Genomic DNA, 251,129 nt, shown 5'->3' with positions numbered 1-251,129 from the left:
CGGCCCCGTCCCTCACCACCCGGCAGCCCCATTGTGGGCCTGGCCGAACCCATAATGGGCTTGCTTAAAAAAGGCCTTCTTAGTGCCCAAAGGGCGGAAAGAGTTAAAAAAAAAGTATTTACATACTTATGTTGTAAGTTCGATTTGCGTATTAAATTTTAACTGTAATTTTATAATAAAAATTTAGATCATTCGGCAGTAGCGTAGCTAAAGTAGGGTAGTCCGCCTGTAGTCTATTGCAACGAAAAGAAAAGTTTTTTTTTTTTGTCAAGATAGTTAAAGATGCCAGACGCAATTTTATTTTTCCGCGAAAAACGCGGCTTATTGAAAATTTCCGACGATAGTAAGGACTGGTTTCCATGAAGATGGCCTTGCTAGTCATCATCCTAAGTGCCTAGTTGTGCTTAATAAGAGCACTAGTAACAATGCCCTAATTTTTTCACGTCTCCCGTATGGCCATTCGTCTTTCCAGTTTTTGTCTCAGTATGTTTGATGTGTATTATGTTTGCGTTTTTCGTAGGGTGGCAAACTCGAGGTCCTTCCCGGATGGCACAAATCTTACGTCACTGTCACCCGATCGCACTGAAAACTTTCCGACTTTCTGATAGTCCCATCCGCTGCTTGAAGCAAATAGTTTCCACCACCGGCAATTGCTAGCTGCATTGGTAAGAACCAATGCAGCTAGTAATTGGTTATTCTTACTGTAAGAACCAATGCGGCTATCTTTATTTCAAAACACGTTAGATAAGTGCCTAGCATATTAATAGGCGACTAGCAACCCACTAGCCACCATGCAATGCGTTTATATCCTATGAGCGCCATATATCTAAATGCGCCACTCTTATGTCCATAATTTTTCAAAATTATGCCATTGAAATGTAAACATTTATTGAAACAAATTAAATTGTCGTTGAATTCTTTTTAATGCTAAATTGTGGTCCACAATCTTAGGGATCTATAGACTACGGGCTGGGAGCCACATAGAAATTTATGTTCTCTTGAAAAATCTGAGTAATCGTTACATGAACGTAACTATTGGCATAAGTTTTACAGTGACTTTCAGGTAATACATACTAATGTGTAAATTTTATATAAGTTTTATATTATTTTTGTCGAGTTATGACATAATTTAATGGGTATTTCTTGCAGTGATTCTTAACAAATCAAAAATATGGAAGCCAAGTTATATATGCATTTGAATCGCCGAAGGTATGAAGCAACTTTCTCATATGATAAGAAGCAATGAAAAGTATCATTGTTTTCTTAATTTATTTGTCAGAGACCGGGGCGATTTCAAATAATTTTGCTGTTTGAAGCAACATCAATGTACGCAATTTCTATAAATATTAATATGCTTTTGAATACCCCTTCTAAGTTGGCGCCTTTGTCAGTTACTTCTCCTCCTCATTTATCGGCTTAGCCCTGGTGAAGGATGCTTTAAAAGTAACAAAATAAGCATCTTTCAAATATAGGAACCCAGAAATAAATCACATAGTCGTTTAAAAAAAGAAAAAAAAACAGAAATGCCAAAGTTCAACTGCAATTTAGAGCGATGAAAAACGTAAATGTAGGTTATGTCTACATTAAGTTACTATGTCAGTGCATAACAAAAGGAAACGATACTTGCTGCTTCCTTTATAAGAAACTCATCTGAGAAATTGGTACTCCTCATCTGCGTTTTTATCAAAACTTCTATAAGTTAGGCTGTGGAATTAGATACAGTAGAACATCGATTATCCGACTTAATTGGGGACTGGGGTTGATCGGATAACTGAAAAGTCGGATAACCGAAAAGCATGAAAAAAATACATTATTAGTATAGTGTATTAGGCCTGGTTTAAATACTAGTCTCCCTTTCATGGTCGAGCCAGTGCTGCCAGCTAAAACATGCAAAACTTTAACAAAAATAATATTGGTTACTGTTACCTTAGGTAGCCAAGACATAACCAAATATTGTAGTGCCACATCACTAGCGGGCATTTGAATTTGCCGACTAGAACGCGGTCGGTTAACCGATAAGTCGGTTAATCGGGGGTCGATGCTCTACTGTACTGTACAGTACATGCAATGAAAACTCGCAATACTACAGTATCAATGGATAGACGGAATAATCGATAAATTCGGCGTAAATTTGGATGTACAATACAAACCATAGCATGAAGGCATCGTGTGGAGGAAATTGAATATTTTTTTCATCGTTAACCAAGGTTAAAAAGATAGACCTAAGCAATATTCTGGTTTACTTGCATCATAGTCGAATCCACTTAACAGAACATCTTCGGGATTGCTGCGTTAAGTCGGATTTAAGTTCTTGTGCATATCAAAATGACTCAATTTCATATCCGTACGAAGCTTTCGGGAGCATTGCACGGTGTCAAATCACAACTCTGATAGACCCGGGTTCGAGTTCTGTTATACCGAGAAAGTAAAAGCATTGGGATTCTTGTATTGTGTTCAATTGTATTTATCTTGTGTAGCACGCGTCCACAGACGGCCGGACGACCGAGTAGTTAAGAAGAAATCCAACTGCTCTGAGGACCTGGGATCGAATCCAGATGGGTCCAAAAAAAATCCTAGAAATCCTTCGCTACCTTTCTGCTCGATTGTACGCCCACAATGCTCTCAATTTTAGTACTGTCTTGCCCCTGTAATCATGCTTTTCCTGCGAAGCTTTCTATAACCGGTCTTGACTTTCATCTATCTAACCCCGTTTTCGAGATTAAGAAGGACAGACCACCAGTGGGATTTATAGGTCTACAATTGTTGAAAATTGCAGCCCAACGAGAGGTGGACACAAATACTATAATACCGAAAGCGTTTTTGGTATTTTTTATACTTTTAAATCACATTAAAACCTTACTTTCCATTTTCTCTGACTGTCAATACGCTTTGAAATCGTCATTCAAAATGACGAATCTGAAAAACTAAGCAGACGACAAAAAATTCATCCGCTATTGGTTTACCCGAGTCACGTGATCACGGCGCGCCGCCACGCATTTCATCAACGGACATTTATTTGCAAAAATATAAAAAGAAAAAATATTGTTAAAAATCGGGGAAAAAATGGCATTAAAAAAAGAGGGGAGAAAAATATTTCACACAATTTTTTGAGAAATTTAAAATTTTTTTTATTCAATCTGTGCAAATGCGTAATTATTGTCAAATTGTCAAAGATTTTTTTTTCTTCTTTTCTAAAAACAATGATCAGCAATGCATACATAAAATTAGTGAAAAAAGAAAAATTCTGGCCACACATCATATTTAAAATCACTAAACTATTTAGTAATATAGAAAAATTTGATTTATTATTAATTCTTTTTTTTATTTTCAAACAATTGTTTAACTTGTCAAAATGCCTTTTATTATTTTAAATTCTGCAGATTATATAAATAAATTTATTACAAATCTCTACACCAAAATATTATCTCAAACAATTCAATACAAAGTTACAAACAAAGCCATTATATAGTTACAAAAATAATTACAAAACATGAACACAGGCGTGTAGATAGCACACCATTTTTTTTTTTTTTTTAATAATCATTGTCCATATTAATATTGTTCTGCCAAATAAGGCAATTGATATGTAGCTAAGACATACCAAATAAAATGACTGTATCTAAAATTGTATCTACTACAGAACCTTTTAGCTTTGATCTAACCTATGACAAAAGAAGGGGAGAGTTTGTTTGGTTTTTTTTTTCTTTGGCAACTTTATGAAAAAACCGCAGCTGTTTTCGGATATCCGTCTCGATGTTCGTTGATTGAGTGACGTAATTGAAGCCTAGTTTTCCGAATGTTAGAAGTAATTAAACGTTTGGCAGTAAACTATAAACATGACATTAAAACTTCCTTTTTTTTATGATAAAAATTAACGGTTTCACTTAACGTAATGATGAAAATGTAGCATGATAGTAGTAGCACTTGCTTCGTTGTTCTGTACAGATGTGATAGACATTTTAAGATGTACAGAATAATATATTTAAAAATCTTTCGGAGTGGGATATCCACGAGAGAAAAGAATAAACCATGTAATAAGATTTTTACTATTTTTTTAACTGGGCATGGAAGATTTGTTGGCATTTAAAGCTATTAATCTTTATAAAGTTTTTAATACTGTAATTGTAACAACAATTGGCCCATATTGCTTCTCAAAATAGTTTTTTTTTCACTTTTAAACATTACTTATTGCTTTAAGTATACATAACATTATATTATATATATTTTTTGTATATATATAATTTTTTTCTTTACCAATAATGTAACAACTATTCCTATTTTCTTTACAATATGTTCATGATTTCTAGAAGCTTAAAGGAATTCATTTAAAACTATTAATATAAAATTATCACTTAGCATTTTTTTTTCCTTTTCAAAATATCAGTAATTCCATCAAAAGGCAAAGTGAATATACTTATTTAAATACAGCGATGTGGTAAATACATCATGTATTAGATCTTTGTAAACTTCATACTTTGTTTATAAATTCCCACATAATTATACAAAGCTAAATTTATGAAAATTTTATCTAAAATGTGTTGTTTGATTCAGAAAATAAAAAATTTGTCTGCATTGTAAATAAAATTTCAATGTAATAAATGTTAACGACTTGTTTCGACCGTTACTGATATAATGAATTATTTAAAATCTCTAAGAAAAAAGCATGGATTTTAAATAACTATCGAGTTATGCGATATCAAATTTGTGAATTTACAAAATAAATAATTTTCAAAACTTAATTGTAAAGCAATTAAGATTTCAGATAACTGACCATACTATTCTAAGTATTTTAAACTATAATCTAATTATTATTCTACTGTTTTTTCATTCTTGATAACAAGTATAAAAAAATCAATTTAGTGATACTGCAATTTAAAAAGTCATAGTAACTTTTAATGCAATTTTTCCTTAAAATAATTCTTTTAAAAATCAAACTTCTTGTACTTTTAAATATGTTTCAATAATCTAAAAATTTTTTGTAACATCTTCAAAACTACTAGAAATACTATCAATTTATAAAAACAAATATTTTTGCTTCTATTCGTAGCTTCTGTTGATTGACTAATTAAATTAATCTAGCTAGTAAATTACAAGGAAACACATGTATGCTTTAAGGCTGTAGTCCTCTAGAAATCATGTTTATGAAGGTTAATATATCACATTAAATGCACATTCAACTAACAACAACAATCAAATATTTACACAACATTAACAACAATTTATAATGAAATGATATAATGTCATCTCTTTCAAAGCATTTGGTTTTAATCAGTAACTTTTATGAATCTACTCGATTTTTAATTACTTCAACAATTATTAATCCGTTACCATGAAAGATGATCTTCTAAGTTCTAAAGGTGTTTTTGTTCTTTCAGTTACAAGAAATTCTATTTGATCTTTATCTGAATTATAAAATGCATTTGCTATAAACTTTGCTACTTCACTATGTCGTTTTCTCTTCATTTTCATCCCATCTACCTCTAGAATGATATGTCCAATTTTAAGGCCACCTGCTTCAAAAGCAGCTCCTGAAGTCTGCAGAATTTCATTTATAATTAGAATAAATGAATAATTTTTTCAAAATATGTTGAAAAACTTTATATGTATAAATTCGAATATAAATATTTGTAATATTAAATATTTGTGCTTGAACTAATATTTATTAAAAGCAAAGATTTCAAATTCCATTTAAATCTTTCAAAAATTTTTCTAAGGAGAGTTAATATCAACTTACATGAATACTGATAATACGAGGCAAGGGCTGTGGTGTGTTGATACCACCTTCTATTACTATTCCTAACAGAGGCTTTGTCTTTTTTATAACTACTCTCAATGTACCATCATTTTCTTGAATAATTCTATGGCCCTAAAATAATATAAACATACGAAAATTCTATCTAATGAATTATACAACAACATTATTTATAAACTTTAATACTCACAGGTAATCTTACTGAAGCACTTCTTTGTTGTGAATGGTGTTCCTGTGGCCTTGATCTAGCGTGAGGATCTGGGAGAGAGCGATGTCTTCGCACGTGAGATCGAGGAACTTCTAATGTCATGGTTTTGGGCTCCAAAGGAACAGTCTTAAATATTAAAAATATTTATAAGTTACAGAAAAAATATTTTAAAATTATAATATAAAATTAAATTTAAAATTCTAACCAACTGATTTCTTTCAACTGAATCAGGAGGAGGCACAGCAATTAAATTGTTACCCACATTACCCACACTCCACCTTCTATCTTCTGATGATAAAAAGTCTAAATAACCTGTATAATCATCTACTTCTCCTCCACTACTATGTCTTCTAAGCATGCCATGCTGGAGAGCTCTTGCACTTTTACGGGGCTGATGTATATTGAAGGAATAATGATGACTAATGCCTCTGGTAGTCTTTTGCTGACTTAAATATATAAAATATCAGGAATTCATTAAATAATAATAAATATAATACATCAGAAGCTTGCGCACAAACACAAACTATGCATCCAGGAACCATATCACAAATAAAACTACCTAGCTCAGAAGATCATAGAAAACAAATACACATAAAATATACTTTGACCAAGCTACAATCATAGACATAGCTGTACCAAACACCTACAACATACAAAATACATACATTCAAAAATTAATAAATACTCAGAAGTAATAAATAAAGTAAATAAAGCTCTGAAGAGAATGGATGTGGTACTTATTGTTTCAGTAGTCCTTTCTTGCATAGGCATCATACTACATATTACATAAAAATTAAGAAACATTAGGACTTCACAATAGCACATACATCATATTACAGAAAATAGTTAGACTGAACACATCACATAGTCAGGAAATTCTTAAGCACAAATACATGTGAACAACACTTTTAACAAAGTAACAGCTTTTACTGTACCACACTAGACACTAGTATCAACTGAACACAATATATTTCATCAACACCATAATATGTTTGTAATTTTTCACTTAAAAAATTTTATTCACTTGTTAACTTACACTGCTTATTATTATTTTTGAAGAAATATTTTTTCCTTATAAAATTTTCTTTATATTAGTTTTATAAATATTGTAATACTTATTGGTAGAAAAACAAAACAAAAACAATTATAACTAGAAATATCAATAGTTACATATAATATATTTTCTAAATATTTTAAAAAATAAATATAGAAATTCATTTAAAAATATTTACATACTGAAACTATTTTCATTTCAAAAATTGCTAAAATTTTTCTTATACTCTAATTTACTATAAATATTTAAAATTTACTCACCTAGATGTTTTACGTCCATCAATCTGATAGCTATTATTAACAAAATCTACACTACTATTCTTTTTTGATGAATGAATCTGGAAAAAGATATGAAATAAAAAATTAATTATTCAAAACATTTACTTTTACAGAATTACTTTAGAATATTAATGAATTTTAACATGAAATTTATTAAATGAATATTTTAATTATTTTACCCTTCTTGGACTATTTTCACCACCTACAAATCTCTGAGCTACTTTACTCTAGAATATAAAAATGTAATTAACTTTTATATTACAATTTAATAATATCAAAAAATAATAAAATCGTAATTACAAAACACTTTTAATCACTTAATTAATCTTTAATTGTATAAAAAAATATACACCTATTTTTTTATACAATTTTATACAAAAATATACACCTGTTTTATAAGATTATATATACACATAAATATTTTATATATAATGTGTGTCCTATTTAAGAGTATTCAACACAATGACCACTCTGATTTATATGAGAAAATACTCAATTCAATAAACACCAACCAATATTTACAAGAACAAAATATTCTGATTACAAGTGAAACAAGACTGAAATTGGTTCATTAGAGTTTTCAAATTTCCATGTCACTATGATTAGATAGGCTCATAGGTTCCAGTTTCCATTTTCTTTGTTCCATTCATGTTGTGTCTTCATTTGCAAAGAAGTAGTGTCATTTTTTAAAATGTACTTGTGTAGTTTAGTAAACTTTATCTCTATATTATAAGTCCTTTTATCAATGATTACAATTTTATTTTACTTGTTTTTGCCTTAATTGTTTTCTTACCACTGTCTGATAATCTCATATTTGCTTTTCTCATTTTGTATTTGTTCCTTTTATGTAAGTAAATACAGTAGAGCATCGATTATCCGACCCCCAATTAACCAACTTATCGGTTAACTGACCGCGTTCTAGTCGGCAAATTCAAATGTCCACTAGTGATGTGGCGCTACAATATTTGGTTATGTCTTGGCTACTTTAATATTATTTTTGTTAAATTTTTGCACGTTTTAGCTGGCAGCACTGGCTCGATCATGAAAGGGAGGCTAGTATTTAAACGAGGCCTAATACACTATACTAATAATGTATTTTTTTCATACTTTTCAGTTATCCAACCAACCCCAGTCCCCAATTAAGTCGGATAATCGATGCTCTACTGTAATCTAATCAATACCTTTATTTTGTTTCATTTGAAATCATTACTTGATAAATAAATAGGTGTTTATAGCATATGTATTTGAAAAACAGGTTTGTTAAGGTGAATGAGTTAAGCCAGAATAAGATTCAAATTTTGATTATAAAAAACAACTCATCCCAATTTACAAGAGGTATTCAGGTTCAAAGCAAGCTCATAAATCAGGGTTACACCATACAACTTCTAGACAAAAAATTAGAATATTCACCTAACTGAAAGTTTAGTGTACATTTTCTCAAGAACAACACAGAGCACAAAACTTTTTTTGACCCTATATAAACAATGTCTATGTATATTTATTATACCCATTAATCAGACAAATTAATCAAACTATTTTTGATTACAAATGGAAACGAAATGACAAAAAATAGAATAACAGTTTGACAATGACAAAAAATTAGAATATTAGCAAAAACAGTCAAACAAACATCCATAAAAAACTATATTATAATGCAAATTTCCATATTGCTGAGCAGAGCAGTACAATAGTACAACATGGGGCTTAAGCACAACATCAGTGACAGAATTAAAGATATTATCATAGCCTTGTACAAAGTAGGAAAAGCACAAAAATAAATTGTGAATCGTGTAAAATGCTTGCAGCCAACAGTCTCTAGAGTACTGAAACAACAAAACCGTGTTCAAGTTTTAACTAAATAAATGCCAGAAATGTGGACGTAAACGAGCAACGACTGCAAGAGCTGAGAGAAACTTGAGAAGGATTGTCGTGTAAAACCACTTTAAAAGCATTAAACACTTGCATGCACGATGGAGAGCAACTGGAATGAATGTTAGTAGTCAAACCACATGCCAAAGGTTGCACGACTTGTACTTCAACTTCTGTGTTCCCAAGACAAAGCCATCTGTAATGAAAAAGCAATGACAAGCAAGTGTCAGACAGTGCAAAGAGAGGCTCGTGTGGAACAAGACAACTGGAATAATGTTCTCTTCAGTGACGAATCCCTGTTTTGTCTCTCCTGTGGTGACCAAGGCCCACGTGTATAAAGAACAAAAGAGGCCTTTGAAAAGAACTGTATGAAGAGATCCGTTAAGTTTGCATCATCTGTCATGATCTGGGGATGCATGAATGCTAACAGCGTAAGACAACTGTGCATTCTTTGGGAACATGTCAATGCACAGACATATCAAAACATCTTAGAGACATTTATGATACCATCGGCAGAGGATTTAATTGAGAAAACATTTCTATTTCAACAAAATGGAGCATCGTCTCATACCACAAAGTCAACAATACATTGGTTACAAGAATGACAGATTGCAATCCTGCCTTGGCCAAGCAATTCTCCAGACTTAAACCCCATTGAAAATTTGTGGGGAGTCATGAAATGACAACTTAATGAATGGTGATCAACTTCTAAAGAGGAACTAGTGATGTACATTTGACACATTTGGAACTGCATCACCAGAAATGAATGCAAAGCATTAATCCGCACCATGCCTGACAGATTGCAAGCACTGATTATGGCAAAAGGCAACGCAACAAAATATTAAGTTTATTTTGTTGTATTTCCTATATTTAACCCACATTTAGCTAAAATTCTAATTTTTTGTCATGATCAAACTGTTATTCTATTTTTTTGTCATTTCATTTCCATTTGTAACAAAAAAACATTTGAGTTCATTTGTATGATTAATGGGTATAATAAATATACATAGATATTGTTTATGTAGGGTCAAAAAGTTTTGTACTCTGTGTTGTTCATGAGAAAATGTACACTAAACTCTGTTAGGTGAATATTCTAATTTTTTGTCTAAGAGTTGTAAAATCCATATTTTACATATGAATCCAAACATTCAGTATTCACTAATTGATGAATAATTGCCTATTCATCTACTTGGACTTGGTACAATATACCAACAAGGAATGGGAAACAGCAAATATTAGTCACAATTAAATCATCCACACTATTGAGTATTAGCCAAACATTTGTTCAGCATTTGCAAAATACCAAATGTTTAGAGCCACCTTTAGTTAAAATGTCAGTACAGCAGACTACTTTTACAACCTAAATGGTTCTTAAAAACCAGTTAAGCAAGCCGTTAAGATCCGAACTCTGATTTTTGAAAGGAAAGAAATAATCAGACGTGTTACTATAGATACATTTCTAAATACTAGCAAAAACATATACAAAAAATAGTAACATATGATTTTTTGTAATAAACTTGGCTGAAATCTTGATATTATAAAAAATTAATTTATAGCTTTTACTATAAAAATATAAAAGTAAGTAAGTAAATATTTAATCATGTCTAAGTTTAGTACAAGAAAGATAAAAATTGTAGCTTATAATTGCATATTTTATTGTTTTTATGACTTTGCTTACCAAAACAATGTTGTCATATATATATATATATATATATGCTGTCCCATCAAAACAACAAACTCTGTAGAGTGAGGATTCTCACTCTACAGAGTTTATGCAGTCTTGACATGGCATCCTGTATTTATGAATACATAAATACAGGATGCCCTGGTATTTATGTATACATAAAACACTTTCAATAATATTTTATGTGTATTACACTTCATTTTTTGGAACATCTCAAGTGCTCATTGTAAAAAATAGCACTAAACAAATCCCAAAAATTAATAAGGCAACATAAATTCAAGAAAAATCTACTATCTATTATTAATATTCAGGCTGTCATCATTAATATTCAGGAATGGATCCTGGAGCAAAGAACAGTCAGAAAAGCACTTTTTAATTTAGTAATAAAATAAACAAATACACAAAAGTTTTATTACTTTAATTATTATTACTTAAACATATTATTTTAAAGAAATAAAAAAACTCATGTTAGCAAGAAAAAATTCTCAGGAACAGCAATCATTCTTATAATATCAAACTTTTGCATATATTGAATGATCTAATAATTTGACTAGCATTGTTGTATTGTGTAATATACATAAAATTTTATTGAAAATCCTTTATACATACACACATATATACATATATATATGTATGTGTGAGGACCGACTTGAGCCGGTCCGATTTTAAATTTTCATTATTTCAAATCCCCTCGGGAGATAACGATTGAGATCCGCGGTAACGATCAAGCTTCGAAGGATGTACAGTCTTCCGCCGTCAAACCCGCTTCCCTCCTTCTCCAGATCCCACCTGAGTCATGGAACTCAAGTCACCACCCTCCATCGCGATTGGTGATCGTTACGGAAGGGACTGGGGGTATATAAAAGGGGAAGACATCTAAGAAAGAGGTCGGAGGACAGGGAACGACCCGTTGACCGAGTCCTGTACGAAGGCCATTCCAAGACGCCGGAGCCTCCGCCCACCTGCCGATCCTGCCGCCCACCTGCCACACCGCCAGGAAGGATGCCCGAAGAACCTTCAGCCGAGCCGAAGAACATTCTCAATCGTAGTCGATAACCGAGAGGTATGAATCCCCTAACAATTGTGAGCTCTCTCTCTCCCGCGATTAGGGACGGAATGCATCGCTTTGATGTAATCGATTCTATATTCTAATAAATCTTATCTGTGTTGTCCTGCTACTACGGATATTGCCTTTTTCTTATCGACGACCCCACACTTCCTCCACTTGACCTGACAATTAACTAAACGATCCCGACAAGTCGGGATAGTACGATAAATTTAGCCATCCTAGACAGTGGGTTGGGTCTTACCGACCTGAACGCCGAGGAAAAAAAGGGGTACGACTCTGTCCTACCTCCGGCGTTCCCACATATGTATGTATAAAGGATTTTCAGTAATATTTGTTTCAGTATGTATGTATGTATATATATATGACAACAACATTGCGTTGGTAAGAAAAGTCATAAAAAATATGCAATTATAAGCTACAGTTTTCAATTAATAGAAATAATTTATTAGAAAACAATTTTAAAATTATAATTTAAATTCAAAATATTTTAATAACTAAAAACTTTAATTACAAGCAAATAAAAATGGTTGTATTAAATCTCATGAAAGGAAAAAATGATTTTATAGTTTTTTTAATTAATACTTAATAATTAATTATTAAATTAAATTTTCATTTATTTATTAAGATCTATCTTATTATCTTAACCTAATAAAAAAAATATAATAAATTTTATTTATAATTATTTGCTTTACATAATCAATTGTAGTATAATGCTTTATTTGCTAACTAAATATTTATTTAAAAATTCCCTTTATTTATTCTTTTTGTCTAATTCTTTTCTATGATTAATGATGCATTCAAAAATTAAACTGCAAAATGTTTTTAAATAAATGTATGTTTAGAAACATTTTTACTCTAGCAAATTGTAATAATTTTTATCCTTTTACATAAATTATAATCTCAATTTTTAATATAATTTCAGCCACTACTTTATGCTAAATACTTTTGATATTAATATCCATTCCATTTTTATCTTTCTAATTAAAATACTTACTTAAATTTGATATTTAATGTGGCCATAAAAGAATATGTTTATTGGCAATCATAATAGCAACTGTTTTGAAAATTAAAATTCTAATATAATAAAAAGTTGAATTTAAATTACTATATCATTGAAAAACCATAACTTTATTATTCAAGTTTTATAAATAATATTAAATAATTTTTTTAATCTAATATAATATAAAAAGTAATAGCATTACAGTACCTTTAATGCTTGTAGTTCTCTTCTATAGATTAATTCATCAAATTTATCAAGATCTTCTCCTCTAACAAGTCCACGAATTTCAGTCATGAGTGTATACTAGATTATTTATTAAATAGTATATATTTTAGAAAAATATAATGACATATTCCATAATAATTTTAAGTTTTAATAAAAGAAAAATTTCATTTATTTGAATAAATAATTTCAAAATGATTACTTTAGATGGTTGATCAAATAGTTCCAAAAGAACAGCAACAAAAGCATCAATAGTCATCGCCTTAGTTATGTATTCATTGCAATAAAAATTTAGTGTAATTTTCTCCCTCCTAGATAACAACTTTTGAGTTTTTTCATCCAACAATAATTCTGTCTGATCAGCAAAAAAATCTTTAGATCCCTTATATAATAAAAAAAAATCAATAATCAAACAAAATTAATTCTTTTTTTAAATATTATTAAGTTGAAAGGAATTAAATAATTTATTTCTGCTAATGCACTCACCCTTTTAATGTTCTTTCTTATGTCAACAAATGGCACAAACTCATCAACTGGTGAACAATCCAGTTGATTCCAACCTCTTTCATTAGATGTTTTTATTAAAGGTAAAGATTCTTTATTTCCAACACTTAACCTCTTTTGTAATCCACTTGAATAAAAAGTATTGCCAATTGGATAATTCAATGAATATGATGGTCTTTTATGCAATGCAAATTCTTCTCTGTATTTACCAGTAAACTCAGGCTGGGTTTTTTTTAATGAACGCTGTTCTTCTTTCCACATACTATGATGAAATCAATACTTTTGTTTCCCTTCCTGAGACCAACATCTTCTGAATAGTCCGGAAGACATTTGATGTAGTTGTAGTTGCTTTGATTCTATAAATTAAAACATTTCAATGAATGAAATTAGAGTCACCAAAATTAATCAATCACTATTAAAATTAAATGATTATAAATAAATAAAATGATTTGTTAAAAATATTTTGTTTGATCAATAATTAATTATAAGAGAAAGAAAAAGGCCAGATTATTAATGATAAATCTTTCATAAACTGCACAACTGTAACTTTGTACATTATTAGTTTATTTAAAACAATGATTTAAATTTAATTTTATATTATGTTACTCTTTTAAATTGTAAAACAAACACACATTAACGCTGAGAACTTTAAATTTAATCATAAAAACAAACGTTTTCGACCCATTCAATGAGCCATCATCAGGCTAACGGCATTCGAATACCATTTCAAACAACCAGTTCAAATTGAAATAAATTACAATAGAACTCATGTGCAATACTGAACTATGTAAACCAAATACCACACAAAACTACATTAAACAAATGTAAATACAATAAAATATGCTAATTGTACATGTATACATTGTAAAAACCTATAGTGCCATAGGCAATCCTTTGCACCTAGTGAATGTATTCCTATGATTTCTTTCTAATTATAAACTTCCAAGCCGAAGGCAAAATCGTTGCATCTTTGTACTGGTTGTTCGAAATAGTATTTGAATGTCGTTAGCCTGATGATGGCCCAATGAATGGGTTGAAAACGTTTGTTTTTATGATTAAATTTAAAGTTCTCAGCGTTAATGTGTGTTTGTTTTACGATTTAAGAGAGTCTGAGTGAGAATAGGAGAATATAATGGTAATAATAATAATAATAATATCTAAATAAGGAATATGCTCTAATAAATTCTTTATTAAGATGAAATCAACTAGCAAAGGTTGATGTTGGTGGGAGAAAAGGTTTCCCTGTTGTGGAATCCTATGTACTACACAGAAAGCACATCTGTACATAGTGACATGTAAACTGTACATAAAAAAATATCTAATATGATTATGTTATATAAACTGCAACTCGCAAGCTGCAAGTAGCTCTTCTAAACCTTTACTGTAATTTCTGTACAGCCAACTTATACAATTTATTTTTATAAACTTGGGACATACTACAATTGGACTCCATTGGACTTCAATACACACAACATTTTTGTAAGTTTGCACATTATACAATAGTCAGCAACTATTATATAATGTGATGTAAACATGGATTATAAGTTTAACTTGCAACTTAAATAGGCAACTGAAATATAAGGAAGAATATTTTCGTATGAACTGAATTTTAAAATGTTAGTATCTCAACTTTAAATCCATAAACCTTCTACCAGTAAGTAATGAATGACAGGGGCAGATCTACATAGGGACTAATAGGGCTTAAGCCCTGGGTCCCCAGTGTCAAGTGGCCCACAAAAATTGAATTATGAAATATGATAAATTAAATAAATTAATGAAATATCATAAATTTTAATACTTTTTTTTATAAACAATGAACACTTATCATATAGTAAAATATAGTTACTATTAATAACATAATAATAATAATGATATTTTTATAGTATTATTTGTTTTATTGTAATCAATGTAATGTAATTGGTCAGGTCACTAAGTCCCAATTTTAAAACTTAATTTAAAGATTCTCAATCTAACAAAAAATGGGGCTCCATTGGACCTCAATAAGTCCTAGGCCCCAAAAAACCTTGATCTGCCCTTGATGAATGAGAAACATTAGTATGTATTTAGATAAAAAGAAATTAATTTATAATAAACCTATTTTCTCAAAGTTTAGATAGTCTTTCTTTCTTACATACCTACCAAAATGTATGTATTCTTAACCTAACATAACTGATATTTACTATAGAAACTATAGAACAGTGATAACTATAAATATATTTAATTATGTATATTATGTTATATATATAATATAGTATTATACTACTACATATATATATATAATATTGTTCTAATAGAGAATGCAGCTCTCAGATATTTCTGTTAAGTGATACAGGGTCCTATCATGACAAGGTTCAGCCTGCCATTATATAAATCATTATATAAATTTAATTTTTTCATAGTCTTATTAAATTTTTTAAATGTGGCATCAATAATTGCAATATAGTGTTTAAAAAAGTGAAGAAAATTAATTAAAAATTAAAAACAAGGATAGATCTCTAAGTTTAAATATATTGTAAAAGAACTATAATTGTTTTTATAATTAAAGTTTTATGTGCACTTTCAATAAAACATAGCTTCTTTTTATGGATATGAAAATTTAAACATGTGCATAAAGAAAAATCAAAATCAGTTAAATGAATCCAATTATGATTAATGCAATGATCTTGACTTAATTTCTTTTATGGAAAGCTTTCTAGCTGTTAAAAATACGGAAAAAATTTGTATTGAAAATTTCTACAATAATATCAATTCAACTGATTTAAAACTTGAATGTGAAAACTAACAAAATTTAATGCCAATTTTTATCTTCTGTGAATTCAAGTGAGCATGCTGTTGTGTCCAGTATATTATTTACAAGTATAACATTTCTTGTTCTATCTGATGAACAATAAATGGAAATATAAAGCATTGAAAAATCTTAAGACTATTAATTACAATTTTGTTTTATTACAACACAAATGACATAAACAAAGCAATAATTATTATTCAAAATAAAAGCTAAATTAAAGAGAAAATATATTCATAGAAGTATAATAAAGGATAGTATGGATGATTCCATACTATCCTTTTAGAACTGTGTATATTTATACAGTGTACTGTATAATTCTGAAATCATAGGAGTTATGTTGGTCTATGTTTATTCTTTTGCAGGTAAAACATGGCACAGAGTCAAGAGGAACAAATTCAAGTTGTTTTGATGGTGGGAACCTGCAGTAAGTATGAAGTTGATGAAGATTTTAAAAGCCTGCAGTCAGAGCATTGTGTACGATTAATAGAAAGTCTGGATGAAATCTGTTAAACTCTTTGGTAACTTCGTACTATGTAGGTCCCACAAAAAAATAAATTTGTTACTCCTTATTCAGTATTATGCTTTACATATAAAAAAATAAACAAAAGTCAACATAACTTCTATGGTTCCAGACTAATGGAACATCCTGTAACTGTATGATTCCTCAACAATTTATATCAGCTTACTCAGTAAATTTTAAAACAAACTTGCATTTCTTTGTTGCAGAGAACAGAGAACTATTCCTATGCAGGTTTCATTTAAAAGTTTGAAACTTATTTCAAACTTGCAAATAAAAACTGAAACTATTGAAAGTCAAACTTTCAAGTTTGTACTAGTACAACTCATAGACTAGAATTTTCTTTATCTTTAACAGCTAAGTTGGTAACTGAATGTCTCTCCAAACTTCACTTTAATACACAACTTCAATAGCGTAGTAGTTATTAAATTTGGTAGTAATGTATAAGTACTAAATTTGATTCGAGCAATGAATAAATGTATAAGTATGCACTCAAGTTTAGTATATATTACAACTTATATTAGAAACAAGTTAAAAATAATTAATAATTTATATTAATTCAACATTTTTGGCATCAATACTCTAAATTTGCAACACTCTAGAATGTAGTGAATTCCAAAAAAAGATTTTGAGATATCTATATATATAAAAATCAATTCTTGTTGGTTTGTCCTTTATATAAATCTTTATTTTTATACCAATCTGTACCAAAGTTTCTATGAGTATTACTTCTATGACCCTGGAATCTACACTAAGCTATACATTACTCCAAAAAAATTTGGATAGTATATAGATTCTGCTTCCTTTACATGTAGCACCATTTGTTGGCAAAAATAATAAATAAATGTTAATTGTTGTTAGTTTGTTGAAAATACATTGTTGGTTTTTGGATTGTTAATATTAGATTATTAGTTTGCCTGACAACACCTGAAGAATAGCTTAATACCTGCCTAAAGGCATCATCACTGAAATCACATTAAAAAGTTTCCCTTTAGGTGAGGCTCCATCTATTGGGAGACAGACCTGCAGAGAATTTTGCTAAACAATGATTGCATCTCAGTGATGGCAAATTCACCAAAGATCTGGATACTAATTTGATAACACTTACTACATAAACTATAAATGAATGTACAAGAAAACAATAATGGCATCTAAAAACAAATGCATTGCTGAACGTACCCAGTGGACACACCCCTTCAAAAACCCAAGTAAAACGACACATGTTGCTAGTACTTAAATACTGTATATCTCAAAAGCTCTTTTGAAGATACAGTATATTTAAATCCTAATGTAAATAAATACAAGTTTGATCTGATTAATACACAACTTCAATACTTGTACACATGTAAAAAACACATGATATTTCAGACTGTAGACAATATCTAAATAGCTTATAATACTTTTAAGTCGGCTGGATAGCCAAGCAGTCAAGGTAGCAGCTTACTGCTCTGGGAGACCTGGGATTGAATCCAGACAGATCAAAAAATCCTCAGGCTGGGGATGATCCAACCAGATATGTCAACCCCCATCCCAGTTGAACCCATAATGAGCTTGCTAAAGGAGGCCTTCTTAATGCACACCAGGCAGAAAAGTTTTCTGCCTTCACTTTCTAATGTTTTACAGACTTATTTCACACTTTCCTTTCCTCCTTTATTTCCTCTTCCTCTAATTCTACTTTCTATTATTTCTTCCTTCCTTTTCACACAGGGCAAAGTCTGTTGCTTACACAGATAGCCCTTCTTATCTATAAATCAAATCAAAAATGTTTTACAGAATGTTTGTTATTTTTTATTTTTTTTTATTTTATGAATTTTTGATACTGCAATGAAATTTCATTTTTGTTAGGCTGCTACTTAATTATAACAGATGTATTAGATTATTATTCAACAATAAACAATATTAAAATTCTGTTATATTAAATTACATATAAAAAAACATATATTCATGTTTAAAAATTCAAAATACATTTTTTGCTTGAAATCTTAACATTAATTTTTTTGCCATACAAACAATACTTTCTCATAGACTAAAAAAGTTATAAATAATATAAAAATTAACATAAAATTAAAATATACTTTAGAAACTTACAAAAATATTAACAAAATACTACATTTATAAATTAACTGTACATAATATATAATAAACATTAAATAATAAGTCAAAATTATTATTAAATTGTAAAATCTTAGCTATTAAATACATTTCTCTTACTTGCGAAAGAATCACCAACTTATTTTCATTCCAAGCAAAATCATTTTAACTCTCCGCAGTTAAGTTTAAAAATGATTTGGATCAGCATAATTTAAGCAACATGATTAATAACCGTTTAAATTTATACAGTTATCAATCATACAGCGTAAATTCGTATATATTATCATATATTAGTTACAATTTTAATATTTTTATATATGACTTGTCTAGAGCTTTCTTAATAATACAAATATTAATATATTTCTAAGAAAAGTATTTCTCTTCTATAATATTGATAAGAGAATTTTAAATGATTGCTTTCTTTTTTTTTATTATTAATTTTCAGTCAATTTTTAATTAAAATGGTAATTATGATCAAAAATAAAATATTTCTTTCTACATTAAGATGATAAATTCATTCTATATTTATTAAAAGTATGTTAAAAATGGAATTTAAATGAAATTGGTTGTATTAATTAAGATTGTTTTTATCTATATTAAGGAATTTTCAGATGCTAATCAGTATTTCTGAATATTTTTAATTATTAAAAAATTTCCAGAACACAGATTAGAAGTCAGGCAGTTCAAAAATTGTACATTTTAATATATTACAGGCATGATGCTTCTTAAAATATTTTTTAATTAAAATTTTTTGTGATAAAATTAATAATAACTGAATATTCATAAAGAAGAAAAGTATATTATTTAATAATATTCAATATACTTATATGTATATATAATGTAATAAATAAATAAACAATACATAATAAATAGCTACATATTTATCTCTAGGGATCGAAAAACTCCAGGAATTTTTAGAGGTAGGGTAGTCCATCTGGATTATGTTGGACTTTGTCCCTCACCAACCAGCTCTCCCATTGTGGGCTTGTTCAAACCAAAAACACCCTCTTAATCCCCACAGAATAGAAAGAGTTAAACAAAAAAAAAAAAACTAATTCTTTCCTAAGAATACTGTTTATATATATATATGTATATAAAGATAGTTTATATATTCAACAATAATATTAATAAATTTTGTTTAAGAATATTTTTATATTTACCTTGCTTTTGACAGTACATACTTTCTCATAAACACTAAACGACACAAAAGACAGTTACAAACATTTCACTTAAAATTTCATATAATTATTCATAATTTAAAAAAGTTAAACAATGTTACTTTCATTAAAACTAAACAATTATTTTTCCATCCATCGATGAATAAAGACATCTTCCTAATTACATATTCCATTTTACCATTTATTTATATAAACAAATTAAATAACCCGGAATACAGCTGAAAACATTAACAGACTACGAATATGAGGTCTGATCAAAAAACATGGAGACTTGTTTCATGGACCACTATATATTTGAGTAACAGACTTGAAAATTGCAAAGAGAAAATAAATGTAATAACTTTCACTCACTTGCTATAATGATATTGAATAATTAATGAAATTGATTAATTTCAAAGAAAACATAACCTATCGATCGACTACCAATCAATATTTATTTATTTCTCAAAAATTTTGTTTTGTTAATGAGATTTTCCTTTAGTAATATCCATTTTATAGTTATTTAATGTTCTCATAAGATGAAAAAATGTACTGTACTTCTAATAAATGGTTCATTCTTTTATTATTCTCCAAGAAGCCAGTTTTATAAAAACTTGATAAATGATAGCCATCAAGTTTTGTTTCTCACTGGGCTGCTATTTGAAAAAATTGTAGACTCATAAATTTCCACTGTTGTCTGTCCATCTGTCTTTCCTTAATTAATTAAACTTGAAAACAGAGTTAGATAGATGAAAGATGAGACCAGATATGGAAACCTTAGGAGCAGGAGGTCCTGATTAACTAAATACAAACTTCTGATGCAAACCAGAAGTCATGTTATTTCAATTCAAAAATTTTCCCCTAAAATGTATTAGATATATGAATGACCAGCACAACCCTATTATTAAAAGGAAAAGTATGATGTACAATAAATAATTGCTTGTTCTTGATTGTTTCTTAGATAATATTTAATTTTTTTATTAATAAATATTTTATTTAAAAATTAAAATTGTTAAAAATTTTAATAATTTTCTTTAAATAAAAATTATTATAATTACTTTTCCTACTTTCTTTTACTTTAGAATTTATTTTTCTATTATATTTATACAGAAAACTCTTTTAAAGTTTTATTTTTAATACTAAAAATTCTCTAGTCGATTCAAGAAGACGTAGTCTGTTCAAAAAGTAATTTTTGGGTCCACCATTTATTTCTTAACTGTGTTCTAGAACACCCTTTGACGACCGGACCTTTCCTTTGAGGCTGCGTCTACGTCAGACTACGATTGCAGACTACGTCTTCTTGAATCGACTAAAAAATTATCTAAAGACGAAATTTAATAACTAAAAATTCTGTTCATGTTTTATTATAATATTTTATAATATTAAAAATAAAAAAATTTTGCTTGGAAAACATAATAGGAAAATGGTTTAGAAGAAACCAAAAATACAATACCACTAAAAGTCCTTGACAAAGCAGACATTGATTGGTAAAGGGGAAAAGTGACTCAACCTAATAAGAAAAATGATGCTGTTACAATAATTGAAAAATTCATATCATAACAAAAGCAACAGACAGGAATGTTATTGATGAGTAAGAGAATTCAAAATAAAGATTTAAAACTTTGATCTTTAGTTTCTAGTTAAGTTTTTAATAGGAAAAAATTTTAATTAAAAAAATTAGCTGAGTGCATTTATATATTAAAATTATGTTGAAAAAAAAAAAAAAAAAACATCTTCTTTAGTCTGTCACTCAAAATCACCAGGAACTAAACAGAAACAGTTCTTATACTATTTGTTCTAATACTTGGCATCACAGACAGTGGGTTTTTTTAAACTGTTTTGCATCTTTTTACAGAGGTGTAGCCTCTAACAAAGTTATCTCTGAATAAAAACTGTTTCTTTTTAGTTCTTGGTGATTGTGTGGTGAACTTATGACGACATTTTTGTTTCTTCATACAATTTTTAAAAATTTTAAATTAGCAAGATTTTTATTTTGTTTATCTACAACACATTTATCTACTAAGTTTGTTTAAAAACCTTCAAAAAAATTTTTAATATTTATAAAATCATTAAATTTTAAAATATTTTTAAGTTTTATATTTTTATTTTTGTATTGTTTATTATTTAATTTGTTTAAAATTATATTTTTATATTGTTCTTACTCTCAAGTTTGTCAAAGTAAAATTTAAGAAAAAAATTGTAATCATAAAAAATTTTAAATGAAAATAAACTATGAAAACTAAAACTGACTTAAAAATTAAATTCTAAAAGTTCTTATGATAACTTAAAGTTGCTCCATTCAAGAATAAATATGAATTCCAAAAATACTAAAATGTCTTTTAAAAAATAAGATAAATTATTTTAAATTTAAATGTATTTAAATATCTTTAAACTCACTCCATGTAAAATGAATAAACATGCTTTTTTTTGAGAGAGGAAAAAATTTGCATTAGAAATATGATGAATTGTAATTACAAATATACAACATGTAGTTAATATTTACTCCTTTCTAAACTCTAAAGTTATATATACTGCATTAAAAGGTTTTTGAGTGAGTACATGTAGATTATATAGAATAAAGCACTGTAAAATTTATTAGCATTTTTGTATATATATACATAAAATATATTTTTTTTCAAAATTATTCTTCAGTTTCTAAAAACTAATATTTTATTAATTTTACTGATGTGATAATTCCTTTTTTCTAGCATTTAAATAAGAAATCTACTCATTAAAGCTAAATAAAAAAGGTCAAGCTGTTATCAGTCTCTTGTTATTTCTATTGTTTATATTGCACTACAAAATGTTTTCATTTTTATCATATTGTAACTCTTCTTCTTCTGCCTGTGCCTTCTTCTAAGAGAGGTTGGTGGCCAGCAAATACTACAAATCTCTATTGTGAGTCTTATGAATAATTTATTCAGTATCTAGTCCTGTCCAGTCCTTAAGGTCATCCCATCCAGCCTTGTTTTCTACTTCCCTTTGATCTTCTTCCCTCAATCTTTCCTTCTAATGTGAGTTTGGAGATTTCATATTTTTCTCCCCTCAGTATGTGTCCACAGTATGCTAGTTTTCTCCTCTTTATTATTTTTATTACTTCTCTTTTAATATCTGCCATCTGTAACACCCTGTCATTAATGGTTCTGCTAGTCCACTTGATCTTCAACATTCTTCTGATTGCTCACATCTCAAAGGCCTCAATTTTCCTCTCCATATCTTTTTGTAGTGTCCATGCCTCACATCCATAAAGCAAAATGGGCCAGATGTAGCATTTTAGCGTTTTTAGTCTTAATTGTAGATTTAGTTTCTTTTCACACAGAATGTTTTTCATCTGGTTAAACTTGTCTTTAGCTTAATAACTATATTGTCTTTATATTGTAACTATATTATGTAATTTAATTATGAAATATTAATTAAAAATACTAAAATATAATTTTTTAAAAAATACCAAAAATGCTGCCTTATCTATGCATGCCATTAAAGATGACATGCATAAAGTATCATTCAACTTATTTGGTAAATGATGTACTAATAACAACTCTTAACAACAAATAAAAATAATTATGCTCTCAGTTCTGAATATAAACATAACAGGTAAAAAATTGGAATACAAAACATTGTAGACATTCTCTTTTAATATTTCTATACATAAAAATCCAGCAACAAGTTGCATAACTTTCCCAGCAAAAAAATTTTAAATTATGGTGGCACCATTTGTTACATTTTATTTAAAAACTTTTTACATTATTAATTATCATAAAATGGCAAAAAGCTTAATTTTGAAGTTAAAGAGGAGTTTTACACAAAATTGTAAATGCTAATAATAAGTAAAATCTTCCTTAAGTTCAAACCAATCAAGAGATAACATGTCTCTTGTCCCTGTATTTCCCACCTCTTGATCTTTAACCACCAAAATTGAATCGTATCAATCCCCCTAATTCACAAACCTCCGTGCAAAATTTGAAAAATTTTCAACAAAAAACACAGGAATTATTAAGCTTCAAAGTGAGTAAACAAAATTTTGCCCCCTACAAAAATATAGAGAAAAAAATCCCCCTAAATATTTCTGCATTTCTCTTCATTTCAAGGTCCTCCTATAAGTCCACAAATGGGGATCATTTATTGACTGATTGCCATACTTTTTCTCTGTTATATACAATAGCTGGGAAAGTGAAAATTCCATATATGACAACACTTTTTACTTTTAAAAATTTTGTTTGGATTTTTAACTGTGTTAACAATTAATATTTAATTATTTTATGTTATAAGAATTAATAAAACTGAAAACTCTATAAGTTCTGTTTAGCAGTATAGATGGAATACTAAAAAATTTGAAGAGAGGCTGAAGGAAGTAGAGGAAGAGATCAAAGAGAAGTAAGATTAGAAGAAGCAGGAAAAAAATTTAATCTAAACCAAAAAGGAAAAGAAAATTAAAAGTTAAGAAAGGGTACAGGGAAAAAATTCCTAACAGAGACATTCAAGATTAAAAAAAAAAAAAAATAGATTTATAGAGTATATATATATAGAAGTGAAATAATTATTACATAAAAATTTAATTTTAGAATTTAAAATTAAATAAAACCAAAAATTACTTTTTAATACCTCATAACTTCATCTGGACTTGTGCAACAAATTCTCTATGTTGAGAATAGACTTAGGATCACATTAGCATCATAGTAGTTGTCTACGCTGATGAGTTCCCAGTGCTTAATTTAGTTCTCTAATTAAAATATTTTCAAAAAATTAATATTATGAAATTTATTAACAAAATACAAAATCATTAAATAAATTATTCTGCTTAATAATTCTATAATAAAGCAATAAAAATAATTCTAAACAATGTAATTAAGATTTCTACATAAAAAGCATTAATATAAAAATGGAAGTAATGAGACTGTTATTCAACCAAATATTAATTTACCAAATCTAGCATGCTATTAACTGAAGAATTACTTAATCTATTTTCTCATATTTAATTTTTCTATAAAAAAGATGATGGAGCAGTAATTGAATATACTAATGGAGATCTGGTTGATTTTCTTAATTCTAAAAGTCTAAAAATCTGAAAACCTTTCCATAATAAATTGCAGATTTAAAAAAAAATCTCAAAGATCTTTTAGGGATATTCAGAATCCTTAGAAGATCTTTAAGGATTTCTATGTTACTGAAAACACGAGAATGATACATTTCTAGACGAAAAAAATAAAATATTTCAAGTAAATTTTCATGGTTAGCGAAGATTTGGTTTTATATATTATGATGGTTCAATAAAAAATATGTTTTTTGAAATTCTCACAGAAAATTCCTTGATTAAATTGGTTGAAAACTTTGTAATTATGGACTTGTTATTTTCCCTAAATACTTTTTTCCATTTATTATGTATTAATTAGTGATGTAACGAATAGTATATTCGGCCTCAGCCGAATACCGAATATTCGGCAAGGAGCGTGACCGAATACCGAATATTCGGCAAGGAGCGTGGCCGAATAGCTGAATATTCGGCCAAACTATTCAGCTTGATTAACGCACATATAAAAACTAGCACGCAAACCTCATTATGCAAGGATCGCGCACCCTGCTCTCTATTGGTCCGCTGTCACTACAATTTTTTCTTCCAGTAGGTCTAAATTATTTAAATGTATTAATTAAATTATAATTATTAAAGTTAATATGAGATGGAGCCTAATGTCTACCTCTAGTGCCAAATTGGTTTATAATTTATGTAATAGCCATAAATAGCCCGATATGATTAGGCAGTTGTTGGTATTTAGATGTAAGTTATAACTTATAAGTTATTTTATTTGCAAATCGATCATTTTAACTCTTTAATTAAGCAGTAAAATTTTATTTTTACTACGTATTTGTAGACTGATTAGTACCCTAAGGATATATACTTTAGTGGGGACATATGGTCTAGTTTCTCCCCAGATGTGAAACAGTTCAAATATATTATTGGGGGTTTCTATTTGTGAAGTTTTGTGATATTTTGTTGCTATTGTTTTTGTCAATATTTTTAAAATTAACATGATTTCAAATGTTATCTTTTGCATATAATAAGAAATGCTCATTCTTTGCTTTATATATAAAATATATTATATAGTACAGTGTTTCTCAAACTTTTTGGACCGCGACCCCCTCCTGCACTTAAAAATTTCAAAGGACCCTCGAAGAATAAGTATGTGTCAAAAAACATCCCGGAGGGAGGGGGTTAGGCTTGTATTTAAATATTTATATTATTTTTATTATTTATGTGTGCAATTTATTTAAGTAAAAATTATTTTATATATTTTTTATTTCTATTATTTCTAAACATGAATCCATAGTAAATTTATAAAATATTTGAAAAAATTGATGCCAGATCAATTTTTTCAAATATTCCCCCCCAAATATTTTTCACGACCCCTTGGGGTCGCGACCCCCACTTTGAGAATCACTGATATAGTAGTTACTCATCTTCTAGAAATAAATAATTATTTCATTAAATACGATAAGTCTCAATAAAACGTTTCGTAAATCATTTGAAAATATCGTAAAAAATATTAAAATATACAAGAATACGAATATAACATAATTAACTAAACAATAACACTGATGCCCGATACGTTCTAACCTACATGCCATCAATGCCATAAGATATCGGGCTAGATAAAGGCTATATTATTTAATTACGAAATAATTTACTAGAGTTAGACGCTATTTCTTATTAACTTTAATAATTATAATTTAATGTTTAACATTAATAAAAGTTTCCAAAATGATTAATTTACTGTGTTTTTGTTATTTCTTACTCCTGTTTTTAGGTATTCGGTATTCGGCCGAATAGTGATTAAATATTCGGTATTCGACCGAATAGCGAAAAATAGGCCGAATAGGCCGAATACTGGGTAGTAACCGAATATTCGTTACATCACTAGTATTAATATTACCAGACTGCTGATTTGCTTATATATCTAAAACACACATTCCAAATCACTAATGAGTTTATTTATCACCTACATGGTTCAGTTGATAACAATTGTAAAGTGTCTATCATTTAGATAACTTATTATGAAGAGTCCAGTTGTAAAGTGAAACTTATTATATTGAACTAAACAATAGTTCTCATAATAATAGAAAGCTTAGTTAAATATTTTGACAGAAAAAAATTATAATATATAATCATGAGAAAGACTATACATTAAAGATTTAAATAGTAACATTACCATTGTTTGCACACACAAAGTCTTCCAGAAAGAATGCTACCATTTTAAATTATTGTATTTATGTTAATTATTATCTGAGAATATTGTAATATACATTAAAACTTTGGATAATTATTTCAAGTTTCACATTTTCCCATCACAATTTCTCAATCGCACACCTCATGTTACATAGCATACATGCAACCAATACTTAAATTCTTCTTATGCTTGCTACAGCATATTTGTTATCACTCCTCCCACATCAACCACAATTCTACAGCTCCTGTAGATTACTCATAGTTGATAAGTGATTTCAATTTTGAAAACTGCAGAACAGAAAATGCCTTCTCTATTGTGAAGTCACCATTTCCATTCATGGCACTTCCTATATACCTCTCGTAAACAAGATGTTTGAATTCAGATGGGAAATAAAACATGGACAGTTACTCTATCAATTTCTGTACATCATAAATTTATCAAGTAATAATTAACATAATTACAGTAATTTAAAATATTAGCATTAATTTTGAAAACTCTCTATTATTTTAATAAAAGTCATCAGTTGTTAATTTAACACTATTGTAGCACTTATTTTACAATTTTTTTAAGATTGATTTAATAAGAAGTTTAAAAAATTAGTAGATTTTTCATTGAAGATTCCATAATGCATGTAATCTGTAATGCTAATGTAATACTGACTTAACTTTAAATTTAATAGTACCTAAATATTTATTAAGTTAAACAACACTTCAGATTCTGATGATATTAATGTAAAATGTCTCATTAGTTATTGGTCAGAATTAATATTTGTTTAAACTGTAATATTAGATTTGCTGTTCATAATCATTAAAACATTAACTAACTTATTAGCATTATTTAACTATCATCTTTACACACTATCTATTAAACTGTTTGCACAAGATAATTATATTTTGATCATATTAACATATAGATTAAAAACTAAAATCTTGAGATTTTAAATATCAATTTCTTTAAAAAAAACTTTTCTTTTCTTAAAAATTAATTGATTTAACTTCACAGTTAGTTTAACCGTTGTTATTTTGTCTGTACCGCATTTTATCAGAGACAAAGACTATTGGGTTTTATCCTCATCATTCTTTATTCCACTATGCATTTCGGGTGCAATCTTTTTTGTCTATTTTGCACCCCTCATCAGGTGTTATATATATATATAACGTTCAGACATTCTGTTACGAGGTGTTGATGTTTCCGTCCCCCAAGGCATTTCTCATTTTGGAAACATCAACACCTCGTAACAGAATGTCTGAACATTATATATATATATAAAAAAGAAATGTAACACCTGATGAGGGGGGCAAAATAGACAAAAAAGATTACACCCGAAATGCATAGTGGAATAAAGAATGATGAGGATAAAACCCAATAGTCTTTGTCTCTGATAAAATGCGGTACAGACAAAATAACAACGGTTAAACTAACTGTGAAGTTAAATCAATTAATTTTTAAGAAAAGAAAAGTTTTTTTAAAGAAATTGATATTTAAACAATATAAAAAACTGCACCATTAATATCTAATTCTTGAGATTTTGCTTACAAGACAAAGTTATAAAAGAAGAAAATCATTTATTCATAATATAATTAACAATATAATATACCTATAATGTTTATAAATTTACAAAGCAAATGTCTAAGCTAAATTCAGATTATTATATATAACTATATATATATATATATATGTATATAATTATTATAATTTATATATCATAATATATAATCTTAGAGAGTATAATAATATGTATGTATATTATTATAGTCTCTAAGAATAGATTTGTTCAAACATATATTACAAATAAGCAATTTTTATTTGACATAATCTCAATGCTTGACTACAATTTTTAATTATATTTTTAATAATTTTTAATTTAAATATATGCTCTCCACCTTCAAATTAGTAGTGTCTTGCCTCTGTACATCATACTTTTCCTTTAGCAACTGAGTCGTGCCAGTCATCTATCTAACTCCTTTCAGGGGAATTTTTGAGTCAAAATAATGTGACTTCTGGTTTACATCAAATAGTTAATCAGGGCATCCTACCTTTAAGCTTTCCATAACTAGTCTTGGCTTTCATCTAGCTAACTCCATTCTCAAGATTAAGGAAAGACAGAGGACAGACAACAGTGGAAATTTATAAGTCTACAATTTTTTCAAATTGCAGCACAATTACAATTTAATGAAAGTGAATAAAATTAGTAGTAATTAAATAGACTAAAATCAATGTTAAATAAAAATAAATTATTTATCATATCATTTTTTTATATTCCAAATGTTTTTCTAATTATGATACTTTTAACTGTAAGCTTATATATTTTTTATGTTATTTGTTTTATTCAAATTAATTAATGACATAAATGAAAAAATGTTACTCAATTTTACACTAACAAGTTTCAGTAATCTGCTGTATATGTGGTCCCACTTAAAATGGCTAATTAAGACTACCTTGCATTACTAAATTAATATATCACATACTTTTTACCTTACAAAATATCAAATGTGAATGCAGTTAATTTATTTGTTTATAAATGAATATAATGATTTATCTGTTCTTTTACAATATTTAAAAATTAGAATTTTCATTATTTCCAACTTCATTTTGTATGCTTTATTTTAATTTAAAATAAATGATTTGCATAATGTTTAAAACTTATGTTACAGATAATGAAAAAATGGTAACAAAATATTTGTTATATTTAGCAAAATCATTGACAAATCTTGTAAGATAACAGATTGTAATATTTTAATTGTAAGACAATGAGTAGAAGTAATGAATGAAAGTAATGAAGAATGAATAGAAGAAAATAATGAATTGTAAGGTAATGAATAAAATTTATATTAAAGAAAAAATCATCATTTCTACACTATAACTTTTTCTTAAGTCTCTCTTATCTAAGTTTGCACTTGTCTAAGATAATTATAACCCCAATCAATTTGGATAATCAATATTCCACTCTAATTGGCATCAGAGTAAAAGGCTAATAATTATTCATGAAATGCTTATAATTGGATTTTTGTATTTTGTAAATAAAAATATTAAAAAATGTATTTAAAATATTATTTTCATATACATTTGTTTATAAATTTCTATTTATTTAGCAACTGATCTATCTGTCATGTTTTTAATAATAGCAAATACTTTGAATCATTTGTATTCTTCAGATACTTACGTTTAAAACTCTGACTTTTATATATTGCAAGAAGTTAATGCACTCTTATATTTAAAGTTAATAAGATTGCTAAATCTTATTAACTTTAAATATAAGATTTCTCAATCCATAAAGTTTTCTTTCTTCCTCTTTATAATATTGATTTTTTTTTTAAATAATTGAAAATTAGATTATTGATATATTAAAAAAGTTAATGATCAATTAAAGCATGAAATTTTTCTACAAAAATGTAAATCTCAGATCAAATAATTTTTTGAGTCTTCACAAATCATAATTCTTTTATAAATAAAATTGTAAGATATTATAAATTAATTTTAAGAAATGACTTGAATATAATCTAAATTATTCAACTAATCAGAAATCTTATAGGTCCTAACTGTTTACTCATTTATTTAGATTTCTTTATATTACAATAGGATAAATCTATAAATTTACACACTGTACTATTAATTTCAGTTAATTTGGTTATAACAAGGCACAGTTCATTTTCTGCCTGAACTTAAACTAAGAATTGAGTAAAAGCTCCATCAAGTCAATACTATAATATTGTTTTGGGAGCTATCTATGATGATCACTTGCTAATATCATGACAGTGACATCGCTATAAAAAAGAATATTAAAAGAAGTGCACATGCTTGTGCTAGCAACCTTGGACATTGTCACTTTGATCCATTGTATGTCAAAAATAAAATCATGGACCCCTAACTTTTATTACATTTATAATTTCCTCATATCATATTACATAAAATGACAAAGTTTAATCAAAATTGACTAATCAAATTTTGAGAATGAACTCAATTCTATAAGCTACATAAAAAAAGCTTCATTAATACTCTGTCTGAATGAACAGTAATCAAATAATTTAAATTCATTCTAATTTTTCTAAATAATTAATTTATAGATTACTTAACGCTCCTGGAAAATATTTTATATTCAAATAAAACACTGAAGAAAGTAGCTATTTATGGTAAAAAAATTTAAAAATTTACATCATTAATTCTATAATTCTTGTCGTTAAATAATTACATTACTAACTTTTGAATAACTTAAAAATTAACTCCATAAGAAAAATGAATTATACAATAATCAATTTTTATACTCAAATAATTTAAAAATTAACATTGCCATTAAGATGATAATTTTTGTAATATTTAATAAAATAAACTATAAATTAAAATTATATAATTCAAAATATGGCAACAAATTTTTTTATTTTTAATGCAAAATTTATTTTATCTTCTTGATTAAACATTCTCTTTTAAAAACAGATTCTAAAACACTAAGACATAAATAAATGACTTAATTTTTAGAAACGCATTCATATCAGCTTGAAAAATGTTTGCAAATGTCAGTAAATAAATCTTTGGAGTTCTGCTCACTAATCAAATGTGTACATGTTTGATTAGCAAATGTATTTTTGTGCTCGCTTGTAGAACATTAATCAAATAAGACATTTCCTAAATTTTTATTCAATCAATTTTTAAAAACCAATTTAATTAGGAAGGATTAGAATAATGTCTATTATTAAGAATAATGTTTAATCCATATAACAGTAATTTATTTTATCTAAAGCAAACAGGATTTAAAATTTTATTTTTATTATCAAGCTTATCACATTAAGACTAATTTGAATGAATTTAATGTAGGATACAAGAAGAGAAGTTAAATTAGTTTTGTAAAACAATAAATATTTAAATTGAGTATCTAAAAAAATTTAACGTATATGGAAGTCATATATTAAATATTTACATTGTACTTTATTCAATATATTTTCTAAAACTGAAAAAGTAAAAACAGGTTTGACTGTATTTTATTTTTAAAAAGATTTTTCAGAAAAAGTTTTTAAAAGAAAATAAATAACATATATAAAATTTCTAAAAAATTACTTAACAAAAATCTATTTAAAGTGCTTCAAACAAATTGAAATTATTTAAAATATTAATAATTAAAAACTGATTTACACTGTTATCAAATTCAGGAATTTTCAAGAAATAATTAAAAATTGAAAAGAAAAATTTTGTTTTTTACAAACACTTTCAATAATTCTACTTTATCATCTTCAAGCATACGGAATAGTACTAAAGTAAGAATTCGTTTTTAAATTTCAAGTTGTGCTTTGAAATTTAAAATTACATTATTCATATTTTAGTACAGTTGTACTGTACTTTTTAGTCAATATAAAATGTAAGAAACATTGCTAATCAATTTTTCTTTAAGGTTTTGTTCTGTTAGTCTGAACATCTTTGTAGAAGTCTGTACTTGTTAAGAACAAACTAATCAATTTCTAACAAAACAAAATAATCAAGATAACAAGTAAAAAAAAATTCTGATATACTAATTTATTTCATTTTTTTTCCTACTAATCTTGTCAAAAAATATCAAAGACTGTTAAAAAAAGTTAATCAATAAAATCTAACATATAATTTGTCTTATTATTATATAGAAAATCTTAAAATATCAGAATTATAAATAATTTTTTTAAAGTATTTTTAAATATTTTTGTTAGAAGTTTAAAAATAAACACACAAACAAAAATTTCAATATGCATGTATATTATATAAATATAAGATAGTACTGTACATAATGGAGATAATAAAATTAAATATTTATATATATTATACATATATTATATATATAAATATTCAATTTTATCATCTCTATTCTATATTATCCAATATTCATTTAGAACAAAAACATCCCAATTTGTTTGTAAAGCTACTGGTATAAATTTTAAAGATCCAGGATAAAATAATACCAAGAGATTTTGCATAATCAAATATATTAAAAAATGGCATTTAAAATAAAAATACAAATGAATATTTTATGCTATTATCAATAATATGAAAGTTTCTTAAAATTAAAAACATCTTAACATTTTTCTAATACACCTTTAAAAAAATTACATTTCTTTAAAAAAACAGTTTAAAAATAAGAAACTAATAATTGATCACAACACAGTACACAGAGTCAATCTAAAATTTCAGCAAAAGTATTTTAAAAGCTTCTTAGAACTTTAATTTTTTATATGTCATTTCACTTTAAATATCAATATATAATGACTTTCTAAAAAGGAATTCTAATTTCTATGTAAGATTTAACTGCAGGAAACTAATGCATAACAATTATATAATGTTGTATTTTTTTAAATTTCTTATATAACTATCATTAAAATAAAAAATTATATAAGAAATTTAAAATATTTAAATTTTAATCTTATGTGGCAGTAAAAAAAAGATTTTTATGTAATCATTTTTTAAATCTAATCTTGTCATATATTCAGTTATAATTACATTCATCTACATGTGATAAAGCCGAAAATCTCTGTTTCCTAGCATCTGTTTACTTGTATTATCAGAAAAGTAGGTCTCTGCTTTACTTCAAATTCACTTTACACTACTATAAATTTAGTATGTAAAGTAATAATATGAAAATATGAAAACATTTAGTATGAATGTTTTAATCCATAAACCACAATTCTACAAAAAACTAAAATAAAACTTCATATATGTTTTTAATTGGGCAACATAGAGCTATTGCAACACACCCATCCATTGGGAAAATGACTAAGCACTGATAATCATTTAATCTCTTGAGAAATCTTCTATCTAATGGAGTAATCTATATTTTCCAAAAATAACTTAATTCATGATCCAATTGAATGAGATTTGCTAGGAAAAAGTCAATTTTTATTAAATCCAAGACATCTATCGAACCATTCTTATAATGTTTGCCTTACAATCTGATATAGTAGAATATCGGTGATATGTTCACAATCAGTTTTCAATCAAAACTGTATTAATTGATTTTCTTACAACTTCCAAAATAACTTCTTAAAACGTTCGCCAAAGTTTTTAGTCATTTGATCATTAAAAAAAAAAAAAAAATGAATATCAAAGTACAAATTCTTCCTTTGAACCTTTCCAATTTAGATTTTTCTTGAAAAGTGAAAATATACTCACTTTTCTTATTAAATATAAAAGTTATAAAAATTTTACCATCCATGAATTAAATTGTTAATAGTTTTTATGGCATATAAACTTATTTTCCAAAATAATTCCATCTTAATCTCATTTCTTTAAATAATTTTAAGAAAAAAAATAATTATTGGGCCTTAACAGAAATAACATTAAGACTCTAAATAAAACATTTTAAAGGCCAAGTGATTTATAAAAATTGCAATAATTCTGTAAGTGTGATAGTTTTCTTTCTCATATCGTTTAATTAAAAAAAAATGTCACGTAACGTATATTGTACTATATAATAAAATTTATGACACAGGAATAATTACACAATAAAATTTTTTATTAATACTATACTTGGCTATTTAATCAATACAGTACACTATAATTTCCCATATAATTTTGCTGAATACATATACAACATGGTGTTTGTACAAAATGTCTTATTTGCAGAACATATCAGAATATATTATAGAGAACAATAGTTAATTCTAGATTCTGAAGATTGACAATGTGGTCTGAAAGTGCTTAATTAAGTGATTGAAATTAGATATGTTTTTTATTCGGACTCTGATAAGCAGAAAAAAAATGTGAATTTATGGAGTCTGAGAAGCATATCATGAATGTTAAGAAATGCATGACTATACTTTAAAAATTTTGTTGAAGATATGAAAAAATCTAATCAAATAAATATAATATATATGTCACCATGAAAGAATGAAATTAGAGAATGTCGATATTCTCCGGTGAATGTCAACACATACAAAATACGTTGTTGAAAGACCGAATATTTGGTTATATTATTATGCATTCGAACAATTGGCAGTGTATGTTGATAAGCACAGATAAGCTTTGGTGGAAGTCAAAACAAAAAGCCACATCTATTTGTCATACTCTCAAACACTGCTGTTTGTCAGTCTTATGCAAGATTTGTTGGTGCATGCAATGTTAGGTTAGGCTAGGTTAGGTAAGATTTCTTCCTGAGAGAAGCAGCTGCAACTAATTCAAGAAGTGGAAGGCAGGGCTATACACGCTGTAATTGCAAAAAGAAGTATTCCACAACTAAATGCAGTTGTAAAAGCAAGGGAGTCTTGTGCAATTCAAAGTGTCATAACAGTTTAAGTTGTTGCAATAAATAAGATTGTATGACATTAATCACATATTTTATGTGTAAGTTTATTATTGGTATTATTTTTCTTTTCTGATTAAGAATATACTGTTCATTTTAGTTTATTTACATGTGCCGTTACTTAAGCTTTCTCCTATTTTGACATATATCATATATTAAAAACTTGCACTTTTGACTTAACATAAGAAAAATATTTTTATTCAACATTTACCATTAGTGCATGCTGAATGTCGACATTTGCCGGTGTAAGTGAGAAATAATGATATTTACCAAATATTTCGTACATACATGAAATAACTGTGTGAATGCATGGTTATTTCATGCATGGTCGAGATTCTCTGGTGAACAAATGATATATTTTAAATGAAATGAACAAATGATATATTTTAAATGAAATTTAGTCATTAATAGATGTTTAGTCATTAATGATTTCACCAGAGAATCTCAATCTCGACATTTTCCAGATATCGGTCTTTCACAGTAACATATATAAACATTTTCATATTTAATTACTTTTAAATAATTTCTTAATAATTTTAATTCAATTTTGTTAACTTATAATGAAGGAAGTAATTTAAATGATATTAATTTGATTATAATATAATGATGTTAACTACAAAAATAAATTGACAATAAAATAAAAGTACTAAAATAATATTACATTTATATTAAAATGCTCAAAATATAGATGAGAAACAAGATTTTAAATTAATAAAAAATATATAAAAGTTTCTAGAAAAAATATATTAAAGCAAAAAAAATTGGCATGCTTCAATATTTCTTATTGCTGAACTGTGTACATTTACTATAAATATGGAAGTTTTGTGGAAACCAAGAAAACACAACTGAAATCACAATTTTAATAAGAACTTATAGAAAAATTGTAATTTTTAGTTACTTATCAATGATCTACAGCAGGCGTTCCCAACCTTTCTCATATATTGACCCCCTTTTAAGAAAAATTTTTCCATTGATTCCTTCAATATATATTATGTATTATACATTATATATTTAAGCAATAGCCCACATAAATAATTTTTAAAAGTCATTTTCCTGAATGTGAGAGTAATAAACTATGTAAAATTTTTAATATTTTTAATAAATCTTTTATATTTGCAAAGTTTTATCAACCCCTCTCAAGCTTTTATTGATCTGAAAAGACCTGGTCTAGTAAAAACTTATAATGCAAAAAAGCACTAAGAGAACTTCTATGATACATTTCTAAAATCTCACTATTACATTTTTGAAATAAGCTTAAAATGAGTATAAACACATTATTTGAACAACATATAAAACTTTCAAAGTTTTTTCAATATTCAAAATAACCACAACATCTATTAATGACTAAATTTCATTTAAAATATATCATTTGTTCATCCATAAAATGCTGCAAAATATATAACATTAATACTAAATAATTCAAAATAGAGCTGAAGAAGCCAATCTTAATAAAGTTTTTTAATCCTTGGTAGGATAACAATAACGTCTATCATGGTTAAAGTTGTTTATTTGCAAAGTATTTAACTAAATACAAGTACTTCTGAGTGTATACTATACACAAAATCAAGCATATACCATTTAAATTATATGTAATTTGAATAGCTCAACCTGAAGAAGACATTTTGAAATGTCTAAAGTAGTCATTTTTAATTAAATATTTTGCAAATAAATGACTTTAATACCAATAGACAGTTTGCTTTATTCTTATTCTATATTTGGCATCATAATGTATTTATATTCTTAGTAGAAGTTACTTTTAGGCACTTTATAAAGATATAAATCTATAAACAAACTACCTAAAAGTAAACTTCTAATTCAGAAATTAAATAAAATTGCCAGTGGCGTGCCGTCATTGGAAGCGATGGAAGTGCCGATTCCACCTTCCAATGACCTTCCCTTGTATTTTATAAAATATAAATTTTCATATTTTAACGTACTTTGCATTAATTAAAATTAATATTTTATTATAACTGCATTATGTATCTTTTACAAATTTCTATACTACATGTGAAAAAAACGATAAGATTGCTATTGTATATTCGAATGAATTCGGTGGCGGAAGGAGTGTCGAAACCGGGTCAGTTTCCAATCAGCCAGATTATATAGGCATTGTCACATGCGGTTTACAGAGCACCAACCTCACCTGGTTTAGCTGGTAGAAGCGACACACGCGTAAAGAGTCGCAACTTTATATCCCGGAGCGGTTGTGGGCTGTTAGCCACCTGCTAAATATTCGGCCACCCTCGCCCGATTATGTGAATCATGAACAGACTAGATCAACGGCAAGCAACCCCCGGCCCACGGGCCAGCTACGGCTGGCGAAAAGTTTCTATCTGGCCCGCGAGATCTTTAATAGATTATTAAATTGGAAAAATAACTAATTGATAGTTATTTTTCCAATTCTTTGTAATTTTCGAAAACGATAAGAGAAATAAATGTAGTAATTAACTTTTTATTTATTTATTTCATATTTGCAGACTAAAAAAATTACGAGTCACAAGAAAGCGTCAATTAACTACTACGGCTCGCGGAAAAAAAACGTAAAATTTATTCTGGCCCACGTTATAAAAAAGGTTGCCCACCGTAGACTAGATTTATAACTTAACCCGACCGATAGGAATTTACTGGCATGTTTTTATGATAGTTCTGTATAGTTGACAGGAGTTTTAAAAAATCCATTAAAATATTTGATACATTTATTCCGCGTTTATTCTGCTCTCCCATCTTATATTACTTACGGATTTCAATGTTAAACCGGTGATATTACGATTTAGTATGTCCCATCTGTAAGGGGATGCAGAAAAAACGTGTACAATTCTAGTACAGTGATAAAAAATTAACTGTTACTTTGGCTGCATCATTTACAACCAAATTTAATGAATGAGACGTACAATGGTACAAAAAAAGCTCTAGAATTTATTTTCCTTAAATTTACGTTTTATGTATCGGTTGTCATAAAAATTTCTTTCCACTTCTTTCCCAAGACTACAGATATTCGAGTACAAAGTAACCGGTTTCGACTTATTTCTATTTAAGAAGTACAGTAGAGTGTCGATAAGTGGAACGTCGGTAAGTGGAATGGCCGGAAAGTGGAACAATTTTCAGTCGGACTGTGTCGTGCTGAATCGAATGTTTTTGATACTAAATTTACTTCTAAAGTATAATTTTCATGTTTTTTATATTCTTTAATATATTTATTTTGTTTGTACAAAATGCAGAAATAATTTTTAACGATACAATAGCCTCGATGATTATTATAAAAATTTTTGTTAGGCTTAAAATCGACGAAAATTCAACGCGAAGCGACACGCAACGGAGAAAAATTTGAACATCGGACAGGTTAATGTATTTTTTCGTACAAAGTCGGAAACTGGAACAAATCATTAACTGGAAGGACCCCAGTCCCCAATTGGTTCCACTTATCGACGCTCTACTGTAGTTAAATAATTAAGCGATTAGGGAATTAGAAACATAAATATAACCCCGACGAAAGAGCCGAAATTTTACTTAAACAGAAGCTTAACCGAACCAATCTCTTGCCGAGTACAGTGGGGTCTGATCTCTTCGTAATATTAGATGTAATAAAGACAGAAATTTCTCCAGTTCAATGAGAGTGACCGAAAAGTTGTAAATTTTGGAAATTTCCGTGAACACTTGATCCTAAAACGAATTAGTTAGAAAACGAACGACGGACAATCTGTTAAGTTTAACATATTTAGATTTTTACAGCTATGGTGAGAAACGTTTAAAATCTACAACAACCCCGTCGCGTCCTTTGAGATATACTAGTGACGCGACAAAAGAGGCATTTGACATTGACCGGTATCGGCACCCTCGGGATTTGGCACGGACACACCTACCTGGACCGTCTCCGATTCCATTCATTAGCCACTCGTAGGGAGCTATTTCACTAACTTGTAAGTGGATTGTTTTAAGATTTAAAAAGTAAAGAATATTTTGTTATTTTTATGTACGTTTCTTCACAAAGTTATATTTAATTATAAGTTTCATTAAAAGTATATTCATACAATTGAAGAATTTTTTGTATTAGGTATGTATATTCGTCACACATTTTGTTTTACCAAGTAAGTTTTTCTGATAATTTTAATTTTAGCCCTTATATCGTGGCTAGTGATTCAAAAATTTATTTTAAAAAAGTTTTGGCTCAAGACCGTATAATGAAAAAGAAAACATTATTAAAAGAGAAAGACCAATGCCTAAATTAAATATAAATACGTCAACAAAAAATTTCGACATTTTGACCATAAAATTTATGACGAATGACGATTCTTTCATAAAATTGAAGCAATTTGGAAATCAAAGAGGAATAGAATTTAACATTGGTAGACAATATAAAATAAATATTGAAAATTATAACAAGATAATTACGATTAATAGATATATCTAAATTAATAGATGTTATATGTTTTTTCTCAAAGCGAGAATTGGCATTTAGAGGGCGTAGGGAATTTATTGAATCTAATAACGGAGGTAATTATATTGAACTTTTTATTTATTAAGTACGTCAGATAATCTATTAAAAATACATTTAAAGAAGTATACGGTTTTTACTGGCTTATTGAACAAACGAATACGAACGGGCCCTGACGCGCAATTAATTGATTGCCCCTGGAAGTCGGCTTCTTACAGAAACACAGCTTCCCTATCATCAAATGTCACGGCACGCCACTGAAAATTGCAGTTCTGATTGAGGGATTTGAACCACCTCCCCAAAGTTTAGCCTTCCCCAAAAATCAGTTCTACTTAAAATTATATTAAAAATATATAAATATTGATAAAACTTTAATAAAAAATTCATAGTTATCCTTTTCACTTTCCCAACTTTTCATCCGAGGTAAATAAAGTGATGGTTTTAAAGTCTTTTAATACCAGTTTATGGTTATTTTAACATTCACCTCGAACAAAATATCAGGAAGAAAGCGAAAAGGATAACTACAGATTTCTATCAGTTTTATCTATTTTTTTATCTATAATTGGAAATGTCAGAAACAGTTGGTTTCTGCCCCCAATTAAACACAACAAAGAAAAAAACCCCAATAAAACATTTAACAAGAATAAAAAGCAAGTTAAAAATAACCCATGGAGGAAAAAATAACAATTACATTATATATTATAAAGAATGGATTTACATTTAGTTTTATAAAAGTTAAAATTGTGATATAAATACTGTTTTACTGGTAATACATGAGAAGCTATGCAATCAAAAATTTATATACAGAGGGAACAGTAGGTATACAATTATTGTTATGGAAAAAAATAGGAAGAAAAAACATTTATTTTTATGTACAAATTAAATCAGAAATAAGGAATATGAACTAATAAAAGATAAGATAATAATAAACACCAAACATTTGTATTTCTCAGATTCTCAACTGTATACCTACTTTTGCACCCCTATATTTTTAATATAATTTTAAGTAGTTCAATACGATCTTTGGTAAACACAAAAGGTTAAGAATAATTTTTCTTAATCATTTTTAATAGATTTTAAAAAATCAGTTCCTTTGATTTTTTTACTCGTACGGGCATAGTCTACAGCTCTGATAAGGTCCCCCTGCCTCATTGGTCTGCAATTTGAAAAAACCGTAGACCTATAAATTCCCGCCGTCATCCGTCAGTCTGTCCTCCGTTCATCTCGAGTACGAAGTTAGATAGATGAAAGTGGAGACCAGATAGGGCAATAGGAAGAGATTAACTATACGCGAACTTCCGGTGGAAACCGGAAGTCACGTTATTTAAATTCAAAAATTTCCCCCTGAACGGTGAGACCCGCACGACTCTATTGATAACAGGGAAAGTATGATATACAGAGGCAAGACACTAAAAAAACAGATCGTGACGAAAAATTGCAGCACGGCATTGTGACAATGTCACAATAAATAACTGCTCGTTCAGAGATACTATACATTTGTATCGCAAATTACCTACCAATTAACTGATATTTACAATCTCCGCTAAGTAAATTACACGTAAAAATGAATATTTCTACAATTTCGGAAAGTAGAAAAAATAACGAAGATAAAAAATATATAAATTCTCTTAACATTTAAATGCACTTTCTTACGATTTGGCTCGCAACAATTGACATGTTTATCCCGGGAACGGGAATTTGTTTGCTCTCGACCTAACTATGCGGGTCTGTCAAATCCGAGTAATTAATTTATTATTCTTTTAAATTAAACGTTATTATACGTTATTTATAATATCCGTATAAAATATTAACAAAATAACGAATCTTACCAAAAGAGAGAATCGAAAAGAACTACATATTACGTTCTTGAAGCATTCATCTCGATTCGTTTCCCCCGTAAACAACTTTCAACAACAAACGGCGCCATCTTGTTACATCCCAGAGCCCTCTAGTGTCAATGTATACTGAATTTTTTATAAATATATAATTATATATATATTTATTTATTTATTTATTTCCTCTTTTAATTCGAATTCTGACGGAAAAAACAATTTGTTTTCTCTCAATTTTATTTAAAAATCATTAAATGATTATCATATTTAGAGAATATTACAATTACTTAAACGGTGTAAAGATAAGAACAACGACTCTTATTGATCTCAAGTTTTAAAAAATCAAAATTTCCAGTTTTTATTTTTGAGGCGGAGTTTTAACAATGCCTCTTCTATGTGACTTTTGTCAAAATTTAATCGGTCGATTTTAATAAAATAAAACTTTGCTATTTTTCATTACTTGCGACTAGTAATCCAAAAATGTACAGTATTTTTAAAAAATAGAATTCCATGATGTCGTTTTCGAGATACAGTAACATCAAAGTGACAATGTGCCTGGCTTCCTGGCGCAATTTAGGGAGAAAAAATAAAAATAAAATAGACACCATCGCGCACGCCTAATGAAATAAGCGCGAAAAACGATCAAAACAATCGACACAGATTGCTTTATCCTTAAATCGCCTCTCTGTGGAAAAAATGCGAGGATCGCTTATCCATGCCCGGCAAATGTAAGGATCACCTCTTCGGTCCCAGCAAGAATCTCTTTCTTTCCGGCAAAATCAAGAGATGTTCTTAGTTTTTATTAATTGTGCTTTGATTTAAGTAATGTTTAAAATTTTGGAAAATTTAAAATATAAATAAAAATTAACAATAAAGTTTTATATATTTTTTTAAAATTCTCCGACCTGTAACCATTACAGTCTGCCTATGGATGACGGCCGGATGGCCGAGCGATCAAGGCGGCAGCCTACCACTCTGGGGGCCCGGGATCAAATTCGGACGGGTCAAATAATTCCCAGGAATTTTTCGGGGGGTGGTCCGGCCGGATATGTCGGGCTCCGTCCCTCACCCCCGGCCGCCCCATTGTGGACCTGGCCGAATCCATAATGAGCTTGCAATAAAAGGCCCTTTTAGTGCCCACAGAGGGGAAAGAGTTTTAAAAAAAAGTCTGTCTATGGAAAGAATCAACTTGGATATTAACCAATGAGCATCAGCCATTGATCGTTTAGTTGTGGCAAGTTACTTCCGGTTACTTCCTCATTTGTTAAACATGTCATCTCCATTATAAGCAGTGTTATGGAAACTTCAGCTTCAGGTATTGGAATAAGAGAAAGTTCTCTATAGTAGTTGTTAAACGCATGATTCTTCATGCTATAAAAAAAATTAACACGATTAATGGAAAAGTCGTTCTGCCATCTAGTAAGAGAAAATAAAATAAAATTCATAAATTGCCTGACATATTAAACGAAAAGGATAGACATCATTAGAAAATGTTTTGATTGGTTTAACTGAAGTGACATCACGCGTGCCGTTGAATTTGTTTCTTTCCGTAAACAAACTATAAGAGAGTCTTTTTTCCGTACTCACCTTCAGGCCTAAAATAGAGGAGACCGGGTGGCAAAAGATGGGGCCTGACACGAATATAAAAAAATTTCTGGGCAGTCGGTCAGTCCCGGATCCCTCAGAATAGTATATTGACACCTGACATCTCAGATATCCGACCGTCTGGGGTAAAAAAGTCAAAATTAGGAAAAAAATATAGTTAAAATAATAATTATAAAATAAAAAACCTACAATAATTTTTTAATTATTTAATACAGTATTTCTTTGTTTTAAAATAAAATGAATGACATGTTTCAAACATCAATATAATTTTTATTAAAAAATTTCTTACATATTTTTAGTGATTATATCACAAATTAATAAATAACAATTTGTTTTAGTTTCAAATAACAATTTTAAAAATCACTTGTTAAAACTTTAATTAATAAATGAAAGTAAATTATAATAAAATTAATTATAAAATTAATAATTTCTTTTGTAGTAGATTTTTTGACACCAGGGGTCGGTTAAAGTCATAAATGTAGGCCGTATTTGTGCACGTGGATTATGTTTAGGTACTCCCTGTTCAAAAACATAAAATTCCTCTACTCTGTTCGGACGATGTGTGATAAGCCGAGGATGTTAGTCAGGTGTCTAGATGATGACGACTTCTTAGATATAACATTTCGTTATGGAAATGAATCGTTAAAGGAAAGACAGTTCCGTTTTCGTAGATCTAAAGAAGAAATCTTGAGTTCTTTCTATAAAAGAATTATTGCTAACATTAATTCGGCTATAACTAAGAAGAGGAAGAAGAGTGCAGAACAGGAAGACAATTCTCTGTTAGATATTCCTTTAAAAATTAGTTATGAAGATGTCTTATTAAACGAAGAGACAAAAAACGTAGAAGCTCTCAAAGAAGGAGCAATTGTATCAATAGGGGATGCAGTTTATGAAGTTTCAGTTAATGTTCCAGCTGTTCGATCATTAAAGTTACCTTCTTCATTAATGGTTGGCTTTCCAGTACATCCAATTCTTAAACTAGAGTTTTCAAATGTTAATGATTGTCAGTTTGTCTGGTATAAATTGATTAGCAAAGAAGAAAGAAAGAAAATACAGGAAGAAAAACGCCCGGATAACATTTTAGTTTTGAATACCGGATCGTGGCTTGAAGTCTGTCGGAATTACAGTTACATACCCATTGCAGATGATGTGGGGAGAAAATTGAAATTCGTGTGTGTGCCAAAAAATGGGAATAGAATAGGTTTAGAGGAAAGTTGTGAATCGGTGGAAACAGTAAATGCCGGTCCAGGACACTGTCCTTTTGAAGATAGGCACATGTATACACGAAATCGTGCACCTGAGCATAGGTATGTATTATCAACATATTGGTCTTTCTTTTTGCAGAGTTGAATTTTAAAGTTGGTCTGAGTGTAGTTTGAAAGATGACCAATACACCTCCCAGAAAGTTTTTGGGGTGGTCTATTCAGTTATATTGGGCCCTGCCCCATTGTGGACCTGATTGAACCCATAAGACATTTGCTGGAAATATCTCAGTGCCCACAGGGCATAGAGTGAAAAAAAACTGTGGTAAACAGGAATATTAATATTATCATGCTTTGTAAATTACTATATTTGAGACAGATATTGAAAATATGGAAGTTGTATAGATTACACTCTATGGAATTTTGGGATTTTAGTATATATCTTAACTCGGGACCAAGACGAGTTCAACGGTACCCTACTTTTGGACTGGAGACGAAAAATAAGAAAGTTATCATGTTTATGATTTCTTGCCTTTCACAATGCATTCTATGCCATTTTAGAGTTTTCCACTAGGTGACACTGCTTGTAGTTCAGTATACATTTCCCCTTTTTTTCTTTTGTTCAAGAACTACCATGAGTCAATAACTAGTGATGTTAAACACTTGGTGGCCTGCCGGCAGCTCCCCTTTGGGAAGAGTCTATCGGGAACACAAACAGTCGAATGTCACCTAGTGGAAAACTCTAAAATGACGTAGAATGCATTGTGAAAGGTAAGAAATCATAAATATGATAACTTTCTTATTTTTCGTCTCCAGTCCAAAAGTAGGGTACCGTTGAACTCGTCTTGGTCCCGAGTTAAGATATATACTCAAAGTCCCAAGATTCCATGGGTGCAATCTATATAACAACCGAAAATATTTTTAAGCACATGATAGTATCATCATTAATTATAAAAAATATCAGGTTAGTCCATAAGTTCATGCGTATTTTTATCTACAGAAAAAGCAGCAAAAAATTTTAATTAAATTTTATTTCAATCTATAATGTATTTACCATTATTTTGTACAATTTCTTGCCATCTTGATAGTAGCTTTTTAATCCCGTCTTCATAAAATGATTTTGGTTTTTAATCAAAATATTCAGAAATAGCCTTTTTTACATTGTTCTCATCCTCAAAAGTTTTCCCTTTTAAAAAATTCTGCAAACTGCGAAAAAGATGATAATCATTGGGAGCAATATCTGGCGAATATGGTGGATGAGGTAAAATTTCCCAGTTGTAGCTTTCAAGTTTCTGTACAGTTATTTTTGCAGCGTGTGGTCTGGCATTGTTATGCTGCAAGAGAACCTGCTTTCTGTTCACTAACGACGGTCGATTTTTTTTTCAATTTTTCATTTAAATGCTCTAATTGCTCACAATACATTTGAGTTGTAATTGTTTGATTAGGTTCTAACAGCTCAAAGTGAATTACACCTGACATATCCCACCAAACAGACAAAAGAATTTTTTTTGGATGCAACCCACCTTTTGCAGTCGGTTTTGGCTGCTTGTCGCGATCCATCCATTGTCTTTTTCTCGTCACATTATTATAGAGGATCCATTTTTCGTCTCCAGTAACCAGCCTACCAAGAAAAGGTTCTAAAGCAATACGGGATAAAAGAGATGTGCAAATGTTTATACGTTGTCGGTTAGCTATTGACAGTTCATGTGGTATCCATTTTCCTAGCTTTGAAACTTTTCCAATTTGTTGTAGATGTCTATGAACAGTTCCATGGGATAAATTTAAACGTTCCACAATTTCATCAACTGTTAAAGATGGTTCTGCTTCAACTAGTGCAGAGAGAGCATCATCATCAAAGTCAATGGGTCTTCCAGTACGAGCCTTATCCTCCACACTAAAATCATTGTTTCCAAATCTTTCAAATCACTTCTGTGCAGTCCTTGCACTAATTACAATTTGATTATGTACAGTATTTATTTTTTTGACTGCATTTGTAGCATTCTCACCACTTAAAAATAAAAAGTATAAAACATGTCTTTTATGTTCATCGTTACTTCCATTTTAACAAGAATAAACAACTGAAATGTTCACAATTCTGAACAGTATTATATGAATGAGATCCAATTTAACACTTCAGTGTAAAAATTATCACATTAGACTGACATTTTTAACAGCAAAACAAGATTTTTCTCAAGGTCATAAAAATGCACATGGACTTATGGACTGACCTGATATAATTTTTAAATCAGTTATTTTTAACCTACATGTCATAATCACATAATATCAGTTATATACTATATTACTTAAGTAAAGTTTGGAAATTTAAGCTATATTGGTTGTTATTAGGATACATTCAGACTGTAAAGTTTAATATAAAAATTTTGATGGAAGTGTTGATATTTTAGGAAAACAATAAGCTTTTAAAACAGTGAACAACTGCATTTAGGTTATAAGTAATTTTGATTTCTGGTTTTAAAACAATTCATTTTTGGCAGGCAAAAAGACATTGTGTGAAGCATTTTCAATTAGTAACTTTTTTACAAACACATTCACTATATGAAATTCTTTTACATATCAGTAAATTATTGATAATATCTACTTAGAAGAAAAGCATCTCATTAACAATTGGATATGTTCATAATATGTATGGTTTTAGCCACTATATTCAAAGATATTTATATGTAATGGAGAGATTTAATCCAATTTTCTATACTAGATGAACTGTCAGTACCTAAAATGATTCTTGATATAAGAACTGACAGTAATAATAGAAAACTCAATAGATTTAGACAGTAAAAAAATTTGAATGATAATAAACAAAATAATTACTTTAAAAAATAATATACTGAATATTTTTGAACACAGTCTATCTTCAAGAGATATAAGTTTAGCTTTTTAAAAAAATTATTCAAAGCTAAGTAAATGTTTCATGAATCATGAAACACCTGATGCTGAGAAATGTTTATTAAACAAACATTAACATTTTTGACCCAATATGATAGGCCATCTTCAGATGCAACAGAAATTCAAACATATTTTAACTTAAAATTTAAATGACAGCACGTGTGAACACTTTCACATTTAAATTTAAAACAAAATACTAGATAAATTAACAAATAAATAATAAAATAAAACAAAATATACTAAATGAACTAATACAATAATGATGTAAATAATATAATAAAATAAAAAATAACATATGTAAATAAAATAAAAATGAACTAAATACACAAAAAAATGCCTCTTAAGTATTAATATAAGGGCAGATGCGGGCTAAGGGTTTTTGTGTTTTAGTTTTTCTTTTATGTAGAATTTCCATGCAGAAGCTAGCCTATCCGCATCCCTGGCATTAATACAACTATCCTTTAATTTACTTTTATAGATTTCGATTTTTTCTTTGTGCCTTGCTATTGATGGGGAATGCGTAGCCCTGAGAATAGTTGCTTCATTCCATTTAACCACAGAGTCCTCTGCTTGTGGCATACGGGGTAATACTGTGTTGCATTGCCCTTTATTAATGTCATATTTGTGCTCCTTAAGTCTGATAGCTAAATTCTTTCTTGTGATCCCGATATAGTCCTTAATTCCTAATTCCTGATTTTCAAATGAAATTTTGTATATACCTGCTTTTTCTTCTTTTTTAATCGTGTTTTTATCATTTTGTGAAAATCGGAGGTTAAGCATCGAGGCTTAAACCAGTTTCCGACGACGGGAAGGTGAGTCCTGTTTACGGGGTCAGTGGATGACAATTTAGGAGGAAAAATTGAGTGGGAGGTCGAGGTTAAGTTGATAAGGTGTTGGCCATGTACAAATAAACACACATATTTAAGATATTAAACAGATTTAATAAAGATACTATTCAAACAATACTTATAATAATAATAATAGTAACAATAACAATAATACCAAATGGAAGTTCTAGTAAGGCGATTAGCAGAGTTAAGCCATACGTACTCACGACAAAAGAAAGGCTCTAATCCCTTTTCTATATCTAATCTTAACTAATCCTAGATCATCTGAGAGGAAAGAGAGAGTTCTACTTACTGAGTTAAGAATTAGCTCACTAATCGCTCATTGTTGGCAGTCAATTGCCAGATGGAAGTTGACCAGTCATTGTCTGATGTCTTTGACGCCACCCCCGATAACGGGGTCGTGAGCCCTCTTTATACCAAATTCGAGAGGTGAGAACTGTCATACTGTTAATGATTTTTACGCACACCTAACAGGTGTGCATACAAATCATTAACAGTATGACAGATGTGAACACATTGGATGTGTTCACATCTGGATCTAGCTAGTACGGACCACTGGCAATTGGGAAGTTTGTTTGATTTATTGACTTTGGTGCTTCGAAAATGTGATTTTATGATATAAATTTCTATAGATTTGACAGCTCTCACTCATCAATTAGCATCTAGCTGACAATAATTTCTACAAATTGGTCAACAATCTCGATATTGTTTATATCAAACGTCACGCTCGACGACAAATGAGGTGATTTATTTTTGTTTTAGGGTTTTTTCTTTCCTTTTTTTTTTTTTTTTTTCATATATCCTTGTTGCAGCCACATGTCACGTGCAGCCAAAGAGGGGATGAGAAACGTTGCCTATGCCCATCTTGTTGACTCTATCGTCTATCGAGTTACCGTTAAACAAATGATGGGTTTTTCTCTTATTGATATATACTTTATCAATTATTTCGTCTCGGTTGTTGACCGTAGAAGGCCCCCTTCTCCCTCTTACATAAAATTACAAGGTTTATAAGAGGGGTGATACTGCTCTAAAACAAAAGAAAAAAGGGGGTTTCAGACCTCACAATTTCTTAAAATACTGTATAAATTAGGCACTCTTTGGAAAACTATTTTTGAGTGTTTTTTGTCAGACATTTGTTTCATGATGATCTTGATGTTTCAATTATAAGTGAACTTGGAGATTTTAAACTGTTTTGTTTGGGTTCTTATTATATTGCCTCCTTTATATCTTTTAATTAGTCCTTCTATTGTACTCTTTTTATATCCCAGGTTCGAAGCTGTTTCTTTGATTCTATTAATTTCTTTGATCTTGTCCAGCACATTAGAGCAATAAGAATATGCTCTTCTAATGAGTGCATGAAAGGCGGACAGTTTGTATCCATAGCGGTCGTTTGAGTTAGCTGGAATGTATAGTGGACTATGTGTTGGTTTTATGTAGATACCTGTTGTTATACCATCTCCTTTCGATTGGAAGTCTATATCTAAAAAATGTATCCATTTATGACTTTTTGCTCTAGTTTAAGTTTTAATCCATCATTGTTGCTATTGTTGCTTACCAGTACAAACTCTTGTATTCTCTTGTTGTTTTTCCAAATAATGCATACATTGTCCACATATATTTTGTAAAATATAATATCCATCCTGAACCCATTGATAATGCTCTTCTCCAAGTTGCGTAGGACTAGTTCACGCAATAATCCTGACATCGGGCATCCCATAGGTACCCCTTTCTTTTGTCTGTAAGCTTGTTTATTGAAACTGAAGGAGGACTTGTAGCATATCAGTTTGTCTTATCTTTCATAAATGCAGCAACATCCGGCTTTTTGTGGAGCATAAATTCCATTAATGCTTTATAGCAAGATTCAACTTTTATAGATAGATATAAGTTTTCATAATCCATAATTGACCCAACTTCTTCCTCCAGTAAACTCAATTCCTGTAGTTCATTTACTATATTCGTTGGGTTTTGTACGAGAACATTGTTACCTATCTCATCTGAAATGAATCTATGTAACTGTTTTTCAAGAATGTATGTGGATCCTCTGCATTTCTCAACCACTGGTCTAACTTCTTCACCTTCTTTATGTATTTTTGCAAATGCAAACAATCTTGGCATCCCTGGCTTTGGGTTATGAGATCCTTTAAGGAAAGTTAATATGGAGCTTAATAGTGCTCTTTCAAGTTTTTTAACTCTTCTGTCTATGTTTATAACAATTTTTTCAATGATCCACTCACATTCTGTTCTTTTAATGTAATCTTCTAAGGGTTTGTTGTAATTCTATCTTTTCATGATGACTAGGTGTTTACTTTTGTCAGCTCGTATTAGGACCAAATCATTGTCATTTAACCATTGTTTTGCATGCTTCAGCTGTTTCATTTCAATACTTTTTGTTCTGTGGGTATGTTCTAATGTCAGGGATGCGGATGGGCTAGCTTTCGCATGGAAATTCTACATAAAAGAAAACCTAAAACACAAAAATTCTTAGCCTGCACCTGCCCTTATACTTAGAGACATTTTTTTGTGTATTTATTTCATTTTTATTTTTATTTTATTTTATATATGTTATTTTTTATTTTATTATATTATTTACATCATTATTGTATTACAGTAGAGTCCCGAAAACTCAGCCTAATGTGGACCGAAGGGTGGCCGAGTTTGAGAAAATGCCGGGTTATCAGGAATGGGGTTTAAAAAGAATAAGTAACAGTGTTTCCTCAGAAAATACATTACTGTACTTGTATGTATTGTTTTCTTCAGAATACAACAGAGAATAAACTGCCCAAATACACTTAAACAAAGGAAAAATACATACTTTATGAAAGCATAGAGCCTTTGCTAGATGAAAATGAAAATTAATGAATACACAGTGTACAGTAATTTACCTGATAAGACAGACCTTAGAAAAATATTTTATGAGACCTAAAGCTGTCTATAATGAAAATTAACTAGCTGACTTTGCAAAAGCTGGCCACTTTTTTTTAAAAGAAATATGTAATGCTGTCCTGCTGTCTTCCGCACTGCAATCTGCGTTTTGCTGCTTCATCACGAAGACGATGAAGGAACAGTAAGTCCATTACTGACTCCCAAGTCCTTAACCACTGCACTGACACTTTCTTTTTTATCCAGTCTCGTTAATGCCCAAACTTTTTCTTCATAGACAAGTTCACTTGTTTTCTTCTAACAGAAGATGCCATCACAGAGTACTAGCCAGCACCCACAAACTTTGAAACAGCTCTAAACAATACAGTACACACAGTCACTCACATCAAGTTACGCAACGGGGTTAGGAAATCGACTAACCCTGGCAAAGGATGCAGGTAGACTGAACGGCTGAGCATATGCTGGCGCCAGACACGTGGTGGAGGAGTGGAAGTGTGACGTGAGACAAAGGAATGCAGGACCTTGAACGGGTCTGCACACAGGGTTTTTTCGCCTTGCCAGGGTGTGGCGAGTTATCCGGACTGCCAAGTTATCAAGTGCCGAGTTTTCAGGACTCTACTGTAGTTCATTTAGTATATTTTGTTTTATTTTATTATTTATTTCTTAATTTTTCTAGTATTTATTTGTTTTAAATTTAAATGTAAAAGTGTTCAAACATTCTGCCATTTAAATGTTAAGTTAAAATATGTTTGAATTTTGGTTGCTTCTGAAGATGGTGTATCATATTGGGTGAAAATGTTAATATTTGTTTAATAAACATTTCTCAGCATCAGGTGTTTGATGATTCATTAAGTATTTTAAAGAGCTGAGTATGCTATTTAGTTAGCTAAGTAAATGTTTGCTTTTAGATAACTTTTAAAAGCTTTATAAACAAACGTTTGTTTTCAGATAACAGATAAAGCTTTAATCATTAAAGATAAACTTATAAGTTTTGAAATATTCAGATACAGTATATTATGTATGTTGGTTGTAATAAAAACAATGGTTAAAAAATCATCCAACAGAAACAACAGAAGTGAAAGGAAGTGCTTGAGTTTTTTAAGAGGAACCATGTCTATCTCAACAAGAATACTGAGAAGACTAAAAGCAATACATACTGCAATATGGTTTAATGAATGTAATCAATATTGTTGGGTTGCTATGATTCCTGATAAAGTATCTAATAGGAAATGTTTATCATATATTAGTGTTTCATGCAACGCTGATTCAGTGGGTTAAATTTAAAAGTAAAGTTTTTAAAATAGAATTTTCAATTATTTTTTATAATATTGAAATTGGAATTTTATATTTGAGAAAAATACATGTAAGCTATGGTATTTACTACAAATATTTAGAGTTCTGTATTTGGAATGTCAAAAGCTGGAGAAGCACTGTTTACTGACTTAAGAGTCAAATTCAGTTATAGTAAAAGTTTATATCAATTCCACATAAAATGTGATTCTACTGTATGATACAAATATGGTACACAATCTTCCATATTGTATACCATATTTCACATTGGTATACAATCTTCCAGAAAAAATACTACCATTTTAAATGATAATTGTAATTATGTTAATTATCTGAGAATGTTGTAATGTACATTAAATAAATTATCTGAGAAGTATGAATAAATGTAAAATAAATGAACAATTTCACATTTATTCAATACTGTTTCTCAATGTGTGCACTTCATATCACACGTTACATATCCACCAATACTCAAATTCTTCATACATTTGCTACATCATATCTGTTGCCACTACTCCCACAGAAGTCACAAGTCAATCTACAGCTTCTGCAGATTACTCATGTTGCACAATGATGAATGATTCCAACTTTGAAAACTGCAGAACACAAAACACCTTCTCTATTGTGAATCTTCCACTTTCATTTATGACACTTCCTAGAGGTAGTACAGGTATCTCTTGCTTAATGTGAATTTGATTAATGCACAAAATTAATTGCAGAAATCCCTTTATATATGCAGCAGAAGTTTTAATTTACACGGCTTTACCAGCTCTCTTTACTTAACATAGATACCATACTTGATTAATGCAATTTTGATATACACTGTAACATCGAGGGATTAATTAAATGCATTAATCAAGAGAACCTGTAGATGACAAGACATTTGAATGCAGACAAGCGATGAAAGTCAGACAGTTACTCTATCAATTGGTGTACATTGCATATTTCTCAGATAATTTTACAGTAATTTAAAATAGTAGAATTCATTTTGGAAGATCCTGTATATATAAATTTATATGTAGAAATATGTACTGGTACACTTATGGTTATAGAAGCTGGTGTATCAGATTTATTGAAAATCATTTACAATATTTAAATTACTGTAATATATATACAAATAAAAATATCTTAAACATCTTAGCATTTAATTAATAATAGTAGTAGTAATACAGCCTGATATAATCTGGCAATTGTAGTATATATATTCTTAGAGAACAAATTTTAATAATATATAAAACTGTCTATATTAAAATAAATTTTGCAGCTTTCGGTGTGTATCATACAACTTGTTAGCAGATAGGTATGCAGATTCAGATTTTTCTCGCACGGTACTCTTTCCATATTGTCCACCATATGCATTAGATATAGATTACAGAAAACAGTTATTTATGAAGGAAATTGCAGGTAAGTAGTTTAAAATATATTTAACATTGGTTTCCATTATATAAATTAAGATAAAGTAATAAAGTATATATATTAACTAATGTACAATCTATGTTATTTGAAGGATATAATGCAGATATTCTATGTTTACAAGAGGTTGATAACTCAATATTCATAAATGATTTAGTTCCTATTCTTAAAGAATTTTACCAAGGAAATTTTTCTCAAAAAGGAGAAAATGTAACAGAAGGAGTTGCAATATTTTATCATATATCAAAATTTAGGTAAATATTTAAATATTTTGAAATAAAAATTGGTATTGTCATTCCATTTTTTTTCATGTAAAGTTTATTTTCAGGTTGATAAGTGAACATACTGTGATGATTCGTAATATTTTATGTGAAGAACCAATTTTTGGCGAAATCTATAAAAAATTGGCAGAAAATAAAAATTTTATTGAAAGGTTTCAAGCAAGAAACAGTATTCTACAGGTTGATAAATTTTAACTTTAAAAATTGAATTAAAATTAATGAAAGTTTATGATTTAAAATTTTATGATTACAAGCATGCTATTGCTTGTAATTATAAAATTTTAATTGAAGTGCAAAGAATTGTAAAGCTTTATAATTTTTTATTTTTATTAATTTTAACAAATAAAATTGAATTTTTAGTGATTTTCAATGCAGTATTTAGGTAAAACAATAGATAATAATTTTATCAATCATTTTTGTTTTTAATTAAGTTTACAGCTACTAAAATATTTAAACTGAATTGATTCTTTTACTCTTTCCACTCTGTGGACACTAAGAGGACTTTTTCAGGCTTATTGTGAATTTTGTCAGGCCTACAATGAGACATGGTTTAAAAGTTGTAGGAGGTATACAGACTTTTCTAAGAATCCTGTATAAAAAATGATATGCAGTTATGTTGCATTTTCTTTTATCATGAAACACTATCAAATAGTGTTTCATGATATAAATAGTGATATAAAATTAAAATACATTTTTTAAAGTTAAAATTACATATCTGGTAAAAATTTGTAAAAGGTTTCATTACTTTTCTGTTTAAAAGTAGCAGAAAATAAGAAAGTCTGTTGTGAGGTGTATGCTTTGTCAATTAAAGAACTGTTTCATCAATTACAGACTTTTTTATTGTTGTTTAAGTTTTACGATGAAAAATTCTCAAATATATTAAAAAATTTTTGATTTAAATAATTTTTAATTCAAAAGAATAAAAATTAATGTTGATAATTAATTAAACTTAAAATTAACATTGTACAAAATGTTTGAGTCAATAAAAGTATACATTAAGCCAATCCACACATTTGGTATTTACCAACTAGCTTTACAATATGATTTTACTATAACCATAAAATTAATTTGCTTGATTCATAATATCAACTTTCAGTTGTGAATTTTCTTTTAATAATAATAGTGTCAGTTTAAAACATTTAAGTTTTTTTATTGGACATTTATTTTTAAAAAACAAAATAAAATAAATATTAACAAAAAACAAAATAGTATAAAAAACAAAATTAAAATTTCGGCATTGGCAATGTTTAATTATTAATGACGAGTCTTTATTTGAAAACTAATTGAACTTATTTAGTGTATATAATTTTGATTCTGTTTATTGATTTTGTTAGGAAAATAATTTCAAAGGTATGAAACATTTTTACCAGATTAAATTATATTCATAAATTAAATAATTTTCGTGTATTTGGTATTTTCATTAGTAAGATTCTTAATGAAATTTATCATTTTTAACCTTGTAAATGAACTGGAAAACACAAATTGATCATTTATCAAATGAAATTATATATATACATTAATTATTATTGAAATTACAAAATTATAACATATTTGTGGTTAATTAATTTTTAGAAAGTGGATTAATGATTAAATAAATTTGGTGCTATCTATTAATAATGTCATTAAAAATTACTGGGTTATAATTATACTCATTAAATTTGACACTAGATATTTGTAGTGTCAAATTAAGCATGCTGTCATCTGTTGGTAGCTTTAATGATCTTAAATGTAGATAAATAATTTGTCAGCTGCTTTTAGTTATTAATAATACAGGAAAAAAAAAAGGAAAAATAATGGTCTAGTGCAGGATTTAAATTGGCAGTTATTCTTAACAAATTAGTTAAGTTATCTGGTGTTTTCCTGATGGCTATTAATTTTAGAATATTATATACTCATAATAATTATTTATTTCTGTAAGTATCTGTGCACTATTCTCGTCCAACTTGTTTAAACTTATTGACAAGACTATGTCTTGTTTATAGAATTGTACTGCCGGCCTGTGTTACCAGCTTAGAGGTATGAAGGAGTACATGTCAGGAGTTTCAATTTGGCACAGAGTATTAAGTGTACAAATCATTTGCACATAAAAAAAAACCAGACTTATAGGTAGTCAGGGACCGAGAACCGAGTCAAAATAAAATACAAAATGGCAACACTCTCTACAAACAGGCACCTCACCCCCCAATGTTCCCTCTAAGCTGCACGCCGCACACTGCTCAAATTGTTACCACACACGAGAATTTATGTGCCGCACAGGCGAGCATGCACACTGATTTGAATTGTTGTTTATTTATTTCTCACTCTGTCTGCAACATGATTATTGCTACGTATATTTCGATTAAATACATTAAATCATTGACAAAAGATAATATTTTGTATGGAAGTATGTTTCAAAATGAATTTTAATCTCTACTTTATAATTAATTATTTTAATTTTTATAAGAAAAAATAAGATTTTATATATATATATGCTCAGAAAGATTTTTTGCCCATAATCTGCTCAACAAAAATTTTGTTTGCTCAGAGAAGTATATGTTCTGCTCATCTACAAAAAAATTAGAGGGAACATTGCTCACCCCACTGAAGTCAGGTGGTGAGAGTACCACCCACAGTTCTAGGAAGTGGACTCTGACCCTAGGACTGAACACGTAGTATTTTCTCTGTTAAATAAAATTTGTAATCTAATTTTGTAAATTTGGAAGTGCTTCAAATGTGACATTAAAACAAGGTTTTATGTCGTTACAAGTGGGTTTTTTAACATTATCTAGTATAGTAAAATCGTTGGACCGATAAAAATTTGATGTGCAGGGCAGAGGGTGCCACTGTATGACCTTTGCCCTCTGACCTCACTTTGTTCCCAAACTCCAACGAGGAAAGACAGCTTTTTCCTTCACGTTAGTTAACCTTTCAAGTCGATAGCCGTGCCAATTTTCGATTTGTATTATATCTTGACACTATTGTAAATATCATGTGGCCAATCCAAATAAAGTAAATTATTTACCTGGATCAGTTTCTCAGTTAATTTTACTGGCAGAACAAAAGACACAGAGCACGAGGTTGAGGTCAACATGGACATCACGGACAAGGTAGGACGCAACCCATACCAATTCTGCCCAGCAGCAAAATGTGCCACGTACAGATTTTAGCCATGTTGCTAAAGACGTTATATTAGGGTTGTCGTCATGTCATTTAATGTCATATTAGGGTTGTCATTAAATGACGTTGTAATTGGGTTACACTGTATATTGTTTGTGCAAAATAAAAAAATAATTTTGGACAATAGCCACAATTATTTTTTTTCAAAAATGGGAAATTTTTGTTACGCATTGACAAAAATTCAACCTGGGCCAACACGCAACAAAGAGAAATTTTGACATTGGATAGGTTAGTTACACCAAAAATGCATCGTGAACAACCTCATGGTCGTGGCTGGTGAAGTTTGAACGATTGTGCTCAAAACCCATGATACCAAAGAAGATTGAAGAATGAGAATGAGATCCATCCACCTTAAGCGTCAAAGTGATTCCGCTTAGTAGTGAGTCTCCAAGATATAGTCTTGTCCCAAATATGGTTTTACTGTTTTACTTGTTTAATTCTGTTATTAATATTGAATTTAATGCAATAGATAAATTAAACTAATTAAACTAAACAAACTTAAACAACATTAACTAACTAAAAATTATGTTAAACTTAATAATTTCAGCAGTTATCAATGATATAATTGTTTGTTATATTTATATTACATGAAAATCTTGCTGAGTTGAACTGCATTAACTTGAAGCTGTCTACAAATCCTGGGCATAGTATATAGGGTTTTCCATACAATATGATCTCATTAAGTTGAAATTGTCAGTACTTTTAACTCAAATCTATTTTTCTGTGTATCATTAACCTTTGATAGGTCCATTATCTTTATTGTCACTTATATTTCATGTATGTACAGACAGTTAAGATAAATAAACCTTACAACTCTATGCCATTACAACCTCACATTGACATCCTTTCACTGATTCTGTTATGAGCATTCTGATTGGGACACAAGAGGTGCCATAACAATCAAAAGCACCATAAAATGTATACAATTTTCTAATCATTTTGTAAACATATTCTTGAGAAATAACTTGATAATGAGAAATTTATAGACAGAGAAATTCAGAAAATTGTATATTAATCTCTAACAAAGATGGGATTGTTTAAGCTTTAACTTGACAGGGTTTTACTGTAATAAGAATTTTTTTCATATGAAAAAATCTAAAATTGTATGAAAAATTTATGTAGAATTAAGCTAATTATTAAATAAATAGAACCACAGGCTTCAGCAACATTTTTAAATTTATGTTTTATTTAGCGATTAAGACTTAATTTCATTATTTTTTTTTCTGTTTTTACAGATTATTTTACTTGAGAGTATTGAGAAACCTGGTAAAAGGTTACTTGTAGGAAACACACATCTTTACTTTCATTTAGATGCAGACCATATTCGCCTGGTGCAAGCAACAATTTGTTTTAAATATTTAGAACATCTACTTAAAAAATATGCTGAAGAAGTTAGTAATTCTTATCTATTTTTGTAATTTTTAAATTTATATTTTATACTAAATTTGTGTTCTCATGTACATAAATTTACACTTACAGCATAAAATTATAGCATAGTTTTATATATGCAGTACTGTTGTAAATAAGATATTTTGCATAATCTACTATATAAATTAATAAAAAGTTTTAAAAAACGAATAGAGTCAGATAATGTCTTTACCACTATATAAAGTAGTATAGCTTTATAGTAGCTTTTTTGGCTACTATATAAAGCTGAAAAACTGGGTTCTGTCATGGGATGTCAAAAACGGCCTCTAGGGATGCCCTAGCTATTATTTAAATTAACAATAAATTCAGTATATTGTTATTTGATGCGGTTTTTGTGTTTTTGGCTGTGTTTTAGTAAGTATGCCATGAGAAATTCAATATACAATAGAGCATCGTTTATCTGAATCAATTGAGGGCTGGGGTTGTTTGGATAACTTATTTTTTGAATAACCAATTATGTACGAAAAAAAATATTAACCTCTCCCATGTTGAAAGTTTTCTCCGTTGCGTGTCACTTTGCATTGAATTTTCATCGATTTTAAGCCTAACAAAAATTTTTATAATAATAATCATGGCTATTGTATCGTTAAAAATTATTTCTTTACTTTGTACAAACAAAATAAATATATTGGAAAATATAAAGACAAAAAAATCTAGTATCAAAAACGTTCAATTCAGCACGACACAGTCTGACTGGAAAGCTTTCGGTTGATCGGCTTTTGGATAAACGACGCTCTACTGTATTGTTATTTTTATTTGTAATAGGAATTTATTATTTATATCACGGAATGACACCGCTGCTACTAGAATGCCCACTAGGGGGCATTCTGGGTTACTAGAATAGAAGGATTAGAAGTTTGAAATAATTAATAATATTAATCTTTGTTGTTTTCTGCTCAGCAATGCCGGGCTCATCTACTGGTACAATAATATGTATATACCACCTATTCTGAACATTGTTAACCATTAACAACTATTGATGACTTGTACCAGCCATAACCATACATGAATAATTCAGCTAGAACATGTTACATCAGTGCAAGATACTCTGTTCAGTTATATGCACTAAAACAATTGGCTGATGGATTGTGATTGATTATTGGCAAACTCTGCTTTGTTGTTTATGAATATGAAATAAAAAATTCTCTTACTTTTTAATGAAAGAAGTGAAACATGAGAAGTGTATGGAAATTGAATGCAAGAAAACATCCCCTTTTTTCAGTTTGCACTGTGAAATATGAAAAAATTGAAATATTCAGTATTTAAATTTAGCTTTCTGAAGATAGAGAGAATATTTTATTCAGTCATAATAATTTATTACAAAATATTTTTTTAATATGCAATTAAATATGACAAATTTTTTCCTTTGATAGAATTCATGTGAGACACCAGCTCTCATATTCTGTGGTGATTTTAACAGTTGTCCAGAATTTGGAGTTAACGAATTAGCAACAAAAGGCAAAGTTTCTGCAGAATCAGCAGATTGGCATAGTAGTGAGTATTTTAAATTTTTCTTCACTTAATCCTTAGGTTTAAATGCTTGAGAATTTCTATTCTCAACCACTTAATTAAAAACCTTTTACAATTAATTTATTTTTCAGTTTTATAAAGTATTGATTGTTAAAAATTGGATACATTCCAGTATGCATCAAGCAGCACATCAGTGAACTGCAATGTACTAAAATGTGTTCCAATATTCACTGATGAGTTCATTGGTGCAGTGACTAATGTTTGTCACACTCATTGGGCTGTGGATATGGTGAGATCTAATGAGGCTATACTGCTTATGTTATTAACATTAGTTTTACTACGCATCTGTTTCAGTGGCATGCCATCCATGGAAGCTATGGAATGTATTTTCTAAAATATAAATACATATTGTGTGATTATGTTTTAACATACTTTGAATTAATTAAAATTAATATTTTATTATAACTGCATTATATATCTTATTACAAATTTTTATACTACATGTGAAAAACAGTGATAAGATTGCTATTGTATATTTGAATATAAATTGTTTATGCATATTCCTGATGAAAGTGCTGTATTGTTGAATATGGGACATGGCAAAAATATTTGAATTGTATAAAGCAGCCAGACATTCATGCATGCACTTTACAGAGCATCAACCTTAGCTTGTGGACTCCACACACCCGAATATCGTATAATGCTTCCAATGATTCTATCCAGGGCTGGCACAGCTTCCCTATCATCAAATGTCACCACAAATCAGTGATGTGTTTTAATCCAAAGCTACAGGGGTTGGACAAAAATATGGAAACCTCTCATGAAATGCAGAGTTGAACGTAAATGTTGATTCTAGCCAAGCCTCTAGGTTGCGCTGTTGTATTTGACTATTAATGACACCTGCGCAATCTCCTCAATACGTTGCACATGTCAGTCATTGTTAGAACTGTGTTTTGTGTAGGTGGGAGTGCACAATGTCAGAGCTAAGTGAATTCGAACATGGGCAAATTGTTGGTGCTCGTATGGTGGGTGCTTCCATAACCAAGGTGGCCGAAGTGTTTGGTGTGTCAAGAGGCACTGTATCAAAGATTTATACTACATACAGAACAAGTGGAAAAACATCATCCGCTAAGTCACAACGTGGACGAAAGTGTGTGTTGAATGATCGTGACAGACAGTCATTGAAGAGGATTGTGACAAAAAATAAGAAGACTACAGCTGCAAAAGTCACTGCCGAACTGAATATGGAGCTCACAAATCCTGTCAGCACCAAAACAGTTTGAAGGAAGCTCCAGAAGCAGGGAATTTCAGGGCAAGCTGCAATTTCAAAACGATTAATCAGTAATGCAAATGCCCATAAGAGGAAAATGTGGTGCCAAAGCCATAAAACCTGGACTATGGAGCAATGGAAAAGAGTCATTTAGTCGGATGAGTCTTGTTTTACACTGTTTCCAACCTGTGGCTGAGTTTACGTCTAGCAAACGCCGTCCTAAGCTTACGATACAGACTGCTTGCTGCCAAGAGTGAAACATGGCGGGGGTTCGGTTATGATTTGGGGAGCCATATCGTGGTATTCCATGGGCCCCATGATTACTCTGCAAAGTCACATTACTGCCAAAGATTATGTAACCATTTTGGGCGATTGTGTCCATCCCATGGTACAATGTTTGTTCCCCAATGGTGATGCTGTGTTCCAAGACGACAGGACGCCTATTCACACAGCTCACATTGTCCAAAAGTGGTTTTGTGAGCACGAGGGTGATTTGTCGCATCGCCTCTGGCCACCACAGTCACCAGACATCAATATTATTGAGCCTTTGTGGTCTACTTTGGAGAGACAGGTGCGTGATCACTATCCACCTCCATCATCATTACCTGAACTTGCCACTATTTTGCAGGTTGAATGGTACAAGATTCCTTTGAAAACCATACAGGACCTGTATTTATCCATTCCGAGATAACTGCAAGCTGTTTTGAATGTCAACGGTTTTCCTACACCGTATTAGGGCTTAATAATAGGTTTCTTTTTGGTGTTTCCATATTTTTGTCCAACCCCTGTATTTTGACAAAATAAATGTACAAATATTAATATAGTGCTGTTTGATTGTTAGGTTGCCAGACATTCCAGTGAGAGCTTACTAAACAATTCATTTGTTTATCTCTTATGGCTGAGACTGATGCATACTAGAATGTACCCATTGTCATTAATATATGTTAAATGTGATATATGAAGAGTCTTCATTTCAACCGTTATGTGGATATTAAATGTGCTCAGCATAATATAGCACACAACATTTGCATGACACATTAAGTTACTATTAATATTGATATAACAACACATATTGATAATATGATTTATTAAATCTTATTTTAATGTAATTTATCAGATAAAGAAGAAGCAATTGTGGGATTATCAGTCAGTCATGGCTTAAAGTTAGCAAGTGCCTGTGGATATCCAGAATATACTAATTTCACTACTGGCTTTAAGGGATGTTTGGATTATATATTTTATGATACAAACAATTTGGAAGTTGAAGAATGTATACCTTTTCCAACAGATGAGCAAGTTAAGCAATATACAGCATTGCCGAATGTTGTTTTTCCATCGGATCATTTAGCATTAGTATCTACTCTAAAGTGGAAATAACTTTTTTCTGTTGCCTTAACTTAATTGTGTACATATTCTGTATTAAATTTTTTAAAAATTAGAACGTTTCTGGAACATATTGTGTTGCAGTTATATATAAAAAAATTATTCCAGTTCGCACTATTTTAAATGTTTTATACTCAAGTCTTGATTAGAGATTATTTTAAAGATCAAATTCTGTTATAAGGATACATAATAACATTTGATTGAAAACTATAAACAGAATAGAATAGATAAATGATAATTTTAATATAGATGAAGATAAATAAATTGAATATAGGGTAGTTGCACCAGTAAATGACCAATTAAGCACCTTGATAAGGAGATTTGAATATAATCACTTAACAAACAGACATTTAACATAAGTAAGGATTATTGCTGGTTACCAAGAACTCACGCTACTCATTCAGAAAGTGATTTTTAATTTTCTGTAATATTGATTAAATTAATGACATGTTTTTAAAATTTAAAAATCACCAATGAATGACCATATGGCTCTAGTAGTTGACCAGCTGAGGGCTAGTGAATGGTTACAAGTGATTAATAATAAATAACTAGAGTTTTAAGATGCTACCGTATATCTCAGCGGATAAGACGATAGTTGAATCATAAAAAAAGGCCCCGAAAATCCAGGGTTGTCTTATAGGACAGATACAAAAAAATTAGATTGAAATTTATATTTAATTTATATAAATTTCAATCTAATTTTTTCTAAACCATAATAGTAAAACGGACAAACCGTAATTATTTACTAGTAGAGAGTAGAGTATGTCCACAAAATAGAATAGGCCATACGATGTTTTTGTGAATAGTCAAGGTCATTACTCGAATGCCCAAATCAGTGTGAATGTTTGCAATAATCGCAAGGCAGTGCCGCCAGATGCAAGAAAATAAAATTTGATGTTCTTTCAAAAAATTATGAATAGGACATAATTTCGTATACACTATAATGTCATTATCCAAATAGTGATTGCTGATCTAAACTAAATTCATAGGCTGTTGATAGTTTGGGGGTTGTCTTATAGGACAGATATATGCTAAAACTATAAAACTTTGACAAAAATTTATACCTCGTCTTATCCGCCGAGATATATGGTGTATGCATTTTTTATCCCATTATATACTATATATGTGTTGGCAATTTTATGTAATTCAGTCATGTAATTTCAGATTAAGAAATTGGAATAAAAATATTAATTTTTAGAAAAGGTCTTTAATTCAAAAATATCATATATACAATGTTATAGAAATTATCAGTTTGATAATCCATACAAAAATGTGTTTCATAGATAGGCAATATTACAATAATAATTTTCTAAATTTATCAGATTGTTATCAGATGCAATGGCTTCTTTGAAATATGATAGAAAATGAGATTCCACTTAATTTGTTATCATTTTCAGTGTACATTTATATAGTTCTCCATTATTAATTTATAAACCAGGTTAATTTCTTTACTCCTAGCAGAAATACATTTTGAATAATCCACCCTACTTGGATCAAAAGGAAACAAACCACATGTTTCAAACTCATGTTGAATTGTTTCCGATTTCAAAGTTTTCTCATACGCTTCAAAGAATAAAACTGCAAAGTTAGTTTTAGAAACTGATTTTGATGATTGTTGCTTATGTTTTCTGACAACATTTCTCTACTGACATGTAAGCAGTCAAAAAATTGCAACATTACAAGGCTGGATAATATGAGTTGCATTTGGCAAAAAACAAAAAAGGAGAATTCTTTTCTCAACACAAAAATTATAGTTTTTCATTTATATGGGATTTATGTTCATCAAGAAGCAATAATACAGGAAACAGGATATTCTTATCCAGAAGCCAGGGGTAGAAGACATTTGCAACATATTCATAAAATGTAGCATTTATCATCCATCCTGAATCACTTCTGCCTACAGCAAAACCATCTGGAACTGAATCTGCAATATGCTTTGGAATTCTCTTGTATGAGAACACTACACAGGATCCACTGACTGGCCACTTGCAGAAAAATTACACAAAACTGTGATATACTGCTTTTCTTGTCCTGATGCAATGTCATAAAAGTTCTTATATGCTTTAGGTCCCAGAAGTTTGCCAGTTTTTAGACAAAACAACATCCCTGTTTCATCTTCATTGAAGATACGGGAAGGATTTTGTAGAATATCACTTGCATGTTCTGCTCTCAAATAATTATTTAATTCTTGAAACCAATTCCTTATCATCTCTTCTGAAACTGCTGCTCGAGCTTTGGATATCACTTCTGTATTCTTTGCTGCTACATTAGGGTGTCTTTTTAGAAAAAGCTTTAGCCATTTTTTTCCTGGGCAATCATCATTAAATGGGTTATTTCGTTTCACATCTTTCATAACTTTCTGAACTGCGTCTTTTACTTCATCAGGATGCATGGGAAAATCCAATTTGGCTTTTCCAATAATACATTTTTTCAACCTGTCTTCCTCTGCTTTAGTTAATGTTGCTGCAAGGCCCATTTTCACTTCATTGATACTTTCCATGTAATTTATTTATTAAAGTTTCTTCTGAAATATAAAATTTTTTGCTAGCCTCATTAGTGCTCATTTTATTTTTATGTACTACTACTACAGCTTCATGTAAATCTTCACTATATTGAAAATGTCTGTAGGTTTTTTTCTTTTTATTTATTTCATCTGCTATTTTGAATTTATCTGAATAAAAATAAATTCAAATATCTTTAATTATTCATCTCAAACCATTTTAATGTGCAGCGTTGAATGACCACATAACTTTGAACCAAGATCATTTACTGGTACAAGTGGGTTTTTTGGTCATTCACTCATACATTAGTATGAAACAACATACACAGATTTTGAATTTTGAGTTCAGAAATGAAAATAATGCATATTACTTTATCACCATTAAATGACCGCAGTGGTCCTTCACTGGAGAAGAATCACTTTTCAGATCCAGTGAGTGACTACCCCCATCTACACACCTTTAAAGGTTAGAATTAATTTTTGTACTAAAACCATACTGTAAATATCTACAAAACTATTTCTTTACTCATTGTGTAGGAAAATCAATAAATAATTATTTTAAAATGTTGCTATATGAATCCTTGCCACAATTCTTACCTTATTACAATGCAAGCAAGATTACACCTTACACACACATTGCAAGAAAGTTGCCATATTTCAAACACTATCACATGTTTCTGAATGACTAGTGAAAGAATATTTCAAAATGTAGTTGATTTTCAGCAGTTCTGATTAGTTTTTCTTGCCGTGGCACTTATTTTAAACAAATTTCTGACAATATAGTTATTCACTGGAGTTGGTCATTCACTGATGCAACTACCCTATATATACATACACACAAGTGTGCAAAACTTACAACAAAAAACAATCATTGCTTAACTCCACAAGAAATCACCTGGGAAACATGAAATTCAGAATACAGAGACAGACAGTTTCTTCTAGCCATATTGCACACATGAACTCACTTGAACTTACAGAAAATGTCTTTAGCTGAATACACATCTGCATACTACACTGGGATAATGATAAAATAAGACTCTACAACCAATAACCGGTGCGAAGTACAGTTAAGCAATAAAAACAAACATAAGATAACCCAAGGAAGAATCCAGAAGGGGTTATGAAAACGTTTGTTTTTTATTGCTTAAATTGTACTTCACATCGGTTATTGGTTTTAAAGAGTTTTATTTTGTCTTTAATAACACCTTTCATCCTTTTTATTGTAGTCTTGCACTGCTTGTGCTGACTGCATGCATTTTGTGTACCCTCACATCACCTGTGTAGCCTTTCTATTGAATTGGGTGTTCATTGTACTGATCACAAGCCCTATTCTATAATTTCATGGCTGTCTGCTTAAAAATTACATTGTTGCTTAAGTTTTGCATGCCAGTGTAAGTATATTTTGTATATATATATATATATTAAAGTAATTTTGTATAGATTCATTTGGTTAAATTTATAAAATGTTTTGGAAAATTGTGATCATTAAATAATTTTATTAATAAAATGAATGTAGATGTATTGATCTTTATGTATTCAATAGGAATCAATATACATGGTATCCCAAAAATAGTTTACAGCTTCAAGCTTTTATATAATGACTTTGAATTGATGTATAAGAATCTACTGTGATTCGAGTAATATACCAACATTGAAACTACTATTATTTATTTTTTTCATATATTCTTTATGTATGCAGCATATAATGGGGTCAACATCAAAATTTTAATTTAGCACAGTATTATTATTATTATTATTTTATTTCTGCATGATTTACGTTGGAGTAAAAAATACCTCGTCCCGTAACCCACAGAAAAGAAGGTATCTGTTTCCACCCCTTTATTGCATTAGATGCACTTTAAGTGCAAGTAGTTCCTCTTCTCCTCCCTTTTCCTCTTCTTAAAAGGTTTCCAGATGAGCATTGTGTACTAGTCTCAACAGTCGTATTGGGTAACTCTAGATTAACTGATGAATGATGTCTATCTGATAATTGCTGTGTGTCTGAAGATTGCTGCATATTATGCTTGACTGGATCTGGTGTGTTGACCACAAAGATAGTATTATCAAGCACTCTACTGAGTATGAGGGATGTGTGTATGGCTGCCTGCCTGTTTCTGAAGAATGTTGATGTCAATGTTTGATTCTAAGTGATCTATGTATTTCTTTATGGTTTTTGCTACTATTCCTGTTGCTCCCATTACTATTGGGATGACAGTTGTCTGCGTATTCCATAGACTGCTAACTTCAGATTTCAAAAGATGATATTTACTTAATTTTTCAATTTCTTTAGCACCAATGTTGTAATCTGATGGTACAGTTAATATCTATTAAGAATGTTTTATTGCAATTTTTATCAACATAAATTAAATCCGGTCTATTGTGAGATACAGTGACATCAGTTTGTACAGGCATTTCCCATAAGATCTTGGCCGTACAATTTTCTTTAACTTGTGGCTGGATTAATGCTTCCTTCCACCATTGGTTAGGAACTTCTATTTTATGTTTTTGGGCCAGGCACCAGTAGACGTACTGGACAAGGTTATTATGACGTTTTACAAAACAAGTCCCCGCCAATTTTTCGCATCCTGATATAATGTGCTGCGTGGTCTCGTCTTTGGTCGTACAAAGGCGACATTTTCCATCCAGTGGCTTCTTTAATATGTCACGTTGATATTGTCGTGTCATTACAGCTTGGTCCTGAATAGCAAATATTAATGATTCAACTCTTGGGGCTATTTGTTGCTTTTTAATCCATTCAAATGCAAGCTCTCTGTCTATATTGCCCTGATCCAATATCCTTTTTGGAAATTGACCATGTAATTGTTTGCTTCTTCATACATCATTATACCTTTTTATTATTGATGTTTTAATTTCTTCATCTGTATGTGTATTTCCTTGTGGGAGATGTAATTCACTTTCTATCTCTTGTGCTTCTTTTATTATTGAGTATTTATCCCTGCCTATTATCATGCTTTACTATTACTTTAATCAGATGATCACTTTCCTCTTTTAGGTATTGGCTGCATTTAACTATTTGTGCTTTATACATGTACTCTATATTTAATAGTCCTCTTCCTCCCTGATTTACTGGCAAATACAACCTTTCTACTTCTGCTTTTTGCTGATGTGCTTTTTTTACTGCTAGTAGCTTTCATGTTTTAACATCAATTTTCTTTAGGTCACTATTTTTATAGTTGATTATACCGAATGAGTAAAGTAAGACCGGGATAGCATACATATTTATACCCTTTATTAGATAACATGAGTTAAGGTGTGTGTTTAAAAGTTTTTTAATCCTTCTAAAATATTCTTTTGTTATCTGTTCCCTAATAATACTATGCTCTATTTTTCCTGATTCATGCACTCCTAAATATTTGTATCTATCACCTATTGCAAGTTGGTCGAAAGTTTCTCCATTCAGTAGTATATGTCCTTCTCCTACTGCACTGCTTCTGCGTCCTGCAGTTATATGTATTACTTTGCATTTATTCAGTCCAAACGCCATCCCTATATCACTTGTAAAAATCTCGACGCTTTCCAATAATACTTTTAGGTTATTTCTACTATTTGCATAAACCTTAAGGTCATCCATATATAAAAGATGATTAACCCAGATACTATCTTTCAGTTTATAGCCTTTCCTTTCATACTTATTTAGTATGAATGAAAGCGGGTTTATAGCCAAGCAGAACAACAGTGGAGAGAGAGAATCACCCTGGAATATCCCTCATCTTATGTAGATCAGTTGAGTAGTGATTGAATCTTGGGAGCCAAGTGCAGTCATGATCACTCTACATGTAGGCATAGTCATTTGGAGGAATCTTTTAACAACAGATGGGCATTTATAGATATCAAGAATTTTAAGGAGCCATTTGTGCAGTACACTATCATAGGCTTTTTGGTAGTCTATCCACGCCTTACTCAGATTTCTTTGAGATTGGTGTGCATCCTCCAATATTGCTTTATTGACCATTAAGTGATCTTTACAACCCCTGGCTCTACGGCAACACCCTCTTTGTTCCTCTGCTATTATGCCATTCTCATGGCAGTGGCCATAAAGTACAGTACATTAGCTAGTATGGCTGTAAGTAATTTGTACATATTTGGCAGGCACGCTATAGGCCTCCAGTTTTCTGGATCTTCGGAGTTTTCATTTTTGGGTATTAGTATGACTTTACCTATAGTGAACCAATCTTCTAACATCTCTTTTCCTGAGATTATACAGTCAAACCTGTTTTTGTGCGGTCTTTTTCGTGCGATTTTATTGTGCAATTTTTTTGTGCGGTATATGAAAATTTCAATCAAATTGGAACATAATTGACTCCTGTAAAATTTTTAAAAACTCTATTGGTTGTTTTCTATGACATCAGCAGGTTTTTTCATTTTTTATTCAGTAAAATTTTTTTCTCATACATTTTATTTCGGTCCCCTCTTATTTTAATAGCATAAAAACCATAAATATTATGTTATATTTGAACAGATGAGGTAAGTTAGCTCCCCTCCAGCTTTAGACTGCAGGTGTGAAATTTCACGCCTTGTTAAATGAAATAACACTTCCTGCAGCTATATTTATCAAATAAAATCATTATTTAAGGATTATTTTTAACTTTTTAATGTTAGATTCCTATTTAAGTGGAAAATTAATTAATATAAAATTTAAAATTCTTAGAGGATTTTTTCCCCATTAGGTGTTGCAGAAAAAGGCCCAAGGAGTTAAAAAAGCAATTCCTAGTTATTTCGTACAGTGTCGAGTTATTTTCTACGTGAGACTTTTTTTATGCGGTCCCTATTCACCGCATAAAAAAAATATTTTTTTAATTGTGTTGCGAAAACTATTTTTTATAGCCACTCGTGAAGTTTCGAGCGATTTTTTTTTTTTATTTTTTTATTTTTTTTAATGCATTTTTTTTATGCGGTCCCTATCCCCCACATAAAAACAGGTTTGACTGTATTTGTAAATAATACGGCAAAGTATTTGTGAATGCTAGTCAAATACTTAATGTAGTAATTTTGAATTTTGTCTATTCCTGGTGATTTCCAGTTTATTAATTTTCGTACAGCAAATTTTACTTGATCTTCTGTAATCTCTTCTACTTCTACTTCATTAATTTCACTTGAAGCTTTTTCTATTTCTTTAACCCATTTAGCCTCCGTATTGTATTGTTTAGGATTAGATAGCACTGATGTCCAAAATTCTTCTACATTTTCTTTACTTGGTATTTTGATATTTTTAGTAGCATTGCTTCCCAAGCTTCTGTACAACCTATGCTCGTTTTCTTTAAAAAACCTGTTCTATTCCTTTTTTGTATTCATTTCATCATATCTTTTAATTCTTCCAGCCAGCACTTTGACTTTTTGTTTGATAATTTCTAACCTATTATTCTGATCGTTTTCAGTTTGGATATTGTATTTTATATAGAGATTTTTCCTTATTATTAATAATAATAATAATAAGTTGACAAAACTGCGTCAAACAGCTGGTTAGCTCAGGGATGCCTCTTTGGGAAGACAGAAGGATTCATGATCGCCATACAGGATCAGTTCATAAATACTAAAAACTACAGAAAACACACTCAAAGATGCAACACTCACAAATGACACATGCAGAAAATGTCATATCATGCCAGAAACTATACAACACATCACCTCTGGTTGCAAGCTCTTGGCACAGACAGATTATTCACACCGACATAATCAAGTAGCAAATATAATACACCAAGAGCTAGCAAAGAAACACAAATTAGTAGACATCCATGAACCATACTACAAATACATTCCACAGACAGTATTGGAAAACAACACGCACAAAATGTACTACGACAGAGCCATAATTACAGATAAAACAATTTACCACAACAGACCTGACATCACACTCATTGACAAACACAATAAAATCACATACATTATAGACATATCCATTCCAAACACTCACAATATACAAAACGCATGCACTGAAAAAATTAGCAAGTACACAGAACTCGCCCAGGAAATAAGGCATCTGTGGAGGATGGATAGGGTGCTTATTGTACTTGTTGTTCTCTCCTCTACAGGTGTCATACCACACACACTACACAAAAGCCTGAGCACATTACAATTGAATAGAAACACATACATCACGCTACAGAAGGCCACTATATTGAATACATGTCATATTGTGAGAAAATTCCTGAATACAGACACACACACTGATATACTTCTTTAATTTCTGTTTTGGTTACTATGCCTTGACTTTGGTCCGGCATAGTACACAGCCACCGGTGTTAACCGAGTATATCTCACTTAACCCAACATAATAATAATAAATTTAGCTTGACTCAATCATGTACAGGTAAAAATCTACATACATCAAGGAACACCGGGGATGTAAACAACACTTTCTGGAACCTTTTACCGGTGTCAGATGCAAACAAAAAATTTCCGTTAACGTTTTCGAACTTTGTAGTTCTTCTTCAGACGGTAAAAAACGAGGAACGCAGATCGAATAAAAGAACCGAATAAAATAAAATAAAAGAGAACGCAGATCGAATAAAATAAAAGAGTTCTTTTATTCGATCTGCGTTCCTCGTTTTTTACCGTCTGAAGAAGAACTACAAAGTTTGAAAACGTTAACAGAAATTTTTCATTTGCGTCTAACACCGGTAAAAGGTTCCAGAAAGTGTTGTCATGTACAGGTACTCTACACTTCTCAAAAGTGAAATTGCAACAAAAAGGAATGCAGGAACCCACCTGCAAATTGCAGGACTGGTAGAGGTGACAGAGATATGCAAATGATTAGGTTTGTATACACATTGGGTTACGTGGCACCCAGTTTTGGGCTAGCACCTGGCTTGATCTATAAATATTATCAGTGACAGTTTGCAGCAGCTGAACTTTCAAAGAAGTGTAGAAAATGCCTCAGAGATGACAGTAGCTAATACCACAACCAGTTAATAACCGGGGAACAACCATATCCTGGAGCTGCACGATTTGTCAATGCATGTAGTTGCTGTGCATGTTGGGTATGATGTGAATACCATCCAGTGATGTGGGACATGATGGATGCAGGGATTCACCAAAGAGGAAGTGGATCAAACCAGTGCATGAAAGAGTGCACTTACTTATTTAAATCAAAGAAAGAAGGCTGTCTTATACCAGACTTAGCCCAGTAGAGAAAAGGGGGGTGAGAGGAAGAGGGTTGGCTGGGGGGTGGGAAGAGGAAGGGAAGTGGGGTTCTTCAGATTGTCTGCGTCACATATTTTAAAAGAACCAAGTATTTACAATATTTATAATAGTAACAGAGTGCCTATTTGGTGAGGATGGCTTCTAAATAGTAGAGCTTCCTTGAGGACCGACAATACAAATAATATGCAACGTAGATGTTACAATAACAGAGTGCTTTTGGGCAATAGTCGACAAAATACATTACAAGATACAAGATAAGAATAATGAAATATAAAAGTTACAGTATAAATGCTGAATAACAATTATCATAATACAATAATAAAACAGAAATGAAAAAAACAATGATAAAGTTCAGTTAAGAGAATACAAGCAAAAATGCAAAAAGTATATTACAGTGAGCAGTTAGCAGGAAGATCAAAGCACCATAAGATGCTTGTATGCCCAGGCAAGAAGCACTACATTAAATGGTAGTGGGGGACGAGCTATTAAGGTTTGTTGTGAATAACTTACTATTCCTGATGAAGGCTGTAAGAGCCTCAAGGTTTGATTTGCTTTTGTGAGGTTAGCCGATTGGGTGAAAAGATGTCGCGACAGTCGAGCGGTCAACACTGCCGTGTGAGAGTGGAAGGATTTCACGGAGACAGGTTTTCCATCTCAAAACCGTTTAATAAAATAAAAATTTCTTACAATATTTCCTTGAATAAAGGGGTAACACAGCACAAAGCACGAGAATTAAGTCCAAATAAAGTTCGAATGTTCAGGATTTCTCTTCCTACAGTTCGGCATGGACGATGAAATGATCATAGACCCCGAGGCGTTGGGCACGACTTCAGGTGATTTTTCTCCCAGGAACCTGGATGGCACTAGGCGACACGACAGAGAGGTTGTTTCCACGATGTCCGAAAGTTCCCTCCTAAGTTTACGGAAGCACACACGTCCAAGATAGGACGAACCAAGAACTGAGAGAACTAATGACCAAGAACGTCATCTCCTCTTTTTCTTCGGGTTTTATAACTTTCCTTTGAGTCCCAGATCGAACATTTCGATAGGTCGATGTCGACTTGCCTCCGCTCTCTAATTGGTCCCCCCCCTCGTTACGCATTGTAACGAGATCGGAACCCAGGTCGTTGGATGAGTCAACATCGGCCGACAATTCGATTCCTACCGAAGATGTTCGATCTAAGCATCAAATTCATCTATTGTTTTAACCTGAGAAATCTGACTTTCTCGGAAATCTCTACAGACATGTCCTTTTATGGACATAAAACATTCATTTTTCGTTTTCCCTTTTTTTTTCTTGTTGATAGGTTTTTTCAACATAATTTTATTATAACAATAATAATTATTATTGGCTTCTATTCCTAAACAGTGGGAAAAAATTTCTTTTCCCCTTTTTGCACAAATTCTAGACCTATTTCCGAAGCTTCACACTTTTGCAAAAGAAGTCCATATTTGGGGGCCAATTTTGGCCATTTTGAAGACAGTATCGGATGAGCGATTCCCTAGGCACATCATTTGAAGGGCAGTCCAAGATGACATAGTAGATATCGCCGATGGTAGCAATGTCGCATTCACAGCTGTTGGAGCTCCTGATGCGAAACCTGCAGAGGTAACTCTGAAGGTTACCGTGGCCAGTGAAGCACCGAGAGAACTTATAGCTGGGATTAATGTGATTGTAGTGCTGCCTGAGATGAATAGATGGCAGAAAGCTGAAGGTAATCCAGTGTTGGAAGTTTCCCACTCCTCCTGCAACCTGTTCAGGATTTTGCATTGATGTAGTTGATTATGAAGGAAATAGGGATTTCTGCGAAAGAGGGAGAGGTGGCCAGGGAGGAGGCTTTCTTGGCTAGCCTGTCGGCCTCCTCATTCCCAACGATTCCCTTGTGGCCAGGGACTCCTTCAACTGGCGTTTTTCCCCATCGTGAGTGGTAGGTTTTGCTTGTTTTTCTGAGGACTGTCGTGCTGAATCGGAACGTTTTTGAGACTAGATTTACTTCCGAAATATAATTTTTTTGTTTTTATATTTTTCAATATACTTATTTTGTTTCTGCAAAAGAAAGAAATAATTTTAAACGATACAATAGCCACGATTATTATTTTTTTTTTAAATTTTGTTAGGCTTAACATTGACGAAAATTCAACGTGAAGAAACACGCAACGGACAAAAATTTCAACATGGAATAGATTAATTAAACAAAAGAAATTAACTTCTGAATTTAAATTAACCCCCTCCGGAATGTTTTTCTACGCATACCCATTCTTCGGGGAGCCTTTGAAATTTGAGTGCAAAAGGAACGTCGCGGACCAAAAAGTTTGAGAAACACTGGCCTAGTTTAATGTACTACATTATGTAAGGTATGTATTTGTAAGACGTGTGATACAAATACAGTACAGTTTTGTGTTTAATATATTTTTTCGTAAATGATCAGTTATCCGAATAACCTGTCTGGAATTGTTTAGGATAATCGATACTCTACTGTATTACAATTCTAACTCTCAATTACGCGTAGGGGGAGCTCGAGAGAGAAAGTTTACAGATATCATTTCATACCTCTTTGCAAAGTCCGTAGACGACGGAATATCCAAAATTATAGGCACTAGGTCAAATTTCCGCGACTCCGATGAACAAATAATTCGCGGCTCGTCCACGAGAACGTACGACTGGCAGACCGAATGAGACTCCCTGGAGGGGGGAAAGACGCGGTTTTTATAGATTCGCCGTGGGAACTAAGTCGCGAGATCGTTGTCGGACGGAAAAAAATGATGAATTCGGATGTTAAGTGTACAATTTTATGATGTTACAAATTGTATTTCCCACGAATTCTGTTATTCGCTTTTAAAATCGTAGGAATAATTAATTCGGAAAAACTAGATAAAAACCCAAATTTCACATTTTGCTTGATCTTCCGGGTGTTTTGGAATCTTGACGTTTGAGACCTCCTGAACCCTAAAAACTAAAAACAAATGATTTCCAGAGTATGTATTTGTGTGTGTGTGTGGAAAATATAAATTCCCCTTGTGAACTTTTCAAAATACAGTGGTGCCTCGTATAACGTACGCCTCGAATAACGGACGCTGCGAACAACGGACTTTCTGTTTGGCCGTTACGTGACTCGAGCAACGGACTGGCTGCGAACAACGGACTTTCCAGCATAATTGGCGACTGCTCCATGGGTGCGTTAGTGTTTTCCTAACATACTAAACAAACGTAACCGGAGACGTAGTAGCGGAGCTCTGCGTCTCCGCTATTACGGGAGTGCGCTGCTGTTTGTAGGCATTTAGGAACGACGGTGAAAGAAAGATGGCAGCGCTCGCACTATCGATAGTATCGTGATGGAGAAATCTATAATTCTAAAATATGAGCTTTTAAAGGCAAAAGAAGAGTCCCAATTGTAAAATTTAACCATAAAATGGATTATTTGTTGAAAGAGCATTCAAAATAGCCACGAAAAAAATTAGAATGCCAGCTACCATTCGAAAAAAATTCGTAAAGACACTTACATCACCGCGTGCACTAACTTGCGCTTTCACAATTTTTAAATTTTCATTCATAAAACCACATAATGGACCGGAAACGAAACTATCTGAGCCACGGAAGACGCCATGTTGTTTTTTACCGTAAACTACTGCTACAAGCGGCCGTTCGACGGCGCGCACTTCCACCAGAATTTAGGAACGCGTTCCGCAGGAATTTTTAAACGGATGTCGCTCGCGCAGAGTTACGCGGAGGAATAAAAGAACGCACCCCATTTTCATTTTTTTATGATACAGTACGGTTATTTTATGCTGCGGAACGAATTAGATGTTTTAACATGTATTTCTACGGGAAAATGCGTTTCGTATAACGGACGTGCACCTGGAACGGATTAAGTACGTTATATGAGGCACCACTGTATAAGATAACATATTAACATTACTTTAGAATAAAAGAAAGCACTTGACATCTGTAAATTTTATTTTTATAATTTTATTTATTAGAAATGCGGAATTATTAAAAGGGAAGTTGGCTGCTTCCCACCCGATTATTAAAGCCCACGTAGGACAGAAGACACCGTATATATTATTGGAATGGTATATATTAATTGGAATTTATGCATTTGTTTTATTACAAGGTTGGTATCGTTACTCTATATGTTACTGGCTGTCTTAGGGTGTAACTATGCAATGTGAGCGAGCAAGAATTGACGTTTCATGCTCTCCATTTCTTACTCATCTGTATTGTCATAATAAATGAGAGCAAGAAACATCACCTCTTCTCGCTCGCATCTGCATAGTCGCACCCTTACTGGTGCTCCCGTTTGCTCAAATTTTGTTCTGTAAACAAAGTATAAATGACTACAGAAACCCTTCCAACTCAGAGTAATAGGAGTGAAGGTTGAGTTGGCACAGTGTTTGTCTAACAATGTGGAAACAAAGGTGGGTATACAATATAGTAATTTATGATCAGCTCTACTGAGATTTTGTAGATTACACTACCCATCATTACAGGAAACAAGATAAAAAATTTTCTTTAGTAATTTAGTGATTACAGTAATACATATAATGCATGATATTGCAGACTTCTGGATATCAAAAACTCTCCTTAATTACAATTCTTTTGTCAAGAAATTTTAAATTAACTAGCACAAATTTTTTCAAAGATTTCCCAGTGGAAGAGGTTTACTATGTTTCGTTTACACAATATAGAACTCAATTACAAAACAAGTTATAAGAAAAGTTAATTGAAAATTGACTGATCACTATATTTATTTCTTTTCAGAAGACGTTTTTTACCAACAGAATAAAATTTTCTTCAAATCAATGAAGGATTAAAATATTTTATTAACAATTGGAAATTCTTTTCAAAACAGTTTATTTGCTGAAATTTTTTACAACAATTTATTTCTTAGCTAGCTTCTTCACTCTCTTGGGTCTGGGTTTGGGAGGATTTTTCTTGGCCGTAGCTTTCAATTTGAGAAAAGCAGTACGGATTTCTCGATTCATCTAATAAAAAACAAAATCAATAAATTTGAATTCACAAAAATTGTTACACAGTGTAAAGAAAACTTACCAATTGCTTGGCCTTGTATAACTTAAAACGATCAAAGTCGTTCATATTCACTCTCTGAAATGACAAAATTTTGATAAAAATCTAAATATCTTTAAACTATAGATCAATGAAGCATATAATGGTTCCTTAAGATTAAATACAGAATAATTCAATAGTTTGCAAAGATTGCAAATATCAAATAAAACCAATACCTTCTTCCTAGCTTCGATTTTCTTAGCAAGTGGAGTTTCTTTCCATTTTTCACTAATATTTTCCTTTTCCCATGCTTTCCTAACAGTTTTGGTTGAAGTGCTGTGTGGTATCTTTATGCGAAATTTTGTCAGTCTCAACTTTTTAAACTGGATGGACTGTCTGGTTACCCCAGAGCATGGACCATCTACTAAAGCCTACAAGAATATCATAAGCAAAATTGTCTTTTAGTTTCCTGCAAATTGATTAACTTCGTAAAATTTTCTTAATAATAAATTTAGCTTAAAGTATGAAATTGATATTTATGGATTTGCAATGAATAATGATTAATATTGTCATTACTAACTGATTTTATTCTACTATGCAGTAATAAAACAGCCTTAAGAGCCTCTTTGATGTCAGAAAGAATAATTGGATAATCTTAATCATATTTTATTGATCAAGCCACACTTCTAATATGAATTCTGATTTGCTGACAGAACATGGAGCTGTTAAATATACTATGCATTTACTATCATAATACACATCATATTTAATAGTTAAAACACAATACTTTTGAATTAAATACTAATAAGTAGTTCATGAAAATTAACATTGACATTAAAATTTTGAGTTTAATATTATCTAGAAAAAGCCAGATTTTTGGAACTCAAATATTTATACTGAAACATGACAAAAGGGACAATTTTCAGAGTAGAATTCGTCATCAGAGATCTCTGACGGCAATTCCTATCAAATTCTTAGGTTCATCATTTGTTGCCCATCATTTGCCATGAAAAAGAAATTTTATGTTACTAAAGAATTCTTTATAAACCAAACTGCATCTTTCATTATATTTTACTTTTATATATGAAATATAATATGATTTTTAATGTATTAAATTATCAAGTATATCAGAAACATTAAAACTTACTCTATTTTGGTCTATTATGTCAACAATGACACACAGTTTTCCAGCATTAGTACCAAATGGTACATAGGCCACTCGGCCTATTTGCACGAAGTGACGAAACGCCTGAAATAAAAAAACTCTAATTAATGATTATAGTCATGTGGATTTTGATTCTAAACATATACAACATTGCAATAATCAGAATAGAATTTGTCAACATAAATTTTCTGACGGCAATTCCTATCATATTATTAGGTTCATCCTTTTATTGCTTTGCATAACAATTGTGATTTCTTACAATCATATTTATATTATTGACATAAAAGGAAGTTAATTGGATGCGAAAATAATTCTAAGTGAAGTTAAACTGGCTACTGCAGTTAACATAATACAACTTTGAGAATGGATAAATTTGAAAAACATTGAATACAGTCAAACCTGTTTTTATGCGCTCTTTTTATGTGCAATTTTTATTTGTGCGGTATAGTTGGCGACTAGTCTCGTGCGATTCGTCATGTCTCACGTTGACTTATTATAGCTAAATAAACTTATTATAGCATAAATGCACTTATTATAGTAATATTATTGCATGAATATGCGAAAAATGAAATAATTTACTTTTTAAGTAAACAAAACACCACCTGGACAAAAATATGTAAAACAGACGATAGACCAGACGATGCAGTCAAGTGCTGACATCTGTTGTCAATAAATTCTATTTCGTACGGTTTTGAGTTATTTTCTATGTGAGACTTTTTTTTAATTGTGTTGCGAAAACTATTATTTACAGCCATTCGTGAAGTTTCGCGAGATTTTTTTTAATGCGGTCCCTATCCCCCCGCATAAAAACAGGTTTGACTGTATTTTCAAAAAACTTCACACACAGAAGGATGTAAGAATACTACTGCAGGACAGGAAAGATAAAACAATATCCAATCTTCCTTACTTTGCACTACATCCTTTTACCCAGATAGTCATTGTCCTGGTTGAAAATGTTTGCATTCTCCAAACTTGCTCACTGTTAAGATTTGTAAACTTATAAAGAAAACAATACACTTTATTATCTGAGATAATAAATTCATTAAAATATCAAATGATGCTAATGTGACCATGAACACTATAGTGTGCATATGATATATGCAATTTTCACATAATGTGTAAAAGAAATGCTATTGTTAAAACTAGATGTGGTGACATTGCTTGAATAAATTATCTAATGCGGAAATCTGAAGCATTTACATACTTAGAGAATACTAGCAGCTGATATCAAGTCTGTGGAAGTATAGATAAATAATATAATACCCAAGCAATAAAATTGTCAAATGATGCTGTGCATGGACTATAGTGATAGAAACAAAGTGAATGATTAAGATCTTCATGTATGAAAAATTTTACTATTGCATATACCAAGGAACTCATTTACATAAAGATCTTTGATTTAGGTGAAAAATGTACTAAAGGAATTCACAAAATGCAGCTTTTCTTGACCTGTGACGTGCTTGTAATGGCTGCATTCAGCAGAGCAAACAGTTGTAACCAAGCAAAGGTGTTTCAACCAGTAGCTGTTACATAGTTACACCTGCCAAACGACAAGTAATGTATGCTTTGGAACAGGAAGCAGCCATCCATCATTGGTTCAGTTTCAGCTAGGTAGCACAAATGAAAAATGCTACTAAATGTCACATCAGAATACCAAACATGTTCCGAAACAGTATTACTTAAGAGCAGAAAAATACTCAACAGCTCCGGAACTGTTGAATCTGCCGAATGTAGCCGATGTCTTCTTACAGGTTCTCCTTCCTGTATCAAACTCAAATTTGTGCATAATCTTATATATAATTCTCATTGTTTGAGGTTTTTCAGATTAGGGTCAATTTCAGAGGCAAACAAATAATGGCAATTAATTTTTGAGATAAGAAAAATATTAATTTTAATCTTTGCACATCATTTATAGCTATGAAAATCGAATTTCTGAGAATGATATTACAAGAACGCCTACTCTCTTGAACCTTTTTTTTTTTTTTTTTTAACTCTTTCTACCCAGTGGGCACTAAGAAGGCCTCTTTTAGCAAGTCCATTATTGGATCGACCAGGTCCACAATGGGGCTGCTGGGAGGCGAGGGACAAGCGACGACATACAGACAGACCATCTCCCTGAAAAATTCCCACGGATTTTTCGACTCGTCCAGATTCGATCCAGGGTCCTCCAGAGCGGTAGGCTGCTTCCTTAACCATTTGGCCATACGGGCTTTCTCAAACCATTAATTACTATTGGAATTTCATATGGAGGTCAGTTGTTTAAGTAAATGGTAACTGGTAGATGGGAAAAATCATGTCAGTATCTATCTCTAGTCCAAAATATATGAATTAATAGCCTTATTACGTTGAAGTGATCTTTGATTACTTACATAACTTAAAAATTCCATAATAATGATTTAAATTCCTTAAAAATTCAATACATTAAAATGAATATCAACTTATATATGAGAAAATGGTAGATAAATGAGAAAACAAGAAAATTATAAAATTAAACATTCTTTTGTTAAAGTTCACTTTCTTTCACTAACAATTTATTTTATTATTTATTACAATTAATCAATTAATGTAAATATCTAAAGTTATAACAATAATTTATTACAATATAAAGACACATTTTAAGAATAATTTCAAAACTCTTAACTTATAAATTTCAATCCGGAACACGTTTAGACAATGAATAATATGGAAGCAGCCACGTGGGCAAGCCATCTCTCTATTTCTTATTCACAATTAATGTTTACGCAAATTTAAAGAAACGTTATCGTTTTATACGATCTTAAATCTTTTGAGTTAGTAATATAAATATCTTATAAACTTCGAAAAATATTTGTTCAGTTCTTACCATTTCACTCCTAAAACAACGGCAACTAAAATGGCGATCGAGAATAGAAAATTGCCAAATTCATTAGCTTTAATATCTTATAAAAACATTGCCAAAAATAGCCAGCAAAAAATCGTTTGAGCAAAATTACTATAATATTTTATTTTATTTGAAGCAAAATTATTATTAAAATAAATAAATTTTAAATTATCAATTAAATGTTTTATATAAATTAAATTTTATTAAAAATAGTTTTAAAAACGAATTTCTCTGATAAGTAGGGTGACCATGTCACGGTTCATTGGAAACAGTCGGATTTCCCGTTTTCAACTCTCAAAAATAGAATAAAATTTTAAATAGAACCGTATTAAGGTCTACTGATGTAATATAACCAATTTATCGGTTATATATAAATATATTTTTTTTAAAATAATCTATGTATAGCTAAGTTAAGATATGACAACCGGGTGGCCGAGCAGCTGAGGTGGCAGCTTACCGCTCTGGAGCCCGACATCCGGATAATTTTGAATCCAGTTTCTTACCACCCGGCCACTCCATTGTGGACCAAGCAGAATTCATAATAGGCTTGCTGAAAAGACCCCCGTACTGCCCACAAGGCAAAAAGAGTCGACGGCCGGATGGCCGACGGTCAAGGTGGCACCCGGGGTCAAAATATCCCCAGGAATTTTTCGGGGAGGTGGTCCGTCCGGATATGTCGGTCACCGTCCCTCACCACCGGCCGCCCTATTGTGGGCCTGGCCGAACCCACAATAGGCTTGCTAAAAGAGGCCCTCTTGGTGTCCACAGAGCGAAAAGAACAAAAAAACAAAAGACCCATTTAAATCTGTCGCAATGTAATTTCTTTAAAGATGTTAATGAAACTTTTGTACCTGAGCCAGAAGCAATAAGGCTCGAAAAATGATAATTCGAAGGAAAGGAGAGGATAGAAGATACTAAGTCATTTTATTATATGCATATTTATTTACTGAAAAGCTATTAAAGTCACATAGTTCATACACTTCCCATTGATCAAATTGAACAAATGACGTCTCAAATCAAACCTTGCGACCTGTAGATGGGCAGAAAACGGTATAAAATTGTACATATTTTGACTCACTCAAATTATTAACGGTTTTAGCGATTTTTGATATGTTTCATGACCAGTGTACTGAAATGTGGTCTATTATTATAATCTTTTGTCATGTACTAAAATTCGTATCCTTATTATCTTAACGCGTACATTTCATAAAACTAAAAAACTTCAAATGCATTTATAAAGTTTATATTTATAAAAAGCTTATATTTTTTTTAGGTGACTGCGTTATTACGTGATTCACGTTGACTTTATTATTTGTAAGCAAGATGATAAAAATGTTAGATTTATTACGTTTTATTTCAATCAACATAAAAATAACTTTAATGTATACAGCTTGATTAACTATTAAATAAAACAGTCTACTTTATGGTGGCCACGGAGAGATCCGGAGCGCCGAGTAGTTAAGTTCGCAGCTTACCGCTCTGCAGACCTGGGATAAAATTCGAATTGGCCAAAAAGCACAATTTTTTCGGAAGATGGTCCATCCGAATACGTTCACATGACTGCCCTATTGTGTGGCTGATCGAACCCATAATGTGCTCGATAAAACGGTCCTCGTAGTATCCATAGGTTGGAAATTTTTAAAACATTGAGACATGTTAGTATTAAGTTACTATTGATAATACGTATCTTTCCAGTAGTGGATTATTGAGACCCTAGCGAAATTTTGTTATAAGGCCCTATATGGGAAAGTATTGTTTTTTTTTTAAATTAAAAAAGACAATAAAATTATTAAATAATAAGGTTTTTCTTGGTAATATATAATTTTTAAACGCTCAGCATCATTTTAGATGCATATCTTTTTGTTACGTAATTTTTGAAGTCTCTCGAGACGATGAGGCCCGTGCATCTATTGGATAATTCATCATGTATCTTTCAATTGTTCTATAGTACGGACGGCTGGGTGGCCGAACGGTCAAGGTGACAGCCTACCGCTTTGGGGGACCCGGAATCGATTCTAGACGAGTCAAATAATCCCCAGGAATTTTTCAGAGAACTGATCCGTCTGGGTATAGAGTCCGAGCGCAAGTTACTCGCGCGCCGCCCTAGTGGCAAATATTTACATAACATATAAGAGTTCGCTAAAGAATGCATATGCGTTATATCTGAGACATTTTGAAAACCGTACCTAGTTCAGTAAATCGCTTATTGTTTTTTAATTTGTATTTGAGTTATAATATTAAAAATGGGTAAATCAAATGTAAATTGTTGTGTTTGGACGTTCTAATACACTAGCAAACACGCAACATGTAACGCCGAAAGTTTCATTTTATTGTTTTCTGGCAGGTCTACACCTTAAACAGAAGCGCCAAATTTGGATAAATTTTGCTAAAAGACAAAAGGAAGAAATACAAAATTTATTGTTAATTTTAAAAAAATTGACACGAATAATTTTATAAAAATATCCTTGTAAATTTAGTAAAAACGGATCACAGTGGCTACCCTCTAAATCAGCACAGATATGCAGTATGCATTTTATAGATGGGGGAAAAAGTGAAGATCCAAGATGTCCAAATTATAATCCAACAATCTATCCTGAAAAAAGAAGCAATGAAGAAAATTGTCGACACGAACAGTCAATAAAGAGATATAAACACCTAATGAACAGAAGGAATATTTTATTTGAAGAAGCAGGAAGACACCTTTGATGTACCAATTGAAAACAATTTTTTAGACCCTAAAGAAAAACAAAAACGTGACTGGAACTCAAACAGAGGCTACAAACGAACAGTTTGGAGACGTAAAAATTTTTATTTGCATGACTAGTAACAATGTTTCTGAAACTCAAGTTTCCCATATTAAAATGATTTCAAAAGAATGTGGAGAAAATCATAGGTCATGTCATTTTAGTAGTGTAGCAAATTTTCATGATGATCAATCTTTAAAAGATCTAATATCAGTAGAATTCGATGTTTTCAATTTACTTTTAGACATGCTTCCAAACAGTCCTGTTAGAATTTATGAATTGTCTTGGGAAAATAAGTTACTAATTTTTCTAATGAAGTTAAAGTTGGGTTTGTGCTTTTTTTTTAAACTCTTTCCGCCCTGTGGGCACTAAGAGGGCCTCTTTTTAGAAGGCCCATTATGGGTTCGGCCAGGCCCACAATGAGGCGACCGGGTGGCGAGGGACGGGGCCCGACATATCCGAACGGACCACCCCCCGAAAAATTCCTGGGGATTATTCGACCCGCTCGGATTCGATCCCGGGTCCCCCAGAGCAGTAGGCTGCCACCTTGACCGCTCGGCCATCCGGCCGTCTAAGGTTTGTGCTATTCAGCATTAGGTGCATTGTTTGGAATTCATAGAACCACCATTAAAACATAGTTTTTACAAATTTTAGAAATTATTTTTGTTGCAACAGAAGATTGGATTATTTGGCCAACAAAATTATCTATTAAGGCTACATTACCTCAATCATTTAAAGAAAATTATCCTGAAACAAGAGTAATCATCGATTGCACAGAAATTAAAACTGAGAAGCCATCATCAGTTCAACATCAAATTCAGTTTTATTCCTACTATAAATCTGCTTATACTGTAAAATATTTAATTGGAATTGCCCCATCAGGACATAACTTTTCTTTCTAGTGGGTATGGAGGAAGAAGTACAGATTCGTTTATAACAAATGATTGTGATATTCTACAAAAACTGGAGGAGGGAGATATTGTTATAGCTGATAGAGGGTTTCCTCAAATTAAATTGGGTGTCGAAAATAAAAATTCTATTTTAATTATGCCTCCTTTTTCAAAACCAAATCAAAATCAGTTTAGTGCTAATGAAATGGACGAAACATACAAAATTGCTCGTGCAAGAATTCACATTGAGAGAACCACTGGTAGAATTAAAATTTTTGAAATATTGAACTGTAGATTACCCATTTCACTTCTTCCATATGCAGATAAAATAATGTTTGTTTGTGCAGTATTAGTAAATCTGCAGCCACCAATTATAAATGAGTGAAATTTTTTTATTGTGAAAACACTGAAACTTAATACTATTTACAATTGCAGGTAAATAATAATTAAAGTAGAACATTTGCATCTTCTCTAATAGTGAATAAATGAACGTCTCATTTTTTTCCACTTTAAGTATTACATTTTGTACAGTACATCATTATAGATAAATAAATAAGAAAATTGAATATTTGTTACATATAAAGCTAATTGGATTTGTGTATAATATATGCTATTTTCTTTTAAATAAAGTTTAGAACTTTTAAACTCTAAATATTTTACAAATATCTCATTTGTCTCGAAATCAACAATTTTTTTAAAAAATCTTTACACGTGTAAGGGCGTTTAATTTCGAGTAATTTCTAAACTAAAACTAAAAGCTAAATTAAAAAACAATAAGCGATTTACTGAACTAGGTACGGTTTTCGAAATGTCTCAGATATAACGCATATGCACTCTTTAGCGAACCCCTATGTGTTATGTAAATATTTGCCACCAGGGCGGCGCGCGAATAACTTGCGCTCGGACTCTATGTCGGACCCTGTCACCCCATTGTGAGCCTGGCCGAACCCATAATGAGCTTGCAAAAAGAGGCCCTCTTAGTGCCCACAGGGCGTAGAGTTAAAAAAGTTTTTTTTTTCTATCGTACCAGGAAAAGGATACAAATTATTGGTAAACAATTTTCCAAGGTTCTTTTTATCATTTTCATATAAAAACTGGGAAGTGACACTTCTATATTCAATCTCAGGATGATTTATTATACACGCTAGTACCATTTTCTCGTCTGAGAAATTTTTTGTTTCGTTTCCCCACCCCACCATTATTAGCTTAGTGCATAGTAAACAATGATGTACTCCTCTATGCAATCACCCTTTACCAGGTAATACAATATCGAGGAGTAACGATTACATCTATAACAGTATAGGATTACAAATTTGGACAGAGACTGACAAATAGACCGAAAGTAAAGCCAGTTTCTCGTTTAGTCTAGGTTTAAACAATTGTCCCAAAGGGTTTAATACAAAGTGAAAAAACTATTGTATGTTATCTCTGAAGAACGATGCCAAAAAATCTGACAAGTTGTTCCCAGATGTTATGAGATTTTATTAAAACTATAACTTTTATATTATTAATCATAATAAATAAAACTGTGTGTGGCGCCATCTGTTAAGAGATTGCGTTATAAAAAAAACACATTTTTAATTATTATGAAATGGCAAAAAGCTTAATTTTGAGGGTAAGGATGAGTTTCACAAAGAAAATTGTAAATGCTAATAATGAGTAAGATCTTCATTAGGTCTGGCTCCTTTCAAAATATGTGTTCTACCTCTATCTCCCTACCCCCATAATCTCTAATCACTAAAATAGCATCAACACCCTTTACATACAAGTTACTGTGCCAGATTTTGTTTCTTAATCTTTAGCTCATCCTGCAATATTAAACAAAATAGATGTACACACAACTTTGGGTAATAGTGTTTTGGGTTTTATGGATTAAGGTGTCAAAATATCATGATTCCAAAAACCCAGAAGGTTAAATGTGACATGATTACAATATTATAGTATAACAGTCAGGAATGTAATTCATGTTAGATTAGAACAGCCAGGAAAATAAGAAAATAAAACTTTGAGATGATTACAAAACTTTCCTGTGTTCCAACACTTTCTGGAACCTTTTACCGGTGTTAGACGCAAAACGAAAAAATTTCTGTTAACGTTTTCGAACTTTGTAGTTCTTCTTCAGACGGTAAAAAACGAGGAACGCAGATCGAATAAAAGAACGAGTTATTTTTAAACCGAAATCGAATGCTTCACGATGCAGCTGGTCAGACATGCGCATACGGTGCAAGCAGATGGCGATTAAAGGTCCGTGTCGATGAGGGTCTGTCAGGCGGTGGACAAATTGAGTTCCTCTTTATAATTAATGCAGGTGGCGGTGCGGCTGTGTTTGTAAATGGAGATAGCCTCCAACCACCTCAGATGTCGTCCACTCCAGCAGCACTGGCCACCGAATTGGAGCATGTCAGACGCGTAGCGACCATCCACGGATACCACAAGCTCGTTAACAGATTGGTTAATCGTCACCGTCGCACAGCACGTATCTCCGACATCCGATCCCGTCTCGCCAATCAACCTGAAGATGAGTCACGGATCCCCGTCACGTATAATCCGTATGTGGCGACGTTATATAAGAAGATTACCCGCAAGCGCCATATTAAGATCGCATACAGAAGACGTCCCACCATCTTGGACATACTCCGTAACGGGAAGGATCCCCCGACCCCAACAGACTTCTGGGCGTTTATTCCATTCCTCTTAAGGATCACAGGTTTGACAGAAACCTTGTTTACATCGGCTCAACCAAGAGATCTTTGGGGATCAGATTACGTGAGCACAATGCTGATATTCTGCATGAGAGAAATTCTACGGCACTCTCAACTTACGCCACCGATCCGGACATCGAAGCGGCCCTCAACCAAGCCAGGCTTATCATCGCATCGCCTCACCCTGAACATCTGAGGTGGTTGGAGGCTATCTCCATTTACAAACACAGCCGCACCGCCACCTGCATTAATTATAAAGAGGAACTCAATTTGTCCACCGCCTGACAGACCCTCATCGACACGGACCTTTAATCGCCATCTGCTTGCACCGTATGCGCATGTCTGACCAGCTGCATTGTGAAGCATTCGATTTCGGTTTAAAAATAACTCGTTCTTTTATTCGATCTGCGTTCCTCGTTTTTTACCGTCTGAAGAAGAACTACAAAGTTCGAAAATGTTAACGGAAATTTTTTCGTTTTGCGTCTAACACCGGTAAAAGGTTCCAGAAAGTGTGGTTACATCCCCGGTGTTCCTTGATGTATGTAGATTTTTCTTGTGTTCTTATAAACAGCAGGGAAAACAAGACTTGATTTTGAAGGTAGAGATGGGTTTCTAGACTAAGGCTTAAAACTCATACGAGTAAAATTTTCATTAAGTTTTACCCCAGCTGAAATATGACCCATGACCCTTGTTTTCCTGCTTCCTTGAATTCCGTACTCTAATGTTTAATATCAGCAATGTCTCTTATATACAAGTTACCACGTCATATTTCATTTCTTAATCTTTATCCCATCCTGAGATGTTAAGCAAAATAGATGCCAACACACATATCCGTGGAAGTTTTTTGGGTTCAGAATGTCTCAAATGTTGAGATTTGCAAAAAACCAGGAGGGTCAAATTTGACGATTACAATATAACAGCCAGGAAAGTGAAACAAACTATTGGAAAAATTATGATTTTCATATTACTAATAATTGGTTGTGATGTAGAATGTACTCCTTAACATAAGAACTTGGAATGTTAGAACACTGTATGAACTGGGAAAACTTGATAATCTAATTCAAGAAATAAAGTCAATGTGGCTTGATGTTGTAGGTATTTGTGAAACAAGATTGTACCTTTAAAATAGACAGAATCAGGAAAGCTAAACATGAATTAATATACAATAATGAACTCAGGAGCAGAGGCACATGTAAATGGAGTAGCTGTCATAATGAAGAATAGTATAGCAAGTTCAATAAAGGGCTTCACTGCAGTCAACGAGAGAATCATTTCAGTAAAGATGTTCAACCTTTTGACATCCTCCAAATCCAGGTTTATGCACCCACAACTGGCCATGAGGAAGATGATGAAATATTCTATGAAAATTTGAAGGAATCGGTGGAAATGCAAAATCAAATGATATAATCATAGTTATGGGTGATTTTAACACAAAAGTGGGCAATGAGAAGATATCTGAATGCATGGGCCAATATCGGCTTGGTAAGAAAAATTAAAAAGGGGATAGACTCATTCAATTTTGTGAGGAAACTAAATTGATAATCACCAACACCCTGTTTAAACATCCAGCAAGAAGAGTGTATACATGGAAAAGTCCAGGTGACATATGCAGAAATCAAATAGACTTCATTTTGATTAAGGAAAGATTTAGATATATTATAAAACAAGCCAAGTCATATCCTGGAGCACATATTAATTCCAACCATAATCCAGTTGTAGTGAAAGCAAAAATTAAACTAAAAACCTGTAAGCAAAAGTTAGTATCAAAGAATTTAAATTCAAAAATATTAAAGGAAGAGAACATAAAAGTAAAATTTAATGACAAATTTAATAGGGAAATCAGTAACAATAAAATAAATAATGTAATCAATTGATAGAGGATATCAATGAAGCATGGAATGCCTTTAAGAAATGTATAAGTAGAGCTGCTGCTAATAACATCCCAATACATTAGGAAAATTAACAAACCTTGAATGACTGATAAAATTCTAAATATGATGGACAATAGGAAAAGTTTGAAAAATAAACCAGGATATAAAAATTTAACAAGATCTGTAAAAAGAGAGTGTAGAAAGGCTAAAGAAGAGTGGCTTAATAAAAAATGTGAAGAAATTGAAAGTTTGGATAAAGAAAATAAAATAGAAAAACTCCGTGAAAAAATCAGAGAAATAACTTTTAAAAAATGGAATTTTCAAGCACAAGATATAAGAGATATAAATGGGAGAATAATCTTGGAGGCAGAAGAAATAATGAAAAGGTGGTATGAATCAGTGTTCCCTCTAATTTTTTTTGTAGATGAGCAGAACATATACTTCTCTGAGCAAAAAAAAAAATTTGCTGAGCAGATTCTGAGCAAAAAATTTTTCTGAGCGCATATATATATATATATAATATATATATACAGTGGTGATATTTGGCGGGTTTGCACAGGTTTGGCCGAACCCGTTGTTAAAGTTTTTCGAACGGGTTCGGGCCTGTTGTTAAAATTTTCAGTTTCCCGAACCTTGTTAAACACACGGAACATTTCTCAGTGGGTTTGTTTTTTTTAAAAAATATTAAAATATGCGTATTATACTCTGTAATACTACTAAACTAGGGCCTTATACCCCGTTTGCACCGAGCATTTCAATCTAGATTGTGAGTAAGGTCGGGGAGTATGTCTTGGTGCGATCTCTCTTGACCGTTTCAATCGAGGTTTAATCGCGATCGATTCAAGAGAGTTCTTGAAAGTAGATCCAGTGATAAGAGAGATCCCAGAATGCCATGTGCGCGAGACAACACAAGATAGCTGTGAAACACGTGTCGGGCTATGGACAGTGAAAGAAAAAGTATAATGTATCTTGAGAGATGGCGACATGTGCCTATTTCTAGAAGTGCCATATTGCAGTAAAGAATTTCTCTGCCTTAAAAAAAAAAAAAAAAAAAAAAAAAAAAAAAAAAAAAAAATATCACCACTGTATATATATATAATCTTATTTTTTCTTTTTCCTATAAAAATTAAAATAATTATAAAGTAGAGATTAAAATTCAGTTTAAAACATACTTCCATACAAAATATTATCTTTTGTCAATGATTTAATGTATTTAATCAAAATATACATAGCAATAATCATGTTGCAGACAGAGTGAGAAGTAAGTAAACAACAATTCAAATCAGTGTGCATGCTCGCCTGTGCAGCACATAAATTCTCATGCGTGACCACGCAGCTTAGAGGGAACATTGGTATGAATATGGAAAGGAATTATTCCAAGGCAATAGGGAGGAGATTGAATCTCGACCTAACCAGAAGGCCCACCAATACTCAAATGGGAAGTTGTAAAAGCCATTGATAAACTTAAACCCAGTAAGGCTGCTGGCCCAGACAATATGGAGCCAGAATGGATCAAAGCTCTAGATGATGGAGGCATCAAAGCACTAGAGCTAAGTTATACAATGACATTTATGAACTGGAATACCTCCCTGAAGACTTCAAACAGTCTATATTTGTTCCAATCCCCAAAAAACCAAAGCAAATTTGTTCCAATCCCCAAAAGCAAATAAGTGTGAGGATTTTAGAACCATAAGTATAAATAGTCATGTGGTAAAGGTTCTAACTTATATCTTGTTAAATAGAAATAAAGGAAGATGGACTGAAGGCATAAGTGAAACACAAAGTGGTTTCCAAGAGAATGAACAAGAGAAGGTATTTTCAATTTGAAAACTATTATTGAAAGGTATAAGGAAAAACAGAAATATACTTATCTTTGTTTTATAGACTATACAAAGGCGTTTGATAACGTGAAACATGATTACCTTATTAAGTGTCTTTTAGAAAATGGTATGGATGGAAAGGATGTCAGATTACTTATGAATTTATCCTGGAAACAGAGAACTGCAATAAAGATTGGCAAAGAATTTTCGCAAAGCTTCCCAATACAAAAAGGAATAAGGCAGAATTGTGTGCTGTCTCTGATTTTGTTCAATCTTTATGCAGAAAGAATTTTCAGTTAGGTCAAAGATCTAAAAGGAAGTGCTTTAGATCGTTTAGTGCACTTTAGGCATGCGCACTAAAGTGCACTAAATGTGCACTTTAGTGCACATGCCTAAGAAGATGCAAGACGTGCGTTTGAATTTTGAATTTGGTTTTCTTCAAACGACATTCCAGAGGTTCGAATTTACCTGATGAAGAACTAGTATTTCGGTTCGAAAATGCCTGTAGCGAACGATTTCCGTTGATTTTGTGTTGATGGTCGTCTAGAGAGTGCACACCGGTAACAGGTTAGAGCGTTTTGGAAATTAAAGGCATTTGAAATGTGGATGTTTGAAGAATGCTGAGAGTTCCTTAGAGGGCAGGAACAAATGAAGATATCCTGGCAATTGCAAATCGAAAAAGAACCTTACTAGTAGTAGTAAGGAAAAGAAAAGTGAGTTATCTGCGGCATGTACTGTGACACCAAAGCCTACAAAAACTATTACTGAAGGGAATGATTGAAGGGCAAAGAGGCTGGGGTAGGCCAAGAATGAACTGGTTCATCATCATCAGGAATTGGACATACTTAATGTACAAAGAGTGCTCAAGAGAAGCACAAGATAGATCATGGTGGCGTAAAATGGTTGTCAACCTCCTGACAGGAGAAGACACCTAAAGAATAATTGGTTGGATTTTGAAATTTCTTTCCATCCTATGGGCACTAAAAGGGCTTTTTGCCAAGACCATTGTAGGGCTAGCGAAGTAGTTAAGGACAAAGCTTGATATATTTTAATATGGGACAGATCACTCTCAAAAAATTCCTGAGGATTTTTAACTTGTCCAGATTTGTTTCAGAGGTCCAGAGTGATAAACTGAAACCTTATCTGATCAGCCATCTAGTGCTTGCAGGGGAGTTTCAAAATCAGTTATGTCACTGGCCTGGTCATTTCTATTACAGAATTCTATTGTTCCCATTTCTGGCATATTATTTCTTTTAAAACAGTAGTAAACACTTATCAGTTACATAATTACTATTTTCAAAAATGTGATCTACTGAACTTATGGGAAATAGGATCCAAGTAGGTTAGTGGTTTTCTAAGATTCAACAAAGTGTACAATAGTTACATGTTAAAAGCAAGAAATTCATTGTATACTGACATTTGATAGCTGGATGGGTAAAGTGATTAAGATGTCAGCAGCTTTAGATATCCTGTGTGATTAAAAAATAAAAAATCAGGAATTTTTTAAAAATCAAATCTAAAACATCTGTCAGAAGATTTCTAGCATTGCATTGTATGTTATAGTATTGTATTTCAAATAATGATGTCATAAAATATGATTATATCATTATTTGAAATACAATGTCTGTTTCATTTAATACTGTAATCACAGTATTAAAAGAATGAACAACAAATCAAGAAGAATGAATTATATGGTTTAAAATACAAGGTGTGGCAGAAAAGTAATGAAATTGGTATCACTGAGAGAAATCTGGCAACTCTGCGGACTTCCCTTTCATGTAGGTTGTATGTCAGTCTCTCCTAGACACTCAGTAAGTTTCAACCTTGTGCAGTAACTACGTGATCCCAGAGAGCGTTACAAGTGAAGTATTGTGTCACAGAAAATGGAATACCAAAATTTGGAGCAATGGTGTGCCATCAAATTTTGTGTTAAGCTTGGTGAACCCACAAGTTTGACCTATGAAAAGTTGCAACGAACCTATGGGGAACATTTGTTATCATGACCACAAGTTTTTCAGTGGCACAAACCATTTTTTGGAGGGCCTAGAAGCAGTAGAAGACGAACCTCACTCAGGGAGGCATTCAACATCGAGAACTGCAGAAAGTGTGGAATGAGTGAGGACTCCTTGGAAGGCTTGGAAAAAGGGTGCTTTGAGTCAGACAGGACATTGTGGACACTTGGATGCTCCACCATGACAACTCCTTCTGTCACATGGCCATCTCCATCAACCAGTTTTTGACAGAAAAAGAATTTCTGTGGTTTCCCAGGTTCCCTATTTGCCTAATCTCAGTCAGTGTGACTTGTTTTTGTTCCCCAAGATCAAAACCCATTTGAAAGGATGCCATCTTGGTACTGCCGATAACATCCAAAGGAGCATAACTGTGTTGCTGCAGGCGATTCCAGTTGAAGCCTTCCAGCACCGCTACAAAAACTGACAATGCCTCCACCAATGTATAGCTGCCCAAGGGCTACTTTGAAGGGGATAACATTAATGTATAAAAATAAAATAAAATTGTTGCAAAAAAATTAGTTTCGTTACTTTTCTGCCACACCTTGTATATCGTCATTATCAAAATATTGTATATAATATGTTAAATTTTAAAAAGATATCAGGACAAAATTAAGGTCACAAATATTTATTGCAATCATAAAATATAATCCATCAGAAAAAGAAACTTGTTCTTTTTTTTTAATTTTAATTATTCTAACAAACAACTTTAAACATTTTAATAACATTAAATTGGTGTGTAATTTTAAATATAAATCTTCACAGTGTACAAAGATTCTAACAAAACTGGACAACATTTCTCTTTGAGCTGTAGAATTTAACAATACTTCTTCATTTGGATTTATAATCTCAAATTGTGCAAAATAACAAATATCTTTCATTAACATTTTGTTCTATAATTATCATTTATATAATGACTAGTTATCTTTCTGTACAAAATTTTCTCTCCTTTCTGTTTTATGCAAATATTAATGTAACAGCTTATAAGTAATTATAATTTTGGTTATTATCTATTAGAGAATACTGTGTTGAAATGATCACAATTTGACCACACGATTTTACTCCAGTATTCTGCCTTTAGATATAATAATTTATAATTATTTTCTCTCTTGTATGATGTTTTTGCCATATTCAAATGTATACAGATAAGAGCAACAATGGGGCTGATTACAGAAACCAAATCTAGTATACGGTGTCTGAAAAGTTACTGTGCATTGAAAAATTTGTAATGACATTAAAATTCTTTGCTGATCACATGATATCTCATTGCTGATCACATGATATCCCATTGCTGATCACATGATATCCACATGGAATCTGGCCTGCTAGGTGTCCAGACATCACTCCCCTGAATTTTTATCTCTGGGATGCACTGAAGGGATGGATGTACAAAAACAATCTGCACACTCTGGAGGAGCTGAAGACTGCAATTACCCAACACAGATCACTCCATCCACCCTCCAAAATGTGGTTGACAATATGCAATATTGTGTGTAGGAATGTCTTCAGATCTTTGGTGGACATTTCCAGCTTTGCTTTAGAAGAAACTGCAATATCTGTGCAGTTTCTTCTAAAATTAATTCTAAATATGCTAAAATCTTATTTATACCTTTTCCACTGCACAGTAACTTTTCAGACATCCTGTAAAAACATAGTTTATACCAGGGGGTGGGCAAGCAAGAGTTCAGTGGGAGCCGCAATTTAGGTTTTGCAAAATGCATGGGAGCTGCAGTTCTGTACTTTTTTATTCTGTACTGCAGTTCTGTACCGCAGTTTTATTATACAGTATAATATAAATGTAATACGTATAAAACAAATATTGAGTTTTTTAATAAATGTATTTTCACAAAATTGTGGAAATAAAATAGTAAAAATAAAAAGCAGAAATTAACATTTTCAGCAAGAGTTGCATGTAACTCAAAAAGAGCCACATGCGGCTCCGAGAGCCGCATTTGCCCATGTCTAGTTTATATTATCTCGAGTGCCACTCAATCCTCCCTGTTGAGCAAGTAGTTGGTCATTATTAACTATTGTTGTTCTAGTCAATAGCTGTATATGACCAGAACAGAGGCAAATCTAAACCATAGCTTATATCTAGACCTTGTTTCTAAAATCAGCATATAATTCCTTTATATAATTAAGTACACTTTGATATTTTTTTAAAGTCATCATCTTAATTACTGCTACTAGGTATGACTTTGTTAAGACATTTATTCTTTATGGAAAATTCAAATTCTATTCCATTGCATGAATGATTATGTTTAGTTTTTAACAGAATTTTTCTTACAGGAAATCTTGTAACTGTTAAATTGTATAATGTCGATTGTCAACAATTTAATTAACCATTAAAGGCAAAATATTGGAGTTTATGTTGTTACCAATATTAAATGTATAGCAGCAATATTATTGAGTACCTCTTTAATAATGATAACCAATTAATTTTGATTTGTTAAATCTGAAATTGGATTTTTAAGAATAACATATTTAAGTGCTGTAATGCATAAAATGGACTGATATAGTAATGAGCATAAGTATACTTTCTGAAGTTGTTAAAATAATATTTTGACACACAAATATTAAAATAAATATGTATAAAAAATTCTAAGAAAATATTTTTTATGACTTGTATTAAAAAAATGAAATATTTTCTATGAGATACATATTTAAAAGTTTTAACAAAATATTTCGCATGTTGTGTTGTTGTTATTAATAAATAATTATTTAGTTTTTTCTTGATTTAAAAGAATATTTTCTTTAGTTAAAAAATCAATACCGTTACTGGGAAGTGGTGATGATACCAATGGAAATATCCATGTTAAATACCATCTTCTTCCAAGACTTTCAATAATATTTTGTTTCCATCCCAAGTTATAACAAGTAATACTGTTATTTCGCTCATATGCAGTTTGGTTTTTCAAAAGCGATATGGTATGGTAAACCAACAAACTAGTAACAAATAAAAACCCAGCAATCGATGTCACGGAAAGAAATGTAGAAAAAACAACATCGGTATCAAGATAACCTGTTATCCAAAACATGAATGGCAAGATGTGTGCAGTGACTGAAAGAAGAGTAATACCCCCCAACATATCCCATATATAAAACATGTTTAACACAGTAGCGTAAAAAGTACCGATTGACAGATAAAATAAGAATAACCAAAAATATCTCAAGTTTTTAAAGCCAATGCAGCAACCGGCAAAAGTGCAGTGATGATCTCTTCTCAAAATGCAAGTCTGACAAATGTTGCAATGAAATGATCTCGGTGGAAAAATAGCTTCACAGATGGCACAGAATCTCCATTTTGGCCTCATTGTAGAAGGGAGAATGTAACCTGGACTAAGTGTGCTGGTAGTTATCACTATTAAAATGAAGTTTCCAAAAACATTTATCATTACAAATGTTCCACATACATAGTGGATGTAGCATAAGTAAGGCGTATCATTGTGAACATACGGAACAACAATAATTAATTCAAAATAATATATAGCAAAAATTGCAAAAATGATAAATACAAATGCTAGTTGTTCAGAAAATATTCGGGGAAAATATCTTTTTAAGGTGCATATTATGTTGGTTGCCATTGAAGACTTTCTGAAAAGAGATTTTAATTAAATTTTAAAATTTTACTAATAATAATAATATTGATAAATATCATTTATATCTTAAAAATATTTTTTAGCGGTTAATTTTTAAATATAATAAGCATAATTTTTTGTAAGATACTTAGAACTCAGCATGAAATCACTGTCATCATGATATACAATTACAGACCTTGAAAAATTAACTGTAAAGGTATATGAAATTTAATTGTATCATTCATCATGTGTCTAAATGCATTTTTAAACCTTTGTTCTTTTTCTCATCAATTTTATTATTATTCAATACATAAAAGGATTATTGAAATATTTTTATAAACTTATAAATCATGCTTCTATACTTAGATTTATATGTTGTTATAGATAGATAGATATATAGAAAAAAGAATTAGAATAAATTTATAATTTTTTAAAATGAACTAAGATTATATATAAATACTAGTTATCACTTTATAGCAGCTGGAACATGATTAATATCATCACAACTTTCTCACACTTTCAGCAATAAGTATTTTTATTATTTATTATTCCAAACATTGTTGGTTTTATTCTGAGATCTACTTCACGTTACAATTTGCTTTTGTTGTGCTTCTCAAAAACATTCATTTTTGATAATAAAAATATTTATTTCTAAAAGTATTAGAAAGGTACTGAATATAATATAAATACTAGTTCAAGTCTTTGAAAGACTTAAGATAATTATGAATGAATTCAAAATTAAATGTACAAAGTGTTCAAAAAAGAATTTAAAGATTAAGAAAAGTATCAATATTAAATATTTAAGGAAAAGATGAACACACATGGTTTTCAGTAATAGTGACCAAAAGTTAAGTTTTTCTACGTTACAAAAAACAGTGTGTTGTTGCTGCAGATAGAACTTTTGAATGAAGTTTTTCCTAACCAATGAATTAGTTATTCAATGGTCATTCAATAAAATAGTTGTGGTTACCTGTCTGTAACTAAGCTTCTTTTTAACTCTAACATTAAAACTAATAAGAATTAGGATCTATAGTTAAAAAATTAAAAATCATAAACTGTGTTAATGGTTAATTTTTAATTTTAATTTTTTAATGATAAGTTAATCTTATCAGAAGTGTTCATTAATACATTATAAAGCTATAAATTCTATCATTTTTACATTTTCAATTAAAACAGAAAATGTGACATAATAAATCAAATCTCAAAAATTAAGTAGACTTCAATTTTTCAAATTTTAGTGTAAAACATAATATGTAATTAAGAATGCTTTATTGAACATCTGATGATCCCATACATCATTCTATATTTTATTAATGACGACATGTTGGAATTTTATTTGTTCTTATCAAATGTGTCCTAAATCTGGTGGTTCTAACCTTAATCTCAGAAAAACAGAAGCAGACAGGAAAGGCTGCTATTTTCATGAAGAGTTTAAAGATTCTTTTTTTTGGTTGATTGTCTAAACTCTTAATAATTTCACTTCCTATTTCTTATCTGTATTCCATTCAATTTTTTCTTAACCTTGTTTCAAGCCACTAGTCCTATAGTTTCAAATGCAATTGTGAATGTACATAAGTGTAAATTCATAATCCATTTCATATCTAATTTACAAGTTTTTACAAGTCTAATTATAATATTTTAAAATTACAAAGGAAAAGAAAAGCAATTTTCATTAGAAACAAAAATAAAAATCTTGGGACTGCCTTGTGAGCAGGGGTGGATCTAGGTTTTTTGGGGTCTAAGGCTTATTGAAGACCAATGGGGCCCTATTTTTTGTTAGATTAAGAATCTTTAAATTTGGGTTTAAAATTGCATCTTGGTGACCTGACCAATTACATTACATTGATTACAATAAAACAAATAATACTATAAATTATCATCATTATTAATATTAACTACTTTTTACTATACCATAAGTGCTTACTGTTAATGAAAAAGTATTAAAAATTTATGATGATAATTCAATTTTTGGGGGCCCTTGACACTTGGGGACCAGGGGCTTAAGCCTTATTAGTCCCTATGTAGATCTGCCCCTGCTTGTGAGTAGGGTTTGGGAACAAGGGCGTCGCCAGGGGGAGGGGCAGAGGGGCAGTTGCCCTCCCCTAGAAATTCGAAAAAGTTATTTAAATGCTAAGTTTTAATTAAAATAATCTTCTTAGGCTTCTTGTAAGTTAAAGAAAATGTTTTATTTGAGATATTTCTTTTCCGGTACATAGTAAATGATTAAAACTTTATGAATCGTTTCTATTTTACTTACATACAATTCATATCCTTTATCAATTTACATCATCTTGACCCCCCCTTACCCAGTGGCTGGCGTCGTCCTTGTTTGGGAAGTTTCGACATTCTCAAAGTCCTGGGACACAAGACAACCCACAATCAAAATCCCGGGACTTCGAGACTTCTCAGAATAAAATTAGAATCGAGTTCATTTTTGGTGAGATGTATCAATAAAAAAGCAATTTTAGTAAAAATCAACATTTATTGAACATAAATCAAATCCTAACTTATGATGTTAATCAAAGTCTAAACAGTTTGTATGTTTAATTCTTATAATCATAGATTCATTTTTTGATAGTAAAATCTTATAATTATGAAACCAACTTAGTAATCATACTAATCATTAATAATCATCACCTAGTCTCTATTCACTAGTCATATAAATAATATAATAAATTAGCAATTAGACAAGAAGTCTAATTGCTAATTTATTTTTTTAAATGCCTATTTCATTAAATCACAAAAGAATTGTGATTTAATGAAATAGGCATTAAAAAAAATCAGAGCATTTACAGCTTTGTCTGACAATCTGTTTCTGATTTTTGTAATAATGCCTCCGGACAAGGAGAACACTCTCGTTTTCAACAGATGTTGGTTTTATTGTGTTTAAAGCTTTATAAATTAGTTCCAAACTTTCAGTATGTTTTCCGGTTGCTTCAAATAACTGAAACTCCTTTTTTAATGTTGCTCTTGATCTTTTTGCAAGAATTTCAGGTACATTTTCTTCAATTTTTTGATTGCCTGTTCCATTTGACTTTGAAATGACTCATAGGGTTCGTTGTGTACTGTAGAACTACTGGTATTGGGTTTGGCATCCATTATTTCCAAATTGGCGTTTGGATACGAGGGATATTTTCAAAAAGTCTGCAATACAGATCTTTCCGCAAAAGCAATAAGTGCAGTTTTATTCAAATTCGAAGTAAAAAAATCCATATTTTGCAACTGACGCAATGCAACCGCACACAGCACTTCACCTCATAAAGTGAAATTGACGACTGACTGACTGAGCTGACATTGCTGACACAGACAGTCACAAATGTCACAATCTCATAAACAAACGTCACAAAATAATAATATGGCAGCGAACGTATTTATTGTGTACTCACTCAGTACGTTACGTAGGAGCATCAAGTAATTACTCGTTAAGCTAACAGATGGCCTCACAATAACAGAGTGCGGAAAGCTAATAAACTATTATGACCTTTTAAAAATAAAATTATTACAATACAATTTCAACAAGCGTGTCTCGAGTCTTAACCCGAAAGTCGTGGGACCCGAGATAATTAAATTTAGAAAAAGTCCCAGGACTTCGAGACACGAGACATCCCGGGACCCAAACCCTACTTGCGAGTGATGAAGGTTTGGCATCTGCAGGCAAAAGTTTTGGTTTGAATAAAGCAACTGTCAGAACAATTAAGAGAAATGAGAATTCTATATGAAAATCTATCATCTGCAAATCAAAACTTAGTGCAAAAACATCATCATGCAGTAGATATAAGAAAAAATAGAAAATTTTTTGTGTGCAAAAGAGGGTATCTGCGAATGGAAATACACCTATCTCTTGTTTTACACGGTACTTCTTTTACACGTTTTCGCTTTTACACGGTTTAAAAAATAAATGTAGAAAATAAACTGGCTATGATCAAAAGGAACAATTTTTAACTCTAATTTACATCTATATTCCAATCCACCTTAATTATATGTTATAGTTGATATTTAGAATACTAGGTGACAGTTTTATTTCAATTCGTCAAATAGTAACCGATAAACCAATATAGAGTACTCCCCCATACGCATGAAGTTGCATTCATTGCACATAGTTTTAAACCAGAAAATTTTAATTTTTCATATTCATAAGTAACAAACGATTACATTATTTTTAATTACATTTTTTACATTACGTTACATTACATTTTTATGAATCTTTCAGATTTTATTTTTTGTTCCTTTGTACTCTGTATTTAATTAATAAAAGAATGTATTTTTTTTGCCTTTCAATATTTCTGTTTAATCTATGTACCTTTAAAAAATTGAAAAAAAGATTAATAAACAACGAAATTATGTTTTTTGCATACTTTTTGATTTACACGGTTTTACATTCAAAAAGATACAAATTTGATTTACATGTTTTTCTCCTATCTTCCGTGTAAATCGAGGGATAGGTGTATTATAAATCAGAAGGCATGACAAATTTATAAAAAAACTACAGGAATTGGAACATCAACAACAAGGTAGAAAAGGTATTTTCTGATAGTGAAGAATGGCTGACAGGATTTTTAAAAAGAAATACATTTCACAATATTAAAATTAAAGGGAAAAATTGTATTTGCATATGAAAATATCATCAAAAGCTTTCCAGAAAAACTAGCCAAAATAATAAGAGAGGATGGCTATGTTCCTGACCAGATTTTCAATGCTAACAAAATAGGTCTATACTGGAGTAAAATTTTTGTCACTTTTTTACGGTTTTTTGAATGAAGTATAGTTATTTATTTCATTTTTCATGGTTTTTCAATAACTTAGAATGTATCTCCCACTTTACTATAGAAAATATATCTTTTTTTGCACATTTTTTTAGGAATATAAAAAATATCTTTCATGGAATATCTTCCATGTCAAAAAAGAGTTGGGTGTACATAAGGAAAATGATCATCCATTGATTTAAATTTGATTAAAATTATCTACTTCCATTGCTTTTATTTAATCTATTTCTGAATGTTTAAATATAATCAGAACTTGGATCATACTATAAGATCAATTACAATAAACTACTGAAATAATAACCACGCTGCAGAAATTGGAAAGATGCCAACCATCAACTGATGGATTTGAACTGTCAATCTTTGGAAAAACAACTCAATATTCTGTCAGTTTAGCCAACCTGACCTGATAGCTGCCAATTAAAGTATTTAAAGCAAAGTTTAGTATAAAGTGAATATCACATATTCGCATTATAGTAAACTTTGCTTTAAAATTAAAATCATTCAAAGAAATAATATAGGTCATCATACCAATAAAAATTTTTCTTTAAATAGAATGAAAACTTTAATTGTTTAAATGTATATATTTGTATATTTTAAATACTGTAAAAAGTACTCTCTATATAAATTTTATAATTTATATATAGTTTTATTTATAAATCTATGGAATAATGTATCAATTAAATTTGTGCTATATAAACAACAAATATAATAATTTTACATTAATTATTTTATCTAAAGATTTACCAAACTAAAATAATAAAGAAAAACTTTAAAAATTTCAGTCCTTTTTATTTCTGTAAATTTTTCTTTTAGTAGAAAATAGATATGGCAATTTATTTATAAATTTTGTGAATTATTAAGAATTAGATCATTCCAATATATGACATCATTTTAACAATATTTATATATTTATTTATTCTTCTATGGTGCTTTTCTAATATGTAACCTGGAAACAATGCAATAATTACTACAATTGTAGCACACAACCTGCAAGATGATGCATAGTTGCTATTATACAAGCTAGCAAATAATTTTTCCTCTCTATATAGAGTTGTTAATGGGAAAAGGGATTAACTTTTGGAAAATTTAATTCTGAAAGAATGACACAATCTTTTCGAGTGGTAGAGATTATTGTTGCCTGATCTTCCTTACCATAGACATGACATTCTGACAAATTTGCATTTGCATGAATCAAATGTACCAAACATAAGATAATAAATTAACAATAACATGAAAATTTGATATCCACATTTTTACATCATATTAAATTTGCCATTACAAATGTTAATATAATATATAATCTACCCATTATCCTACTACTGTAATGCCAGAAAACACCTATACAAGATTTTATATTTTGGTATTAAAACAAAAATTATTCTTTAAAGGTAAAACTAATGTATAATTGATGAGTAAATTGACCTTTTGTAACTTGCAATGTTGTTTTTAAAAACTAAGAGTAAATGTTTAGACCGAAACCATCTGGTTTTTGGTCTAAACATTCATATTCATATGTCGTGCAATATTCGACCCACTCCCTTCCCTGCCACATTCAACAATGTCCTTTTTGCACCCTCCTTAAACAGTCCATGTAATTAATGGACAGTCCCCTTTTATTATCTATTTTTATTCTTTTTATATTCAAATTTTTAACAGCAACCAATCAAGAAAAATGTTTTTCTCTACGCTTTCACTCACATTGATTAATTTTAATGATTTTGTTGCATTTTTACATAATTAATTCATGTTACATAAGCTTCACATTGTATTCAACTAATTCGTGATAATTTTCGCAATTTCCATTATCTAATTTCTAATACTTCACTCATTTTATCATCCAAGTGATGAATCAATATATCAAGGGCAGTTCATCTTACATGATAAATTGTTTCTAATTTTGGGAGCACTTAAATGAATGAAAGTAGAGCTCTACAGACGAAAAATGCAAATTTATATACATTATGCTTTCGATATAACTTAAAAAATGCGTAACAAATAGTGTTTTCGGGTTTATTTACTAAATAATATTTAGTAAATAATGTGCTATATATTATATAGCACATGGCGCGCGTCGCGTCGCATCCGATGACGCGCGCTACCGATGATAAATCGAGAAAAATAGCTTATAAATTAGAAATTTTATTTTATTTTATTAGATGTATCATCCGCATTAAAATTCAAAATACACATTAAACGATTATCATCATCGATAATTACGTAAATAATAAATTACAGCGAGATTTTAGATATTTATTCGCGAGACGAGCGTCGCTTAGCGACGCTCGACTCGCGAACAAGAAGAGAATTTAAAATTTAAATTATTATAAGAAAATGAATCGTTGCTCAAATAATTATATATATTTAAAATAATGAAATAATATTTAAAAAAAAATACCCACATACCCTACATTAATCAAAACAGAAACTTCCGATCAGCCTCCGCTCGACCGCTCCCACGCTTTCCATTGATCACCGGTCGCATCTACATCACGATAGAGAATAAAATGTACAGTACCTTATATTTAAAAAAAAAAAAATAAATTTAGAACAAATTGTAGAATTTTTATTAAGTATTTTACGTAAATAATATGAATTTTTACGTTTAATTTATTTAGCGCGATTTATTCTCCGTATCACCATTTCGATATAGCGATAACATGGCGGGAGTTATAAGGTGAGAGAAACGTGTTTCTGTAAACGATTCGTTGGAAATTCTTAAAGGGATATCTTAATGTTCTAATTACTTTTAATATAAAGAAAATGCGGTATAATTTTTATTTGATGAAATTCTCTCGTATAAGTCAAAATATTAGGTTTATCAATTTGAGTAGATAAAAGCTACACTTTGTTTTCGTCGTAAAGAATGGGTTAATTTACGTTTTTTACGAAAAATATGAGTAAAATTGCAGTTCTGAATGAAGGTTTTGCACCCCCCCAAATTTCAATCCCTGCTTGTCTAAGGTGTGCATCGGTGATAAAGTACCAACTGCCTCATTCAGAGGTGTAATTGTACCAAAATAGGTATTTAAAAATGTTAATTAGTTTTCGAGAACTTCCTAAGCTGTGGATTATGGTAAGGGTGCATATACTTTTGGAATCAAACTGATCCCAGATTGCTCTGATCGTTCAAATCATGTATACAAATGAACTATAGCAATCTGATCGATCTCTGTCTGCGTATACAAATGCCATCTAGGATCGGCTGGATTGCAATCTGACTAATTTGAGTGGAGGATAGGATTGGCTAAATTTTGCAGAGTCAAAAGTCTTAACTGAACAAAGGTGTTTCAATTTGTAGCTGTTATGTAGTTACATCTGCTGAATGATGAGTGACGTATGCATTCCACGTTTTCCATAATTCAGCATAGCACTTGTTATCTGCTAGCGGATGTGTGAAATATTTAGCTTTCTGCTGATATGTTACAAGGAACGTAACAGCTAGCACTCCGCTAATAAAAATGGATTGTGTTTTTCACAGTAGCTATTATAAATGTTTAGAGTATTTGTTATAAATCCCAATTTTAGCTTTTTCAAAAATGACTATGGTGAGCTACAAGACTTGTCTTTAATAGCTGCAATCGATTCTAATGAGGAATATTGAGAAGATAGGTCCAAAATATCTGGCCATGTTCATGAAATCATGCCTAAATACAGTGACGATATTTCCAAGCAAGCCTAGGTCAGCTGCACTGAATGATGTCTGGAGTTCTTTAAAATAAGTTTATATATGCTGTAGATTGCATTATAAAATATATATATGGTTTTGCTGAAAGTTTCGACATGTGAGTTATATAATGCTAATTATTATATTATTACTTGATATCTAAAATCAAGATACAAATAATAACTAAGAAATTCAGTCTTCGTATCTGCCATATGAAGATGAAAAGACAATTACACCTGTCAGTCTTTCAGACAGGAAAAAGTTAAAAATATGTTTATTTTAGCTGTTCGTAAACTGTCATAAGTTCTTTCATCCATATTTAAAAGAAAATTTTGATCTTCTAGTTCAGGGGTCGGCAACCTTTTGAGTCGGAAGAGTCAAAAATTACAATTTACAAAATTTCAAAGTTTTTAAAGAGCCACAAAATTTTTTCTTGCCAACAATAAATAGTACTTGCATAAATTAAGTTTTTTGATTAAAAAAAAACTAATCTATTTATTCATATATAAGTAGTGATTTTCACAACAAATTAGATAATATATATATGGCATTATTAGATAATTACTTATTATTTAAGTAAAAAATTAAAACAATTAAACATTTACTTAAGTATGCTGGGGTGTAACCCAAAACCTGGTGTTCTGTGTTTTTTTTCTTCTGCTTTTTTTTAATTTGTCATTAAAGGTCTTTATTATTAATTAAACATTTACTTACAACACTAACTTGTACTTGAATAACAAACAATTGAGCAAACAAATTCAATGGGAGCGTTGGCTTTGCATGGTTTTAGAAAGTTTCGATAAATTTGGCTCATAACTTGTTGTTAAGTTTCAGACACGATTCTAAATTTTCATTTGTTAGTTGGCTTCTTACTTTACTTTTAATTATATTCATGCAAGAGAATGCTTGCTCGCACGAATATGTCGATCTGAAGATAGTCAGCACTCCAAATGCCAACTTCTTCACCTCACTGTAGCAATCTGGAAGACTATTCCATGCGTCGAATATAAGTGCCTCAAGTCGCGGCATTTCTTTTAAAGCTGTCCACTTTTGTTGCATTACGTACATACATTTCTGGACCTCCAACTCTTCCAACTTGCTTTTCAACTCTGTAAATTTTCCACTCCACAAAGCTTTACTTTTTAAATCGATCAATTGCATTTCTAGAGATCCAGTATCAATTCCAAATGGCTCAATGTGGATTTCGTTACTATTTGTGTTAAGAGGATTTACTATGAATGCTAGAGTGGTTTTGTTGGTTTTGAATTGCTCAAATCTGTCAGCAAATTCATCTTTAATTTTTTTTATAACTGTGCTGAAGTAATTCGTGTCAACAGTTGCACTGGTTTTATCGCGATATTGCTTTAGAAATTGAAAATGAAGTAATTTACCGCTCTGAATATCTTCTGCAAAAAGAATTAATTTTTCTTCAAAACAAACCAATTCTTCTACCAAAACATAGGCTGGGTTTCCCTTTCCTTGCAGTTTTAGATTCAGCTCATTTAATTTCGCTGTGATATCCACCATAAAGTAAAATTTTTGCAACCATTTGTTGTTCTCTAATTCAGGGTGATTAATGCCTTTTTCATTTAGGAATGTATTTATTTCATTCAAGCACAAAGCGAAACGTTTCAACACCTTACCTTTCGAAAGCCATCGCACTTTATTGTGAAGAAGGAGGTCGGAATACTGAGTCTCCATTTCGTTTAAGAATTCTTTAAACTGACGATGGTAGAGTGCTTTTGACAAGATGCTATTAACAATCTTGATTACCAAATTCATGACCTCAACTATTTCGGCCGGAAATGTTTGGGCACAAAGCGTTTCTTGGTGTATTATACAGTGAAACGTAAGAATTTCGTGGTTTACTTTGCTCTGAAGAATCGTTGTTGCCCCTTTATTTTTTCCTGTCATACTTCTGGCTCCATCAGTTGCTATTGAAACGATTTTATTTAAATCGATCTTATTGTCTTCAAGGCATTTTTGCACGGAATTCGCTATATCTTCCCCTCTAGTTTGTCCCGAGAGCGGTAGCAATCCTAGAAGTTCTTCTTTTGGACCTTGGGAAGACATATACCTGACAAAAAGGGTAACTTGTGCCATGTCTTTTATGTCGCAAGACTCATCTATAGCAAGTGATAAGGCAGAAGAAAGTTGAATATCTTCCACCTGCAAATATGTTACATTTGAAGACATTTTAGCTATTCTATCTTGTACTGTTTTAGCGGATAGTGGCAATTCTTTGATTTTTTTCAAGATTTCTGGTTTGTTTTTGAAATCACGAAACAGTTCTTCAGATGCACGTATGAAGCAATCTTTGACATACTCACCATCTGTGAATGGTTTGCCTTTTTTGCAATTTCTAGTGATACCGCGAAGCTTGCCAGATTAACATTACTTGTAGATTGCGTCCAGTTACTTAACATGGAACTTGATTGCTGTTTTTGTTTTTGGAGCTCGTCGACAGCTTTTTTTTCGTTCTTCGCCGGCTGGATATTTACTAGCAAACTGAGTATGTTTTTTAGTGAAGTGTCTCTCTAAATTTGATTTCTTATTGTGTGCGAGTTTTTCGTGGCAAATGAGACATGTTGGAAGGCCATCTGAGTTGCATATGAAAGCGAACGACTCTGTCCAATCCCGATTGAATTCTCGATGCTCTTCTTCAGTTCTTCTCTTTTTTTTTGTAGATGCCCTGCTTGCAGTAAAGCTGTAATAAAGAATTTTTAAAATTATTATTTAGGGATCCAAAACAGCAGATGACAAGTTTTGCAATTATTTACTATGTCAACGTATACCTAAGTAAATACATACGAGAAGCTGGGCATAATGAAATATAATTTATCAAAAAACATTTTACGATGATATTTTCCAATTAAAAATACTTACCTAAATAAAATAAATAATTCTCTAATAATTTAATTATTAAAATAAATAATTTAGACACGAAACACTGTTTGTCTCACTCTCTCACGTATTAATTGACTATAAGTACGTACATAGTTTCGTCGCATCTGTGGTCGCCTCCCGTGTGCGGTGATCGCCGACTGGCACGAACGGACTTGTCAGAACGTGTTTATCACGGCGCAGTCACGGTACAAGTAAAGGTGTTATGCCCAGCTATGCCAAAATCAATGAAAATTGCCAAACATATAAACAATCTAAAACTGCAAATACCTCCCTACTTTGATTCTCAGAGTTCGAAAATAGGTTTATTAAATAACAATTTATAGGTACTTACATTTATAATTATTATTTTAACGCTAATTTTTAAATAATAAAAGCTATAAAATAGATAAATAATAAAATAGGTAATTTATTAAATATATATTTTAATAAAAACACTTTTGCGGTAATATCCAACAGTAGCACTTTGTTTCTTTTTTGACAATTCTTATTGACTTCAAAAAAGTAGTTAGGTATCTTATTTGGAAAAAATATGTATAATATGTATTTTAAAAATATAATACTTATTATGTTGCCTACCTTTACTTCGGTTTTTTTATTATTAATATAAATATATATGTACATACATAACTTTGAGAAGATAATTTGCTTCTAACTCTTTTACTTGAAACAACAAACTATACGTCACAGCCAAAGCACTGGTGAAGACACCAAATTGTCTTGCGTCGAAAACGAATTAAAACCTACATAGAAACATCCGACAACGGCGTCATTCGAGAGCTTCCGACGGACTGACGACAGTGACGACGTGTGTCACGGGGGAGGGGTGCGGTGAAAAGCGAGTACAAGTGGCTGAGAGATAGAATCGGTGCCTAATCCTCGTTAATCGATTCAGAACGATTTTTAAATGTTTTTTTTTTTTTTTTGATAAAATAAATAATATTTGCGTATGGAACTAAAGAGCCGCATGTGGCTCGCGAGCCGCAGGTTGCCGACCCCTGTTCTAGTTCAATTAAAACCTCCAAACATGGTGCTGCCATACTTTGCTCATTGTCTTAGCAAAAAGCTAGTGCTCCTCAACCTCGCTAATGAAATTTTGTAAGCATTTTGAGATGGCACTGCAAGCAAGCTAAAATATGGAATGAGTTTTATCACTGCGCTGACGTCTCACTGAATAACGGAAAACGTGGATTGGAACAAAAAGCAGCCATCATTAGTCAGTATCGTATAGTGTAAATGAAAGATACTAATAAATGTGACATTAAAACACCAAACATGTTCCAAAACAGTGCTAGTGTAAAGGGCGTTTGGCAGAAAAGTACTCAACAGCTTTGGAACTGTTGAGTCTGCTGAATGCAGCCATTGTTTGGATAGGATAAATAGGATTGAAGATGGCGACTACACAGTTAAAGTCAAGTTTGTAGTTGATGGCAAAGAAATATGTTTAACTGTCGACAGTGAAAAGTAGTTAAAACTTATAAATGATAAATAAAAACATCGTTATTAAAATATCTGATAAACTGGGATGAAGAAATAAGTATTAAGAGAGAATTTTGCAAGATTATACAGCAAGAATTTATGGCATGCACTCTCCCATTTTACCATTTTGTGAGCAATTTTTTTTGCAGAATAAATACGATTTGATCCTACATGTATACTTTCTGCAACTGACATGCTTTACAGAAGTGATTTGTATCATGTGACAATGACTGATCTGATCTTACAGATCCATCTATCTGAAACAAAAAGTATATGCATCCTGGAAATTAGTTTTAGGTAATTCTTAGATATACAGTATAAATGTGTGGGCATTATTCTAAAAGTAACTTCTCAGATTAGGAGTAATTATTTTTAGCTGATACACCAATGCTTTCTCAATTTGATTTGCAGATGAGATTATATATGATAAATATTTCCAGAATTACAGGATTTTTGAGTGCTCATCCATATAAAAAGTGCTATGAACAAAAAATCATAGGATTGCTTACAGACTTCTCACCATTCCAGCCTTTGCTAACAAGATTTCTTAATTATTGTTCATTGTACTTTACTGAATTTTAATGGATAGGAGGAAAATTACAGGAATTTTTTTGAATATATAAAAAAAAATGTTTTTTCAATATTACATTTGTAAAATATACATGATATTAAAACTGATTTCAATAAATAATGAAAAGTAACTACAAATTCTTTTAAAACATAACAAAAATCAATTTTCTTGGAGCACATTCTAAATATTAGTTTTACCAAGCAATTTTGGGAAATAAAGCCCATGGTTAGAAGAAGAAATAAGGATAAAAAGCTGCAAAGAGGAGGATATAAGGAGGAGGTTGTAAAGAAAGCATGGATATATAAAAGAAATTTGAGAGGGATTGTAATTAATGATAGACATCCAAATGTTATAAAATCTTAAAGTTACCAACTTAAAGATATCAAAGTGATTATCTCATGAGTTGATCAAAGATATTTTGATTGGACAATTTGAAAAAATTGTAGACCTATAAATTCCCACTGTTGTCCAGGAGTCCCCATATACTATATACTAGACTGGAAGTCACATGATATCAATTAAAAAATTTCTCCCTATATGGATGACCAGCATGTGACTGTTGTTATCAGGAAAAGTATGATCTACAGAAGCAAGACACTACTAATTTGAGGTGGAGAGCATATATCTTAAATAAATTAAGAATGTGATTAAAAATTGCAGCCAGGTATTGTGACGACGTTACAATAACTTTTGCTTGTTTCTTATTGTGTTTGTGAATGTTTGAATGACTGAAACACAATGAAATATGTATTTTTGTTCAATTTCTTGATATACCTTTAAATTTATCTTTGATATGTCTGGGAGATAACTTCTTTACCGTGTCTCAATTTACACTTTCCTATGTATTTTTGAATACACTGAGATTTTGTTTAGATAATTTATATGTGAAATATTAACAAAGAATATTTCAGTATTTTATGCATTAAAATTAGCATGTGTTGTACAGTTCCATATTAATATGGTAGATCAGTGATGAGCAACCTTTTCTGGATGCAGACCACAGCACAGTGAACTTTGTAGGCTTTCAGTGGGCCATCAACAGCCTTAGAGATCAGTGCAAACTATACTGCATTTTGTAAGCAGTATAGTTTGTCGCTGACAGTTGGCAAACTACAAAAAGCAGCACAATACAAAACTGCTTTGCTATTTGTGGTTTAAAACCTTTGGAGGTTCCTGAAATTTTGAGAAGTGAGGAAAATGAAGGCATACTGCAAGTTCCTATCATGAATAATAATGAATTTCCAACAATAGATGACATTTTACCATGTTATGATGAAAATGAAACTTTGAGGATGCAATTGTTGAAGTCATTAAATCCAAATTTCAAAAATTTGATAAAGAAAGCAATGATGAGGATGATGACCTACCTGTGCTTGTGACAAATCGTGAAGGCAAAAAAATTTATAGTTGGGTTATAACATTATTATATGCAGGAAGGTAATGAAGGAAGCTTTACATCTGCACTGGATATATGTGCTGATTTTGTAGAAATGCAAAATTTCAGAAGCAAAAAGACAGACTACATTTTATGCATTTTTGCAGAATTAAAATTTATCATGTATGTATTATTTTTTTCTGCACAATTTATAATATAAATATTTTCTGTATTTTGGTTTAATAAAGCATTAAAATAGGTACAGTACCTAATTATTATTTTTTTACCTACTCATTTATTTACCTACATATTACATATTTTATTTTAAAATTTATTATTAGTTTGTTTAATTGTGGCAGCCATTTAATTGGACCAAAATGGATTAGTCCCAATGTATCCCAATTAAGCAGAATTGACTGTACTGTATGTGTAACTTTAATGTTATGAATTTCTTAATGCACAGTGACTTTTTGCACACCCTATATCATTTATGTACTAATATTTTAGTGGATTTCATACGAAAACTCATTAATCAAAACATCACTTGCCTCATCAAACACAAAACAAGTGAAATTAAGGTATTTGATAAAGCAAGTATTGTTTTGAACTAATCATTTCTCTTAGGAAACTCAGTAAATTAGATACCACAATGTGGTTTCAGAATTGACTATATACAACCTTATTAATTGCTTCAAGCTTATTTTTACTCAAATTTTTTAATTGCAGCTGTTTAGAAGTGATTCTTGTTGGGAGGTGGACATTATACAAGGTTTAATTGTGTTTGTGATTTGTGATTCAGTTTCTTCGTTGGAAGTAACTGAATCACAAGTAATAATATGCATCTGCTCCACTATATGCAATGATATTTTGGCTACCTTCTATATTTAATTTTTAGGGAATTTATATAGATTTAAAACAAAAATTAAACTATTGTCTTTTGATCTTTGTAGCCTTCCTATTAAATGCCAACTCATGTTAAAATGGGATTTAGAAGTGAAAGATTAGCAAAAAAAATTTTTTTGAAGATGAAAATGTTTTATTATCAGATTGATGTTCCATTAAAAAATAAATAAACTGAAAAGGGTTTGAGTCTTAAAAAACATTTTTTGCTTTTAAATGTTCAAATTCTGCATCCCATTTTAGCATATTTTTGATTTTGTTGGTGTTTGTATTGTTTGAGGATAGAATATATAAAATTTTGAAAACATTTTAAGATACTATTAAAAATTTAGTTTGAAATTTAATTCAGTTTTTAAGTATAAATATGGAGTTTTCTTTCGTTAATTTTACAAGTTGCCTCATAATTTAAATATTTTCATTTAGGTCAGCTAAGGACCTTTGGGTGCTTATTTCTGGAACCTCTTTATTAAAATCTAAGGTAATTTATAATTTAATAACTTTTCATTTATTTAATACTTACTAAAATTCATATTTTATTTTAATGATTTGTGACTGTAACGATACTATGTAAATGAAATTTTTACCTGTTCACTTGATGATAATGTGTTTAATTTCTTTGTATAAATTATTTTAGCTCTAAAATATATATATTAATTAATATATATAGTTTGTAACAATATATATAGTTTATAACAATTTATATATATATATATATATATATATATATATAATACACACACATACATTTAATTGACTAATTAATATATACCGTATATTTCTGCAGATAAGACGATAGTTGAATCATAAAAAAAGGCCCCCAAAATTCAGGGTCGTCTTGTAGGACAGATACAAAAAAATTAGATTGAAATTTATATAAATTAAAACCATTATAAAAAAAAACAGACAAACTGTAATTATTTACTAGTAGAGAGTAGAATATGTCCACAAAATAGAATAACCCATATGACGTTTTTGTGAATAGTCAAGGTCATTACCCTAATGCCCGAATTGGTGCAAGCATTTGCATCAATAGCAATACAGAAAATAAAATTTGTTTATTTGAAAAATTACAAATAGGACATAAATCTGTATACGCTATACAGTATCCAGATGATGATGATTGCTGATCTAAACTAAATTCATAGGCCATTGATAGTTTGGGGGTCATCTTATAGGACAGATATATGCTTAAACTATGAAACTTTGATGAAAATTTATACCTTGTCTTATCTGAAAGTTGTCTTATCTGCAGAAATATATGGTGTATATTAATTGACTTACCAACTAACTTGTGCACTTTTCCAGCTGTAAAACGATTCTTGCACTTCAAAATTTTAGTCTAAGCAAATGTTCTTGGCTCCATTCAGGGCCCACTTCAGGCATACGAGGGCTGTTCGGAAAGTTCACGGCCTTGCCTATATGCGGCGCTGCAATCAATTTAATTCTTAGCGGGAATAATTTGGCCATATTTGCTAAAGATACAATACCAATTTCCGCTCAATTTATTGTAAAGTTTTGCCTTGACAGCTTAGCAGATAGTCAGTGTGCACATGCTTTGTCAAAAATGGAGAAGACGGAGACTCATGCGGTCATAAAATACCTGACGAAAAATGGGTTGACCTCATCTCAAATCAAAGCTGACATGGATGAAGTTTTGGGAGAGTCTGCTCCTTCATACACCACTGTGAAAAAATGGACAACCCTTTTCAAATCTGGCAGAGAGAGTGTGGAAGATGACCCTCGCAGCGGATGGCCGTCAATTGCTGTCACTGAAGAAAATATCGACAAAGTCCACGATTTGGTGTTAGTAGATCGCCGTTTGAAAATGTGTGAGATAGCTGAGACAACAGGCATCTCTGTTGACCGAGTGCACCACATCCTAACTGAAAATTTTGGTATGACGAAGGTCTCAGCAAGATGGGTGCCGCATCTGCTGACCGCCGAGCAAAAACGTGTTCACACTTTGATGTCAAAGGAGTGTTTGGACTTCTACCAGAAAAACCCACAGGATTTCGTGCGTTGGTTTGTGAACAATTTACAATTTGTTTATAACGTGGATCCACTACTACACTCCTAAAACAAAAGAACAGTCGAAGCAATGGAAACACCACAGTTTGTCACCACCAAAGAAGGCAAAGACAGTTCTATCAGCGGGGAAGTGATGACCTCGGTTTTTTTAGGATGCTAAAGCTATCATCTTTATTGACTACCAAGAAAGAGGAAAGACCATCAATGTTGTCTATCACTGTGAACTTTTGGAAAACTGAAGAAAGAAATCGAAGAAAAGAGGCCACACTTGAAGAAGAAAAAGGTTCTGTTCCACCACGATAATGCACATTCCGCCAGAATCACTGAACAAAAGATAAATGAACTTTGCTTCCAATTATGGAACTAATTGGAAGCAAAGTTCATCCACCGTACTCACCTGATTTGGCCCCCAGTGACTTCCACTTTTTTCCAAACCAAAAAAATTTTTTGGCTGGAAAGAGATTCCACTCAAATGACAAAGTCATCTCTGAAGTGAATGAGTATTTTGCACACCTTGATAAATTGACCTATTGTGATGACATAAAAAAGCAAGAACATCGCTGGAATAAGTAAAGGTAACAAAGGAGACTACATTGAAAAATGAAAATGTTTTAACATTATTTTGTTTGTTATTCTATTTGAGGCCGCAAACTTTCCGAACAGCCCTTGTAAATCCACAGAAAAAAGAAAAAAAATTAGAGCAAGCTGATTATTCTATTTCCAGAATGTTTATTTTGTTCTGTTTACATTCTAGCAAGAATCCCAGTATTGCTCTAGCACTAGTGAGGGTTAGCGTTACAGTGGCTGCATTCAATTCAGCAGAGTCAACAGTTGTAACAGAGCAAAGGTATTTTAATCAGTAGCTGTTACATAGTTACATCTGCTGAACAATGAATGACATATGCTTTGGAACTGGAAGCAGCCATCGTTGGTCAGTTTCAGCTAGTAATAGATAGTGTAAATGAAAGATGCTACTAAATGTGACGTCAAAACACCAAACATGTTCCAAAACAGTGCTACTGTAGAGGTCATTTACCAGAAAAATACTCAACAGCTTCGTAACTGTTGAGTCTGCTGAATGCAGCCAGTATTGTCAATTTTGAAGTGCAAAAAACATTTGGGAAAATGTGCAGGATGGTTTGTAAGTCAATTAATAATTCAGTTTGAGTGTAACTTAGTAATATATTTTAATGTTTGATGAATCTATATGAATAGGATAAATTTTCATATTTTTGTAATTCAGGAGTATGTTGGAACTGAACTTGAGGATAACATTGAAAGAATCAAGTATGGTGGTTTATTTTATAAAAAGCCAAAGTAAGTAATATTATTGCCACAAAGTGATACTTTAATAATATAAATAATAAATTTATTATTTTAGTTGATACACTTATGGAAAGAGGTTGAAAACCCCAAATATGTGAACCAAGTTTGTCAGTTGTCAAAAAAACTAAATGGTTTCAGTTATCTTGTTGTAATACGGTGGGTTTGTTTGTTTAGTTAAGTTACAGCAACACAACACTTGGACAATTTGACTTGGGGGAAAATGCCTTTTGGGAGGTCTTTTTAAGGGTAACTGGCCCCTATTCAGGTGTCACAAATGTGGAAAAAACCTGGAAAACTCCACGTGGCCAGCCCCTCCTGGCGAGGTGCAAATCCATGACTGAACTCCCAATGTTCAGGGTACGGAACCACTTGACCACTGGTGGGCTATAATACAGTGAGCTGATTTAGCTACAGTATATTGAGAAACCTACGTTAACATAAAAAATGCATTGGAGAAAAGAATTTTGGCTAATTCAAACAGGTTCAGGTCTCAATTAATTCAGATTAGCAAGTTTTTGTTGAATTAAGCTTATTAATCATTATATAATAGTTCATTTAAAAGGATATATTTTTATTTCTTACTTCTCATTTAGAATTTACTTTCATGTAGCAAAAATTACAGTCTTGCATATATAAAAACAATTATGGAAAGTTCTATGATGTAGAAGAAAATTTATATATTTAAATCTAGTAAATGATATTTCTTTTTCTATTATACATTTTTTTAAGAATATATTATTCCAGATTGGGATATGATAAATTGGAAAATTTTAATACTTTCTATTAAAAATAATAGTGCTAATGGAAAACATTATTTAACATGATCTTATATGAATGAATAGCAGGTCAGAATGCATACAGAAATTGCATTTTCAGCTCATTAGAGAAATATAAAGTTTTCATGCTTTGAAATATTCATTTTGCTTTACTGACTGTAGTGAATATTTACTTAACACTTTAATACTTCTTCCAGCAATTATTTTCTTAAAATACAAATGTTTTGGCCTCTTTATTGGCCCTCTTTAGATATACGAGTAGAAAAAAGAATTTGAAAGAGTTTCCAAAAATGAATGACTGAAGTTGATGAAATTATTGTTTAATGTTGAAAACAAGAATCTGAGGAATTCTTTACTTATATTTTACGTGAAATTAGAATTTAATTAAATTAAAAATTTTAGAATAAGTGATTAACTGATTCTAGAAATGCTCATTTTATTTAACAAGAGGAAGTCAATTTATGGTGGGCTGACATTAATTGACATAAATAGAAAGCCAATCTTTTTATGAAATTTAAATTAAATTTTAATTTGCTTAAAACTAATTATTTTTTTAAATTTAGGATTCATATTATAACATTGTAATTAACATTACCATGTTTTCTGAATTCCAATGTACATCTCCTCATTTTAGAGACATCAAAACCTGAAAAAGTTACCTTGTGAATGTAGTTTGCACTCTGTCACCTAAACGTGCAGCTACAGAAAGGTAATGTAGTCAGGTAGATATATATATATATATATATACCTGACTATAGATATATATATTGTACTGTAATATCTTATAAATGTTCTTTAGCACAATGGATAGTGGATAACTCTCCACTTAAACTTCGGTTCACAGATGATCTGTCTGCTAGATATTGTTTACCCTCCTGCTGTAATTCAAAAGATCATCAAATTCTTCTAAAATTAAAACTCAAATAATGGGAAGGATGTATACCATCCTTCCCATTAACACTTTAATAATTGCTACATATGGTATATGTTGCAATTACATAATATGTGCAAATTGTTGAGTGACGTGAGGAGCAAATGAAACTGCATTCATTAAGTTGACTTTTGTATGTTCTGATGTGCACCCCAATTTTGTTTTGTATGTTCTGTTGAGTTCTTATGTACACCCCAATTTTGGAAGCTAGAAAAGTTTAAAAACAGATGCACTTTAGAATTAAGAAAGCATGGTATGTATTTTTACTTATAAAGCCTATTTAAAAGTGAATGAATTGTTATATTTAATGAGATTTTTGAGATTGTTTAATGATATCTAACTATAGTAAAGTTCACATTAACTTTGGTCCATTGTGATGTATGTTAAAAGGCTGCTTATCTTTGGCAGTAGTCTAAAGTTATAGAAATAAACTATACATCAAAATACTATATTAGACAGTTTAAATAATATGTTAATGTTATTAATAATTTTTACATAATGAATTTTAATGGCAGACTTTAATTTTTATATTTTTAGTTATGAGACATTCAAAAAAAGGATAAATATTTAATAATTTATTTTACAGTTCAGCTTCTTTAGAAAAATTAAAAAGTCAGAATATTCAAGGAACTCAGTTAGAATTTATCCAGAAATTAAGTAAAGTTTTGGTAAGTTGATGTAATAATGCCTGTATATTAACAACAAAATAATTTGATATTTTTTTGGTATGTTTCTTTTTTAATTATTTGTATAGACAAATGTTAGAATGTTTTGGAGGCATTAAGATGACTCCACACATTGGTATTTGCTGAATGCTGAGCAAACATTTGGCAGTGCCAAATAGTGTGGATGATTTACTCATGACTAATATTCAGCATTTTGCATTTCCCACTCCTTGTCGATATATTGTGTCGAATCAAAGGGGACAAATAGGGAATTATTCAGCAACTGGCAAATTTCAAATGTGTGGAATGCTTTAATGCAGGCCTGGCCAACCCACGGGCCACATGCGGCCCGTCATGTTAAATTATGTGTCCTGCTAAGCAATATTATATATTTATTAAAACTTTTGTTTGTTGTTATGTGTATACCAAAACAATTAAATAAATGAAAATTTACCTATGTCATTGTTACAGTGCACAAGTGCGAGTACGAACTCATGGTATAACAATAAAATCTTACTCATTCTGTATTTGTTTTACTTTTTTAAAAGCATGTTTGTCTAAATTGTGGCCCACTGTAATGTTACGTGTATCAAAGTGGCTCGCAAAACAATTTGGATTGGCCAGGCCTGCTTTAATGCTACAGTGATTCTGAAATAATAATTATTTTCATATCTATTTGTAGAAACTGTATCAGTAATCTTTGAGATTACTGATAAAGTTTCTACAAATTCCTTAAATTTCAAACTATAAATTTTGTATAATATTTTCATAAATTAATTGATTAATAATCAATTTAATTATTGAAATTGATGAGGAATTTTTCCTCATCAATTTATATATTCCTCTTACTTAAATATCTAAACGAAAATCAAAGGATAACTAAATTTGTTTGCTAAGCTATTCATTTTATGATAATTAGATTAATAGATTAATTTAAAATAATTAAATTATAAATTATGCTAAATACATTATGGAGACGAGTTGATAATAAATTCAGTGCAGAGCCCAAATGGTTAGGAGTTGAAAGTTGAAATTTGGTACACAGTTAGGGTACGTCACGAGAATGCACACTAAGAAGGGATTTTTCGAAATTCCTCCCCACGGGGGAGAGGGACAGGATTAAGGCTTAACACTTCCATCAACAATGGAACTGTAATTTTCATGTTATGTAACAATGGAATTGTTAAGAGAAAGCGATGTGCAAGATGCAGATGCATTTTTTTTTTCGTTTTTGCAGGAAATTGAACATATTTTTAGACCCATCTAAAAATTCTCTAATTAGTCGGGAAACAGGGGGACTGAATTCTTGCATTCTGTGAAAACGGGTAAAGTTGACTATAACGTAATAATCTTAATCTTTGCTATCGTTACTTTTGCCCGAGCAACGCCGGGCGTACCCACTAGTTTAATTAATAATTTTAAAATCTCAAAAAATCAAATTGTTGATTCAGAATAGACTCAAATCTGCACTTAATAACATACATACACAATAAACACATTACTAATTACATTGAGCTATTTTACACTGACTGTTCTAGAGAGATACAAAATTTAGAATTAAGATATAAGCATACTAATTATATTTTATCATGGGGGCAACAAAAATCTTATAATTCTCAATGACGATCAGCTGACTGTAACATATTACACTGGCATTGTAGTGTATTAATAATATACACAGTGTCTGAAAAATTACTGTGCAGTGAAAAATTTGTAATGACATTAGTTATATATATGGTATTGTATAATAAACATTGCAAAGCCCAATATGATCACATTAAATTATAATTATATATGATCACATTAAAATTATAATTATTAATTTAGTTAAGAGAGGGGGCCTAACATCTACCTCTAGTAGCAAATTACTTAGTATAAATTATTTAAATTAGCAGAATTATAGCCTGATTATTTATGTGATCGTTTGATGTTTCTATATGGTATTGTATATGAGACCATAAGTTGTATGCAACACTGTATGTTTAACTTCAATGTCATTACAAATTTCTCTGTGTAAAACAATAAAAGAAATGTTAAAATTCTATATTCTATTAATAAAATATCTAGGATGAATATATAATTAAAAATTCACTAGGATAGAAGAAATCCTCAAAAATATAGCGTGTCTTTATAATGTGTTCTTTTCACATACCTTAGAAACACAACAAAGGTTGTACAATTTATATTCATCATAGATATTTTATTAATCATATATTTTTATATTGTGCCATTGCCAGAGAGGTGATTTTAATGGATTTTACATATTCAGTCTGAGAAGAACTTTAAAATAAAAGTAAACTCTACTGTATGACTTTATGTTCTTGGGATTTGTGTAAAAAGACAAACTATGGAGACACTCTTTTATATTTATTTATTTATTCTTCAGGAGAGTTTTGTTTATTTCTTGTATATATAAAGTTTCTTCTTTTGTTGTTTTCTCTCTGTGGGCACAAAAAAAGGGCCTTCTTCTGTGTCATCTTGGGTTTAGGCAGGGAATGACTAGTAAAAAAGAACATAGCTGAAAAAACCCATGAAAGGACATGGGACAGTCTATTCCTTAACAATTCCTGGAGTTGCTTGTCTGGTTTTGATTCTGGGCCAGAGTAGTAGACCTTAACTACCTTAATTGGCCATCTATATATCTGTGTATGTATGTATAAAATTTCATTTAAAGTTGGCAGATACCTGTTTGGTCACATTCTACACAAATATATAACTTTAAATAAAGTTTTCCCTAGAACAAGTGAGTATTTAAATTTTAAATTCTTAAATCTTTTCTGATACATTGAAGTCACTGTAGCTTGGTTATTTCAAAATTATACTCATTTTGTTATTAAGAAAATTGCATTTATAGTTTGTAAGCTCTTTTTGGATTGCTTTGTGTCAAATACTGTTCTTTTTAATGTGATAACAACATTACAAATATTAAAAGTTCTTTTATTTTTCAGCAAATTGATGAACTTCAATGCTATGAATTGTTTTGTTCTTATTTACTGTATGAATACAAAGGCACCCAAAATAATATCAAGGTAAATCAAATTTTAATTATTTGTATGAATATTAGGAATTTGTTTATACTATAAACATATAAATGAATTTTAAACAGATGAATTTTGATTTGTTTAATATAGAATATGAAGAAAATTGATTATAAAATTAACTCTTTGATGAGTACTCCTGTAAATATACATGATATATGTAGTGAGCTCTGCAGAGTAAGCATATACAGTATATATTCTTTAAGTTTGCCTTGTAGGTTGCTTGTACTCCCTTTGTCAGAAAAGTTCCAGGACAAAACTTGTAAAAAATATAAAATTGCATCTGACATAGCTGAAAAAACCCCATGAAAGGACATGGGACAGTCCATTCCTTAACAATTACCATTGCAACAACAATTATCAACAACAAATTGCAATTACCAAGTAATGATCCTAACTCCTATCAAAGTAGTCCCCTCAGCTATCTATACACAATTGCCAACGTTTCTAGAGGTCTTGGAAGCAAGCAGAGAAAGCTTCAAGTGTGATGCTTGTTAGCTCATTTGTCACAGCTCATTGGATGTCTGTGATATCTTGACAAAATGTCCCTTTCAGTTGCAATCCTTTGTCAGAAAAGTGTTTTTTTTTTTTTCTTGTTTCTGTGAGTGAAAAAGCAACTGAAAGGGACGTTTCATCAAGATATTGCAGACGTCCAATGAGCTGTGACAAATGAGCTAACAAGCATCACACTTGAAGCTTTCTCTGCTTGCTTCCAAGACCTCTAGAAACGTTGGCAATTGTGTACAGATAGCTGAGGGTACTATGACAGGAGCTAGGATCATTACTTGGTAATTGCAATTTTCTAGTTTTTACGAGCTTCTTCCTGGAACTTTTCTGACAAAGGGTGTAAGTTTATGGGAAAACACAAAACTTTACAGATAGCTAGTGAAATCTATTAACAGGTTGAGAAAATCATTTTTCATGTGGTGTTTTTGTAAGTTTTGTGAGATTTAGCATTGAATTTCTTATCATGAAGACAACATGGCGTCTAGTAGTCATTCCCACTTAACGTTTCCTTCTGAATTGTTGGAGTTATTCGACACAATCAAATCAGAAGAAAACATTGCCTACTTTATTAAAAAATATGAATTGGAAAACTAGATATCCTTTTTCAAAAGCTCACTCATTCTTGGGGAAAACTCTAAACTCACTCATCAAAGGGTTAAGTAATATTTAGATGGGTTTTGGTTATTATTAATTTTTTATATCAGTAATTCTCAGCCTGTGTTTGGCAAACTTGCTCAGAGTTTCTTCAAAAAAAAACGATTTAAAATTTTTATTTAAAATTTATTCCAGTACATTGCAACATATTAGTGTATATCTAGATAATTTTGTGTTAACTATTTTATTCAATAACCTTATTGTTTTGTGAGAATAGTAAACATGCAATTTCTTATCAATTTTTGAATATGTTTTAATGTTCCATATAAGAAAAAGTATGTAAATGGTGTTCCATGGCCTCAAAAGTTGGGAACCACTGCTTTGTTATTGTGGTCATTTTATAACAAAAGTTTACAAAGTTCTTAATAATAAATAAGTAAATCAAATAATGGCTTAATTCAGATGATAATACTTTCATTGAGACAGATGTTTTATCCAAACATTTGACCATCATTAGCATATACAAACTACTCAATTAACAACTGTTTTTAATATTTGTTTCCATAGTAAAGATCTGTTTCCCTCTTAATTTCTGAAAATGTTTGAATTACAGTCAAATGTTGGGTTATGAACACCAATTTACAAACAATCCGGTTTAGAAACAAAATTTTGAATGCCATATTTGCTCCAGTTGGCACATGATAACTCGGTTTCCGAACAAGCTGCTTGGTAGATCCAGCCACCAATGGTCAACTTTCTACACTTCCAATGTGAAAGAAAGTTGACAGCCTGACCAATCAACAACAGGACTTCTGATTCAGAAGTTTAGTGGCACCAAGATCATTTTGCATTATGATATGAATCATTGATGATGATGCTATTTAAATTACATTTCAAGCATGCAGGATAGATAATATTTCTGACTTTTGGTATGTGCCAGAGTTGAATTTAAATCAAATTAAATATTAAAAACCGTATTAAACATTTACGTAATATAAATGGCATTTAAGAATTTGGTTAGATTTAGTTATATTTCATGGAGATAGTCAGATTTGAGTCTCTGTTTATAGCACTTCTTTGTAAAGTGTTGGTTATGGTTGACGTTGACAGAACATATTGCTTTTAATACACATATAGAACAGATATAGATAATATTATATTGCATTTTTATGGATGAAATACAGCTAAAAGGTTAAAAGAAAAAAAAAGATTTTGTTTTAGGGAGTTGGGAATTGATTAATCCATTTTACATTGTTTCTTATGGGAAAATTTGTTGCTGTTTGAGAACAAATTTCAAGAACGAATTAAGTTCATAAATCAAGGTTCGACTGTATTTTTATCTTATTTCTTTGTTTTCTATTATAAATTGTCTTCTAAAATTAAATGTTATCAATAAAATATATTCTTTTGATCATTTTTCTTTCTTTGTTTCACATGTATATGAAATTATAATTGCATTCAAATAAACATTACTTGAATAAAATAAACAGTTAGGATTTTTAATTGACATTTGACTTTAGTTTTTTTTAATTTACCAATATGGAATAAATTTTACTTTAATTGTTGTTGCTTCTGTTCTTGTTGTAATGCCTGAAAAAAACATTTTAACTTCTAATTTTAAGTGATTGTTAGGTGCTGAGTGTAATGAGTGTTTTCAGATGTCAGCGTTCACTCTAAAAAATCCTACTACTGACAAATGATTCTAATATATTGTGCAGTACTTAACAATAATAATTTGAAGGGCATGGAGTGCGATTGACTTTGTTAGTGTTAGCATTGTAGTCAAAGTATAGTATCAAATAATTTTAACACAGAAGAACAACAGAATAACTTAATGTTGTTTTTATTTTTAGGTGATTTTTAGCAGTGAACGACATTTACAATCGTTGCTTTTAGAGGTGAAATATTTATAAATTAAAGCCATTTGTTTGAATTATGCATACTTTTATTTTAATATTAATAGCAAATATTTACTGTCTTTTAAACAGATATGGAATTTTTATTACAATGAAAGGTTGTACATTCTTTTATGTTTAAAACACATTTTATGCTACTGCCAAGATAGCTCTCATATTTATAAGGTAAGAGAAAAATGTTTTTTAGTTTCTGATTTCAAATTATAATTTTAAAAATTTGTTATCTTGATTAAAAATAAGAAATTTAATTATTTGAATAAAGATAACTTAATTTTAGTTTGAATATTATATTTTCATGTAAAAGCATTTGAACTATTGAAGATATATCTCAGGCTTGGCCAAATGGGTTTTTGCCTTTCAGGAGTTAAAAGTACCAATGAACTACTATAATATTTTTATTTTTTTATAAAAAGTTGATTAATCTGACCTTGTAAAATTATAGTACTAAACATAATTATATTCATTTATTGCATGGCAATTGATGTTTCATGTTACCTCTTTAGTTTGCTTATTAGTGTCATGGTAACAGCAGCATTTATCAGCACCACAGTAGAACAAATTATTTCTATTTATTGTACAAAGCATAAGTTTCAATTTCTTCTGACAATTGTTCTTCACTTATTCTCACTGAAATTGTTTAGGACACAACAAAGCAATTTTTAAAGTTCTGTTTCCTTGTATTTTCCGTTTGGTATCTGTTTTTTTTTTTTTACTGTTTTGCAAATCAGAAACAAAGATTATCACACATTGTATTCACAAGTCATAGCAATAGTCAAAAGATTTCATGGTAGAAAATTTGGAATTTACATTCCCATAAAAATTAAACATTTTTCATGTTTTCAAAGGCCATATTCATGATTGATTAGATGTGATGCTATGATTGATTCATTGGCCATGCCTGATGTATCTTATTCAATTTACTCATTAAATTTCATTACAGGTAAGCACTTTGATGATCTTTGTTTTTATTTTATTTAAAAGTAAATATCATTTATTTAAAAACAAGAATTTTTTAAAAATTAATCATCTTTACAGATAAATTATTCTTTACTTACATATTTCTCAATATACTTCTACAGATGAAGTTTTTCAAATTATTACGTTCATGTAAAATCATTTACTAGTCTTTAATTGAATAAAATGTTTATCATGTTGTAAATAGTGCATAATAAAAATCATATAAAACAGATTCAAATAAAAAGTTGAGATATGTTTTTGATAATTTAGTATATTTAATAATTTCTAATTAATAATAATTATAGTTATAATAAATATAATTAAGATATTTTTTAATTATATGTTATATATTAAATATAAATATTATATCATATTTATTATATAACATAATCTTCTGAATGTAATTTACCTAACCTTACTAAATTATTTTTTATTTAGGAGTTATATAGTGGATTTTTAGAAACAATTAACAGTGACAATAGTCTTGGTGCAAAGGTAAATATTATTTATTTTTTTATATTTTTAAAAAATTAATTTTACAGTCAAGCCTTAGTTTTTAAGGCTAGAGATGACTGGCTCCAAGAGACAAAAACTTTTTTATATTAGTTTTTAGGTGAATATATATATATATTTATTTATATATACATATAAATATGAGTTTGTTTATTTTTTATTAGTTTATTTTTTATTGTTATTTATGAGTTTGTTTGTTTTTTAAATATATATATATATATATTTATTTAAAAAATAAACAAACTCATAAATAGAAAAAAAACAATAAAAATATAAAAAATTATTTCATTCTGTATAGTCTTATATATTACATACAAAAATGACTCATGTTAATATAAGAATTCATTAAAAATTTAATCGGATAAGCTACATAAGAAATAACAAAGTTTTCTCAGGAATTTTCTATATTATTTTAATACATTTAAATTATTTAGAACTATTAAATGTTGATCAAAGAAAATATTAATTTAAAATTTTATATAGTTGATTATAATTAAATTTATAGATACAGGTATGTACTGCTTAATGATATTTGGCTTATATTATTGGCAGAATACATATATGACAGAGGTTCTATAAGATTATAATGGAGCTGAAAAATTTGTACATTTTCTACTTGGATATACTTAGATACATAAATACTTATTGTTATGTTACATGTAACCTATATGAATTGTAGACCTTACCATATAAGTTTGTCTAAGTACACTTTAAAGACAGCGCCACACATTTGGTATTTTCCAAATGCTGAGCAAACATTTTGCCTATACTAAGTTTTGTAAACAATTTACTTTTGATTTTGCTTGACTATTGTGATATTCAGTATTCACTATTTTCTACTTCTTGTCAGTATATTGTACTGAATGAAAGAAACAAATATTTATAATTTCCACAATAAACTGGTGTTTTTCAAATAATCATCTGTGTGTATATATGTGCTTGCCATACAAAAAACCCTTTGGCAAATAGTGTGGTGAAAGGCAATTATTTGGTGATTGCCAAATACCAAGTGTGTGGAGCCATCTTAGGATGATTACTTAAAGACATATTTCTCAGAATATATTTCCATTGTTAAGCAGTGCATACCTGTTTTAGAATAAAGAAGTTGTTTATTAAAATTGGAATATTATTACAACATCTTATAATAATTCTTCACTTTAACAGAAGAAACAGTTTCAATAAACATTTAGATTGTTTATTGTACAAATGAGTTGGTTATCTAAAAAATAATTTTCTTATTATTGCAAACAGTTAAGTAAAATCTTGTTTGAATTTTATACTGTTTCAAAATGTCACAATTTGCTGATGGCTTAGAAATTAACATTATAGTATATTCATGACCCAGCAAAAATGAGAGACAAATACAATGGCTGAATTGAAGATTATTTACATAAAGTTTGATAGCTATCAAAGCATAATAATCATGTTGTGACTACAGAAAGAAAAGTCTAATGAATGAATTAAAAAATAAATACTGTGCAGTACAATAATTGAATTCATGATACTAATGGAAAACTTCTACAAAGTAATAAAATATTGCACAAATGAACATGACCACAATGAATAATTACATAAATTAGATGATTACTTCATAAAGACAACTACTGCCTATATTTTGTTACTCAAAATAAGAATATATGCAGATTTGTGTTGTTTGAACAAACTCTTGACTTGTTGGCAACCTGATTCAACAAGTTGCAATCATCAAGCCAATGAACAACAAGATCAAAATCACATGTTAAAAATGCAATTTCATCACTCTTGAGAGAAATGAATGCTTTTGTGCATGTTCAGAATGATTTACAAGTCACATTCTAGTGCATTGTATAAATATCTGAATTGCCAACAAACTTATCTGTATGTTTTAGATTGCAATGAAATGTCAGTAGTAGTTGTATTATATGTAATTTACCTTAAGGTAATTAATCTATTGCAAGAAAATTATAAAAAGATTTCATTTTCTTCAACAAATATTCCAGTATCAGTTAAATCCAACAGAATCAGAATTTATTGAATATCTTTCATTTTCAATACTCACCTATATTTAAAATACTTTATCATATTAAAATCATGTTTATTCTGCGTTAAATATGTAAGAGTAAAAAACCCTTTTTCTTATTATGTATTTGCTATACATATAATTGGGCTGTAATTTGAAAAAATTGTAGACCTATAAATTTCCACTGTTGTTCATCTTTCTGCCTGTCTGTCTTTCCTAATCTTGAGAAGGGTGTTAGATAAATTAAATTCAAGACCAGATGTGGAAAGTGTAGGGGCAGGAGGTCCTGATTAACTATATACAAATTTCTGATGCAAATCTGAAAGTCATGTTATTTCAATTAAAAAAGTTTCCCCTGAAAGGAGTTAGATAGATGACTTTGCATGACTCCATTGCTAATGGAAAAGTATGATGTACAGGGGCAAGTACAATACTAATTTGAGGGGGAGAGCATATATTTAAAATTAAATTTTATTAATTCATATATTTAATTTTTGCAGATAATGGATCAGTTTGAAGAACTTTTAACTGTAGAGCCTCCTAATAAAGATTTGCATGGGCAAATAGTGGTAAATATTATTTTCACTTGTCCTGAGAGCTTTTTAGTGTTAAACTAAACTAAAATTTAAATAAATTCATTACAAAAATTATAGTTTGACTTAATAAATACAATGCATGTGTCAATAATGAGAAATTTTTCAAAATCTTTTAAATATTTTTATTCTTCAAAAGTTTCTTCAAGCAGTTATTATTAAAATAATTAGATCTGTTAAATATTCAAGAATAGGACACTAACTTAATTCAGAAATTAAATTAATAATTTAAATGTTGTTTTGAAACTGTGTTGTACTGAATTTTTGAGAGTATTAAACACAAGATCGTGTTAATCAATCACGTGGTTTCTTTTTTATCTTTATTTAATTGATACGGTATTTCTACATGTTTTGGGCTTTTGGCCCCTCATCAGTCAACATTAACCACGATATGGCACTTGTACACCATAAGTTTGCATATTACAAACTAGAAGAATGAGGTGGTTACACGGACATTATAAAATTCCAGTACATTGTTAATTATATTTCTTCCTCTTATCAAAGACGATGAATGTACATTGCTAAGTTCTTTCAGACACTTTTGTTGGCACATTTACAAATTTCTTTAGTATAGTTTGTTCCACTTTTTAGTTGAACTTTGACTTCGCACTATCAGGTAGTGTTTCTGACTGTTTGCAACGATTGGAGTTGAAAACACTACCTGATAGTGCTAAGTCCAAGTTCAAACCAAAAGTGGAACTAAAATATATTAAAGAAATTTGTAAATGTGCCAACAAAAGTGTCTGAAAGAACTTAGCAATGTACATTCATCGTCTTTGATAAGAGGAAGAAATATAATTAACAATGTACTGGAATTTTATAATGTCCGTGTAACCACCTCATTCTTCTAGTTTGTAATATGCAAACTTATGGTGTACAAGTGCCATATCGTGGTTAATGTTGACTGATGAGGGGCCAAAAGCCCAAAACATGTAGAAATACCGTATCAATTAAATAAAGATGGAAAAGAAGCCACGTGATTGATTAATAACACGATCTTGTGTTTAATACTCTCTTAATAATTTAAAGTTTTTAGTCATTAATTTAAAAATTATAACTTTATAATAAAATAAACAGTTTAAAAGATATGAAAGAAAAAGGATGAGTTTTTGAGTATAATGATGCCTTATACTTCGAATTTAATTATTTCCAGGAGGCCATATGAACTCTGTATTGTTTAAAGTCCAAATCAATTTTTCCCATCAGAAATAATGGAAAGTGAATTAGTCCATTTCCAGATCCTAAAGAATAACCATTTTGATAAACTTTAAACAGAAAATACACATAATTTAAGCTAAAAATAATACAATTAACTATCCTAACACATCAAAACACGAGAACAATAAATATAATATGTAAATATTGCATAATAAAATGAAAATTATATTTACTGATTGTACACTGTTGACATCAGCAACTTAAACATGGCTGTCAGATCCACCATGCTTGTATCACTTTCATGCTTTGTGATAAGTTCCTTTTTAACATCAATCACCAATATTATAACCTTCCTCTTAGACTTCGTTGCTTCTACACACTTCTGATTAATAAGTAAATGTTATGTTGGGTTGAACACAAAGTTTTTGTGTATTTTTAACAGCTATGGTTACTTAACATATATGTATGATTTAATTATAATAGTTGTGAAATTTAACATATTCCAAGACAAAAAATTTTTTAAATTCAGCATTTGAACTCTGATGAATTTGAAGTATGAATTCATATATATAGTATGTATATTTGAATTACTACTGTATTAAGTTTTTAATATGCACACATTTTTAAATCTTGATTTGAATTGTATAATTACATACTTGAATTTTATTAACTGCCTCTATCAAAAAATGGTGTATCTATATCCAAAAAATTATTTTTTCTTACATAAAAACCTTACAAATGGGTGATAAATTTGTAAATTTGATATGATGTCAATATATAAGTACATAGTGTTTCCCAAAAGAAATGCAGAGATTGTTTATAGAAGTTTATAGGCAAAGCATCAGGGACAAATATATAGTGTATTTGTTATATGATGTATCATTTTGCACTTGCAGTACTGCCAAATGGAAATTAAATACACAATACTTGTGTGGTCAAATCACTTTCAACTTATGTAGGCCCAGCTACAAACTTCTGTAACTAGCTGATATGTTCTAGGAATTGAATGCATTCTTTTTTAAACTCGATATGCAGATGATTGCAAGAACATGAAACATTACCAGTCTTTTTATTGTTATTTTTAGTTTTCTTTAAATAAAACTAAAAATTCTAAGCATGAGTGTGTGGATTTGCTTATTTACATAAACTGTTGGCTCACAACCAATAAAGTAGTAAGGCATGAAGTTTACAGTTACAGTTGCTGCTGTAGTCAGTGGAAACATGTTCAGATTTTACTACAGACTAACCAGTGAAATAACTAATGGCTAGCCTGTAGCAAAATCTAAACATGTTTCTACTGTATAGTGAAGCTCCTGTAAACCTGATGTCTTGCTGCTAATTTATTATTATTCTAGTTTAATCATTAGTACATTTTACTACATTGTATGCAAATATTACATGAAACAAAATAGTAAAAAAATGACTCTGTATAATTGCGTATTTTTATATTCACTTTTTAATTATATTTTTATTTTTTTTTTAGAATGAGCATTTATTATATCAGTGGGCAGCTTTAAATATTAGGGAACAGGTAAAAAATATTTTAAATTTTATAATCATATATTTTTCTTTTAATATTTAATAATTTTATTAATTCTATTTCATAAATTACATCTTGAAAAATATTCAGTGAGCTTTGAAAGTATAAAATACTTGTAATATTATGTAATTTCGTGGATTATTTTCTTCATTATTAAGAATTACTACAAAAAGAATGTACAATTACGTAAACAGTGAAAAAAAAAACTTGGTTATATATATGTAAACTTAATGATTTATAGCTATTTGAAGAATTAATTTTACATGGAAATGCATAAAATCTCACAATGTATTGATATAAAGAAAGTGAATTATCTTTGCTTTGAACACAGGAGAAATCTGAAAAATGAAAAACTAATTGCAATATATACCAAATGGGATATTTGAAAGGAACTCTGACTTCTGGTGTTAAGTTGCTATGTTTTAGAAACAACAATTTTTACAAAAATGACAAAAATATTCAAGAACTTAAAGTCGTATCCTATTCTATGTCAACTTAACACTAGAAGTCCAAGTTTTTCACATAAAACTAAAAAATTTTCGATTATCAGTTTTTAAAAGTTAAACTAATTTTCTTCCAGTGTTTAGCACTATTCTTTATTTTTACTTTCTTTTCCATTTCTCTAATCAAGTGAACCACAATGAGCTTGATTAAAAGGTCCTCTTAGTGCCCACAAGACAGAAGGAATGAAAAAAAATTATTTCAACTTTTTAAACTAAAACATGAAACATGTTTATGTTTAGTTTAAAAAGTTGAAATAATTTTTTTTCATTCTTTCTGTCATAAAATTATAGTTAAATAACTAGTATAAACTCAAATACCTGGCATATTATGTCCTAGAGGTTTACAGAACATGCACATTTCAGAATTTCCTAAAATGCATTCTATAAATCAGTTACTACATGAAACTTTGAAATACACGATCCAATTATCTAATTTATTCAAATTTGTCTTAAAAGAATTCAAATTAACTGTTTTTTTAACACTATTTACAAATTTTCAAAGGAGTAGTTGTGAATTTAATTTATTGAAGAATTCAAATTAATTAGACTTGACCTATGTTTGAAATTTCTATTGTTATTCACTTTAGGAATGATATTTATAATTTGACAAAATTTATTATGTATGCAGAAAATTCTTTCATTTTGTTTTTGTCATATTGTTCTCATTTTAAAAATCTTTTAAACTTTTCAGGGTGATCATAATTAAAAAGTGGGTGTTTAGAGCTCTGTGTAGATAGAATTATTAGATAAATCTCAACTAAATTTGGTATAAATACTAACTTGAATATACTGTTTTGATTCTTTGGAAAATATTTTACATCAGAATTTAGCTGCTAGTACTAAAATTAAGCAACGCTGTTCCTTAATGTGCACATTATGTATGTTTTGTAATGAATTTTGATATAAAAGGAGTTGTAAAGCATTCTTCAGAATTCTTTGACAGATGAATAGTTGTGGTGCTAACTTTGATCCTGATTACTTATTAAATGCCTGCTATAATTGAAATAAAATTGTTGCACATTGTTTTTTAACTCCCAAAATTCATTAGAAAATGTATAAAAAACACATTATACATATGTAATGCACATTAAGGAGATAGCAATGCCAAATTTTATTTTAGTGACTGAATTTTGAAGTTAAAATTGCATACTCAGGACAGTAAGTAACAAACTTGATTGAGATTTTCTCAGTAGTTCTTTCTACAGATGTGAGGGAGAACTCAATTTTACTTTGTTATTTATCATTTATTTTGTTTTAGCTATGTTTATTTTGGGAATCGATTTAGTTAAGGGTGACTAGCATCACAATCTTGATAAAAAAAAAATTCTAGAAAAGCATTTTACTGTTAGCAGTCCATCTGTCTGGTTTTTGCTATTAGTTATATATTGACAACAACCCATTCTAGAAGAAACTGAAGTTGGAAAGTGGCAAAAACAAAGTCAAAAAATACAATTACTTGACCATAATAATTGTAATGATATAGTCCTGCCTTTAAAGTTTACTGTCAGCATGGAGAAATGAGTGCATGATGTGAAAATGTGTAAATGAGATAGATGGTGGCTGTGATGCTGCTATACCAGTATGCATAAATAGATGATTGCAAAACAGCAAGTTTGAGGAGAGGTTTACTAGCATGGCCAGGAGAAAGAATATGTAAGATTGTTTGTTTGGAATTGCTCTAGTTCAGATGTAACTTTTTGCTGTTGCGTTTTTGATTGTCTTAATTATAGAATTACCGAAGTACTAGTACATCATTTAATTAATTATTGTATTGCATTCATTTAATAATAAGCCTTTTGTATTTATTAAATTGACTTTACATTTAATTAATCCTTGTGTACATAATATTTTCCTTACAGTTGTTTTCTTTATTTGGTTATGACTTCTGAGAGGTCAGATCTGCTCCTCTTGTGCACTCTCAAGTAGAGTTTGGTCTCGGGTTTGTTTCGCAAAGAGACCCAAACTTTACACAGAGAGTTCTGAATGCTTGCTATTTTACAGAGTGTTCATAAAGATTAGAAACAATTAATGCAATTTCAGTTGAAAAAATACATTTGATATGATACTGCTATCTTTCTCTTTGTAATTTTTTTTTCATTTTCTTCATTCTTTTTTTTCTGTGGGCCCTAAGAGTGTCTTTTAATCATTTCTGTAATGGTTTGGCCAGCTCCATAACTTATTATGTTAAACCAAAAGTTTTATTACAGCAATATTTGATAAACAGACATTTTTGCATTAGGATGCATTAAATTGAAAATAAATTCATTGCACCAATAATGGCATAATAACTAATGCCAATATTTGTCATATTGGCATTAGTTACAATGACATTTTATACTGTATTATGTTAGGAATGATGATTTTCAGGAAAATATAATAAGGATCCGTATATTTATATATATCAAATGTATCTGTTTTCTTGTATTCTAATACAGTGGAAGCTTGCTAATACTGTACCTGTGGGACTAGAGTGGTAACAGATTACTGGACATTTTTGTATTTTTGCAAAATTTGATAAGTTATGTATGATTTGAATGTTGCAGACATTGCTGTATGCTTCTGATTTGCATACATGTGCTCTGTAATAAGTTTGAAGATGATATATTTCACAAATATACTGTTTTCAGATTGATTGGAAAATCCGTAAAGATATTAATGAATATGTCATTGCACAAAATCAACATTTACAATGATTCATAAGCATACACAGTAATATTTTTCAGATATGTACTCCGATCTCTGTGTTCGTGAATAATTGGGACAGAGTAATCTTTCACGAACATCAAATTCTGAAACTTTGAGTTCTGTTTTCAATGTTAAATTTGTAATTTGTTCAAAGACATACTGCTGTTTTAAAAAATTTTCAGAAAAATGAATGGTTTTATTAAATGAATATACTGCACAGTGGTTTGTAGTTCCATAAAAGTCATTTTATTTAAGCCAAATGAAAAAAATAAAACAGTAACATAACTTATGACAGACACCATACAAATGACCGAGTGCAGTGATTTTTTAGCATCATGTGTGCTTGAACATTCAGTTTATGCAGGTGCCGACTTCAATTTACAATAGTACATAATCTCCCACCTCCTGGAAGTTCAAATTTTGGTGCAAAAATTTCTGATCATGAATGATTGAATTCCCAAACACTGACATCAAGGATGTAATGTACTGTATTTCTGTCTGGAGTTTATATTTCTACATGCAGAATATTCGATAGTTCCAGATTTTTGGATACTTTTTAAAGAGTGCTGGATTAACAGACTTTTACTGTATTTAATTTTATAATACATAATATATATAATATTAAGAAAAATAAGAAGTTTTAACAACATTAAGCCATCAAAAGTTAATGTATTTTTAAAACAGTAATAATTTTATGTTATGAAAGATCAATGTAAAAAAAATATATGTAATTATTTTAAATATTTATATACTTTTGTTTTTATTAATTTAGAGTGAATTGCTACACATTTTATTACTGTATTATAAGGATGCATCTCCAAAATCAGAAGATATTTTAAAACTGTTTTCTTTATTTCAAGTATGTAGTCATAAAAATTGAACATAAGATTAGTGATAGTTATTAAACTTTTGATATGTTGAAGTTATATCATAAATTAGGATATTTTAAGTTTTAAAAGTAAATTTTCTTATGTTTTTGTATGAAAATTAACAAAAATATTCTCATATTTCTTCATAGAAGCATAGTTTTGGAATGAGGCAGACTTACAGACAGTATTTAGGAGAAGGAATGAAAGGACAAATCGATGTAATTGGGTACGTTATAATTTATTATTATTAAAAATATTCGTTACACTTCTACTTGTAATATTCTGAAAAAGTCTTCCTGTAATAGTTACATCAGGGAATTATCTATCAGGTCAGTCCAAAAGTTCGTGCGCATTTTGGCGAAATTTTTAAATGGTGTAAATAAAACACAATTTAACATTTTAATCTATGATATATTTTCCTCCGCTATCTACAATATTTCGCCATCTTTCTGGTAGCTTTTTTATTCCATTGGTGTAAAAAGATTCTGGTTTTGAAGCAAAAAAACTTCTGAGTTCATTTCGTATATCCTGTTCAGAATTGAACTTTTTGCCTTGGCAAAAATTTTGTAAAGCACGAAATAACTGAAAATCACTTGGGGCAATATCCGGGAAGTATGCAGGATGCAGCAAAAGCTCCCAATTCAGTTCATTAATTTTTTGCAGCGTTGTTCGAGCCGTATGTGGTCTAGCGTTATCATGGTGGAACAACACTTTTTTCATATTCACCAATCGCGGGCGTTTTTTAATCAATTCTGAATTTAAACGGCAAAGTTGTTCACTGTATACATCTGCATTAATGGTTTTATTTGGTTCTAACAATTCATAATAAATGACACCATACATATCCCACCACACACTTAGCAGAACCTTTTTGGGATGTAAAGACGCCTTTGGTGTTGGAATTGGCTGCTTATCTTTGTCTGTCCACTGTCTTTTTCTGGTGACGTTATCATAAACAATCCATTTTTCGTCACCTGTTACCAAACGGTCTAAAAATGGCTCTCTTTCAAAGTGCGATAGAAGGGAAATGCAGATGTTTACTCGCTGCTGGCAATTGGCTTTGGACAGCTTGTGCGGTACCCACTTTCCAAGCTTGGATACTTTTCCAATCTCCTTTAAATGGCGAAAGACTGTCCCATGAGATGAATGCATCTTTTCTGCGATCTGATCCACTGTTAAATGTGGCTCTGAATCCACAAGATTTTTAAGAACGTCGTTATCAAAATCGCCAGGACGTCCTGAACGGGATTCATCATTAATGTTGCTTTTTCCAAGTTTAAATTTTTCAAACCATTTCTGGGCAGTCCTTACACTAATAGTATGTGCACCATGTACACTATTAATTTTTATTGCTGCAGATCTGGCAGTTTCACCATTCGAAAAGAGAAAATATAACACAGCACGTTTATATGCGTTATCGATATTCATTTTTTATCGGTACTAGTATGCGTCTGATCTTTACGAAATTTGGTGATAAACTGACGAATACATCATTCAAGCGATGACAAGTTTCGACAGGTTCGGAATCTTATCGATCTGGTAATGAGTTATCGCGAATCCCATACATGCTACTAATGCGCACGAACTTTTGGACTGACCTGATAATTAGCTTAAAAAGCAGATAAAATGTCTTTAACAATTTTAATTTTTATAAACTTCACTGTAACTAATGTGAATAGAATAAGTACAAATTTATGATGGGTTTATGCTAAATCTGTAATAAAATTTGCAAAACCATATTTATAAACTTGATTTTGCTTTGAGATTTTGTAATAACTGCAAAGATTTTACTAAGCGAGTTATTAGTTTTGTGTTAATCTACACTCCAAAAGATAAAGTTTATGTATAGCTATATAACAAAAATCTATTTTGTGTGCATAAAACTATACAAGAATGTACGATTATGGAAAATACATTAACAAAACATAGTTTGTCATGGTGTAATGCGAGATATAAACAATAGTATCTTATATGTATGATGCTATGTAAATTATTAGTAATGTTTTCTGTAACAAAAGGTAAGTAAAAGGTATTGTTTGAATATGAAATTGTGATAAAACAGTGTTTATTACAATTTCAACTTTAGTTTGTTTAATTCTCAAGAAATACTGTAGATGAATACTAAGAATAAAGAGGAGAAATGAAATTTTCGTGCTATAATTATTCTATATTAAATCTTGGATTCAAATTTTAGTTATGTAAGTTTAGTTATGAATATAAATGAAATACTAGGATAATAATCAATTACCACACATTAATTACCACTAATTAAAAAATAAAAATTGTCATTATCTTTCATCCTTTTTCACATCATCCGGATCCTGAAAAGTTGTAGGAGGACAAAACATTGGTGCACAAGAATAGTTACACAACTCAAAAAATAGATCTTCCAGAACAGCCACTTAAAAGTTTCTTGTTTCTTTGTTAACCCTTAGCCTGCCGTTTGCCACGCCCCCTTATTTTGTAAAACGGCCAAGGTCAAAATAGGTGAATCAGGCAATATTATTTTAAAAATTCACTAAAAATTAAATTATTATTTTATTCATATGAAAAAAATCACATATATTTATCAATATAGTTAGTTTTAAATACGACACATTTCGATAATGTTTGTTTGAAAAATTTATGAGAAAAAAATATATATATATGATAACTGACATTCAGACTTGAAAATTTGTTACTATTTGTCAAAATTAACATTGTCTGGTTACTTCATTCTTATTGTCACTAAGCCAATACGATGTACAATATTGTTCTGTACAATTTGATATAAAATTTATGCATGTACGTTTATTCATTGTGAAATAATCGCACATTATATCAAACATTTGTTTGAAATCTGAACTTTATTCTGCTTTCAACTAATATAATGAACTAATATACTTTATTCATTTTATATCAAACAAGATTATTTATTTTCGTAATAAACATATGATTACCAGTAGCAATAGATGTAACATTTGCTGATATTTTAGATTTAAAAAATAATTAAAAATTAAAAATTAAAAAAATATATAAAATATCGGAACTGAAGGTCATAACTTGAATATTTATGATGCATTAACATATTATAGCCGAATAAACTTATTATAGCATTAATGAACTTATTATAGTAATATTATTGTATGAATATGCTAAAAATAAAATAAAAAATTATCAGAAAATGAAAAATTAAGGAAAAAACATCGATAATTAAAATTTTTTACATCGACAAAACACCACCTGGACAAAAATATGTGAAACAGACGATAAACAAGACGATACCGTCAAGTGCTGACATCTGTTGTCGATAAATTTTATAAAAATCGATTTTTAACAGGGTAACGATGAATCGGTACCCTGGCCGTTTTGCGAAACAGTTAGGGTAACGATAGATCGGTACCCTGGCCGGGAAAGGGTTAAGGCTTTGTTGTGATCTTGGATTTTGAAAATTTTCAAATTATTTTGGAAATAAATATTACTGTTTGTTCTTCCACATAAAAATATGGGGAGTTTGCTATACATTTATACAATAAACTTGAAATTGGAAATTTTTGAGTTGTGTCACTATTCTTGTGCACCAACGAAAAGACAAATACACTTAATTCAGTGTTTCTACACTTGTGGGAATTATTTCAGTTATTTTTTCAATTCATTTTATTATTATTTCCATTTGACTTTGATGTAGTATTAGTTTTTAATTAAAATGATTTTAACATATTAAGATCAAATTAAGAAAGAATGAAAAATGCTTTTAAATGCATATCTGTTTGGAAAGTGAAAGAAAATCATACAAACAATAAAATGACTTTTTAATTATTATGCCTTTGTGTCCTTTCTATCGTAATTTAAGATTTATTTTGTATACTAGTACTTTTTTATATATTAACAGGATTTATTATACTGGAAACTATGGATGCAGATATTTAGTCTTACAGATCAGAAATAATGTTTTTTATTTAGTTCACCTGAACACATACACTTTAAACTTGTGTTTCGGACTTGTTCGTCTCTCCTTAAAAGTTTAAAGTGTATGTGTTTAGATGAACTAAATAAAAAACATTATTTCTGATCTGTAAGACTAAATATCTGCATCCATAGTTTCCAGTATAATAAATCCTGTTAATATATAAAAAAGTACTAGTATACAAAATAAATTTTAAAAAATGACTTTCTGTTTATGATCTGTTTATACATATAAAAATTCAAAAAATTATAATGATTAGATTGATTTTGTTTACTGTTTAGAGATGATGGAAATATTTAATAACTATTTTTGAAAATATTAATCCAAACTAATTGGCTTTTAATCCATTTGGATTATTTGGTATTCTTTTTCCTGGTGTAGTCTTCATGTTAATTCAGGATTTCTCAACTATAGTTGGATGAGCCCATTATAGAGTTTTCAAAAAGAATGCTACCATTTTAAATTATTGTAATTAATTTAATTAAAATTGAAAATTAATTTGAAGACACAGTCTGTCCAAAATTGGGAACCACCATTTATTCACTTCTTGTGTTCCAGAATAGAAATGTTTGATGACTTGGCCTTCAAGTTTAAAAACATCCCTTTAAAAGCACAAAAAAATATCCAATTAAAATTACAAAGTTAAAATTGGAACTGGTGGATCTTACAGACATCTTTGTTTTTAAAGGGATGTTTGTATTCTGGAACACAAGAAGTGAATAAATGGCAGTTTCCAATTTTGGACAGACTGTGTCTTCAAATTAATTTTCATAAAATTGCCATCCGAAGAAATTCTACAATTAATTTGTTATCTGAGAATGATGTAATGAACATTAAAACATTGGAAAACTGTCCACATTTTACATTTGCTCATTACAGTTTCTCTGTGTGTGCACTTTGTGTCATGTTGCACACATCCAATTCATATTCAAATTTTTCCTATGCTCGCTTAAGCATTCCACTTACAGCAGACCCAATTCTATAGCTCATGCAGATTACTTGTGTAGCACAATGATGTTACAGACTGCAGAACACAGAACACCTTTGTTGCAGAATTGCTAGTTTTTTCATGATACTTCGTAGAGGTAGTAGATGATAAGTTGTTTGAATGTAGATGGAAGATGACATTTGGACTGTTATTCTATCAATTGATATTACATACTTATCGGGTAATAATTGACATAATTACAATGATTTAAAACAGTAGCATTCTTTTGAAAGACCCTATATTATGTCAGAGCAACTGGCCCCAGTCAGTTTCTTGAAAACTGACAGACTTGGTTTGTATATGTGAAGGGTTTTCAACCTATTTTTTGTGAATAAGTGTATGACTATATAGCAAAGAGGAGACAAGATACTAGCCTTCAATTTATATTCAAGTAATAAACCTTTATTTTGAGGGTTTGTACACACAACATATTTTGAGTGGAATGAGGTAAGCACAACACAAATTCATATTAATCAGAATTTCAGATTACAAGGGTTCATATTAAGGCATCTCCATATATTTGGTATTCACCAAATGTTGAGCAAACATTTGGCCACTATCAACTAGTTTGGAGGATTTATTCATGACTAATATTTACTGTTTCCCACTCCTTGTTGGTATATTGTGCCGAATCTAAGGGGACGAATAGGCAATTATTCAGCAGTTGCTGAATACCAAATATATACAGCTGGCTTTGACAAGGTCTTACTGTATTTGCCAAATTATAATGGTTTCTGTATATTTTTTTAGTTACAGTAAATAGTTTCTATAATTTTACATCTTTAATTCTACATACTGGTTGAATAAGAATATTAAAATTCTATATTTTATATGATTATAGATATTTAGAAGCTCTTGTATTTTTAGAAATGTTGGAATTGGAATGGTTATTCCAATGTGAAGCAGAAGGAAAGTAAGAGATTTTTCTTGTTTTTAATTTAATACATCATTTAATACACTTATTAAATGTAACTATAAAAGAAAACTTAATTAAACCTATAAAATAATGTTGAAATTCTTTAAGATATTTTTTATAAAGATGAATTAATCTTGACTATTTTATTTACAGAATTAATAATTTTTCATTCATAAACACTGAAAATTTTAATGTAAGTTAAAAAAAATAAATATTTAAGAGTTTAAAAAATCTGTTTAAATTAATATTTTGATTTATAATCTTCATTATATTTGAGATGTTCTTTTTTGAAAGTAATTTTAATGAAGATATTTAACTTCAAGATAATTCAAAGTGATCAATAATCATCTATCTCGATTTATATATTAATATTAAATACCTAATTATCAGATTTTTTTTGACTGCATTTGGGGTACAAATTTACCTAATTAACTACAGTAGACCCCCCCTATAACATGGTAGATATGTTTCGTGTTGTACGAGTCACTTAAATACATGAGCCAATCACAGCCTGGCACATGTGCAGTTTAGGGGCTATGGCTGTTTGAAAGGTTTTCTTCCATAAAATTAATCGATTCTAGACTAATTTGACTCAACATTTTCAAATCACGTATAATTTTTTGGGAATAATCCATATAAACTATACTATAAACAAAAAATTGTAGGATTACTTACTGAGTGTGCACCATTTGACGAAGCCATTGCTTAAGCTTGTTTTCACCACAGAGCGGCTCGTCAAATGGCTGGCATGTGTTTCGTGATAAGTTATTTTTTTGCAAAAAATTTGAACTTTGGAAACATCATTAATATAAATATAATTTTTATGGCTGTTAAATAATAAATGGTTTTTTAGTAGGTCCACTGCTTGTTTAAACTCAGTGGTTTGTACAATATTCACTATTGGTCCAAATTCAACCAATCCTGTCTCGTCACGAGTCGGCGATGTCGTTTTACCATGTTATATGAGTCTCTTTTAGCATGTTATATGAACACAATCGCAGTTTTTTTCACTGTGTTATATGAACCCATGTTATAGGGGGGTCTACTGTATATAATTTGTCTGAAAGTGGGCAACTTATCTGTCTAGTTTTAGACAAATTATATAGTTTATTAATTAAATTAACAACAGAAGCATAGCCAAATAAATGCAGTGATTAGGTGCAGTGGAGTTTTGTACAACACAGGGATATGTTCAGCATTATAGGAAGTCTCATTATCATTATCAAGACATTATCAAGACATTGCATATTAGATGATTTTATAGGCACATGCATTATCAAGATTATCATTATCAAGACATGCATATTAGATGATCAAGACATTATCAAGACATGCATATTAGATGATTTTATAGGCACATGCATTATATGAGAGTTTATTATATTCAGTATAAAATGACTTTGAAATTAAGCTATAAGTTAAATTTATTCTGATATAAAGCACTATTCTATTGAGGAAAAGACTCAATATGATTAAAATATTATATATTATTTTAGTTGTTGTTATAATATAAAGTTTATTTAAACAACATAATGTAAAGAATAAATATGCATTAATGTTAGAAAATTCATAAGATTATTTGGCTCGTTAGTGGGCAAAAGGATGAAGTCACCAAACACTGTTAGTTGGTCAAGAGTTTTCACCCAACCACAGGCTGGCTGTATGGTGTTTCCTGAGCTGTCTAACACCTAAATAGAGGCCATTTTCTCATAAAAAGTCTTTTTGGGTATCCCCTTTGGCAGATTACCTGTATGTTGTGTTGCTATATTCTATCAAATCAAACCATAAAATTATTTGGTAGGAAAAATACATAATTGAACAAAGTATCTTATCATCAGCTGTTAATAACTATATAAGTGTACTTTTTTTTAACTTTATTTTGCTGTCAAACTCTGTTTGTGTGTTTTTCAAAGAAATTGAGAAAAATACGAGGGCTATTTTTTAAATAAGGTTCGTTTGTGAATGAAAGTGAGAATAATGTGCAATCACTGTGGTATGCATGCGCTTCTGCTCCGAGCAAGCTTGGCGCGCGTTTTGACGCCATTTGCAGCCATATCGTCTGTCTATATGCTGAGCTGTAGAAGTTTAAAAATGTTTAAGAAAATTGAGTCTCCCGCCGACTGTGAGATACGATCTGTTATTCGATTCTTGAATGCAAGAAACTTGGCAGCAGCGGAAATTCACCGTCAGATTTGTGAAGTTTACGGTGATAATGCTATGAGTGAAAGTTCGAAAATAGGTAAGAATGTTCAAGGATGGGCGAGTTAATGTGCATGATGAGCCATGCCCTTGCCAACCTTCTCTGATTTCTAAAGATTTGTTTTGTAATGTGGATAACAAAATTCGAGAGGACCGAGGATTCATGATTTCAATGTTATCAATTGAATTTCCACAGATTTCAAGATCAGTTTTGTATACCATTGTTTTGGAGAAACTGAATTATCGAAAATTGTTTTGTCGGTGCGTTCCAAGACTGCTTTCTGACAATCACAAAACAAAAAGATTAAACAGTGCTTTATCATTTTGACTCGATACGATCATCCACACAATCCAGACCTTGCACCCAGTGATTTTCACTTGTTTCGATACTTAAAGGACTTTATTTTGCTGTCAAACTCTGTTTGTGTGTTTTTCAAAGAAATTGAGAAAAATACGAGGGGCTATTTTTTAAATAAGGTTCGTTTGTGAATGAAAGTGAGAACATTTGGTGGTCAACATTTCAATGACGAAGAAGTGAAAACTGCAGTCGGGGATTGGGCTTCTTGACAGGCGGCAGATTTCTTTGAAGTCGGAATTCAAAAAATTGTTGAGCGGTATGACAAATGTTTAAACAAAATGGAAATTATGTAGAAAAGTAGATAAAAGAATGTAGAATATGGAAAAAATATATTTTAATGATATTTACAGTATTTTACTTATTATTAAAAACGGACCTTATTTTAAAAAATAGCCTTCGTATCATATTAATGAGAAAAACTTACAAGTGAACTTACTTCTGAATTGCTTTCAGAGTGAATGTAATTGTCACAAAAATATGATGCAGCACAAATTAACATCATACAACTGAATTTATGTATAATTCGTAATTAAAAAAAAATTTCAATTTACTACTGATATATAGTAAAACCTAAGTAAACCAGAATCACACAGTACTAAACACTTATGTTTAGGGGATTTCCATTTTATCAGCTTCCATTTTGGACAGGTTTTACTGTAATACATTTAAACAACATTTGTAAAATCCAAAAATGTTGATGTAAATGAATGAATTTAGAGGGTATTTCATGAGTTCAGAATTATAGGAGTTATGTTGATTTTTGTTTATTTTTTAATAGATAAAGCATGGTAGGTAAGAAGGAATGAATTTAAGTTATTTTGATAGTGGGAACCAGCAGTCAGCATGAAGTTGCCAAAGAGTTTAACAGACTGCAGTGCATGATTGGTGGGAAGTCTGGATGCAGCCTTTTAAACTTTGGCAACTTCATGCTGACTGCAGGTTCCCACCATTAAAATAACTTGAATTCATTTCTCTTTAAATACTGTGATTTATGTGTAACAGAATAAACAAAGATCAACATAGCTCGTATGGTTCCAAACTTATGGAACATCCTGTATATTTCAATAGTCAATAATTGTTAATTTAATGTAATCATATTATTATTATAGATAAATTTTAAGATTTTTATCAACGAGAAAATTAATTATTTATTGATTATATACTATAGAAGTTAGATGAAGTCATATGTAGCTTTGGAAATCATCCTCATCAGGGACCAATTATTCTAGCATGGTTATTAGTGAGACAATGTTCTGGAAGGAAATGTAAGACAAAACATCTTGGAAATGCAGCACTTCAGTTGAATGTATTTGAATATTTGACAACATTGTTGAATAGTCCTATTTTAAGAGGAGATGGAGTGAGTATGAATACAGTTTCGTTAATGTTCTAAATCTTAAATAATCATTTATAATTAATTATTTTCTCCTTTCTCACATATTAGACTTTCTGTTCAAACAAAAATTTCTAAGGAAACAGGTACATTTGAACAGATATAATTTAATTTTTTATTACATTAAAGTTAGATTTATATTGATGTGTGTACAGTGTTGTATATATATATATATATATATATAATAAATAATTTAATTCATTGGTGGTGTAATGTAAGCAAAAATTAATATAATTATTAATATTAATATATGACAGACCTGTTTATCTTTAGACTTGACTTCTTTTGTATATTGTTCTACAAACAAGAATAGCACACTCAATTGAAACATTCCAGTATGCATCAAATATCATATTGGTGTATTGTGACATACTAAAATATGTTCTGATATTAACTGATGAGTTAGTGTGGTGACAATGTACATTGCACTTATCAGACTATGAATACAGTGAGTTCCAATGAGGTGATATGGTGCTTCCAAGGTTATATTATTAAACCCATTTTAATACTAATCTGTATTAACCCAAAATTGTTTTGATAATATCTGCAAATGATAATATAGCATTGTCTGCTTATGCCATCTTCTTAGGTTGCGTTAAAAGCTTGTTAAACTGTTCACCAGTGCATCAGTTGTAGCTGAGACTGATGCATACTGGAATGTACCCAATGTTGGAAGTTACAATAATGTGTAATTAAGTAGCACAAATAAGTTATCTTTCATGTATTTATTTGCTTCTTTCAATGTAAATCTAGGTTTAAGTGTATTTAAAAATTGAAAAAATTTTGAAATTACATGAATTTATTTTTATTAAATAAAACAAAATACACCAAGGAATCATAAAATAAATTCCATTATGTGCTTTACCAATGAAAAATATGGACTAACATTTTCAGTCACTACACAATTTTCTTCGGGTCCTACATTTCTAAATTAGAACACATGTAGAACTTAATTTTAAATGTCTCAAATAAAATCATACCAACACACTTTATACATTTCCAGCATTAATTTTAAGCACCAAATGAATGTCTCGAATATTTGGTGTTTCAAATATATTTTAAAATTTGAATATTCGAATGCATTTTAAAATAATACTGAGAAGTTTTAAACAAAGTTCTATGTGTGTTCTAATTCAGAAATGTAGGACCCAAAGAAGATCCAGTGTAGCGATTAGAAATGCTAGTCCATATTTTTCATCAGTAAAGCACGTACTGGAGTTTATTTTACGGTTTATTGGTGTATTCTGTTTCATTTACATACATATAAACCTCCACAACAAACCCGATGTTATATGGCAGTTAGAGGTGTAAAGTACTATTTTAGTTTACAACGATTATCGACTCTACCGTGTCGGAAACAACCGTTAACCTACCGGGTACTTTACTCGGATTCGCGTTAGCGTGCCAGGCCTGGACTTTAAGCATGCACCGAATTAAATAAAGACAATATTTGTCAATAGAAAAAAACCAAAGATTTAATTAGTCGTTTAGCAATAACTATGTACAATATTTAGTAAAAATCAAACAATAATTTATTCTAAGAAATTCAACAAAGTCAACCCGACAATTCTCAATTCAAATCTATATCTAACTTAACTATTCCCCTTGGGAATCCGACAAAACCAAAAAGCTTAACTTATAACAATAATTCTTATAAACTAGAGATCCTAATCGTCACCTCAATATACTCGGAACCTATTTCCTCAAACTCTCAAGACTTTCTCAGACTGTCGATCCAAATTCGAATCACTTCAAATCACCTTGGAACTATTCGAGATCCTATCGGACACCTCTCTATTACTGCTGCGAAGCTCACCAAGCTCGTTGCTATCAGAATTCACCTCTCCGTCTTCACTTGAGACTCGGGATTTATAGTGTGAGGTGACATCACAATTCTGAATGCGGTCACTCCCCTCATTTACATACTTAAATGCTAACAATAACGTTTTTCATCGTCTGGCAGCCCTTTTTCCGACAGTTTACTCACTAACTTTTTACATTATTTGTTTTTACAATTCTTTCCGGGACGTTTATTACTTAAGGTTTAGCGAGTTTTATTTCGTGCTTGTGGGTTCTCCCCCCCCTTCTCGGTGCGGACCTATTCTTTGCCGCTCGGGGAGCGAAAATGTGCGTGAGTCCTATGGCGCTTTTCTTTCGTCGGTGAGTTGGGTTTTATTTCTTCTCTTTTTAATTACTGAAGGTGAATGGTGAGGAAACCTTCGTCCTAACAAAACATAAGCCCCAAACAAAAATAGAATAATAAGCAAAATAAAAGTAAAATAAAAATAACGCTCGGACTTGGTTCCTTACAGAGGGTTAATGTCATGTAGGTATGCGTTGCTTAATGATGGACCACATATACGATTGAGGTTTCATAAGATTATAATAGAGGTGTAAATTCATAGTTACCTTGTTTTTAATATGTTTATATATGTAAATACTTATTGTTGTGTTACACACAGCATATATGAGTAGTAGATATAATACATAGTTTTGTTACAGTCTGATGATGATTAATGATGTATTTCTTAGAGAATATCTGTGACATTAAGCAGCAGTATATTAATAGAATTAATCTATAGATATATATAATAATTACAAATATAAACATCTTTACAAAACCTGATACATTACAATAAAGCTACAACAGTGAACAAAAAGAACAAGGTTTAAAGGAAACAGAAAATATGTTTTACAAAAAAATTTGAATTATACTGTTACTTGCCATATAAAATTTAAAGAATTCAGTGGTTCTATTTTGAATTTAAGAATTAAATGAAAAAGAAATGAAATGTTCTGTTTAACGTATTTGTGTAAGAAAATGTGAATATAAATGTGTTAAGGCTGATTTATAGCTTAACGGCAGCATGGTGTTTCAAGGTTACTAGCCATTATTAGAGTTGATAAGAACAGTGCTCAATTTATAGTCAAACTCTGGCCAGTAGCTAGTTTGGTACAGTCTGTTGTTGGCATTAAATGTTAAAGGTCGGACATCATTCAAGTTTGGAATTTTTTACTACACTAGAAGTGTGCATCTATAATTCAACATCTACTGGAGTGGAGGACAAACTGTTGACTTTTCTGTTAAAATGTGGATTTCTGAACACTAATTTGTAATTGTCAATTTGTTGCATTCTCTCACTTACAAGTTACCTTATAAAACACAGTCATGTTTCTAGTAACAGAAACAAGTGTATTTGTAGCAAATAAGTGTAAATAATATGTAGCTGGCATCTGAGCTAAGGTACAATGTCAGAGAACAGAATATTTATTCATAGAAAAATAATACAAAGTAATAATAATAGTGTTTATTGATAATATCTTATTGAAATACTCTTACACAGGATACAATGTATTCACAGTATATATTAATCTTTTACACATACTTGTCAAAGCTTGGTTGCATGCAATTATTTTTCAGTTGACGATTTACCTTTCTAATAATGAAATTTATCTTCAGTCTTAATTCTCTTTGCAGCACTTGTCATTTTATCACCTGCCAAATATTCAGGATTTTTTCCCTCTAAATTTTGGACTTTTTTTGTGGCTGAAACATTTGGTCTGATCAATCTATGTCAGATATATCATTATTATAATGATTAATTATGTCAGATATATCATTATTATAATGATTAATTATGTCAGATTTTAATTGAGTTGTTAGTGTTATCTTGTAGGTTGTGCTAAGAATTTTCTGTTTCATATATTAATTACAAGATAACTCTAATAGAGTTTTTGGCAAAAATAAGCTTTTATTACAAATTTGACTATTGCATACAATAACGTGCATAACTGGAAATTGCATTTGAGAGCATTTTACTCAATGACACACTGAAAATATATTTGATTGTTGTCTTTAATAGAAATTTAAAAATATTTAAAATGTAGGTTGGTGCACAAAACAGTAGCTCTGGTTGGTGAGTCTCTGGTATTGTCACGTGGAGCAAGTGAACCACATCATTTCAGTGGAATGTTGTGTTGGATGAACACTGGTGTCCTTGTATCATGCAAATCTGCACACAATACAGGAACTGATGGATTACAACAGCCAGCACTGTTGATGTCATGTTATGCTGGGTGTTCTAAACATAATACCAGGTATTCTACATGAAAAACTTACTTAGATCGATAGGTGATCACTTTCAATATCTTCTATGATGATGTTGCAGTGGTTGGCTTGTGTTTATTGATGTATTATTTTATGTTTCTGCAAAAATATGAACTGGAGTTACTTTTTTGTGTGTGAATCTACATTTATTCTATTTTTTGATGATTAATTTATATGTCAGTATATTAATGTTTTCAATTATTGTATTCCAGGTGATATCTAATCTTGCCCACAGCATCATATATACTTTGCTTTCTGGATTATTATCTCATTTTGAAATTAATACATTAGGAAAAATCCAGGTATATCTTCTTCAAAAGTTATTTTATTAAAACTTTTTAATCAAGCAATACAGATAGATTCTGCTATCAGACCATATATAATGTGACTAAATTATTAACATAACATAATAAGAATCTGGTTATATTATTTGGTTATTAACATATATCTTGTTTGTTTTATATGTAATAATAGTATTGAAATTTAATGCATATATGATATAATAGATCCTGTAAATTGGTTTTTATTTGCAAATCATTGACTAATATTTTAATATGATATAATTTTATGGAATTCATGATTAATAGTAGTTTTACATTAAAGATTTATTAGATATATACATGCAGATATATAGATGTATAGTATATACATAGAGATGTAAGAATGATTACTCATAACAATCTATATAAATTCTATTTACAGTTGAGAACTAGTAATATTTATAATACAAAAACAATTACAGCATATTTTATGTAATTGGTAGTTACTAAAATACACTTTAAAATACATTAGAAAATAATATATCTCTCTCATAATCTGAAATAAATACATTAATTAATGAAACTCAGTTTGGCACACATCTAATGCTCTATGTACAGGCAGTTGCTTACAATTTAGTACATATATTGTGATAAATTTAAATATTATTTCTTATAATATTTAAAAATATATTTGTGTTTATGTAAAAAATAAACAATTATAATATTTTACAGCATTTATGCCAGTTAGCTGAATCTATGTTAAAATATTCAAACATAGCAGATGATTTTTGGAAAAAAGTAAGTGTATATTTATTAGTATGTTTATTTGATTGAATTATATGTATATTAAAAGTTCGTAATTTATTAGGGACTTGATAGCGGGCTTGGAATTTTAATGACTGCCGTAATGGATATGTTTCCTTTAGAATTTAATCTGTTGGTCAAATTGTGTACTGCTCTTAGTCAAGCTGGAGAAAATAGTAGTAGAAAGGTCAGTAAGATTAATAATAATTTTAATTAGATTTTTAATAACATTTAATAATATAAATAATAATAAAAATACAAATTAAAGAAAAGTTGAAATATTTTAACACAAATATATAAAAAATAGTATTTCAAATTTCATTAAAAATGACTGGGCTGCAATTTGAAAAAATTGTAGACCTATAAATTTCCACTGTCATCCATCCATCTTTTCTTAATCTTGAGAAAGGAGTTAGATGAAACCAAGAGCAAATATGGAAAGATTAGGAGCAGGAGGCCTGAATAACTATATACAAACTTCTGATAGAAACCAGAAGTCAGGTTATTCCAATTCAGAAATTTTTCCCTGAAAGGAGTTAGATGGATGACCAGCATGACTCTATTGTTAGCACAGGCCTTGGAGTCACTCACTTTTCTCACCTTTCAGGTCATTTGCTCAACTTTCTCACTTTTTGGTCATTTCCAGGTGCTTAATTAAGATGGACCAATCAAAAATAATTTTAAAGCCAAATGATCTGATGAATTATTGGACTAGAATTTTCTGGAAGATAATACTCGGCCTTTAGCAGGACTCAAAAAACTGCAACTGCCACTCAGTCTTGTTAGATTACAGGAAACAAAATTTCTTTCACATATGTAAAAAGTCTTTTACGCACTTAAAAAAAATCCCTCTCATTACAAATTCAGAAGCCAATGTTGAGTAAAGTACTCATGCCATATTGTCGTTATTAGCCAAAATCTAGTTCAGAGTTGCATTTCTTTCTATGGGGATTAAAAATAAGTATTCTAAATATCCCTATGTTTTTGGCTGTTTACTAAGAAAATCTCTGAAATCCTTTTGTAGGGGAAAACACACTATGCCCAGGGATTAATCTCTCAAACTGACAACATTGCTGCCCCTTCTAAATTTAAAATATATTATAATTATTAAAATTAACCCAAGATAGTGGCGTAACCTCCTACCTCTAGAAAAATTATTTCGTTTCTGACCATTTAATTGTCTTTGTTATAGCCCAATAATTTGGCAGATCATTTGGTTTTAATTAACAATTGGGTTATGGAGTTGTTGTTTACAAGAATATTTTTTTACTTTATTTATTTTTAAATAATTTCATAAACTTCAGTTAAATAGAATAAAGTTATTTTAATGTTTTCATAGCATAGTGTTAACATTTAATCACATCTATATATTCCTAAATGTATGTTTAAATTGACTCAAGTAACAGATCTTTCAATAGGAGGTGTCATTTTAAATTTTGTGCCATTTTTCAACTGTCAACATACAACTGTCATTGTGGTTACATTTGACAAGTAAAAACTAAGAGGTAGTCAGATATGGATTGATACACACTCACACAATGCATTGAAATAGTGAAAATTCACTACAAAAATGATGAAAATATTGCGGAGATGGTTTGTAAAGTTTGTACTGCTTTTGGTCATCATCAAGCACCTTCTCGCACAGCTATAGTGAATTTAATCAATAAATTTGAATGACTCGGACAGGTTAGTGATGTGAAGAATCCAACTTGTGCTCATCTGGCCAGATCAGCTGTAAATATTGCTGCTGTAGCTGAGTGTGGGGCTGAAAACTGAAATTTGTTCATTTCGAGATGATCACAGGAATTGGGGATATCACAAGCCTGTTTACACTGCATTTTGCATAAAGATCTTAGCCTACATGTTTATAAGTTGCGTTGACACAAGAATTGAAGCCAGCAGATCACACACAATGCCGTACATTCGCCAATTGGGTGCTGGAAACGCATGAACAAGATCATGATTTTTTAAACAAAATTTTTCTAAATGATGATGCTCATTTTCATCTGTCTGGGTACATAAACAAGCACAACTGTCGCATTTGGGGCTCTCAAAACCCAAGAGATATAGATGAACAACCTCTCCAACCACAACGAGTGACAGTTTGAGGTGGTATTTGGACTGGTGGTGTAATTGGGCCATACTTTTTCGAAAATGCTGCTGGTTCGACCGTTACAGTGAATGGATTGCATTACCAAACAATGTTGACTGAATTTTTTGGCCTAAAATTGATGCTATGGATGTGGACAACATTTATTTTCAGCAGAATGGCACCACCTGCCACACAGCTCATGAAACAATGGCTCTATTGCATGAAAAATTTCCTAGATGTGTGATTTCTCGAAATAGAGACTTCAATTGGCTTCCAAGATCATGCGATTTAACACTATTAGACTTTTTTCTTTGGGGCTATGTTAAAGCTAAAGTCTACACCAATGCTCCAGCAATAATTCAAGCACTCAAAGATAATATTACAACTGCTATTGGCAAAAACATGATGCAAAATTTCATCAAAAGAATGACCATTTGTAAGAAGAGCTGAAGTAGACATTTGGCAGATATTGTGTTCCATTACTAACCTCAGAGTTTGTACTTTGGATTAAAATAAAAATATCTCCACTTTTCATGAAATTATTGAATTTTTCTTTTAATTTAAAATTTCACCTCTTGTTGAAAGACTTTTTATAATTATTCCATGTAGTAAGTATTATTTCATAAAATGTGTGATTACTTTATTTGTGAAATATCCATTTTTTAATCTCTTCTCTTATGCCGATTATAAGTTTGCATTAATTGAGACTAAAAAAGTAAACAAAAATGTAAATTTATATTTACACACAAAATTTACCCAATAAATTAAAAGATTCAAAGTGTTGTAAAAATTACTGTACAGGGGCAAGATACTACTAATTTGAAGTGGTGAGCATATATATTAAATTATTTATTTATTATAAAGTAAATGCTTGAAAATATAAAAATGTGATATTATTTTTTATTTTTTTCACTCCTTACATTCTGAACTTGACTGTAACTGATTTTGGAGACTAAAAGAAGTACTTATTTTTATTTAAAAGGTTATTCAGTTTTTTGAAAAACTACCAGGATACACAGAATATTTGGAAAATAATATGGAGTCGGTAGTTCCAAGAACGTCATCCTGGATTCTTTTAGAAGATAAGAAACCATATGGTACAGGTGAGATAAATATTATTGTAAAGTATTAATCTTTTTCTATTTAAAAAACTGTATAATTTTGTTTTAATCATATTACTTTTATTTTTATATTATTTAACGTATTATTGTATTTTTATAAGTATTATTTTGACACTCATTATTAAAGGTTGACAAAATTTTAAAAATTTTACAGTTGTTTCTGTTAGATTGGTATATACAGGGTCTTTCAAAAATAATTCTACCATTAGAAATTATTGTAATTATGTTATTTATTGACCAAAAAAATCTAAAAGACTACACAATAAAAAAGCCTTCTTATGTCTTTCTCATACCTCAGGAAGTAAGTCTTACAATGGAGTTGACCTTTATTTAGAGGTTATTCATCCATCTCAATATGCAAAATGTTATAAAACTTCTATCTGGTGATGGCACAAAAAAAAATATAATATACATTGATAAAATTGCCAGGATGATAATTGTAAATTGACAAAAAATAAGCAATTATTTTATTGTGACATGGTCACAATACTGGACTGCAATTTTTAATCATATTTTTAAATTTATTTCATTTAAAATATATGTTTTTCCCTTCAAATTAGCAGTGTCTTGTCCCTGTACATTGTACTTTTCCTTTAGTGACTGAGTTGTGCCAGTCATTATCTAACACCTTTTGATGGGAAAATTTTTGAATTGAAATTTGATGCAAACCAGTAGTTGTTATTTAACATGACTTCTGGTTTGTATCAGAAGTTCATATATAGTCAATTGGGGCCTCCTGCCCCTAAGGTTTCCATATCTAGTCCCATCTTTCATCTACCTAACTCTGTTCTCGAGATTAAGGAAAGATGGACAGATGACAGTGGGAATTTATAGGTCTACAAATTTTTCAAATTGCAGCCCAATAAAGATTGACTCTGCCATAGTACTGTTATTTCCTGAGGTGTGTGAAAAGATATAAGAAGACTTTTTATTGTGTAGTCTTTTATATTTTTTGTCAATTTACAATTGTGAGCCCGCGAATTTTAGTGGAAAAATTTGTGTAAATGAAAGAAAACTTTCATTTTTTTTGTTCAAAAATTTTGTAAACGATCACCGATAGAAAAAAACTCCTCACGGAGAACGGAGCAGAGGTCTCCAGTAACTATTAACAGTTAGGTGGGAAAGTTGACACTTAGCTGTCAAGAATTCGCAAGTCATCGTCAACAACCGACAGCTTCCCACACTAACACTATAAAAGCTTGTGCAACCGGAACTTTGCGCGCTCACATAGGAAGTTATTATTGTACTTGTGTCCGTCTCCATGCCAGGAACGAAGTCCCGTCGGAGAAGACCTACGGCAACTCTTCCACATCGTCGGCGACCGCCATACATCGAATTACATCGTCCTATCTCACACCAAGAGGTATTTTGTTAGGACCTTTGTAAACTCTCTCTCCCGCAACGGCAATAGGCTTAGCTCATAGCCACCTGTTTGTTTAGAACTTGTAGAGCTTTATATCTACTTGCATATAACCGCATAGTATCGTAGAATAGTTTGTAATCGCCTTGTATGTTATTCTAGTTATTCAATAAATGCTTTATTCGTTAACCTGTCTCCTGTCAATCCAAGACGCCTGTCGACTTACCGATGACCTCCCCACTCACTTTTTGCAATTCTAGCCATCCGAAACGACAACGAGATCGGGTTTTGCCAACCCATGCAGTGTAAGTGGTCAGCGAGGATAAACCCCTGACCCTCTGCTTATCTCACACAATTATCTTCCTGGAAATTTTATCATATATTAATTATTATCTGAGAGTGTTGTAACATATATTAAAGCATTGGAAAATTGTCTAAGTTTTACTTTGCCCATTACAGTCTCAACACATGCACTGTGTGTCAAATGGCACATATCATCAGCATCCAACTGATACTTAAATTCTTTCTACATTTGCTATGGCATATCCATTGTTATTCCTCTCACAGAGCTTCTATTCTACAGCTCCTGCAGCTCCTAAAGATTATTCATGTTTTATAATGATGAGTGATTCTGATTCTGCAAACTGCAAAACACAAAATGCTTTCTGTATTAGAGTTGACATTTTCATTTATGGCACTACCTAGAAGTAATACACAATTTGTTTGCATGCAGATGGTGAAGAAATTCAGATAGTGGATAAGGGATACTGAAATTCTATCTTCCTTTTCTCTGTAAACTTTACAAGTATGTTTGAGAATTTCAATACAGTACTTGCACTAAAGAAGGTATGAAAATATACAGTGGGTGATTGGTTAATGAACAAATCAGATAACGAACACTTTCGCAAAAGATTCTTATGTTTGGACAACAAACACGTGTTTGGATTACGAACACCTCACAGAACAAACACGAGAAGAAGCGACGTAAAATAATGAATACTGATTGGTCTTCCCTTGTCTTCAGGCAACAATTTGAAACTTTTTTGAGTGCAGGAGAAGTCGACATCAACGCTCAACCCTGTTGGATAGTATTCCTCTGAACTTTGAAACTCTCCCTTAAAATTCTAGTCTTTTATTTTTCTGACAGAAACAATTTTTTTGTAGTATTCGCAAGACTGTCAGGCAGGCATTCATTAAGTTTCGCATTGGTTTTTATTTTCAAAAGGAGAGAGTATAATAGCAAAGGTAGAAAGTGGGCAGATGTCTGATGTTGCTGGACAATATGGCTGAAACAAGTCTACAGTAGGCTGCAGTTCAATCTTATCTAAGAAAGATACTGTATTATCAAGAAGACTCAAGCAGCTAAAGGAGTAACAAAAATCACATCTGAGAAATAAAGAGCATTGAAGAGCTCATAAGGAAACCTGAAATGGATCTGACAACAGAAGAACTCCAGAATGAAGAACACCAAGAAACTCAGCAAAATATGTTTTCTTCTGAAAAAGAGGATTAATGCCGACATCTGCTATTAAAGATCTTTTGAAGAAGTGGGAGGATGTCAGAACAACAGTCTTAGAATGGCATCCAAACCATGTTGAGGTTAATAGGCTTGGGGATCTCTACAATTACAATGCTATTAATTACTTTTGAAAAATCCTGAAGAAGAGCAAAAAGCAACAACATTAGACATATTCTTTAACCCCCACAAACAGAAAAAACATGACTAATAAAAATGCAAGACTGTGTATATATGTATTTTTATTATTACATATAAATGAACATAGTAAGAAAGTATATATTTTTTTATTTTTTGGGTTTCCAGAACGAATGAATCAAATTCCTATAAAAACCTATGGTAAATCGATAATCGGTTAATGAACAATTTGGATAGCAAACAAAGTCTTGGAATGGATTACGTTTGTTAACCGATCACTCACTGTACATCATTCTGAAATGCACTTGTAACAAGAAATTAAACAAATAAAGTCATCGTCATTGAAAACCTTTGGATGTTAGAAGTGCTGTAATGAAATTCTCAAACTTGTAAATTTTACAGAGAAAAGAAAGACAGTTATTCTTTTGATTGGTATATGTTGCATACATCTCAGATAATAATTAACCTAATTACAGCAATTTAAAATGATAGTATCATTTTGGAAGATCCTATATAATAAAAACGTTTCATATGTATTTTACTGTATAATTTAGTTATACAGTAAAATATTTTAAAAAATCCAATTAGGAGGTTGAATTTTTTATGTTTTAAAGTATTTTAAATAATCCAGTTTTGAACTAGGTTTTAACAACATCAGGTGTAATGACAATCCTGATATAATGTGAAATTTCTTCTGGTCCCATGATTTTACTATGCTATACAATGTTGAAAAAACAAGTAACAACATATAAAGTTCAGTTGTAATAGCTTATTTGAAGTTTTGAGTTTTCAAAATTGGGTCAAAGATTTTATTTAACAAAGAAAATTCTCTAATAGATGTATGGTCTGTAGGATTGGAGTCCACTGATCTCAATGTATTGCGCACTTGGTGTATTGCACTTTCTTGTAAGGTTTGCCACAATACGAATTGATGATCAGTTTGCTAGGATTGCTGAGTTTTAGTTTAGTGTTAAATTGAGTGAGGAATATGAATTGTAAATAATGAATATGTATTTTGGAAAACTTTAGATTTGTATTAATATTTACTTTAAAAAATCAAAGTTATCATCTTTTATGAAATTTAATAATACTTTACTTTTCAGATGCCTTTATTATTCCTTCACAAACAGAAGGAATCATGTTAACAAATATTCCAAATATTGGTAAGTTATTTAATACTTGAAAATCTTTTGTATTTAATTATGAATGGAAGTTAAAATGATGTAGATAAATTTTAATATGCTTGAATCTTTCACATAATAAGTATTCTTTTCAGCCTTTTACAAAATCTGTAAACTCTCAAACACTTAATTATCAACCATTATTTAATAAATTTTCTTTCTGCATCTTTGTGAATGAATAGAACTGAACTTATGATTCTTAACATTTCTGATAAATACAGTAACTTACATCACTCATTCAGATATATCATTTGTCTCCCAAATATAGCCAATAATGGATAGATATATCAGATATATTGCACTGTCTGATATAGTGCTCATTTGATTTGTCTCTCTACATGCACAACATAACAGGGAACTACTGTATTAGGCAAAAGAATCTAATACAAACCCCTCTGTTAAAGAAATCCTAAATTGGATAAGAAATGAACGTTGAACAGAAATATATATATTATAAACTATAAGATTCTTTATTGCTATTAATAATTTATGAATATTTAATATTCTTTGGAATTATTTATTTCAGAGAAGAAAGGTTATTCAGTTGTTCGATGGATGACTACCATAAATGGTTGGCAGATCTGCTTATGTGAAATACATACAAAGCTACAAGAAGTATCCCTCGGAGCAGGTAAAGAAAAGTTTAATTTTCATTATAAGAATTGTTTCAAGAAATTTTAAAGTTGATTGTCTGTCGAAATATAGGCTATGTCATGCAGCAATCAATACAACGTATTGTGGATATTGCAGAGCTGACTTTTTCTATCTTAGAATCTGATCCCTCTTCTCGATTTCAATTAGTTCACATTACGAATGAATTTTATGTCGTTTTATTAAGGTAATTACAAATTAATCTTAAGTCAATCTTTGTCAACCTATAACAAATTTGTTTTATAAAATATACATTTCAGATATTCTGTATTACCCAATCCTTCAATTGATTTACTGACAAGATGTTTAAATATAATAAGAAATTTAGCAAAGAGCAACCCAGAAGAAACTTTGCAGAGGTGTTTATCTATTAATTTCTTACCCTACATGGTTGAAACATCGCAAAACATTCCTAAACTGGCAAGGTAAATAATGTTACACATTTAGCTTTAACATGTCTTCCATGAATTTAATATTATGAGTTTAAATTATTATAGTGGTCTGTATATGAACAACAATATTTTGGGACAACTGATTGTTGCTGTAGAATGCGTTACAGGACAGTATTCGCTACTATTGGCTTTCTTGAAATTATTTAATGAAGTAGCAAAGGTAAGAAGGCAATAGCTTTCTATTAATTTCATGTTTTGCCAAATCAAAATTGTTACCAGACTGGAAAACAACAAATTAATGTGCTCCTTCGAATATAAGATGACCCTCTTTATTTAAGAATTTATTTTGGAAGCAGTTGTTGACACACACAAATTGGATGTCTGCATATTTGTGTATGTCAATTTTTGTTTATAACTGTACAAAATAGATAGCATTAAACTAACCAAACAGTAATTTGTTTGAAGTTTTTATGCCTGTTATTCATCATATCATCTGAAGATTAAATAAAATTATCATTGTAACATTAAATAATTCTCTGCATACCAATTATTGCAGGAAAATTTTTAATTATTTCTTGATTACTATTATTTTTATAAGACCATATTTAAGTTATTACATATAAACTACTACTATTTTTTATAACTGCTATTCTTACAAGACTGTAGAAATTAGGGTTTCTCATTTCCTTTGCTGGTACTTTGCTTGTCCTGGGATTTAGAGATAATGGTGATATGTTTCCCAGGATCCTGGGATATAATTAATTATTTTTAAGATATAAAACAAATCTTGAAATCAAATGGTATAATTATTTTTCATTTTTTAAGTAATTTAATACATCCTGCAACCTCCAAAATAATAATAATAATGTGTAAAATATGTATTAAAAATACCTTTGAATTACATAGAAATTTTCACAAGTATAAAAAATTTATTAAAGTTCATTGGAAACTGCTTACAACAACAACAACAAAAAAAGCCTATGAATTGAGTCGAAAATTTAAAGGAAAAAATAAACTTAGATCAAACTTCTAACTTAGAAGGTAATTTTCATTTTTAAATAAAACATAATACAAAATATTATTGTGAATTTTTGTAATAAGATTTTAAAAAGCAAAGATGGTCAATGCTCCGATCACTCAATCTGGTTCTTATTTTAATAATGAAAAGTCCCGCTACTGAGAATGCTCTTTCTGAATCAATTGATGTGGTGGAATCATCTTTAATACATTTAAGAGAAGATAGATGTTATGTGTTTTTTCACCTGTAGCCTTGAAGATTTCTAGTTCATTTTCAAGATGTGTTGCAGTACTTCTTTTGCTGTTTAGTGTTCTTAATTTGTCTACCTCAGCTGCTTTGATAGTGGCATCAAGCTTATGGCCCAATAATTCAGCAGTTTGTTTGGCTTTAATAATCAGGTTTATGAAGAAAAACTTCGTATTTGCATACTTCATACTCATTTGTATCCTCGTTCAATTTGCACAACCTGGCATAATGCAGTTATTGAAGCTACTGGGCATGGTTAAAAATTAAGACAGCATAAGCACAATTATTCCAGATATTACAGGTTTTGACAAGTAAAGAATTTTCAGAGTCCTGCCACAAATAGGCTACATATTGATTATTGACAATCTATGACATGCCATAATAAGCAAAAATTTAAAAAACTAATAAGCAGGCTTAAAATTAATAAATACAAATGTATTCTGACAATTTATGATTTAATTATACTTTCTATTTGCAAAATTTCCTCAACGTTAATATAAAATAAGAAAAAAAGTGAACTTTTAAGAAATTTGCTGGATTTCTCAGAATGAGAAGAAATGGTTAAAAAAAACAGTCGGGATCCCGTTAGAGAAGCCCTAATAGAATTGCATCTCAATTGACTATGGTCTTGTAAGAATAATAGTAATTAATAAATATCCATTGCAATTGTCCATTTAATGTATACTTCCTTAAAAATTGGACATTTGGATTTGAAGAATCATTTAATTTTAACACAAAGTTTCTAATTTACTAAATAAAATTATAATATTTTTAAAATGATTTTAATTTCACCTGAATATGAATTTTATAAAAATCAATTAGAGATTAATTAATTTATATTATATTAATCAGTTCAGTTAAGAAATTTGTAAATTTTTGAGATTTGAACTTCAGATTTGTATTTTATATGCAAACTTGAATAATAAATCTTAATCTTACAGTCTTATCAAAAGTACAGTGAGGAAGAAAATGTATTTTTAGGTTGTTTAGTGTTTATTTTGCAAGACATATTTCCATCATTTCATAAATGGCGTTACGTTAAACATGGAGTTAAAGAAAAAATAGGCAAGAAAAATATTTACTTTTCTGTTATAAAAAATTGATGTGATGTAACGTTTATTAATTATGCACATTACATAACTTTTATTTCAGGACAGTTATGTTTAGATAGTTTTTATAAAATTTTACTTATTAAAAAGAATGAAAAAGAGAAAAAAACAAGGCAAGTTTACATGTCTTTTTGTAATTTTATTTTTTTAATAAAATGATTATTCAAATAATAATTATTTTTTTGTAGAATCCAAGCTGTATGTGTTTATAGTTTACTGCATTTAGCACCTAGTCAGGCATTACTTCGTATTGTGTGTACAGGCGAAGCTACCGTACAACAAGCAATTCAAGCACAGTGAGCTATTTAACCATTATTAATTTATGAAATATAAATGCATTAAATTAAATATTTCTTATAATCAGTATTTAGATTGATAAATATGCATATATTTGTTAAATTAGTGTTTCAGGTGGTGTAGGACAAGAACTGATCATTCTGGTTCACTATTCGCTATCAGTTTTGAACAGTCTGTTATTTATGAAGTACAAATATGCTGAAAATGAAAATGAATTAACTGGTATTTCTCCTTTGGAACACGTGCTATTTTCTCAGACGCACCACTACACAAAACCGCACGTAGCTCTAATTGTCGCATATTATGCCTTTCAACGTTACAGTCCTTGTTTGGCTACTTTAGCAGTGCAATTATTAAAGAGATTTGCTAAGGTAAAAGCTAATTAATCTGCCTTAAAAAAACTAAATTTAGTTACTTTGAATTTGATTTTTCAGGAGTTTCCAATGTCATTGCTGGCTTGTTTGGGAACAGAAGCCGAAGCTATATGCGATCATTATCTCTTGCGGCTTAGTTCTGCCACCGAAGACATACGTCTCAAGATTGCTATAATAGAATTTTTGACTGTTTGCATTAGTCATCAGCCAGGTCTGATTGAAAGATTTATAAATATTCCAGTAACCACGGATAAATCAGACAAGGTTTACTTTCTATTTATACTTGTTTTTCTGTTAGAAAGAAGAATCATCATAATAATATATTTACTATTTTTAGGAAAGAAATTTAAACAGCTGTTTACATTCTGTTTTGGAAATTTTAAAAGACAAACAAGAGGTAAAATATTTATATTGTAAAATATTATATATAAAATATTTAAAATAGACTCTGGTTATAAATATAAATTTGTTATCTATTTAGAAACTTGTATATGTTCCCGAAGATCTACATTGTGCTGCTGTTGAATTTTTCCATGCTTTATGGACAAGGCATCAGCTATTAGCAGAAGATAAATTAAAGAAAAAGTAAAGTATCAATTGAATGACTTTTCTGATGAACGTTCTATTGTCATGATATAAATGTAAACATTTTCTTTTTTTATAGTGACAATTTTTGGACATTTCTGTGTAATCCGCTCTTTCACGAACATCAGCATCCTCGTCTCATAGCTTATATCATCCGTACTTTAGCATTAGAAGTTTACAATACTTATACATTTGCCGAGTGAGTACATTTTTTTACTTAATTTTTTCATAATAGATTCAAAATGTAATTTGATTTTTTAATCGCTGTCAATGTCTTATATATTTGTATAATTGATTTATTAAATTTTGTATATATAATTTCTTTATAAAATTATAAACTATAATAAAATTTTAATGTATATCTTAAATGAAATAAATTATTACATGAATCTTTTTGTGAACAATACTCTCAATTAATATTATATAACATAAGTTTATTTTAAATTGTACATTTATTTTTAAAATAAATTTCTTATAAAGAATAAGTGAATAAGAAGTTAATTATTTGGTTCTATACAATGTTGTATTATATTTAAGGGCTTATCACACATCTAGGCTCAATGTGTGATAAGTAAGTAGGCACTAGAGGCAGGTATTAGGTGCCATCTCTTGCTAAATTTAATAATTATAATTAAATTAATATTTTAATAATTAATTTAGAAGTTCTGGAAGTAAAGAATCAGCCCAACTCACTTCCAGAACTTATTAATTTAGACATAACCATACTTTGTTACTTATGGTTATATTTGTGTATATATACACACAAACAATCCAAACCTGATAGTTATATTAGAACCAAATGATTGCCTAATACTTAGCATTTAATTAATAATAATAGTAGTAATATAGCTCAATGTAATTTGGCAATTGTTTGGCTTTAATATTAAAATATTGTTTAGGCATATACAATGCGTATCAAATTTTCTCATTGACTTCCTTTCAAACTTTCATCAACCCCATTTTAAAACTGTGATCTAGATATACTTGGTGATCATAATTAAAGTACCCCTATTCAAGTATTTTTAGATAGATATTTATCAGTCCAAAGTACCTAAATTTGGTGTAGTGACATTTAAGGACATGCAGAAGACATTTCCATAAAAAAGTACCAAAACTCGCTACTATGGCACTTTTGGTACTTTGGATTTTTATCTAAGGACAATTAAAAAGTACCTATTTGCAACATGTCTTCGATAAACCACACTTTTTAAAAGTGTGGTTTATCGAAGACATGTTGCAAATTTGTCTGTCTTTTTATACAAGCATAAACATGTATCATTAATGAATTACAGATTCATTTACATCAAAATGTTTTGTGTTTTGTTCATTTAGCATTAAAAAGTTTATTTTATGTAAGATAAAAATAGAAACTTTAATATTAATTTTTATAATTATATTTCAGTAGTAAATTGGATGGGAATGTGAAGGGAGTTTTAGAAAAATTGATAAAGTCAAGTCTAATAAAGTTATCTAAGGTTTGTAAAAGTCTTTTATTAAATAATTTTATAGTTATAAATATAATTGAAGAGGTCATTTTGAGAAAGATATAAGTCTGTGGACCCATGTTTCAAGATATACAAAAAACATTTGATATTGAATTTCTTTAGTCCCCCAGAGCTCTCATAGAGGAGTTCTATCCCACAAAACATACCCAATAGGTCAAATGTCAATGCAGTTGTGACTACACTCTGGACATACAGTAAGAAATTCTTGCATGCAGCATAAGGATAATCTTAATACACTTTTATTCAAGGTATTATTAACAAAATGTGTTTCTTAAGTTATTTCATAGTGATTCTTCTAAAGAACTAAAAATCAATGTAAGTTTCAGATTAAACACTGCTTTGAATGCAATAACAATGCCTTTAGTATCAACCTAGTCAACATGAGTTTCCCCTTAGTTATTTATTCAGTAAGTATAATTAAGTAGAAACTATTTTCAGGAAGCTTTTTACCTGCTGAAGTGCAGTATGATGAAAAATGACATTCAATAGACAAACAAAGAGAAATTTCCTATTTGAAAATCTAGAAACATATCTTTTATGCAACAGAATAGTATATGATCATGGACTTGTACCCTTCTTATTCTGCCACTTTCCCACAAGCATTTAAGAAGAATATACAGAAATAGGAGATGCATTGACGTATACCTTTATCCCAAACTTATATACTTTGATTACTTATGACAGTTTACAATTAGGCATGATGTATATTGAACTGATAGGAATGCTTTCACAGAGGGTGAAATTGCTAATAACTCAAACCCAGCCATTTTTATGGACTTATATCCCTTTTGAACTGACCTCTTTAATTTACATTAAGAATTTTTCACTTATAATAACAGATATTTTTTTATTTACACCATTTAAAATATTTTTTGTAGTTTGTTCATCAATGTTTGAATCCTCAACTAGCTCCAGAAACAAATCATTCTATTAATATATCGGATATAAGTTTCTTATCTGAGTCAACTCCCGACAGATATATTCTCTTGAAGTGCTGGAAAGATTTTCTCTTAGTTGCCACAAAGGTATGTTTTTATATTAAATGATGATAAAACTAATTTGAAAAATGGTATAATGAATAATTATTAAAAATTTTGGCTTAAGCCAGAATTTATTTCTTGACTTGTATCACCAACAGTTATCAAATTTCACAAGAGTGGTTGATATCCATTGATGATGCATTTTGCCGGAGCTGTCAAAAATTTGGTGTGAGATTCAGTGTTAGAGTGGGCCCCCTTTATTTTTTTGAACAAATGAAATACATAGAGAATGCTTCTTTATTAATAAAATGGTAGTCTTAAAGATTTTATTATTTTGTTTAGCCAAAATGACATCAATTTTATAGAAATAGGAATCACCGTGGGCCTGTAAGTTTTCTGAGATTCCGGGGAAAAGTCCTCAGTTTCTCCCTCTCGCATTTAATCACAATCTTATTGAGATCATTCTTTGTGTTATAAAAATTGTTTGATCTCATTATATTGAACATTGTCACTGGTATTTCTTTTTAATTTTTCCATTATTATTATTTTTTTTTTTTCCTGAAATTTAATATTCAGAGTTTATTGTCTCAGTATTGTGTTCTAGAAGTTCACTGCCAACTAGACATGAAATTTATTTCTTTTTTAATGAAAATTTGATAACGATTTATTTTAAACGGTAGAAATAATTCATTTATTTTTCTTTGACTGTTATTTATACATTCTCTGAATTGAGTATGATATCATTAATTTTTTCCTCACCTTGTGGACAATAAAGAGCCTCTTTTAAATCCTACCAACAATGGGAATAAACAGCTGGTGAGGAGTGACACCTAATATAATCGAAACAGACCACTCGTGAAAAATTCCTATGGTTTTTTGACCTCCCATATTTGATCCCATGTGCTCTAGAACAGTTTGCCACCACATGGCCTATGTGGTTTTTATGTAATATGTCCATTACGTAAAAATGCAGCTCTTGTATTTCCATTAGGTGATATGTGGCTTTTGTTGTGATGAGATTTGGCCAGCTGTTATATAATATCTGGCATAGATATGTTCAGTTTCATTTCGTGAAACTTATATTGTTAGATGAAAATGTAAACACAATTTATAAAATTTAGAAAAAATAAATGCCTTTTAAGTTTATTGAACAAATTTTTTCAATAATTTCAAAATAAAATATTAGACTTTAAGTGTAACTAATAACATTGTCATCTATCTTGTAGTTTTTTCAAGGGGATTTGAAGATAAGTGAAAATAATAAAATTTCTATCATGGAAGATATTCTTGAGAGCTTGAAATTTGAGGTGAATATTATTTTATTTTTCAAAACCAGATTACTGTTCCACGAGTAGAATTTTAAAGATTATTATGTTTGCTAGTTGTTGGACACCGCGAACACTAAATCATTAGTTCTGCTGGCTGAACTTTACCTTTTACTCTTGCAGAAATGGAACTGGTAAGATTTCTGTGCAAATTTTTATTGTTTTAAGATAAAATAAATTGTCTGCGAGCCTTATGTTTCTTTGTTTAGTGAGACTTTTCCAACGTGGAAGAAGTGGCTTAGTTTCTTACAGAACTGATACATAATGTGGCAATGAATACGGATTTGCTTCATCCTCACATCCAGCTGACTATTGTCTGCATAGCCAACACTAGCCTGAAAAAAATGACAAAGGATTCCGACAATAATGGTATCATCATATTTCCAATTTTAATATTGAATCAAATTAAGATAAAACTAGGTTTTTTTTCTGTTTTAGAATTACTCAATGAATCCGTTCCCAGTTGGGTTACGTCTGTCTGTATCATGCTGAAACGTTCTATTATATATGCAGAAAAAGAAATAATAAAGGGAGAGATGTCACAGTACATGCAGGTGACGTATATCCAATCAAATATAATACTACTTAGAGAAAATATATCATTAAAATAAGATATTTTTATCTTAGTTATGCACTGCTACAATTTGCTTGTTGAAAGATCTCAACGAATATTGCCAATTTTCAAGTAACTGTTTACATAATATGCAGAATTATGCGATACTAAATACGTTAGGAGGAATACTACTGTTGGCATTAGAAGTTAGTATCTTAAGGCTTGATAATATTTAATTTCAGAAGAAAAGCATGCTAATAAATCTTGTAATTCTAGGTACGCAAAGGTATTGGTATCATCCAGACTGTGTTAATTTTCTTCTTGTCATTAGCATCTAACAACAAAGTAAGTGAATTTATTGAATCAATTTTTTTATACTCCCTTTAAAATACTCCAATTCAGTGTTGTCTAAAGAAATGTTTAGCAGTTCAAATGGAACCAAATCTGGTATGATGGCATGTCTATAAAAAAATATAGTACTAAAACTCACTTCTATGGCATTTTAGCACTGCACTTTATATAAAGTGAGTGTCTTGCATAAATAAAACTTTTAGTGATGTGGAAGATACTGCTCAATGTGGTCTCCATTCTGATAGTGTAAAACCTAAACTGTATGTGACTGTTCAAAACTAGCTGTGGTACATACCCATATTTAAGTATATACCCAGTACATACCCATTACTTCAACCTTGTGAAGTAATGGGTATGTATTGTGACCATTCAAACTCTTTAAAGTTCACATTAATATTCCTAAATTGCAGCCACAGCATTCCCATCATTTTTATCAAACAACTCCACAAGTAATGTACTTTTTGCTGAAGTGATGGCCACTTTTATACCCATAACTTGACTGCAAAGGAAACTTGTTTTTTGTTGCTTGCAATGCTAGAAGTGATGAGTTTTGGTACCAATTGCTTTGTATGGAAATGTGTTCTGCATATTCTAAAATGTCATTGTACAGATTTAGTTGCATTTCAACTGCTAAATCTTTCTCTAGATAAAGTTGAATAGAGGTATACTTAATTAAGATCACTTGGTATTTTAAAACACTGAGCTTTATACAAAAAGCATATTAGAAGACAGAGATTTACATACTCTCAATTTGAAATTTTTTTTTCTAAGTCTTTGAAGAATTAATTTCTTCCGAGACTAGAAGGTCTTATTAAAGGCTAATTAGTAGCACATGAATGTGATTTACAAACTCCTGATCTAAAGCTATTTATTTTATTGCCCAAAGAGGAAAAATTGATTTTAAAGAATTCAAATTATGAGAAATATCTATCAAACTTTTCCATAGTGCCAACTGATAAGGGGTGTTTGGAAACAAGTCACTTTTAATTTATCCTGTGTTACCAGAAGAAATAAAGGTTCAAAGATCAATTTTGTTTGTTTGTGGAATAGCCCAGATAGTTCAGATTCACTTTTTGCAAAGCAATGGTCTGTAGACACCACATTGTCCTATATATTACAATTTTTCTTGAACTCCTGCATGAATGCCATGCCAGACTTCTCATCCTTTCGAGCAGTACTTCTCCAAATTTGTTTGAATAAATTCATGTACTTTGCACCATGAGTATGAGAGGTGTATTGCTGTTTGCACAGTGCCCAAAATTTTTCAATGGGACAGGCCTGGAGTACAAGGAGCATTATTTTTATTTTCCACAAACTTAAGCCCAATACTTTGAATGTAGCCAGTAACTTTGCAGTCATAATGGGCTGTTGTTAGATCTGGCCACATCCAGGTTATGGTGTTTTTGGATGAAGGAAATCAAGTGCTTTTTAATATACTCTTTGAGGTATATACAGTATATCAGCATTATTAGATTCTTAAGAAATGAAAGGTTTAGATATGTGTCTGCATTCATCAATTGCCTGTTATATTAAGTAATTTTTTGGAAATTTAGCTTTTCCTATAAAGCTGACTTAATATGGCACAGAGCATTAACAAAGCCTCTTCTTATGTGGCTTCCAGAATTATGTTTGTTCTCAAAGTTTGATTAAACTTTACCATTTTCCACTAATTGCAATGGAGAATCCAAAAATGTAATAAAAAATGGGGTCTATGACTTCTTTTATGAGAATCAGTGGGTCAAAGTGGTAATATCCATGCTCCCTGTCACAGTTGAGTGCATGTAACAGAATTTGGGGCAAAAATAAAAAAGGGTGCTAAAACAAACAAAACACAAGAATAGATGTAGATTGCTTTGTTCTTAGTTTGCCTCTTCTTGGAAAAAAGTGCAAAGATCATCTCCTTCAGGCCCACAGGTACAAGGATAGCCTTTTTTGGCCAATTGCAGAGATGTAGTTTACGTTAATCAGCCAAATGGTATCTTGATCTTGGCTGGCTGAAATACGGTTTAAAATGCATTGCAAAGACGATGATCATCTATTTCTGAATGCCGTCTAAATGAACCCCAGGAAAACATTGGCTCTTACTTTCTTCGCCATTACTCCCCTCTTCTAGAATTCATTTGGCAATCAGGTTATTTGTTTGTGTCATCAGAAAAAAATCTGATATGGTTGCAAGCTATATTCCAAAAGTGTCCGGAACATAAAATCCTAAAAGGCCATCAACAACAGTTGTTTGGAGTTAATGACAATCCTTTTCCATTGCGATGTTTAATTTCATTGCCAATACGATTTAAAGTACGAACAAATCCAGATTTAGAAAATTTATACCAAATTTGAAATTAGTCTTTGTAATAGGTTTTTAAGGAATTATTTTGACAATGTGTTTACTCTCTCCTTTCGTAATTGTTGAGACCAATAATTTTAAATATTTTATTATTATTATTATTATTATTATTACTATTATTACATTTTTTTATTTTTATAAATTAGGTTTTGGTAATTGTTAAAAATTGTCTTGTTTGTTTAGCAGAACATTCTGACCTGGGATCCCAGGTGTTTATCCTACTCAGGTGGGATAAACACCTGAAATGCATTAACGTTTTATAACTGACATGATACTTGAATTGTAAATAAATGCATCTGATTTAAATTAATTAAATACTTTGAATATTGGAACTGGAACATTTAAAAGTACAATTATGTTATTTTTGATCCAAGCAATTAATTAATGAATAATTTTGTCTGTCTGTACCATTTACAACATTTATCAAAGGAATGATATCCATTTTTATCTAAACTTTTCTGCAAACAAAACTTCCACTTGAATTAAAATGCCATCTAAATCTGCTGTGGAGTGAGTCTAGAAAGTAGATCAAATTACCAGTTTCTAAATGCTGTCTAAACTGTGGCAAGCAAGGATTTCCATCTCTACAATGTAATTTTTTTGAACTGCGATCTAGACGATCTCTAAACTGATGTCGGCATCTAAACATCTCTGCAATTGGCCCTTTCTTTCCAGCTCTGCCTCAATTCTATTGCAATATGATAAAGTCACACAATGTCTTAGTGGAATGGTAGAATTTTATTTGTTCTTTGGAGCAGTGTCTCTCATCATCTAGCAGCAATGTTTGATGTTCAGCTGTGTGCAAAAGAGAGTAATGTGTTTTCAGCAATTGGCTCCTGCTCCTGATTATAATTTGGAGCCATGACATCTATCATCACTTTTATGTCATTTAGAGTACTTACTGCAAGACTAAGTTTAGCAGCCACTGTTCTCAATGATGTCTTGAGGTTCTGCTTGTGTGGCTTTAATGTTTCTTATGCTTGTAGGCCAACCAGTATGTCAAACAATAAAAATCACAATGATATATATATAGAATCTCACTTAAACGCAAAATTTCCAGCAACAAAACACGCAAATTCAGTATTTGAACATTTTCTGCCACTCCTTTATGGCCTTCCTCAGAAAATTTAAAATGAAAATAACTGTTCTATTTATAGAATGTAGCCGCATTCTAATTTTCCAAAATTTCAAATCAGTTCAAACAACGGTTGTGACATATCATAAGCAACATATATTCTTGAGGAGTTTATAATAATTTATATTCTTATGAAAGTATTATTTAAACTCAAGAATATATGTTGCTTATGATACGTCACAACCGTTGTTTGAACTGATTTGAAACTTTGGAAAATTAGAATTTGGCTATATTCCATAAATAGAACAATTATTTTCATTTTACATTTTCTGAGGAAGGCCAACAAAGGAGTGGCCAAAAACGTTCAAATACTGAATTTTGCATTTAGGTGAGATTCTATAACCAGTATGTCTTCAATATTATGCAGTTGCACATTCCTTGAACCTATTCAATATCCAATTGACGCTTGTTTGTTGGATATATTCAAGCAAAAAATGTTGCTTAGCCTTGATCTATTTCTGAAATGTTTTCATAGTAAAGGCATAAACACAGAACAAGAGTCTCACATCTTTTTCCTCTGCATGTTGACAACACTCTTCACACACACCTAGAGACTATATCACTTAGGTGGGAATGTCTTGACAAGCAGACTTAAAAGTTTTATCATGATATGTCCAACCAGATTTGAATCTAAGTTCTCTAAATCAGAAAACCAAGACAAACTTATATCAGAATTACTGACATTTTTCAGTGTTAGAGTTCATTTTTTCATATCTGATGATTTGGCTTTAGAATTGGCATTGGCATTGGCATTATTTATTTGATATAATTGTATATTATGCAGATTTTTGTAATTTCTCGGTATAATCTTAATTTTTTATTTCAATCTTTCTTTAGGCTGCGGAAAGTATCTGTGCCAGTGGAATGATGCAAGAACTGTGTTTACTAATCACAAATACTTACACAACCGATCAAGATTCTGCTTTAAATGTGCCTCAAAGTACTTCCAAAGTTAATTTAAATTGGGTGGACATCTATAATCTAGTCATTAGATTAATCACAGAACTACTACAGACTCTGAAGCATTCTTTCTTGCAACATGCACTTAACTTTATTGGCGTGCATGTCGAAAGATTATATTTTGTGAGTAACTAAATATCATTATTTAAAATGAAAATAAAGTGCTCATTTCTTGTTTATTTTGAACAGAGTCTTCAGTATGTAAGGCAAGCTCCTCACAGCCCTATGTTAGAAGAAACCTTAACGACTTGCAAAGCCATTTATCAGATGTCGTTTTATCAACAAATATGGCAGCTACATCACCCCATTTCCTTAAATTTATTATTGGTAAATATCATGAATAAATTCTATGTAGATTTTATTTGTAGTTTCTTATGCTTGTTTAATTTTTGCAGAAAGGTGTTAGCGAGTCTTGCCATGTTACGGTCGCTTATCTGAATCGTCCATCTTTACTCATGTATTTGTTGGAGGTAAAGTGACTGTTAATGTTTTAGAATTTATTTATTAGATAGAAAATTTAAACTTTGAATGTTTGCACAGCATAGTAAAGTTCCATCAAATAAAGAACAAAATATGTTAAACATAGCAGATGTTCGCAGATACAAAAGGCTATCATCAATGGAAGAAGTGGAGAAACCGTCGCCACAATTTGTTCAAGTTCAGACAAGGTATAGATTTGTCATTCCAATTGATTCCATCGAAGTTTGTTTAATTTATTCTCGTTTTTTTTAACCTAGATTACTGAAATTGTTAGCAATAAACTTGTCAATAATGCACAATATCAGCCCGAGTCTATATCAAGTTATATTTGATCATGTAATTATTTTCATGGACAATTTTTATCCATTTTATAATTATTAGTTTTGAAACTAAATAATCTCAACTTTAGGATTTAGATTTTGGAAAATGGACGATATTATTACCTATAAATTTTAGTATACCATCCATTGATCAAGAGAGTCAGATGAATTTTGGGACTGTAATGAACTGCATTAACATTTGTTTACGTTCACTTACAAAGGTAATGTGATAACATTGGTTTAATGTAAGCTTTAAAATTATCCAAAGAAACTAAATGTTCTGATGTTGCTTTACAGAATGATCCATCGTCTTCATCTCCGTCTGCAGATCAGATCCACTTCGAAAAGACTTCGCAGGAAGAAAGGTACAATGTTATCTTAAAGTTGCTTGTGGGTGGGAACTAAGTTTGCCCTGACGAGCTCCAACCCAAACAGTTTTAGATATTGTTATATACATACAGCTTACATTTATTTTTCCATTCTAGGCATTTACTATTGTATATATTGGAAATCAGTTTATCATTGCTGTTATCGCAAGCAGTTTTATGCCTCGTACATCCGAACATTACCATACACGATAAACAGTATATCAGGAGGGAATTGGGCGCAGAACTGGTAATGCATAAGATCTTAAGAATAGTAACTAATTGTGTGTTAAGGTTTTAATGCATATATATTATCTTACTTTCACTAGAGTTCCATGACCCTAACCATGAATCGTTACTTAAGGAAAAGCCCCCTTTCACCAGCTTCTTCTTTGGTTACAAGTAGTCAAGGGCACGTCCAGACCTCGATTTTCGATAGACCACTAATTAAAATTCTCGGTCCTCTCGTGGATAAATTATTCAAATGAATCACATGTATATATTTTAAACCGGTTTTTATAAAATTTTATTAAAAATATGTCGACAAAAGTACAGTAGATCGGTCGTATTCTTTAACACAACGCCAAACAATTGTAGTAATGAAATTTTTTTATTTTCATGACTTGGTCATAAAACAACATGTATTTGACATTGTACAAAAAATGTACATTTGATACAAGTTATAAATAATGAAATCAACATATATCTCAGCACCAAGATAAGAGTACTGTTATCATTACCGATATCATATGTTTTTTTGTTTTAAGTGTAAAAAGTTGGATTGAGATTCAATACAACAAATCTTTTGAGCATTTTTAGTAATTATTAAAATCCCGTATACTTATATATTATATAAAAGAAAAGAGAATGTTTTGTGCGAAGGGGATTCTTAATCCAAAAAATTGATTTTTTATTATTATTTTCTGCTCTTGTCCCCTCCTTGAAGATCTGGATTGATAATGACAAGTGTAAATCATTCGATAAGGCAATTAAAAGCTCGAAATTATTTATAAAAATATTAATTTTGTTTTCCAAAACATTCGGGAGTGAAAGAAACTTTAGTTTTGTACATTTGTAAACAAGTGTACTTACTTAAAACAAATTTTCTTCTTTGTATTTGTAAAATTTCATTTACAAGTTTGAGCAATGTTTTATAAAAATCCATTGAGATCACTTTCTAAACGTAACATGTCAGTTTATGTATAATTTAATACAAAAACGGAAAAGCTATCCACTTCCTTCTTGGCGCACATCGTTTGGAAAGAGGAAAATGCAAATCTTCCTTTGATTTGCCCTATCTCTAACAATAAAAATAAGAAATCTTTAACAGTAGTAATTCATTACTTTTTTCAACCTAACGAAGATAGATCAAAAAGTAACCCGCGGATATCTTGAAACTCTCAACACGATGGGTCAAATTCTGGGAAGCATTTGGTACGTAGGGAATGCGGCGGGTTAATTACAGTACTTTCTTTCATATAATAAACGGATAAGTCGAGTGACGCCGAGTCAGAATGCATCCTATGTTCAGTCTGGGTATAATGTAAACAGGATTCATGTGCTTGATAATACAAAGCAAACAAAATGAAAGGCACTAGCAAAAAATAATTCTTTTGACAGACCGTAAAGTGATTAACTGCTGGGTATTTTGACCATCCACATCGTCACATAACCAATTATAACCATGTACAATAATATAATCCATTATAAAAATCTCAAATACGGTCTATAAATGTTAAGAAAGCATCCCGCTTCGATGAAAATTTATAGCTTTACAGAATTATCATAGTCCGAGAATCATGTCTGTATTTGTTTGCGGCAACATTCTTGTGGCAGTCCTACTGCATAGCTTATTTCTTTGATCGTTGAATAACTGGAGAGAAAGAGATTATAATTATTAATGTGATGATTAAAGGGCACGTGAGGCTTTGGTATCAAATGGTAGTCTTCGGTTGTTCATTCCTTAGGTACAGGGCCACTCATCACGCATGTCAAATTATCATAGAGCACAAGTCGTACTTTTATGTTTGTTCGGTCGGAGAATTCATCCACGGAATGGAAAATATGCCTCTGACAGTTTAACTTTACGGCTCGACATACCTTAACCCAGTATCTACGAAAGGGAATAAAATTAAATAGGACACACTGTAATTTAATTCTCAATTGTCTTTTTTTATGCAACTAAAAACATAAATAATGATTAGGAACATCTACATATATATTGTAATAACATGCTTATTGACACTTTTGAGAAAGAATTTAAATGTTCTGTGAAAAACCCTGAATTGATCACACAGCACAGAATGCATTATAGATTTGAAACATGCTATCACTGCAACTAGGGATTGCAATTGCTGGATCCCTCATCCAGCAATCCAGCTGGATCCAGCGCTGCGGATTCACAAATACTCAATTAACTTTTTAAATAATTGCGCAAAAGTCTACGTTGTCGCGTTGCCGCTTTGCTAACTACTAGACTGCTACTAATTACTTACTCACTACTTTACTAACATTAATAATTAAATTACTTATAAATAAACTATACCTTAATCAATCCAGCAAAATTTAATAAAATAATAACGTATTCAATTGCTTTTAAGGATCTTCCTCAGTTACAAAAAAATACATAGAACATAAAATGTGTTTGGAATAAATATAAAAAGAATAGTGCTTAATTACATCCCATTTTTTTTAAACAAGATACATAGATGTACTGCCGGGTCTGATAATTTTCGTATTGTATACCGACGTAATCCCACTGTTTTCAAACTTTTAAGAAACGATAAAAAGAAAGAGGATCGGAATTAAACAACGGGTATATATTCGGTGCCTTTACACGACCAACGTTTCAATTCCAAGCTTGTTTATGTGGGTGCAACGATGCGCAGTTTAAAACAAAGGCTCAAGAGCACAAATATACAATCAGTAAGAACCTTGACAACACTGCGCTGGCATCATACACAAGACAGAAGGATGTTAACGTCCAATGGGATCAAGTGGCAATTATAAAAACGACAAATAGGCAAACGGTCAAACATCTTGAGAGATTGGAAATCTGCAAGGCGCACATGACGACTCATTGTCTACCATGTGGAAATCCTTTTACATTAATTAATGTTATTAACGGACAATGCTGGTTTTGTTGGATCTTATATACAGGGTGGTTTTTTTTTAAACTGACGGTACTCAGAGACATTTGTAGAGCAATCTAACAGCCGGACTGTCGCCAAATTTGGGAGAGTGACTAAGGACGATGTGGGAAAGAGATTCTGAGAAGAAAATAGTAGTACCCAAATTTGCTGGTAGGGGTGGATTTGGTGCTGTTGTAGCAAAACAGCTAAGAATCTGCATAAAATCCAGCTGCAATTAACAAACACACAAATGAATAATCAGACAGAGGTTTCAGTGTAATAATGAAAGTTTAATTAATCAGCAAATAACCTTCTCCCTTCTTCAATGTGATCACCGTCCTGCTGGACAACTCATTGCATCCTGAACACCGTGTTCTCTATGGCTGAACGTAACACGTTCACAAGAATGTTCATCACAGTTTGAGAAATGTTGTCCTTCAAGGTCATCAAGTTTGGGACACTACCAAGCTAGACCTTGGACTTTAAGTAACCCCACAGGAAAAAGTAACATGGGGTTAGATCCGGGGAGCGAGGCGGCCATGCAAGTGGAAAAAAGTGACTGACGACCCTTTCTTCAGTGAAGTGCTGGTAGCTTTTTTGCTACAACAGTGCCAAATCCTCCTCTACCAGCGAATTTAGGTACTACTTTTTTCTTCGCGGAATCTCTTTTCCATGTCATCCTTAGTCACTCTCCCAAATTTGGCGACAGTCCGGCTGTTAGATTGCTCTACAGATGTTTCTGAGTACCGTCAGGTTAGCAGAAAAAATATATACAGGGTGTTTTTTTTGTTTATTTTGTCTGTTTGGGCGTTTTCCGTTAATTTTTATATTTATTCCGAACACATTTTATGTTCTATATTTAATGTTCTATTTTTTTTGTAACAGAGGAAGATCATTAAAAACGATTGAAAACGTTATTATTTTATTAAATTTTGCTGGATTGATAAAGGTGTAGTTTATTTAACTTATTCTACTTCAGTACATAGTTTTATATACCTGTAAATAACTACAAACTAATATGTAGAGCCTATATATGAAAACTGGTAAAACTGATAGCCACTTAGCCACTGATTATCCGTCCTTACATTATTATAATATATTAATATAAATTAATCAGTAGAATTACCTTTGCTATTTGACTTAGAGATAATTAACTTTAAATGTAATCTCAAGTGTTAAACCGAACCAAAGTTAAGTTTACTACCTAAATGTGTAAGAAGTTTTACTGATTTATAGTGACCCGTCTAAATAATAAAAGCTTCTTAAATGTTTTATTTCATTAAAAAAAAAACATAAATTGCAGGATAGACAGACAGACAGATAACACTTTATTGCACCAAAAATACATCCACGCTGGATCGCAATCCCTAACTACAACATCAAAGAATTTGTGACATGTGTCCATGTATCAAAACACTATACTGTTAGCATATGATGTAATACACACTAGTCAAATTATAAATGATGCATAAATTTTCTCTAACAAATGCAAAATATGAGGGTTTGTTATAAAATTGAGATAAAAAAATAAAGTAGCAGATTGAGACATTTGTAGGGATCTATGGTACTAGATTTGGGGACAACATTTTGAGAATTTTGCTTTACTTTTTATAAAACCTTTGAGGTTCTCACCAGACATATACTGTTTAATTAATTAATAATAATATAAAGTAGCATTGTATAAATAGCTATGTTCCATTTGCTTAATAAATTATATCAGTTACATGGCATTTCATATACTGTACAGAAATATATAAATCACAGATAATTTGGTGATTATTTTTGTCCCTTGAATTTCAAATTAACAAGGATTTCCTGTAACTGCATATTGTCCTTTGTTTTATACATCTCTAAACTGAGTGAAAAGTATTTTGATAAGATAAATTATATTGGCTATTTTTGGTTATCAAATGGAAAAGGGCATACTCAGAATATTAAGAATCTGAAGTCGGGTCTGCATGCTTTTCAAAACATTTGAAGCCAAACCAGCAGTAGTGTTAGCTATAAAATTGCCAAATTAATAGCCGAAAAGTGGCTGAATTTGTAAAAACATTAATTCTTACAATGGCCGAGGAAGAACATCCTGATAAAGTTGTTTGTAGATATCAGCCATTTGGCTCGTACAATCAAGATGAACAGAAGAACTTGGCAGTGGACTTAGAGCAGCAATCGAAAGAAACATTTGGAATGTGTTTTGTTAATTTTATTTCAAGTCACCTGCCCTCATGAAAGATTGCATCAGGAATCTCATGGCAAAAAAGAAAAAAATTTGAAAAAATTGACAAAATTTCCATATTATTAAGAATATGAGGCATATTGTTCGCTTTTTCTAAAATCCCTATTAAACATATGTAGAAGAGGTAATGTTTACAATTGAAAATCATTTTGGGATAGCATTTGCTATAAATCAAAGTGTATTTAAAATACTTGGATGTCACAAACTTCATTATTTTTCACTGCTCAAAATATTGATGCTTTGCCACCAATAGCACTCATTTATGTAACCGAATGTCTGAAATATAAATCTCTGTTAATTAAATTTCTCAGACAACCATCTTCATTAATTTGGTAGGATAGAAATGGTACAAGCTGTTTGCAGCACAGCAGTAATGATGTAGCAGTCTGTAGTTTCTCTGCCACGGCACTATGGCAAACAAAGCCGGTGCTAATGGCAGAATAGCACTCACCATGCATACAAATTAAGATTGACAAATGATTAGCGGAGACTAAAGGAAGAGACGATTCTTAAGACTTCCACCCTTCTCTGAATGGTGGAGAAAAGCACAAACTCTTAGAATGTTGTCTGGGGCTTCCCGTGTGTCCTGTAGCATATCCACCGCTCCCAAAACCAACTCCAGTCAGAATGGCCCAGGAATTTGGCAAAGCAGCCTCCCACTTTCTTCAGCCTGGCAATGGCAGTCTTTTCAAAACTCAGACCTCACATATGGCTGACAATGTCACATATGCATGCCTGGCATTTGAAGAACTCCAAACAACAGGTACACAGCATACCCCTGCAATCTTTTTATAGGATGTTGGGCTAATAATTTTAAGGCACTGTGCTGGCATAACTTGGGAATTGGACTCCAACCAGTAACCATTTACTTATGCCAAGTTTTGCAGTAATCGGACAATTTTGAGCGAGTAACATTGTTGGTCAGAAATACAGATCATTAAGCTTAACAGAGCTGTTTTAATTCATCCATATACACATCATTTAATAGTGACATGAAATAGGTATTTCAAATGCATCAAACAGTTTTAAACCCCCTATAAACAATATATTGTAATGATCTAATATCTTAAATAAACTGATTCTATTTAACAATAATGTGTATATTGCATGCAGAGAATTTTGGTCATTGTTGGCAACATAACTTTCTTATAATAGCAGATATTCCTTTCCTTTATTGGTTGCAGTTAAATGCTTCGTATAGTTTTCTTTAAATTTATACACACTAACGTTTCATGTAATACAAATCCTCCTGCTTACTATAAGCATTTTTAATTTGATAATGAACAAATTAACAAAATGCTAAACTAAAAAAAAGTTAAGAAAATAAAAATGCCTTTGCTCATTGTGAATTGAATCTTTATTACTTCATACCAACTTGATAGTCCTGGGTGTATTCTTTGATATTATTTTTGCCATGTGTTTAGGTTTGTAACAAAGCTACTTTAATAAGTATCTAAAAAATTAGCTTTATCTGAACGAAACCTATTTAAATTTCTCGATTAATAAATGATTAATTATTGTTTTACACAATGTGCTGTGCAATCAATAGAGAGTAGCCGCGAGAACAAAATTTGTCAGACGTAGCTTTTGTATCTTTACAAACTTTTCCAATTTAGAGAATTTTCCATTCGGAGAATGGCAATGACATTGAGAATGCATAATTTGTATGTCGCATCGTCGATTTATTTACAGTTACAACACACAGTGGACGTAAACCAGTAGCATGCTCGACTACCGGACGACAACTCATGCAATGAGACACACACACACCAATGCATTCTATACATCATTTTATTAATAATAGGATGTAGATACACATGCAATACAAGAAAAACATCAAAAACAAATGAAATATTACAGATAAATATATATAACAAAGTGATCTGATTAACATTAAATTATGAAATTTTAGATCTGCAGGCATCGACTCGCATGTTCGATTGCACCGGACTGCAAAATATGGGCAGAATCACTATCGTTTCCTAAAATAACTGTGAAAAAACTAGATGCAAAAATTAATTTGACGTATCTGATATGTTTAGAGAATCGAGAACTTGACTACTACGGATCGTGCATTTAAGCAACTTGTCAACTAGTGAGCCCTCCGGACGAAATATTTAAATTATCGAATAAAGCAGCTGGAAGCCCTATGTCCAATATTGCTTTTAACTCAAGTTTAAATTTATGTAGTGTGTTTAAATGCTTCAAACGTCGAGGCACTTTTTATCGATTAATTCAAGTGAAACGGCATTGGCGGCATCTTGACTCGTCACTGTCTTTGGTTAGGCATAATATGGAAAACGAATAAAGATTGTGTTAAAATGAAAAGACAACAATTCGTAAATCGGCCATTGAACATTTATGCTGTGGAAGTTTTTTTTTATGAATGTCTGCAGTTGCGTGTCATTACTTATCCGGAGGATAGCTCAATATGTAGAGAGCATTATAATAATAAAAAAAGGCACTTTATATCATACACTAAATTTTAACAAGATTAGTTTTGATAATGATAATATAATTGGATGGAGGAAAAAGTTTTGTCTTGGTAAACTGCATAATTTCAAGAAATTCTGGCTGTTTTTTTTTTGTTTTTTTTTAAATATATATATTATATATACATATGTATAATAATTAAAGTAAAAAATCAATTTATCTTTTAACTACAAATAACATTGACGTACATTAACAATAAACTTCGGGAAGTTCAACTGTTATCACGATATGTTCAATAATTACATGATAATTTCTGATTTTTTTCCTTTTGTTTCGGTGCTTTAATAGAAAAGTATTAATTCAAAGATGTAAAATTTGCATACAAGTTTGTCACAAGTAATCGTAGATATGTTTGTGAGTGAGTGAGTGTGTGTGTGTTTTGTGTGTTTCCGTAGGATGGATATTTTTCCCGATAAAAGAGTAATCTGAAACTTGATTATCACCATAAAAAAAAACCGAAGGCGTAACATAATATAAGTAAAATGATACTGTTGGTCCCATAATCGAAAAAACAAGTACACTTACAAGGAAAACAAACTGGGCACGGTCGACACAAAGTGGTTCCGTTTCCACACTACATAACGAAAGAAAGATATGCAGGCAGACACAAACGTGCAATTTGTTAAAAAGACATGCAAGTAACATATAACGATATCATACAAAACATGATATTTTGACTGTTGTCTCGTTCCTAATCACCTGTCAATCTGTAGAGCGGAACCGGTAAACGGTTCCTGGGAGATCTTTGTCATAGCTGCTCCTCGACGTGGTTGGGTATAAATTCCACCAATTTTTTTCCACTGCGGTATTGCCCATAGTGACAATGATGGTAATGATGGAGGTAGCCTTGTTTGAAAGAGACATAGGTTGTAGCTCACACCTTCTTCACTTAATAAACATAACTTCAACCATTGGCAATCCCTATATCAAGCAGCCATTTGACAAATACAATATAGGGAAATAGATAAACAGAAAATACAATTCCTAATTTCCCAACCTACGGTATTAATAGATCACTTAAAACTTCAAATAAAGGTAGGGTGTGCACCGCAGAGAGCAGTCCCATCGATGCCGTCGCAAAAGAACGGAGCGTCTCACAGAGCGTGTCTCTCCATGTAATAGTGCCACCCTCCCGCTTGAAATGTGCCATCTGAAGAGTAAATTTTAGGTTAACTAAAGATTGAAAACCAAAATTAAATTCTAACACTTTCTAATGAAAATTAACAACTTAAACATTGTAAAAAGCCTACCGAATTAATGTTACTAGGTGCACCACGGAGAGAAAGCAGAGGCAACATTCCGCCACTTTCTCTCCGCCAAAATAAAAACGCAATGCTATTGCTTACATACTAGTAAAGAACTAAAGAGATAACTCTTGCAAAATTAAACTTTATTAAAAATAATTATACAGGGTAAATAAAAATATATATATTTTTATTAAAAAAAAAATAAACTTAATAATAACAACTCATATGGAATATGTTCATTTTCAGGTTTTGAGCAAATTTAATTTAATTTTTTTTATACTTTTTACAGATTTTTTTTAGATCATTTTGCATTAGAGAATTAGTGATCTAAGGTGGGAAAAAATAGCAGAAAGGATATAATTTTAGCACCAGTTTTTCAAATATAATTTCATTAAAAATATATATATATACACACACAATTAAAAAACATATTTACAAAAAGTTATATGACTCAATAACTAATCTAAAAAAAAAGAAAATACATTTTCTTTCACAGAACTGTCATAAAAAACAGCTGTAGGAGGCTGATATACTTTCAAGTAAAAATATTCTAGCAAAATTTGGAATGTATAATTTTGCAAAATATCAAATTAACTAATGCTTTCAAGTAATTTCATATCATATTAATGGTTTAAGTTTTCTTTTTTTTTTCAAATTTATATTAAAAATATGAAAAATTTAAAAATAGTGATCGTTGAATCTTGGAAAAATATTGTACAGAACATTTGAAATCCGTTAAAACTGTACATTATTATATTTAATGCCTCTAAGAATATTCCAAAAATTTAAACCTGAACACACATATGGGCTATCATAAATTATGTTTGCAATGTTTGTGCAGAATGTTAAATAATTTTTCAAATGAGAAAGTTAATCATGCAAGTCTTTCCAGCCAAACACACTGCAAACTTCTGAAGTGATTTCTCTGGTTCTCTTTAAAATAAAGTACTGAGACTATTAAGCTTTTGAATAAAAGCTTGGGACAGAACAATTTATGAAAGCAAAATTGCATTTTAAAAAAAATAATTGAAGCCTACATGAAAGGGTTTACCTCCAAATTAGTGTGCATTTATTTTTTTTTCATTAACTATTTTCATTAATTTAATTAATAAATGCTTGATATTGCATTTCTTTCTAAGTAGTCATCCGCTTATGTAACAGTGATTAATCTACACACAAATCCTAACATTGAGAATTAAAAAAAGGAATCTAATTTACTTTGATACAAATTACTTTAAAAACTGTCAAAAGATTTAAGATTAATTAATTTTCCAACCAAATCACTGATCAGTAATACACAAAAATAGCAATAAATGTTGTTAAATAACCAATTCTATATTGTTTGAAAGATTTGTGAATAAAATAAAGTATGCTAATTGCGTGATAATGGATAATAGCCAACGTAACTATCTCCATAAAATGATTATTATTATTATTTAAATATAATAGTTTGCTTAGTAAGGTAACATTTGTGTTGATAAATATTTTAAACTGTTATAACAGGCATACTGGATTTTAGCATCATCAAAGTGCAAGTTTACTTAGAATACTCTACAATCTGTCCATTAAATAGAGTGAAGGACAAAGAACACCACCTAATCCAAATTATGAGTGTTTCATCAATTTTGCACCTTCATATTTTAGAATATTAGAGCCAGAAACAACTTTACAGATTATTCACTGTATAAATAAAAGGACGATGTAGCTAAGTAAATTTTTTTTTTGTTTGCAGTGCGGCTTTTTATATATTAATTAATCTTGTTTACTTACATTACTCTTGGTGTTATAGTTAAAAAAAATGAAAAATTCAAAGCAATCAAGTGCAAATTGTTATTAATACTTATGTTGTTAACAATATTGAACAAGTGCAGTTACATAAATTTTGTAAACAATTCACCAAAATTGATAATATTGTAATTAATAATACCTAAAAATAAACTTTCCATATAATTACTTGAAGCAAATGTTAATTTTCCTTATTTAACAGTAATAAAAGAAGCTAGTGCAAGTATTCAAATCGCCAATAATAATAATAAAAATCGTTAAATTAAAAATACCAAATAAAAAAAAAACTAATGAAAATAAAAAAAATACAGAAAATATGCTGCAGTGCAAACATTATGAAACAAATAAACAAATATATCAAAGTTTAGTCTTACATGTTTCTACTGGTTTCTCTTCAAACACCAATTCTCCTTGCAATGACTTCTTTGGTATCGATACTCCGTTTATATTAATGATTTCGTCCCTCCTAAACAATGCCGATATCTCTTCAAATGTTTTATTTTTCGTTTCTGGAACTTTCTTGTATGTAAATGTCCAAAATATGGCAAGAAAAAATGTAAATGGAAGGAATGTGTAATTCTCCAGCCATCGCTGTAAAATAAAATATTTAATTTTGCCATTTTTATAGTCTTTTCGATGAAATATTTCGTGACATTTACCTGCATCTGTGGGAAAACGAGACCCACTGTAAAATTTGCAAACCAGTTAACTAACACTGCTATGCTCATTGCGGCAGGTCTGGGACCTTGAGAGAACAACTCAGCTGTTATCATCCACGGAATTGATCCTTTAACAAAAAGAATATCATGTAAATGCATTTTTACACCCAAAATTAATAATTAAAAATTAAGCAAAACAGTCTACCTGGACCAATAGCAAAGAAGACTACAAAAGCAAGAGTACTGATAACACTTAAGTATGTAACCCAGTGGTATAGGAACTAAAATATATCATTAAATTTTTAAAATAAAAATGCTTTCTTAAATAAATTTTTTAAAAAGTTGAAGTTTACCTTAACAAGAAGTGATATTGTGATAAATATGCTAAAAATAAACATTCCACCCAATCCATAAAGATGAAGAGTGCGGCGCCCTGCTCGGTCCATGAAAGGAATGGAGACGAGAGTCATTATGACCATGACTGCACCAACTCCAATTGTCGCATACATAGCCGAAAGCTGAGAGAGGCCCGCGGCAGTGAATAAACCTGTTGAATAGTAAAAAACCTGCAAGAAAAAATTTCAAATTAAAGCAAAATACCCTTATTTATTTTTAAATATTATGCCAACAACAATACACACAGCATTAATTCCGGAAAGCTGTTGAGATAACTGCATCACAACTCCTATAATAAGGGGTAATTGAAGAGATTTACTGCAAATTAGCTGCCACATACTTATCTGAAAAAAATTAAAAACTTGCATCATTTGGAAAACAAAGTATTCTAAAATCAAATAATAAAAATTAGCGAATTATATTATTTATACTTGTGCTTCTTGTTGCTGCGCTCTTTCTTCGGCTTTCATTTCTTCGAGATCATCTTCCACATGATTTGAGCACCGTAGTCTTACTAAAGCTGTAATGATAAATAAACATTTATTTATAAAGCCAGAATTATACGATAAAAAAAAAACTAGATTAATCCTAACCTTCTCTGGCTAATGCTTCTTGTTGTCTTGAAATGAGCAAATATCGAGGACTTTCGGGGCATAAGGGCAAGAGCACAAGTTGCAATGCAGAAGGAATTACTGCTATACCTTTTAGATCAGAGTTTCATCATCATATAACAGTATTGTCAAAGTTATTTTCATTCACAAACAAAAACATGCAGAAGATACTCACTAAATAAAAATGGCCATCCTTTATCTGTACCAAGAATGAGCTCTATGCCCAGCACTTGTGAAAGGAGGAGTCCTATCGTAACCCCTAGTTGGTTCACTGTACCTAAAATACAAATTAAGATTTTAAAATGGAATTAGAAAAATCTATTATTATTGTTATTATTATTATTATTATTAGCATTTAATACCCTGTACTTTAAATAAGAGCAACATAAATTTTAAATATCCTAATTTTTACTAATTTAAATTTTCAGCTGGACTTTGTTATTCTAATTTTGTTTGGAATTTCAAAAAGTTTGAATATACAAAATTGTAGATTGTAAGAATTTGTTTTATTTTACAAAACTATTAAGCAAGCAAGTCTGAATAATTAATGTTAATTATTTTGCATTTGATATGTTAATAGATTAAACTTAAATCTTCAATTTTTCATTCCAAATTTATTTAACAGCCAATCTAAGAAAACTTTCATAATTTTGTTTTGTAATTTTTGATTTACTTTATGAAAGAGTAAAAAAAAATAACAGTAGTAATATTCATTCTGCACTGTGAGCATTAAAAGGGCCTTTTTAATCATACCCATCATGGGTTTGGCCAGAAGAGGCAACGGGTGATGATGAAAGGGATCCAAAATATCCAAGACAGATTGATCATGAAAAATTTCCAGTATTCTTCATTCCCCTGAACTCAATTTGGGGTCTACAGAGAAATAGGCTGATATCCTAATCACCTTTGTCATCCAGTCATCAGTTTATTGTTTATGTAAAAATCATATTCACTACTGGACCAAATATCTGGTAAGCTTGGGACTGGAAGTGGCCCAAATTTCAGGATTTTCAGGTTTTCTAAACATAAAATGTAAAATAAACAAGGGAAGGTAAAAACAAAATTACCAGCAGTCTCACTGGAACTGGCACTGTGCAACATGTACTGTACACCATAGAAACTAAAACAAACTGGTTATGTGATGAACTACAATTGTATTACAGCTTACCAAATTCAAAAATAGTTGCTTTTCTGGTAATTCCAGATTTCTGTAAGCCAGATATTTGGTCCAGTACCGTACTGGATTTCATCAATTAAATTTTGGAAATAAAGCCGATGTTAAAATAAACCCAACTCTCAAATAAACTCTGGTTTGAAATTCAGAGAAACATGTTGATATACTGCACTATATACAGAATAACACAGTTTAGAATGACAGGCAAGAAATTCTCTCTCTTCAGATTGTCCATATTGAGATAATACTTTCTATTCCAAGGTTTATGAAAACATTTTTAGAAATAAAATTATAAATATCAAATATTGAGTGTGGGAAAGACACAATTGAGTTCACAAGTTAAAGGTTATCAGCTGAAGGATAATTAAGAAAACTAATTGAAGATGGTCAGTTTCAACTAGGAGATGATAATCAAAATTTTGATTCTGACAATCATAAAAACAAACATCAACATAACTGAGCTGGAAGATATTAAACTGGGTAACTGTAAACAGTAATTATTTCAAATGTTGTAGCCGTAACCCATAAAATAGTCAATAAACAGTGTTGATAGTTCTGAAAATGTATGAGTAAGTATTTCTTTTAATTTTTACCCACTCATTTCCTGTTGCAAGGTAATAAACCTTAGCCAAAACCTATGGTATAATATATATTTATATGTACTTATTTTCTTGGTTATATTTTTTATGATGATAATCTATATAACTAAAGCCCTGGTCATACTATGCGATTTCCAGCCGTGCGGGCGACTGCAACCACAATGGCTATTTCCGTTAACTAGTAATCACCTTCAAAAACTGGCACGACTGCAACCACAACTAGAAACAAAAAGTTTGTTCTACTCGTGACAGTTGCAAACATGCATCCAATCAGAAAACGTCTTTGTGCCACGTCATACTTCGTGTTGTGCATTTGTCAACATACCTTGATTATAACATTTGTATTACCTCAGTTTCAGTACATTTAAATGCTATATTTGATATAAATCAAATCTGAATTTATAAAAGTTATTGTTAGATTTATTTTAAAAAGTTTGATTACTTTTAATAATATACAATTGAATAAAATAAATGCTGATATAAAAGAAAAAAATATATCGATTATAAATGAATTAAATCATTCAAGCTTTCTTCTAAACAACACTTATTCTCAAGTATTCACTTTTATAAGATTGATAAATAGCATCCAAAACTTCTGGGATAATGACTGATATCGAATTATGGCCCACTCTAAATTGATATGCCAAACTACAAAATGTTTCGCCTAAATTATATATAAATATAAATTATATTCATATGGATATATCCCCTATAACCTTCGGCACCCAAAAACCTTAATTTATTCATCAGCTGGTGAAAGCACAATTGTTTAGCCCGTTGATTTTCATTTCGCCAAGTTTTAACCCAGCACGAACGTTTTTTCTTATTTTTCTCTTCGTATATTCTCGCCAGCTCTAACAAAATTATCGCCTTTTTTCTTTTATTCATTCCAGAAAAGGAACTGTTTGCTATTTTAATAAGAAAAGTAGCTAAAATTCCGTAAATACTCTGAAGTAGAACGTAAAATGTCGATAAACTCACGGAAGTAGTCAAAAACAAGCTACTGTAATTTTATTGTTTTATTATAGGGTCACGTGTTTCTGAGTTGCAACATCAACGAACAATGTGTGACCACGAGAAGACGCGCGCGACTCGCACTTGTTGCAGTTGCGGTCGCCTGTGTGGCTGGAAATCGCATAGTGTGACCAGGGCTTAATGAAACTTTCATTAGTTTTTTGGGATTTACCATGAATAACTGTCCATAGGAGAGCAATGTTGGGAAGTTCATGCCACATGTAAGCTGGGGCTGGCTTTTGTTACATAGAGGAATGTTTCGGTTAATTTGTTAATGCCAGAATTTAATGCTGACAATTGAGAAAATGAAGTGAAGTTAAAGAGTAACCCATGGTATTAACAAATTAACCAAAACCTTTCCTCTATTCATGCAACAAACTCTGGCATAAACTTACCAGCATTACTCTTCTATGGTCAGTTATCCCTGGGCATTTTGTGTGTGTGTGTGTGTGTGTGTGTGTGTGTGTGTGTGTGTGTGTGTGTATCTAAAATATTAAACTTTGAGTTACATAAAATTAAAAAATTATTTTAAAAAAATATAAATTAATGTTGTTTACAGTCTGATTGACATTTATGTATAAAAAAAAAAATTATAATTAAAGTTCTTCAACATTCTTAATATGCTTAATTTATACTTTGAAAAAAAAAAAACTGCTTACCAAGGCCTCCCCTTAACGTAAGTGGAGCTATTTCAGAAAGATACATTGGCACAAGTGCAGTATTCAAACCTAAAATAGTTAGAAAATTATCTAAAAATTTTGTAATTAATTGTTACATTAAAAAAAATAATAAAATAATAACTGAATTGCCTTCCAGTCTTATTTATATAGATTTTCTTATTTACATACCACAATTAAATCCAATAATAAGACGTCCGATAATGAGCAATTCAACACTTCGAGAAATTTTACTGAATCCCATGAAACCAGCTCCTACAATACCAGTTATATTGTTTAATAAAAGTCCTCCTTTCCTGTAAAAAAACTGGCAATTTAATAAATTCTAAAACTTAATCACAAGCAAATATATTGAAAGTGTTTTTAATGATTTATTTACTATACTTGCCTTCCAAATTTATCTGCTATTGATCCTCCACTAATTCCACCAACCATGCCACCAATTGCAAATACAGAAACAGTTATTGCCCATAAAAGATCTTTGAAGTTATCTGCAATGGCATGTCCCGTACGAGTTTTGTATATATCAGCAATGAATTCCTTTATCACCTAAAGCACAAAACAAATTTTAAGTATATTAATTTGTTGATGGATAATTAAAATCAATAAATAATATAATTTTTTAAATCTTTGGACCTCTATAAAGTATTAGCATGTCTATGAGGATACATTACTCCAATTGGATTGTGTTAAATATTAATATTTCAAATTTCTTGTATAGTTTTTCATATCACAAGAACACATCAAATAGTGTAGTTGACCCTTCCTTTAGGTCATTTCTTTTAAATATGTGAAGCTGCTAAATTACTTGTTATAGATCTGTCATTAATTTAGAGCAAGCATATAACTCATAGAAAATAATTGAATAAGTTACACTTTCACTAACAAACAAACAGTAATATATCTTTTGGAGATGGCCACTTCTGTTCTGGTTATTAATGATAGTTTATCAGACAAAAAATATTAAATTCAAATTCTTATATTAGCTGTAATAATAAATGATAAAAATTAAGAACGAATTGCTGCTTTATATAATGGGAAAGAACTTCTCTTATTGGGCTGCAATTCGAAAAAATTATAGACCTATAAATTTCCACTGTCATTGTCTGTCTTTCCTTAATCTCGAGAATGGAGTTAGATAGATGAAAGACAAGACCAGATATGGAAACCTTGGGGGCAGGAGGCCTATTAACTATATACAAACTTCTGATGCAAACCAGAAGTCATGTTATTTCAATCCAAAAATTTTCCCTTGAAAGGTGTTAAATGACCAGCACGATTCTATTGTTAAAGGAAAAGCATGATGTACAGAGGCAAGTCATTACTGATTTGAGGTGGCGAGCTAATATTTTAATTAAATTAAAAATTGCAGCCTGGCATTGTGACAGTGTCACAATAAATAATTGCTCATTTTTTCATAAATATTCAAAATCTTACTAAGAAAAATTGAACTTAAACTAAAGCATTTCTTCATAATTAAATTAAATTGCAAGTTTTCAATTAAACAGTACATTACAATACTGGAAGAAGTCCAGGGAAATTAAAAGCCCCATATAATAGAAAAAATGCAATAAAAAACTAAAACTGTCTTTATATTTGTCTTTGTAAAACAACTTGTGTTACAAACATAAATATAAAGACAATGTTTTTAGTTTCTTCTATTATACAGAACTTTTAACTGAAATATATTTGTCTTTAACTTTTTATCAATAATACATTTTGTCACTGGCAGAAGAATGATTTTAACAAATTTTATGTATTACAATGGAGAAGAGCCTCCAAATAACAGTCAAGTCAGTCATATGACTTTGTTATAAACCAAAGATGTAAGAAAAAACATGTGAAGACATTCTGTTATTTTATCATTTTAGTGTGTTTCTTCTATTATACAGAACTTTTAATAGTATATTATGAATTTAAACATAAATGTAATGCTTGTCAGAAATTTTATACACTGTAGATAGAATAATGCAACTATAAAATTACAAACTACAACATTTAAATTAAAATTCATGGTAGTTTAGTTCAATGTTTACAACAGTGCAACCTATCATTATTTATTTAAAATGTTTATAAGTACAGTACATTCGTTTATCTGTTTCATTTCAGTAACTTTCCTATTCTATTGTGATACTTTTATTGATTTTTAACTTGTAAATATCTACAGTTTTTATCTTTGCATTCAAATAAAAACACATTTTAATTATGTTACACAATTTATATTATTTTTTGCTGGAATCTGATAAAATGTCATGTACTTTATTAATTAGCTCATATTTAATTTTTGTTTCATTTAGACAAATTTATCCTCATTGATAATGCCCATTTTTCAACTCCATATCAAGATAAAGAGTATCTTCTAGTTGTGCAAACCATCTAATCAAAGCATATAAGAGACAAGTATCCATTGTATTTATGTGCAATATGATTTTAAATGTGTAATATAAGTCTACTATTGCAGTTGGCTATCAAAAGTAGTTAAAACCAACCTTTAGATGTATTTATTCCATCTGACTTACATAAAATACGTTAAAGGCACATATCTAAGCATTCTAACATTCATATTATACAAATGGATCAACAGTTACTCCAGGTAGTTTCAGTATAAAATTAATTTTAAAAATAGTTTTATCATAAAAACATGTAATTTTTAATGCTTTATAAGTATATTTAAAATAGATTCTTTAGTACACAAACACACACAAAAAATCTAATTTTTAATAATGTTTAATATTTGATTGTAGAAAAAAGATTAAGACCTTAAGTAAGTATTCTTCTCTGATGTAATAAATAAAAATGATAAAATTATATATTATTAAATTATATCAACTGGAAAAATGTTCTTGAAAACTTCTTTAATAATATAGTATATATATTTTTAAAGAGGAATTTTCCAGTTGAAAAATTTAATTGTTAATTTAATTGAGAAAGACAAACAGAGTGGAAAATCCTATTGATTAAATTGGAACTACTAACCACCAATCTTATAATTTTTTATTTTTTATTTCGGTTGCAAGTGTATTTTCTGCAATTTTCTAACAATTAGTAACATAAAAGTAAGATCGAAATACTTTATCTCACGATTCTATTACTGCTAGTCAGAATTTCAGCAATTCTACCATGAGAAAAAATAATAGAACTCACAATTTAATTTCATTCAAATAATAGATCTTATTGGTAAATTATATGAAAAAATGGTATGAAATAATATATGAAATTTATATACTTTGTTCAAAGTATATAAATCAATAAAATACCAACTTACATTTTGAGGAGCATTAACAACACCTGTGTTGTATCCAAATTGGAACATTCCCAAGACGGCAGCACAAATGGAAAATACTAACATACATGTTGCTCCCTGTTATAAGAGAATTAAAACAGAAGTTATATTTTCAGGTACAATTTTATATCTTCATCATTATAACATAATTAGAAAAACTTAACAATTGCTTTTTATAACATTGGTGAAGTGAAACTTTTGCCATTTCCAAATTAAGTAAGTAATAATCTTCGTTCTAGGAGATCTGTGTATAGAATATCGACAGCACATTAATGAGTTTATGGAGAAGCGAAAACAATTTGGAGATGAAAACTAGTGATTAAGATGCTGAACAGACTTCTAAGAAAGCTCTATTGTTATCATGTCATTAAATCGATGATATAAGAGATTTACTTTGAATTAGTTAATTATTATAATGCTGAATTTTGTAAGATTTATATATAAACAGTATTTTTTTAAAAACCAATTAATTTTACCGACTGGACTTCTGCTTTAATGCTAGTTTTTAGAGTAGCTAACACTTATTAAGTTATTACCAAGTTAAAAATGAGAAAATTGCATTAATTATGCGGCTTATAATTACTACTATTTTCAGCATAATGTATATATTGTATTACATATACAAACAAACTCAATAAATGTAGAGATATCAGCTTAACCTCTTACTGTTAGTTCAAATTGCTTCATACCTTATTAATTAAAGTTTTAGCCAAACAAGAATTAGCTGTATCGGAATTATCATTTGGGTCTCTTCAAATGATAATTCTTCAGAGGTCTTATTTTTCATATTGTAATGTGTTATATTTGCTAAAAATCTATATAAATGTATTCCCAAATTTCACCAAAATGCAGTCTGTAATACATTAATTCATAATAGTATGACACTACACATTACGTACTTCAAGCTACCAGGTTTCACTTATTTCTGATGGAGATGTAGTAATCAAATGAAGATGTCCAGACCAAACAGGTACAACTATTTTTTCTTTTAATAAAAAATTCTGCCTAAACTCATTATTTAAGTAACTAACATTCCATTGTGGTAAAAATACTGAATTTTTTTTTAATCATCTAAATACAAAGAATATTCGAGTCATGGCTTCTTAAATAGCTAAAGAAAATTCTTCTTTGCAAATTAATAAACCTTACATTCAATAAATGATACAGTAGAGTGTCGAAAAGTGGAACCAATTGGGGACTGGGGTCCTTCCAGTTAATGATTTGTTCCAGTTTCCGACTTTGTACGAAAAAATACATTAACCTGTCCAATGTTCAAATTTTTCTCCGTTGCGTATCGCTTCCTGTTGAATTTTTCTCTGTTGCGTGTCGCTACGTGTTGAATTTTCGTCGATTTTAAGCCTAACGAAAATTTTTATAATAATCATCGAGGCTATCGTATCGTTAAAAATTATTTCTGCATTTTGTACAAACAAAATAAATATATTAAAGAATATAAAAAACATGAAAATTATACTTTAGAAGTAAATTTAGTATCAAAAACATTCGATTCAGCACGACACAGTCCGACTGAAAATCGTTCCACTTTCCGGCCATTCCACTTACCAACGTTCCACTTATTGACGCTCTACTGTATTTACATGGGTTTTAATGGTTTTTAATTTAATTAATATACATTGTGAATCCAATTTAACAAACTTAATGTTGCAAGAAAACTCTGTTTAGTAAATTTATCATAATCAAAAATTTTAATTGTGCAAATATTTTAAGGGGGGGGGGAAGATTAGGAGAGAGATGAAAACTTTATTGATCGGAGTAACAGATTATTATAAGTAGAGTAAGCAATTAAAAAGAGGTTGTTCAGCAAACATTATCCAATCTATCATTAAGGCAACGTATCTGAATTTTGTTGCACGAGATTGATTATTAACTAAAAATACCACCAATTTAATTACCATATAAATCTATATCCTAAAGAATATTTTAAAAAGTTTGTCAGTTATTCACGAGAATAAAAATAAAAATTTTTTTTTATAAAATATTAAAAAATATTACTGACACAAAATTTCCATTTTCTGCATTTAAAATGCAGGAAACAAATCAACAAAAATTTATGATTTGTTATGCTTACTACATAATATATAAACCGACCGTTCTACTTTAATGAAAAAAAAGGTGTGTGTGTGTGTGTGTGTATACATATTTAGTGCGCAAGTTCATTTCCTTTTTAATTATAATTTTTATGGCTCAGCTTAACTTTTCATGAAGGAGAAACAAATGAATATATGCATTTTCTGCCATATGCAAGCAATGGCAGAAAATTGCATTCTAAAATGATGCAGAAAATGGCTTATATATAATTTAAAACCGGCGGAGTGATAAATTATTTAGATTTCATAACATTATACGAATATATAAACAGGATTACTTAAAAATAATGACTTTAAAAAACGACAAAACACATACCTCTGGACAGCAGCACATTTTGTTATCATTGATGATGATGATTCAGGAATTAATGTGTGGCTAACAGGCGGCTAACAGAAACTTCATCACCTGGAAAAAAAAATTAAATTTAACAAAATTAGATAAACAATAAACATGTGTGTATAAAATTTTTAACATATTTCTGCTCAATAATTAAGCAATAAATTAAAAATATATTAAGTAAACGACTTTACAGTTGATAGGATTACCGATTACAGTTTAATAGTTACAACCGAAAAAAATTTTAATGTTGTAATGACTGTAAACAGGCTACGTCCTTGTTAGAAACCAGTTTAACTTCAGAAATAGGACAAACAAAATAAGGAATTACACTACAGAAACCAAATCCAAGCAGGAAACACATTCAAAATCACATCCGAGACAACAATAAATCTTAACAGGTAGCAAAATATTAAATGTGTAATATTTTGCCTAGTTGCAATGCTTATAATTCACAGTCAGTTCTTATCAGATTTTATGCTAACTGGTTACAACAAAACAGGTTAATAATTTACTATAGTTTACAATGAGAAATACCAATCTAGGTTAATGTAAATTGTTACCAGAAACTAGAGAAGTTTTCAAAATTCCTCTTTAAATTTGCATTAGAAAGGAAGCTAATTATTTTTTTAGGCATGAGAAAAAGAATTATCAAGCTGGCTATTTATGAATGGATTGATTTTTTTTAAATATAGGACTATGGTATTATGATTCACTCACTTATTCTCCTAAATAATGATATGCATCCAGGAACGAGTTAGAAACCAAATATAAATGTTACCCGACATTCCCGGGTGTTTTCATTTGTCTGAATGTACTGTACATCACTACTGGAAGATGAAGAGGAAACTAGTGCAAATCGTCTCCTTCACGTAACGTCAGGCGGAATGTAGCGGTTACGGATGAGAATGGCGGATGTCGCCCACCTGTTTAATTCGACGGTGAATGTGTGACGTGGACGCTACATTCGGCGATTAATACGTGGTTCCACGGATCCACTGTTGGGCTTTTTAGGATTTCCATCCGCACCAACGAAAGAGCTGCTCTCAACGTTGCGACCTGCATACTACCTAACAATTACTGTGAGTAGTCGAGTGTCAGAAATGGATGGAACACCAGAATGTAGGAAATAAAGGAGGTGAGAGAGTGATTAATAAAAAAAAGGGGGAGAGAGAACGGTTCCCCCGATAGCCTATACGCCCGCGACGAAATTCGATCGCGCAGACCGTATCTAGTAATACGCCGGCGGAAACGAGTTCGTAAACAAGCGAGAAACACCATTAGCGAGTCGAAAAAAACGTTAAAGTGAATTAGAGGCTATCACAAACGGGCTCTTAAATCGTTAAAGGGAGTATTTAGAAGCACGCGCCTCGGCGGCGATGACGTAGGTGGCGGTCACGTGACCGCTCCATCCCTCCGCCGACTGAATAATGCTAAACCCCGAACACAAAATCGGGGTCCCAGTCGCGTAGGTCATAAAGAATAGCCAAGGAGAGCGTCACGGAGATTAAAATCTATAATACGGCGAGCGTACGTTAAGTATGCACGCAATTAGCGCATCCATAATTGAAAAAACGAAATGTAGGAAAGTTAAACGAAGGCTTCTAGACACGAAGAAAAATATCGTATAGTTCTCTCTAACCGCACGTTAAATCGAAAGCGATGTTTTAAAATCGTAAAATCGATAAGTTACTCACTTGGCATGTTTAATATACTGTAGCCTTTCTAAACAGATTAGGCGACGTGAGCGAGGACCCTCCCACAGAAATCGAACTTCTAATTTAATTAACATTAAAATACTTATAAAAAAAGAAAAACATTTAATTCTCTCTTATAAAATTTATAAGAGAGGAGCAGCGATTCTTTTAATCGGTTCACTTGGTTGAGGGGTAGGAAACGTGGCAACCCCCTTAACGTAGAACGGAGTCGCGTAACCTAACCTATATACGTTACAATCTAAGCATCGATCGAGATACCACTACTCAAAAATCGTGTTATTCAAAGCGAAAAAACTGCAGGATGGCGATCAAAAACCAACAGGAGAAAAAAAATGGCTGGTGTATGAGTCCTTACCCCGTTACCATAGCAATGGTGTAGTCAACTGTCCCAAAATTTAATCGCTGCCCTTCTTCGATGGTCGATTGATGGGTATCGGTTTGGTGTAAATTCGACTGGTAAGCCGGAATGGTGCCTATTCTGTCAACGATAAGTGAAACCACCGGAGAATGGGTGCAGGCTGATGTAGAAGTGAAAAATGTTAACATGGCAACAGCCCATTAAGGTTGGTGCCTCTCCCAATGGAGAATGTTGTAGTTTGACCATTAAAAACCTAGACACACGTGGTGGAGCCATTCCCACTCTCTGGCCTGGCTTTCGAAAGGGGAGGAAAGAAATCTATAATTGAATGTTTGAAAATGTGTCACACTCTTTAGTGTGTTCACTCTGGAACTATTTAATTAAATTCTAATACTGATTTATAGTAATTAACTGGTATCTACGCATTATTAAAGCATTATCTTGCTTATTTTTTTGCGGGTGTTAATTTAATTTTCTTCTCCGGAACGAGGCGCACCGTCGGGAGAAATGGGCAAATTATCTGACGAATAACATCCCGATATACCTGTCAGAAATAGATTTTAAATTGATAAAATTAATTTGGCCCAGAAAATTCCATTATATTATCCCATTTACTATGTTCTGAAGATCATTTGGGGATAGGAAGAAAGAATCTACATTTTGTTCTCCAACCGTTAAGACACAAATTCAATCAGGCGAGAGAGAGGGATAAAACGAAGCAATAGGATCATTCAATCTGCGGACAGTTTCGTGTTAAATTAAAATGTTTATTAATGACAGAATATGGAAATGATGAGGGAATACATTTAATAACAAAGACATGCAAAATGATAATAAACAGCAAATACATGCGGCTGGAAAAACTATTTAGATGATAACATATAATGCAATAAAAAATTCTTATATATCCTTGAAAATAAACTATTAACTGTTTATTATTTTATAAAATATTTGCAAAGGCTCCTGTAATGTTTTTGCCGTAGAATATTTATGACAAATTCAATTAAGTAAGAGAGAGAGAGAATAAGACAACAGTAAAAATCAATTTTTGAATAATTTTATGTAAAATCATAGCATTTCTGAATGACAGAAAACAGCATTTTAACTCTAGTTGCATCTGTGGGCAGATGGATTTTAATTTATAAAATTAATTTTGCTTGACAAGTTTCATTAGAATCATACTTCTTCAATTCAATAATTGCTTTTGCAATAGTAACATGAATAGAATGACTTTATACAGTATAGTTAAATAATTAACGTGTAAAAAAAAATGAATTTGTGGCTAAAATATTATTTCCATTTTACAGAAATTACTTAATTTTAATTGCTAAATTTATATTTCAATTAAAATAAATTTGACATAAATCAATTAATAATTTTAAACTTACCAAGTGCAGCAGTTAAATGCTATTTATTCTGGTCCTGTTTGTATTATATGCCACATAAGTGAGATTTTGTCTATTCATCTTTATCAGGAAGAATGAACTTGTTTAACCACAGCATGACATCAGAAATAATCCATGAAAATTACACAATGCTTTGCAAACAAACTCACTTCTTTCTACAGAATTCATATTGGAAATTTAATTTGGTAATACTTTTGTTACAAGTTATTTCCTATTTCTGTTGTTAGACATTTCCTTTCAATCTTAATTAGAACAATTTTTTCCCCCTATGTTAATTCATATAATTAGATGGATTTACAGTGAATTCCAGTTGTCAAGGAAATGGAGAACAATCTAGTATCTTGGAAAGCAAGGTGAGGCATTTCCATTATCTTAATGCGTTCAAAATTATCAAACTTGTAATCATCATTTTTACTTTCAACTTTTAAATAGCCTTCAACACAATTACGAATTAATCAAATCGGTACAACGGGATATGCAGATGTTAAAGATGCTAAGCTTTAGAATTCAACGAAGATGGCTGTTTAGTACTTTTAATTTGTTGGGCATTTTAATTTGGAAATGAAAACAGTTGCAGATCTCATTTATATTAACAAATAAAAATAGAGTTATTTTTATTTGTTAATATAAATGAGAGGATCAAATCTTCAAACAACAAATTCTAAAAACAAGAAATAAACTTTTACCAAACAAACATTTTCAAGCTACTTTATAACTCTTTATCAAACTTAAAACACTTAAGAATCGAATGAAGATGTACCAACGTTCGATACTTTTTCATTACAAATTTTTATTTGATGATCTAAGTCTACAACTTTTGATGTAATGCCAAGTGAACTGTCAGATTATTCATCAGGCTGGATTGCAACAAGGCTAATAATTAGCCTTGTTACAGCCCGGCAGTTGGTTTGGCATATATTCATAAAATAGTCTACAAAATTAATCATCATTAAGTTACCTAATTGGAAAATTATTTGTTGCTGCTGGAAAATAGATGTAGAATAAACATTGACATTATTCCAATACATGTTCCATAATCTCTCTTGTTAAGGTACAGAATATTTAATGGCAGATGCTAAACTTTTGTAAGATTAGTAGCTTTAAGAAAGATAGTAATCGCGACTCTCTTACCATATTAAAGATAACGCTGTAACATTGTACATAATGTATCTTTAAAAGTTGTGAAATAAAATAAACTTTTGCAATTATCATTTGTGAGCAGATTAAAATCTGATAAAAACTGTCATAATTAAAAATAACCTGTAATAGATAGCTAGTAAGAGAAATCATTATTTCTTGATGATAAAATTTTCTCCATAAATTATAAAACGTCCAAGGATAAAATTTTCGTCCTGCGAAATAAATTTTTAATGATATTAAAGAGTGGAGCTTTGAACTTTTAAATAAATTATATAAAATAATGATGATAAATTAAGCATAATACATGGTCATTTTTTCATTTTTTCTCCACGAAGAGAGAAAAATGATGATTGTAACAGATGTTATTGTCAAGAAAATAAGGAGTTGAAGCTAATTCCAATATGTTATATATTTATAGGTGATGAACTCAATTAAAAAATCATTGATTTTTAATATCAATCAATCAGTATATGAAACATATAGTGTGTTCCTTGATAAAAATCCTTAAATGTTATTTTATTATGTGATAAAAATCACACTAAATAATTTTCTTCTGTGTAAAAATTGAAAAATCTATAAATGCAACAATAGTTCTCATAATTTAATCATAACAGTTATGAAACAAAGAAACTTGGAGGTAGAAATCACAAGTCTTTTCCTCTGGGAAAGGCTTCATATTTGATTTAGAAGTAGCATTGTGATTGATTATGGAAATTGTCTTACATTTTTAAAAAGAATTTCTCAAAATTTAAATCTGTTTTGATAGTCAAAATATAGCTTGAAATTTACATAAAAAGTTAGCACATTTCTCTTTCATATTTAATCTGATAATTTGCTATGGAGAAGGTCCCATTAAAACCCGATCCCATTTTATCTGGATAATTTTTTCAAAATTCTCTTATAATAAAATAGCATTCCTTCCATTTTAATACACTTTAATAATTAGCAAATTTTTTAGACTATCCATCACTTCCTTTCTTCAAGACTATGCAGTTTCTATATAAAATAACTTCGTGGATAAACTATTTTATTAACACCAATAGACAGTGCTCTTAAAATAATTTTCTCTGGTAAGAATCAGGTGCAAGAAGATAATTATTTCTTTCAACTAAGATGAAGCTTCAATCCAACAATTTTTACAAGTGTATAAAATCCATGTAGAATATTGTTATTAGTAATTTGATATAGAGTTACTCAAGTGCTAAAAAAATGCAATTTTATCAAGCTATATTCTGGCATCTGAGCTTTAAATACAATTATTATTGCAATATTGGCATGATAAAGTTACCACTATTATACTAAATCATAAGAGGTATGTATATTCATAGATAGAAGTCTACTTTATCATTATCACAAATGTTTTCAAACCATGTTCAATGTTTAATTAAATTGAATTGAATGTCTAATCTACAAAAAAATCAGATGATTATGAAATTGGACAATATGAAAACATTTCTGATCAAGATAAACTATACATTTCTATATTTGAGTTCCTGTTATGAGTAGATAATATTTCCCATTTTAATTATTTCTATAATATACATTAGATTTAATTAAATATCATCAATTTAAATCAAACTGAATCAGAATATAGACCTAATTCACACGGCACAGCAATTCTATTTAAATTAAACACAGCAAATGACCAGAACTGAATCATTAGTCTGTACTATCAATTAAAAAACAGTTTTGAAAGCTGTTTAATTTATATCAAATTGGACATTTTCAATAACTTTTTTTTTAATGATTTATATTGAATGCACTGGGTGACATGGCACAATTTTGGTTATGGGTGACAATTTTGATCATAACTAACTTCTTACCGCATTTCATTACTGCTGTATATTTTGAAACAAATGACAGATAATTTAATTTCAAAATAATTTAATTAAAACTTTACAGTGTGTGCTATTTATTTTATAAATGAATATGTATAATTTGACTGTCTCAGATTTATAGAACAACCAAATAAAATTTTCATTTATTAATTGAAGGTCAAATAATTCTTCAAGGAGAAAGAAAATGATTATATGAAATGCATTTCATAATTTTTTTTTAGAAGTGAAATAATTTTACTGAACTTCATGTAATACACATTGGTATAGCTTAAAGATTCAATATATTTACTGTAGTTGAAAGCATAAATCACAGAACTGCTAAAGCCCAATTGTTAGTTGTTAAATGAAAAAACTTTGCTTTATTGATTATAATCTGTTTATAATTAATCAATTATAACTTTAAGTTTTATACTTTAAAAACTAAATAATGCATGAAAATCTTTTAATAATAATTTTTAAATTAATTTAATTTATAGTAGTATTTATGAAGGAGGTACAGCTTAAAAAGACAGCAGTTAAAATTATAATTTTAGAATTATAAAACATTAAACTTCTTAATGGCATAAAAATTTCATTAATTAAAAGCTAAACTCATCTTTAATAACATTCTTTTTTGCAATTGCAATTAATTATCTTTCAGAGTTTAATTAATAATAAAACTTCAGATGAAATCTCAAGTCTTATAATTAATTAATAACATAGAATAGATAAAGGTAAATATTGGTTTTCTGTACAATGCATACAATTTATTTTTTTTAAAATCTTTCTGGTTTAAATCATTGATACCTGTAGAAGATGGCCATGAAATCATGCCCTCTTCTATAATTGTATGTCAAAACATTGTCTTAATTATTGTTTAGTTAATTATGTTTTTTAAAAATAAAACTAAAATTTAATTTTTGAAATGTCTTTTTGTTCCATAAGCATTAACAGGACTTTTCATTCTCATCCTTTTGGTGGGCCTACAATGACTGGATGATAAAAAGGTAGAGACGAATATACCTGGGCCAAACTTCTTATGAAAACCACCGAGGTTCTGATTTGGATTTGATTCTGAATCTCTCAAAGCAGAAGGAAGGCTTCTTTACTACCTCAGCCATTGTTATGGTTGTTTGACGTCACAAATTAGAGTCAATCTAAATTTCTTTTCAAAAGTGATGTATTGGTACATATGATTACAGAAAACTTTAAAACAAAATAATTCAAAGATTTCCAGAATAATAAAGTACATTAAAAATAACCTACCATAACAGCAGTACTGTAACTAGCTTTTTATGTACCTTGTGTAAGATTTTATTTTTGGCTCCCCCTTTTTTGGAAAAAATATAAAAACAGATATAATAGAAATGGTCAGTTAATTTTTAACCAAAAATATTACAGAACTGGCTCCTACGGCAGCAAAAATTAAAATATAATACTGATAATTTTTTTGATATCTATTTTAGAACCCCTTTTATCTTGGGACCTGAGCCTTTGCACTCATTACACATGCATAACTACAGCTTGCATATCATACAGATATAATGCAAATATAATAATAATTTTAGTTCAGAAAGGACAACTAAAATGTAGAAATTTTTATTTAAAAAATATAAATCCAATTAAATTTAAATGGATTGATGGGAGATGGAAATGCAACACATAGGTGATCTTCCAGGGAAAAATGCCTCCTGAAAGAATTTTTATGGAAAACTGGCCTTCTACTTAGGCATTACACACAAAAAAATTCCACAGAGCCAGTCCTTTGGTCAGGCACAAACATACAATTACTAGTGTTCAGTGGTGTTATCCACTTATCCACTAGTGGGCCTTAAAATGGAATGGGAATTACAACATGGAAGATCAAAGAGCAAAATTTTAATTATTAAATCTCAAAATACAATTTAATACAATTTTTTACATACTACTATGATAATAAAGCACAGTCCTATATCACACAACTGCATTTAAATTAATTAATAAAGAAACATTAGAAAACAAACATGAAGTCCAGGAAAATCTTTTTACTCAATAAAAGTTGTTCAGGACCATTTTTCTCAATAATAAGTTTCTCAATAAACAGATAATGTAAAGTAGTTTCTCAATTTTTATTAGTTAAAAGTGTCTTCAATTTATACTGTGTAATCATCAAACTTATATTTTTATTATTATGAAGCAATATATTAGATATTTTCAACCTATTGAAGGCCTTTCAAGTAGTATTAATATAGAGTAAATTGGAATTTGTTAACATATATTTATTTAACGGACATTGTATTTTTCAATTTTTTTAGGTTTTTTGAACACTTATTACATTAGCAATAAATCCAGTATAGAATAATAAAGGTATAATATTAATAAGGGTTAATAGAGAGATGGAAGAGGCGTTTTGAATTTTATAATATTCTTTATAGAAACTTCCAAAGATTAATTCTTACAATATTAACTCCTGTTGATTAAGATATAACAATTTAAAGAAAATAATAAAAATGTTATAAAATTTATGAAAGGATTAAAAATTTTGTTTAAGTTTCTTCTATCAAATAATATTAAGCAAAATAAACTTAAGCTATAAAATTTTTCAATTAATACCATATTTTAAATGATAATTGATTTTAAGATTAAATATAATACTTTATTATATTATAAAGATTAAATTTGAAACCAAACAATACATATATATTGGTTCAATAGTTTAAATGTGTATCCTTGCAATTACTCTTATGCATTTATTAAACAGTTGCAACAACCCATTAAAGCCTGTGTGACTTGGCACCACCCAAATTTCCAAACGAGTGAATTACCAACTGAAGATGTCACAAAACTCCACCCAACTTACTACTTTGGCACCTTCAATAATGAAGTTATCATATCACAAGGTTTTTTTTTAATCAATGAAACTACAAAAACAATGTTTTTTTTTTCTCTAAATACAGCATCACCATCATCAATGTGCTGGTGCTGATGATGAGGATTAATTATAACAAGGTTGCAAAATAAGTTTGGCATTTAAAAAAATTTACATTTATGACATAAGAATCTAGTGAAACAGAAAATGTATTTTTTAGTATAAAATCTTTGGCATTGTAAAAAAACTATACTTTTTTTTTACATGAATATATTATTATTAATCTATTTTTATCTAGAGATTACTGGGTGCAACCCAAGATTGTAATCTAAATTTTTTTTCACAAGATCTTACAACAGAAAATCATGTGTAATATTTCTAATATTGTACTACATCAAATTAAAAATGTACTTTTTTACAAATTGCCAAATTTAAAACTGGGATGCATCTTAAATTAGAAATTCTTAAATTTGGGACATTCTTCACCACTCTTTGATGTTTTTGTTCTCATTTCTGACAATTTTATTTTAAATGCACTATTAACATTTCTATCCATTAATAAATTTACTTATTTCTTATTAACATCTAAATTTTTCTAAATTTTATTTTTTAAATTGGGATACATCTTAAATTTGAAGTAATTAATATACTGTACGCTCTTAACAAGTAGGAGGTTTAATACAGTTGATAACTTATAACCAAACATATTATTTTTTTTAATATAAACATGGAATATCTAAATAAAAAATTTTTCAGTCATTGCTTCATCCTAGAACATTATCAAAAATGCAGATGAGATTATCGTCAGTCAATAACCAGTATTTGTGTTACACTGATAAACATAATTTTTATATTTTCTAACTCAGTTCAAAGTGTTTGAGAAGTTATCAGCTACAGAGAGAAGAGATTCTCGTAATAATAAAAAAACATTGTTTATTAGGTAAATATTGACGTGAAAGACAAGAATAAAGTTTCTGTAATGAAAAATAGTAATTCATTTCCATGTTTACAATATTTGATAAAATTTCTTATACTATTCATGTTGCTTCTGTAGCCTATTAAATTATTATAATGTTATTAAATTATGCATAGCATTGTACCAGATAATTAAACAATTATCATTTTTTTCCATAACTAAAATATGTCATTGGAAATGAAAAGTTGATAAATAATTCTATGCCATTATTTATTTTATTTTATGTTCTATTCAAATTATATACTTTTGTTTAAATAACATATCTATCTCATGTAATATGTAGTTTCTACATTTTAAATTAAATAATACATGTTTTATGACTATTGACAATTTGACAGATCTAATGTATTCACATAAAAAAAAACAAAATATCAATTTTAATTAACTGTAATACATATACATTTGTATTATTGTAATTAATTTTGCTTCATTCTTTGCATTATCTAATATACTTTATGTAAAATATTCTGTTAATTATGTAACAAGAAGTGAAATTTCATATTTCATGAAGTAATGGTATTCAATTATCAATATAATTATAAAACAAGCAAATTATTTATTGTGACATTGTTGAGCTGCAATTTTTAATTATATTTTAATTTAAAGATTAATTGGGATCTTCAGCCACTACACTTTCCACATATAGTCTTGAATTTCATCTATCTAACTCTGTTATTGAGAACAAACAATGGAGAGACAGGCAATAGTAGAAATTTATAGGTCTGCAATTTGAAAATTGCAGCCCAATTATTATTATTTTTTCATAATTTTTCATCTGCCTGTAACATATGGCCTGTTTATTTTAGTTATCACAATTTAATTTTTAAGTAGATTTTATTCAATAAGTTGACAATAAATAATTAAAAATATCTGAAAATTCGATAAAAACTTATTCCTGTTGTTCACTATAACGTGTAGATAGCTAACTGTAGCATATACAATGTAGTATTAATAAAAGTTTTATAAATACTTTCCCCAATATACTGAAAATACTTCAAGAAAACTTACATTTTTAAGTTTTATTTATAAAGAAGATACTTAAATTACTCTTTAATAAAAAAGATATGTTTTAACTACAATTATTATAATTTTCTGATATATTGGTTTGCAAGTTCTTCCTATTAATCTATACATAGCATATTATTTATATAACACAAGGTTATACTAAATAATTTAAACACCTGCAAATAATAATTTATTTTTATGTGTAAACCATTATCTATTCTAATTATTATTGATTTTAACTACAATAAAAATACATTTCTATACTCAATTATTCAATGTATATTGTAACTAATGACAATTTCACATTTTCATTAATCAAAATTTGAAGAAAATTAATAAACATTTTAAATTTTTTATTATCCTGTACTCAAAAATTTAATACAGAAATGAACTATTTAACTAATTAAGCTAAAGAATATCTATCATCATCATTTAGTTTTTATACCTGGATCTACCATGATTTTTATTGTATTCAGTAATCAATAAAAATCATTAGATTGATTATACTATGAGAATGTTCAACAGTAATTTAAAAAGTGTTTTTTTTATATCTCAACTAGTTTTCATTTAAATTAAATGCCTTCTATTGGGAGCTATCCATTAATTATGTGTACAGCTTTTGAGCCATGTACACTCTGTTGTGAACAATGATATATTTTTGGCAACCCTCTTTAATTATACATATAATAATTTAAGGAAATTTGAAGAAATGGCTAAAGTTTTGCAAATATTTTCTAACTGATAGTTTATTCACGTGACTAGTAAGTAGGCTTATAAAAATAAATTTTTATGCCGCTGATATTACTAAAAATGTCTACGTAGACAATGCCTCAATCCCCTCCCATCACGTACAATAATATACTGTATTTTTTGCAACTTTCCCTCCCTTCAACTGTACTTACATTTAATGGACAGCCCTTTATAACAAGCTTGTCCTTTTGTCTTCTAATTCTGTTATCTCAATAGAAAAAATTTGTCTAGCATTCATCTCCTTGATTAAACAAACTTGCAGGTTGTTGATACAACCTATTAATAGATAACTGGAGCATTCTTCACAAAATACTACAATCATTATAACTTATAGTTTATTACTATAAACAAAAGTAATGATGATTGTGGTATTTTGTGAAGAATGATCTAGTTAGGTAAAAAAATAGCCAATCTACATTTATACAGCAGCACAAGAACATATCTTTAGTCTTAAACATCCATACTAAAAACTTACACAAGAATATTTTACCTGATAAAATAATTTTTCTGCTAACCTATTCAGTTAACAACACTTGACTGTTCCTTTTTATGTATTATCCAATATTTAATCAAGAATGAGAACAGATAATTTTGTCAAATATCTGACTGAATTTTGAACCCTGATTTAACAACCCAACAATTGTTAACATTTGAAAGTTAATTACCAATTCCAAAATATTTCTGATAGTGTAAATGTTTTTTGTAATTATATTTATTATATATTATACTATTTATATAACAATCACTTAAAATTTCTATATAAAAGTCAAAATATCTATATATGTTAGGTAAAGGCTTCTATACCATTTAGCATATCTGCACCAAATTCGCCATGAATATTCTTTGACACTCTAGAAAAAATACTGCAAATAGTCTCCAACCTCCAACTATCCTTAAAGCCAACCTCTTAACTTAAGCTGGAACAATTTTTTCTATTTTGTGTTTCATTATTGTAAATACTCAGGTCAATAAATGTACAGTACATTTTAGTGATTAAGACTATAGTTTTATTACTATCTCCCTACTTCACCAATTCCCTACCCCCTCAAAGGCACAAGAAACACCAGGCACATGCAACTAGTATTTTACAAAAACTACAGGATTCAAAATATTTGTATAAGACTTCAAAGCTTTCTAATGTTTTGATTTTATTACTTTTGTACTAATAAACTATATTTATGTTTTTCTTAATTCTTTAAATTAATAAGAAAATTAATTAAAATTATGTATACATTTATAGATGATCTTTAGTCTTATAATTGAGAATTTCTATACTTTATGTTTTCCATTCATTGAATAATTTCAATTTAATCTAATAAATTTAATGGTTTAGTTTGTAATTAAAAGGGAAATTTGAATTTAATGCTGTAGATTTGATTTTCATTATATTAAACTTTGATGATTAATGCAGTGTCAATTAAAAATTTAATATGATGATACTTCTAACTAGGAAACAGTATTACCAATGAGATTAAACAAATCATTATAAAAGCTATCAATACATTATTTTGCTGATAAACAGCATACACATTTACAAATTCATTATTTATGCAGAATCAAAGATTTGCATTTTGTATGCCTCAAAATATATACTGTATTTTATGGACTATAAGACACACTTTTTTCTTTGAAAAATTGCCTTCAAAATTCAGGTGAGTCTTATACTCCGTAGCGTCTTATAGGTATTTTTTAAAAAAAATTGCTTAAAAATTAAGGTGCGTCTTATAGTCCGTAAAATACGGTAATAATATTTTCTGATATCTTAATCTAGAATTTTTTTAACATTACGAAACTTTCTTTAGATTCTTTATCAGGTTCTTTACAATTAAATATAAAAATGTCATTTTTAATTCCATGTTTTGATTATCATCATATTTACTTTTTACAAAGAGATTTCATTATTTAGCTTGTTCATTATCATAATAAATGTCATTCTTCCTTATAGATGAACGCATTAATAATTATGAATGTCACATTACCAACAAATATGTTAATTTACACTTATTCATCAATACTGTATATACTCTAGTAAAAGTTGATTTTAAATCTAAGATCAACCAAATGTAAGTAATAAAATAATAACTTGTAATTAAAACTGGTGAATTTATTTTTTTAAGTGGATTATAAAAAGTATTTGCTTTACATAAAAAGGGTCTATCATGCATTGCGACAGTTTCTTTAATATACTTTTATATGCAAAGTGGATGATATTAGCTTAAAAGTACATCATTTTTATTATTACATGTCATTAACTTCCTTTGTTATTTTATGGACTAGAAAGAAGTTTGCCAAGGTGGGTTTGGCCAAAATCCAATTTTTTTTAAATTTTTTTTTATAACTGAAATTAAGATTATAAATTACAGTTAAAATTTCACAGGAGCTACATTTTATATAAAATTTATGATAGCATTTTGTACTTTCTGTAGTTTAATTATTCACAATTGACTTCCACTTGAAATTCTTTGAAATAAATGAAACTAATTGTATAAAAATCTCACATCTATCTTTAATTAAAGATAAATTATTGTATTTTATTCTGTGTATTCATAGAATGACTTTATTGGAACTCTTGAAGAACATTAACCTACTTATATTCTACTAATTTTATGTCTCTTTTCATAAGTAAATGTATTTTTTATAGTCGTTTACATAGGAAATGCAAATATCTTTCATGCTCGAGACTAGCCAAATAAATTGTTTTATGTAAAATAATTATTATTGAACAAATTTATCAAAAAGAGAAAACTTGTTTTGTTTAGAAACTTAATTAAATTTAAAATGTATGAAATTTAAATTTGAACTCACTTTCTAAATTAAATCATTTACAATTCATATTCAAACTATAAAAAAAAGAGAAACTCTGTAGAAATTAAAGGACCGATGCCAAAAACAGACTCTAATTAAAAAAATTTAAATTTTATTGAATATAGTACTTAATTACATAAAATACCACATTAATCATTCTTCACGAACGTAAGACTTTTTGCAATTATAAAACAACTCAGAGTAACCTACTCAAATTATCCGATTTGTCCTCGTACATCATTTGCAACTGCTCAACCGAATCTTATGGCATGCTATTTTCTACGATATCAATAACAGATGTAGAGAATTGGCTAAAGTTGTCGAGTCATGCAGAGCAGTTGTAATACTTTCAATAATAAAAAAATACAATAACTATTACTATTATTATTAAAACTACATAAACGGCATGGGACATAAAATTCAATATCTAAAATCAATTTTATTAATAAAAATCGTAATTTGCTACAAATTCTAAAATTATAAACATGCGAAAACAGGAAGGAAACCACAATTTCCTGTATAATTATATAGAACTATGCACGTGTATCAGACGTTAATACTCTATCAATAAACTGAAACACATGCAAATAATACGGTAACATAATACATTCATTTTAAATCATAAACACGTGGAAAAATTAATTAAACTGCCGATAAATATTATAAATTTATTGAATAATTCTTGTAACATAAATAATTTATCTACAACACTGACTTTTTAAATTCTAGCAGCTCAAAATCAATATATCACCTAGTCCCATAAGAGAATAAGCCAGTTTATGCAATACTTAAGCATATACTTACGTATCGAGAATAGCATCTTTTGGCATTAAAAAGCATAATTAAATTCAACTTTTAAAAATGTTTCTCATGTAAATTATAATATAGTGCAAAATTCGATAAGCAATTGTAACAAAAATATTATATGCCGATTATATTAAGAAAATATTGCGATAATTAGTAAATATAATGCATTTTATGCAACGTATTTGCTGCAAACTCGTCATGCAGCAACAGTACATGGCATCAATGTATCTAACGAATGGCACTATAAGCAGAGGAAGTTGATCTGAGCATCATGCACTCATACTATTCATAGAATTAAAATGCTCAAGCATAAACTGAACAGAGGAAAAATATAGTAAGATAATAATTGAAACTTACTGTTAAAACAAAAGGGATTACCTATATAGACGACTTCTGATAACTGTATCTTTCTTTGGATTCTTGTTTACACTTTTATAAAACAATATACGGTATCAAACCGACATGAATGAATATTTCTTGGGTTTCGAACCGACACGCAGGATGTCTCAATGCCGAAACATTTCTATCGAATTTCTCCAGTCAAAATTGTACATGACTTTAATTAAATGTATGCGTTAAACTTTATGATGACATTTCATTGTTCGAAATGCTTATATTTAGAGTAAATTTAATAATTTGACATTTTTCTATCTAGCAAATACTCACCGACCGAACTCACATGATGGAAGACGGACTTTTGTCAAAATTTTCATCGATATCCATTTAAACACAGTTGGAGATTTATTATAATTCTTGCTTTTTCGGTAAACTGTTATGTACTAATAAATTTTATAAATAAAAATGTATTAATTTAATGATATCGCTATGAAATGCTTTAATTAAAATTTTATATCTAATATAAATAAATTCAATCGTGTTTAATAAATACCACTTTGTAGAGAGCGTCGCCTGTTAACAACTGGATAAGCAAACCAATGACGTAGCTCGTTTCATATGAAACGGACTTTGTCATTGGGTATCTTATCCAGCTGCATTAAAGCTGCTTTACTAGGCAAGGAGCTCTTCATTTTTAATATTATGGTTACCTGTATAAAGCTGCTCATCATCGTTTTATTATATACAATTAAAACTCAAATATCGATAATCATAAATGTTATTGATGATAGATTTTCTAGGGGAAACGTAATAAAACGCGACAAATATGTTTTTGATTGTTTTTTGAAATATCATTCATTGTTTTTCTGAACCTATTACCAAATGTTGTTATAAATTTAGCAATATTTCAAATGGATACAAAGACAAATCTTTGACACGCAATTTAACAAATGGATCAAATGGATACCGTAGAATATAGACACTGTCACGAAAGGTTACAACAGTCTATAGGGTCATTCAAATATAAAGTACCAATGTCAGATGGCCGAGCGATTAAGGTGACACCCTACCTCTCTGGAAAACTCGAAGGAATCCCAGGAATTTTTCGGGACATGGAGCGATATATCGACTTCATCCCTCACTTCCTGCACTATTGTGGATTTTGCTGAGACCACGATGAGTATGAAAAAAGGCCCTTTTAATACCTACAAGGCGAAAAGAGTTTTTTTTAAAAAAAAACCTTTTTATACCTGCGGACTGGCAGAAGGCTAAAGATAAATTTTCTTAGACTTAAAAACTGCTTAGACGCGGGTGAAGCGCCTTAACAAGATACTGGTTACTGTGTATTGCAATGATGTTGCTTTCCTTCGCACATCGATAATTCGCTCTCAAGTCTCGCGCGGTCTCAATGAAATTTGAAGTTTTACTACATGTCACCGAGCTGACGCAATACTGCAAGGCCTACTAATAAGTTAAATATACAGCTGGGTGCTTCTTTCCAGCTTTTTTAAATGTAAAACAGATAAACCTTAAAGTGGATGAGGCTTTATTTACATTTATTACAATAGGACCTATTTGGGCAATATTTATTTACCTCAATCATTTGGCAGAAGCATAAAAAAATACAAAATTATTGCCAAAAGTTGTTAGTACTTTGGCATTATTATTAAGTACAGGGAATTTGAAAAGTATCTGTTTTTCAGGCCATATCGAAAACGAAGCGAATTTTGAAAAGCTTTTATACAGGACTTTAGCTTCATTTTTGTACCTATAGCTTACCACCAAAATATTGCCATCGAGTTTAGTTTATACCTTGTATACTGTATATAGTAAATGGAGTGGTTAATTTTAATCAATCCGCTAGAATAAATTTCATTTTTTTAAATTGAAATCTCTTTTATTGCATGTTATGATTCTACGTAAAAAATTTTACATGAAACATTTTCTTCTGGAAGATACATTTATCAGAAGTTACATGCGTTTGAACTTTTACGTGCCGCCACATCACGAATAGTTTGTAGAAACATACTATGAAAGTGTTACTAAAAACTGAGAGACATTTTTACAATGGAATTGACTTATGAATTCAGGAAAATGGAAATGTCTTATATCATTTGTAATAGAAAAAACTGAGAGGCAAGGGGAATCAAACCTTATAACTTCAGCACTACGCTGAAAGTTTCATTGACATGAAAATTGTATTGAGAATATGTAGTATGATTTCAAGCTGAGCTTAGGACAGATTTTAAAAATCAATCAAGATGAACGTCTTCTGTTCAAATGATTGATTCATCAAATAATAATAGTTTATTAATGATTAAGCGTTTTTCTTCCTTTTTTATACGTCTTTTATTAATTTACTCTCGTTCCTGTCCGTTGTCTGCCCAGAAAAAATAACTCAATTTTTACACATTTCCCAATTTCCGATTTACTTGAAACTTTGCATACATATGTATTCCGGACAGCAATACAGTCGAATTGCGATAAGTCGACACCCTCGGTTAAGTAGTCACTTTTTTGTGGTCCCGGCCGACTTACATAGGAATTAATGTTAAAAAACTCCGGTTTACTCGACACCACTAGATAAGTCGACATACTTTTGTCGTCCCACACTCCGATAAGTCGACACCCCCTCCTGAAAAAATGAATTCACTCCGCACGTGTGGTGCGAACTCATTTTTTTCAGGAGGGGGAGTCGATTTATTTATTAATATATAATTAATATATTTAATAATATAATATATACATTAATATTATTAATATATATACATATTAATAAAAATGCCTTAACATTTTATGAATTTTTATGTATAAAATAATAACAGATAAACAAAAAGAAAATATACAATCTACATCAACGTCACACCAGAATCCAATTTTTTATTTTCTCACGCTAGAGGCATTAAGAATCCTTAGACGTTACTTGCCAACAATTGACAATTGCGAAGATGATGTTTTCAAGGCGTTCATGATCGTTGAAAAAAAAAGTCGAGACAGTTAAGTGCTCAAAACAGACAACACTAAACGAATTTTTCAGTTTATCATCTACAGCAGTGTTTCTCAAACTTTTTGGACCGCGACCCCCTTCTGCACTTAAAAATTTCAAAGGACCTCCGAAGAATGAGTATGTGTCGAAAAACATCCCGGAGGGAGAGGGTTAGGCTCGTATTTAAATATTTATATTCTTTTTATTATTTATATGTGCAATTTATTTAAGTAGAAATTATTTTATATAGTTTTTATTTCATACAAACATGAATCCATAGTAAATTTATAAAATATTTCAAAAAAATTGATCTAGAATCAATTTTTCAGCGACCCCCTAATATTTTTCACGACACCCTTGGGGAGTCGTGAAAAATATTAGGGGAGACCCCCGCTTTGAGAATCACTGATCTACAGAACAATTGTAAATGGAGAACACAATGCTAGCTGTATAAAGCACTGTATGCACGTCTATGCTACTGTATAAAGCACTACTGATTTTATTAATTGGAGTTTTGGTGCTTTTTCCAACTTCGCTTTAGTCGACACATTGGATAACTCGACACATTTCCACTTCCCCTTGGGGTGTCGACTTATGCGGAGTCGACTGTACATTTTTTGAAAGACTTTGCAACAATTTTAGCAAATTACAGTAGAGAGTCGTTAATCCGAACCCCGGTAATCCAAATCGCCGGTTATCTGAACGATTTTCAGTCGGATTGTGTCATACTGAATCGAACATTCTTGATACTAGATTTACTTCTAAAGTATAATTTTCATGTTTTTATATTCTTCAATATATTTATTTTGTTTGTACAAAATAAAGAAATAATTTTTAACGATACAATATCCTCGATTATTATTACAAAAATTTTCGTTAGGCTTAAAATCGACGAAAATTCAACACGAAGCGACACGCAACGGTGAAAAATTTGAACATCGGACAGATTAATATATTTTTTCGTACATAATCGGTTATCGGAACAAATCACTAATCCGAACAACCCCAGTCCTCAATTGATTCGGATTAACGACTCTACTGTAGCAAAAAATTAACTGAAAATTAAAATTTGTAAATAAAATCTGTTAACAGTTGCCGTACACGTAGCTATATGCCACTTTTTAGTTATACAGTTCGGTTAACGAACAAATCGGATAACGAACGGTTTCGCGAAAGATTTTTATGTTCGGATAACGAACGGTTTCGCGAAAGATTTTTATGTTCGGATAACGAACACCTCACAGAACAAACACAAGAAGAAGCGATGTAAAATAATGAATACCGATTGGTCTTCCCTTGTCTTCAGGCAACAATTTGAAACATTTCGGAGCGCAGGAGACGTCGACAACGACGCTCAACCCTGTCGGATAGTATTCCTGTGAACTGTGAAGCTTTCTCTTGTAATTCCAGCCTATTATTTTTCTGACAGAAACAATTCTTTTATAGTATTCGCGAGACTGTCGGGCAAGTACTCGTTAAGTTTTGCGTCAGTTTTTATTTTCGAAAAATGAGATTATAATAGCAAAGGTAGAGTGGGCAAAAGATATCTGATATTGCTGGGCAGTACGGCTCGAACAGGTCTACAGTAGGCTGCAGTTCTATCTAAAAAATATACTGTATTATCAAGAAGACTCAAGCAGCTAAAGGAGTAACAAAAATCACATTTGAGAAATAAAGAACATTGAAGAGCTCATAAGGAAACCTGAAATGGATCTGACGGCAGAAGAACGCCAAGAACTCCGGAATAAAGAACATCAAGAAACTCGCCGAAATATGTTTTTTTCTGAAAAAGAGGATTAATGCCGATATCTGCTCTTAAACGTCTTTTGAAGAAGTGGGAGGATGTCAGAAAAATGGTCTTAGAATGGATCCAAGCCAGGTTGATGTTAATAGGTTTGGGGATCTCTACAATTACAATGCTATTAATTACTTTTGAAAAATCCTGAAGAAGAGCGAAAAGCAATCGACATTAGACATAATCTTTAACCCCCACAAACAGAAAAACATGACTAATAAAAATGCAAGACTGTGTATATATGTATTTTTATTATTACATATAAATAAACGTAATAAGAAAGTAGACTATATATATTTTTTTTTTATTTTAGGGCGTCTTTAGAACGAATTAATCAAACTCCCATAAAAATCTATGGTAAATCGATAATCGGTTAACAAGGTCTTGGAACAGGATAGCGAACAAAGTCTTGGAACGGATTTTGTTCGTTAACCGATCACCAACTGTACTGTCAACGAGCTAGAATATGCTACATAGAGTGACTGTGACCATGGTTACAGCGCTCTTGATGGCAACGACGAGTACTGTTGACGAGTTGGAATATTCCAACTCGTTGCCTCTACATAACACAAATGCCACGCTCTTTGACTAAAAAGAAAATAGCGGACGTGTATTCAATTTTCCTCATACATGGCGTCGCTTCAGCCACTCTATGTGTAGCTCGTAGCTCGTTGCTTGCTGTCTGGATAAAAATCTTGTAACTTAATTTTCGTCCATTTCCGAATTAAATATTAAACCAAAACTTTTTGCTATTCAGCGATCCATACATAAAAATAAAAAATGATATTGGTGGTGTCTTCAAGTAGTTATATATTTTGGTATAGACTTGAAAATAACGTTTTAGAATATCCGTGCACAGATGGGGAGGTTGCAACTTGAAGCATGCATTTAGGGTCGTGATGCCATGGTGATCCTCTGAAGGTCTTGTATTAGAAGTTAATCCCATTTTTTTTATCGATTGTTGTTAACCTTAAAGCGTAACATTTTAGGTTTAAGAAGTTATTTTGCAGGATACATATTTTTCGAGTTATTTCAGTAGATTATTTCAAATGAAACCAACCAGTAGACTTTTTTTTTTTTTTTTTTTTTTTAAACTCTTTCCGCCCAGTGAGCACTAAGAGGGCCTCTTATAGCAAGCCCATTATGGGTTCGGCCAGGCCCACAATGAGGCGGCCGGGTGGTGAGGGACGGGGACCGACATATCCGGACGGACCACCCCCCGAAAAATTCCTGGGGATTTCTCGACCCGTCCGGATTCGATCCCGGGTCCCCCAGGGCGGCAGGCTGCTAACCTTGACCGCTCGGCCATCCGGCCGCCCAGTAGACTCTTTTGATGGTTGTTAGTCTGGTAAGTGTACCGTATATATATGCAATTTTAAAAACATTCATGTAAAGTTTTAAAACAGCACCGAACTTCTCCTCATTACGTGGTTCTGCCAAACAACTATACCGGCTCACCAGTGGCCGGTAGAAAATAAAATAGCACTGGTACGTGAAGTCTGCCAAATTTTCTTTACGTGTGTATCATGTAAGGCCGAGTTCAGACAGGCTCTTCAGCCTAAATCTCCTCTCTGGAGGCGGATGATCTTATCTAATTTTACAATATTTTCCAAGTTGATTTAAACCCCAAAATGGGCCTTGACCTTGTATCACAATAAATTACTGTACTATATTATTCTGACGGCCAAGTTATTCTAAGATCCAAGTTCATTTTGAATCTTTTGAAATTTATATTTGTGATTCGTCCTGGATACATTGGGCCCTATCCTTCAGCAGTTGATCACTATGGGCTTGGCATGAAAATTGTCATACCTGTGGTAGCCTATTGGACACACCAAGAAGCTTTCTTGATGTCTACAGGATAGAAATAATTAATAAAAGTATATTATTAAAAAAATAAAACAAAAAACTAAGGTAAAACGAATTTTAGTAAAAAATAACGGATGGCCTTAGCGATTAAAGCGTAAACGTGCTGCTTTGAAATACTCGGAATCAAATCTGGACGTTCGAAAATCACAAGAATTTTTCGTAAATGATCTGTCCCAGATATATTAGGCCTCATATCTCTCCATCAGGCCGCCCCATTGTGGATCTTGCCGAACTCGTGATAGACTTGAAAAAAGGCCCTCTTTATATCTGCAGGACCCATAGGCGTAGCTGGAGGGAGGCAGTGGGGGCGGCCCGCCCCGGGTGTCACCCCTACACGGGTGACACTCGGTAGGCCTGTACCTAAAAAGAAAAAGTCAACGGCTCGCCTCCCATGACAGTTTCTTCGCTATGAGGAGACGCCACGAGAGCTCGCACCAGCTGAAAATCTTACTGTGATTTATTCTATAAATCTAAACTCATACGTCGCGACATCGCATATTCAATATAGCGTTCAAGTTGCTAGAGTGCGAAGATATTACAATTCAACAGTGTTTTATAAAAGAGTTAAAAAGAGTGACACCACGATATCCGCACCGGGTGTCACCCATGCTAGCTACGCCACTGGCAAGACCCCGTTTTATTTGAAATGGTCTATGTCATTGGCTCGATCACTGAATATGCCAATGAAATTGGACATATTCAGCGAACCAAAAGTATGTAGCTCTGTAGTTCACTGATATATTGCAGCATTGTAAGGTTGTCTAAATGTGTTCGCCTTAACCGAAAGGTTATTAGTGATTCAGAACTGAGATGCGTAATGTTAAACATTTATATGTGGTATATTCTGTATCTGTAATTCTCTTTTGTTCTTCTATGTTTACTATTATATTGAAGATTTGTTCATCGAATTTTAAATTTATATTTTTATTCATTTTTAAGTACGACAAACAAAACGGAAAAAATATGCTATACTAAAGTGCTTTAATGCAGCGAAGTAACTATCCGCTCGAACAATGCGGACTGCTTTAAGAAAGTGCTGACAGTGACGTCATGTAAGATTCGTGTAGCCTGCCACTTCAAGAAAGCGCTACTATTCTTCGAATGCCACCATTATAAATACGCCGCGTTTCTTTACGCAGCGCTCGAGAAGCGCTTTACAGCGAACACGCGGAAACTGGTTTCTAATTGGTCAACACTGCTCGTGACGTCATTTCGCTACACAACGCATTAAGAAACGTGGCCAAATGGTGGTGAACTTACGTGGTGAAATTAAACCGTACACCAACGTGGTGAAATTAAAATCCAAATATATTTTAATTTTTATAAATTATTATTTATTTAAAATTTATAATTTATATTATTTTAAGAGATTCTTAAATTATTATTATTTTTTTAAAAATTAATAAACAATTTTGTTAAATGTTACTCTTCCGTAAGATGGCACTAGTTGTTTGAACATGGGAGCATTGTGTTTGTGGAGGATAGCTATGATGTAGTGATGTAAAAAAGATGATATTTAGCATAAAAGAACTTGTAAAATGGCTGGGACTCACCGTTTTCGAGATGCTGGTGAACTTAATATCTATATTATTATTTTCATTCATAGCTGTAACTAAGTTAGAGAATGCTGTCGACGTCACATGGTGGACAGCATTCGTCCCTCTTTTTGTCTGTGACAGTTTGAATGCATATTTCTGTGTTATTGTTTTCATTAGACAGTGTTTAGAAGATTCATACAGGGAAGCTGGACTCAGAGCGTTGTGGAGTTTCGTTCAACTCATGCTGATATTCCTCTTTAAGTTACTGTTATGCTTAAAACTGGAGGGACAGAAAAACTTGTTATATTCTGAGATATTTTCACCTTTGTTTATCTTGTTGATGCTGATAATGGTGAGGGCGTGTCAAGTTCATTAGAAAAATGTAAATAAAAGAATTCTTAAACATGATTATCTTCCACAATAATATTGAGTCTATTGCTTAGTGTCATAGAAACTCTGTTGTTGAATATTAGACTAATTTGAAGAATAATTTTGTATTAAGATGTTAAATTTTAACACAACAAAAAAAAGTGTAAAATTTATATTTAATGAGGAACAAGAGGGATGCAAGTTAAAAATTTTCGTTCACTGACAACATTTTGTTGTATTTTAATTGCATAAATTGAATATAAGATACTATCATTATCTGGAGAAAAGTACAAGGAGCCATATAACAAACCAGTTTTGTTTGATTTTATTTTAAAATCAATTTTATAAAATAATTTTATACATAAATGATGTGATAATGGCTCAATTAATAATAAATTTTAATAATGTTTTCATGCATAGTTTATTTGAAAATATGTGTAAATGTACATAATAACTTGTAATTTTGTAAATAACTAAAATATTGATAAATATTTAAGGTGGAGTTAATTAAAATAATTGAATTAAAATGTTAATTTGGTTAAGTGCGAGTCCAAAATTATAAAAGTTCTATTAACATTTTTTTTTGTATTAGGTAAACAAAAGGAAAATCTACAGAAAAGATTATAAATTATTTTTATATATTAAGATTATGCAACTTCTTTAATGAATCAAGTATTTTACTCTGAGGAGAGAAAACAGGAAGTTGCATTTACAGTTGTTGTTAACAAGGCTTTTGATAGAAATGATAAATTTCTTTTAGAGGTAAAAATATTTCACTTATACAAATCATTAATTGCTTTTTTATTATAACAAATTTATATATTTTAATTTACATTTAGTTTTTAAATACGTAAAAAATATATTTAAAATTTTTATTATGTGCATAATATCTAATTACATTTATTATTACAAAATTAAAATATAAAGTATAAGATTCAAATAAATTTATGCAAATTTATCAAATTGTGTAAGTTTATTAGAAAGTGGAAATTGTTATCATTAAAAATTTCTGATTGGTCATTCCAAATTGTTTGTTTACAAATAGTTTCTCATTTCCTCTGCTTTATATGATATTGCATATTTTAGGATGTTTTGTGAAGTTTCAAATTCAACTTTTATTCATTTTTAATTTAAGATAATAAAACAGAATTTATTAGGATCATTTTCAGTATTGAAAAGATAATTTTTCTATTATTAAAGCAAAAGAATAATCATGATGCAGGAAGGTGACAATCTTGTAAAATGGTGTCAACACACTATTGATCAGGTGATACGAATATTGAAGCAATCTAAGATAGTCATTTTAACGTGTTTTTTGCATCTGAGCAATTTAAACTTGTACATTGATTTATATGCTGACTTTATTAATATATTCAACTTGTTAAGCAAGAATTTTTTCACTAGTACATATAAGAAATAATTATTTATTAGTAAATTTTGCAGGGTAATTTAAGATAAACATTTGAATAAAAACAAAATAATTTAAATTTTTTTAAAAGCTTTTTGATATTTTAAAAATATTTTAACTTGAAATGGCTCAAATAAGAAACTGCACACATCATACTTTATCACACATTCATTTGAAATGAAAACGTGTAATTTAAGAGAGAATTTTTATAACTTTATATATTCTTAAATATTTTAAAAATTGGATTTTTAAGATTAAATAAATAAAACTGGTTTGTATAGGAAAAATAGAATTTATGTAAATTTCGAATATCTAAAATTCATCATTTATCTTTGCAGTTAGTGAAATTTAATATAATACACACTGAATATATAATACAGGATAATTTTTAAATGAAGTGGTACAAAAATATCTTTATATATATATATATATAGGGTGTCCCAAAAGTCTCCATACAGTGTGACAAATCAATCCCACCAGTGGCCAAATAAATAAAACCATTGAGCACTGGTAGTTGGTCATTGGTTTGTTGCTGATGAATAGGCTGGCCACCATGCAGTATTCTGGGTTTTCTTCATGTGTCTAACAACTAAACAATCCAGTTTCCACATAGGAAGTCCTGCTAGAAGTTATCCCATTGGCAAATCACCCATGTGTTCTGCCTTACTTCATCAATTCACTGACAAATGTTGGCATTAAGATTTAGTGCCAACATTAAAATGTCGGTACTAAATCTTAATGCCGACATTTTAATGTTTTATGAATTAAGTTACATTTAACCTGTGTATGTATGGAAACTTTTGGGACACACTATATAGTGATTCTCAATTGGGGTCCATATAACATTACTGGGGGTCCACAGAAAAAAATACTGAATTGGGAGTTTATAGTGATATTTTAGTGGTCTATAGCAGGGGTGGCCAACAAGTTGATTGCCAAGCCAATTTTGGTCGATCGCTAGCGATGTCTTGACTTAATGTATTATATTTGTAACCGAACACAACTGTATGCATGCAGTTATGACTCGACTCATAAGCAGTGAGTGCACTTCGTACTGAAAAAGTGTATAAACATAGTATGTACTTCACACTTCTCCCTCCCCACTTAGACTATGCCTATGACAACAAGTCGATCGCGACACATTTTTACGATAAAAAGTAGATCATATGTGCACAAAAGTTGGCCACCCCTGGTCTATAAGGTAATTCTACTTCAGAACAATTGTAGAATTAAATTTCTACAGTATATATATTGTTAATTTCTTTATTACTCATTTCTTGCATAAGGGTTAAAATATAAATTATTTAAAATATTGAATACGTGTATCACATATATCTCTCATTGACAAACGCATAGAGAGATTATAAAGCCGGGCTTTGTTAGGAGAATCTTATACCATCAGCTTCATGTCACTTGACAGTGACATTTCTGAACATTTTCCTTTTTTTTTTATTAGTGAAAAATATAAGGGTTTTTTTTTCTGTGTAATGTCTATGGGGTCCACAAAAAAATTAAGAGGAAAGAGTCCATGGGTAAAAAAAGGTTGAGAACCATTGCTCTATATTAATAAGACAGTATATTTTCTTAATTGTAATGCATGCATCAGATAATCATGAATGTCTGTACACACAGACAAATAATAAATATCTGAAATTAAGTCATATTATATTTGTGGCATCTCAAAAGTCCGGTGATATATCATTAAAACAATGCTTTCTAATATATAAGGGTCATCTATTAATTATGTATTGAGTTTTTGGACCACTTTCGTGAAAAGTGTTATGCACTGTTTTAGTTTTAGCAAACTCTCTCCCTCTAGTGTAAGATCATGGATGCTTTGATATTGAAGAAATTAAGAAATTCTGCAGGTACTTTCTGATAGTTTATTCACATTACTAGGAAGTAGGCTTGCAAGAAAAACACTAAAAAGTCCACATAGACAATTCCTCGATCCCATTCCCTTATAGTTGGGTACACTGATATACTTTTTTCGATCTCCTTACACTGCATTTTGATAACAACTCTTGGTAACACCTCTGGAGGACTTTCTATGGGAAATTGACCTTATTTAGTTATTACAGGTGAATAAAATCAGGAAAATTCCATGTTGGTCAGGCGGGAACTTGCAATCAGTGGACTGTTTCTAACGACGTTCAAGTGCCAATGTAAAAAGAATTTATCATTGTACTTTTAAAAAGCAATCAAGAAAACAAAATAAACATTTATTTAAAAAAGTGCAACATGTTTTTTTAACTCCCTCCTGTGGACACTAAGAGGCTACTTCTTTTAGCAAGCCCAATATGAGTTTGGCTAAGCTCTCATTCATACAACCTGACAATTCTCGGAGATTTTCGACCCATCAGGATTCGACCGGCGGTAAGCTGTCACTGTGGTGCTTAACTGTGTTCCTCAAACTTGCGTCGAGAGTTCCACAAAGAAAAAAATGACTAAGTTTTATTGCAAATTTATTTTGGTTTGGTTTATTTGTGTAGGGAAACGCGATCTGCCGAAGGTAAGTATCCCAGAAGGACTTTCCTATTTGCTCCCATTTAGTTGCTGCAAACGTGAAGAAAATTCGGAAAACTTCCCGTTGGCGAGGACAAAACCCGCGACAAACTCAGTTTATTGGTTTTATCCACTCGGCCACTGGTGGGCGCAAATTTTTCTAATATACTTCAACATTTTACTTCATTTGTAGACAAATTCATGTTTATATTTTATTTAAAACAATAAAGTTTATTAGTTTATTGCTTTAGTGTTTCATCAGAATAATAAACATAACGACAAACTTTAGTGTTGCATATTCACTTTTGCATATATTGATGCTCATGTTCCGCGTAATAAAAAGCGCATGAATGGTGTTCCACGGCTTCAGCAAGGTTGAGAACTCTGACATCCGGCCATCAAATTGCAATATCTTATATTTAACTCTGATTCCCGTAGTAATTATTCTATCACGTTTTTTATCTTGCATTCAAGCTATTCTATTACTAATGCCCTTTGGGTTTATTCGTTTATTTTTGCCTCAACCTCGCTAATACAAAACTCTAGAGAGCTTACTGTTTCATTTGCGTTGAAGTTTCAAAAACTGCCAGCACGCACGAAAATTCAAAAAGCCATGGCCAGGAATTGGTCCCGGATCCACTCGAAGTGAAAGATTAGCCTTCTAGCTCATCCGACCGTAAACTTATACGATTAGTTTCCCTCGCCCTCATAATTTCCTATTACGGGAGCAGTTTTTTCAAGCTCCGATGGTCTATAAAAAAAAGACAAGTGTAAATAACAAAATGAATTTATCACCAAAAGTTAGGAACAAATATTGTTACTTTTCGACATAATCACCGTGAAGATTGAGGCATTTGTCATATCTGTGGACGAGCTTTTCCATTCCCTTGTCATAGAATGTTGCCGCCAGTGAATTGAGATGGCCTTAATGTTTTGAAGATCGTCATTAATCTGAAACCTCTGCCCTGCTAGCCACGTTTTCAGTTCAGGAAAGAGGTGGAAGTCTTCACACATTAAAAAGTTCCAAGTTGGGTGGAAGTCTTCACCACCTTTAAACACCCAGCGTATAGCCCGATTTAGCGCCGAGCGACTTCCGCCTCTTTCCTGAACAGAAAAAGTGGCTAGCAGGGCAGAAGTTCGAGACTAATGACGATATTCAAAACAACGTTAAGGCCCATTTCAAGTCATTGGCGGCAACATTCTATGACAAGGGAATGGAAAAGCTCGTCCACAGATATGACAAATGCCTCAATCTTCACGGTGATTATGTCGAAAAGTAACCATATTTGTTCCTAACTTTTGGTGATAAATTCATTTTGTTATTTACACTTGTCTTTTTTTATAGACCATCGGAGCTTGAAAAAACCGCTCCCGTAATAGGAAATGATGAGGGCGAGGGAAACTAATCGTATAAGTTTACGGTCGGATGAGCTAGAAGGCTAATCTTTCACTTCGAGTGGATCCGGGACCAATTCCTGGCCATGGCTTTTTGAATTTTCGTGCGTGCTGGCAGTTTTTGAGACTTCAACGCAAATGAAACAGTAAGCTCTCTAGAGTTTTGTATTAGCGAGGTTGAGGCCGGAGTTTTAATGCGAAAACGCGTACGTCGGACGTTGAGCGCCGCTTTCCTGTAAGCCTAGAAGTTTGACAATGGCATTTGGAAAGTCAGTGGATCATGCTCGACATTCCAAATGCCATTGTCAAACTTTTAGGCTTACAGGAAAGCGGCGCTCAACGTCCGACGTACACGTTTTCGCATTAAAACTTCGGCCTCAACCGATATTGTGTGGCGACTGCTGGATCCAGTTGAAGAAGCTATGACTGACCCGTATTTCTCCACATTGTCAGATATGTCAGTCCTCACTTTTCAACATCCGGTTGATTCCTGCACAGTGAAGTAGTGCTCGAATACTATCGCTATCTGTACTATCGATGTTTTAAAAACATCATTACTATGGGTAATCCAATTTTATATCGTACTTTTCACATAAAAATAATAATCATTTTTATCATTATGTTTTAAAATTAGTTAAAAATTTATTTAATATTGTTACCTTTGAGTAAAGTGTATCTATCTTTCTAACTTTAACCGTTAAGGCAAACAACTTGCGAAATGTATTTTATGTAAAAAAAAAAAAAAAAAAAAAAAATTACAAAACATCAGGAAACGCATCAAATTCATCCTGTTGAATTTAGAAAAAGTTTTATTAGCAATAATGACGACTCGGTTTCAACATTTAGATGTTGCTAACGGAGCTCCTGATTAGCTCAAGATTTAGAAAACATCGAAATGGCACTGAAACGACAAGGAAAAGTAAGTCAGTATCTCACCAGCGATCGAGATGTTTTTGATATAGCAAAAGGGCAATTAATATGAATAAAATGGCAATATTCATTGCGTGTGATTGACCACCGTATTCTATTGTTCAAGATAAGGGATTTATGCAATTTATACACGAATTAGAACCAAGATATAAACTATTCCCACCAAAATATATCGGCAACATACTTGTACCCAATTTATACAAAAGTGTAAAAAAAAGTTGTAATTATCTACATATAAATTCGTTCGCTATACACTCCTACCGACCAATTGCTACGAAACTCGGCAGTTACGTTTGTATTCCCTTAACATAGATAATGTTCTGTACATACATCCCACCCCAAAATATCTTTTGGGTTTCTGTAAATCAATTAATTTCCCTCTACATAAGATTTAATGATTTACACGTAACGTCATCTACAGGCTGGCCAAGTAGACTTTTCCAGGTTTTCTTCACCTAAATAGGGTCCAGCTACCCATAAAAGTTTTCTTGGAATGCGTCCCTCGGCAGATCGTTCACGTGTCTCGTTGCAGTAACCAAATAAACCAAACTAATTCTAACTGGCGATTATTTGTTGTGACATTGTCACAATGCCGGCCTGCAACTTTTGGTCACAATGTTCTCAATTCTTTTAGGGGTGGTTTTGCCCCTGTCATACTTTTTCTGTTAGCAATAGAGTCGTGGCACTCATCTATCTAATTTCGTTCAGGAGAAAATTTTGAATCAATATAACGTGATATCCATTCCAAACCGAAAGTTCTATATAGTTAATCTGGGTCTCCTGCCCCTAAACTTTCTACATTCGGTCTCGACTTTCACGTATCTACTTTTTTCTTCGAGATTGAGGAAGGACGGACAGATAGCTGACAGCAGTCGAAATTTATAGGTACACAATTTTTTCAAATTGTATTCCAATAATTTTTCTATAAACGGGATATTTACGAGAACATGCTTCCCACATAATTTATACAATTTGTTGCAAAAATATAAACACTTTATTATAACATAAAATACTTAATTACTACTAGCCAGATGCTTCTTAACCTACACAAAAACGTTTTATCTCACTGAAAATTATTTATTAACCGTAACGAACGTTTACAACCTGTTCTACAGACCACCTTTAGGTTTTTAAAAACCATGGAATATTGAAAACTTGTTTACAAAAAATAACAGTTAAGAACACATTTAAAATACAAAATTCTTTGGAATATTGAGCTGTTTGAATCCAAAGAATAAATTACAGTAATATATATACAATTTAAAATAACAAAATAATAAATAAAAAACGTTGGATAAAGGTCGAAAACCTTCGTTACGGTTAATAAATAATTCTCACTTGTCAATGCGCTAAGGTGTTTTTGCGTAGGTAAGGGAGACCGGGGCTAGTTGTCACAGTTTTTAGTCATTTCTAGTTTTAGGGTCTATAATATCAATTTATTTAGGTTTAAGTGAAAATGTATACACCTACATATCTTTTGATTTGGTTTATAATAAATATATGAACATTCAATAATTTTTTGTCATAATTATTAATTATTTTAGAAACCGTGCTACCCTGTGGCAACATACCCCATCTAGGGGTTGTCACAGAGTAAGGGGTATATTGTCACAGGGTATATATAGTCTAAGTTCTCACATTTCATGAGTTTATTTTGCTTATATTAAATTATGCGTAATATGACATTTACTCGTGCCAATTCTATAAAGAAAATAGATTACAAATTTACTATTATTTATTTTGCGAAAGACAAGTAACTCGAATCTTTACATATTGTCTTCAGAGTCACAGTTGTGACAAACATAATATGGATTTACATAGCTCGTGAGATCAAACTCTCGCCACAAACCAAACAGAAAATCTTTTCTTTCTCTTCTGATGAGTCAGCCTTAGTGACAATTTGCCTCGAATGAACATCCTTAACAAATCGGTTCATAGTTTCTAATTTCAAAATAGAAAATTCGATTGCTCATAATGTACATATACATTAAGGACCCATCTAATAGGAAATACATTTGTTACTCACTTTTTTCTAATTGCAAGTTTTCAAACAGCACAAGACATGATGCATCAAAATTTATGCGACTTGCTGTAAATCTTTTAACCGCTAATTAGCGGAAAACAATGCAACGGATATTATTCGAATTTTGTAATGACCAGGGATGCCACTCACGACTTATGCAAAAACTTGGGTCTGGATGGAAAAAAACCCAGATGGAGAGTTTAAAAACCCAGATTATTTACCCGGAAAAATTCTTGATTAAAATATAATTATAAATACTCTATCATAGTACATTCATGCTGCTACAATTACTGACACTATAATACAAATTTAAGAAACCATTTATTACCTAATTTACACAGTAGTTAATGTTATTTCACGGTTACTCTGTTTCTTCTTCTTCCATTAACAGTTCTGCACAATCTTTATGCTCTTCTTGTCGCTTCTTATACCTTTGGTGGCAAACTCCTTGTACTGCATCTCTAATTAGTTCAGGTTCGGGTTCATGCAGCGAACAGCTAAGATTTTTCCTACTGATTACTTGTTTAGCAAGCAACCTGTTCTTTGATGATTCAATAGTTAAGTTCGTTTTCCGCAATGTTGGGAAATAAACTGCCAAACTTGCAAGAGATCTTGGTGTTCGGCTTAGGTCATAGTGCTACTAATGGGTCTAGCACTTGGAGTTTGGCAATAACGTCATTTGGATCAAACGAAAATCTTATCTTAATTTGCTTGCAAAGTTCAACAAGAAATTTTAAGCAGTCCTCTTTAACTCACATGGCACTAATGGTTGACAGAGGCTCAGTTTCTAAGATGGACAATGTTTTTCCACCAAGAAATATTTTTTTCACATCTCGGTGATTTCTTACAATGCCAATTTCAGACAAATTTCTGGTTAGCGAAGTTTCTTCTCTTAATAAACATACTTAAAATATTACGATACTCTGCTGAAATCATGGAATATAAAACATGTAGGCGAAAATGTTCTGATTGAAATTCAGTATTTAGAACATTTACTTTGTGTGACACATACTGTAGAAAAACTAATGTATGTTTTGTTCCTTTGTTTACTAGCATATCATATATACCTCTGGCACCATTGATTTTGTTTGTTCGCATCTCTGATTGAAAACAAAGTTTTAAAGCATCCCACTGTTCTAAAATAATGTTGATAACATTTTCACGAGAAAGCCATCTTGTTTGTGATAATATTGGTATTTTATGTTGACTTGTGTTGACCTCTTGAATCATTTTAAAATAATTTTGCCTTTTGCTGCTGTGAGCAAAATACGATGCAATATTTTTTAAAAATGATTCGAGATACGAAGAAAATGTTTTCGCAGCATGACTGCTGCAAGGGGCAAAAAAAAAAAAATGGCAAATGCAACCAATAGCAAAAATTGATGGAAAATCTTGCTTCAATAATGTAAGAAGTCCAGTTTTGTTACCCACCACTGCAGCGCAGTTGTCACTGGCAAACCCGATCATATTTTGTAACAGTACCTTTCTTTCTTGAAAAATTGATTTGATAGAGTTTTGCAGACCCTGAGCTGTTCCATTTTCCACCAATACTATGTCGAAAAGAACATTTTTTACATCATTTCTTTTATGATCGAAGAAACAAACAACGATAGCCAAAGTTTGTGAGACTGAAATATCGGTGCTCTCATCAATTATCATTGAAAATTTTTGTTTTTTGCATATGTCTTTAATTTTCAGTTTTTCATAATAAGCAATGCCATCCTGCATTAAATGTGACAACTTGGTATGTTTCATCTGTATCTGAGTGTTTTTAACTCCACATGATTCAGGATTCGGCAAATAAAGTACTATGCTTTTTGTTTTTGTTTCTAAAATCTAAATTTTTTTTACTATTTAAGTCATTTTATTTTATTTAAGTCATATGTAAAAAACCCATATTTTACAAAAATTAGAAAAAACAACCTCGAAACCAAGAGAAGGTCGAAAAACCCAGATCTGGGTTTTAAAACCAAGGAGTGGTAACCCTGGTAATGACGCAGACAAGCGGTAAACGAACCTACTCCTAGATGACGTGACCACTCAGTTTTGATTATATAGGCGATATTTGCACTGTGACAACATGCCCCTTGTGACAACTTGCCCCAGTCTCCCCTATAACATGAAAGCAATTATTCTTACAGTTTTACAAAATTTCTTTATTTAAACAAGTCGTATGAAGTCTTTCGGACATTAAGGTTAGCAACTTGATCACGTGCAGAGCTACCACAACCTGTCTAACGCGGACCACTTTTTAAATGTTAATAGTAGACCGGTATTAATTAGTAGTGGTTGACCATCTTCTCTTCCCAGAGGAGACCAATACTTTTCCTCAAATTACTTCGATCCCCTTCCGCAACGATCCCGAATTTCTATTGGACCAGCAGGATCAGACCATTGCAATTGGAAAATCCAAAATACGAGGTTACCGGCATGCACAAAATATGATTTAACTGGTTTGCGAGGGTGCCGAGTTTAAATATTTGGTCCGTTTTTCGCGAAATTTGATTTGTTGTAAGCTGACCATTTGATATTCGGCTGTGAATGGAACAGTTTTTTAGACGTCACATTCTAAGAAGTAGAGAAAAAATTTAAGATACCACATTTTTAATTGGTGTCTACTTGACCAATAAAATTGTGCCATTTCGTACCATCCAAGTATCGTGATAAGCGTGACAATGATAAGCTAAAACACCAAACTCTATATATGGTTTTTGTTTTAATGTTTAATATATTATAGTATTTGATTTATATAACTACAAAGGTTATCTTAGATTGTTCCTTACCTAATACATTTTCAAAATTCTTTATTCCTCTGCTATACACAATTTAAAGAATTTTTTAAATGCGTGACATTAGGCAATTGGTGTTTTAGACCCTTACGTAAGATAACATTCGTAGTTATATAAATCAAATACTATAATATCATAGAAAAGAGAGAAGTACGAAATAATCTAATAACCTTAAAATCTTAATGTTTGTTGTTATTTTTGGCCCGAGTAACGCCGGGCTTATATGCTGGTGATCGATGAAGTGAAACATGTATCCATAACAACCAATATGTAGACTTCTATGAACAATCAGTCATATTTGATTGTAACACGTCATTTTATTTTTAATGATATATTTACATAGTGTGTACTTGAAACGCTGATAGCGTCTACTACTCATACATCTGAGAATGTAGCAAATATGTTGAAAAAAAGATTTTTTTAAAACGGTCTCTAGAAGATATAATTGTATGTACAACTATGGACAATGCTGACAACATGCAGTGTATGCAGCGTATTAAAAATTGGGAATCTACCTTGTTTTGTTCACAGCTTAAACCTCATTGTTTAGGATGCTCCAGTAGGAGATGAAGAACTAATAAGAGTGAAGAAAAATGTAAATAAATTGTAACGCAGTTTAAGGCCGTAATCAAAGCTTCTGATAAACTTTAAGATATTCAAACCGAACAAAGAAAAACGCCTAAAAAAGTAACTCAGAAAGTAGTAACTCGTCGGAACATTTATTAAAAGATGATGTAGGACTCGCCCCTATTTTATTACCGAAACCTCCCTTGCCACTGAGAAATTGAAATTTATCGGACCTATGTCAAGCTAAAGACACTAGAAAATTCCGTTGCTATAGAATGCGGTAAAAAGTTATTGTAATCATTAAAAGAGCAATTAAGAGATTAAATGGTTACAAAACACGAAATATATGTGGCATTTCAACAATTTTAGATCTTAAATTCAAGAGCCCAGCTTTTCCACTTAAGGAGAACTATATACATTTTTCAAAAGCAATAACAAATAAACTTGCAAATACAATTAATTCAACTTTAATGGATGCCGAATTATCCGGACTTGAAAACGAACAAAAAGTAAAGAAATAAGTTTAAACCAGGCATATCAAAGATACGGCCCGGGACATGAATTCAATAATGCTATTTGTTTATATTTTATCATCTTGATACCAAAGAAAATGTAATATTTTGTACTTAAACATATAATACGTAATAAACAAAGTTGTTAAACTGAATTATTATTATTGTTATTTTTATTTATTCACATTACTTAGAGTTATTTATTTTGATTCATTTTTTATGTTTAATTTTTTGTTTACATTATGTTTTCTCTATTTCATCTGTTGAATTTCAAATTAAAATCCGCCTTCTCAAGATCATTTATTACATAATTTGCACTATTTCGCATATAAAATGAGTGTTTTTGAAATATTAGTAAATTACAGTTTATCTTGGTACTTTAAGTTTTGCAATCCTTATTTTCGGATCAATTTGCAGACCTGCTTCAGGCCTGTAAAATGGCCGAAAATGTTTGTTCTGTGATTAAAGTTATTGCTAGAAAAGTACAAATGGTTGATTTTTTAAAATTTGTTGTCAAATCTCGGGTTATTAAAAAAGAGTTTTTGGGCTACTTTTTAGAAAATTTTTGGCTACAAAAGCTCAAAACATCTGGCCCGCTGTCATACACCAGACAAAAAATTGGCTCTTAAGTATTGGCTCTTGACATCTCTGCTCTAAATAGTGCATTTTATCTTTTTGATTTTTTAAGAAAGAGTAGACATTCACCAAATACAAATAATTCAACCGCGGACGCAATTATCGCTTCTTGGCAATATATCGAACGATCTATCGAGCCTCCAAATTCCAACCCGTTTCAATTTTGAATCAACAACGGTAGATATCCTTATTTCGATGATCCGAAAACAATTTATCACAAATACAGCTGTATTTGTGATTTCTCTGTCAGCTCCGAGAGATCCTTGTCGATAGCCAGAGACACTATCTCTGAAATAAGAAGCCGATTAAAGCCGAGAAATCTAAACTATTTAATATGTTGGGCCCGTCCATCACCACCCGGCCGCCTCCATTATGGGCATAGCCGAACCCATAATGAGCTTCTTAAAAGAGTTTTCTTAGTGCCCACAGGATAGAAAGAGTTTAAAAAACTTCCTGCATCACAAATTAGTTGTTAATTAAACTAAAGCTTCATTAAAAGTATAGACTATGTTTTAATTGTATATGACAATTATTGAAATAATTAACAGAAAGATTTTTTGATAATTTCAAACTAGTTTCCAACTGCCATTTTGAAATCGCATGTGCTGCATGTGAGCTGTAAGATGATTTAAGGACACATTCCATTTATTGGCTTCTCTTTTTCACGTTTTTGAAAATATTTTAACGGAAATTCGTCAATTCTCTCCTTTTATGGAGTATTGTTATTGTTATCGATGGGCGTGCCATCTTTGTCGCTTACGAAACATCGCCATATTCCTCGTTTACAATCAATTGAATTTGATAAGTTTCCTGTTATAAAATACCGACAATTGACAAATATAATTTTTAAATTATTTCAAGTGTTGAACTTATTTCGTTTGTTTATGCTTGAAATAAACGCCGTAAATAGGGTGCAATTTTTATTGAGAATACATTAAAGTGGTGATATGAAAAGTTCTGTGCAAGCACTGAATGTTTTTGATTTCAAGATGACAAGCGGCGACTTTCAGCTTTTCAACATGGGTGGCTTCTTATATAAAGAAAAGAAATATTCACGTGTTTTCTCAACATGTCAAACCTAAAGTAGAATTTGTAATGCGAATTATCGGTGCAGTTACCTTATGATATCAAATAAATAAGTAATGAAACATGACGAAGCCTTAAAAAAATTTTCAAAAAGGCTTAACTTTAACAAAATGTTTTTGAAAATGACAAATCCGGCCATCTACGTGTGTATTTCAAGAGATTGGTTATAAATGTGAAGAAATGAGCACAATTTTATTAATAGAATATTCCGGATATGCGTAAATATAGCCTATTAGTAAATAATTTTTTTCATAGATATCTTGCAAATGAATTCCTATCCGACCATTTAACGAAAGAAACATTTATAGTAAATATGGTGTTCCCTAACGGCCATATTTATTATTCAGACAATTTAAGGGCTTAACCAGCCCAATCAATAACAAATTTAATTCAAATTTCTCAATGAGACTCGTTGTTTATAATTATTCTTCCTATTGGATTCAGACCTGGCGATAGTATTGAGATGTGGAAATCAACAAATGGGTTTGCAATAGTTTATTTACTTATCACCAGAGTGTAGATGTGATCTTCAGTTTATGTTTATTCAGCAGAAATTATTTACTAATTACAAATCATTATCTTGCATACTGCATTATCTTTTAACTTTTTTAAAAAACTCTTTCTGCCTTGTGGGCACTAAGAAGATCTTTTCAACAAGTCCATTTTGAGTTAAGCCAGGCGTATGGTGAGGACTGGGCCTGATAAATCCAGATGGACCATCTCCGAAACATCCCGGAATTTCGACCCGTCTTGTTACTGTGGAATAGTGTTCAAAAAGTCTCTCCGCGGTAGGTGTACAGGTTATACTCTAAATCACCCTCAGCAGAACAATATATTATTAAACACCTTTTTGCTGCAGATATTCGTTTTATTTGGCAAACGTTTTCAACCCATTGAATAGGCCATCGTCAGGCTACATATCTGTTGAAACATCTTTACCGCTAAATGTCGGGCCCACCGGTGGGCCAATCGGTTCCGTTCCCTGAACACTGGGAGTTCAATCGTGGGCTCGTGCCTTTCTAGTACGGGCTGGCCACGTGTTTTCCAGGTTTTCTCCTCGTCTGTAACGCCTAAATAGGGGCCAGTTGCTCTTAAAAATGCATCCCGGAAGGCATCCCCCAGAGAGGTCGCCCAAGTGTTGCATTGCCATAATTTTATAAAACCAAACAAAACAAACGTTAAAAATCGTGCCAAATAGAATAAAAAGGAAAAAAGAGCAACGACGTTTAAATATTTGAATATAAAGCGAAAACAACATATATAATGAATAACAGTAAAATAAATAACTCAAAAATATATAATAGAAAATGAGGTAATTAGGAGCTTCTGTCAAACTTATTTTGTACAATGTATTTCAATGCTGTTGCTAAGCTGTCCGCATTAAATGCATTTATAATTTTATCTCTTCTATATAACTTATTTCAAGCTTTTCAGCGTTCTGAGCTATTGATGGGGAGTTATAGACTTAATGATGTTTGCCTTTTTCCATTTTATCACAGAGCCCCCATTTTGCGCCACCTAGGATAATACCGTGGTATTGGATTCCTTTCTTACATTATATTGATGTTCTTTAAGTCTAATTTTCAAGTTCCTTGTAGTAACACCGATGTAATCCTTGTCTATCCTCAACTACATGTTTTCATACGGTATCTTGTACAACCTGCCTTTTCTTCTAATCTATCCTTATCGTTCGTTTTTCTTTTTATTCTAATTTTGTATTTTATTTTGGAACGGTACGATGGTTTATTCAATAGGTTGAAAACGTTTGCCAAATAAAATGAATCTCAGCAACAGAAAGGTGTTTAATAATATATTTTGTACACGCTGTTGTCCTCTTTCAGTTCATTAATTGGTTTCGAGAGATACTTGTTCATCAGGTGGCATTATGTTGCTTCATTATTCTACGGGCTCTTATAGATCGGTTAAATATGGTGTTTGCACTAGAAGTAGGAAATCCAGTTCCTCTTTTAGAACTGAGGCTGTTGGAACTGATCCGGATGCGGAACCGTTAAGCTCGACGTTACATCGGAACTGTTAGGTTAGGCTGTTCCTCGGTACTATTAGGCTAGATCAGTGTTTCCCAACGTGGGGCCCACCCCCCACAGAGGGGCAATTTGATTATTAAGGGGAGTAATTCGAAAATGGGCTCATCCAGAGTTAAGTTAACCGTATAGCCGCTGTATGCCATATTAATTGTAAATATTGATTTAAGTTAGTTTTAATTTTATTTGTTCTTTATTTCCCTTTCCTTGTAGAACTTCCCTTTATAACCCTTTTCCTTGGGGTGGGATTAACAATTCTGAGAACCACTAAAAACAAAGAGATGAACAAGGCCCTGAGGCTGGTGAAAGAGGAGAAAGGACATTCTTTGCCCAGACCTCGAGGTGGGCAGACGTGAGTTGTGGTGTTCCAGGTCACGCTTCGCAATGACTGGAAAGTGCAAAAGACTTTGATGACAGGATTGGGTTTTATCGTGGTTACAATAAAACAGTGTGGCAATTAAGTGCAAGAAAAACTTCAACGAACACGACAACGAGAGACCTTTCAAAATAGTTCAACGTATATGTTGGGGGGCATAAGAATTTTAGAAAGGCTTAGGTGGGGCATAGCACTGAAAAGGTTGGGAAACACTGGGCTAGACGGTTCCTCGGAATCATTATGTAACGTCGGAATTGCCTAATCTATTGGACTAAACCAGGAATCACAATTTGGCAGCACGCGGGACAGACACGGCCCGTTAAGGCTTCATATCCGGCTCGTGGCCTTGATGATTTCTATTCTAAAAATCAATGTTTCTAACATCTTGCGGGTATTAAAACAGAAAAAACCCAAAAGTTTAACTGTTTACGTAAGTCGTAAAGGCCTGGCAACAAAAGGGCCTTTGTTAGAGTCTTTTTTTTAAAATTACAGTATAAAACACTAATTTTAAAAAAGGTTTACCGAATAATATTGAATACGGCCCGTCTCTGATATACATGTATTTGACTGGCCCTTTGCTGCGTTTCAGTTTGAGATCCCTGGACTAGGTCCTTCGTCGGTTTTATATAGTAGGCCTATATAATTTGTCTTTTTGTTTTTTGCTTTTTGTTTTTTGGTCGATCTGCTCCAAATTATTCTTAACTCGAAATCTGAGGAAAGTACAGAATATTATGAAACCTGGACACTACTCCTCTCCTGATTTTATCCCTCTTATTAATTCCCAAACCAGAGGTGGCGAACCCGTGGCGTGCCCAAAGTGGCACGTCGGGAGAGATCGTCTTGCACGCAACGTATCGTACGATTTCGATTTATTATCTGTCTTTTTCAATTATCCTTTCGGCTTATCGGGTGATAAGCCGAAAGGATGATTAGAAGGATAAGCCGACCCGGCACTATTCACCTGTAAACCCCTTGTCCCACAGACAGGTAGTATGATAGTATGACGACTCAACCGCCAGGGCCGGATTTACATAAGGACATTTGGGGCCGGTGCCCGGGGCCCCCACAAAACTATGTTTAAACATAATTTGTTTTTTTCCTATTACTGCGACAGCCTAGTGTGGCCTAATCATGAGGGCCCAGGCAGAGAAAACCAAACCCGGGGAAAAAACCCACGAAACATATCAGAAAATTCCGGGAAAAAATTTTACATAGGTATTTTTCAATTAAACTAAGATAATTAGTTTTACACAATAAAATATATGTGTGTTTACAATAACCTTATTTTTAAATGAAATTTACAACTTCCTAGTTGAAATCTAGTTGAAAGTACAGTATTTTGTGTAAATTTTCTAAATCATCAAATTTGCCTACTCTTAAAGGGGGCCCCCACCGAATTTGTGCCCAGGGCCCCTAGATTGGTAAATCCGGCCCTGTCAACCGCCTTGGCCATCCAGCCGTGTTATATAACTTGTTAAAGAAGTTATATAACACGGCTGGATGGCCAAGATTTAACAAATTACGATTAAAATTCTCTAGCAAAATTTCACGTCACACATGTGATATTAAGTATGATTAAAGAGCTCCATTCTCTCCAAACACACTTTATAATAAGCAAACACAATACAAAGGCTTTTTTTTCCATAGTTTTTAATAGGAAACTTAAAATATCTATTATAATATAGTCAAATTTCATAAATTTCCGAAGTAAATACATGTAATAGTAAATAAAATGTAATACAATTACAGAGATAATTCGTGTAAAATCATCATGCAAACCTTCTAATCTCTATTTTGATGTGTGTTTTCAGAGTCGCCGAGAGGGCAGTAGCAATTACAAATTACCTGAACAGCAAGGGTGCAGATAATAGAGTGGATAATACCACTGAACAATGATGGTTGTTCGTGGGTTTTACCTCATCGATTGGCATATTGGCAAGTTAACGCGTAGTATTAGTCGAAGTATTAATCGAGTTGGCAAGTTTCCCATATAAAATTTTTCCGGGATTCATTCCTCTATGGCAGATCGACAGGGAAGAGTGTTCTTTTCTATTTCATAAAATATGAACCCAAATTAACCGATTAAAGTATGCTAATATTAAGCTTATTATCCGCACATTTCTATCGGTTCCTTCTAAATAAACATGGATAAAAAACTAAACTCAAACTGCATTCGGCTTACGATCCCCATTTTATTTTTCGCGAAAAATTTCCTTTGTAATCTTTCAGCTCAAATTTCATCCATTTCTTAATAAATTTTTAATATATTTTTAAAAAACCAAAGGAAAAAAAATGCTTTTGTTGGTCGTGGTTTTCCAGATTGGCGAGAGGACCCACTCCTACTACATCATCTATTTGTATAATACAATAATTAATCTTAAATTAATAAATTATTTAATAGATTTAAACATTATTATCTCCCTCTGCGAAAGAATCATTTGAACGTAGTATATTCATACTTCGATTTAGCGCTGATGAAATTGGCATTAAATGGAGTGTGCCGCCTAAACGAAGTATCTCAAGCGGTACGAATTGAATATGGTGATGACAAACAACTATAAGTCACGCTATTTGATGATGGTGTTTGCAATTCGAAATCGTACATCTCTATGTGACATTTACAGTAAATATGAACTCGTGCGTATTCGTTGGAGCTGTTTAGAAAGATCCTATATCGAGGTTTGACTCGAGATGAGTATTAGGCTACGCAAGAGTTGCTTAGTATTGGATGCTATAGAAGAACGTCGTATAATCGAGGTTCTTCTGTGTTAAAAAATCTCAATAATAAATGTTGTCAGCCCCTAAGCTTTCCACATCTGGTCTCGATTTTAGATCTATCTAATTCCTTTCTCGAGATTAAGGAAGGACAGTCAGACAGCCGGATGACAGTGGGAATTTATAGGCCTGCAATTTGAATTGCAGCCCAATCATCGAAGATAACTCAAACTCTGCAAGCCTGGAATATATCATAAAACTAGCAATCAACTGAACCTTAAAAGAAATTCCAGGATATTCTATTGTATATTCTAACGTTTACAAACTTCACAGATCTTCCTCAGGATTCTCCAAATTGGAATGCAGAAATGGAACGTTTTTAAGAATTACAGTAGAGACTCGTAAATCGGCACCCCGGTAATCAGAATCGCCGGTAATCGGCACGATTTTCAGTCGGACTGTGTCGTGCTGAATCGAACGTTTTTGATACTAAATTTACTTCTAAAGTATAATTTTCATGTTTTTATATTCTTCAATATATTTATTTTGTTTGTACAAAATGCAGAAATAATTTTTAACGATACGATAGCCTCGATTATTATTATAAAAATTTTCATTAGGCTTAAAATCGACGAAAATTCAACGCGAAGCGACACGCAACGGAGAAAAATTTGAACATCGGACAGGTTAATATATTTTTTCGTACATAAACCGTAATCGGAACAAATCCCTAATCTGAACAACCCCAGTCCCCAATTGATTCCGATTTTCGGTTCACTACTGTATTTGAAAAAAAAAAAAAAAAACAGATCTCCTGTGAAGATCAAAAACGTTAGAATTTACAATAGAATATCCTGGAATCTCTTTTAAGGTTCAGTTGGTTGCTATTTTTATGATGTATTCCAGGCTTGCAGAGTTTGAGCTATAATTAAGCTATGCCGGCTAACTTATATATAAGGCTGGTGAGCCATAACGTGGGCTAAAGCCAAATTCAACTTCTTGGTGGAATGCAGAAATTACAACGTATTTTCAATGTCTATATACCGTATTCGGCTCCCGGTAGGTTTGTGAATCCTTATTATCTAAATTAAAACATCTTTGCCTTCGAAAAGTTATACGTTCGACGAGAAAAGTTATACATTTACATTCTAAACTGAGTAACTTAATTAAATTTGAAAATATTCTTTATGACAAGGACCCGAATTTACTTGTGTATGAAAATAAACAAGTTATTTACCTACAAGAAAGGTTAGATAGAAATCTCACACAAATACCGCAAGAAATTAGATCGGATCCTCAAAAACAACAACGAAATATTAGTGTACAACTTCGCCCACAATTGACTTACTGGGACAACATATCGCCTCCGTCTTCCTCCTCGACGCCTTCAAGTATGGACCCATGTTTGCACCCAAACCAAGATATTGCTACCATGAAGACATTGTGCCAAACATTGAGAAGCTCATCGTCGGCATGGATGAATGCCAAAAAGAACTTTATCGATGGAAAGCGACTTTCAAGATAAAATCCTCCAAGGAGATGTGCCAGGAAGAAATCCCATGGAAACTTCTGCGGGAGAGCAAAAAATGGATGTCGGACAATCATATCGTCATGCTAAAAGCTGATTAAAAGTAGATCGATGATATTGTTAAAAGAGGCGAGGTATAAAGCCCTTTTAAACCATTATATCAGGGATACCTGCTGCGAACAGATTCAAGGTAATTAGTTGACAAATTACATATACGCGTCGTTAATTTCGCACATACGGCATGCGCCAAAAAATTAAAAATTAGCAGGGCTGTTATGACTTCCCCAGATACCCCTAAACTATTCGCGTTCGCAAAGACCCACAAATCAGCTAACACCATAAGACCTATTGTCGGAGAAGCTGTATTCTTTTAAATGCTCTTTGAGTAAATCATGTTTACGTTGTTCTAAGAGCCTAGTAGAGTATTAGAACAACGTATACATGATTTACTCAAAGAGCATTTAAAAGCATACAGCTTCTCCATTAGTAACTCTGAGCAGCTTATCAATGAATTGCGGCAGCTCCAAGTGACGCAAAGTGTATATATAACAACGTTAGATTTTATTTTTTCATACCCATCAATATACTTACAACCATGTTTTTGCGAGCTTAGAGATTTTTTATTAAGTATAGACAATGAATCAGCGCATCACAAACATATTTTAGAACTCGCGCGTATGTTATGCCATTCCTCCTTTTTTTCAATATGATTACAAAACGTACTTACAAAAAAGAGGTGTACCGATGGGCAGTCCACATTAGGGCTAGTACCAGTCCCCTATCGGGGGATCTTTGTGAGACGGTCATTAGGTTATTAGAAAAAAACAGTCTTATCTTCTTTCCTTCCTAATATTATCATATACAGAAGGGTACGTCGACAATATTTTTATAATATGGAAAGCAAAACCAAGTATAGAAAGCTTCATAGACCAAATGAATAACAACCCGTATAAAATTAGACTAAGCCAGCAATTCAAGGGCACACTTTTTAGATCTCAATATCAGCGTTATAAACGGAGTTATCCATACCAATATTTATTATAAACCATCACACCTTTCCATTGTTTATACCTGCGAACTCATACGACTCATACATCTACAAAATAGCTGCGTTTCGTGCCTTAACCAAACGTGCTTTTACCCACTGCACGAACTACAAGGACACGTTAAAAGAGCTTAAACGTCTGGAGGACATAGCTAAAAAACATGGTTACAAAAAATACCTTATTCATTAATTAACGAACGCCTATTCCAACAGGGATACTCCTTCTACACCCAATAACGTTATATCGCGAAGTGGGAACGCTCACAATACGCGCCGCATAGTTCTAGATTATAACCACAACACGAAAAGTTTATATAAAGAGGTCACAGAGGTGATAAATTAGCATATAGGCGTGTTTCCACTATCTATAACATCCTCAGAAACGGAAAGGACAACGCCGACATGTTTAGGTTCCAGGCGTTTATAAGATTACGCTGAGAGACAATAGATTCGAGCGTGATCTTGAGTACATCTGCGCCATCACACGATCACTCAAAGTAAGGCTGGAGGAACACAAATATGATATTAATAAAAGAAAATACAACACTGCCCTAGCCAAGTATGCCGCAGAAAACGACATTCAAGCCCTTCTAGACCAAGCTTCCATCATACGACGATCTAAGCATGACGACTAAATAAGGAAACTGGAAACTCTCGAAATATTCAAATCGGAAAAGAGCAGCCGATGAATTAATTTCAAAGGGGAAGGACAACTATCTTAAGCCCGGCAATCCTTATACCAAAGGAAACAGCCGATTTAAAAAATTATTTTGATGAGATTTCGATTTAAATTCGATTTAAATTATTTTAAAGAAAAGCTTTTTGAGAGAATTCTTTAAAAAACTCTCGTTTATACATTTTTTTCTCAAATAATTCTTAAAAACGTTCCATTTCTGCATTCCAATTTGGAGAATCCTGAGGAAGATCTCCTGTGAAGTTCGTAAACGTTAGAATTTTTACAATAGAATATCCTGGAATTTCTTTTAAGGTTAAGTTGGTTGCTATTTTCATCGAAGATAATCCTTACAAAACAGGAACTCTGTTTATACAGAGTTCCTGTTTTGTATAGAGTTCCTGTGTGTTGCCCAATAATCTCTGGAAAACAATCTTCACTAGTGACTATCGGTACATATAAGATCAAATACAGCTTCTTCAACCTTTAAATTTTCGGTACGCAACGACGAAAGTTAACGAACTAACGTTTTCGAATCTCCACCGAGATCTTCGTCAGGTTCAATGACGCTTGCAAAATGGAATGCGATGAATACAGAACGCTTTTGAAATTCAAAAAATTGAATATCTCCAGCGTGTAGTAACGATCAAAGATATAAAATAAATTTAATAGACAGGAGTCTATCATACTAATGACGCGGTCTATCTATTCAGGAATAATACATAACTACCAATGTGGATGCACCTCAGAGGTATAGCGCCACGCGTACGATAATACGTTACTGTCCTTGAAATTAATACATACATCTTCCCGATTAGGTTGCCTTGTAAATCTCAAGGGTCTCCAGGGCCCTGATGTGGTCCGTTTTGAATGACTTTTTAATGAGGCTGCTGTTATCGAAGTCTACTTTTACATCGGGGTCCGTGGCGTACTTCGACAGGGCGGTGGTGTGTCTTTTTTTGTCAACGTCATACTTATGCTCAGAAATCCTTTTTTTGAACGGACCTCTTGGTGGATCCAATATATACCAAGTCCCTTTGGAACCTGTGATCCCTTATCGGGATACTATACACCCCTGGTGCTCTTAAAATATCTGGTTTGTCTTTAGCGTTTCTGAGAAGCGAGTAGATAGATTGCGTTCTCGAGTACACTAACTTGGTGCCCTTCTTTAGCGCTATTTCCTTGTACAAGGAATGCAGATCTTTGTTGTATTGTACAACAGTGTGTAGGTCGGGACTCAAATTGGACCCATCCCGCCCCGCGGAGGTGTGAGCACTGTATTTGTATTAAAGAAGTTACGAGCTAAACTAAGGATAAGGTTACTTCTGTATCCATGAATAGCGGCAATGTCTTCTATGTGTTTAAGCTCTGCGACCGTGTCTTCCCATTTAGAATTGTGTGTAAATGTCCTATTTACTAACGCTCTGAACGCCGCTATCTTATATGGATACGGATCATCCGACCCAGCGGGTATGTATATAGTACATTTACGGGTTACATTACGGGTTTGCAGTACACCCTCGTTTCAATATTGTTTTTGTTGAGCTGAATGGTAACGTCTAAAAAGTGCACATTGGCTTTTGATAGTTGATCAAGTTTGAGCGTAAGACCATGCGGGTTGTCATTTACGCTGTGCAAAAATTCATTGACCTTCGGCTCGCTTTTCTATATGATAATCACGTCATCCACGTATCTACGGTACAAAATAATATCGGGTGTGAACTTGGGAACGACATCGCTCTCTAATTGCCGTAAAACTAACTCACATAGGTCGCCCGAAATGGGGCTCCCCATGGGTACCCCCTTTTTTGTAGATATGTGGTATTGCCGAACCTAAACAGCGAATTGTAGCACATTAGATGTGTGAGCTCTTCGTCGTTGTCTACCGGAAATTTGAAGGTTGAAGAGGCTGTATTTGATCATTAATCTCTGTTTATACAGATCGCACGTGTGTTGCCCATTAATCTTACATCCTACATCCTTTAAATTTCTACCACGCGAATTTCCACTGGTCCAAACGCTATAAAAATCTCTGTTTATACAGGGGTTTTTATAGCGTTTGGTCAGAGAACAATTTGTATATCTATCTGTAAAAATAAATTAACGATGATTATGAAGCTGATTAAATATAAAATACAGTCGAACCTCCGAACGACGGCCACTGACGGGAACATATAAAAATGGCCTTTATTGGGAGTGGCCGTTGTTTTGAGGTTATTTTGTATATATTTCTGTTTAACAAACCTGAAAAAATGGGCCGTTTGTAGTGTATTGATGAAATAAGACGTAGTTAACACTCGCGTGATCTGAGGTGTCTCTTGGAGGAACTTTCTATGTCTATGGGAAACTGGCCCCTATTTAGGTATCTAACATCTAAATATGGTCCAGTTTCCTATAGAAAGTCCTCCTGTAAAATAAATCCTGGAAACTTCATGTGGACAGCTTCATGAGGTGCAAACCAACGACCAACTACCAATGATTAGTTTATCCATTGTCTACTGGTGCATTTTACAGAGGTCCAAGTTTTAATAGAATTTTTGCTTAAAATAGTCTCGAAACGTGTCACAATTCGCTTACAAATTTTTGTAATTCGTTATTAATCAGCATTTTTTCCTGCAATTTACATATTCATACACACGTTACATATCACGCGACATGTACAGTACAGTACATGAATCAATAAATTTATCAATAGCGACAACAATATTCATTGAAACGTCATACAAAAAACCATTTGCTGAGTATTTATCATCATCAACTACTTTCTATCTCCGTATATTTAGTAAAAATTTAGCTCTATCTGATATTCTCGATGATGGGTGAAGAATTTATATCAGTAACATCCCACGAATAAACACTTGATGAAGGATACAAGTCTGAACTAAGGACTTCCGTGTAAAATGTCAATCCTCTGGTTTAAATTTCTCGCTTACTACATACAAATATACTCCATTTTATGGACCCCGATGTAACGTTATTTCGGAAATAACGGATCAAATCTACCGTTCACATGTTTAGATTCGAGTTACACGTGTCGCGAAGTAGATGTCATATGGTGTAAGCAGTAGAGTAACTAGGACTTAGGACCTCTTACCTTTATAAATAAAAAATAAATTAAGAAGAAATCAGATAAGTACGGGAGAAAGATTTGAATGTGGAACACCCAACTCTTCATCCACGGTGCTGGTGGCTACAGCCACAATGGAGCAGGGGTAAATATAGGTTTGCACCCTGCATTGCTAAGTAAGCAAATTATTGGTTTGCTTAGTTAGCTGCTTAGAAGAATGCAAAGTTAAAGTATTTACGTCATAATGGATCATTCGGATCAGGAAGTTAACACTTAAGCCAAATGTTATCAAAAATCGAATAAGGAATGAGGTTATAAGAACTATTTATGAATTTTATCACAAGTTAAGCACGAAAATGGGACAAAAGGATGTAACTTGGGGTGTCAAACTAAACGATGGATGCAATCAAATATAATAAAAACTCTTTATTTATGTCAACACCCTACGAGCTTTTCGTATTCAGGGAATTTCGGCATTGTCACAGATAATAATAAAACTGCTACGTAACAAAACGGTTGAGTACTCATCTAAAAAATAACCTAAATAAAAGTTCATCCTGAATGTTGATAAATCTTTGTTAAATATAGGCTAATCATTTTATCCGCGACTGCAATAGAAGAAACATACATAATGATGTTAATTATATTTGTACATGTTGAAGATCCTCCCTTTAAATTTTGCTCCTAGTGATCGAGTGGTAACACCACTCAATACTCCAACATCCCTAACGTTGAACAATCCTAATCGAGACGGGTTCAAGCCTCACTAACAAGTAGGCCAAATGGAGTTTTTCGGGTTTTTCACGTTTCTAACACCAGAACAGGGCCAATTTCCCGTAGAAAGTCCTCCCAGGAAGCACTCTTCCTGGCAGATCGCCCGTGTGTTGCCCATTAATCTTACATCCTACGTCCTTTAAATTTCTACCACGCGAATTTCCACTCGTTGGTCGTGGGTTCGCGCTTCACCAATAAGCCGGCCGCGTGGAGTTTTCGGGTTTTCTTCCTAATTCTTACAATAAAAAGATTTTTAAATTCAGGATGGTTCAAGTCAGTTAACCAGTTCAAAGATCAAATTTCTGATTTCCTGGAAAAAGCTTGGTTAACCGACGTTAGGACCATCCTGCGATAAAATATTTTAAATATTTTATTTACCTTATTTATATTTTAATAAATAATGAAATTTTGCCTGTAAATGTAATTTGTTTATTCTGAGACGGGATCATCATACGAGGAAATATTCTATTGTTTTTAAATTTATATCGAAAATATTTATCATTGAGTCATAAAAATAACATTTCCTGTGAATTTTCTGCTTATCAGTAAAATTTTCTGCATGGTTTGAAATTAAAATATTCGCAAAATAAAATTTATATATAAAGGCGTTTAGCGTGTACAGAAGTCTTTAACGTGTCGCACGATGCAATGTATACTACAAATAGATTTAATGGCCCTCTGCAACTGTATAAATTGCGTCCTAAAAGTTAGTTTGACGTGTTTTATAGCGAATGAAATGTCAATAACGTCACCGGATCTCATTATATAGACACTATGACTGTTTGCAACTGTATACAGGTAGCCCGAAAGTGTGTTAACCGCCAAAGAAACTAAATTTAAATACAAGTTTTGACTAAAACTCTGAATAACGACCATTGAGAAGAGCGTAAAATATTTGGAGATTATTTTGTACGTATTTTTTGTTCTTGAAAAATGGCCGCCGTTTAGAGGTGAACGTTATTGGAGGTTCGACTGTCGTACTTAAATACATTTTTATCATCTTACTAACAATTCTATTTAAAAAAATAGGAAAAAATCGTTATTTTACACTCAATTTACAGGTTAATTATTCATAAGTCTACCTTAAAAACACAAAAGAAAATAGTTAACACTACCCAGAACACATAGAACAGAACAGTTAACTGACCACCCTACGTACAGTACATTTTTAATAATTATTACGTGTACATAGTATATATCCCGCGATGTTATTGACTTTTGTATACAATAAGCACTATTTTTTTTATTTAATCTATTTGTTGCACCTGTATCCTGTCGCATTGTTCATTTCGATACATTTTGTAAAATTTATTTTAAAAATTTGATTTGACAATAAAAATAAATAAATAATAATTAAAAATTAAAACATTGTGCCAGTTTATAATTTGTCCTCAGTTTATAATTAGCGTGTGGGCTACAAATACATGATTTGTTTATAAACAGTTAGACAAAAGTAAATAAGGCGCGTCGCTTGGCATGGCGCAATGCGTCGCGTCATTTTAAATGAGTCGTATCATATTAATTTCTATTAAAGAAAATTAATGTTTTGAATGTAATAGAGTATATATAAAATAAATTTTTATATATGACAAAGAAAAACTAGTAAAAGTTTGCTAAAATGACTTAATAATGAGGAGTTTAGTGCATTCGCGTCGCTTCGCTTCGAGACGCGACGCCTATAACTCTTTAATTAGCAGATTTATAATTGGTTTTTTTATATAAAACATAATAAAAACGTAACAATATTAATTATATAAATTGAAAAAAGTAATTTTAATTAACTGATTTTATATGCTTAATTAAGTATCAAAAATACTTTCATTTGACAGAAACTATAACAATGAAAGACATTTTAATAATTGTATAATTAATAATTATTCAATTTTTCATTTAAAAAAGAAAATGGAAAAGAAAACGTAACAAAAGAACGTCACAATTTATAGAACACAAGAGTTAGCGCAACGGATCTCAACCGATAGAACGCGTGCTCCCAGAGGTACGCAAGGCAATGTACGCAAGGAAGATAGGATAGTGTTACAAGTCTACAGCTTGCAGCGCTAAAGTAATGCTACAAGCCACACTATAAAGCTACAAGTATTGAATATATATTAGTGCTACAAGTTGTTATGTACGAGCTAGAAATGTACATTAATGCTACAAGCCGTAGTGCACAAGCTACAAGTATAATACCTTAATACATTTCTATAAAAGTGCTACAAGTCACAGAAGACTTAGGAGTACTCGAGCGAAAAAAATCGAGAACTGCTGCTTTAGAGGATTTTTAATCCTCTAAAGCAGAAGTTCTCGACCTTTTTCGCTGTGACTTTCCTGTGACTTGTAGCACTTTTATAGAAATGTACGAAAGTGAACCTTGTTTAGTGGTTTTTCCTTCGATTAAACATTTAAAAAATGTTTAATCGAAGGAAAAACCACTAAACAAGGTTCACTTTCGTAAGTTCAGATAACGATTTTATGAGAAATGTCCCCTTACGTATTTAAAGCATGCACGCTCTACTTCCATTCCATTAGAAAAAGAGGGCAAGATAGTTCGATTTAATTAAAAAACAAACTAGCATTGTTGCACCTAGTGTTAGTTAATTGGATCCATTTTTTTCCTCCTTTCATTTCTAAAAACATCTGGAAACCGGTTGTAAGTTACTAAATATATTGCAATAAGTACCGCTTCCTCTTAATAGTGACGCAACGTACTGTACGAAATGAAACTTTTATCAGGAAATTTGCATATAAATTTATCCTAGAAGCTCTAGTTTACAAAATTTAAATCGCGATTATCGAATTTACGAAGATTTCTAATTTTATTCTTAATTAAAACGTTAAAAATAATTAAATAGTATGTTTAAGTATGCAATATTTACTTCACTAATATGCGTTAGCGAATATTACACAGGGCCCTCCCCTGTGTAATATTCGCTTACGTAACAGCATTAATTAATTTAATTATAAGTATAACAAAATATTGCACAAACAACACGTTATATATTAATTATATATATTCTATTATTAACACAATTTATAACTTTTTAATGCAGGAAAAAATATTATAATAAATAACACTAAATGCTTGATTTTGTAAGTATAGAGATAGCTTAAGCCAGCAGTTCTCAACCAGTAGTTCACGTACCCCTAGGGGTACGCGAGTAAAAAAGGTTGAGAAACTCTGATTTAAGCCATACAAAGTATAGCCTCGAGACATATAAACAACAGATAAAAATCTACGCTTCATCAGACAGATGCTATCAAATTTTCTGTATATAAAAGCTTAAATTTCAAGTTAAAAAAATGCACTCGTCCTGAAAAAACAGCGAGTAAATTGATATAAAAATATAATTTTATATTATAAAATACATTAACGAATGTTTTCATAACATTCGTTCAATGTTACAGAACCTTTCCATCGATTATATATATATATATATTATATAAGTCTTAATTCCCTTGATAATCGATACTTAAAGGAAGGAAATCAACGTTATAACGGTTTGAACCAACCTTACACTCACTAAAAATGAGGTAAAACACATGAAAGAAAATACAAAATTATCTAAATATTTACAACAGAAACTGTATAAACACGTTAATTTATGATTAATAACGACCTTTAATCACGCTGATGGATCATTCCTAAAGGCAGAGTACATAATTATGTCGACGTATAGTTATATGTATTCCTTATAACGCCATTCCTCCTCGCTTATAACAATCAATCAAATTCGACAGTTGGCGAATGAAATCTATAATTACGCACCAATATATTTCTCGATAAGTTAAAGAATCGCTAATCGATACGTAGAGGTTAAAACAGATATTTGTTGTCACGAGACCGTTTTCTGGTGCTAAATCGCAATCTCGAGATAAATCACTTGGAAGAACGTTGTGCACTTTCTCACATAAGTCTTAAAAATTGCGAAATTTGTGTTCATTTTCGAATCGTTAATTAAATATAATAAAAACTGTACACTTAATTACGTTAATTTATAGCCTTACAGTTCAATAAACACGCCCCTGTGGCGTGATTAAATTAGAAATTGGGTTCCAGTTTCTTTCTTTCTTTTTTTTTTTTTTTTTTTTTTTATATACAAGATAATCTAAAATCGTTCAATTTACACGAAATTTATTGCTAAAACCTACTTTTATTCCGGCCTGTCACGTAACTGTTCAATATTATTTGTTCAATTTCCTCAAATTCCATTTAAGGAAATGAATTTATGATTATTTTAATTATGTTTCAAACCAATCACACGACTTGTAAAATTCCGTATTCGATTTTTTTTAATCTTAAAAATTCACGTGATTTTCTTAAACATTTTAATTATTCAATTGCTTAATTAAAAAAAAAGACCATGTGACTTTTTAGATAAATTATAATTACTCAGTTCTGAAATTGATGATAAATTAATCACATGCATTTTAACACTTTGCATTCAATTTCTGTAATCGAATTTCAGTCATGCGATGTTTAAAAGTTTTAAATACTCGATTTCATACTTTCAAAATCACGTGATCAAAACTTTTCCACTCAATTTCTGTCTCGTAACCACGTGTTTCAATTTATTAATTAATTTTTTAGTCTAAGAACCACGTGTTTAAATTTATCACTCAATTTCTTAGTCTGAAAACCACGTGATATTTAGAAAAAGTTAATCAATCAGTAACTGAAATCGGTCATAAATTAATCACATGAACTTTAATAATTCAATTTCTACGACTTAAATTAATCAATTAATCGCGTGACAATTTAAATTATCTATTTTATATATATATAAAAAATCCGCTTGATTTCTGAAACTGATCCACCTTCAATTAATTGCGTAACAAATGTATATATATATATATATATATATATATATATATATAACGTTTAATATTTAATTTTGTATTCAAATTTCCAATACAAAAGTCTAAAGGGGTAAAAATTTTCCATTTTTCCAAACACGGCAATCGGACTTTTTATACCACCAACTCTCTAAATCTTCGGTATTTTTAGAATCGTGAACGAAATTTTGGTGTAACTTACGGCACACATTACATAACCATTTATAAGGCGTAACATCTATTTGAAAACTGTCTCTCCACTTAAAATATGAGGCAAACTCCTCTTCATTGCTTGATAAATTATGTAAATACTCAGCTAAAACTTTAGGGGAAGGATAGTCTTGTGTGTCTATGTAAGAACGGAGTGGAAGTATGCCTTTATAGTCAGCACCACCGAACACGATAGGTATCATACCGTATTTCATGGCATAGAATAGCTTCTCCGTAACATAATCCTTACATATAGAGTTCTCGAATGATAAGTAGAACCTGTAGTTCCTCCCTAGTTTCCTATAACACTCTGAAGCGGGTATATGGGGGCAGTACTTCTTGCCACAGTTACCATAAACGTCCACTTGTATATAGCGTCCTAGCTCGTGCGCGTAATCCTCCCTGTTACTAGCAGCATCACAGTTACTTACCAACCAAGCCACTAAAGAGGTTTTGTTCTCGATGGCGGTGACTTCTTTACCAGGAACCACCCTGCCGTAGCTCGAGACGAAATCTGAATCGTGTCTGTACGTAACGATCCAATCGAGTCGACGGGAAAGTTTAGATAAGACGTTACGCGGGGTGTGCATTGGCGATTCCATGTTATACAAGATCCACACTTGATCCTCCTGGTCGTCAGGTAGATCGTGGAGATTCACATCCCTCCAGTGAAAGATGATGGCTGAGCTGTTCCTAAGCATCCTTCTATCGGACGTTACCATGCAATCGCCGACTACGCAATTGAACTTCTCTAC

At 30.9% G+C, this 251,129-nt stretch overlaps 8 protein-coding genes, 2 long non-coding RNA genes and 1 pseudogene across 11 annotated transcripts in view; 4 read left to right on the top strand and 7 right to left on the bottom strand.

Moving 5' to 3' along the window:
- Positions 1–3,381: 3,381 nt before the first annotated feature.
- On the bottom strand, positions 3,382–42,031 carry LOC136986403 (whirlin-like). Its single transcript, XM_067283929.1, has 11 exons — positions 41,926–42,031; positions 24,796–24,913; positions 13,623–13,996; positions 13,339–13,518; positions 13,122–13,217; positions 7,472–7,519; positions 7,275–7,351; positions 6,166–6,406; positions 5,943–6,086; positions 5,735–5,866; positions 3,382–5,535 (listed from the first exon to the last, which is right to left on the bottom strand). Exons 3-11 carry the CDS (start codon positions 13,899–13,901, stop codon positions 5,317–5,319), a joined length of 1,416 nt encoding a protein of 471 aa, XP_067140030.1. The 5' UTR covers positions 13,902–13,996; positions 24,796–24,913; positions 41,926–42,031; the 3' UTR covers positions 3,382–5,316.
- A 1,979-nt stretch (positions 42,032–44,010) lies between these two features.
- On the top strand, positions 44,011–63,127 carry LOC136986406 (2',5'-phosphodiesterase 12). The gene is made up of 7 exons (XM_067283934.1): positions 44,011–44,840; positions 53,922–54,061; positions 54,165–54,324; positions 54,399–54,531; positions 58,743–58,898; positions 60,309–60,429; positions 62,793–63,127. The coding sequence occupies exons 1-7, from the start codon at positions 44,038–44,040 to the stop codon at positions 63,050–63,052; spliced, it is 1,773 nt and encodes a 590-aa protein (XP_067140035.1). The 5' UTR covers positions 44,011–44,037; the 3' UTR covers positions 63,053–63,127.
- On the bottom strand, positions 51,082–51,971 carry LOC136986407 (uncharacterized). Its single transcript, XR_010882475.1, has 2 exons — positions 51,908–51,971; positions 51,082–51,440 (listed from the first exon to the last, which is right to left on the bottom strand). It is a non-coding gene; the product is annotated as an uncharacterized lncRNA (long non-coding RNA).
- Positions 63,128–67,630: 4,503 nt separating the features above from the next.
- On the bottom strand, positions 67,631–68,243 carry LOC136986269 (uncharacterized). Its single transcript, XM_067283762.1, has 2 exons — positions 67,947–68,243; positions 67,631–67,882 (listed from the first exon to the last, which is right to left on the bottom strand). Exons 1-2 carry the CDS (start codon positions 68,241–68,243, stop codon positions 67,631–67,633), a joined length of 549 nt encoding a protein of 182 aa, XP_067139863.1.
- A 9,311-nt stretch (positions 68,244–77,554) lies between these two features.
- On the bottom strand, positions 77,555–81,829 carry RpL14 (ribosomal protein L14). Its single transcript, XM_067283881.1, has 5 exons — positions 81,732–81,829; positions 78,872–78,973; positions 77,961–78,155; positions 77,770–77,823; positions 77,555–77,702 (listed from the first exon to the last, which is right to left on the bottom strand). The coding sequence occupies exons 1-5, from the start codon at positions 81,732–81,734 to the stop codon at positions 77,598–77,600; spliced, it is 459 nt and encodes a 152-aa protein (XP_067139982.1). The 5' UTR covers positions 81,735–81,829; the 3' UTR covers positions 77,555–77,597.
- A 2,193-nt stretch (positions 81,830–84,022) lies between these two features.
- On the top strand, positions 84,023–85,768 carry LOC136986268 (uncharacterized; annotated as a pseudogene).
- A 9,980-nt stretch (positions 85,769–95,748) lies between these two features.
- LOC136986331 (probable palmitoyltransferase ZDHHC24) lies at positions 95,749–104,601 on the bottom strand. The gene is made up of 2 exons (XM_067283830.1): positions 104,530–104,601; positions 95,749–97,379 (listed from the first exon to the last, which is right to left on the bottom strand). The coding sequence occupies exon 2, from the start codon at positions 97,367–97,369 to the stop codon at positions 96,503–96,505; it is 867 nt and encodes a 288-aa protein (XP_067139931.1). The 5' UTR covers positions 97,370–97,379; positions 104,530–104,601; the 3' UTR covers positions 95,749–96,502.
- Positions 104,602–104,656: 55 nt separating this feature from the next.
- On the top strand, positions 104,657–173,536 carry Nup188 (nuclear pore complex protein Nup188). The gene is given in 50 exon segments (XM_067283761.1): positions 104,657–104,800; positions 113,443–113,497; positions 116,291–116,364; positions 118,667–118,748; positions 121,694–121,774; positions 124,738–124,782; positions 124,873–124,965; positions 126,196–126,252; positions 128,770–128,838; positions 131,504–131,551; positions 135,521–135,607; positions 135,767–135,843; positions 141,393–141,464; positions 141,621–141,660; positions 145,193–145,384; positions 149,738–149,827; positions 150,518–150,583; positions 150,654–150,776; positions 153,664–153,784; positions 157,920–157,979; positions 158,524–158,628; positions 158,703–158,835; positions 158,909–159,073; positions 159,146–159,260; positions 161,246–161,392; positions 161,453–161,526; positions 161,602–161,709; positions 161,817–162,081; positions 162,145–162,348; positions 162,422–162,481; positions 162,566–162,669; positions 162,749–162,868; positions 164,072–164,144; positions 165,053–165,199; positions 166,381–166,461; positions 166,537–166,613; positions 166,689–166,738; positions 166,741–166,848; positions 166,918–167,033; positions 167,107–167,238; positions 167,309–167,377; positions 171,700–171,945; positions 172,012–172,149; positions 172,218–172,292; positions 172,363–172,490; positions 172,560–172,638; positions 172,712–172,843; positions 172,920–172,987; positions 173,108–173,237; positions 173,317–173,536. Coding segments are annotated over 50 exon segments (5,157 nt in total). The 5' UTR covers positions 104,657–104,783; the 3' UTR covers positions 173,476–173,536.
- A 6,591-nt stretch (positions 173,537–180,127) lies between these two features.
- On the bottom strand, positions 180,128–211,079 carry Glut1 (Glucose transporter 1). 2 transcript variants are annotated; one of them, XM_067283826.1, is made up of 15 exons: positions 210,746–211,079; positions 194,717–194,806; positions 192,275–192,370; positions 189,398–189,558; positions 189,181–189,305; positions 188,992–189,060; positions 185,721–185,822; positions 185,528–185,635; positions 185,366–185,454; positions 185,180–185,278; positions 184,892–185,104; positions 184,744–184,819; positions 184,539–184,666; positions 184,254–184,470; positions 180,128–181,997 (listed from the first exon to the last, which is right to left on the bottom strand). In XM_067283826.1, exons 2-15 carry the CDS (start codon positions 194,732–194,734, stop codon positions 181,942–181,944), a joined length of 1,557 nt encoding a protein of 518 aa, XP_067139927.1. In that variant the 5' UTR covers positions 194,735–194,806; positions 210,746–211,079; the 3' UTR covers positions 180,128–181,941. The 2 variants fall into 2 exon arrangements, with proteins under 2 accessions (XP_067139927.1, XP_067139928.1); XM_067283827.1 differs by lacking the exons at positions 185,528–185,635; positions 185,721–185,822.
- On the top strand, positions 192,314–192,680 carry LOC136986335 (uncharacterized). Its single transcript, XR_010882460.1, has 2 exons — positions 192,314–192,408; positions 192,532–192,680. It is a non-coding gene; the product is annotated as an uncharacterized lncRNA (long non-coding RNA).
- Positions 211,080–250,192: 39,113 nt separating the features above from the next.
- LOC136986319 (glycoprotein 3-alpha-L-fucosyltransferase A-like) overlaps positions 250,193–251,129 on the bottom strand; it is a 1,188-nt gene continuing 251 nt past the window's right edge. Inside the window, exon 1 of the mRNA XM_067283815.1 lies at positions 250,193–251,129. This exon is cut by the window's right edge and continues 251 nt beyond it. Coding sequence (XP_067139916.1) covers positions 250,251–251,129 — 879 coding nt within the window. The 3' untranslated portion in view covers positions 250,193–250,250.

This window comes from Centruroides vittatus, unplaced genomic scaffold (assembly GCF_030686945.1).
Source record: "Centruroides vittatus isolate TY-2023 unplaced genomic scaffold, ASM3068694v2 scaffold_1015, whole genome shotgun sequence".
Taxonomy (NCBI): Eukaryota; Metazoa; Arthropoda; class Arachnida; order Scorpiones; family Buthidae; genus Centruroides; species Centruroides vittatus.
Note: the sequence above shows the minus strand (reverse complement) of the source record. Positions and strands in the feature narration are given on the sequence as shown.

Coding starts and splice junctions, on each gene's coding strand:
- LOC136986331 (XM_067283830.1), bottom strand. CDS start 97,369: ATGGCAACCAACATAATATGCACCTTAAAAAGATATTTTCCCCGAATA.
- LOC136986406 (XM_067283934.1), top strand. CDS start 44,038: ATGTTTAGGTACTCCCTGTTCAAAAACATAAAATTCCTCTACTCTGTT. Junction 44,841..53,921: donor AATCGTGCACCTGAGCATAG/GTATGTATTATC, acceptor TAAATTTTGCAG/CTTTCGGTGTGTATCATACA. Junction 54,532..58,742: donor CAAGAAACAGTATTCTACAG/GTTGATAAATTT, acceptor CTGTTTTTACAG/ATTATTTTACTTGAGAGTAT.
- LOC136986269 (XM_067283762.1), bottom strand. CDS start 68,243: ATGACACGACAATATCAACGTGACATATTAAAGAAGCCACTGGATGGA. Junction 67,883..67,946: donor CTGTACAAACTGATGTCACT/GTATCTCACAAT, acceptor CATTCTTAATAG/ATATTAACTGTACCATCAGA.
- RpL14 (XM_067283881.1), bottom strand. Junction 78,156..78,871: donor ACATAATAGACCAAAATAGA/GTAAGTTTTAAT, acceptor ATATTCTTGTAG/GCTTTAGTAGATGGTCCATG. Junction 77,824..77,960: donor AAATCGAAGCTAGGAAGAAG/GTATTGGTTTTA, acceptor TTGTCATTTCAG/AGAGTGAATATGAACGACTT.
- LOC136986403 (XM_067283929.1), bottom strand. CDS start 13,901: ATGTGGAAAGAAGAACAGCGTTCATTAAAAAAAACCCAGCCTGAGTTT. Junction 13,519..13,622: donor TAAGAAAGAACATTAAAAGG/GTGAGTGCATTA, acceptor TTATTATATAAG/GGATCTAAAGATTTTTTTGC. Junction 5,536..5,734: donor CTCGTATTATCAGTATTCAT/GTAAGTTGATAT, acceptor GAAATTCTGCAG/ACTTCAGGAGCTGCTTTTGA.
- Glut1 (XM_067283826.1), bottom strand. Junction 189,306..189,397: donor ATAGCAGATAAATTTGGAAG/GCAAGTATAGTA, acceptor GTTTTTTTACAG/GAAAGGAGGACTTTTATTAA. Junction 185,105..185,179: donor AGCTTTCCGGAATTAATGCT/GTGTGTATTGTT, acceptor TTTTTCTTGCAG/GTTTTTTACTATTCAACAGG.